This window comes from Rhinolophus sinicus, linkage group LG06 (assembly GCF_036562045.2).
Source record: "Rhinolophus sinicus isolate RSC01 linkage group LG06, ASM3656204v1, whole genome shotgun sequence".
In the NCBI taxonomy this organism is placed as follows: Eukaryota; Metazoa; Chordata; class Mammalia; order Chiroptera; family Rhinolophidae; genus Rhinolophus; species Rhinolophus sinicus.
The window spans coordinates 79,378,246-79,666,603 of NC_133756.1; the positions used below are offsets into that span (position 1 = coordinate 79,378,246).

Here is a 288,358-nt window from a genome sequence, read left to right on the forward strand (position 1 = left end):
ACGTTTCACACATATTGTCACAAATCATTGCTACAGGAATTAAGTACAGCCTGTATGATCCCAATGGGTTTCCCCTGGATTCTGCCCTACGCACCTTTTCCTTTTGCTGATCTTTCCACTGTAAAAGAGAAAAAAAAAAACAACCTATGAGTACAACTACATGCTGAGTCCTGGGAGTCCTCTTGGCGAAGTACCAAACCTAAGGGTGGTCTTGGACACCCCAGTACAGTTTGTATAGGGAGGCTCAGTTTCACCCCCATCCTTCTTTCATCCTTCCACCTCCCCTTGTTTAAGCAGATCTAGTTCCTTGATCCAATGCTCAAAATGCCAAAGCCATGTATCTTCCTAAAAGTTCCTCATTTTATAGTAAATGGGGTGAATTTATTTAAATTGCTACATAGAAAGCAGAACAGTGTTTGTTGAAAGAGTCACTTTTCAAAGGAGTAAGGAGGAAATAGCATTAATTTTTTCAGAGTTCTTTTCTAAGCTGACTGAACATCAAGCCTCCCATGGGACAAAAGGACCCAGATCACCACAAACTAAAGGAATGCAGTTCTGGCTTACTCAACAACTACCACTGATTAGTCTCCCTTTCTACAACTATGTACCACTGTAGAAGTTAGTGTTATAATACTGGTATGTGCTCCACTTGAAAACTGTTTGATAAATTTAGCCCTTTTTGAAACCGAAGTTTGTTATATAAGCATGATTCCATAACAGCCATATTTCTAACCTGGTTCCCATGGATGATTTAACTCAATCCATTAGCCGCAGTAAAACTTGGCTAGTGCGTTTTGAGATGTCCATTATGTTTTAGTTGCTGCTCTTCACTCCGCCTGCTTCTCCATGCCTGGTACTTTTTGATGCTTTTCCTCCATGCAAAGTGCCAGATGTTAAACATGAAACACCAAGACACAGCATACATGGCTATCCCCCCAGCCTTCATAAACCACTTGGGCTTGGGTGAGACCATTTCACAGAAAAGGAGGTGAGCTCCTAAGCCTATCCTCACTCCAGTGAACAGAGCCACAAAGAGGAAGTCCACCACATCTCCAGTGAAACTGTGGTAGTGCCCTGTTTCACGAAGAAACCAGCGCATCTGTAGCAAGGGATTAGTAATCTCACTTCCAAAGAGGACTGCATTGACCTCTGTGCCTGACTCTCCAAGCATCAGGGCTACGATGATGCCCAAGATACTCAGCGTGTGGTGAGCCAGCATCAGGGCCCCCTCAGACTGGAAGTAGATACACCAACCCAAGTCGAAGATGAAGTAGCCCAAGGTGAGACACAGAATGTGCACTTGGAGAGGTGTATTGGGTGAGCCTGAAATAAATCAAAATAAGCAAATTGAGTGACTGGGGATTATGCTGCCTTACACAGGCATCTTACATTGTTGTCTCGCAAACCTTTTAAAATCATTGAAAGCAAAAACAATGGCAGGCACATGCTTTTTAATGACAACCAAAGAAAGACTAAAATCTAAAACCTTGGTCTTCATCAAACTAACGTTATAGACCCCAGGAAATGTTGTTCTGATGAATCAGATCTCAATAAGTGATGTGAGCACCAGCAATGATCTCAGTATTCGTTCTATGCAGCAACATAAAATTGAGTTATGTTGTTCTTTCAATTAAAATCCTACAGTTTCTTTCTTTCCTTTTATATTTTTTTAAGCAGCTAAAGTTTTGTTTCCAGAACTTTCAGTTATCTTGTCCTGAATATCAGATTAATTTTGTAGTTTACTGGGTTAGATTATTGGACACTGGTGACCCTAACCCATCTTGAAAGTGGACTTTGGAAAGAACCCCAGAAATTAATGTGTTCTCATGTCCAAGAACATAGGGTGCAAGAATCTGGCATGTCCAATTCCATTAAGAACCTTCACATAAAACACAAAGCTTAACAGTTGCTTTCATATCAATTTGACAATTTGGGGGAAAACTCAAAAGTTCAGTATCTTAAGGAATTTTTTTTTTAAAGAATCTAAGCTATTTTTTTTAAATCTTATTCTAGGGGACTTATAGACTGCATTGTGTCACCCCAAAATTCATATGTTGAAACCCTAACCCCCAGTACCTCAGAATATGACAGTATTTGGAGATAAGGCTTTCAAAGAGGTAACTAAGTTAAAATAGGGTTGTTATGGTGGGCCCTAATCCAATGTAATTGGTGTCCTTATAAATCAAGGAGATGAGGACACAAACACACACAAAGGGAAGACCATGTGAGGACACAGCAAGAAGGCAGCCATCTGCAAGCAAAGGAGCAAAGCCTCAGAAGAAACCAAACCAGCCAACACCTTGATCTTGGACTTCTAGCCTCCAGAATTGTGAAAAAATAGATTTCTGTTGCTTAAGCTATCCAATCTGTAGTATTTTGTTACAGCAGCCCCAGCAAACTATACAAGGGGATATAATTTTTGTATTTTAAGAAAGTAACACTTGAATATCTAGCAGCTTAAAAATGAATATAGCTGCCCCAAATACTGAGGCACTGGTTAAATAAACGATGGAATGCATACAACACAATATTCTATAATAATTAAAAAGAAAAAGGAAGATATATAGATATAGATATATAGCTATAGATATAGATATACACACACAGATACATAAACTTGGGAAGACGATGTCCTCTGAATATACAATCAAGTAAAAATTGCAGGTTACCACAAACTATGTATAATACAGTCTGTTTGGAGTGGTGGGTGGAAGATGTTGATATTGGCTTTATGTTTTTTTTGTACATTTTGACGGACTACATTATAAAAAACATTTAAAATTTGTTTTAAAAGTACAGTTATGAAAAGTAGAAACAAATGACATATAAAATATCAGAATCAACAATGAAGAATGAAAACTCCCAATACAAATTATAATGGTAATTATTTTTCAGTATTCTTTGATATTGTACAAATTCTGTGGAAAAAGTTCCATCCTTCTAAGACTACCCCCATATTGTAAATCCCTTAGGGAAAATCCTGTCTCCCACCTACCTGGGTATGTAAAAGGCCAAGGGCCATCAATGAAGCCAATATAAGCTGAGAGGCCTATAGAGAGGGCTCCATGGGTGAATGTAACCAGCCGGCAGCTCCACTCATAGCTTCGGTGCTTATTCAGGTGGCAGAAAGAAATGTAGAGCGAGAGCCAGACCCCCAGGCTGCACAGCACCTGCAGACACAGAGCTAATGCCATCCTATGATGAAAAGACCGAAACCGTAAAACAAATGACGCACCTAAGAAAAGAGCATTGGGTCCATTTATGTATAATCTTCATTTCTACTATTGAATAGTACAAAAATATTGCCTTCACTGAAGCCCTCCTTGGCTATCTACATAGCCAAGAATCTTCTATTTAAGTGTGGCTGTATTTCTGACTCCATGTTCCTTAAAGATAACGTGTTAGAAACTGGTAAAAGCTAAACTGAAAACCAGGAACTGCATTCAGAGTTAGTAGACTGTCTAGTATAACACATTGCTATAAGTAAATGGCATTAATAATATCCCAGTGATGACAGACAATGATATGTGGTGATATAATAATACATGTATTAGATACTGCGCTCACATTTACAAAATCCCAATAAGAAGCTCTCATGAAAAAGCACCACCACCACATGTGGTCTTTCCTAGAGATCATATGACACATGGCAGTTTAATGTGGTTTTAAGTTAATAGTAAACTCAACTGAAGTTTGTATTTGGGTCACGGCTTTATCAGTCAAAATCGAAACTTGAGGTAAACCTAAATACAGAATCTAACAGAGTACAGGTATTTTAGAAGGGATAATAAATTCTAGTTCTATTCAGTTCTGAAATGCAACCCAAAGACTGACAAGGGAGGAAGCATGATTTTGAGGTTATAATTGAAAAGTTTTTATTGAGATATAAAAATATCTTTAAGGTAACTATTTAATTAAAAATTAAACAAAGTCAGAAAACTATACTTTGAAATTTTTACTGGTGACAAAGATATCAGGACTATAACTTAGGCAATTTAGACATACAGGACTAAAATCTAAAATAACCATGATGTTGTTATTAATATTCACTAGCTCCTCTGTTGAAAGTACAAGGAAAAAAGTGAAAAACATTTCAGATATCTGTCTCATCGCAGCAGGAATTTTCTGCATGGCTACAAGTATTGCTTAATCCTACTCTAACAAGTGAAATAGTATCTGTGGACCAACACACAAGTCACTCCCAAGAATGCTATCCAGGGAGGGCTTTATGAAGGTCAAGTTCTGTACAGCTTTCATGTGAAATCAGATTTCTATTCAAGAAAACAGTAGGTATCAATCATAGATCTTGGTTCCAATTCTGTCTCTGCCCCTAACTAGCCAATAAGAGTATGGGCAAATCACTTTAACCTCTTGAGCCTCAGTTTTTAAGAAAAAGAAAAAAAAGACAGAGAAAAGAAAAATGAGGACTGAAATACCATATGATTTCACTTATATGTGAAACCTAAAGAACAAAATAAATGAACAAACAAAACAGAAATAGACTCATAGATAACAGAGAATAAACTGATAGTTGCCAGATTGGGGTTGGGGGGTGGGGATGGGTGAAAAAGTTGAAGGGATTAAGTACAAGTTGGAGGTCACAAAATAGAGGGATGTAAGTACAGTACCGCATAGCATAAATAATCAATAACATTGTAATAACTATGTATGATGCCAGGTGGGTACTAGACTTATGGGAGGGGGATCACTTTGAAAATTATACTAACGTCAAACTACTATGCTGTACACCTGAAACTAATATAAAATAATACTGTATGTCAACTATAATTGAAAATTTTAAAAATTAACATAAGAAAAATTCTATAATCTGGTCAAGTTCTGAGATCAATTTTGTAAAACATCTAGGCCAATTTTCAGAGTAAAGGCCAGAAATACAAAGTACACAGAGTAAAAAGAACCATCCTCTATTATTTCCTTTTAAAGCCTAGGGTCACCCGCCAGTAATGCTGATCAGCTCATTTGGATATGCCGATTAGTATTTTTAGAGTCCTCTTCCCTGAATTCTAATTCCCTGGAAACAGTAGCCCATTTACAAAACCTTAAATAAAAGAACAGACATTTGTAAATGGCAGACACAACTCTGTGACCTTGGGAAAGTCACTCCATCTCTGGGTTTTGGCTTTTTACTTTTGGGTGAAAGAATGGAGGGTATTTACATGGCCGTTCCAGCACAGAATTTTACGGCTCCTGCTGTTCATTCCAGGCCCAGATTCGGGTAAAGGAGCTTTGGGCGGGCTCACCTGGCTCCTGGCCTGGGAGCAGGCGTGTCTGGGGCTAGCAGCGACCTGGGCGCCTCGCAGTCACCGCCACGCATCTCCCTGAGACCGGCCTACGGACTGCCGGCCACGCCCGGCATCCCCCGGCGCCCGAGCCCGGCGCGGAAAGGCCTCGGGTTCCCAAAGGCAGGAGAAGGCTCCTCCCATCAGTGGCCAGGCCCTCTGCCGGCGTCTTTCCCCACTAGCGTCCCGGGCGGGCTGTGCCACCCGCGTCCAGAGCCCAGCCTGGCCGCGGTAGCTGGGTGGTTCGCGCCGCGCTGTTACCTGGCAGAGCAAACACGGGAACTTTGGGCGCCTGGGACCCGGAGCTCAGGGCCTGGATCCAGGGAGCAGGAAGCAGCGGGAGCAGGGGAAGAGGATGAAGTTCTGACGGCAGGAGTCGGGGGTCGGGGGGCACCTGGTGGCTGGGAGGACGGAGCGCAGAGCCTGAGCTGGACGAGGGACGTTCTGAAAGCGGGTGAAGGGTCTTCCTTCGCTCGAGGCAGAGCTAGTGGGGATGTGGTAGTAAGGGGCGGGGGTGGGGCGGTGGGGATGGTGCAGTGATGGTGATCTAGTGGTGACATGAGACCTGCAGGCTGTTGCTCTTGCTTGTTCGTTTCAATAATTATCCATTCCCCTACCTCTCCCACGATGGGAAAGCCCATCCAATACCAGTACTTGAGCACCTACTAAGTGCTTGCACCCTTCACTAGGCACTCTGGAGATGCAAGACCTAGTCCCTGCCCTCGTGCTTGAGTCTAAGTTGTACAACAAGCACACAAACTGATTTCCAGAAAAGTGCTCAGGCCTGGAAATTAGAAGTTATTTCTTCTCCTTTCAGCCCTGTCACCAACTTGGTAGTAGAGTATAATAACACTTAAGAGTAAACCTGGTTTGATTACTGAGTATGTGTATTTATTTGGTCAAATTACCTAACTTTTCTGTGACTCAATTTTCACATCCATAGAACAGGGATAGTAATAATAGCTATCTCATAAGGTTTTTGTGAGAATTTCAGACATTTAACATGTGTAAAGTGTTCGTAATAATGGCTGGCACATGGAAGTCACTATATAAATATTAATTATTGTTGTGGTTATGTCACTTTGGGTAAATGCTTTCTCCTCTGTGGATCTATTTTAAGACCAAGGAAAGTAAATTTGAAGAGATGACTAAACATACTATAGAGACTCAAATATGGGAAAGAAGGCATCTGGTTTGATCGACACAAGCAATGATGGGGTGCTGAAAGGCTCCCCATCATAAAAGCAGAAGACCTCGAGCAGAGGTGTGAACATTTAGGCTAGGTCCAGAGGACAGTAAATTGTGTGATTTTGGTCATCTGTCTTGCCAACCCTTCAAGAGTAAGGATTACACTGTTTTCATCTTTGTTTCCTGAGTACTTGGTATTAGCAGGTGCAATAAATGTTTGCTGGTTGAATTCATAGGAAATAAAGCTAGAAAAGTATATTGAAAGCATATTGTGGCTCCTAAATCTTATTGTGTATACCACTTGGGAAGTGTATTTAAAATACCTTGTGCAGACTGCACCTTGAAGATTATGATTTAGTAGGCCTGGTGTGGGGCCCAGGAATCTTTCTTTTTTAAAACCTGCCAAGGGGTCATTCAGATGATTAGTGACATTAGTGACATTTGACCACTACTGTTAGATGATCTTAAATAGCTGATGCCAGCCTAAGATGCTAGGCTGAGTCATCTTATTATACAGATAACAGAAAACCTATGATGTTATTGGCAAGGGAGTAATTTTACCATGTCCTCTAAACCCTTGCTACTCAAAGTATGATGCATGAGCCAGCAAAATCTACATCACCCGAGAGTTTGTTAGAAGCACAGAATCTCAGACCCTAACCCCAGACCTACTGAATCAGAATCTCCATTTTGATAAAGTTCCCAGTGATATGTATGCACATCTCGGCAGTGATTCTCAATCTTGGTAGCACAATAAAATGACTGGAGGACCTTTAAAAAAAATCCCAATGCGTAGGCCATACCCCAGATAAAGTAAATTAGAATTTGTGTGGGTAGCAATCGTTTTTAAAGCTTCCCAGGTGATTCCAATGTACAACCAAAGTTGAGAATTCCTTCTATACAAATACTCAACTGAAATTAGTATAAGATGAATTGGAGAAGACAACCTGTTACAAGTTGGTTGAAATAGACCAGATAAGAGGTAATGATAGCCTGAAGAAAACACAAGAAGATCCATTTCACTAAGTGCATAGTATGCAAATCTCAACCTTTTCCCCATTTGGTTTTGTTGCAGTACTTTTTTTCCTTCTAGTACCTGAATATGGAACTTTTTTCTTGCTGCAACCATTTCCCAAAGAACAGAGTATTCAAGTCTTCAGGAGTCTAATGGCTGAGGTAATAAAGAAAGGTGCCAGTTCTTCCAGTGGGGACTCTATTGGGCCTTTATCCTAAGGTGATTGGGATTCTAGGTTTAAGCTTCATTACCTAGGATTAAGTTTTATTAATGTATATATCTTTGGGCACAATTCTTGTTCTACCAAATCAGATCCTTGTCAATATGTAGCATCCCCCAGAAAAGCTCTGGGCTACTAGGGAGAACAGGAGACAGGAATTCTCCACCAATTTATTTGAATAACAATGACAATAACCATAATAATCACAGTAACAGATGATACATATTAATATACCAGGCATTTTCCAAGCAGTTTACATATATTAATTCTTTTAATTCTCACAACTCTGAGTTCCTCTATTGTTACTCACATTCTACAAGTGAAAAACTGAGGCACAAAGCAGTCACAGAGCTTGCCCAAGATAACATGATTAGTAGGTTATGAACTCCTAGGGATCATACTCTTTTTTTTTTAATTTAATTTATTGGGGTGACAATTGTTACTGAAATTACATAGATTTCAGGTGTACAATTCTGTATTACATCATCTATAAATCCCGTTGTGTGTTCACCACCCAGAGTCAGTTCTCCTTCCATCACCATATATTTGATCCCCCTTACCCTCATCTCCCACCCTCCACCCCCCTTACCCTCTGGTAACAACTAAACTATTGTCTGTGTCTATGAGTTTTTGTTTCTCATTTGATTGTCTTGTCCTTTTGTTGTTTTTGGTTTATATACCACATATCAGTGAAATCATATGCTTCTCTGCTTTTTCTGTCTGACTTATTTCGCTTAGCATCATACTCTCAAGATCCATCCATGTTGTAAGAAATGATCCTATATCTTCTTTTCTTACCGCCGAATAGTATTCCATTATGTATATATACCACAACTTCTTTATCCATTCATCTATCGAAGGACATTTTGGTTGTTTCCATGTCTTGGCCACCGTAAACAAAGCTGCAATGAACATTGGAATACACGTGTCTTTATGGATAAATGTTTTCAGATTTTTTGGGTAGATACCCAGGAGAGGGATTGCTGGGTCATATGGCAATTCTATTCGTAATTTTTTGAGGAACCTCCACACTGCCTTCCATAACGGCTGCACCAGTCTGCATTCCCACCAACAGTGTATGAGGGTTCCTTTTTCTCCACAGCCTCTCCAACACTTGTTACTATTTGTCTTGTTGATGATAGCCATTCTGACTGGGGTGAGGTGATATCTCATTGTGGTTTTTATTTGCATTTCTGTGATGATTAGTGATGTTGAGCATTTTTTCCTATGTCTATTTGCCATTTGTATGTCCTCTTTGGATAAATGTCTCTGCAGGTCCTCTGACCATTTTTCAATTGGGTTGTTTGTTTTTTTGTTGTTGAGTTGCATGAGTTCCTTGTACATTTTGGATATTAGCCCCTTATCAGAGGCGCTGTTTGCAAAAATCTTCTCCCATTCAGTTGGTTGCCTCTTTATTTTGTCAATGGTTTCATTTGCTGTGCAGGTTTTAAGTTTCATACAGTCCCATTCGTTTATTTTAGCTTTTACTTCCATTGCCTTTGGAGTCAAATTCATAAAATGCTCTTTGAATCCAAGGTCCATAAGTTTAGTACCTATGTTTTCTTCTATGCAGTTTATTGTGTCAGGTCTTATGCTTAAGTCTTTGATCCATTTTGAATTAATTTTGGTACATGGTAACAAATAGCAGTCCAGTTTCATTATTTCTTTCACACGTGGCTATCCAATTCTCCCAGCACCATTTATTGAAGAGGCTGTCTTTGCTCCATTGTATGATTTTAGCTTCTTTGTCAAAAATCATCTGTCCATATTTATGTGGTTTTATTTCTGGGTTCTCAACTCTATTCCATTGGTCTATGTGTCTGTTTTTCTGCCAATACCATGCTGTTTTGATTATTGTAGCCCTGTAGTACAAGCCAAAGTCAGGAAGTGTGATACCTCCATTATTGTTCTTTTTTCTTAAGATTGCTTTGTCTATTCGTGGTCTTTTGTGGTTCGAAACATCTGATGATTTATTGTTCTATTTCTTTAAACAATGCCATTGGGATTTTGATGGGGATTGCATTGAATCTGTATATTGCTTTGGGTAATATGGCCATTTTAACTATGTTGATTCTTCCAATCCATGAGCACGGAATGTCTTTCCATTTCTTTGTGTGTTCTTCAATTTCTTTCAAAAATGTCTTATAGTTTTCAGCATATAGGTCTTTCACGTCCTTGGTTACGTTTATTCCTAGGTATTTTATTCTTTTTGCTGCAATTGCAAAAGGAATTGTTTTTGTATTTCTTTTTCTGAGACTTCATTGTTAATATATAGGAATGCAATGGACATTTGTACGTTGATTTTGTAGCCAGCCACATTACTGTATTCGTTGATTGTTTCTAATAGCTTTTTGGTGGAGTCTTCAGGGTTTTCTATATACAGCATCATGTTGTCTGCAAAGAGTAATAATTTAACTTCTTCATTCCCAATTTGGATGCCTTTTATTTCCTTCTGTTGCCTGATTGCTCTGGCAAGGACTTCCAACACTATGTTGCAAAGCAGAGGTGATAGGGGACAGCCTGTCGTGTTACTGAACGTAGAGCAAAGGGCTTCAGTTTTTCCCCATTAATTATGAGATTAGCAGAGGGCTTGTCATATATGGCCTTTATTATGTTAAGTTATTTTCCTTCTATACCTATTTTATTAAGTGTTTTAATCATAAATGGATGTTGTATCTTGTCAAATGCTTTTTCTGCATCAATTGATATAATCATATGATTTTTGTCCTTTATTTTGTTTATGTGATGTATCACATTGATGGATTTGCGGATGTTGAACCATCCTTGTGCCCCGGGGATGAACCCCACTTGGTCGTGATGAATAATCTTTTTAATGCATTGTTGTATTCGATTTGCTAGAATTTTATTTAGGATTTTTGCATCGGTATTCATCAGAGATATTGGTCTGTAGTTCTCTTTTATTGTGTTGTCCTTACCAGATTTTGGTATCAGGGTAATGTTGGCCTCATAAAATGAGTTAGGGAGTACTGTCTCTTCTTCAATTTTTTGGAAGAGTTTGAGCAGGATTGGTATTAGATCCTCTTTGAAGGTTTGGTAGAATCACTAGTGAAGCCATCTGGTCCCGGACTTTTGCTTTTGGGAAGGTTTTGGATGACTGATTCAATTTCGTTACTGGTGATCGGTCTGTTTAGATTTTCCAGTTCTTCATGGTTCAGCCTATGATGGCTACATGTTTCTAAGAACTTGTCCATTTCTTCTAGGTATTGAATTTGGTGGCATATAGTCCTGCATAGTCTTCTTGGATGATCCTTTGTATTTCTGTGGTGTCCGCGATAACTTCCCATTTTCATTTCTGATTTTGTTAATTAGTGTCTTCTCTCTTTCTATCTTAGTGAGTCTAGCCAAGGGTGTGTCAATTTTGTTAATCTTTTCAAAGAATCAGCTCTTTGTCACATTAATTTTTTCTATTGTGTTTTTGTTCTCTATTTCATTTAGTTCTGCTCTGATTTTTGTTATTTCCTTTTTTTATTTCCTTTCTGCTGACCTTGGGTTTCACTTGTTCTTCTTTTTCTAGTTCTTTAAGGTGTAACATGAGGTTATTTATTTGGGATTTTTCTTGTTTCTTGAGATAGGCCTGTAATGATATAAATTTCCCTCTTAAAAGTGCTTTCGCTGCATGCAAAAAAATTTGGTAGGATGTATTTTCATTGTCATTTGTTTCTATGTATCTTTTGATCTCTCCTCTAATTTCTTCTTTGCCCCGGTCACTTTTCAAAGTATGTTGTTTAATCTCCATGTATTTGTGTTGTTTCCTGCTTTCTTTGTGCAGTTGGTATCCAGTTTCAAAGCCTTGTGATCAGAGAATATGCTTGGTATGATTTCAATCTTCTTATATTTGCTGAGGCTGATTTTATGTCCCAATATATGGTCTATCCTTGAGAATGTTCCATGTACACTGGAAAAGAATGTATAGTCTGATGTTTTAGGATGAAGTGCTCTATAAATGTCAATTATGTCCATTTCATCTAATGTGTCATTTAGGGCTATTTCGTTACTTATTTTCTGTTTGGATGATCTATCCATAGCTGTCAATGATGTATTTGAGTCCCGTCATATAATTGTGTTTTGGTCAATTTCTCCCTTTAGTTCTGTTAGTAGTTGCTTGGTGTATTTCGGTGCTCCCTGGTTGGGGGTATAAATATTGATGACTGTTATGTCTTCTTGTTGTACAGTCCCCTTCACCATTATGAAATGTCCATCTTTGTCTCTTGTTATCTTTTTCACCCTGAAGTCTGTTTCATCTGATATCATTATGGCTACACCTGATTTTTCTCTGGGTACCATTTGCTTGGAGTGTCAATTTCCACCCTTTCACTTTGAGTCTATGCATGTCCTTGTAGCTGAGATGTGTCTCTTGGAGACAGCATATGGTTGGGTTTAGTTTTTTTTTATCCAATCTGCTACTCTGTGCCTTTTTATTGGTGAATTCAGTCCATTTACATTTAGGGTTTTTATTGATATGTGAGTATTTCCTGTCATTCTATATGTAGTTTTCTGGTAGGGCTGTGTCTCTATTGTTTCTTTGCCTTTTTGTTGTTGTCTATTATTTCTGTGTGGTGGTATTCTATGATGTTTCCCTCTGTTTCTTCTTTTATTACAGTATATATTTCAGTTCTGGATTTTTTTATTTTTGAGTGGTTACCCTTAAGTTTATGGGTAAACTTTTTTTTTCAGAATAAAGTTTGATATTTAGAGTATTCCATTTTCTTCAGCACGCTTACTTTCTCCATTCCCATATTCCGGTTCAGGCCTTTACTCTCTCCCTTTTTATGTTTCTGTTGCCACAAATTGTCCCTGTTGATGGTGGTCAAATAGCTTCCTTTAGTATTTCTTGTAGTGCAGGTCGTGTATTAGAAAATTCCCTCAGCTTCTGTATGTCTGGAAAGGTATTTATTCCTCCTTCATGTCTAAAGGATATCTTCGCTGGATATATTATTCTTGGCTCATAATTTCTCTTTCAATAATTTAAATATTTGGTTCCACTCCCTCCTGGCTTGTAGAGTTTCTGCTGAAAAATCTGATGATAATCTAATGGGCTTTCCTTTGTAGGTTACCGTCTTCTTTTCCCTGGCTGCCTTGAGGATTCTTTCTTTGTCATTGATTTTAGACGGCTTCAATACAATGTGCCTTGGAGAAGGCCTGTTGGGATTGAGGTAATTAGGTATTCTATTTGCTTCTTGGATTCGAGGGTCCAGTTCTGTCCACAAATTTGGGAATTTCTCATCGACAATTTGTTTGAATATATTCTCTGTTCCCTTCTCTCTTTCTTCTCCTTCTGGTATGCCCATTATTCTTATATTGCTCTTTCTGATGGAGTCAGAAAGTTCTTGTAGATTTCTTTCATTTATTTTAAGTCTCAAGTCTCCCTCTTCTTCCATCTGTGTCATTTCCAGGTTTTTATCTTCGGTGTCACTGATTCTTTCCTCCATCTGGTCAACTCTACTACCTAAGCTGGTTATTTCATTCTTAATTTCTTCTATTGAGTTCTTAATCTCCAGAAATTCTATTTGGTTCTTTTTTAAAATTTTAATCTCTTTCGTAAAATGTTCATGTTGTTCTTTGACTGTGTTTCAGAGTTCATTTAACTGCCTATCTGTGTTTTCTTGTATCTTGTTGAGGTTTTTCAGAACTGCAATCTTGAATTCTCTGTCATTTAAGTCACATATTTCCATATCTTTAAGTTCCTTTTCTGGAGACTTTTCACTTTCTTTCTGAGCTGTCTTGTTGCCTTGGTTATTCATTGCAATTACTGATTTAGTATTTCTCATTCTAGACATCTACAGGAGTGGCTTCTGCAACAGGTTGATAGGAAGATGTCTTTCTTTGGTTTTCCAGTACTTGTTGGTAGCATGTTTTATTTTCTCTCCGAGTGCAGCCTTTCTTTTTCTCTCTCACATGGTAGTGCTATGTTTTCTCTGCACTATTCCAGCTTCTCACACAATGGGGGGATTCCCTGGGAGACGGGCTTCTCCTCTGTTAATATTTCGCCTGGGTCACAGGGAGCACTGTCCGTGTGGGTATGCAGAGAGCTTTTGAAGTTCCAAAGCTCTGCCTGCACCAGATTCCAAGCCCGTATGTTTCAGCAGTTCTGTTTACTCCTGCAGGGATCTGCCCAGATAGGTGGGCCAAGGGCGGTGTGAGTTGTGAGAGGTGGCCCAGAGCAACGGTGGCGACCACCACCACAGCCGGTCCTGCTTCCACAGCTCCCTCCCCTTTGCCGGAACTAGTTGGACTGCGAGTCTGTGTCTGCAGATCACAGTTCTCAGAACAGCAAATATTCTGTTCTTTTGATCTGACACTGCTACTGTTCCGTTTCTAGCACCGGGCAGGTGGGGGAGGGGCGAGCTCTGGGAGGGTAGGGAGGCGGCGGCTAGTCTCAGTGCCTAAAGCTCCGTTCTCTGCTAGCAGTGAGGGCCCAAACCACCGTTTTCAGGCTTTTTTCCTCAGTCTTTTCTCCGAGGTCACTGCCGTGAGCGTTGGGTTCAGCCATGTTATATGCTGTCCCCTCAGCCCTGTGGAGCCCTGGCGGAGCCCCAGCAGTCCGAGTTCTTTCCTCTCCCGCAGCTGCGGTGGCTCCGGGAAGCAGCGAGCTCGGAGCACTGAGCTAGGTCTGCGTCCTGTGCCCGCGAGGCTCCATCTCCACGCACTTCTCCCTTTCCTCCTCCCCCCACTCGCGCGAATCTCCCACCTGTAGGTGATTTCAGTCGGTAGTGGGCCTCTTCGTCTTGCCTGTCCGCTGTGCTGGGAGTCCCCTGTGGAGTCGTTGCTATTCGATTCGTTGTAAATTCCAGGGGAGCTTTACAGAGGCTCACCTCACGCCGCCATTTTGATCAGGATCGGATCATATTCTTAATTACCAAGATACACTGCCTTCATTCGACTGGAATCTCCTCCAGATGTGTACTTTTATTTTTCTGTATTCATAGTTCCTTACCTCAGGGAAGGACATTATAAGTTGTTTAGAGGGGAAAAATGAATTCAATTTTTAAAAATATTAATTGCCTATTAACTTCTAGTCACAATGCTCGTCATGGGGATACAAAGAAAGAGAGACAACCTCAACTACAAGGAGCTCCCCAGTCTAGTGGGAGAAGCAGCAGCAGCCGAGTCAGCAAATGTACTGTATGAGGTATAACAAGCATTCGGAGTGCACAGGTTTTGGGTGCTCAGGGCAGGATTCCTAATTTGAGACCTGTAACTAAGCTCATTCTCTAAGTTGAACCAAAATTCCTTAGTCTTAGGAGTCCACAGCTGGGCCCACAGGTCTTGAGTTAACTAGAGATCTAAGTATGAAATCTGAAAAGTAGCAGCAACAATTTTTTCCCTCCTTTCTTTCCCCCTAGATGACTGTTAGATAGTTGGCCTTAGATTCTTTTGTGCCTAACTAGATGCTGAAGAAGCTAACTAAGTTTTGGTTAAATTTCACTAGAAGTATGAGTTTTATAGAATCATACAGACACGAAAGGTAAATCGATGCTCACTTTTAGGTTTGAATCTATTCAGCAACTGTCTAAGTCAATGGACAATGGAAGTTACTGGAGGCTGAGCAGTTGGGCTATATTTTTGTTTATTTCCTTCATTAAAAACAATAGTCAAATAGAGAACCCAGAAATAGACCCCCATTAATATAGTCAACTGATCTTTGACCAAGGAGCTAAAACAATACAATGGAGAAAAGATAGTCTCTTCAACAACTGGACATCTACCTGCAAAAAAAAAAAAAGAAAAAAGAAAGAAAGAAAAGAAAATCATCATCACCATCATCATTATCATCTAGACAGAGACCTTACATGCTTCACAAAAATGAACTCAAATGGATGATAAACATAAATGTAAAACATAAAACTAAAAAAAACTCCTTGAAGATAACATAGGAGTAAACCTAAATGACCCTGGATATGATGACTTTTTAGCTGCAACACCAAAGATACGATTCATGAATTAAAAAATTGTTAAGCGAGATTTAATTGAAATTAAAAACTTCTGCTCTGCAAAAGACAGCATCAGGAGAATTAGAAGACAAGTCACAGACTGGGAGAATGTATTTGCAAAACACACATCTAATAAAGGACCGTTATCCAAAATACATAAAGAACTCTTAAAACTCAGCAGTAAGGAAACAACTAGATTGAAAAATGGGCCACAGACCTCAACAAGCACTTCACGAAAAATATAGATGGGAACTAAGCATATGAAAAGATGCTCCATATCATATACCATCAGGAAAATACAAATTAAAACAATGAGGTACTACTACATACCTATAGAATGGCCAAAATCTGGAATATGGACAAGAATAAATGCTGGTGAGAATATGGAGCAACAGGTACTCTCAGTCATTGCTGGTGGGAATGCAAAATGGTATAGGCACTTTGAAAGACAGTTTGGCAATTTCTTATAAAAATAATATACTTTTACCATACAATCCAGCAATCACACTCTTTGGTATTTACCCAAAGGAACTGAAATTTTATGTTCACACAAAAACCTGCACACAGATGTTTATAGCAGCTTTATTCATAATTGCCAAAACTTGGAAGCAACCAAGATGTCCTTCAGTAAGTTGATAAATGGATAAACTGTGGTACATCAAGACAATAGAATATTATTCAGAGCTAAGAAGAAATGAGCTATCAAGCCATGAAAAGCATGGAGAAACAAGCATGCATATGACTAAGTGAAAGAAGTCAATCTGGAAAGGCTATATACTATATGATTCCAATTATATGACATTCTGGAAAAGGCAAAACCATGGAGACAATAAAAAGATCAGTGGTTGCCAAGAATATAGAGACCAAAAAAATGAATAGGCAGAGCACAGAGGATTTTTAGGGCAGTAAAAATACTCAGTATGATATTTTGATGATGAGTATGTCATACTTTTGTCCAAACCTGTTAAGATGTACAACACCAAGAGTGAGCTCTAAGGTAAACCGTGGACTTTGGGTGATTATGATGTGTCAATGTAGGTTCACCCTTGGTAAAAACTGTACTTTCTGATGAGTGATGTTGATAATTGGGGAGGCTATGCATGTGTGGAGATGGGTGGCATATGACAAATCTCTGCACCTTCTTCTCAATTTTGTTGTAAACCTAAAACTGCTTTAAAAATTAAAGTATTTTTTTGAAAAGTTCAAATGGATGAAAGCTAGAGCCTTGGACAGTGCAGATCAACTTTTAGCACTCACCTGAGCAAGATATCAAGGTAGCCAGGATTGCTGCAGAAAAGGGTCAGCTCATCAGAATGAGTTTACAAGGAAGCGTGCACACATACATATGTATGCAATATACATATATGCACAGATGTGCTCATGGGTGGTGGAATAGTCCCTTTTTATGCTTAAATTACAGTTGAAGGCTCTTGCTGTCTCTGCTGCATACCAAGCCCCTTTCAACTCGCTCTTTCTTTGCAAAGCTAACCACCTATCAATAGACATTTTCCAAATTCATGACAGAAAATATTAGTCTTAATATAAGCCCCATTCGAACATCAAGAACAGTTAACTCTTGATCATTTATGTATAGATTTTCCACTTGGATATTATAATTTGCAACAAATGTCTAATCCCAATTTTAGTTTTTCTCCTTCAGCCATTACATTTTTGAAGAGCCTCCCTTTCCCACAGGTCAATATTTACCTCAGGAATGGTAACTATTTAAATTTGTATTAACCTAAGAAAACCCACAACGATAGCTCCCCTGCCCCTTCAAGCCCCTCACCAAGAGTCACAGTACATTCCAAAGGCAAATCTATGAATTATTCTTTGCCTTAAATACCTATTTAAGACAGCTTTTTCATTGTGAATTATGAATAACTGACCTTTAGGATATCTGAGATATGAGCTACTAATCTCAGCCTTTACCTCTTAAGTCTACGAATGACTTGACTTTAAATGTTTACCATCTCCCACTTACAAAATAAAAAAATCAAGTCTCTCGCCTTCTCTGCCTTTAAGGCAGTTCTGTGAAAAAGAGTAGGAACTCGGAACTCTTCCGAGCCCTGCACTAATGGATATCATCTTTAGCATCAGTTTGGGGAGTAACAGACTTAATGCATCAATTTGAAACATTTTTCCCATCCTATTTTATCATATGCACTCGGATCCCCCACAACAAAAGATAGAGAACAATAATCTAAACCTCTTCTTATCAATAGTGGAATAGTTTATATTATCACTATGCAAATTAATTTAGAAACAGTGAGATTCCTTTGAATATCAACTTTTCTTGGATATGCAGTCTCAAAAAAAAAAGTTACCATTTGTGGAATGGCTTCATGTTATATCTCTACACACACTGGCCCACAAAGAAGGAGACTAGAGATGATGTTCCTGGGAAGCTTTGGATTCCCAGCCCGTTTGGGAACTCTTGTGGGAGCTAGCACATTATTTAACACTTTGGTATATTTTTCTTTCTTTTTCATTCTTTTTTTTCAAAGAAGGTAAAATATTACAGAGACATCTTCAAAATTCACACCTGAGTTAAACATTTTACTGGAAAATTCCATACTAAGGAGAGAAGAACGTAACGCAAAAACAGGAACGGGCCATCTACAGGTATTCTGCCAGCATAATTGTTGCATGTCTGCTTTTGTGTTCTTCCTTCTGCAGCCAATAGAAGGGAAAAGGGATGAAATAAGGAGAAACATAGGGTAGGAGAGAAGGAACAAGTGCTCCTGAACTCTGGGACAGATGTAACAGACAGAAGAGCACCTACAGGTAGAGAAATGTGCCCAGCAGACTGAGGGACTCAGTCTTCTGTAAAGAGGAGGGAACTTGGAGAACAAAATCATGAATGGACTTGGTTCTAGAAAAGGGGGGCGGGGCTAAAGGGAAATGGAGTGAAAGAAGATTCAGTCAGAAAACTTTGCTGAACAGAAAAAACATCAAGGCTTTGGTGGAGACATTGGATTCAAATCTTTTCACAGATTTTAGAACCAGTTCAGAGATTGTGGCTAAATTCAGAGAGTCAAAACCATTATCTCCCCTTCTGGTAGTTTGGCACACCAGGCAAATGGCTGTCCCCAGAATGAGTTGCAGAATAATGGTGCAAAGTCCTTTCTCTGAAACACGAGGGCCACAGTGATGCCATCTGAAATATTTAGAACTAGAGGATAAGGGCACAGGCAAGGAAGATGTAAATGATCAACTCCTAGTATTGGTATGTATTTCAAGAACACTAGGAGTCAACACATGGTTCAATCACAGTTTGGATCTCCGGAGGCCCTTGCTCATAAAGGCAAGATTTAGGTTCATTGATAGTGGGGATTCTCTTCTACTCTTCTGAAAGTAATCTGTCCATATAGAGAAGGTGTGACTCCCTTCCTTCCAGTGGAGAATACAGGGCCAGGTGGAACAGGAGAAACTTTTTGGTCTCAGTGGAGGTAGGTGGGATGATTCCATCGGTACCAAGATCTGGAAGGGAGAAAGAAACATATCAATTATAAAGCCGCTAATGTAATGAGGGAAGATGGGAATGGGCAGTGACTGCTAACAGGTGTAGGGTTTCTTTCTGGGGTGATGACAATGTTCTGGAACTGGATAATGGTTACAGGTGCACAACCTTTGAATGTACTAAAAACCACCAAATTGTACACTTTAAAATGATAGATTTTATAGTATATGAATTGTATCAAAACCATTTTTAATATACGTAATATGGTTTCTCTCTTTTTATGGTGGGGTTGGTAAAGGCGCTCCAACTTTTGAGGCTGTACAATCATGGGCCAATGAGAGCTGGTTGCCATGCTGAACTACCTAGGTTTGGACAAGTGAATTCATCTCTTCCAACAAGCTCAGGTCTTTAACGTATCACCAAACTTTCAAATTTCTCTTTTATTCTGAATCAGGGAAGAATCTCTCAAGGCATCAGTTCTGAAAATACTTTTTAGAGTAGATTCTTTGGCCTAAGAGGCTACTTTCCCCCACTGCATTCCAGGCGGGAGCATGAGAGAGGGAGTAGTACTATCTTTCTCACCATATCAGCCATACTCGAAGCTCAGGCTCACATCACAACACCTAGAACAGGGTTACTAGCATGAAGTGGAGAACTCCTAAGCCCCATGAAGGGCCTGGCCCTTTCTGACAGGAGTGTTTGGAAATTTCCACGTTCCCAGTGAGCATGGAAATTTTGGCTTTGTTGACATGAGCTCCTTGCCAGGACTGCTCACTGGCTGAAGTTTTTCTTTCAAATCCTACTCCCTAGGGATAAAGTCCAATCTGGCTCTCCACTCTGTCCCCTCCCTGCCACCCCATTCCCTTCTTTCAACTCTGTGATAGCTCTCTTTCCCAAGGTTTTGATACTTCTCACACATCCCTTGGCCCTGCTGGGATGTTGCTGCACTCTCCCTTTTCGTCTTACCCTGAAGAATTAAAACAGGAGGAGGCGTTCACTGCCACTTTGGAGTGATTTTGAGATGCAGTGGGGCTGCTGGCGTGGAGTCCTGAGCTAGGAGATGGAGGCCTGCTGTTGTTTCCAGGGGAACAGGATGATGTTACTGAAGATGAGGAGAAGCAAAAACAAGGGGAAAATAATGCAGCTGGGTTCTGGGACCTTAAGACATAGCCCTTCAAACATATATCCCCAAAGGGATTTCACCCTCTCTCTACCCTCCAGTCATCTGCCCACCTCCTGCCACATTAGCATCAGCATTGGGCCCCAGAGGGGCTCTCATTATAAGTGCTCTCCTCAAACCAGGCCCTGCAGAGTTGCATGGCTGGTTCTGCAAGTCCCAGACTTACTAAATGCAAGAAGGACAGATGCCAAAATTATCCTACTCCAGGACACACCCTGGGCTGGGCATATGCAGCCCCAAACCAAGAGGCGGGACGGGAAAAAGAACAAGAAACTTCAGGAAGGAAGAGAGGAGCAAAGAAAGAAAAGTACATAGGCAAAGAAAAGAGAACCTGAGAGCACAATTAAAGATTTCCAGCCTGTCAAGTGTTCCCATCTCCACAAACAAAAGGTACATGGTCTTCTAGAAAGAGCACAACCAAGATTGAGGAGACCCAAGTCTAGGTCCTGGGTTAAGCAGCTCTGTGGCCTGTGGTGACTCACTTCACTTCCCTGAAATTCGTTTTTGTCCTCTGTAAAATGGCAGGTTTGGATTAAACTGAATTTTTGTATATGAGTTTCTCAAAAACTGTGGACAAGTTGACATAAATTTTACCATGCAAACTAAGATACTTTGAAGAGTTGAAGGCAGTGCTATTGATAATTATGTCAGGACCAGAGACAGACACTGGGACTGTCCTGGGCACATCCAGACAAATGGTCACGCTACTTAACTCTTTGAAATGTTACAGATACTTTTTGAAGAGTAGAGTTCTGTAGAAAACTGGTTTGGAAAACCCTGCCTTCCTCTAGCCTTCCATACAGCTACTTTAGGAATGTACAATGCACTTGAGTGCCGAGAAGTGCTGCAATCAAAACAAAACAAAAAATAAACGCTTGTTTAAACCTTTGCTTATTCAGCATTTCCCAAACTTGATCATGGAACACTTTTCCTCCAGCACAGACTTTCATATCCTTTGAAGTACATTTAGGAAATGCTGACTTAGGTAGTACCTTTCAGTTCTAATATTCCATTATTTAAAGGAATTCTGGTGTTATTCAGAAACTTCATTTTAAAGCTTACCTGTTCCAGGCATGGTGCTATGGACAGGAGGGATGGCAAGGGGGCCCAGAGACCCAGAGGGAGAAACCTGAAATGCAACAGAAGCTTGTAAATGTCGATTCCTACTCCTTTCTCCAACCTTGGATGCTTCTCCCAGGATGCTGGATCCCAGACTCTGTGGAGCCCAGGGCTTAGCTTCCTTGATGATTTCCTAGTCCAAAACTGCATTCTGTCCCATTTCACAGGAAGGCCTCTGGCCCACATCCAGCATCCAGCTCCAGCTCTGCCATGTTCCCGCAGCTCCCTGCTGCTGACACCAGGTTCTGCCTGCCCTCCTGTGTGTCCCCTGTCAAGGTTTATTTGGCACTGCCAGGTCAAACTGCCATGCTTGAGTGCTCTGGTGATGAAAGGAGCACCTCTTGGACTCTGCTGTGGCAGACATGGCTAGTAGGCTGCTGATTTTTCAGTCTCCACTTCTTCCTTCCTAAAAGACTCCTGCTTTTACTCAGGGCATCAGCCCTAACAAGCCTGTCTCAGGCTTCTCAGCCTGATGCATGAGTGGACAATCGACTCTCCGGAAATAACCAGAGGAGTATAACTTCAGTCTCTGAAGCTTTTCATTTTACCCTAAAGACCTTACAGCATTATCAACTCTGAGATTTGGAAGGGATCTAAGATAATTTAGTTTAACTTCCCACATAGTTCAGGAATCTCCCCCTCAGTATTACTATCTTAGAACCTAGAACAAGATATCATAGAAAGTATGGACTGCCTACCTGTGTGACTTCAGGCAAGTTACCTAACCACACTGAGACTTAGACTTCTCGTCTGTAAAAGGGTAGTAATACTTCCCTTATAGTTTCTTTTAATTAAGATTTAATGAGATAATGTTCATAAATCTTCCAAATCAATACCTGGTAAAGAATGCAGGACTTGTTAAATGTTAGTTCCCTTCCTTCCTGAAGGAAGCTGTCAGCTGCTGTGTGTCTCTAAATGCTGTTCACCTTTTCATTTGAACTGAAATCTTGATACTTTCCCTCCCCTCATTTCTCTCATGCTGACAGGTGAAGCGCTGGTGAATATTTTCAAAAGACACTGAAAAGAAGTTTTGCTCAGGGAGCTGTGATTTGATATTCCTCCTCTCCCTAATTTGGAACATCTTATCCCAACAGGATGCAGCATGTCCTCACTTCCTAATTAATCAGGAGTGGTTCTGCTGATTTCATTTACCTGCGGTTTTACAATGAGCCTCCTCAGTAGGCTGGGCCCCACAAGAAGGGTGGAGACAGATTGGGGCAGCATGGTAAGAGATGTTCTCAATAGTCTCCCTCTTCTTCTCCTCCCCTCTCTTCTGCCATACCCAAAAAATTTGTTATTGTTTTAAAATAAATAATGTATTTAGTCATTGTGACCAGCTTCTAAGATGTTTCCTTCTGGAGACCGATTATGCATATACAAGCACATATATATATATATATATACACATATGTATACATGTATATATGTTTATATATATATATATATATATATATACATATATATCCCCCTTCTAATTTTTTATATAAGTGATAGCATTCTACTCTCCAATGTGGGTACCATTTTACTTTTTTTTTTTTTTTTTGCCTAACTACGTGTTTTAGAGATTATTTCATATCAGAAGCAGAAGAAACTATGTCCTAATCCCAAAGAGACTGTTCCAATGAGACCTGAAGAAAAGATAGGGTCAGAACATTTTCTTTATCTGCTTCCTTCATGAAACCACAAGTATTAATGTAAATACCGGGGGTGCCAAAAAATGTATACAAGTGGACACTTTGGTCAATGTTGCTCAAGCAGTAGTTTGCCATAATCAGAAATGTCTAGATGCTGATGGTAACCACTTTGAGCACCTCTTATAATTGCAGAAGTCAAACATGACTTGTATTCATCTTTTGTTATTGGTATATATTGAGTATTACAATTTTAATAGTTTTTTCCTTTCTTAAAATGTGTATACATCTTTTGGCACCCTCTGTATTTAATGTCTTTGCCCGCCACTAAGCTATAGACTTCATGAGGGCAGGATGGTGCCTGTGCTGTTCACTGCTATACCCCCAGTGTCTACTGCAGTGCCTAGAACTTTGCAGGTGCTCAGCAAATATGTGTTGAATATATGATGAGAATGAGTCAGGCTCCTTCACAGCTCCTCTAGGCCTCTACCACTTTTCTCCATGCTGGTGTCCTGGGTTAGGATTGAATCAAAGCAAGAGCCTACCTCCCATCTGCCCTAAACAAAGCCCCATCTTTAAAGATTCCAATGTTCTTATGACATGGTCCAATTTCTTTAACATGGCCTACAACACCCTATATAATCTAGTCTCCGCCTACCACTCTAGCCTCCTCATTCACACTCTCTCTCACTCCCTTGATTCCAGCCCATTCTAGCCTTCCATGTTTCCTCTTCCCACCACCCCAGCCTCAGGGCCTTTGTACACATTGTTTCCTCTGCCTAGAATGTTCCCTACACTCTCTCCTCTCCGTCCTCCCAACTCAGACCTTTTCCCCATTAATGTAAACTCATTCTTCTGCTGTCAGTTTGAACATCATTCCTCAGAGAAGCCCTGATACCCTGGACTAGGTTAGGTCCCTCAAATACTCATACATCTTCTATAGAGCCTTCAGCACAAATAGCACTTGTTTATGTCTGTTTTTCCTGCTGGACTGTAAGCAGGGATCACAAGTGTCCTATTATACCACCGTATCCCAGTGCGAAGCATATGGTGAATACACAAGAAATATTTTAAGAAAGGAATGATGAATGAATATCACATTGCCTCCAACTTAAAATTTTCAATGGATCCTTATAATTTTTAGAGTACGTTAGCATCCACAGCCCATCATAATCTGGCCCTCATCAATCTCTCTTAGTCCTGAACGCATGGCTCCAGCCAGACTGAAATGCTTGATTCCCCAACAGCATTATGTTGTTTTAGAATTCCATGCCTTCTCACAGACCATTTCTTCTGCCCACCAGCTATTTTTCATACTAACTTCTAATCTGTTCTTCAAGCAAAATAGGGTCAGCCAGGTGGCCGGATGGCTCAGTTGATTAGATCGCGAGCTCTGAACAACAAGGTTGCCAGTTCGATTCTCACATGGGCCAGTGAGCTGCGCCCTTCACAACTAGATTGAAGACAATGAGCTGCTGCTGAGCTTCCGGAAGGGCAGCCGGATGGCTCAGTTAGAGCGCGAACTCTCAACAACAAGGTTGCTGGTTCAATTCCCGCATGGGATGGTGGGCTGTGCCCCCTGCAACAAAAGATTGAAAAAACGGCGACTGGACTTGGAGCTGAGCTGTGCCCTCCACAACCGGATTGAGGTACAACTTGGAGCTGATAGGCCCTGGAGGAACACACTCTTCCAATATTCCCCAATTAAAAAGAATTAAATAAAAAGAAATAGGGTCAGCCTTCTCAGACCCCATTTGAGTGTTTTTCATCTATGTTCCTCTAGCACTCCTAGAGACCTCCTCACAGCTCCTTTATCCCTTACATCTATTTCATTGCAATTTGTTGCTTTCTCTTGCTCTGTCTTCTCAGTTTCTTCTCTCGATCTTCTTCCTTTGCCCATCCTTCAAATGCTAGTGTTTCAGATGGTTGAGACCTGTACTTTCCTCTTTGCTTCCTCTGTACAGACACCGTAGGTGAGCTCTTCTTCACCCAGGATTTCAACCACCATGTCTATGCTTATGTCTCCCTGATCCATATCTCTGTCCCAGGCTTCTCTCCCCACCTCCAGACTCATGATTCCAAGTGTCCATGGACATTGCCACTTGGGTGTCTCACAGGCTGCACCATACACGACAATAATAAAAATAACTAAAGTCATCACTTTTTCCTATTCCCAAACTAGCTCCTCCCCTGTGTTTGTTTGTTCCATCAATGGCACCACCATCTACCCAGTCAGCTCAGCCTGAATGCTGAGTCATCCCAGAGTATTCTCTTTCCTATATCACTCTCTGTGCCCTCACCCAATTTTCAGTTTATTAACCAATACCTAATAATTCTACCTTCTAATTATCTCCTGAATTTCTCCCACCCCTCTCATTCTTACCACATGGGTTTTCTTCAGTCCTCATTATTTCTCTGCTGGATAATTGCAGTCACATCCTAATTGTTCTCCCTGTCTCTCAAACCAAACTTTATACTGCAGTGATCATTCTACAAGGCAAATTGTATCATGACAATGCTCTGCTTAAAAATTATTCAATGACTCCTCCAAGCCTTTAAGTTTCTTAGCATTGCACACACATAGTCCCTTCAGTCTAGCCTTTACTGATCTATCCAGCCTTATCTTTCAATATTCCTCCATATGTAACCACCTGCAGTTCCATGAATGTGCCATATATTCCCCCTGATCTATACCACTGTCCTCATACTTTCCCCTGTGAAAACTTCACCACCCACTTATTTGCCTCTTCAGTCCTTGTTGCCTTTTAGACTCAGTCCAGGTAATAATTATCTCCTAGGGGAACCTTCCCAACCACTACCTCCCAAGGCTTTGTGAGCTGTGACTACTAAGTTCTCCTAGAGAAATTATCATGTTGTTTATCATTTGTTTATTTGTCTGTCTCCCATGCTACACAGTGAGGTCCTCCGGGACAGGGGACAAATACTGTTTATATGTGTATCCCCAGCACTCTGCGCAAAGACCAATATATAGTAGGTAGTCAATAAATGTTTGGTGAAAGAATGAACAATGGTGTAGTTTTATGAAACAACTATGTCCCACCCTGGACAAGGCTGAATTCCATTAATTCTTGCATCAAGGACATCATCATTATCCCCAATTCCCTTAACCTTCAACCATCACCATCCCCAAGAATGGAGAAGAAACTTCCCACCCACTTGCTCCAGGCACCATCTATCCCATGGATGGAGAAGATATTTTCTACTCTCCAAACTTCCAGGTCTGCCTGAACTCCAAGTTATTCCCAGCCCTGACTTCTCCCCTGACCACCAAAATCATTGATATAACTGTCTGCTTGACATATCCTCTTGGGATAGGAGCCATGTCCAGATCTAAATTCTTAGTTTCTCTTCTCAAACCTTTTCCTCCTGTAGTCTTCATCATCTCAGAAAATGGCAGCATCTTCCAACCAGTTGCTCAGGCCAAAACTCTTGAAATCATCTTTTCCTCATTTCTCATACTCCACATCTGAGCTATAGCACATCTTGTTGGCTCCACAGTTGAAGTATATTCAGAATCCAACACTTCTCCTTACCACCATGGCTACCACCCTAGCCCAAGCCTCTACTGCTCTCAGCCTTATTATTGTAATTCTCCTAGCTGGTCTCCTGCTTCCACACAGATTATTCTCTACACAGTAGCCCATGTCAGCCAGCTCAGGCTCTCTGCTCAGAGTCCTCCAGTGGCTTATTTCATACAAACTATAAGTCCAGGTCCTTTCAATGGCCTCCAAGACCTTGGGAGGTCTGCTCCCTGTTATTTCTCTCACTTCATCTCCTACTTCTGGCCTCCTTCCTTGCTTTGCCCCCAGCTACTCTGGCTTTCTTGCTGTTACTCAAACATGCCAAGTATTCTCATTTACTGGTTCCTCTGCCTGTAACCCCTTTTCCTCTAGATATTTCCCTTTCAATACTTAGACTTCTGCTGAAATGTCACCTTATCAGAGAGGTTCTTCCTGACCTCTCTATTAAAAAAGCATCTCCTAACTATCACTTTCTATCTTTTTACGCTTCTCTATTTTTCTTTATATTAGACATTTAATATACAGCATCTATTTGCTGATTTATTTACTGCATGCCCCCCTTAACCCCCAACCAGCATCTTCCCCAGGATGGAGAAGACTTTTTGCCCTCCAGGCCTCATCTCCCCCCAGTGTCTGGCAGACAGCTTGCTTCCTGGCCACTCACCAGATGTGAAGTGTAGATCGGTGATTTGATGGGTGTGGCCACAGGACAGTTGATTCGCTTCTCCTTTTGGCGTCGGTTGCAGAACCAGACCCTCACCACCTCCTTCTCCATGGATAACTGTTCTGCAATCATGGAGATCTCTTCTGAACTCGGTTTAGGGTTCTACAGAGACCAAAGGGATAAAGGGTGGTCAGGAGAAGAAAGGAATAGGGTCAAGAATTGTGGGTGGGGCACAGATATTCCAAGGAAGCAGGATAGAACAATAAATGGATCAAAAGCTTTAGAATCAGACCTAGGATGGAATACTGAATTTATTGCTTACTGTGTGTCCTTAGGAAACTTTCTTAACCTTTCAGTTTTATAATTTATGAAATGAGAATAGTGCCTACCATAAAGAATTATTGTGAGAATTACATGAGAAAATGTGTGTAAACCTCCAAGCACAAGGCCTGACACAGGTTCTCTTCTGTTACTCCTTCCTTCAGGACAAGCTCTGAAAAGAGGAGTCCATTGGTGAGTTATGTGGAGGCAGGAAGAATTCCCAGAACCCGTGCTCTCCTCAGTGTTCTTTCCTCATAACTTGTATGTTTCTCTTGTGGCATTGCTTCCTGCCCTACCTCAAAATAGGAAATACTAAAGCTAAAATGTGGAATCCATCAAGACTGAGGATATATATATATATATATATATATATATATATATATATATATATATATATATATCACTCTCTTGTTCTGACCTTTCCCACACCCACCCAATCTTTGATCTCAGCCCCCTTTCCTCCCTCTTATACCCTCCCTTATTTTTGTTGCTCTGAGAAACCTAATCAGAAGAAAAAGCCAGATCTTGTCATCGTGTCAGCAGGATGCAGCTATCAAACCCTTGAACCAGATGCATGGGAGAATCTGCTGGAGAGGCAGCAGACCTGGAGGCCTGGGGCCCGCAAGGTTGAACTAGGCCATGGACATGTCCTTTAGGGACCTCTGTGGTATAGATACAGGCTCTGGAGGAATCCTGATTAGAAGCTATTTAGACCACACCTATTTTTCCCTTTTCTCTCCCCTCTCGTGGCATGGAGTTGGATATTATTAGTTTCCACATACTGGCTCAAGAATACGCTTTTGCTACCTGTTAAAAAAAATGTGTATAAAATGATGATAGGTATTTAAATGTGTCTGGAAGAAAGAACTAGAAGGAAATACATTTATATGGCACTTGATGGATTTTTTTCTTTCTACATTCCTATATTTTCCTAATTGTTTACAATGAGCATTTATTAGACTTATAATATTAAAAATACAAAACAATGTATAAAAAATAAAGAAATTATATACAATGCCCTGGCTTTGCTCCCTGTACCTCAGATGGGTACACAGCTACACCCTCTTCTGGGACCCTATATCCCATTCTTTAAATCTCCCAGTGAGAGGGAAAATGGGCCCCAAATACGTAGATGTCAGGGCAAGAAGGGTCAGTGGGGGAAAGAAGATTCTGGGACCTGAGATGAAGGGCAGACTTTTACTCAAACACCTGGGTGCATATAGATGGGGTGTGTCTTTGTTTTTTGACCCCTTCCCAAGGGCAGGTGTATGGTGGCTAGGGGTTGGTGCCAAAGGGCCTATATGTGCTTGCTAGCCAACCTATACAAGTTGACCCACCCGCTCCCACCTGGAGGAGCCACTCACATCTTGAAATCTCTTCTCCAGAGTCAAACGGATGTTGGTCTCAATGCTGGTGCGTTTCTTCCTCTTCCTACCAAACACTTCACTGAGGTTGGAGTAAGAGCTGGGGGTACTCACTGAGGAGTCTGATGGAGAAGATTCTGTCAGGAGGTGAAAAAGCAGAGGAAGCTCAAAGAAGGGAATGCACAGCTGGTACTGTCTTAATGGATTTTGGGTCCAATAACTCTTTGGGGTGGGTTCTACAGTGATATTCTCAGGGCCAGGCCTCTCCCTTCGAGCTAGGGGAACCAAAACAGACCAAGAGCACTGCTTCTCCTCGTCGCTCTGGGAAAAGATCCTTCCTGACTTCCACAGCAGTGCCTCCACTGTTTGTGATCATGGTTCAGGTACACCATCAGTGTGTCCGGGTGTGAGTGGGTACACGCAGAGCTCCTACAAGTAACACTTCGGAGTCTGTCTTTTATAAGTATGCCTGATGTGAACACCAAGTATAATTTGAACTGGAACTTTGAGCTAAAAGCAATGGTACCCGTTGGTAGAATGTTGGTGTTTAAGCCATTTTCTTTTCAGTGTAAGTGTTAGAGCTAAGGCTGTGTGATCAATAGGCAGGGATATCCCTTAAGAAGGATTCAGGTGTCAGATGGAGGATCACACTAGAAATGACCTATAAGGTCCTTTCCCAAAGATCCTAAGAACCTCTGATCTTATCTCTCACTTAAATACTTCAATAAAAGCCACAGAAGTAGGAGGGAGCTTTCTTGCCCCCTCACATGTTTCCATGTGGAAGAACTTCTGAGAGGGTAACATCCCTGGCTGTCCACCCCACCCTTTCCACAGTAACCACAAATCCACAATCCACAAGTATCTATTGAATAGAGCCCAGCCCTGGCACTGGATCCTCTCCTTCCTTCTCAGCTAGACCAGTGGTTCTCAATTGGGTGATACTGTAGTACCACCACTCCCCAGGGGACATTTGGCAATATCTGGAGACATTTTGGGATGTCTCGACTGGGAGTGGGTGCTACTGGCATCTAGTGGATAGAGACCAAGGACGCTGCTAAATATCCTACAATTCATAGGACAGCACCCCAACACCAAAGATTATCTGGCCCAAGGTATTGATAGTGCCATAGTTGAGAAACTCTGTCCCATGGTATTTCTTGACAGCAAACTTCCATTCATCATTCCAAATATTTGTTCCTTAGCTTATGTCCTTGACCTGCTGGAATGCCTCCCTGGCCACCACACCTGAATGAATTCTCCTACAAACCCCACTCCTTCTGTAAGACTTTCCTGACCAGTCCAACTCACAGTAACTCCTTACCCTCTGAAAACCTACTCGAGAATTAGCCAGATAAAGAACTTCTGTTGTGTCTACTGCCTCCTCCTCCCAGTGAGACTCTAGAGAACCCACTTCCCTATCCCTCTGACCAAGACTTAGTCCAGAAAGCAATCTTGGATCTGCTCTGCAGACCAAACCTTTGTCTTTGGTGAACTGTCTTGAGGTCTAGGTTGGGTAGGTCTGGGTTAGGGAAGGGAATGGGTACAAGTCTTCATGGCCACAGACCTAAAGCCATGTCCTCCACAGGGCTTTCTCAGTAATTAAGCTGACATTTTCATCTTCACTAGCCTGTCTCCTGTGTCTTATTTCTCACTTGGTTTTAGACTCAGGAGGAGAACAAAAAGGTATTATGTATTGACTGCCTAAAGCCCCAACACACACAAGGCAATAGGCCCTTCCTTGTAGAATTCTCTAGGGCACCATCCATCCTCGTGTCCCTGAGGCCTACCTGCATCGCTCAGCCACTTCTCCAGCAGTGGCTTGAGCTTGCACATGTTCTTGAAGCTCAGATTGAGGGCCTCAAATCGCGAGATGGTGGTCTGGCTGAAGTCGTTGCCATACAGCTTTCCCATCGCCAGCCCCACGTCTCCCTGCACGTGGGGTAGAGAGGGAGGAAACTGGGAGACAGGCTCCTTCTCTTCTTGGTCTGCACCCCCCACCATCCTAGCACCAATCATGTACCCAGTGAGCCTTCAAGCACCCACCTATTGCCTTGGTTACTTTCTAGGTTTTTTTTTCCCTCTAAGATGGAGAATTGTTTTATTTCTCTCTGCAGACTCTGAGTGGGCTGTACCCACATGCCTGGCCCCTTGTATGGCTCTCATTTCTCTCCCCTCCACCAGCAATACCCTCAGTTTCCTTACAATTGGCAACTGTGTCCTATTCTCAGGGAACATAGGGATACAATGGGCTTGCCCCACAGCACATCAAACCTCAGCTTGCTTTTGAAACCTGCACTTGGGAAGCCCAGTTTCCATTCACTCAACCCAGTTTCTTCCATTACTTCCCACAGAACCAAACCTGTGTGAAACCCAGCTTAATGCGCCTCTGCTTGAAGGTCTTGGCAAACTTCTCCAGCTCCTCCAGGTCACTAGGCTCATCAGCCCCTCCAGAACTGGGTAAATGCTTGGGCACTGGGAGATGCTGGGACCCTTCCAGGTGAGGTTCTAAAGAGGATCCTGGCAGCCCAGAGCGCCCAACTGCCTAATAGGGAATACAAGCCAAGCAGATATACAAATAGTCAACAGATCACATGGCATTTTCTGATATTTCACACTAATAGGCTCACTTATAGGATGACCGCTCCCTGGCTACATTAGATTCCTGTTTTTTCAATGGCATGGAAGTGGAAATTGGAGTTTCTAGGAAGGGATAGCAAACACCTAGAACAGCTGGGTAGAAACAATAGGAGTGTGGGACTGGGAGGTGGCCTTTCTGGGTTTTAGTTTATGACTCACTATTTGATTCTGAGCAGGTATCTTCCTTCTTTCAGTTTCCCACCATAAGAGGAGCTAGCAAGGTTGTTTACAAATATTTCAAAAACAAATCTCAAGACAAGGAAAAGGTTGTTTGCTTTGCCTGTTTTTTTCCACAAAGTAAAGTTACTGAGGTGTTCAACAGGCATTAACTGAAGATAACAGAGGACATATGAGACTCATTACATTAATAGAATTTCCATACAATTTCAAACTCTGTGACTGCCATTTTACTTTCTAAACTATCATTTTCTTTCATGAGAGTGTTTTTTGTTTTTTTTGTGTTTTTTTTTTTTAATCAAAGGCATTCCAGTGCTATCCAAATGCACTTTGATTTCATTTGTGATTCTCAGGAGATATTGTTTCTTTATTTTATTTTCATAGAAAAAACGGACCATTAAACCTAGAATCCGTGTTGTACCCATTTGGGATCAGGAGTGAATTGAACTCATGATGACACCCGTCATTCCACAAAGAAGGAATGGAACCCAAATCAAGGGTTCCAGGCATTGTGTCCAGTGCAGGGGCCACCACCCATCATGTGGGTAATGTGACCTGAGCCTACCCTCTCCTCTCTCCTGCCCAGTTTACTCTTTCCCTAGACTGGGGTTAACTTTACTCCTCTCTTCCAAGATATTCAGATTTACCATTAAGATAGTCATCCTTATGATGAGGAAGGTAAAACGACCAGAAAGAAGTTACAGACTCTTTTCCCCGATGATGGGTCTTTTAGAACAGAATGATTGAAACCATTGTGGGTTCGGTCCTGTTTTGCAGGGAGGGGGTGGCATAGACCAGATCCTCAGGACAATGCCTCGATCCTTTTTGAGCCTTCCTTTTCATTAATTCATTGTTTTTTCATCTGACAAATACTGAGTGCTTTGCTAGACCTTCTCCTTCCCCCTACAGATCCAATCAGATGCCAAATTGCACTGATTCAACTTCCCCAAACATCTTCACATTTATTCCCTCCCCTCTATTCTTAATTTTATGACCCTAAGCCAGTCCATTATTACCACTGTCCAGGATGATCTTAATAACTTTCTAAACAGTGTCTCTGCTTCTGTTTCTCCCGGCTCTCATATTATAAGACGTAAGAGCTGATCTTGAGGAAAGCCAGCAGGTGTTGCCTTTTCTATTGGCCACTAGATGGCACCTTCCTTCCACATGTCTTCAATGGACTCTCTAGCCTTCTAAGGCCAGGACCCTTAGTGATCCATGGGGATCTTAGCATAGAGGAGGGACATTACGATCTGTGCAATCATTCCCAACTCTTCTGCACATCCATTTCTGCAGTCATCTCATGCAGCTGTGCAGGTTATTAATTGTGTAGATAGGGGAGGACTGGCAGCTACAATAAAGCTCCTGCTACTCTTGCCAAGCCATACACCCTGACGTGAGGCAGCATCTTAGCCAGAGGAAGAGGTGCCTTTTTTCTAATTGGCAAACAGGTGCTGTGTAGAAACAAGGCAGCTCTGCAAATGACTGCTCCTGAAAGATCTTAGTCCTGACCCGCACATGTGCCCACTGCAGGAGGCAGTCTAGAATAGTGGGTCTTAAGTGGGCCCAGAGATAAGAGCCACTGGCTTTGTGCTCTCAGAACATCAGGCCTATGGGACTCTGGTCTTCCCCGGGCTTGTGAGCGCCCAGGTAGAGCTGGAAGTCACCTTGGCATCCCTGCAAAGTGAGCTGACCTCTGGTTCTGAGATGAGTGATGCTAGGTCCTGATCTGGGCTAGAGAGGAGTTCCTGTATTATGGAGCAGGCTAGCCCAGGAGCTGAGATCTCTGGGTTCTCTTTCTGGCTGTACCAGTGATATTGGGTCAAGCATTTCCCCTGGCAGTGGCGTAGATTTTCCCATGTGCCAACATGGCTAATCCCCTGCTATTTCCTTTTTCCAGAGGGGTAAGTGCATCATCAATGGATTGAGGGAATACCAATGAGCTTAACTCTGTCAAGAACCAAGACATTTCTAGAGGAAACAGAAAGAATGTGGTTGTTTACCTGGGACACCAGGCCAGGTCCAGTCTGTGGGAGCAAGAGAGAGCTTTGTTGCTGTGGAAAGGGGAGAAGATTTGGCTGCAGACCTGGGTGAAAGGGGAGGGACAAAGGAACAAACGAATAAAATCCAGGCCATCTGAAAGACATGCTCTGCAACTTTGGAACCATGATAACTGTCCCCACCCTTGCTACATAATCAGGTCCCTCAACCCACCTCAAGCCCTGTGGAGAGGTCTCCACAGGAACTGCCAGGCATTGCCACACACAGGTGGAGGAGAATCAGACACAGAGATAAACATATGTAAACAGCAGTCCCCAAACCAGTCCTTCTGCTTGCCTGTCTGCCTGGGGTGGTGCAAAGGCTGAGGAGGGTCAAGACAATCTGCTCTGGGAACTGATAACCAGAGCTGGAGAAAACCAAGAGGGAAGGAGATGCAGAGGTGACTACTAAGAATTCAAGCTGAAGCTGGGAATTTCTATTTTGCCTGCAGAAGTTGTTAAGACAGTTACAAAAGCCTAGCCAAATCTGTAAGGATATCAAAACAAGTGGATGAGGCTATACAGCTCCAAAGGGCAGTGGACCATTGGGTAGAGGCTCTTGGCAGGACATCTTATACTTGGGAGGAAGGTCTGAAGGAGAAGAGATCAGGGGCTAAGCATCTGGAAATTCTATCTGGTGATATGGACTATACCTGCTCATTGTATTGCCTAAGGACCACTTTTTCCTTACCTCTCCAGGAAAACTGTCCATGAAGGGCTCTGCCTGGTTGGTGGTTGTGACAGTGGCCTCCCTCCAGGAAGGGACACAGCCAGGAGCTCTCACTCTCACTGTGGGGAGGAGCCATCAAACTACCAAAGCAGACAATGGGGTGGGTCACCCCAATCACTCAACAGAGCAGAACCTTGGGGTCTCTGTTGGGGTCACTGATGTACAGCATCTGCTGATGCTGACCTTTATGCTCCTCAGTCTAAAAAAGTCAGGACTTAATTTTTTCTTATTAAAATAAATGGGCAAGAACCCTGTACTGGGAGTCCAGAGGCCTGAGTTCTAATCGTAATCTGACATTTATGTTGTGCTTGGAGTGTACAAAACCTTTTCGTATGTATTATTTCAAATAACCCTCAATAACCTTGTGAGGTAGAACTTTACTATTTTTCCATTTTTATGGTGGAGAAAATGAAAACTCAGAGAGATTAAAGTAAGTTTCCAAAGGACACACATTTAGTAACTTTTACCAGTGAGATTTTCTGATTCCAAATTTTGAATTGGTTTTTTGTTTGTTTTTGTTCTTTGCCCTGAATCATACGTTGGCCTTATTTGTTATATGCCTGGGCCAATTTCACATCACTAGCTTCCATACAGAAACTGAATTAAGTGTTATCTCCCCTTTCTTATTCCAGGAGTATGATATATATATATATATATATATATATATATATATATATATATATATATATATATATATATATCATATATATATGATTTAGCCAAAATAAGTACTTAAAGGTTCAAATATGTTCTCATTTATCATCATAGTAATACTCTAAGATGCCTTGGAAACTAAGGATAGGGCCTGTAATTTGGGAGGGTGCTAAGGAAAGAAGACACAGTTCAATTTTGTTTGGATTCTAGAGCTTATACTTCTTCCATCACTTTTGGATTGACTTGGTGGAAATAAGACCGGGAGAAGCAGTACTGTGATGGCCAAGAGCATGGTTTCAGACAGACTGTTCTGGACCTTTCTAGTAGGTCACCATAGCATACCTACTGCACAAGGTTATTCTGAAAAATAAATCAGGAAAATCACTCAGCAGAGCTCCTGGCATATCATGCTCAAGAAATGTTAGCCATTGTTATGAATATTCTAATTCCTTTGCTCTTGTCCAAGGAGGTATTCTCTGGTAACAATTTCCCAGCCAAAGAAAACCTGAAAACCCTGTCTACAGCCTTTGGGTGGCACTGCTGCTCTACCCAAAGAGAATCATAGTAAAGCATCTGAGGGGTATTTCCAAGGAATTGCGACTTGTCTGTACTGCATTTCCCAAGGAGTACCTCCTTCCTTGGACCACCCCAGTTCTGTACCACGCTTATACCTTCAGTCTCAAGTGGCCATGAAATTGAGGAAGATAGAGGAGAAGCAGAGAAGGAGACTCAGACCAGAGGGGGAATGACAGGGTCCCTTCCTCAGGCCTTGATGTGGAAAAGCTGGTCTTAATACTACTAGAGGGCTAAGCTACTCACCCATATCTCACATTTGGGCTTCCTCATCCAGTAAGCAGCAGCAGCACTTTACTGAACTCGGTCTATATGGAAAACCCCAGGGTTCTTACCTTGCTGCCCAGGTTGGGTCTGAGATAGCAGAAACTGGGATACAGATTGTAAGTGTCCAGGAACCAGTACGAGCTGCTGGAGGGGATGGAGGGAAGTCATATCCTGGATGTGGGGAGATACAAACATCACAGAATTTACAAGTTAGGGGTGTCAGCTCCATCTGTCTGTTGCCCGTCTGTCCCTTGGGTCTCCAGACTCTAAGAATTTACGGACAGTGACCTTATCTTATGCCTCTGTGTATCCCTACTGTCTGGCACATAGTAGCTACTCCATTCATGCTGGTGTTATTACAGCTCAGCCAACCAGTGCTGTGCAACTTATTGTCACTTAAATCTTGCCTTATTATTAAACTTTTGTGTGTGTCAGTCCTGTCTCCCAGCTAGACTATAAATTCCCTGGGACACAGACTAAGTATTACCCGTCTCTCAGAAGTTTACCCTAGAAACAACAAGCAATCCTAGTTGTCCTTTGTTGTGTTGTTTTTTTTTTAAACTCTCGCTACTTCATTATGCTAAAAGCCATGGCTTGGACATTTTCTGGGCCTGAACCTTTCCTGGAGGAAGATGACAAGTTATTAGTTCTTAATATAACCAATTTGATTAAATAGCAAGTCCATTTCCCCTGGGTTCCTCCCACCAGCCCAGGAAATGGAAATACCAATCCCAGTACTTGGAGGCATCTGAGAGTCCTCTGTGATCTAAACCTCCAGGGCTCTGTGCCCTCATGTACCTTAAGTCTGTGCAAAAATAAAAGATTTGGTAAACTCTTGCTGAATGAAGACGTGAAGGAATGGATGCACATTCTAGTGTGAACTATGACTGGACAAGGAGCGGCTCTTTCTTCCCCAGGTGATCCAGACAAAGACAGGGCTCACCGCATGGACGTCCTCTCAGACATTGGTGGTTAGTGTTTCAGGATCTCTTTCCTCCCTGCACCAGCACTCAGTTCTAGTTTGGCTTTGATGTAAAAACTTGGGGATGGAGAGTGAGCCCATTGGGGACAAAAATTCTCTATACTTGTATCAGTAGCTGTCATTATAGGGCTCCTTTGAATGTGGCTGGCTAACACCAGCCCCATAGCTGCTAGGTCTGTCGTTTTGGCAAGCTTGCCTCCTTTTTATCCCAGATAGGTAGAGACTCACATAACTAGCCAGGCTTCACTTTGAAGAGAACTGTTTTGTAACCCCACCCCCATCCCAGGCCTCTAATCTCTTTCTCACATTCCCCACAGGGGATTCTTTAGACCAATATAGATTCACTGAGTGCCAAGTCTAGAGGTCAAACCTTTTGCAGAAGGCTTGGATTAAACTCGCTGGCCTACAGAGAATGTCAGGACTCCCTGACATGAGCTGGCATTTACCCCAGACATTTGGTTTCCAGATGTCATGGCAGGTCCTTGACTCATGTGGCATGGCCCATGCGCGAGGGTCTGCTGCAAGGAGTCACTGAGATCCTCAGTTTTAATCTGTAAGTGGAGGCAGCACAGTGTCAGTTGTGGGCATCCCCAGGCTAACAGAAAAGGAAGCTTTGAGGAGAACAAGCAGGAGATGAGTGATAAGCCCAGGGAGGAAAGAGCTAGCACAGAGCCTGCCAGGCTGCAGCTTGATTTCCCCGCCTGTGTGTGCCTTTTAGGCCAGGGCTGCTGGTAGGAGCCAGAGCTGAGTGGCCCTCTGGAGTACTAATCTGCAAGATGGGGACTCCACTTAGATCTGTCATTCCTAAACACCATTCTAGGGGCTGTGCTGATACATAGTGTAATTTATGCTCTTCCACATTGAAATAAGAAAAAATAAGGATACTATAGTGACTTGAAAATTTTCTTTTCTTTTCCTTTTTTTTTTTTTTTAATTTATTGGGGTGACAATTGTTAGTAAAGTTACACAGATTTCAGGTGTACGATTCTGTATTACATCATCTATAAATCCCATTGAGTGTTCACCACCCAGAGTCAGTTCTCCTTCCATCACCATATATTCGATCCCCCTTACCCTCATCTCCCACCCCCCACCCCCCACCCCCTTACCCTCTGGTAACCACTAAACTATTGTCTGTGTCTATGAGTTTCTGTTTCTCATTTGTTTGTCTTGTTCTTTTGTTGTTTTTGGTTTATGTACCACATATCAGTGAAATTACATGGTTCTCTGCTTTTTCTGTCTGACTTATTTCGCTCAGCATTACACTCTCAAGATTCATCCATGTTGTCACAAATGTTCCTATATCATCTTTTCTACACATTGGAATACTATTCGGCGGTAAGAAAATTTTATTTTAAATCTGAGATGATCTTTATTTCTTGGAGGGAATATGTTAAAATTCCTTTTATGAAATGATGGTGATCCTAAATGATATTTTAAAAACTTCCCACCTCACAAAGTGCAAAATTGGCAACCCTTAATCAATCTCCCCCATATTCTGGTTTTTATTTTCCCAGTTCACAAAATCCCAAAGTCTGGGAACCACTGATCTGATAGACCAGCTTCCCCTCCATCCCCCCTTGTTTTTCACACCTTCCTGTCCAATGCATGCTAAGCTACCACTGCAGCCCTCTTTGCCTGTGTGGCTTTGGTGACCATCTTTGCCTGTCTCCCTACAGGCAGGGACATGTCTCCCTCATAGTCCCTGCTGCAGTTGTAGCCTGAGGGGTCTGTGGTAGTTTCCAAATTTTCTCCAGGCTCTACCACTCTTCAGTGACAGCACCAACCACCCACTCATGGGTTTCCAGGTGTCCAAGAGCAGGGCAGGAAGCACTACTTGTGCCCACCTTTCCACCCACCCTGAGAACAACTACATACCCTCTTGCAGCTTTTCAGGAAATACATGGGGGTAGGGCAGCTAAGTGACTTTGAGTTCATATAATATGACTTATAAAAGACATTGAGGAGATCCTCTGATGGAAACTCTTGGCCATAGATATCCTGGCTTAAACCATTTTCTTGGTCTACACTGAGAATGTCACTGAGATCCTGGAATCTTTCCTGTCGGTATTAGTTTAACCCAAGTTAAAGGTTCAGAATAACAGCTATACTTATGCTTAATCCCTGTGAAAAAATGGTGCTTTGGATCACTAGAGAAAAAAAATCCCTTTGGTTGGAGAGTTAGGAAGATCCTATGAAGTGACATTAGAGACTGAGAAGGAAGCTGATGTCCTAAATATGGTGTCTTGCAGATAATGGAAACCTAATGCGTGTTAATCGAATAAAAGACACAAATGGAACCCATCTTTCCATAGTCTCCAGGGGGACACAATGAGGAAAATAATGAAATGGGAGCTAGACCTTATTTCTATTCCTAACTCTAACTTACTACTATGTAACCTTGAGCAATCATTCAGCCTCTATGGCACTCAATTTCCTCCTCTGTTATATGATTCTACATGATTATTATTCCCCTTTCAGTCCTAAAACGAAATTACAAATTACAATTCACTAGTGCATTTGGCAGACTGAGCTAGTCCAGGCTGCTGCAGTGTTCTTAGATGGAGATCTAGAAAGCACCAAGAAGCCCTGGCTGCACCGAAATTGGTAAGAGGATGCTTCTTGTATGGACAATTTTTACAAATCATTCCTCTCACCTAAGGAGACTATTCTGGAGCCTTGGAAGCACAGAGGAGGAAGGAAGAGAGAAAGAAGTAGCACAGTGGGCACAGAGAGTAAGGCTTTCTGAAAACTCGAGAAGCACGGCCACCAGGTCATGATCTCAGCACAACCCCAATCCCTGTTCCCCAGTGCCCCTCAGCTCTTCCCACCCACTCTTGGCATCGCTGTTTAAGACGCTCTGGTGTCCTAATTCTTCCCCCAGAAATTGGAATTTTCACAGCCTAAATTACAGAGAAACATTTGTTAGCAGGTTTTCAAAAGCTAGAAATAGAAGACAAACTACTTATTTAAAACCATCAACAACAAAAACCTTAAGCCTTGTTCTGAGAGGAAGTTTTACTTAAGCAAAGCCTTTTGGCCAGCCTCCCCTCCCCACATCACCCTTTTGCATCCCTCACCCCAGAGAGGGATAGGTAAGGCAGGATGAAGGAAGGGAGACGGGGGAGAACTTGGAAAAGTGGAGCTGGTGGAACCACCTTGGGCAGTTTGGCCTTGCTCCAGCTTGGAGGCAAGTGGCAGGGCTCCCTTAGAGACTCATTATGCTCAGTGGAGAGATAAGGAGGGGCAGCTATGACAGAGCTTGAAAACATGTGCTTTGCCTCCAACCTGAGCACTATCTGTTAGAATCAGTGCCAGGTCTTCCTGCAACACTTAATTTCAGAAACAAGAGCCATCATAAAAGAAAACTCACCCTTTCATCTGCTTCCTGGATCAATTGCCCCTCAAACTCTTTTAGGGGCACTGCCCACCTCCCAGTTCTGAAAATGAAATGCCTAATAGCAGAAAGTTCCTTTGGGTGTTAGTTAGTCTGTGGTGTTCTGTTATTCTTCTGAGTATTTTCTTTGCCAACCTTTTACTCCTTTATTTTTCATAATTCATTACCCCTTGGGCGTGTGTTGCTGACAGTAACCCCCAAAGAAGACAATCCTAAACAAACCAAAGTGAAGGACAATAATGGAGACTTCTTTTTCTATGGCAAGTTCTAACATTTCTGCTTTGGTCGGTGGGTCTCAGACAGAGCAGAGTTGGAATAAGAGGGAAGCAGATACAGCATCAACTCACTCCCTGTAGCATACTTCTCAGAAAGTGGGCTCAGAAACTAAGAAATTCAGAAATAAAGTCCTCCACAAATCAAAAAATCAATTTTACAGCTGTCGAATGGAAAAGATTGGAGCCTTTCCAGGCAACTGGGTGTTGGCTGTGGATCTGGTGAGATAGAGAAACTTCTGTTGGATCCTACTGACTTCTAATGTGAGAACCGGAGGCAAATTGGATGAAAACCCAATTTCCCCTGTACTTGTGAAAACCCAACCAAACCCACAGTCTGCCTGGAATCGTGAAGATTGTCTCCAGGGTCCTTTTGGTGGTTCTTCTCACGCAAGTGGAATATTTCTCCAGACTCTACTTGAGATGAACTAATCCCTGGGGACATGGGCCACCACAGAGAGCTCTGCCCTGTCACCGCCACTGATCATTCTATCCATATATTAGACAAGGTTTGTTAGCTTAGGATCTTCTCCACCCACTGTACTGTGCAAAAGGTATTACACTGAGTTTGGGCAGTGACCAGGGAGGTAAAAAGGTCTCATGGGTGATTATCTTTTCTAATCCAAGTGAACTGTTTGACATCACCTGCTTTAGATAGCAGTAGCCTCATTCTGGAAAGAGAGAGCCCCTTCTAAGGATCTGGAAGCCCTTCACACTTTCCTTACTTGGCTTCATCTCCCAACCAGGAGGTGTGGGGACAAGTGTTTACCTTTCTATCTCATGGAGGCCCAGAGAGCTTGAAAGATGGGTATAAAGTTATATAACTAAACACTGGCAAAACTATGACAAAGGAATGGTCCTCTGACCCTCCCTTGGTGCTTTTTCTGCAAAACAATACTATAAACCTTCCAGATAGAAGAGAAAATAGATGATACAAGATGAAGAAGATGGTGTCCTGGCCCCCGACACACCTGGACTTACTTACTAACCAACTGTTTTAGGGTCATACGATTGGGTGTGAGGGGACTGGGTATCATCCTTAGCCCCCTCCCCATGACATTTTTACCTGGCTTTCTCTGGGGGAAGAACAGCCCTACACTAATGAATATATCACTGGTGATGAAAATGATCAAAGCTGCTGTCCCAGTTGCGTAATTCGTTTGTGGAAAATGTTTCATAAACATTTCACAAGAAGGAGGATTTCAAAGCATGAACATCTCTCAACCTGCCTTCAATTACAGGCAAGTTTTTTTTCTTTTCTTTCTCTTCCCCCCATAGTTCCCCCCACACACACACACACACACATTTCTGCCTAGCATTGAGGAAGAGTTTCTGTTTTGTAACTGATTTATAAAGGGTTGGAAAACATGTTGTTCATGAAAATATCCTAAAAATTTATCTCAAGTGGTGGAATGGGGAGGCAGGTAACTCATCTCAGGTGAAGAAGGCTGAAAACTATCCAAGAGGTGTTGTCTGGATTTTCGTTTGGAGGACTCTCCTTGCTCCGTGGCTTTTGGCTGTTCTTGGTGAGCAAGGTTCCTGCCTCTTTAGATACCTCTGGAAGTGTCTGGAGAGATGGCCTCAGCCAGTCCCTGGTCTCTAGACAGACCTATGATAGACCAACCTAGATGCACCTTTACCCATGCACACTGGGATCTTCTCCCCGACAGGACCAAACTTCTAGACAAAGGAGTGATGCACAACAGGAGACATGGGGCCCTTTAATAAACTAAAGGCTCCTCAGGAGGCTGGGGCCACTTGGAGTTGCTACCTCCTGAAAAGAAACTTCCCAGAAAAAGCATCCTTTTTTTTTCTTCTTGCACCTACTCTGGAATTGCAACAAGCTTATCAGTCATGTTATTTAATGCTTTGACTTCAGTTCTTAGGACATAGCATTGCTAGTGCTAACATATATGAGAGAAATCCCATTATTTTAAGCCAATAAAAGTTTTCTTCTCCTTCTAGAATGTAAGTCCATGAATTCAAGTTTAAAAATTCTAGGAAAGGGGTTGTGCCCTCATCAAAGACACATCCTCACAAATATTTCATGGTGCAGAGGAACTGAACAACTTTAACCATTGTATTACTTCATGGCCCTCCTGAGATTTCAGCAGCAACCCCTGCAGTTTAGGAGGTGGACTGATGGGAGTTCTCTCTTTTGATCCTGATCCCCTTTGAATCAGAGTCTTCTGATTCTTCTGGTAGAGCACAGAACTACTACTGTCTTGGGAGGAGTACCACATAGAACTGTCGATTTGCCCTCAGAGAGGGCTGTTCTGGCCCCAAGTAAGTGAAATGGCAGGAAGTAGAGGGTACAGTAGGGGGTACAAAATGCTGAGCATGGTCTTTGAATCAAACTCTGAAAACCGTTTCTGAGCCCAGTGGCTATTCTTGGGAAGTGTCTGGTGTATGAATGCAGTTTGTCATCACAGTGGGTTCTTCTGCATACACCTGGGCTGCCTATCATGGAAGGACTCTGCTGCCCTTTACAGAGCAAGGGATGATTAAAAGGAAACATGACACCCAGGAATAAGCACAGAGCTCAGAACCAACAAGGAGACCTGACTTTGGGTTGCATCCCTGCTTCTAACTAGTTGCATGATCTAATATCAAGTTACTTTACTAATTTCTCTAGGCCTAGATTACTCCTTTACATTAGGAAGGAAACGGACTAGATGGAATCTACTTGAGAAATGTATAATGTGTAACAGAGAGAGTAGGAGCAGACTTGTGAGTATGTAAGCATGCTTCCGGTATCACTAGGCCCATTTACAGATGAAAAGACAGGCTTGGGGATGTTAGGGAACCTGCTTAAAGTCACACTGCTGGTAAACAATAGAACTGAGATTTCCATCCAAATCTATCTGCACATGGTTCTACACAAACCTAACTCTCACTTCCTGTTTGTGATGGAATCACAGAATCATAGACTCTTCAAGGTAGCTTAGTGCACATTGTACCCGATGCACGGCAGACATTCAACAAGTGTTGATTCTCTTCCTTCCCCGTTAGAACTGGAAGGAAATGTAGTTATCACCTGGTCCAAATGGTTAATTTTACAACTATGACTCCTAAAGACCAGAGGGGGGAAATAACTTGCTCAGTACAACACAGCTAGAATCGCAGCCAAGTCAGGCCTGGAGACCAAACCAGGGCCAATTAGGACAGATCTCCTAACTCCCCACCCAGTATTTAGTCCATTACATTGCACTGCAGCCTGGCTTCTGCCTTTTCTTTCTATCACTTCAATGTTATTGCCCTACTCGGACTCCTGTAATAACTCTAATCACATCGCTCTCATGAGATTCAATCTCAGTCAAGAGAAAAGTCCCCACTCAGAGTTCTCAATTACACAGGGTAAGGTTTAGTTACAGTCGAAAGACACATCTATTTGATTTGATAACATAATGTACTTGTCTTGGGAACCAGCATCGTGTATTTCCTTGACTCTCACATGTATGCATTAACTCCAGCAGTTGATATTTGTTCTTTCCCTCCTTTGTTATGAGGAAAATCAGTGGGGAGGGAAAAAAGAAAAAACTCAGTCATGCCATGAAATCCCCATCTCAGTGTATATTTTATTAATGAAAATTTCTAAAGGAAACTTATGAAAGAAAGGGCAGATGCCCTGCTCATCCTGGACACACACACACACACACGCACACACACACACAGAGCACCAACTTGTGGTTGTGGTTGTGAAGAACTACACAGGTTAGTTCCATGAGCATCAGCTCAAGAAAGAGAGAAAGTAATATGTTTTTAGCACTTTAGAGATTAAAAAGCACTTCCAAATGTATAGTCATTTATTCTTCATGATAATTCAATGTGGGAAACAATCTTATCAAACTGTTTTTGTAGATGTAGGAACCAAGACTAGGAGGATTTAAGTAACACATCCACTGTCACACAGCCAAGAGGAGCAGAGCCTGACTTTCCACTTGGGTCTTTGGTCTTCAGACTCTGCCGTCTTCTGCCTATACTACTTGGTGATGTAGTCCCACTGGGCTCCCACCCAGAAATGTGCTACTGACACATTTCTCCTCTGTGTGCCGTTTGTTTTCACATATGGTGCACACTTGGTGTAAACATTTCCACAAGTGTAGTATGGGAATTTCACATGCCTGTGAGGCCTACATAATTATTGAAAAGTCAAGTTTGCAACAAATCTGAAGTGGATTCTCTTTTGCATTTCCTGGGTGACTGCTTGTGACCTGGAAGCCTGTCACCGAAAGTCTGAGATTGGTTATAAATGCAAGTAAACAATTTTCCCTGGTAATTTTCATCTTTGGGAACAGTCTTTTAGTAAGGGTAAGGTCCTTTTCTTTTGTATTCCCATGGCACCCCAAAGTGAGACACCTCTTATGGCCCTATGACCCCAGGTCTGCTCTGACAGCAGTGGGATAGACAGTTTCCCATGTAGCATTCTTTAAACATAGATTTCCTCCCCATAAAGGTCCCCTTCCCAGTTCAGTTTAGTTCAACAAACATTTAGTATGCACTTCTTGTAAACCAAGAGGAACAAGGTACACAAAGATTAATAGGGACCTCCCAGATCAATTAGGAGATGGCAAGATCACCTAATAAGCAATACTTACAGCGATCAGAAGTATGTACAGTGGTAGCATGGAAAGACTGCGATTCTCTTTATCAGGGCAGAATACAGTTAGAAAAGGGGGAATGAGATAAGGAAATCTCCAAAGAAGAAAACTCCTTCTGAGCAGCCCAGGGGAGGCAAAGAAGGGCATGCCACACAACGAGATACCACCTCACCCCAGTCAGAATGGCGATCATCAACAAGACAAATAGTAACAACTGTTGGAGAGGCTGTGGAGAAAAAGGAACCCTCATACCCTGTTGGTGGGAATGCAGATTGGTGCAGCCGCTATGGAAGGCAGTGTGGAGGGTCCTCAAAAAATTAAAAATAGAATTCCCATATGACCCAGCAATCTCTCTCCTGGGTATCTACCCCAAAAATCTGAAAACATTTATCTGTAAAGATATATGTGCTCTGATGTTCATTGCAGCTTTATTTACTATTATTATTATTATTATTTTATTTATTGGGGTGACAATTGTTAGTAAAATTACATAGATTTCAGGTGTACAATTCTGTATTATATCATCTATAAATCCCATTGTGTGTTCACCACCCAGAGTCAGTTCTCCTTCCATCCCCATATATTTGATCCCCCTTTACCCTCATCTCCTACCCCCCTCCCCCCTTACCCTCTGGTAACCACTAAACTATTGTCTGTGTCTATGAGTTTTTGTTTCTCATTTGTTTGTCTTGTTCTTATGTTGTTTTGGTTTATATACCACATATCAGTGAAATCATATGCTTCTCTGCTTTTTCTGTCTGACTTATTTCGCTTAGCATTATACACTCAAGATCCATCCATGTTGTCACAAATGTTCCTATATCATCTTTTCTTACCACCGAATAGTATTCCATTGTGTATATATACCACAACTTCTTTATCCACTCATCTATCGAAGGACATTTTGGTTGTTTCCATGTCTTGGCCACCGTAAACAAAGCTGCAATGAACATTGGAGCACACGTGTCTTTATGGATAAATGTTTTCAGATTTTTTGGGTAGATACCCAGGAGAGGGATTGCTGGGTCATATGGGAATTCTATTTGTAATTTTTTGAGGAACCTCCACACTGCCTTCCATAACGGCTGCACCAGTCTGCATTCCCACCAACAGTGTATGAGGGTTCCTTATTCTCCACAGCCTCTCCAACATTTGTTACTATTTGTCTTGTTGATGATCGCCATTCTGACTGGGGTGAGGTGATATCTCATTGCGGTTTTTATTTGCATTTCTCTGATGATTAGTGATGTTGAGCATTTTTTCATATGTCTGTCATTTGTATGTCCTCTTTGGATAAATGTCTCTTCAGGTCGTCTGCCCATTTTTCAATGGGGTTTTTTTTTTGTTGTTGAGTTTCATGAGTTCCTTGTATATTTTGGATATCAGCCCCTTATCGGAGGCACTGTTTGCAAAAATCTTCTCCCATTCAGTTGGTTGCCTCTTTATTTTGTCGATGGTTTCTTTTGCTGCATTGCAGCTTTATTTACGGTGGCCAAGACATGGAAACAACCAAAATGTCCTTCGATAGATGATTGGATAAAGAAGATGTGGTATATATACACAATGGAATACTATTCTGCCATAAGAAAAGAAGAAATAGTGCCATTTGTGACAACATGGATGGATCTTGAGATTATTATGCTAAGTGAAATAAGTCAGACAGAAAAAGTCAAGAACCATATGATTTCACTGATATATAGTATATAAAACTGAAAACAACAAAAATACAAGACAAACAAATGAAGAAACAAAAACTCATAGACACAGACAATAGTTTAGTGTTTACCAGAGGGTAAGGTGGGGAGGGTGGTGGTAGATGAGGGCAAAAGGGATCAAATATATGGTGATGGAAGGAGAACTGACTCTGGGTGGTGAACACACAATGGGATTTATAGATGATGTAATACAGAATTGCACACCTGAAACCTATGTAACTTTACTAATGATTGTCACCCCAATAAACTTTAATTAAAAAAAGAAAAAGAAGAAGGGCATACCAGGTAGTAGCAGCAGCTTGTCCAAAGTCATACAGGGCAAAACAGTGCTTCATGTTCAGGAGTGACAAATGGCTCAGCACTTCTGCATCATAGGGTTGGAGAGGCCTGGGTCAGCTGCCAGGGCCCGACGACTGAAGCTTTGTGTGCCATGCAAAGAGTTTAGACTAGACTCTGGGGGCACAGTGTAACTAGAGTAAAGGGGAGTGACATGCTGAGATTTTCATTTAGTTCAATTATGCTAACAGTGGCATGGAACATGGATTTGAAGGAGCACAAGGTATGTTAAAAATATACAGTGAATACTGCTGCCAAGTGCCATCCAATGGAAAGGCAGGGATCTTCAATACATGAAGTGGTGCATCGAGCCTTTGTAACAGTGTGTAACAAGTTTCAATTTGTTCGGTGCATTCAGTCAGATGTGAGCTACGGTTGAGAGAAGGTGTGTTTTAAAGTGTGCCATAAATCATCCTCCAATCATGACAATGCTCCATGTCACACATTGCTTCTGCTATACGCAATTTCTGTCAAATAAAAACATTAAGGAGTACCCTCATCCACCTTATTCACTGTATCTGGCACTATGTGACTTCTGGCTCTTTCCCAAAGTCAAAATTATTCAGGATATCAAGGCAGACATGACAGCACAACTGTCATGGACAGCAGTTTCCAGAGCTGCTTCAGAAAGTGGCAAGAACGATGGGATAAGTGTGTTCGAAGAGAGGGAGAGTGTTTTGAGTGGAATTAATGGCAATGTGTCTTTTATCATGAGACATCTTTTTATTTAAACATTCACTGTATTTTTTGATCACACCTCATATAACTATAAACAGGGCAACTAGTTAAAAAGCTGTTTATTGCAGTCGTCTAGGTAAGAACTGATGAGGACATGCCTAAAGACAAAATAGCAAGAATGGAGCAGAGGAGACAGATGAAGAGTTTTTAGGATAGAAAATTTATTTCCACGCCTAAAGGTTTATCCTTTATGACAAAGGACTATTTATTTCAGGAATTCTCTGTTGAATGCCTGCAGGACTAAAAGAACACAGAAAAAAATCTGAAAGATCATAGCCAACCAAATTGCTAATAATAGATGGAGTGGAGGGTACTTGGAGATCTAGAAGGTATTCACTTTCTAAATCATATATTTCTGCAATGTTCAATTTTTAAAAAGCTAATTATTAATTTTAAATTAAAAAATTAAGATTAAAAATAGCAAACACTCGAAATTTCATATATATGTACTGAACTTTTCAGTTTACAAGGTGTTGCAGAGTTTTCCTTTTGCCGTGTGAAAGGGAAGTCTTGAAAAGTTTAGGGGCACATTATCTAAATAAACAAACACATTTATATAGATATGTATGGTATGTGTATATATGTATGTGCATTTTTTTAAAAGCAATAATTGGGAATCCATCTCATTCTCTTACTGCATCTTGAGTCACTGTGACCTGCAGACCTTACTTATATATTTTCAGATGTTCTACAGTTTACAGAGCACTTTCAAACATCATTTTGGTTGATTTTCAGAATATTCCCATGAGATTCAAAAGGCAGGTAATGTTATTCCCATTTTACAGCGGAGGAAAACAAAATTCATGAAAGGTAAAAGATTTATCCAAGGTACACAGCTGGCTAGTAGAAGAGATATGGTTTGAACCCAAATCATCTGATTTAAAATTCAACACATCTTTCAAATTCCTAGGATTTTTCTGAGGAAGGTTTCCCAAATAGGTGAATTTTCAAAGTCACTGAAATCTCTCCCAAAGCCTGTTTTAGTTTTGGGTAGATATTTATTTGGTTTCATTTTGAATAGAGAGCTTGCTAAAAGGTATTATATACAACCCTACTTTCTCTTAAAGAGTACCTAAAAGACAATTTAGTCAATGACTAAAGTCATAATTGTGAACTTTTAAAAGCAATCATGCTGTTGGGGACACTGAAATGTTTGGCCTCTGTTGGCTGTGGCCCTAATTGCTTTTTTTGTAGCTCTGCTTTTTCAAGGATTTTACTTCTTTCTCATAACCAGCTTTTATCTGCTACTCTTGATATGCTTGCTTCTAGCAGCCCCCTATTCCACCTCAAATTTGCAGCTTTTATTTGCTAAGGGCTAGAAAAACCAGATAAGTAAGCTTTTTACAACTATTTCTAAAATAAAAGTTTAAGGCTCTGAGAAAGGGCCTGGCTTGAGGTCTCATTGTACTTCTTTTGGATTCTCAGCTGGGTTCTAAATAGGTGGAGCTGCTAGCTCTCTGGATAAGTGAGGCACTGCAGAAGCTCTATGTAGCTCTCTGTAACAATGGGCTTCTGGTTTAATTTCTGTTTAGTACATTATCTATCCTATTACCCTTATTAGCCCGGGACAGGACTCCATTTTGTGAAACCCACACAATGGACAGTGTAAGCTACATTATCTAAGACTGGGGAGCAGTTAACAAATTTGTTACCTAAAGGCTGAACGAACTTGAGCCAAGGGACTCTTTAAAAGTGCATCTGTTCCTTTGCTTATAAAAGGGAAATAACTTCTGATTCTTACCTAGGTCTCAATGGTTAGTGTTAAATGTCTGTAAAACCTACTCCACAGAGGGCTTTCCTTTTTCTGTCACCAAAACAATATGACAATAATGATTCTGCACATTTATTACCCGGGAGACCTATCTTACTACAGCCTGCCTAGCACAGAGCATAATGCCTGTCACTTAGAAAGTGCTTATTAACCATATGGGGAATTAATGCATACTTTCAACAATCCTAGAATATAGGAAACTGAGTCTCAGAGAAATCAAGTGATTTCCCAAAGACCACACAGCTAGGAAGTGGCAGAGCTACAATTCGAGCCTGGGTCTGCCTGGGTTCAAAACCAATCTTCCTTCCACTATGCACAACCGACTTAAAAAGTCATGGGAAACTAAACTCATTACCTTTTATACAGGGTTCCTAGAAATGAAATCAGGTGAATGCTGTAATGTGTGTGTGTGTGTGTCTCTGTGTGTGTGTGTGTGTGTGTGTGTGTGTGTATGTATGTATTGTCCCTAGACATCAAAATGGGGTCATATGGGCTGAGAGAGAGTTGATTAACAATGGCTCACTGTGGTCCATGAGGGACATCTGTAATGGCATGCCACAGGACTCTGCTAATGATCCAGTCTTGCTAAGAATGTTATCAGTAACTTGGGTGAAGATGTAGTGTGCGTACTTATTAAATCTCTTTATGAGGAGCAGGGCTAGTTAGTACCTTGCAGAAAGACATAAAGATTTAAAAAAAAAAAAATTGAAAATATAAATGGAAGGGAAGCGATAAGATAGAACATAAAAGCAAATGTAAAACTCCTTTACTTAGAATATGAAAATTAACTGTACAAGTTAAGACAACAGTTTATATTTAAAAAGACTTGGGAAGTGTAAACTGACTCTAAGAGCATGTAAGTTGACAGTCGAAAACAATCTATAGGGTAGGCTGTACTAATAGAAGTATTAGTACCTCAGGGGAGGTTCCGCTAGTTGACCATGTAAGTGCCATGAGGACAGGCCTACTACTGTCTTATCTGTTCCTGGCGTGACTGGGATCAGGGCACAATAAAGATATAGTGCATGCTCAATAAAAATTTGTTGAATGAGTAAACAGATGAATGAATGAACAAATGGTCCCACTGTGCTCTGGCCGAGATAAATGTCATCTGAGTATTGAATGTTGTACACTGGTGGATATTAAAGAGGGTGGTGGCAAACTGAAACATATATATATATATATATATATATATATATATATATATATATATATGCATCAAGGTACAAACAAGTTTAAGGAGTTCATCATAGTATTGTTAAAAAAATATTTGAAGCAACCTAATACCTATCAATAGGGCAATGGAAAAGTAAAATTACATTAAAACAGTAGACTCTTATGTGGCCTTTAACAAAAATCGTACAACTCTATATGTACTGCCATTAAACAACCTATAAATTTTATTTGTAAATTTAAAAAGAAAGTTGCACACAGTATAATTTATACCTATATACATATATGTACATAGATATACATATATGTACATTTTTAAAACTCCACAAACGTTTATATATTTCTATTTGTACCCATATCCATGTAAGTGCAGAGAAAAAAAGTCTTTTCGACGTACACACACACACACACACACACACACACACACCCCACTGATAACAGGAGCTACCTCTGAGGTGAGTGCTGAGACTGAACAGGGATCAAAAGTCTTCTTTTTTATGTCTACTATTAAACTTTTGTACAAAAAGAAAGTATTCATGTATTATGTATATACTTGCATTAAGTAAGGCAATCAGAAACTTGATATGTGGAATCATTTATGGAACTCTGGATATTTACATAGAAAGGGGAAGATTTCAGGGTGATAGCTCTTCCCAAATATTGAAGGGCTGTGGGTGAAGGGGATAAACTCAGGCCCTCAGGCAGTGACCACCACAGGAAAGTCAATCATGGGTCTAATAGGAGAAAGAATGGCATAATATTGCAACTCACTCAATCCTGAAGTAGGCTGCATTCTGGGTGGTGAGTCTAAAATTCCTGGGAGAGACTGGGGCCATCTGACAGGGGTGTCAGCAGTAGAATGTATGCGCCAGGAGACAGGTTAGGCTGGAACCACTAGGCTTTTGAGGTTCCTGACAAACAAATCATTTTTTCTCTTTCTTTTTTTGGGGGGAGAGTTCTGATAGTTTATTTTGCCAAATAAGAATATTAAAATAACTAATATTACCTACTCAGATTATCATTTCATTATATACAATCAACATTTTAACATAAAAAAATGCAAAATCTCAGACTGTAAAAATTGAATATATTTAGCCTTATAAAAATTTGCTACATTTTCTTTTTTTAAAATGTCACTGCAGACAGTGAAACTTTAGTTGTAAGACATTATATTATGAATAAATAAGTATATTAACACATAGGATAGAAGGGAGGAAGAAAGCCTTTGTGTCAGATAGCAGAGATCTGTGGAGCCCTTATGTATAGGGGACAGATGATTTGAGGGACATTTTAGCCCTAAAAGTTGATGTGTCTCTGACTCACCCTAAATTTGTCTCCATAATTCATGAAAAATAAAGTCATAGTGATATCAGGAGTCATTGGATACTAACAAAGACACTGTTTCCATTTAAATGGCCAGAAGAGGGTAGACCCAGGAATGCCACATTACTCCCTAAGGGGCCTTTTTTGGCTTTGGATGAGTAGCTTGGTGCTGAACTCCCAACCTCAAAGAGTTTCAAAACCTGGGCTGGTCAGAGTCCTATATGCAGAACCTGGATCAGTAGACAGTAGGCCCTAGCACCTAGCAACCACTGAGCAAACAGTGAAGATGCTTCAACCAACAGTTCCTGGGTCCCAGCCAGACGTGGCAGAGTTGGGAAATATTTACCTGAGCTGACTGGATGGAGCCCACTGCACTCTTTTTGCATTAACCCAACAAGCTCACCTTTTTGGGAAAGGGGTGAGTGTACATCACTGACTGAGAGAAAGACAACAGAGAATAAAGCAGCATAAGAACAGAGGCCCTGCAAAGCAGAGATGGGAATTCATGGCACCCAGGATGGAGGGATGGGTGGGTAGGCGGATAGGTTCATTCCAACTATCCATCCATCAATTCATCTGTTTAGGAAACCCTTATTGAATGTTTACTCTGTGCCAGGCACGGCTGCACTATAATAATAAAAACATAGATTCTTTCCACAAATATTTCAGTCTGGTAGGGGAGGCAGACACACACAGCAGAAGCTTGTCAATGTAAAGAAAGTGGGATAGTCCCAGAGGGCTACCTGGAGAAGAAGACACTGGAGCTGAGTTTGGAAAGACGAATGAGAACCTGACAGGAAGATGGGGAGTAAGGGGGAGAGCGGGGCAGATGCCAGGGCTCATTCAAAACAGAATCAAGATGCCTGTCTATTCCTCTTGTTCCTCCCTACCTTCAGGACATCTGGGCATTTCAAAGAGGTATCTCACTGTTTCTTATAAGCACCCAGGCAGTACTTGGAAGTCCTTAGGACCTGGGAAAGAGGGGACCTGGAGACCTCTTATGAAGTTGGACTCCCTAGATCTTATTCCCTGAAAGGCCTGCCTAAGCAGGATGGGGCAGCCCACCCTAAGAACGCTGGGCCCTTGCCAAGTTCCCAGGTCCTAGGCAAAGTCCCGAATCCCAGGACCTGCCAAAACCCACCTTGCTTTGTGCCAGAAAAGTGTCTGTCCCTCCCAGGCCCCTGGGCAAGGCCACGCTCTGGCAAGTACCCCACTAGCCAGGAAACTGCCCTGTCTGTTCTGCCAGTCCCAGTGTAAGGGGAAGCACCAAATCCTCAGAAAGGAAGTTGGTTCTGGTTCACATCAGAGAGGAAGAGAGGAAGGGACTCCTTGCCTTTGAGTAGCTGCACTGCTTCCCCCTCCAGACAGAGTGATGTTAACCTTTTCTGGCCTGGTGGCTTTTGCCCTAGCAGCTCGATTGCTCCTCTCAACCTAACTCAGAGCTAGGGCCACAGAAGTACTCCACCACTGATCCCTGCAGGAATCAATGCTTACCCCACACTGACTGGGTGTTCAAATCTTTCCAGGCCTGTTTATCAGCAACATAAGTGTCCTAAAAACCCATTTCCCCTCAGATAAATCCATTCACAGTGATGGGGTAAAGTTTAAAAACGCCCTTGTTAGGATCACACACTTTCTTTGAGAAGATGTCATCAAGAAAAGCAAGATTAATATATAATTCACTTTAAGCAAACCCCATGGATGATGTTTGGCTCTAACTGACCATAAAAGGGCATTCTTTGTTCTATGAAAAGGTTCAGACTAATATTCATTTAAATAGCAGACTCTCTTGGTAAAGAAAAATAAAATTTAGTTTACAAAATTTTGACTTATGTACAGCATTTCAGGAACCACTCTTTTAGGTATAGTAAGGCATGCTTGTGTTTACCTGGAACAGAGCAAGTCTGGCATATTTTTATTTTTCATTTTTTTATTATTAGTTTCTGGTGTACAAAACAACATAATGATTAGACATTTACACCCTTCACAAAGTGATAACCCCAACAAGTCTATTACCCATCTGACACTATACATAGCTACTACAATACCACTGATTACATTCCCTATGCTGTACTTTACATCCCGTGACCATATATATATATATATATATATATATATATATATATATATATATATGTAAAATTATAGTTGACATTCAATAGTATTTTATATTTGTTTCAGGTATACAGCCCAGTGGTTAGGCACTTATATAATTTCTGACCTGATCCCCTCAATAAGTCTAGTGTCCGTCTGACACCATACATAGTTTTTATAACATTATTAAGTATATTCCCCATACTGTATTTGCGGCATATTTTGCTAATTATTTTTCTAATAATGAGCTGAGTCAGGTGAAAGGGCACAGGTAAGAACATTCAGAGGAAGGAAGGATAGCATTTAGGGGAATCTAAGTAGAACACCATCTGGAAAAAGGCTTCCAGAGCCTCCCAGGGGCAGAGCTAAGAAGAAGGGGCAAACAGGAGCCAGGCTGATGTGAAAAGGGACAGCCAGAACCAGTACTGTTGCAACAGCAACAATAACTCGTGTTGATTGAGCGCTTACTATGTCCCAGTCACTTTACATTCAAGATCTCAGTTAATCCCCTCCTAACAACTCTATAAGGTTGATGCTATTATTTCTCCCCCATTTTACAGTGGCAGAAACTGAGGTGTAGAGGTGAGTAATGAGGTTACACAGTTTCTGTTGGTAAAGCCAAAAGTCAAATCCAGGTCTGTGTGATGCCAGAGCTGGACCTCTGACGACTACACTCTCATCTGTAAGCCTAAAACTAGGGACCCCCTATAAGCAGTCCATGCCAATGTAGTCTGTGGAGAAAATATTGTAAGGTGCCAGTGCAGGGGAGGGGCTGCCAAGAAAGAAAACTAAAACAGGATGTGAACCAAGGATTCTTGAGGTTTGGAAGCCAAGGGGATTTTAGTGGCCACACAGGGGAGAGGGAACGGCATCTTGACACTTGATCTGGACACAAACAGCAGAGGTCCAGGAGGCTATGGGGGTGATGAGGGCAGCTGCAATTAATAGAATAAGCTGGAGTTGGAGACAACAGACCAGCACTGAATAAAGTGCCTATTATCGTGTAGACACTGGATAAAAGTAAATCAAATAAATCCCAGCTCTGCCACTTAATTGTTAGTCACTTTCCCATTTTGAGCCTCCGTTCCTTTATTTGTGAAATGAGAATAATACGTGCTTTACATAGTTATTGTGAGAGGGAAAACCTATTGGCTTAATGGAGTCCTCTGTAGGTTGTTAAGGAGAGAGGGACATGAAATGGGAAGTGACCTTGTAGGGAACAAAACAGGTACATAGAAACGGCTCCTGTGCCCTGAGAGTAGCCTCCAAAGCCACTCTTGGTCTGGACATTTTTGAGGTAAAAAAAGTTTATTTTCAGCAGCAGCTGTGATTCCAGGAGAAGGAGAATCTGGTTACTAGGCTGCCTTGACAGCCCTCTGAGTAAGGGGGCAAAGGGAAAGCCAGGTCCTACCCCCTGCCCTGCAGGCATACACCCAGGCAAACACTCTTCTCCTTTCACCCTTCTCACGCACAGGCCCAGGGAGGTGCTTTTCATGGGGCCAGGGGAACCCTCTGGGTGGGAACCCTTCTTTACCCCACCCTTTACTTGGCAACCTGCCCCGAGCCTGCAGATACTATCTCTGACATTCCAGCTGGCAAGCTCCAGCCATGAAAGGTCTGGTCTGCAGGAGTCGGTATGGGTGAGAGGGCTCAGAAATGTGGAAATGTACTGTACAAATGTCAAATGAGGGGCTCTGGGTAACTTTAGATCATTTCTCATTTGCAGGAGTGTGCTTTCTTTCCCCAAAGCAGCCTGGTACATGTAGTCAGACAGGCCTGTTGTATATCTGAGCTCCACCTTGGGTAAGTTACTTAACCTCTCTGAGCTATAGTTTCCCCAGCTATATAATGGGAATAATAATGCTTACCTCACTGGGCTGTCATAAAGATTAAGTAATATCAAATAAGATATAACTTTATGTAAAGAGCCTGGCATATCCCATCATTCTTGGTTTGAATCCTGGCTCTAAGCAAGTCCCTGGACCTTTGCCAGCCTCAGTTTTCTCTTCTGTAAAATGGGGATTATAAAAGTTCCTGCTTGAATAATGGCCTCCAAAGATGTCCATCTTGTAATGTCTGGAACCTGTGAATATGTTCCCTTATGTGGCAAAAGAGACTTTGCAAATGTGATTAAGGTTAAGGACACTGAGATGGGGAGATAGTCTGAATTATCCAGGTGGACCCAATCTAATCACATGAGTCTTTAAAAGTGGAGTCTTTTCTGGCTATAGTCAGAAAGAGATGACAACAGAAAGGTCATAGAGATAGGCAAGGAAAAGGACTTTCCCATAAAGCCTTCAGGAGGAATGTAGCCCTGCTGACACTTTGATTTTACCCCAGTGAGATCCATGTCTGACTTCCAATCTCCAGAACTATTAAGATAATAAATTTATATTGTTAAACCACCAAACATATAAACAAACTACTACTCTGGGTTGCTGAAAGATTTAAATGAGATACTGCTTAGGAAGGGCTCAGCCCACCAAGAGCTTGTTAAACTAAGGGTATTAGCTTTTTCTGTGATTGTCTGGGGCCAAATCCAGCTTCCCTTTCAAGATCCCTGCTCCAGACTCCTGCGTGACAGGGGGAAGAGCTGGCCCTGCTTTTAGTCTCACCAGCGTCTGCATCTACCAAAGGCAACTCCTGAAATCTCCAAAGAAAACCCACTTTTGCATTTCTGCAGAATCTAGGAAAGGGTTCAAACACTTTCCTCTCCCACTGCTCTCCATCCCATACCTGAGGAACATTCCATTTCCACTCCCCATCTGGTTGCATCCATAGGCTTGTGTCAATGCTGGAGTCTGAATGAGCTAGGCCCCAGACCCAGTAACCCAGAAGGGCTTTGTGGTGGTGTTCGGGTTGTCTGGTAAACCAGGGTTTACCAGGGACAGGCCTCTGGAGAGCCCACAACTGTTTCCATTCCTATCTGCTCTTCACTGTCCTATTCTCAATAAGGCTTGGTCCATCCAGTACTGGGGCTGTTGCCAAGGCCACAAACAAGCAAGCAGGAAACAAATGATTTCTGAGCCTCAGGCCAAAGAGCCAAGAAAGGCTGCAAAGAAGGACAAATTCTCACCTCTCCAAAGGCAGAGACACTTATCAACTGCTTCCCATCCAAGCTTGGGTGGTATGTGTGAGTGTGTGTTTGGGATGGAGGGGAGGACTTAGATTTAGAGATCATGGATCTCAGAAAAAATTACCTTTCTCGTAACATCCACAGCCCATTTAAGCTGGTACAAGCCGAGCTCAGCAGCCACACAGGGAGAGAAGAGGAAGAACAAAATGTGGGTTCTCATTCATCAGAAAATAATAGGAGCTAATGTTTATTGGTTGATTACTATATATTAGAGACTATACTAAATCATATATCTTAACTATAATTAATTCTTACAACATGCCTAGGAAGTAGACATTATTACTGTTCCCATCTTCAGAAGAGGATATGAGGCACAGAGACAGACAGAGGCAATTAGCTCAGTCACTACATGGGACTGACTCCTCTAGGAACAGCCGTGGAGTGGGAGAAGCATGCAGTCTGGAGTCTGGCCTGGCTTTAAATTCTCCACTTCTGGGCAGTGAGATTCTGGGAAAATTCCTTAACCTTTTACTGTTTCAGTTTCCTCATCTGTAGAATTGGAATAATCACAACTGCCTCACAGGGTTGATATAAGTATTAAAGGGAATAGTGGATATAAAGCATTTTGTACTCAGTGCCTGCACACAGGCAGGATCATTGTTTTAACGATTATTGTTTTATCATCTTAACTACAATAAGTAAATGATTTTGCAGAAGGGAGGCATTTAATCTAACCGATTATCTCCCACTTGAAAATGCTGCTCTGTATCTACCTAGTCACTCAGCTTATTCCCTGTTGAGACAACAATGGTTTACATATCCCTTGTTCTAACATTTTTAGGAAATTTTCAGACCTTTCTCTCTCATTGGATAGCAATTAAGTTCTCTGAGATCAGAGGCTGAGTGTGTTGTTTCTGGGATGCCTCTTTTCAGGGCCAGGGGAGCCTCCTTTTTCCACTGCCCTGTATTTTTACATGGAAGGACTGCAGCTAGAGGAACATCTCACTCTCTGCCTCCTGGTAGAAGTGACCTATCTCCATGGTGGGTCTAGGTCAGCTCTCCTTACTGGGGATGATAGCTAGCCAGGAAGTCATTTTCTGAAATCTGTGGGGTGGTTTTTCTGGTAGTCTTAATAATTAGGAGGCTCAATTTGCATTTACTTGGCAGAGGTATACTAGGCATCCTGTAATGAAGAAGACAGCACAAAACAAGAAACACTTATGCCCCATACAATTTCCATATGACTTTCAAATGAGCCATCAGACATTTGTGTCAGTAAATACCTGCCTATAATCAAATGAGTCTAGGACCCTATTCCATTTTTTATGCAAGCACAAAGTATCTTTTGTACACTTTTAATATGTATTGACTTTTTCCATGAATGCCATTTTCTGCATAAATCGAAGAAACATATTTTGTTTGAAGGTTTACCAAGAGTTAACATTTAGGAAAATGAGCTGCCAATATAGCATATCAACATCAGTCTGTATTTGTGTCTGTCACATTCATATAGGCATAAGCATCCTACTATCATGTTCAACCTTCTAAGGGAGTGTGCCCAAGGACTTACTTGCTGAAATACGTATTATTTTATTATAAATTCCTTTTCATTCTCCTTTTATTCACATTTGAGTATCTCACTAATTTTTATTTATGTTTTATCTAAATTTTATTCTAGGCTATTAAAGGGGATTTACAGAACCCTTGTTACATAGGACATTGGGTCCGATAAAGCTAAGAACCACATGTTTAGAAGGAAGTGGGTGTGTGTAGCTTGGGCCCCTTCTAGGACCTGCCTGTTGGCTTGGAGAGTACTTTACAGTCTGTTCTCCATGAGCTGTATCTGTGCCTGGTGGATGTATTTAATTCTGGAATGAAGTCTTTCAAAGCCCGCTGTGGACGTACATCAAAACCATGTCTCCACTGAAGCTCTATCTGTCAGGCTCCTGCATGTATTTTTTCAATTGTGTTGGTACTTTGGAGGGGGTAAAAACAAGAGGGATATTATGCATCCACACTCTAAAACCCAATCCCACTGCTTAGGGTTGAGCAAAATATGGTTTGCTGGTTCCTCAACCTCTTCTCTCTCTTAGTCTGCCTGTTCTCCAATAATCCTTCCTCTATCTGAAGTATGGAACAAAAAGCTGGATCCTGCAGCAGAGGGAAAGAAGCCTCAGAAGACCCTGAGTCTCAAGTCCTTAATTTTCATCCTTCCAAGTCTTTCAAAGTCAAAGGGAGGTGTCAGAGTCTTTCTCTGGCTTATTGAGACCACTACCCCGGCTCTATTCACCTGCCTAGCTTTCTTAGACTCACTGAACCAGCCACATGGGGCTTTATCATAATGTGGTGGTTGGGGGGAGCCCTCCCTGTCCTCCACAGCCTCTGCTGCATTTTCTTCCCGCCAGATGGGCGCTCCTGTGAGCAGGGATGTATTCTACTCTCCTCTCACTCCTCAATACCCAGCTAAGTACAGGTTTGTGGAACTAAACAAAAACACAGTCAGTTAATTTACTCCCTTGCCCTCTCTCACACAATTGATCTGGTGCAGCTCTGAGGCTGAGGGGCTGAGGGGGAGGGGGGGAGGGGGAGAGGGGGAGGGGAAGGGGACTTAGTATGCCATCACTGCAGATCCTCACTCGCCAGCTTGAGAGTCTGGTCCTGCCTGCCCTGTGTCTCCCTCATGGGCCTCCCTGGAGAAGCATCTCCAACATTCTGAATCCTCAGAGACCTTCCTTTCCTTAGGCTGAATTTTGTAGATTTTAGAGAAGATGTCCCATTGAGCCAATTAAACACTGCAAATCAACATATACCAGGAGCAGCCAAAGAACCACAATAGTTCACCTTCAAGAAAACAAGGAAGGAAAATCCCATCTGTTTTAAAGCTAAATACTATATGGGGCATACTAGGACAACTGCTCTGGACTAGCTGGCATGGGGTCCAGAGAGAGGCACAGGAAGTGAGATATTGGTATATTGGTGCAGGTGAGCTGAGAATGCTGCCAAGCCTACGACTGAGAGAAAACCACAGGCTACTGATTCTCAGCTTTAGGGCAGGAAGCTAACAAGGATACCTGATAACTTGCTCCAGACTTTCTTCTGGCCTCAGAGAACTTTTGGGTGGTCTTCTATCAAGATGGCATTCAACAACATAGATGGAAATACTGCTATGATCATGGCCCTGGATAATGAGGGGTCCAGAAGTCACTAGAACGAAACAGCCTGAGGCTCCCCGGGTATAAACCTGTCATTGTGGACTCTCCAAGCCCCCTTAAGCCAATTCTACCTTCCAATGTCCTTCTGAAGCTAGATGTTGGTTCAAAGAGCAGGAAATGAAAGTGGAGAAACTCCGTGACCAGGAGAGCTGTCCCCTGGGCTCCTAAACTCATCAACAGGGCACTCAGCCCTGTCTCCCTCTCCAAGGAACTTTTCTCATCTTCTAGGCTAAACCCTCCACTGGGCCCACCCTCTATCCATGTTCTCGCTTTTCTGTCTCCTATACTGTATCTTCTATCTCTTCCCTGGCCCACACCCACTAAAGTCTCCCTCATCCCCAAGAGGCTTCTCTTCACACTGTCTCCATTTCAGGCCAACACTTCATCATGGGTAATTACGAGGTCTGACAATTAAGTTCGCGAACTTGTTGCACCGATGTTGGTAACTTTTTTTTTATACAAGAGGGATTATTCATCATGAATTTGTACCAACTAGACAAACAGTTAACTGAGTTTACTATTTGGACATGCTGAAAAAGCCGAATGAAAAAGTTAGACAACGTGAACTTTTTGCCAACTCATGGCTCTTGCATCACGACAATGCACCAGCTCACACGGCACTGTCTGTGAGGGAGTTTTTAGCCAGTAAACAAATAACTGTATTGGAACACCTTCCATACTCACCTGATCTGGCCCCTAATGACTTCTTTCTTTATCCAAAGATAAAGGAAATATTGAAAGGAAGACATTTTTGATGACATTCAGGACATCAAGGGTAATACGACGACAGCTCTGATGGCCATTCCAGAAAAGGAGTTCCAAAATTGCTTTGAAGGGTGGACTAGGCCCTGGAATCAGTACATAGCTTCCCAAGGGGAGTACTTCGAAGGTGAAGGTGATCGTAGTGATATTCAGCAATGAGGTGTGTAGCACTTTTTCTAGGATGAGTTCACGAACTTAATTGTCTGACCATGTATGCAGTTCTTGTCTCCATCATTTCATTAACCCCTATTTAACCCTCAACTGTAACAATTTTGCATCTGCTCTCACCATAGACACTATAGACACTAGGATAAGGCCATCACTGTTTCCCTCACTGCCAAACCATCGCTCACTTTCAGGCGTTGGGCTCTACAGTATCTCTGCATGCTCTGATGCTGTTGGCTATCCCCACCTTTATGAAAATATCTCTTTTGTGAGTTGGGTTCTACTCCCCATCCCTCTGACAATTCCTTTTTAGTCTCATCTATAGGCACCACTCCTCAAACTGTCCCTTATGTGTTCCTTTTCCTCCAGGTCTGTCCTTGGTTCTCATCCCATTCTGCACACCCTCCCTAGTTGACCTCATTCCTCCCATCACTTCAGTTAACATTGTTCAATGGTGACTCCCCACTCTGAATCCTGACCAGTCTCCTGGGCTGTAGATCCAAATTTCTCACCATCTATAGCTCATTATCTGCCCTTCTGCTTCCTTTAATCATCTGTAGAAATTCACTCCACCTCTTGACCTCTTGATCTCTGGTTGCAGTAAAAGTTAGAAATCTAAGAATCGTACTAGACCGTTTTCTTTCTTTTATTCCCATATTCAAACTGTTGCCAAAATACTCTTGATCTAATACCAGAAATATCTCTCAAATCTGAGTCTCTCCATGCCTACTGACACAGTAATAATAATAGCAAATACTTATACAGTATATATGTCCTAGACACTTGTTCTATGAGGTACACACACAACAACAACCCTGTGAGATAGGTACCATTATTCTCCCCATTTTATAGATGAGAATAAGGAACACAGGAGTTGAAGAACTTGCCCAAGCTCATACAGTCAGGTAATGCCAAACCCAGGATTCAAACCCAGGCAGTCTGGCTCTGTGTTTGTGTGCTTAACATCTTTGCTGTAATCTCTCTCCTTAGGATTGCCTACATCTTCCTACCATAACAGCATTCCATCAGGCCTCTCTTGCATCAGTCCATCATTCATCCTTCCTTCTACTCATTCTTGAAAATACCTAGTGGCTCCCTACTGCCCACAGGATAAAATTCTTTCTTTTTGGACAGATCCTGCGTCAGCTTTATTTGTCTAAATAGCACAGAAAGACACCAGCCCCATGCAGACAGCAGCCCAGGGGTCACACCAGTACTTCCATCCTCACATTGGCAGACCGAGGCCTCTACTCTGGAGCCTTTGTGGGGGCCTAGAAACCTTTGGGAGCCAGAGCCTGAGCTGATAGCAGAGCTTCAGCTGCAGGTGCAGCTAGGGCCATGGTTTGAGCCTTGGCCTTGGCCTTTGGCTGGCAGAGCCTGAGACCCTTGGCGCTATGGGCTTGAGCACATTTCCCAAGCTTGTGGTGGGCGATGTAGGCAAGTCAACTGAGCTTGCAGCTGCTGCCTTTTGTAATCTTGGGCTTGAGCTCCTTGGGCTTTACGAGGGCCATGATGGCCTCAGCCTGTATACTCATGGCCTTAACATTGTTGGCTTGCATCTTGTTCAGGCTCTTCTTGTTGTGCTTCTTGGCAAAGCGCATGTTCCTCAGGAACTTGGGGTCCACCCTCTTAAGAGATTCATATCTTTGTGATCGGGGTTTCTTGATGCCTTTTCTGTGCTATTTTCAGGACTGGTTGTGTGTGGTGTTGGACTTGGCCATGTCTGCACCCTAGCCCACAGTCCCCACAGGATAAAATTCTTTGCTGGGCATTCAAAGTTCTTCATAATCTTGCCCGACCCATAGCTCCAGCCTCATCTTCCACCATCTCATCCCATGCTGATCCTTTTACAGTTCCCCTGAAGCTACGCTCTTTTTTAACAGTGACCCTTCACACTCACTGTCTCCTATGCCTGGAATATTTTTGCTGCCCCTCTCTGCAAGTTCAAGACCCCTACTTTTCTGCTGTCACCTACTTCAGACATCATCTCTTTGGTGATAATCTCAGGCAGAATCCCAAAGCTCAGCACTCTTATATTTATCACAGAAATCATTGCATAGTATTGCAATTTATCTTCTTACAAATGGCACCCTCTATCTAGAGCTTAGGAATAACTAGATATTCAAAGAATGAGTGGCAGCTACAGATCCAGCCTGCTGGGTCCTTCTGTCTCTGTCCCTAAATTTTAAGTGATTCTTTCCACTGGATCACGCAAGAGCATAATGGCTGGAAAGATTCCATATTACATATTTCCTCTCACTCTCTACATTTCAGGGTGAAGAAATAGACACTCTCGTCCTCATTCTCTTCAAAGAAAAAATAAAAGGAGAGTGGAAGTTAAACTAACCAGTTAGAACATGGCATGAGAAAAATGATGGGACCACAACACGCAGACTACAGGGCCTTAGAGGTCATCTAATGCAAACTTCATCATTTTATTCTTGAGGAAACTGAGGCTCAGAAAGATAAAGGCAGCAACTAGTGAGTGGCAGAAACAGCATTTGACACCCAGGACTTCTGACTTCCCGTCCAGAGATCTGGCCTTATTTTGTTGCCTCACAGCCTTGTCTTAACTTTCCTAGAGACTGAGGGGTGGCCTTGTTTCTGAATCCCTGGGTCTTCCCACAATTACTCCCACACAGTCTCAGGAAGTTAACAGGCACAGCATGAAACTGCCTGATGAGCCGACATCTCTTGCTCATGTAACTTCAGGACTTAGTTTATCCAGCACCTGGCTGCAACTCCCAGTCGTACCAATTAGCTTGGGGACTTCCAACAGGAGCTTCACCAAGGGCAGTGGCTCATCCTTTGCACTCCTGTGTCTGTATCACACAACGAGGCAGTTACTATACGATGACTCTTTCTTCACCTCCCCACTCTTCTACTTCCCATTTCCTCCCAGTTAGTCATGGTGAGGTCATCATGCTTAGCCTCTGGCTCCTAGGCCTCTCCCTAAGGATGGTGTATATGTACAGGAAGAGGGGAGTCGAGAGACTGCAGAGGAGGATGTGGCAAGGCATCATGGGTAAAACAGACTCTGGAGTCAAAGAGACATGGGTTCAAATCCTGACTGCCAGCTGGCCAGTAGTGTGACCTTCAGCAAATTACTTAATCGCTCAAATCTTTCGCCGAAAAAGGTGGGGAACCTGGGAAGCCGTTTCTTTACTTGTATAATGGGGATAGTAATACTTGGTTTATAGTGAGAATTAATGAGATAAAGTACCAAAAGCACAAAGCCTGGCAGTCAGAAAATGGTTTTTTTTTTTTTTTTTAGATCCTAATATATATCAAATTTTAATATATATATATATATATTTCAATTTGGTGGGTAGAATAAAATTATTTAATAATCCATTTGGAAGAAGTAAAAGTTGGCCCACTATCTTAACAGCATATTGGATTTTTTTTTTTAATTAAATTTATTGGGGTGACAATTGTTAGTAAAATTACATAGATTTCATCAACAAGACAAATAGTAACAAGTGTTGGAGAGGCTGTGGAGAAAAAGGAACCCTCATACACTGTTGGTGGGAATGCAGACTGGTGCAGCCGTTATGGAAGGCAGTGTGGAGGTTCCTCAAAGAATTACGAATAGAATTGCCATATGACCCAGCAATCCCTCTCCTGGGTATCTACCCAAAAAATCTGAAAACATTTAGAGATAAAGACACGTGTGCTCCAATGTTCATTGCAGCTTTGTTTACGGTGGCCAAGACATGGAAACAACCAAAATGTCCTTCGATAGATGAATGGATAAAGAAGTTGTGGTATATATACACTGTGGAATACTATTCGGCAGTAAGAAAAGATGATATAGGAACATTTGTGACAACATGGATGGATCTTGAGAGAGTAATGCTGAGCGAAACAAGTCAGACAGAAAAAGCAGAGAACCATGTGATTTCACTGATATGTGGTATATAAACCAAAAACAACAAAAGAACAAGACAAACAAATGAGAAACAGAAACTCATAGACACAGAAAATGTTTTATTTACATTTTACAAAACAAGGGTTTATTTCCCTTGTTTAGAAGTGTGAGGGGGTGACTGTCACTGAGAAATCTTGTAGGCTTGTAGGTGAGTTCATGTGAATGTGAGCATGTGGGTGTCAGTATCTGATGGCATCTGTAGGACAGAGTGAGAGGGAGCAAGGAGGAATCTTGAGGAGAGCATTGATGTGTGTGGTTATGAGCAGAGAAGAGCTCTAGTCTAAGTGTGTAAATAAGTGTGGCCCGCTGAGGCTTTCTTCCTCAAAAATTCCCCCTCTTTAAAGAAAAAAATCTGACATGTCTGTTCTTGTCAGTAACAAGAAATTCAAAATCCCTTCCTGGGGTGGAAGGGAATGACCTAACCCATGAGGCTCATCCAAGGAAAGCAAACGCACGGGACGCCCACTCCTGGCAGAAGCCAGGCAACTTTCTCTCAACTGGTGGGGAAACCATACCCCAAAAGATGTTCCAAGGGTCCAGACCCTCTGTAGACTGCCCCAGGCCAGAGAGGCTGCCCTCAGCCTTGTCCTAAGCATGAGGGTTTCCCAAGCTTCAGAAAGATCACACAGGCAGCCAACCCACTGGGCCTGTGGAGTGGGTCAACTCTGGCTGGGCTGGTGGGGTCATATCTTGGTGTGGGGTGGGCTCCTCCACATACATCTTGTCCAAAAACCTAGGACAGTGAGTAGTAGACCCTAGGCTAGAATCCTCAGACCTCAGAATAGAAAGCACAGAGTACAAGCCATATCCCAACCTGTTTACGACTCTCCCTCAGGATCACAGAATCCTTCGGAATTGCCTCCATTCTCCTGCCCTTGAAGAGAACCTGGCCCAACTATCCCTTAGATAAGAATCTGTCTCATTTAAAGACTTTGAATGAGAAGCTGATTCTACATTCTTACTCCCTTGGTAGTTGTTACAGTGTTTTATAAACCCCATTGGCTACACGTCCTTTCTCATAGCCAACCAAGATGACTCCTTAACTAAAACCTATCTCTGTTTTAGGTTTTCAGTGTAAACAGAGAATAGTTGGCTTCCAGTTGTTAGCAAACTTCCCCAATGAACGAAATTGCAGGAGTTGCCTGCCTAAGAGGTTTTGGCTTAGGACTCAAGGTTATTCCTCTCTGACTATGAAGAATGTACCAGAGCTAACTGCCTTGTAGGAAATGTTAGTAGTGACATCAAATCACTCTACAGATAAAGGAAAAGAACATACTTGTATGTCTGAGTGTCACCTCCAGCCCCACCCCAGACTTCCACGTAAACCTGGGCTCAGATGATCAGAGTGGGAAGGAACCCTGGTGGTTACTCAATGCACCAGCACACTGGGACTATCTTCCCTTGCCCATGGCTATCTCCCTCTCCAGCCCTCTTTTCTCTGCCTGACAAACTCTGACTCACCCTTTAGAGTTAGATGCAAGTATCACCTCCTCCATGAAGCCTGCCCTGAGATCCCAGGAAGAATGAACTGTTCCCATTTCTGTTTGACACCATGCTTTTTACATACCTCTTGAAAGGCATGAATGAGATTGTACTATAAGCATTCAGTTAAGAGTCTCTGTGTCTCTCTCCCTTACTTTCCTTCTATCTCTACACCCCCACACTTCATACTAGACTGTGAGTTCCTCCAGTGCAGAAACCATGTCTTAATTTTCTTTGTATTCCCACAAATGGCATAGTACATGTTTTCCCCAATCCCTGCCCCACATTTGTGAAATTTTTCAGCTGTGAACATTCAGACCAAAAATATTAAGTGACTTGACCAAAGTTATATAACTGATTAGTGACAAAAACAGGACCAAAACTCAGGCTTTCTGATTTTGTATCTAATTCTCACCTCTCTGCCTCACTCTGGGGACCCCCCCCCATTATTGCTTCCTGATTATCTCCAGCTTAGACTTCCTCCTTCCAACAAAATCTTCCACCTTCTGCTTCTGACATCACACCCCGTCACAGCCTTCACCCCCAAACTTCTCATCATCCTCTAACCTTAAGAGTAAAGTCTTCTTCCTGCACTTCACCCTTCTTTTTACATATCCACCCATCCTGCAGTCCATCCAATACTGCCTTATTGCACTCGAAACCCTCCCTGATTAACTCCAACGCACCCAACTTGATTTCCTTCATAGGCAACCAGTTTGTTTCTACATTGTCCCCCTGAGCTGGGTCATGTACTCCTTCCTGAGCGCTTTTTGATCTGTTTCCCCTGTTTTGTCCCTTATCTTCTTCCTGTAAATCAGGAGTCCCATGAGGAATCCAGATATTCCATTCTTTGTACCTCCATAAACTCCTCTACACACAGTCAGTCCACATAAACAGACTTGCCCAAGAAGCAACTCAGGTTGAGCTTTGACAGGAAAAGAGTTGTTTCTTAGATTCTGGACCACATCTGGCATGTAGTTGATCCTAAATAGGTACTGCGTTTGTCAGTACTCTTTTGAGGGGATAGTGAAGAGGAGACTCAGATATGGGATTGTGGCTTGGGAGAGGGGTTGGAGGCAAAGGTCCTTTAAAGGCCCTTTCCAATCCCAAATGGTATGAGTCGCTGAATAAACACCCTCAAACTTTACTTAATTTTTGTATCTCCCACACCTGACACAGTAAAAATGACCCCCAAAATTTATAGAATAAAGGGTTTCTTCTGAAAGTCCTTACCTGCCTGTTGAAATCTAGGCCATTTCGATCATTTCCTATAAGAAATAAAAAAAGAAAATATTAGTTGTTAGCAGGATTAGAAGAGACTAAAAGTTAGAGGAAAAATAGGATGTTGGGAGAAGCTTGTCTTTACTTTGAAAAAGAACACCTGCTTTCCCTGTGGTTAGGGTCCTCCTGCTGATCCTATTTTCTGGAAAGGTCTTTGGAAAATCTCTTCCAGGGATACAGATAACCAGAGTAAGGGCACACTGACTTCTCCAAGGTCACAAAGAGTTGAGTGGGATTAGAATTTGCCATACCAGAGTGTGAGTTCTGTGGCACTTCCTCAGACAAAAGCTATTACAGACACTTTCATGGGTAAGCAAAGAATGACCAGCTATCGTGCTTCCCAAAAATAAGACCTAGCCGGACAATCAGCTCTAATGCGTCTTTTGGAGCAAAAATTAATATAAGACCCAGTATTACTTCACTATAATATAAGACCCGGTCTACTATAAGACCCGGTCTTATATAATAATATAATATAAGGCCGGGTCTTATATTAATTTTTGCTCCAAAAGACGCATTAGAGCTGATTGTCCGGCCAGGTCTTATTTTCGGGAAACACAGTATGCATCCTAAAGGAACTGCCTCAAGGCAAGAAGTCCTCCCACTTCCTAGCCCTCCAGTGGTAATGACACCTAAGTCATGTCAGGTAGATAGGAGTCAGTCCTGTTTCTCCCCTACACCCCCCGCGACTTTCTTGTTCTGTTCATCATTTTCTTTTTATAATAAATATTGGGTTGAAAAAGTAAATATGTGCTGAATAAACTTTTATATAGAAAAAGTATAAAGTAGCAGAAAAATCATTCTGCTAAGAGGCAACTATAATTAATATTTTATGGTTCTTTTTATTTTTGTTTTTCCTCATTGATATATACCACTCTGTATAGATTTTTTTTAATTAAAATTTATTGGGGTGGCAGTGGTTAGTAAAATTACATAGGTTTCAAGTGTACAATTCTGTAATATGTCATTTATATATCACATTGTGTGTTCACCACCCAGACTCAGGTCTGTATAGATTTTTATCATGATTTTTCCAGTAAGCATCATAAATAGTTCTCCTATACTATTATGGAGGATCAAAAATCTTACTCCTATGTTTGCAAACATAATTTTTAATGGCTACCTAATATTCCACTCTATGGACACATCATGATTTGCTTAAATATAAAACTATTGTTTGGGAAATTGTTTCCAGTTTTGCTATAATAAGGTTTTCTATTATTATAGCTCACTAGGGCAGGAGCTGACAAACAACCTTCCTTAGGGCCCCATGGATTGTTGGCTCTATAATAGCAAGGAAAATGATTATTTATCCCAGACAATAAAAACCTAAAGAAGTTCACCACCATCTAGCTAGTATTAAAAGAAATGTTAAAGGGACACCTTTTTTAAAATCATCTTTATTAAATTTATTGGGGTGACACTGATTAGTAAAATTAAATAGGTTTCAAGTGCACATTTATATGATATATCATCTATATATTGCATTGTGTGTTCACTATCCAGAGTCAGTTCTCCTTCTATCACCATATATTTGACTGTCCTCTTTTATCACCCCCCTACCCCTCTTACCCTCTGGTAACCACTAAATTTTTTCTGTCTATGAGTTTTTGTTTGTGTGTTTGCTTGTTGCTTTCAATTTTATATGCTATGTATGACTGAAGTCATATGGTTCTCGACTTTTCCTGTCTGACTTATTTTGCTTAGCATAATATCAATCCATGTTGCTGCAAATGGCAGTATTTAATCTTTTTTATGGTGGAGCATTCCACTGTCGATGTATACCACATCTCCTTTATCCAATCATTTATTGAAGGATACTTTGGTTGTTTCCATGTCTTGGTCACTGTGAATAATGCTGCACTGAACCTAGGCGTACATATCTTTATGGATAAATGTTTTCAGATATTTCAGATATCTTCTGGTAGATACCCAGAAGAAGGATTACTGGGTTATATGGTAATTTGATTCTTAATTTTTTGAGGAAACTCCATACTGTTTTCCATAGTGGCTGTACCAATTTACATCCCCACCAGCAGTGTATGAGGGTTCCTTTTTCTCCACAACCTCTACAACACTTGTTATTATTTGTCTTGTTGATAAGAGCCATTCAAACATGTGTAAGGTGGTATCTCATTGTGGTTTTGATTTGCATTTCTCTAATAGCTAGTGAAGTTGAGCATTTTTTTTTTTTTGAGCATTTTTCATATATCTGTTGGCTGTTTGTATGTCTTCTTGGGAGAAGTGTCTGTTCAGGTTCTCTGCCCATTTCTAAACTGGATTGTTTGTTTTTTTGTTGTTGAGTTACACAAGTTATTTATATAATTTGGACATTAGCCCGTTATTGGAAGTGTTGTTTGCAAATATCTTCTCCCATTTGATTGGTTGCCTCTTTGTTTTGTTGATGGTTTCTTTTGCTGTGCAGAAGATTTTTAGTTTGATATAGTTTCATTCACTTATTATTGCTTTTACTTTAAAGAGACTTCTTGAAGAAGAAAAGGAAGACAAAGAAGAAGAAGAACAGGAGGAGAAAGAGGCGGAGGAATAAAAAACATGAATAATAAATGGCAATAACTATGCACCTGTTAATAATGACTTCAAATGTAAATGGATTAAATGCTCCCATCAAAAGACATAGAGTAGAGTGGCCAGATGGCTCGGTTGGTTAGAGCATGAGCTCTGAACAACAGGGTTGCCAGTTCGATTCCCACATGGGCCGGTGAGCTGCGCCCTCCACAACTAAATTGAAGACAATGAGCTGCCAAGGAGCTTCCAGAGGGGTGGCCAGATGGCTCAGTTCATTACAGTGTGAGCTCTCAACAGCAAGGTTGCTGGTTCAATTCCCACATGGGATGGTGGGCTGTGCCCCCTGCAACTAAAGATTGAAAACGGCGACTGGACTGAAAGCTTAACTGCACCCTCCATAACTAGATTGAAGGACAACTACTTGGGGCTGATGGGTCCTGGAGAAACACACTATTCCCCAATATTCCCCAATAAAATTTATTTAAAAATAAAAGACATAGTGTAGCTGAAGGAATAAGAAAACAAGACCCATACATATGATGTCTACAAGAGACACACTTCAGCCCAAAAGACACAAACAGCCTGAAAGTATAGGGATTGAAAAAGATATTTCATGCAAATAGAAACAAACAAACAAACAAAAGCTGAGGTAGCAATAAGAAAAAATAGACTTTAGAACAAAGGCCATAACAACAGACAAAGGACATTTCACAGTAATTAAGGGATCAATACAAAAAGAGGATATAAACTTGGTGAACACTAATGCACCCAACATAGCAGTACCTAAATATGTAAAACAACTATTGATGGACCTAAAGGGAGAGATCAACAGTGATACAGTAATAACAGCAGGGACTTTAACACCTCACTGACATCAATGGATAGATCATCCAGACAGAAAATCAACAAGGAAACAGTGGACTTAAATGGCAATTAGACAAGATGGATTTAATTGATATTTTTAGAACATTTTACCACCAAAGCAGCAGAATATACATTCGTTTCAAGCACACATGGAACATTTTCTGGGATAGACTACATGTTTGGCCACAAAACAAGTCTCAGCACACTCGAGAAGACTGAAATCATATCAAGCATCTTCTCTGATCACAATGGTATGAAAGTAGAAATCAATTATAGGAAGAAAACTGAAGAAACACACAAACACATGGAGGATAAATAACATGATACTAGACAGTGAATAGGTTAACAAAGAGACCAAGGAAGACATCAAAATATACTTTGAGACAAATAATGATGAAAACATAGCAACCAAAAATCTACAGGACACAGCCAAAGCAGTTCTAAGAAGGAAAGTCTTAGCAATATAGGCTTATCTCACAAAACAAGAAACGTCTCAAAGAAACAATCTAACCTTACCCCTGAAGGAACTAGAAAAAGAAGAACAAACAAAGTCCAAAGTGAGTAGAAGGAAGAAAATGATAAAGATCAGAGTGGAAATAAATGAAAAAGAGTCTCAAAAACAATGCAAAAGATCAATAAGTGCTGGTTCTTTGAAAAGAAAATGATAAACCCTTAGCCAGACTAATAAATAAATAAAAAAGAGAGGATCCAAATAAATAAAATCAGGAATGAAAGCAAAGAAGTGATTACCAACATCACAAAAACACAAAGGATCATTAAGAATATTATGAATAATGATGTTATCAAAACGGACAATCTGGAAGAAGTGGATGAATTCCTAGAAACATACAATCTTCCAAGACAGAATCAAGAAGAAAAAGAAAATATGAACAGACCGATAATTACTAATGAAAATGAATCAGTAATCAAAAAACTCCCAACAAATAAAAGTCCTGGACCAGATGGCTTCGTAGTTGAATTTCACCAAACATTCAAAGAATTGACATCTATCCTTCCCAACTATTCCAAAAGACTCAAAAGGGGGGAAGGCTCCCAAGCTCATTTTATGAGGCCACCATTACCCTGATTCCAAAACTAGATAAGGATATAAGAAAAATATAAATTATAGGCCAATATCCCTAAAGAACATAGATTAAAAATCTTCAACAAAATATTAGGAAACTGACTAAGGAATACATGAAAAAGATCATACACCACAATCAAGTGGGATTTATTCCTGGGATCCAAAGAAGGGTCAATATCCACAATTCAATTAACGTGACACACCACATAAAAAAATGAGGGATAGAAATCATATAATCATATCAGTAGATGCAGAAGAAGCATTTGACAAAATCCAGCATCCATTTATGATAAAAACTCTCAGTGAAGTGGGAAGACAGGGAATATACCTCAACATAATAAATACCATATATGATAAATCCATGGCTAACACCACACTCAACAGTGAGAAAAATTAAAAGCATGTTTCTTAAGGACGAGACAAGGATGTTCACTATCACCACTGTTATTTTAGTTTTTCCTAAGAAGCAAATTCATAGCAATATAGGCCTACCTCAAGGAATAAGGAAAGTCTGCTTCTTCTTATTCAGTCTTGGAAGTTTATACGTTTCTAGGAATTTATCCACTTCTTCCAGATTATCCGATTTGGTAATATATAATTGTTCATAGTAGTTCTCTAATGATCCTTTGTGTTTCTGTGATGTTGGTTGTCATGTCTTTGCTTTCATTTCTGATTTTATTTATTTGTGCCCTCCCCTTTTTTTAATTTATTAGTCTGGCTAAGAGTTTATCAATTTTTTTTTCTTTTCAAAGAACCAGCACTTATTGATCTTTTGCATTGTTTTTGAGACTCTTTTTCATTTATTTCCACTCTGATCTTTATCATTTTCTTCCTTCTACTCACTTTGGACTTTGTTTGTTCTTCTTTTTCTAGTTCCTTCAGGGGTAAGGTTAGATTGTTTCTTTGAGACGTTTCTTGTTTTGTGAGATAAGCCTATATTGCTAAGACTTTCCTTCTTAGAACTGCTTTGGCTGTGTCCTGTAGATTTTTGGTTGCTATGTTTTCATCATTATTTGTCTCAAAGTATATTTTGATGTCTTCCTTGGTCTCTTTGTTAACCTATTCACTGTCTAGTATCATGTTATTTATCCTCCATGTGTTTGTGTGTTTCTTCAGTTTTCTTCCTATAATTGATTTCTACTTTCATACCATTGTGATCAGAGAAGATACTTGACATGATATCAGTCTTCTCGAGTGTGCTGAGACTTGTTTTGTGGCCAAACATGTAGTCTATCCCAGAAAATGTTCCATGTGTGCTTGAAACGAATGTATATTCTGCTGCTTTGGTGGTAAAATGTTCTAAAAATATCAATTAAATCCATCTTGTCTAATTGCCATTTAAGGCCACTGTTTTCTTGTTGATTTTCTGTCTGGATGATCTATCCATTGATGTCAGTGAGGTGTTAAAGTCCCTGCTGTTATTACTGTATCACTGTTGATCTCTCCCTTTGGGTCCATCAATAGTTGTTTTACATATTTAAGTACTCCTATGTTGGGTGCATTAGTGTTCATGCGGGTTATGTCCTCTTTTTTTTTTTTTATTTAATGGGATACAATTGTTAGTAAAATTACATAGATTTCAGATGTACAATTCTGTATTACATCATCTATAAATCCCAATTTGTGTTCACCACCCAGAGTCAGTTCTCCTTCCATCACCGTATATATATTTTTTTAAATTTTATTTTATTAAATTTATTGGGGTGACAATTGTTAGTAAAATTACATAGATTTCAGGTGTACAATTCTGTATTACATCATCTATAAATCCCAATTTGTGTTCACCACCCAGAGTCAGTTCTCCTTCCATCACCACATATTTGATCCCCTTACCCTCATCTCCCACCCCCCACCCCCCTTACCCTCTGGTAACCAATAAACTATTGTCTGTGTCTATGAGTTTTTGTTTCTCATTTGTTTGTCTTGTTCTTTTGTTGTTTTTGGTTTATATACCACATATCAGTGAGATCATATGCTTCTCTGCTTTTTCTGTCTGATTTATTTCGCTCAGCATTACTCTCTCAAGATCCATCCATGTAGTCAGACAGAAAAAGTAGAGAACCATGTGATTTCACTGATATGTGGTATATAAACCAAAAGCAACAAAAGAACAAGACAAACAAATGAGAAACAGAAACTCATAGACACAGACAATGGTTTGGTGGTTGCTAGAGGGTAAGGGGGGTGGGGGGTGGGGGTGGGAGATGAGGGTAAGGGGGATCGAATATATGGTGATGGGAGGAGAACTGACTCTGGGTGATGAACACACAATGGGATTTATAGATGATGTAATACAGAATTGTACACCTGAAATCTATGTAATTTTACTAACAATTGTCACCCCAACAAATTTAATTTAAAAAAAAAAGATCCATCCATGTCACAAATCTTCCTGTATCATCTTTTCTTACCGCCGAATAGTATTCCATTGTGTATATATACCACAACTTCTTTATCCATTCATCTATTGAAGGACATTTTGGTTGTTTCCATGTCTTGGCCACCGTAAACAAAGCTGCAATGAACATTGGAGCACACGTGTCTTTATGGATAAATGTTTTCAGATTTTTTGGGTAAATACCCAGGAAGGGGATTGCTGGGTCATATGGCAATTCTATTCGTAATTTTTTAAGGAACCTCCACACTGCCTTCCATAACGGCTGCACCAGTCTGCATTCCCACCAACAGTGTATGAGGGTTCCTTTTTCTCCACAGCCACTCCGACACTTGTTAGTATTTGTCTTATTGATGATAGCCATTCTGACTGGGGTGAGGTGATATCTCATTGTGGTTTTTATCTGCATTTCTCTGATGATTAGTGATGTTGAGCATTTTTTCATATGTCTATTTGTCATTTGTATGTCCTCTTTGGAAAAATGTCTCTTCAGGTCCTCTGCCCATTTTTCAATTGGGTTGTTTGTTTTTTGTTGTTGAGTCGTATGAGTTTCTTGTATATTTTGGATATTAGCCCCTTATCGGAGGCACTGTTTGCAAAAATCTTCTCCCATTCAGTTGATTGCCTCTTTATTTTGTCGATAGTTTCTTTTGCTGTGCAGAAGCTTTTAAGTTTGATATACTCCCATTTGTTTATTTTAGCTTTTACTTTCATCGCCTTTGGAGTCAAATTCATAAAGTGCTCTTTGAACCCAAGGTCCATAAGTTTAGTACCTATGTTTTCTTCTATGCAGTTTATTGTGTCAGGTCTTATACTTAAGTCTTTGATCCATTTGGAATTAATTTTGGTACATGGTGACAGATAGCAGACCAGTTTCATTCTTTTGCACATGGCTATCCAATTCTCCCAGCACCATTTATTGAAGAGGCTGTCTTTTCTCCATTGTATATTTTTTGCTTCTTTGTCAAAAATTATCTGTCCATATTTTTGTGGTTTCATTTCTGGGTTCTCATTCTATTCCATTGGTCTATGTGTCTGTTTTTCTGCCAATACCATGCTGTTTTGATTATTGTAGCCCTGCAGTACAGGCTAAAGTCAGGGAGTGTGATAACTCCATTATTATTCTTTTTTCTTAAGATTGCTTTGGCTATTCGGGTCTTTTGTGGTTCCAAAAAAATCTGATGATTTTTTGTTCTATTTCCTTAAAAAATGCCATTGGGATTTTGATGGGGATTGCATTAAATCTGTATATTGCTTAGGGTAAATTGGCCATTTTAACTATGTTGATTCTTCCAATCCATGAGCACAGAATGTCTTCCCATTTCATTGTGTATTCTTCAAATTCTTTTAAAAATGTCTTATAGTTTTCAGCATATAGGTCTTTCACATCCTTGGTTAAGTTTATTCCTAGGTATTTTATTCTTTTTGCTACAATTGCAAATGGAATTGTTTTTGTATTTCTTTTTCTGATATTTCATTGTTAGTATATAGGAATGCAATGGACTTTTGTATGTTGATTTTGTAGCCAGCAACTTTACTGTATTCGTTGATTGTTTCTAAAAGCTTTTGGCAGAGTCTTTAGGGTTTTCTATATATAGCATCATGTCATCTGCAAAGAGTGAGAGTTTAACTTCTTCATTCCCAATTTGGATGCCTTTTATTTGTTTTTCTTGTCTGATTGCTCCGGCAAGTACTTCCAACACTATGTTGAAAAGCAGAGGTGATAGGGGACAGCCCTGTTGTGGTCCTGAAGGTAGAGCAAAGGGTTTCAGTTTTTCACCATTATTTATGAGATTAGCTGAGGGTTTGTCATATATGGTCTTTATTATGTTAAGGTATTTTCCTTCTATACCTATTTTATTAAGTGTTTTAATCATAAATGGATGTTGTATCTTGTCAAATGCTTTTTCTGCATCAATTGATATAATCATATGATTTTTGTCCTTTATTTTGTTTATGTGATGTATCACATTGATGGATTTGCATATGTTGGACCATTCTTGTGCCCCTGGGATGAACCCAACGTGGTCGTGATGAATAATCTTTTTAATGCATTGTTGTATTCGATTTGCTAGAATTTTGTTTAGGATTTTTGCATCTGTATTCATCAGAGATATTGGTCTGTAGTTTTCTTTTTTTGTGTTGTCCTTACCAGGTTTTGGTATCAGGGTAATGTTGGCCTCATAAAATGAATTAGGGATTACTCTCTCTTCTTCAATTTTTTGGAAGAGTTTGAGCAGGATTGGTATTAGATCCTCTTTGAAGGCTTGGTAGAATTCACTAGTGAAGCCATCTGGTCCAGAAGTTTTTCTTTTGGGAAGGTTTTGGATGACTGATTCAATTTCGTTACTGGTAATTGGTCTGTTTAGACATTCCAGTTCTTCATGGTTCAGCCTTGGCAGGCTATATGTTTCCAAGAACTTGTTCATTTCTTCTAGATTATTGAATTTGGTGGCATATAGTCCTTCATAATATTTTTGGATGATCCTTTGTATTTCTGTGGCATCCATGATAACTTCCCCCCTTTTTTTTTAAATTAAATTTATTGGGGTGACAATTGTTAGTAAAATTACATAGATTTCAGGTGTACCAGTCTGTATATATGGTGATGGAAGGAGAACTGACTCTGGGTGATGAACACACAATGGGATTTATAGATGATGTAATACAGAACTTCCCCTTTTTCATTTCTGATTTTGTTAATTAGTGTCTTCTTTCTTTTTATCTGAGTGAGTCTAGCCAAGGGTTTGTCAATTTTGTTAATCTTTTCGAAGAATAAGCTCTTTGTACATTAATATTTTCTATTGTTGCTTTGTTCTCTATTTCATTTAGTTCTGCTCTGATTTTTCTTATTTCCTTTCTTCTGCTGACCTTTGGTTTCACTTGTTCTTCTTTTTCTAGTTCTTTAAGGTGTAACCTGAGGTTATTTATTTGGGATTTTTCTTGTGTCTTGAGATAGGCCTGTAATGATAAAAATTTCCCTCTTGTAACTGCTTTCCCTGCATCCAAAAATTATGGTAGGATGCATTTTCATTGTCATTTGTTTCTATGTATCTTTTGATCTCTCCTCTAATTTCTTCTTTGATCCAGTCGTTCTTTAAAAGTATGTTGTTTAATCTCCATGTATTTGTGTTTTTTCCTGCTTTCTTTTTGCAGTTGATATCCAATTTCAAAGCCTTGTGATCAGAGAATATGCTTGGTATGATTTCAATCTTCTTAAATTTGCTGAGGCTGATTTTATGTCCCAATATATGGTCTATCCTTGAGAATGTTCCATGTACACTAGAAAAAAATGTATAGTCTGATGTTTTAGGATGAAGTGCTCTATATATGTCAATTATGTCCATTTCATCTAATGTGTCATTTAGGGCTGCTATTTCATTATTTATTTTCTGTTTGGATGATCTATCCATAGCTGTCAATGATGTATTTAAGTCCCGTCATATAATTGTGTTTTGGTCAATTTCTCCCTTTAGTTTGGTTAGTAGTTGGTTGGTATATTTTGGTGCTCTCTGATGGGGGCATAAATATTGATGACTGTTATGTCTTCTTGTTGTATATTCCCCTTTACCATTATGAAATGTCCATCTTTGTCTCTTGTTATCTTTTTCACCCTGAAGTCTGTTTCATCTGATATCATTATGGCTACACCTGATTTTCTCTGGATACCATTTGCTTGGAGTGTCAATTTCCACCCTCTCAGTTTGAGTCTATGCGTGTCCTTGTAGCTGAGATGTGTCTCTTGGAGACAGCATATGGTTGGGTTTAGTTTTTTTATCCAATCTCCTACTCTGTGCCTTTTTATCGGTGAGTTCAGTCCATTTACACTTAGGGTGATTATTGATATGTGAGGATTTCCTGTCATTCTATCTTTATTTTTCTGGGAAGGCTGTGTCTCCATTGTTTCTTTGCCTTCTTGTTTTTGTCTATTATTTCCATGTGGTGGTATTCTATGGTGTTTCCCTCTGTTTCTTCTTTTATCACAGTATGTATTTCAGTTCTGATTTTTTTTGAGTGGTTCCCCTTAAGTTTATGTAAAAGAAATTTTGATATTTAGAGTTCCATTTTCTTCAGCACGCTTACTTTCTCCATTCCCATATTCCGGTTCAGGCCTTTACTCTCCCCCTTTTTGAGTTTTGGTTGCCACAAATTGTCCCTGTTGATGGTGGTCGAATAGCCTCCTTTAGTATTTCTTGTAGTGCAGGTTGTGTATTAGAAAATTCCCTCAACTTCTGTATGTCTGGAAAGGTCTTTATTCCTCCTTCATATCTAAACAATATCTTTGCTGGATATATTATTGTTGGCTCATATTTTCTCTCTTTCAGTTGTTTGAATATTTGGTTCCACTCCGTCCTGGCTTGTAGAGTTTCTGCTGAAAAATCTGATGATAATCTAATGGGCTTTCCTTTGTAGGTTACCGTCTTCTTTTCCCTGGCTGCCTTGAGGATTCTTTCTTTGTCGTTGATTTTAGACAGCTTCAATACAATGTGCCTTGGAGAAGGCCTGTTGGGATTGAGGTCATTAGGTGTTCTATTTGCTTCTTGGATTTGAGGATCCAGTTCTGTCCAAAAGTTTGGGAAGTTCTTATCGACAATTTATTTGAAGATATTCTCTGTTCCCTTCCCTCTTTCTTCTTTCCTTGGTATGCCCATTATTCTTATATTGCTCTTTCTGATGGAGTCAGAAAGTTCTTGTAGTTCTTTCATTTCTTTTAAGTCTCAAGTCTCTTTCTTCTTCCATCTGTGTCATTTCCAGGTTTCTATCTTTGATGTCACTGATTCTTTCCTCCATCTGGCCAACTCTACTACCTAAGCTGGCTATTTTAATCTTAATTTCTTCTATTGATTTCTTAATCTCCAGAAATTCTATTTGGTTCTCTTTTAAAATTTCAATCTCTTTCGTAAAATGCTCATGTTTTTCTTTGATTGTGTTTTTGAGTTCACTAAACTGCCTTTCTGTGTTTTCTTGCATCTCGTTGAGTTTTTTCAGACCTGCAGTCTTGAATTCTCTGTCATTTAAGTCACATATTTCCATATCTTTAAGTTCCTTTTCTGGAGACTTTTCACTTTCTTTCTGAGCTGTCTTGTTGCCTTGGTTATTCATGGCAATTAGTGATTTGTTATTTCTCTTCCTCGACATATACAGGAGTGGCTTCTGCAACAGGTTGATATGAAGCAGTCTTTCTTTTATTTTTCAGTGCTTGTTGGTAGAATGTTTTATTTTCTATCCGACTGCAGCCTTTTTTTCTCTCTCACATGGTAGTGCTATGTTTTCTCTGCACTATTCCAGCCTCTCAAACAATGGGGGGATTCCCTGGGATACAGGCTTCTCCTCTGTTAATAGTTCACCTGGGTCACAGGGAGCACTGTCCATGTGGGTATGCGGAGAGCTTTTGAAGTTCCAAAGCTCTTCCTGCACCAGATTCAGAGCCCATATGTTTCAGCAGTTCTGTTTACTCCTGCAGGGATCCACACAGATATATGGGGCCAGCGGCGGGTTGAGTTGTGAGAGGTGGCCCAGAGAAATGGCGGCGCCCACCACCACAGCCGGTCCTGCTTCCACAGCTCCCTCCCCTTTGCCGGAACTAGTTGGGCTGTGAATCTGTGTCTGCAGATCACAGTTCTCAGAACTGCAAATATTCTGTTCTTTTGATCTGATACTGCTACTGTTCCACTTCTAGCACCTGGCAGGTGGGGGTGTGGCGATCTCTGGCAGGGTAGGGAGGTGGCGGCTAGTCTCAGTGCATACGGCTTCCATTCTCTGTTTGGCAGTGAGGGCTTAAACCACCGTTGTCAGCCTTCTTCCCTCAGTCTTTTCTCTGAGGTCTCTGCCATGAGCGTTGGGTTCAGCTGTGTTATATGCTCTCTCCTCAGCCCTGTGGGCCATAAGTGGAGCCCTAGCTGTCTGAGTTCTTCTGTCTCCCACAGTTGCGTTAGTTCCAGGATGCAGTGAGCTCGGAGCACTGAGCTAGGTCTGCGTCCTGCGCCCGCGCGGCTCTGTCTCAGCACTTCTCCCTTCCTTCCTCCCCCACTCTTGCGATTCACCCACCTTTAGGTGAATGCAGTAATGGGCCCCTTTGTCTTGTCTGTCAGCTGTGGAGGGAGTCCTTTGTGGAGTTATAGTTGTTCGATTAGTTGTAAATTACAGGGAAGATTTACAGAGGCTCACCTCATGCCGCCATTTTGATGATGTTTCTATATCCTCTTTTTGGATTGAGCCCTTTATCACTATGAAATGTCCTTTGTCTCTTGTTATTACCTTTGTTTTAAAGTCTATTATGTCTTATATAAGTATTGCTACCTCAGCTTTTTTTTGTTTGTTTCCATTTGCATGAAATATCTTTTTCCATCGCTTTACTTTCAGTCTGTTTGTGTCTTTTGGGCTGAATACCGTCTCTTGTAGGCAGCATATGTATGGGTCTTCTTTTCTTATTCCGTCAGCTACACTATGTCCTTTGATTGGAGCATTTTATCTATTTATATTTCAAGTGATTGTTGATAGGTGTATAGTTATTGCCACTTTATTATTCATATTTATGTTCTTTTTTTCTCCCCCCCTTCTTTTTCTTCTTAAGAAGACCCTTTAACATTTCTTGTAATACTGGTTTGGTGGTGAACTCCTTTAACTTTTTCTTGTTTAGAAAGATCTTTATCTCTTTTTCAATTTTAAATGATTACCTTGCTGGGTAGAGTAGTCTTGGCTTTAGGACTTTGCCTTTCATCACTTTGAATATTTCATACAAATCCCTTCCGGCCTGCAAAGTTTCTGAGAATTCAGCTGGCAGTTTTATGGGACCTCCCTTGTTATGTAACTAACCACCTTTCTCTTGCTGCTTTGAAGATTCTCTCTTTGTCTTTCAATTTTGCCATTTTAATTATGACTTGTCTTGGTGTGGGCCTCTTTGGTTTCTTCCAGTCAGGGACTCTCTGTACTTCCTCAACTTGTATGTCTATTTTCCTTTGCCAGGTTAGGGAAGTTTTCTGTCATTATTTTTTCAAATAGCTTCTCAATCCCTTTCTGTCACTCTTCTCCTTCTGGTACTCCAATGTTATGCTTGATGTTGTCACAGAGGTCCCTTAAACTACCCTCATTTTTTAAAATTCTTTTTTCTTTTTGCTGTTCTGATTGGGTGTTTTCTACTACCTTGTGTTCCAAACCACTGTTTTGATTGTCTGATGTATCTAATCTGCTGTTGATTCCTTCTTGTGTATTGCGTATTCTTCATTTCTGAGTGGTTCTTTTTTATGATTTCTATGTCCTTTTTTATGCTTAGCATCTCTTTGTTGAAGTTCTCACTAAGTTTCTTGATTATCCTTATAACCATTTCTTTGAACTCTGTATCTGGGCTATTGCTTGCCTACATTTTGTTTGGTCCTTTTCTGTAGTTTCATTCTTTTCTTTCATCTGGGACATGTTTGTTCTCTCATTTTGGCTGCCTCCCTGTGTTTGTTTCTATGTATTGGGTGGATCTGCTACATTTCCCCATCTTGGCAGGGTAGTCTTATGTAGTAGGTGTCCAATGGGACCCAGTGGCGCAGTCTCACTGGTCACCTGAGTTGGATGCTCCAGGAGTGTCCCTTGTGTGGGTTGTCTGTGTCCTCTTGTTGTAGTTGAGCTTGAATTGCTCTTGGAACATGAATGGGTGGGATTGACCCTCAGGTTTATGAGCTGTGACGACTGGCCATACCACAGTACATGTGCAGGGGCTGACCCCATGGAGAGGGATTCACCCCAGAAGGCTCTGGTACCTGCCGAGATCACCCTTTGGGTGTGCTGTTTGTGGGGCTAATTGGGTGGTGCTCTGTTGTGGTCTGAGGTTGGCCATTAAGTGTGTTCATTTTGGGCGTCTTGGGAGCGGCTCCTATGCAGGGCAGGTTCAGCTGCTGCTTGTGACCAGTTCAGGGTTAGCTGATAGGAGCAACAAAGTGATTCAAATTTGGTTGCTGCCTGTGCTGAAATTGGAGCCACATGGTAGAGAGCATGTTGGGATCCGAGGCTGGCTGCCACCAGTACCAAGCTTGGGGCACCTCAGAAAAAGGCCCAGGGCATCCTGAGTCCTGCTACTACCTGCTGGATGCCTGTAAGGCTCAGCCATTGAAAGACCCTCAGGCAGTAGGTGATCTGCATAAGTGGGGTATCAGGGAGTCACTAGGGTCTGGCGAGTAGTGTTCACCGGGTTAATTCCAATTTATATTTGGTGCCAGTGGACCACTCAGCAAAGGCCATAGAGCACACCACATCCAGTTGCCACGTGCCTGGGACTTGTGGTCACCAAGAGTTGTCGATGAAGACTACAGCATGGGGAAATGCCAGCTGCCTGCCACCAAAGAAACCTCAGGTCCTGTGTGTGTGTTGAGTGGGGCAGGGTCCCAGGCAGTCACCAGGTAGAATGAGTGGAGTTAACCAAGTCAATATAGATTCAGAGTTAGCTGTGTCATGCAGATTCAGATTTATCCATGCCAGGGCAGAGGGGTCAAAACAGGAAAGATGGCTTTTGTAGACAGTCTGTACAGCAGACTGACTCAACACAGGGACAATGGCAGCTGTCCCTCCAGCCCTCACCCTGGAGCCACACCACTCAGTTTCTCCCTGTATGTCTCTGGCACCTCCTGACCTGCTGTCTCTCTGCCAGAGCTGAGGGTGAGTGCCTGGGAGCAAGAGAGTCTGTGTGCAGGCCCTTTAAGAGCACACCTGGGTATCCAGCAGCCTTCCACTTCACCCAGATGGATGGAATCTTCACTGATTTTCACAGCCAGGTGTTGTGTGGTCTCTTCTTCCTGGCATTGGTCCTCAGGGCTAAGAAGCTTGCTGTGGGGCTGGGATCCCTCACTCCTCAAGGGAGATCTCTGCAGCTGAGACATCCCTCCCAATTCTCAACCACCACACGCGGGTATGGGACCAACACATTTACCTCTCTCCCCCTCCTACCAGTCTCGACATTGCTTCTTCTTTATATCTTTAGTTATAGGACTTTTGTTCAGTTAGTCTCCAGATGATTCTCCAGGTTGATTGTTCTGTAATTCAGTTGTAATTTTATTGTGGACATGGGAGGAAGCAAGCACAGCACTTACCTACTCTGCCATCTTGACCAGAACCCCCAGGACCCAAACTTTGAGAGTCTATGGAAGATCATTGCAGAAGAGGGCTCGGGACCTAAGGCTAGAACAGGGTTGTATGCTGAGGAACAGAAATGGGGCCAGTATGGCCAGAGAGAGTAGATGGGGTAACCAGTGACGAGATGATGTTGATCTAACAGATCAGTCATGTAAAGATTTCAGCTTTCATGCCAAGGATATGGGAGGTGATGAAGGGTTTGAGCAGAGGAATAACATGATCTGACTTAAGTGTTTAAACCTGCAGTGATCCACTGTAGGGGATAAGAGAGTAGTAAGGAAGACCAATTGCAGTGGCTCAGGTGTGAGAGGGCCGTAGACTGGCTGGAAGGGTAGCAGAGAAGGTAGTGAGAAGGGCCTAGATTTAGAATATGTTTTGAATTAATGGCTGACAGTACCAGCTGATGGATGGGAGGTAGGGTGCAAGGGAAGGAGAGGAATCAAGAATGATTCCTAGGGTTTGGGCTTTCTCAGTAGAGTGAGTGGTGGTGCCATTCCCTGAGATGGGGGTGACTCGAGGACTACTAGGATGGTAGTAGAAAATCAAAAGCTACCTTTTGTGGGTGAGTTAAGCTTGAGATGACAAGTAGATACTCCAGGGAGGCAGAGAAATGAGTTCGGATTCAGGAGAGGTTTCAGGTCAGAAGTACAAATTGGGCAGTTATGAGCTTATAGGTGGTATATAAAGCCACAGGACTGAGTGAGGTTATAAAGGAACTGAGTCTAGATGAAGAAGAAAATGGGTTAAGATTGGGATGATGATGAGGAGTCAGCAAAGAAGTTGGCACCGAAGTAGGAGGAAGACCAGACAAGTATGGTGTCTGGAAGGCAAGAGGAGAAGGTGTTTCCAGAAGGTGGTAATGATATACACATGAACAAGACTTAGAAAGTGATAGAAACACTGCAGGGCCCAAACAGTTTGACTTGGAGGGAGTCATCACATTTGCAGACAAAAAAAGTCTTTGCTTTTGATTTTTGTGAATACCATTATGTTGTTTGTGAGACCCACAAAATGAAAAAATGAGGAAGCAGAATTCAGAGATTAATTTTAAAATTCACCAGTCAACAAAATGAACAATTTCTTATGTGCAAAAGTTTTTTGATGGCCTTTTTCAAGAGGCCTCTCATCATGAGGATACACCTACTGCACTTGGAGCCTGGTGATGGAGTTTCCCTTTCTCATAAAATTTATTCTGCATTGGTATCTGCCTAATTTTATTTGAATCCTGGGTTAATTGAATGGTTGGGCTGGAGATGCCTGGGCCAGCCAGGGCCTCCGAGGAGACTGACCCTATGGTACTCGAAGAGAGCAAAGGTGGCACATAGCTCAATGCTGGGCACTTAGTAAGGACTCATCCACAAAGCAATTCCTATTCTGATTCCGCTCCTAAGCAGGTAAGAGTGTTCTCAGGAGACATGGCTTTCCTCATGTCCTACAGTCCACAAGAAGGTGCATTTGAGGGTCTAGTTTGAGACTCGGTGATATAATCTAGTAGAGGCATTAGTTAATACTCGATAACACTGTTGATTCTATATCCAGATCTGGCTGAGGGGCAACTGCCTCAGCCCTCATTTTACTTCCAGTCTTGTTCCTACTTTTGTCCCATGGTCCACTGGACTTGTTCGACCTGGCACCCCTCCCCACCCAGCCTACAGAAAAGGCCTAGTGGGTGGCACCTGGGAATATCATGCCAAGATCTGGGGTTCTGCTGCTGCCCTAATGCCCTAATAGAAAGGTAACTAGAGAGTCATTACAAGGATTCAATTTATTCATCTTTGAAACAGTGAGGAAGGTGCTCCTCTTTCCCAGAGAAACTAAGGGATACAATTACTATATTGTGTGAAATACTGGTCCACAATCACCAAACTACTTTTCTGCCCCTTTAAGATGCTATATGGAGGAGCAGCAGGGTATACGGGAAAGAATCCTGGACTTGAAGTCACAGGACTAGAGTTCAAGCCGTGCCTCTACCACTCCCAACCTGTGTGGCCTTGGTCAAGGCAGGAAGTTCCAGAGCCTCAGGTCTCTCAATGGCAAAATAAGGTCATAATTCCCATTCCAGCCACTTTCCAGGAATGCAGTAAAGCTCAAGTGAGATAAAGCTGATGACCATGCTATGGAGGATGGGAAGAACTATCCAGTTGCGGAGCTGGACTCCAGACATCCTGGACTATTTTTCAAACATGGTGAGCCTGGTCCTATGTTAGGGACATTTTACACTCTGTTACCTCTGACTGGAATGTCCCTCTCTCCCTAGAAAACATACACTCATCATCCAAAACCAACTTGAATGTCACATCTTCCATGAAGCTTACTCAAAGCAAAATAAGGGATTTCCTCCTCTGTTTCCACATCTTTTATTTATATCTCTTATGGCACATATCCCATTTTTTTTAGAGTGTGTCTGTTTCCCTCATGTAAGTGTGAGAACCTAGAGGCCAGGGTTATTATATTCATCTTTGTACCTTGAGTGCCTAAAAGTGTCCAACACATAGTAGGTGCTGAATGACTATGTGTTTGACCCAAATTACTAAAACACTGCTACAAAAATGAATCTTCTATTCAGAGCTTAAAAATTGCAAGTACCACCATTTGCGGAACCCTGAACACATTCTATTTCCAAGCCCTGGCTCCCTCTTTGAAAGGCAGTAGCCACTTGCAGAAAAAAACAAAGCAGGACACACACACATATGGGGCAGGAACCTTATTTTTAGAGTTGGAAGAACACTGTAGTTCAACCTCAGAGGGAAAGAAATTTGCTAGGGTCACACAGACTCAGAGAACCTGAATCAGGACCAAAGCTCGGATTTTTCAACTCCTATGCTCACACAGTTTTCTCAATAAATGCACTGCATCCAGTGTCCAACACAGAGAAAACTGAGTATTAGACTTTAATCAACAGCTTAGATATATAAACAGGATAAATAATGATCGAATTTGGAAGTGATTCAAAGTAGAGAGGGAAATTAATACAGAAAACTGGATAATGAATCAGGATTAGAAAATATTTTGATAGGTTGTAATAGGAAGCCAAAACCAACAAAATAAAATGTTAATGGGAATTGATGTAAAGCTCTGCATTTAGGTTAAAAAAAATCACTGTATAAATCAAAGATAGGGGAGGGTGAACCATACACTTAGAAATTAAGATGGTAAATTTTACGTTTAATTTTTATTCTATGTGTTTTCTACTCCCAATAAAAATTAGAAAGAAAAAAGTAAACTGAACATTTTTTTTAATTAGGCAATTCTTTTTTGACAAATACTCTAACCCAGAAATCTATTTTTCTAATTCACATTGTATAGTAAACTAAAGCAATCAAATTACACAAAAGTATGCCCTACATTTAAGATTATCTGCTATATATGATCCAGCAATCCTACTTCTGGGCATATATCCAAAGGAAATGAAAACAAGAACATTGAAGAGATATCTGCACTCCCCTGTTCACTGTAGCATTATCCAAATAGCCAACGTATGGATACAACCTAAGTGTCCATAATCAGATGACTGGATGAAGAAGATGTGGTATAGTATATATACAATGAAATATTATTCAGCCAAAACAAAGAAGGAAATCCTGCTATTTGCAACAACATGGAGGTATCTTGACGGCATTATGCTAAGTGCAATGAGCCAGACAGAGAAAGAAAATACTGCATGCATGCACGTTATGTATCACTTGTGGAATCTAAAAAATAAAAACAAAAGTGAAACTCATAGAGACAGAGTAGAAAAGTGGTTACCAGGGGCTAGGGGTGACGAAATAGAGAGAGGTTGACAACAGGGTACAAACTTTCAGCTGTAAGATAAATAAGGGCTGAGGATCTAATGTAAAACATGGTGACTATCTAGTTGATAACACCGTGTTGTATGTATAACTGAAATATGCTAAGAGAGAACTTAAATGTTCTCACCAAAAAGAAAAAAAAGATAAACATGTGTGGTGATGGAGGTGTTAATTAACTAAATAGCGGGAACCCTTTCACAATGTATACATATAAGGTCTGCCAATTAAGTTCACGAACTAGCCACCGTGCACTTACATTGGCAGCACTGTACAAACAGCTCCATAAGGTTTCATAACCTTGGGATATCAGTGTCTCACAGCTGTGTTCGTGTCAACGAGTGGCGGTATCTTGCTGAGTAGTGTTCATTATTGTTATTGCATGTTTTTGTGTGCCGTTGCAAGAATATCTGAGCTTGAATTAGAGCAATGAACAAACATTAAATTTCTTGTTAAACTTGGCAAAAGTGGAAGTGAAATCATGGATATGTTAGTCCAAGATTATGGGGATAATTCCACAAAGAAAACAGCAGTGTACAAATAGATTAAACAGTTTTCTGAGGGGAGAGAACACGTCACTGAAGAAGAGAGGTCAGGGTGGACAGCAGCGAGCAGAACTGACGAAAACATTGCAAAAATTTGTCGAATTGAGTGTCAACATCGTGGGCTGTGAGAAGCATAGCAGACCAAGTAAACATTGATAGAGAAACAGGAAAATCTTAACTGAAAATCTTGGCATAAAAAAGGTGTGTGCAAAAATGGTCCCGAAGGAGCTCACTGATGAACTAAAGCAAAGGAGAGTTGAAGTTTACCAAGACCTTTTGGAGCGGCAAGACGATGTTTTGGGTCATATTATCACTGCTGATGAAACATGGGTGTACCAATACAACCCTGAAACAAAGCATCAAAGTGCACAATGGAAATCAGCCAATTCTCCATGACCATAAAAGTCCCATCAGTCCAAATCAACAGTCAAAACAATGTTGCTAACCTCTTTTGATATCAAAGGGATTATTCATTATGAATTTGTACCAACTGGACAAACAGTTCACCAAGTTTACTATTTGGAAGTGCTGAAAAGGCTGCGTGAAAAAGTCAGATGAAAATGACCTGAACTTTTTGCCAACAATTCATGGCTCTTGCATCACAACAATGTACCTGCTCACACGGCACTGTCTGTAAGGGAGTTTTCAGCCAGTAAACAAATAACTTTATTGGAACACCCCCCTACTCACCTGATCTGGCCCCCAGTGACTTCTTTTTTTACCCAAAGATAAAGAAAATATTGAAAGGGATACATTTTGATGACATTCAGGACATAAAGGGTAATATGATGACAGCTCTGCTGGCCATTCCAGAAAGAGTTCCAAAATTGCTTTGAAGGGTGGACTAGGTGCTGGGATGGGTGCATAGCTTCCCAAGGGGAGTACTTCGAAGGTGACCGTAGGGATATTCAGCAATGAGGTATGTAGCACTTTTTCTAGGATGAGTTCGCAAACTTAATTGTCATAGCTTGTAAATCAAATCACCACAATATACACATCTTATGATTTTATTTGTCAATTATACCTCAATAAAGCTGAAAAAATCTATCTGCTACAATGTGAAGCCTAATAAAGAGTTTTATCACCAATACCAATAACCAACCTCAAACTGAAACTAGCAATAGAAATAATCACAATAATACATATGGTGATTAAAAGTTCAAGTGTGTAGAGTTTAAGATACTTGACTATCTAAATATCTACACTCTGCATTTTGCATTTTTAAAGAGGCTAAATCTCCCAAGGAAATCTAATATACCTCCCCAATCAAAAAAGAGAAAAAAATGATTCTCATTTCTGTTTATTGGCAGAAATGATTTGGAAAGAAACACTGCAGTTTCTAGGGGGTAAGGGAAGATAGGGTACATTGGTGTCAGAGTATCTCATGTGAAAAAAAAAACAATAAAAGAGGTTTATTGACAGAATCTCAGTATTGGCCCAAAATGTGTTGCACCTGGGTGATTTAAAAAGCTAACGCTGTCCTACACATTAGCAGACATACAGATCACTGAAGAACTCTGAGAGCATCATGCCCAGTTCAAGTTGCCATTTGTAAAAAGGGACCCCAATGAGTGTGAGGACCAAGATGGTAAGAAGCCCAGATATCATACCAGATGAAGAAAGGATATTTAGCATAGAGAACACATGCCTTCAAATAAAGCTTTCTTCATAGCATTGCTATGAGACTTAAATGAGAGATTTATTTTTTTAAGTGTGGTGATGGCATTTTGGCTAAAGAAGGAATACAGAATTCTTCCTTATAGTGAGATGAAACCTCCTTCCCAGCAGCTTCCACCATTGGCCCTTGTTCTGCTCTTCGGAGCTGCGGGCTAAGCCTGCTTCGCTTCCATGCTAATATTGGGGGAGGAAGGGAAAGTCCACTGACATTTATTTAGCACTTACAATGTACCAGGCACTGTGTTCAGTATTTTCAAATATTTCCTCATTCAATTGTTTTTTAAAACTTTTATTTTATTTTATTTTAATTTTATGTTTTACAGATGCATACTGCCATGTTTAGGATTGAAATGTTATAATGTCTAGAATTTACAAGAAAATATTCCAGCAACAAGAATGGCAGAAATGGGGGCTCACTGTATTTGTCTCTACTTTTGTGTGTGTTTGAAAATGTCCACAATAAAAAGTTAAAAATAAAATTTCAGAAAAAAGTGGATGGAACAAATATGACAAAATGTTAGTAATTATTAAATCCAGATTGTTTATTAAACTGTTTTCTCTCTTTTCTGTATGTTTGAAGGTTTTCAAAATAAAAGTTTTAAAAAGCAATTCAATGAGGAAATATTTGAAAGTACTTGGCACAGTACCTGGTACATAGTAAGTGCTAAATAAATGTCAGTGGACTTTCCCTTCCTCCCCCAATATTAGCATGGAAGCGAAGCAGGCTTAGCCCGCAGCTCCGAAGAGCAGAACAAGGGCCAATGTTGGAAGCTGCTGGGAAGGAGGTTTCATCTCACTATAAGGAAGAATTCTGTAACAAATAGAATTGTACAGCAGTGAAACCTGTAGTTTCTCCATCGACAGAGCTCCTTCCCCATAACTAGGAATATTTGAGCAAAGGCTGTTTATTTCAGGGATGTTACAGAAGTGGTTTTTGAATTAAGGGGCAATTTGTTAGCATCAAGGGGAGATCAGGTGACCTCTAAAATTCCTTCCATCTCTGAAGTCTCAGGGTTTAATGCAAATGACTGAAGTGTACCAGGGCATTTTCTTCCCCTCCCAGAAGCTGGGCACTGTCTATAGTATGTGTATAGAGAGGCACAGGAAGGACTCTCCTTACCTTCTCTCTCTGTCCTGTTTGTTCTGCACACAAATAAAAGGCAGGGACACAAGGGGAAAGGTAGGGCAGAAAGGGCTCACAAAGAAGTTTCAGAATCCCCTAACTGGAGGTCTCAGGGGCAAATGGGTGAGATATGCACCAAGCATGAAGGGCCACCACTTGGGGTTTCTTCAGGCCTCTTTGGTTCTCATGGTCCACTTGGAATCTCTAGGCCATGAGGTCCCAGCAAGAAAGCAGGAGGAGAGCCAACACATTGGCACCCTGGCTCATGCGGCTGGGAGGCAACTCAGGAGATCATGAGGGCAAGTGCCCTGCCTTTGGAAAGATGAAGCATTATTATTCACCCCATTTTACAGGTGAAGAAACTGAGTCTTGACAAAATTAAGCGGTACGTACAAAGTAACAGAACTTTTAAAGTATGGGCCTGTATTGGGAATGATTCTCAGGTGGAAACAAAAGCCAGGTCTCCAACCCCAATGTGGTGTATTCTTCCCTCTCTAGCATGAATCCACTGTTAGCATCTAAGGACTCCATCCAAACCCCAATTTAGCTCCCCCAACTCCAGCATCTCCCTGGTCCCACACGGTACCCAGACCTGTTCATCTAGACCAAAGAGCTCCCCATAAAGTAAGAACCCAGAGTTGCAGGTAGAAAGTGTTGGGTTAAATATGAAGACCATATCCCCGTCCATAGGAAATGAGATTAAGTGATCAAAAGAGGGTAAAAGGCACACTGAATTAGTGCGGAGCCCCAGGATTCTGGATAGAGTCTCCATAATACCCAGTGGAGTTCTGAAGAGGAAGGCCAAGAATAGGTCTGTGGGAGGTGCACGGGAGTCAAGAGCAACTTCCACCTTTGCCTCTCCTCCCATGACATCTGGTGGGCACCACGTTAGCAGTGCAAAGCTGCTTGGCCAGGACCCCTGCCTGACAATAGATGATAGGAGTCTTTCTGAGCCAACCCTCTGCTTTCCCATCTGAGTCTGTAGCCTTGCAGGCCCCACTGATTTGCATAGCTTTGGCAGCACTGGGACGTGAGTTTGCCTGGGGAGTAATTCTCTGGGTGAGGGAGGTGGAAGTACAAGAATGGAGAACTGTTCGAGCAGGATTTTTCACTTCTGCCTGGTAAACAATGCAGAGAGCATTCAGCAATGAGGCTGAACCTCTCCCACTGCGGGACTGCTTCTCTACTCACCAGCTCCACTCCCAGTGTAACCCAGTAAGACTTCCAGTGATACTTTATGACCACTTGGCAACTTGCTGGCACTTCCTCAGATAGCAATTATTAAAGTCACTAGTACCTTGGAATCATTCCTGGGCAGACAGTCAGCAGAGCAAACCAAGTGACTTCCTAGTGCAGTCATTTAAACCAGTCAAAACAGTTTTTTCCAGGATCCTGCAGACATATCGTGCCTACCTTTTTTTCTTACTTGAGATTCCTCCAAAGAACTGGACAGTATTTCCTAATTGTCAGAGTTCTATACAGAGAACATATAGTAAACTGATTTTGTGAGTTACTTCAAAGGCTGTTTTAGACTGGACTTTGGGCAAGTGGGTTAAACTCCATAGCTTTCGATTTCCCTTAAATATTAAATATTAAACAAAAAGTTTCTGTCTGCATTCCTGCCTCCTCCTTTGTAGCAGTGAGGAAATACCCAGGTGGCACCTGAGGACGATCCTGAAACCACCTGCAGAACAGGACACAGGAGGACCTGGGATGGCTGTAGGAAGAGCACTGGCTTAGGAGTTGGGAGATCTGAGTTTCAGTTCTCCGCTGGCTGAGTCACTTTACTCTGAGGGTGTAGACAAGCAAGAGCAAAAATGCAGCGGGCATGCGTGCCATGCCCAGGGCAGGCCTCACTAATGGGCCCGGAAGCCTTCTCCTTTTCCTAAACTCAGTACTCAGTGACCACCACCGATGATCAAGATTAGCTCTCCTGAAGAAATCCACTTGCTGCCCTAGGACAGGATGCTCTCTCAGGTTCCCTCTACCTCTAGCAGTCCATGGATTTGGGGACTTGCATGATTTCAAGCTTTTTCCTCTCTACTCCCAGGGAGAGAACAGCAGAATAAACACGATTGACCTCAAGGTTCCTTGAGACGTGGCTTATGGGAGCACCCTGATGATTTTTCCTTACATGCACAATCATGAGATTGAACCCCAAGGCCTTGCTTTCCAGTCCCTTCCCACAGATATCCGGAACCTGGGGCCACATCATAGAGGACAGAGGCACTCCAGGCACCCCTCGCTAAGAGAAGCCCAGCGTCCTCTCAGCTTCCCTCTGCAATTTGTCACGTCATTCTTTGACAAATGAAAGACTCCTCACCAAAGTCTCCTCATTTTTTAGGAAATAGAATCCCCATTTCTTCTCGTCTGAGCTACACATGGGACTTTCTGAGCTTCCCTGCTTTGCCTTCTTATCTCTTGCTGGACACATAATGATGCTGCAGTCATTACCACAGGGGTCCAAAGGGGGCAGCATGGTCAGCAGCTAAGCTGAAGAAGCATCCTGGGAAGTCGTGACAGGTTTCAGAAAAAGAAGCCAGCTGAGTCAGGCCACTGCAGCAAGGAATGGGGCCAGAAGAGCCAGATTCCCCAACAAAATCTTGACTCATATTCCCCTGACCCTGGAAAAACAACAAAAATCCGACTTCAAAGGAAGAGCTTTGTTAAATAAACCCAGGGTTCTGGTCACACCGAATACACACATCCTAAAGAAGCACCTCAGCTACTATTTTCCCATCAGAACTTTTTTGCGCTTGACCACAGAGATTTCTGTCACTGCACATGCCATATACAGGTGAGGAAACTGAGTTCTGCAGAGAAGTGAGTACCTAAAGGTCACACAGACCCTCCAACCTCCATGTCCAGAACTGACTCTCACCCCAACAGCCCACAAGGTTTTTTAATGGTCAACTCCACATCTGCACCCTCTCCACACCTCACAGCCTTGAGAGGGGAAGAGGGTCCAAGGGGTTCAAGGTCAGTAAGAGATCAGTGCCTCTATCTTTGCCTTCTCCCCAGGGTGGAGATGAAGCAAACTGAGAAGGGGTGGGAGAGAAGATTGAGAGGGTGGTGGGGGAGGGCGTGGCTACCAGATTTTCCATGCAGTTGGGCTCTGGTTCTCATGTGAGCACACAAATGTCCTCTATACAGCTCAGAGGGGTAAGTGTATAGTAAGAAAGATTATATGGAGACGTTATCTCACATTTGTAGAACAACTCACACTTTCGAAAGCTACCACAGACATATTCTCATTTCATTCATTCTTCACAACTCGTTTACAGCTAAGGAAACTGAGACAGGTAGTGGCACCAGAGCTGGAGGGAAGGAACTCAGATCTCAAAGCCCTGGATCCAGGTCCAGTGTCCCTCTCAAACTGCATAGGCTGTGGTGACATGCACAGGGTTTATTCCTTTGCTTTGCTGTGTACTTTCTTATTTGATTTTCACCCAATCTGTGAGGTCTACAGAGCTGGAATTATAGAACTCCTGTTTTGCCAGTGAGTAAACTGAGGCCCAGAGAAAGTAGGGCTTGTTAGACATCACACAGCTGTCTTCTGAGTCCAGACACCATGTCCTTTCCCTCAAGCAGTATAGTGCTGCCAGGGTCATGTTTCCCTCTCCTCTCTGGGACCCATGCTCCTGGTGCTGGACAAGCCACTTCTGAGGGACTGGTGGTGGGAAAAGAGAAGGCCAACAAAACAACAAAACAAAAGCAAAGGATGGAGGACTTGCCTCTGAGGTGGGGAAAGGGCTCCTAGAGAAACATCAGTCTTAAACTCCCACTGTGACCTTGGGAAAGTCATTTCCCTTTTCTGACCTCAGTCTCCTCCCTACAAAATAGGAGAATAGGACTAGCTCAGATAATTTTAAAACATTTTGGCAGCAAAACATTGTTTTCAAATAATAAGGATTAATTAACAGCTGACATTTATTGAGCATTTACTATACACCAAGCTCTGTAGTAAACATTTATGTAGTAAACATGATAGCATTTAATCATCACAACCATTCTAGAGGAGGTGCTCTTATTAACCCCATTTTACAGATGAGGATACTTCAGGCTCAAAGAAGTTAATCAACTTGCCCAAGGTTACTGATTAGTAAATCACTGAGTACAAACTGAAACCCATGTCCATCCACCAACCAAGGCTGTCCACACTACACCATGCTATCTCCAAATAAACCTCATATTGAGTTGCTAGAGAAATTCAAGGAAAAAAAGGACCTTTAGGTTTTCCAGAACTATAAATATCCTCTAGTCTCATTGAATCTGTCCCATCTCAGCATGGGGTCCTCGGAGGCGGGGTCATCCCACCAGCTCCCTCCCCTTCTTCCTGCCATTTCCATACTTCCTGAGAAGTGAAGACTAACTTGAGTCAGGATGGACACCAGGAGCCCACATTGGGTTGAGGTGACAGGCACCTCTACCTGGGTGGGCTCTCAGTGAAGTGACCACTAAACTTTGATACCTGCTCCTGGGGCCCTTCAGTGAAGCATGCTTCTTGCTCCCAAGAACAAGCAAATATGATAGTGTATTGGCCACAAGTGAATGAATTCACAGGCGGGTCAAACCTGGGGATGGTTCGTAGTCCTGAGTTTTCCTGGATTAGCTAGCTACTGGGTCACTGCCCCACCATGTGTACAGTTTGTCTTCTTGATACTAATACTAGCAAGTAGCTTTACTCTGTGGCAGGCCCTGTTCTAATGCTTTCTAAATGTTGACTCCTTTAATCCTCACAGCAACCCTAAGACATAGGTACTATGATTATCCCCATTTTACAGACAGGAAACTGAGCAGTGAGTCTGGAAGTAAGCAGTCAAAGACCATATACCCAGCAGAGAGAAACTGGGATCCAAATATAGACTCTAGCTCCAAAGTGCATGGTCTCAATGACTGCACCTTGGAAAGCTGAGGGGCAGGGGTGCCGTTCCTAACACAGTAGAGGGACCGAGGGGTACAGCACTTGACATCATTCAAGGTGCCTTACAAGTAGCTAGTGTGTGCAAGGTTCAGAGTGCGCTCACACATCGCAGCATCTTGGAGCTGGGAATGATCTTACAGACCCTCAAGTTCACACCCTTCACCCAATGCCCAAACTCAGGCCAAAAGATAGGAAGTTGGCTTGTCACAGATTGCTGGTAGAGATGAGTCCAGAATCTACCTGTCCTCACACCTCCTCAGCCAAACAAAAAAGTGCAAACTATCTTGCCAATTTCACAGATAGAAAAACTGAGATGACAAGTCCACAGTCACCAGAGAGAGGTAGGCCTGAGCCCAGAACTACAACTTGCCCATTGTTCCTCCAGGGGCAGGAGGGGATAGAGACACAGCCAGTTTCCCCCTACACCCAGCCTAGCCCGACCACCAGCAGGTTTCCAGGGGCCTTGGAAGCCGAAGCCGGTGATGTGTGGAAGCCACCTTAATCATCCTCATTTGAATTTCAAACGACCTCTCCCCATTCTCTGCCCCAACAAGCTTTGAGTCAGGGATATGGAAATTTACCCTGTAGTGAGGAAATCACTGGCCTATGCAAATCGAGCACCCAGACCCCATCTGCATAGCAACCTCTGGGTTTCCTCTCCTTTCAGCCCCTCTCAGTACTCTATGGCTTACATTTTTTGTTTCTCTTCCCAGGGGTCTGGGAGGCGGGTGGGGGACAAGGCCCCTGCAGGGGGCGCCTCACTGCAGCCAACAGCAGGCAGGTGGGGTACCCCAGAGGTGCCCAGCGGAGCAGACATGCCAGGCCGCCAGCCCGCACCTCTCTGGCAAACCTTGATCAGACACACCCGAGCAAGGCCAACCCTTGTCTTCCCTCACATTCCCCACCCGCTAATCCAAGGATGGGCTAGGGGAAGTTCTGGAGTCTGGACAAGAAGGCAACATCCCCGGAGTGGGGGCAGAAGACAGACCTGGGGGGCTTAGGTGGCACCCTTGATAGGAGACAAAAAGCACAGCATGGAACCTGTATGTAAAATGTCATGCAAATTAATACCTATTATTTTTTGAGTCAACAGTACTGGTGCTTTTGGGGCGATGCCTGCAGCTCAGACTCCCATGGTCTTGGCTTGGTACAAAGGCCTGCCCTCCCTGAGTATCCCAGGGCCCCACAGTTTCCCAAGGAGCTCCTCGCACTGAGCACTACTCCATGGTGAAGACAGGAGGGGACTTTGAAGGGTCAATGGCTGAAGTCCCTAGAAATGAAATGCAGCTGTCTTTGATGGCTCTGGTCATTCTCTGACCATGCCTGCCCTGCCAGACCCTTAGGTTCCACTGAGAGGAAAGTAGCCCCAGCTGGGATGACCTCACACAGCTTCCTTTTGAAGGACACTCAGCATTCTCCTCCCAAAATGAAGGCTGTGGGGAGTGGGGATGAGAGGGAGGCTGGACCTGCTTTTCCCCTTAGCAACTCTTCCTATGGTGGGTCATCCTAGGCAAAGCCCTTCCCTGAGGGAGGGATTTTAATGCAAGAGACCCATCATCAAATGCTGGCTGAGGCTCCAACTTCCATTCCCCTGTCCCTACTTTATTTAGTTTCCCAAACCCCCTAAAGGACCCAAGCCTACCTTTGAAAGAACAGCCTAGACCAGAAAGGAAGACTGCCAGCAGGTGTACCCCTCAGCCCACACTGAGGGTTTTCAGATGAGGATTTTGGGAGTGTAAGTTTGTCTGCCAGTGCGTGTAGATGGAGAGGAACAAAACGTAACTGCATTTCAGTTGCCTGAATTTGGGCTGTTCCTCAGGTCCCTAAGACTTATGCTAATTTGGTTGCTCATTTCACATTAAATTCTTTTTCCACTGGTTCAGCACTTTTTCACACCAAGTGTTCATTGCCTGTAACTGTTTCTTGAGGAGGAGGGAGGACCCAAAAAATCAAAAGCATTTACTCGCAGCTTTGCAGGGGTCGGGTGGGGGGAACAATTCTGGGTGCCTTAGTGAAGGGCCGAAACCCAGAAAGTTGCAGTGGCCTGAGTCTCTGGATGTTGCTCAGTACCATCTCTCAGCATGTGTGGGGGGGGGTGAGTGGGTGGGGGTTGTCATTCCACTCCTGCCAGCAAAGGACAGCCTGGGACCTACCTCTCCTGCTGAACCTCCCCTCATCATCCCCACGATGCCCACAGTGGGAGAAGGAGGAATGTTAAGAAGGTCATAAGGTATACTGGGGGTCAGCTGTATCCGTTGCTCAGGGAATGCCAAAGGAAAGGGACATTCTCACACACACTGCACACTCCTCTAAGGCAAAGGACTTCAGTGTGGCCCAACAGCCAGCTGGTCTGTGAAATGTTCATTAAGGTCTGAGAACAGATAAGTACAGACACAAAGAGTAAGAATTTAGAAATGTTAATAGCACCCCAAGCACGTGATTGGTGGGCTCCCCTTGTAGACGCAGGTATAGGCCAGGACGGGTCCTGTTGAGCGTGTGTGGTGTGTGCAAGCTACATCCCAGTTCTGCATAGTTGTACCACGTACTGGTCTGTGACAGACTGGATTAAAAACTAGTCCTGCACCCCACATTGTTTGAGAAGCAGTGCTCTAAGGAATGACTACTAGTGAAACTAAGTGGACCTCCATGTGATAAAAGACAGCTTCTACCAGCCTCCCTCACTTTGTTCCCTCTTAGGCTGCAGAGAGAAAGGAGGTAGGTCCATGTTCTCGTGGGGGTGCAGAGATGGCAGCGGAGGGGCATTTCCTTCAAGAGACCTCCAAAAGGAACAGGAACCGGTGCCAGGCAGGACCGAACCAGCCACCCACAGCTCATTTGGGCATCATGGTCCTGACTTCTCTACCCTGTGGGCTCGGGTTTGGGAATCCATGAACGAGAATGTAATGTGTCTGTGAGCTGTAAGGTGCGGTACAGGTGTGAGTGGCTGTTGTAGCTATTTTACTTGCTAAGGGTCTCTGAACGCTAGAAGGGACAGGAGATTCCTGATACCACAGGCTGCTCTTCCGATATCTTAGGCACATGGAGCCACAGTATGGAGCCTGGGCAGTGAATGAATATCTTTTAATCTCCCTGTCACAGACACTGGAAACAAGGTGGGATGAAAGCCACTCTGGTTTGGGAAGGCTAAAAGAAGAGGCAATGGGGCTTATGCTACAACATGGGGGTCTTAGGCAAGAGATAAGAAAGGATTTCTAGGCACAGAGGATTATATCCTACAAGAACAGGTGGCCAAGAGAAATTGTAGGGTTAGTTTTTCATACGGATGGAGGATACATGAGGAAGAAAAGAAAATTCCTATGTTCTTAGTCCATGTACTAAGAACAGTAGATTCTTTCATTTTCCAGGCAAGGTTTTGAAATGTCTCCAAAGGAAGAGAGAGGTATGGACAAGATGTCCTCTCAGAATCCTTACATCCTCAGGAATTCATATCAGTTCCCCCTGGACTTCGGGAGGGTTGTGTCTCCATTTTTCTCTTCCTGAGAGGTGAGGGACAGAACAGGTACAGATTGAGGCACAGGACCATAGTCACCAGGCTCAAATTCTAGAGACCACCTAGCCCACCCCTTTCATTTTACTCCAGCAGCACTCTTCTCCCCCCATCACAATGTGGAAACTCAAGCCCAGGGCCTAAGCAGACTTGTCCCACATCATTCAGTGACAGAGCTTTGTCTTGTCCCCTGATCATAAAATAGAGAGAGAGAGAGAGAGAGAGAGAGAGAGAGAGAGAGAGAGAGAGAATAGGTGCCTCACTTAGAAAGGGCTGTCAATAGGAGACTCTTCTGCAATTCCCACAAGTCTCACTTCACCCCAAGTACTTTCTAGATTTCTCCTGTCTTTTCTGTTCTGGAAAGAATAGTTTTATTCAATAAGCATTTGGATTGAAAACCACACTCACTCATTTCTAGTGTCTTCTGCCTGGATCCTTGCCTCTGGGTCATGATGAGACACAAATTCTTTATCCTCAGCTTATTTTCTTGGGGACTCACTAGGGTAGAGGCAGCCAGGCCCCAGGAATGAACTGACTGAGAAGGAGTTTCTAGTCTTGGGTCAAATACTCATTCTTTCCCGGGACCTTATGGGAATCACTAGCCTTCTGGGCTGTGCTATAGAGTCATGTCCATCCCTTAAAACCATGTTGGAAGCTCCCAGGGCTAAGTGATGATATTTCCTACAAGGGTTCCCAATAGTTAACTCACCTTGGTGGTCCTTCTGGGGGTGGGACAGATGTTAGTCATTCCACCTCACACACAGGACAATGGAAGCTGAAGAGGAAGGGCAACAGGGACAACTGCCAAAGCCCAGCCCTCCCTTATCTCTAGCTCTTCTTTTCTTCCCGTGTTCACCTCATGAGTCCTTTCTTCCCAGAGCTCTGAGCTGGACAAGAGTACCAAGGCATTTGGTCCATTGTCATCTGTGTTTGCAACACCATCCCACAGTCACTGTCAAATGACGGGGGCGGGGTGGGAGCTGGTACATTGGTGAGGCTAGTTCAGGATGAAAGAAGGGAAGGAGAAAGTTCTCTCAAAGGCTAGATTCTCACCCTCCACAGTTCACCAGAAGGGACTGATGTGACTCCAACCCTTACCCTCTCTTCCCCAACAAGCATGTTTTGGCCCCAGGCAGAGCTTTTGCTTCTTGAACTAGACCAACTCACCTTCCAGGGACTTGGCTCCCCTCTAGCTCCTTTTGCCAGTGCCACCTCCATAATCTTGTCATCTTCCCTACTGCTGCCACTCTCTTGTATCCTCTGTCCCTGTTTCCCCATGTTGGCCCTCAGTCTTCCCACCACCATCTTTGGATAGAAACTTACTAGAAAGACCCAGGTTTAATTCTGTCATTTGCTAGGTATGGGAGCTCGGGAAAATCAGTAAACATTCTTTCTCATCACCAGCCTCAATTTCCTCATCTGCAAAGTGGGATGTTGACATCTACCCTTATAGAATTGTGAAGGCCAAATGCACTGTGTTTCAGGGTGCTCTTCCAGATACAAGTTGACACTGTTACCTACTCCACCATGGAATTCCTGCATTAGGAGAAAAGCCCCTTGAGGAGAGAAATTGTTTCTTCGTCTTTCTGAGCCCAGGGTCTGACCCAAGTGTGCTCCACAGATGTTGCTTAGGTGACTGTCAGCCAGGTCAGAGAAGAGGATTAGAGACAGAACAGAGCAAGGCAGCTGAAGGTGTCAGAAGAGAGAAGGCTGAGAGGGAAGCTGGAAAGACAGGAATGTGAGGAACTGAAGGCGATGGGGTGGAAAGGTTGGGGTGGAAAGGGAGAGGTTGGCCCAGAGGAAGCTTACACACAAATACAGGGTGTGGAAACTGATGGGAAAGAATTTGGAAGAGTGCAACCACATACACATCTTTTAAAATTCAGCCCTTAGAGATCCAGCCCAAACGTCTCCTTTATGGGGAGAAAAATAAAGGTCCAGGTGGGGAAACATTTGCCCAATAATTTGCAGAGAGTTCATGGTACAGATTGGAGTTAGGCCTGAGTTTGATTCCTGCTTAGAACTTTGTGACCCTGGGTGAGTTAGTTTCTCATTCTAAGCCACAATTGCCTCACTGATAAAAATGGGGATTGTTAAGAATGAAATGAGATGATGTATGTAAAGGTTTGGGTACATATACATGGGTATGGGAAAGAGGCTCTATGAATGTGACTGCCCTTTCCCTCCTTTCTCCTGAGCCTACCAGATTTGTCCTCCCCTGAGTTTAAAGCTATACTGTGACCAGTGTGGTCAAAAGTCACAGGGTTAGCTGCATGGGGGTTGTCAGTTATAGACCTGGAGACTTTTGAAATGTGGGTTGGGTATATCCTTAACCAGTCAGCTGAGAACAGAAAAAACTGTCATCAGCTTCCAAAATGAAGGAAAAGTAACAACAGGTAGGGAGGTAAAAGGAATGACAGAAAAGCTGAGAGTTCAAAAATCTAGAAACAGCTTGACTCCAGTCCTCTGGAGTACTGGACAGGGGATTGGGAGCCTCCTCTGGTCCCTAGTGCTGTCACACTCTGAGGCCTTGGGCAGTTCATCCTCCGTCCATGCCTCGACTTCTTCATAGGCAGAAAGAAAGAGAAAAATGACCTGCCTTGCAGGTCTCTACCAACCAGGAGATCTGTGTCTGGACCTGAAAATGCTCTCCTGTGCAGTCTGGGCCAGTGTGGACGGGGAAAGTCACCTCCTTTTCCCACCCCTTGTGCCTCTTGGGGATTTCATACAATACAGAGGGTGCTCTCAGGGAGCTGGGGCTTTCTAGGTCACCTTTGTTTATAGTTCCTTTAAACCCAAAGACAAACCACCCCTTAATTCATGTACTGCTGGGAAGGAGAATCTGCCTTTTAAACATCCAAAGGAAGCCATTAAACCAAGTTGGTAACCACTGTGACTCACAATAAGCTCTCCTCTGTAAAAAATGAGTCAGAACAACTTTCCAGGAAGTTTGGTTACTTTAATTAGCTACCTCTTTTTTCTTGCCCTAAAAAAAATGCAGTAATTGGATGATCTCCTAAGTACAGATACTACCAGCCACTGAGCTGAGCTCCTACACGTAAAAGACCAGGGGTAGAGAAGTTCCAGACAGCATGGATTTCATGGTCTCCTTATAGTCAAGGAGCCACACAGAATCCTTTCCTGAATGGTGAAAGCAGAAAACATCAACCTCCAGGCCTGACCCACTTGGCCTGAGTGAAGGGCAGAAGGGTATTCAGCTACCTGTAGCCCCAAAGCAGTAAGCAGTGATGGTCATTTTGTATATTACAGAATCACAGAATCTTGATGCCATTAGAGGTAATGATGATCACAGCTGCCATGTGCCAAGCACTGTGCTAAGGCCTTTAAATATAATCTCAGCTAACTCTAAACCCACTCTTGAAGATGGACAGTAATTGTCCTGCTTTACAGAAGAGGCAAAGCTAAATTAACTTACTAAATCATACAACCAGTAAGCAGCAGACCTGTGATTTTTATCCCAGGTCTGTTTGATTCTAAATTGACTCTTCAAAGGCCATCTGTTCCTGCCTCCTAAAGAGGCAGTAACCCTGGGATAACAGTCAGATTTCAAAAGTCCCAGCTTATGTCTGGATTCTTTCTCCTTCAGCGTAGTCAGTACATAACTCCCACAGTCCCAGATACCGTGTTTTCCCGAAAATAAGACCTCACCGGACAATCAGCTCTAATGCATCTTTTGGAGCAAAAATTAATATAAGACCCAGTCTTATTTTACTATAAGACTGGGAATACAATACAATACAATACAATACAATACAATACAATACAATACAATACAATACAATACAATACAATACAATACAATACAATACAATACAATACAATACAATACAATACAATATAAAATACCGGGTCTTTTGTTAATTTTGCTCCAAAAGATGCACTAGAGCTGATTGTTCGGCTAGGTCTTATTTTCAGGGAAACAGGGTAGGAGGCCAGAACTTGCTTACACCAGAACTTGATAACACCTTAACCTTCCTAACCCCCACTGTGGGGACAGAGCCCCAGAGTGCAGTTTCCAGGCTCTCGGCCTCATGTGGAAAGGTGCTGGCTCGGGTAGTAGTTGGCCATCAGCTGTAGCCACTTAGCCAACTGGCCACTAATATAACTGCCGGGGCTGCGCTAGTTGGTGAGTCGAGGAGAGTCGGTCGGTTGGCAGGCAGAAAAGCGGACAGCAGGTCGCACGTCAGGTGACTCCAGCCTCCAATGAGACAACAGTGGTATGACTCCCCTACCTATGGCTCCGTGGGTGTTCGTTTTTGGCCTAGCCACATCCTGTGTTCTTATGTGGGGAGCGGGAGCAGAGACCCCACACGACAACCACCGAAGATCTGAACTCTCTCCCTCTCCTGGTTCCCTTATCAGGTTTCTATGTAGCTCCTCACTCCCAACATGGTTGCCCTGACTTGGTCAAGTAACTAATAACAGAGCACAAGTGCCAGCCTGTAAAGTATGGTCTTCTTCCACATGGACACTCTCTTAGCTGTGTCCCCATGTACCTGGGCAATATATCTGGTCCAGGTGTACAAAGTTGGCTCCAGCCAGTCTGCTACCAGGAAAGGGTGACCCAACTTCTGAATCATGGCTTCTGGACTCTGATTTTTCTCTAGGGCAGAGTGTCAAAGCCGAGACAGTGCCTATCAGTCTCCAGCTGAACTGATTTTAAAGACTTGCTGGAGTTCTTGAGGTTGGTGAGAATTTTCTTTTCAACTGGGAAGAACAGGTGTCTCAGGCCACAGATCCTTAGGAAAACATACTTAGCTAATAAATTGATTGCAAAATGGGTGCAACTGGTCCATACTCTAATTCAGCTGTCCATATAAAACAGGGGTGTCCAAACTTTTTTCAACATTTTTCACCAAGGGCCATATGCGGTAAAATACACAAACAGCTGGCCTACTCACTCGAGGTGAAGTACGTATTGCCTCACCTGGTTTATTTAAGTAAACTAAATATATTTTTGGAATTTGCTGCGGGCCAATTAACAATGGATTGTGGACCGCAGTTGGCCCACGGGCCACAGTTTTGACAGCCCTGATATAAAGAAAGCAAAATACAAAGCCTGTCACCCTACCTGTGCAAATAGACACTGTTCCAATATTAAATTGGGGGCATAAAAGTTTATGGTAAATGCATCCTGCAGATGCCCCCCGCCCCCACAAGATCCCAATTACTTTGTTCCTTATCTCAAGTTTTTAGCTTCAAGAATAAAACTAGACTGCCTCTGAAGCCCTGGGAAAATATTTTAGCTTTGGGGGACATCGATTCTCTTCCACTTCTAATTTTTATGTCTCCAATGATCCAGATGAAAGACTAATTGAGGTCTTGTTAAGATGCTATTAAAGTTATTTGGTGGTGTTACAATTTATACTCATCTTCTTTAAGTTTTTTTTATTATAATCATATGGAGTTTTCAAAGCAAAGCTTGGACTATGGAGTTAAAAGCATAAAGGTAAGAAAGGTTTTTCTCAATTCTTCCCTATCCTCTTTCTGTTCTTCACAAAGCATAGTCATCTCTAGGCACCAACCCTTCCTCTCTGAGTCCATTTACCACCCACATGCACACAATTTGGAAAAGGAACACTTGCACACGGGCCTCTTTGGTTTAAGTAGGACTCTGAGAAATCTAGAGTTAAAAGGCTCTAGTCCCCATCTACTAAAGACAGTCAGTAGCAGCTGGGCACACAGCCTGCTGCTTCTAGGGGTGTTGTTGGAATGGCACATCAAGAAGTGAATCTCCCTAATTTTTTTGTTTTGTTTTTAAGGATCTGGCCATTTCCTAGCCTAGTTCCAGAGGTTTCATTCCATTGTAGACCAATATGTACTGTTCGAAGGCTTCAGGGTCATAGCCCATTTCTCTAGGGTATTCTTTCATTTCCTATGACCCAGCTTTGGGGTCTGATTGGATAAAGGATGAAACGAGAAGAGATACCACATTATTTGAAGAGTCCCAACACCTCTCTCCCACCAGTGCTTTCTTGTTCCATTTCCCGGAAGAGAAGACCCTTACCTGTCTCCACAAGGCTGAGAGTACTGCGAGAATCCGTGGAATCTGCTACATCTCCACTCATCTTGATATCTGCAGGGAAATCAACTGATTTTAATAACAGGTCACAATTTTTCTTGCTGTAACACATGTGTTTTTAACTAAACAGCAAAGACCAATTTGTAATTACAACAACCGTCAGACTTTCAAATTCCTGATTCCTTAACACATACCATTGGAATATTCATAACCCGGGGCACACATCCCCTTGTCCCATGCTTGCCTCCTCTCCTCTGCCTTTCTTAGCCCCTTTCTCACATGCTACTGCAGGGTTTCTCACCTTTTGTATCATTCATTGCCAGTTCTTCTATCACCAGTCTCAGCTAGTAAAAATTTAACAAGGGGAGGGGTACAGCCGGGGGTGGAGGAGAATGCTTCCCATTCTTAACCCTCATTTCTTTTTGGATTTGGGGAATTATTTCACTTTTACAAAATAGCATAAGAAATACCTGTCTCCCCTCTTCCCGCCAAATTAACAATCCTGGAAGGTAAGAGTACACCTGAACCAAGGCTTCACCTTCTCACGTTTCTTTTCCAATTCCTGCCTCTCTTCTTCGGTTCTTAGAGGTCAGCCCACAGTCTGGGGAATCAAGCCCTGGCTCCGGCGTGGTTCTCCTTGGAGTCCTCTCCTTGGGGGACCCTCACCTTCTCTCCTACACTTCCAACATGCTCAATGAAGAACGGATGGTGGGCAGGTTGGTGCCCCGCAGAGAAAGAAGACTTAGGTAAGGCCAGTCTCAACCCCCAAGTGCTGTGGGGTTGGGCCTCTCTGCCTTGCTTCATTTCAATAAATTAAACATTTACCCACAACAGACAGCTGCCACCACCTAAGAGTCCCCTAAGTCTCCTCCAGAGTCAGAAGAAAGAAAGAGGCAACTTTGAACTAACTCAACTTTCTTGGCTACTCTCCTTATTAAGCTACCCAAATACTGAAGTCCTTAAAGACAGATGAATATTTTATTCAAATTGTATTGCCCCTCACCCCCACCCCCACCCTCTTCTCTGGGGCAACACTTTAATTTTTATAAACCAGATAAAGTCTTGGTGAACAATTTGCATACCAGTCTCACTGGCCAATCCCAGTTAAGCAGGCAATCTTAATTTGCATGAGGTAATCAGGCTGTTGGCAGTCTGGAAGCCTGAGATCTGGAGATGATGAGGATGGAGTTGCGGGGAGGTTGGACCTCTGCCCCAGGAAAAGTGGGGAAAAACCTATTCATTATTTTTTTAGGGCAATGATGTGTGTGACTCTGGCAGAGATTTAAAATTGTGGCCTCTGGGGGTGTAGTGACTGCAGGGCAGAGGGGTGACTGCCTTGCCAAGCAAGACAGAGATGGGGAGTCCAGAGGCTCTCCAGCCTTCAGAGCACTCTAGAAGCAGGGATGGGAATAAGCAATCTTAAGAGCCACTGTGCTTTGAGGAATATTTTTGAGACCTGCCAAAGTGACAGTAAATACTTGGAGTCCTATACAGACCTTCCCAGACCTCCACACCGTCCTGTATGGTCACAGACCTCTAGGGGAGATCCTGCAGCCACATCCCAACACCTATTCCAGTGTACTACATTTAGGAAGGCATTTCTTGAGCCTAACCTAAGTCCTTCTTGCTACAGTTTGAAACTCTCAGTATAGTCTGTCATGCATGAATATGCAGACTAACTAGTGTGGGCACCTGGGCATATCTGCAAAGGGCTTCTGCTGCTGCTCATCTTCACTCCAATGGATACATAGGCTTTGCTTCGTTCCATCCTTGAGTACTATCCCTGGAGCTGGGAATGGTCTAACACAGACCTGCTCAGCAATCACTTCCCCACAAGGATTCTTCAGCAGTGCTGAGAAAAAGTTGGAGACTGCTGAGAAAGCGTGGGAGGAGGAGAGTTCTCCCCTTCCCTTCATGATTTTTAAAATCTGCTTCAGTAGTGCCTGGAATTAATAGCATGGGTTTTGGTAGCAGACAGACCTAGATTTAATTCCAGTGCCATCACTAACAATCTGGGGGACCCTGGCCACATATTTGAATCTCAGTTTTCTCAACTAAAGATAGGAACAATGATACTTCCCAGAGTTACCGTGAGGAGCAAATGAAATATTGAATGAAAACTGCCCGGCACAAAGCAAGCATGTGATAAACGAATTAACTAAACAGATACTTAGGCTTCCATGTTAGTTCCCTTCTCCCATTACAACAAACAGCTTCACTTTTCTGTCTCAGCTTTATTATAATTTGTCCTTTACCTGGGGAAACATCAGCATTCTCCAAATTTTGATTTCATAGGAAAAACGATCATAGGGACAGGTAGAGTTCAAGAAGCAGTAAGGCTGGGATGATGACCAGATTCTCTGAATCAGCTTATTTCAAACTCATGATATTTGAAAAGGGTAACTTTTTAAATCACAAGTTTATGCCTGTTACCCCAACTCTCTTCCAACACCCATACCCGGCATTTTCTTTAAATATACCCCAAAGCCATCTCACTCATCCTTTAAATGAGCTTACAAGGTAGTCCTAATCATGTCTAAAAATAACTTTTGAAGGAGTCAAAGGCCCCACACTCTGCCAGGACATCCACTAATTTGAGTACCCATTATGAGAGCAACACTGTGACACTTCCGGATTGGATAGGGATTTGAATCTGAATGGAGGGGCAGGCTGAAATGATCTGTAGAAGCTCTTCTGAAGTCCCATAGGATGCTAAGATACTGAGAACCTGTTCCTGTTGGGTAGGAGGCTGATGGGTGGGACGAGCTCTTGGGTCTCAGCCTAAAAATGGGCCAACACCGAAACTCCACAAGATGCCATAACCCTTTGCCTGTAGCGCAGCACTTGCAGGGGTGAGTGAGAGAAGCGTGGGGTGGAGCCAAGCTTTTTGGCATTCTTATCTCAGCCCCGATTGAGTGGGCTCTTTGCCATCACTCCCTTCCCTGGGGAGGCTCAGATGCTCTGTGTAAGAGCCCAGATACCAGACACAGACCTTCATCTGCCTCACTGGCATCATCATTCTCTGAAGCTGGGGTAAGATGTTGGCAGCTGGCCTTGCCCCTCCCTGTGCCTCTGCATGACCCAGGAGCAGCCCCTCCTTACACATTTGTGAGCCAGCATGTGGACATGAGCCCACAGCAGCAAAGTCCAGGGGGCAGCATTTCTCCCAGGCTGTAGACTGAGTGCCCACATTGTCCTGGGGAGTCCAGGCTATTCAGGGAAAGCAGAGGGCCCACCCCTTTATCTCCTACAGTCCATTTTTATCTCATTGGAAGGGACTGGAGCTCCCTCCTTACTTCTCCCTCACACACCCACTGATGGGGGCACTTGTATCCGAGGGAACTCAAGGGACCCAGAAGGCCTACCTCTGAGCCAGTCATGGCTCCCACTCTCCCCTGCAGGAGACTTCTCTCATCTTTTCTTCAAGAGAAATCTACTTCCTCTCACAATGAGGCCTTCCAACTAAAATAGTATTCCTGAGCTGTAACTGGTTTAGTTTGTGAGACTTGACCCTTCTTTCCCAGCCCTGATGGGGAACAGCTTCCAATGAAAATAAAAGATACCTGGGGTAAGCTAGGTGTCCTCCTCTGACTGGCTTTCCAGTTTTCCTCTCATCTCTCCCTCCCCATCTATCTTGCTGACTGCCTTTTTCTACCCCTCTGCCTGTTTTGGTCCTGAAAAGGGGAGCCCTTCCTTGGCTGGGATGCCCCAGTGTGTGGTGACCTTATACCTGCTCAAGTGTTCCTGTTCCCACATGAGAGATGCTCTGTGAAGTACAAAGTGTCGAGGCCCCAGGCGGACCTCATTATCGCTTACACCCAGGTTATCAGAGCAGAAAGATAGGCTGACTCGGGGGCCACAGCACTTGGGCAGCTGGGGGGTGGGGGCCTACACCTTGCTCTGAGTGCTCCTGCTCTCCCTCCTCCCACCACCCAAACTGTTACAGTACATCAATTGAGGAGGAGTCCCAAAGAGCCAATGGCTTGGAATGTATAGCGGAAGTGCTGTTTATAAAGAATCCACAGGTTATAGGATTACTGCGAGGGGAAAAATAGGATCCAGAGGAGACTAAATTTCCACCGAGAGGATCCTGGACTAAGAAATCCTAGAAAAGGCCAATAATGAGACACTCCATAGAGGAACCCTCTCTCACAGACACCACAGCAGGGCCCACACTGAAAGACCCTACAAAGACAACACTGGACTGAAAGGCCCACTGAGACGACCCAGCAAAGAGAACCCTCAAGTAGAGATCCAGTCAGAAAGACTCCACAAAAAGTCCTCAACTGAGAGAGCCTTGAGGTGCCACTGATGGGGAACCAGACACCACATAAAGGCCCAGACAGCCCTGAGGGTATACAGACTAAAGAAGTGGGCTGGGGAGGGGTAGCAAGTAAATGTAGAGAGATGAATCAGATAACCCACCCAAGGTAGATGGAGACCCCATGTGGGGACAGAGCCAGGAGTGCAGTTTCCAGGCTCTCGGCCTCATGTGGAAAGGTGCTGGCTCAGGTAGTAAATGGCCATCAACTGTGATTGGATGGCCATCAGCTGTGGCTAGTTGGCCGTCAGCTGTAACCAGTGAGCCATTGGCCACTAATATAACGGCCGCGGCTACACTAACAGAAAATGGGGGCTAGCAAGAAGATGGTGGCTGGGCTAGCAAGCGGTGGAGTGTGGATTGCGGATTGCAGAGAGGCAAATTGCAGTTAGCAAGTGACGTTGGTTGGCAGAGAAGCAGACAGCAGGTTGCAGATCGTGTGGCTCCTGCTTCCTCTGTCTCCAACCCAGCTGCCAGCTTGACTATAGTGTTATGACTCCCCTATCTATAGCTCCGTGGGTGTTCCTTTTTGGCCTTACCATGTCCTGTGTTCTAATGTGGGGAGCAGGACCAGAGACCCCGCATGGCACCCTGCATGACACCCCATGTCACTATAACTTCAGTTTAGCTCACTCTCCCCATTATGGCTGGAACCCCTGACTACAGGGGACAGGAGTGAGGGAGGTATCTGGACTTCTGAGAAGCATCAGCCTGGAGCTTCCTCCAGGCCAAGGCAGGGAGGATTGGTGCTCTGTCATGCCGGGTACCACGTGGGGTCTCAGGTCCTGCTCCTCACATAAGAATGCAGGACATGGTGAGGCCAAAAAGGAACACCCACGGAGCCATAGATAGGGGAGTCATAACACTAGAGTCACGCTGGCACCTGGGTTGGAGACACAGGAAGCAGGAGCTACGGGATCCTCAACCTGCCATCCGCTTCTCTCTCTGCCAACCAACCCACCTTGCCAGCCACCATCTTCTTGCTAGCCCCCATTTGTTGCTAGCGTAGCCACAGCAGTTATATTAATGGCCAATGGCTCATTGGTTACAGCTGACAGCCAACTAGCCACAGCTGATGGCCATTTAATCACAGTTGATGGCCATTTACTACTTGAGTGAGCACCTTTTTACATGAGGGTGAGAGCCTAGAAACTGCACTCCTGGCTCTGTCCCCACACCCTCTCACATCAAACCTCACTCTCTCTCCTGCTCTTTGCTAGATCCTCTTAGCCTGCTTCCCTGCTGGGTCCCAGATGTCCCACCTCCTCCCACTTCCCCCAGAGCAGGAGCCTTCCTCCCTAGACAGTGAGATACAAAACCCTCAGGAAATCTCTGATCTTGGCCCTAAAGAACTTGCCACTGAGCCCCACCTTTCCAAATTCTTGCTTCCACTCAAACCAAGTCCTTGGTGGGAAGGGAAGGAAGAAGAGCAAGAGATCGGCCCCCAGGTATGCCCAGTCCCATGTTGGTACCACAGGGTCTGGAAACAGATTTGCCCCAAACATTGGATGACACCAGCTGGATGGTTCCTTTTGCCTCAGCTAGCCTTTCCTGCCAGGTCCTGGCATCTGGGTATCCACTCAGTCAAAACCTCTCTGTTAGCCTGCCCTTCACTCAGCATTGTCAGGACTGTGTCTGCAGAACTATGGACTCTAGGGCTCCCTGTGCACCCACTGCTGCTTGTCTTCAGGATTGGTGGGTCCCAGGAAGAGCCAAAGCCTCCAGCCTGCTCTGCTCCTTGAAGTGGGTAGGGAAAATTGCCTCCCCCTTCTCTGCTTCCCTACTCTGCCAGAAAGGAGAGCAGGTAACAAAAGGAGAGCAGGAATTTTGAAAAGAGTGCTGTCTCATTTCAAAGGCACATTTCTAGTTTGAAATGGCCAAATTAGGTTTAGCTTTTTTCACCTTGAGACTGTTCTCTGCTCAGGCCCTCAGACCTCCAGAAGGCCTACCCTAACATAGGCCCAACCCTTCAGGAATAGTAGCTGCCGCCTTAACCCAGCTGTGGAAGGAATGATCAGCAGGGTGAATAGAGGGCCCTTGGTTAACACCATGCCCACATACCTTTCACGGAGGAGAAACTGACTTCTGGAAAAGTATTTCCGTCTCCTAGGGTCCCACCTCTGAGGAAAGGAGGGCTAGGTATCTGAATCCGTGGGACATGGAACGCAAAGGAAGTATCTCTCCCCACCGCCCTCTCAGATGGAAGCTCTTCTCTGAGGCTCCTATGCTCCTTCTGTGGGGTCCCACAGAGCTCCTGACCAGCACCTGCCCCCACTATGCATTGAGCCTATAGCACTGCCAAGACTCACAGAACATGTGGGTGGAGCAGAGGTGTCTGCTCCACCACCTCTCCCAACTCACATGGGAACAGGTAGACTTACCTCTGATACACAGGGACACATGCTTCCACAATCCCTAATCAATACATGTGTGGCATGGCACCTGCCCCAGGTATGCCTCTGTAATTGCCCAGCCCCACTCCTTCTAAGCACCCCCCACCCCCAGCCCACCCCTAGACCTCACAGATGCTCACTTTGTCTCCACATAAATGCCTGGGACACCAAACACATAACATGTGGATACACGTATTTTCCTCACTTATGCACACTCCCAGGTCCACACCCCTGGCTGAGCCAGTGAGCCATCCGTCTGCAATCAGTGAACAGGGCAACTTAATTGAGAGACAACAGTTAAGCACAACCAAGGCCCACACATCTGCCACTCTCCAAGGCCTCCGAAGCCCTCCCACCTCTCAGACGCATAGATCCCACCTTCGTTCTTCTCCAAGGTCCCCCAAACATCTACCCCCCCCCACGCCAGCCCCTGGGTGACCCGCTATCCACACTGACCTCTTCTGGCCGCCGGGGAATAAGACCCCTGAGAACGGTGACCCTCTCCTTCACCCCTTTCTGCGCCCAGTGACACCTGTCAGAGCTCAATCCCTTCACCCTCACCTGTGTGCATGAGTTCTAAATTCACCATCCTGCCCCAGGCGGGGCCAAAACCAGCGCCCCCCCAGGTCCCTCGCGTCGGCCCCAGCCGGGCCCCCTGGGAAGCCAGGGTCTCCTTCCTTCCGCCGCCGCCACGGGAGGCACTCCCGGAGCTGTCGCTGCCACCGTCCCGCGCTCCGCTGCTCCAGCCTGGGCAGCACTCGGCGCAGCCAGGATTGCCACACGCCCCAGGTGAGCACGAGGCGCGGCGCGGGGCGGGGGCCGTCGGCCACGCCCCCTGGCAGGGCCGCAGCACCTGGCCCCCGGCCCATGCAAAGCAGCGATTTGCATACGGGGAGCTAGGAGCATGGGGAAGGGGCAGGGGGTGCTACCGGGGCGGGTCCAGACCCTGAGCAACACCTGTCTGCCCCAACCTGGCCTGGCGGCCTCTCCCCACCGCGCCCGTTGTGACCCAGACTCTTGGTCCAGTTCACCCTTTTTAGGAACCCTTTTTAGGTGGATTACCCAGCTGGGGCCGAGCTTCTGTCTGGACAGACTCCCAAAGTGTAAGCGCTGCAAGGAGCCTGGAGTGTTTGAAGAAGCCATGGGAAGTACAGGAAAGAATCTGGTTTTGGAATCCTGTCTCTCAACCGTTTACCAGTTGTGTGACAGGAGACAAGGCTCTTCAGCTCCCTGAACGCCTTTTTCTCATCTGTAAAATGGAACAGGTGCGAATCCTAATGGGTATCTGTCTTATGTGGAGTTAGCAGGTGGCCAAGCTCACCAGTTCCTATGCATCCTCACCACATCCTGGGACCTAGATGGGGCCCAGTTTATTATCACATTTTCTCAGGTGAAGACACTGCCCTTTTCCTGTTCCACCCAGGTCCCAAGTTGCTTTGAGGCTCTATGACATGATGATGTGAAAGTTATTAACCAATATCAGGGGTTGTGGGGACAGCTATCTCCCTCATCTACAGAGCTAGGAGGCGACAAAATCACACAATTCCCTAGTGACAGATGGTGCCTGGCTGGAATCAGGTCTCTGGACTCCCTTTCCAGTGCTCTTTGCAGCTCCCACCATAGATCTGAGCTCTTATCCGCACCCTTCTCCACTCTTCAAGTTGCAGTAAGTGGTGCCAAGAGCAAGGGACCACTGTCTTGTAAGCACAGAAAGCCATATGCCAACAGGAGGGCAGGGCCTTGACTTTCTTTCTAGACATGTCTTCCTATCAACCTACCTTAGTTTCAAGACCTCTTTCCTGCTCACAGAACAGGTCCTGGGCTTTTCTGCATGTTCTTTCCACCTGGTATGTTCACCCACCATCCACCCCAATAATCCCTATTATAATATCCAACATTTATTGAACTTTCACTATGTGCCAGGCACTTTACTAACACTTAAAGCATCTATCTTGTTTAGTCCTCATAACAACTCATAAATTGGACTGTCATTTCCATTTTACAGATGGAAAAAATGAGGCTCAGCAAGTTTAACTTGTCTAATGATACCAGTAAGTAAAGCATTAGGGCTCCTATTCTAAAGCACTGCACTCTACTCCCTCTATGCACAATTCAAATACCATTTTCTTTCTGAAGTCAGAAGTTATCTGATCTTTCACTAAATTACCATAATACTTCAATTTCTTTAATAGCCCTTGTGGTGGGTTCTGTGGGACTTTTCTTATCCTACCTTCTGATGGTTAACCAATTGGTGCCTCCACAGCACTGAGCACAGTGCTGGGTACACAACAGGTATCAGAAAGGGCTCAGTGGGTGCCACAGTGGCCCTGGAGGAATAGGAAATGCTTAATAAGTGCATCTTCAGTTTCATACAAACCACCCTCCCCGGTCACATTGTCCTCTCTTGCCCCACTCTCAGCAAGAAGAGAGGGGACTTTCTTCCTGTGTCTTCTGGCTGGGGGGAGAGATCAGTCAAGGTTTCTTGGAGGCCTAGTGAACCCAACCCAACTCCCCCTCATCCCTGCAACTCAGGCTGTCTTTCCCTTCCCTCCTTTTCCTTCCTTTCTCTCCCCTCTTCCATTTCAGGCTTGGCCCCTTTCCTGAGGTCCGTTTCTTATCTACAAATGCACATCCCCTGCCATCATACTAGAAAAATACCTGCACATAATTTATAAACCCCTGTGTGACTGTGCTTTTTATAGCTCTATTTGCATAACATTTGCATGGCTGTGCGCACCGAGGGTCTCATTCTCTGTTTTCTTTTCCATGTTACATTTTTTCCTCTCGGCTTTAGTTTTCCAGAAGCCAGAGGAGCTTGTACCTAATGATTTCCAAGGGCTTTACAGCTCCAGCAGCCTTGGATTCTGGGGTCCTGGGGATGAGGTAATGGTGGAGCTCTTGGAGATGGTGCCCATTGGGCAGAGATGGGACCTTGGAGGTTCACAGTTGGAAGCACAGTTTTGGGTTCCAGATATGGGGTGAGAGGATGAGAGGGTAGCAGGCTGTGGGGAGAGGAGGAGGGTGGCAGACATTTTCTTACCTTCTTTCATTTACTCATTCCTTTAGTCATTTTTCAATAAATATTGACTGAGTGCTTCCTATCTGCCAGGAAAGGTGCTACATACTGGACATGCTCCTTCTTATTTAATCAGCACAACTTTAGAAGGAAGATATACTTTTTAGGCTCCTCTAATAGAAAAAACTAAGGTGCAGGGAGGTTAATGCAGCCAGTAGATGACAGAGTTGGGATTTAGACCAGGTCTCCCTGACTCCAAAGCTTGCTATTTTAATCCTGCTTCCTGTGCCTGAGCCTGAGTCTCTCATTCTCTTCTCTTCCCTTCCATGATCTTGTAACCTGAGACGGTTGTCATTCATGTGAAGAACAGGAGGTTCACAGGGGAGGGATGTGCCCAAGGTCACACAGCAAGGAAAGGCAGAGCAGAAACCTCCCACATTTTCTGCTCCTCCTTCACACGTTCTTCCTGGGTCTTTGAAGGTTCGATGGGTTTGTGACATCTGTGTATGGGAAAAGGGGCAGGGTGGGACAATTTTTATTTCTTCCATATCTGACTTGCTTGGTGATAATTTCAAGTAGATGAACTAGAATAGGATCTCAAAAGATCCCTTTATCCCACCCTCCTTCTCCGCACTCATAGTCTCCATGAAATCAGCGTTTTGAGTTCTTGGCAGATGGGAGGTGATGGGGAAGGTGCCAATCCCCTGGGCCTAATATTCCAAATATGTTTTTAGCCTGGGATAGGGGATTGCCTGGAGGTTAGAAAGGAACAGAGGAAAGAAAGGGAAAAAAGAAGCAAGGCAAGAAATTTCAGTGCCTTTGGACCTCAATAGAGCCATATGCAAATGAAATGCAAATGAAACACAAATTATCTCTCCCTGCCTCCCTTACCCTCCCTCTTTCTCAACAGCTGGAGGACTTTTTTAGGCAGTAGCCAAAGCTTTACTCCAGGATGCTATGGTCTCAAAACTGTGATCAACTTTGATCCCTACCCAGGTCCTCCTGGTTCTCCAGGGGTGACATCTGAGCCTCTTCAGTGCAACTCTAGGAAGTCACTAGCTCTCCAGGTCCCATTTCTAGAAATCACTAGGAATCAAGCTTTGCATTTCAGACATGTTTCTGAATGGGCTATAGCCCTGGAGAAGGTGATCAGGGGAGGGAAGACGCTCCACCAGCCGCGTTTCCCACCTCAGCAAGGGAAAATGGCCTTCTTGGCTTCAGGCTCTCCTGCTCATTCTCATTTCCTGTCACGTCAACTGGATTCAGTTGTCAGGGCTGGAAGAAGGGTGGAGAGCAACAAGTCCCTTCTAGCTCCTGCTGTCTGCCAGGTGAACTGTAGAGCCCAGAGCATGGGGTGTGTGGTGGGGGTCAGCTCTCTATCTTGGGGTACCCACAGAGAATGATTCCAAGCTCAGGCTTCTCAAGAGGGCTGATGGAAAAAAGGTAGAGGCCAGGAAGAACTCCTAGTCTTCTGTTAAAATCACACCTCAGAGTCCATCTTATGGCACCATTGCAGAGTGGGGGTAGAGGGGGTTAGTATCAGTCTGACAAAGTGAGAGGTGCTCTGGGAACCAGGATAAAGCAACTATTTCTGGGGATTGGACTGGAGAGGACATGGGAGTCAGGATGCAAAGCTATTCCCTGCCCTGATAGCCCTAATGCTGAGCACTTAACCCTGGACATCCCACCCCATCCACTATCCAGCCTTTACTCACATCTAAGGGGAGTACACACAAACTCATTGCCCATTTTGCACTTGAACGTTCTGAATAATAGATAATAGTAATATGTCTTTAATTTTAAAACAGCATAACAACTCTGTTTTCCAATGAATTTTTTGACCTTGGGGCCAGCATTGGGCCTGTGTCTGGCCACTCTAATTGCACCTTAAACAGAGCTATGTCTCAGTCAGCCCTTTCCTGGCTCTCCCCGCCTACCTCAGGCTAGGTAAACTTCCTGGTTCACCAGCATGCTCAGGGCAAGTCTAAGCCCAACACGCCCTCTTGTGGTGATGGGGATGGGTGACCCAGACTTGAGCATCCCTACCTGCAAGACAGGAAAGGTTTCACCACGGTCCTACAGTGAGTGCCTGTCTATTCTTGCAGGTGAGGGCAAGGTGGAGATACTGAATTTTAGCATCAGAGTGCTGTTAGGTCTTCTAGCCCATGCTCCCCATCAAAGGCCAGACTTTACCGTTGAATTCCATCTGGAGTCACCCAGCCTCAGCGCAGTCAGCACAGTGATAGGAGTCCTGACCTTATTGATCTGTCTGTCCTATTGCTGGACAGCTCTGCTGTTTAAAATGTCCTACCTCCCACACTGCCCCCTGGAGCTTCTGAAGTACATGACAATCCCACACACTCATAATGTAGGAGGTCAGCGGCCATTTGTCCATTCATCCATTCAGAGCATGTATTGAGTACCCACTGAAGCTATGCATTGGGCTAGGAGCTGGAAGTAGAATGGAGACCAGACACTGTCCTTGCCCTCAGGAAGATTACAATACGGTGATGTTTGTAGACCAATGAAGAAGCAAGTCCCTTATACTGTGGCATGAGCTCTAACAGGGAAATAAAGGGTATTATGGGGCCTGCTGTGGGCATGCCTTACTTGAGTTTGGCCATGGGCCTCAAGAAAGGCTTCTTAGAGGAAGGGACATCTAAGCAGAGATTACCCAGCAAGGAGGTAGGAGGTGAGTGTGGGCTTAAGAAGTACAAGCAAAAGAAACAGCATATGCCAGGAGGGTGTGTGGAGCATTGGAGGCTTTCAAGAAGTACAGGCTGGCCAGATCACAGAGCACAAGAAGTGGAAAAATACAAATGAGTGAAGGTGATGATATTCATATAGGGAGGCACCTTGGCTGGGGAGATGGAGGACTCTCGTAAGAAGTTTCACTGTGAAGGAACAGGTACAAATAGGGCAAAGGTACAGAGGGACTTGGGTTTGAGGTACTTTTTTTTTTTTTTAGATGGGAAAGATTTAAATACTCTCAGGGCTGATAGTAAGGAGGCAGGAAAGAGAGAAGAGGAAGAGAGAGACAAGGGAGAGGGGCTGGGATTTAGAGCCCTGGGGTCAGGGTCAGGGAAGTAATGACACTGAAAAGCTAGGGCTGAAGAGGCAAGAAGAGAAATAATGTTCCAGGAGCCCATGGAGGTCTGGAGCCTTGGGAGAAGGAAGCCAGTGCCAGAGGTGTAGAACTGAGGGAGCAAGGAACAGGGAATGCATATCTTGAACTGTCTCTCAGCCAGCCCTCAGATCTCTGATGCTTCTCACTGGCCAATCCTAAAGTGAGGAAGCCCAGGTGGTGTCCAGAGGTCGATATCCATGGGAACAGAGCAGGGCAGAGGAGGGTAGAGAATGAGGTAGGGGTGGAAATGGGTGACGAGGGGGCAAGTGGGGAACAACCAACATAGCCATTACCTGACTATAGTCATTAGCTGATATATGAGAATAAGCCCTAGAATGCTTTAATATTTCTTAGTCAAAATGGCACTTTATGATAATATCAAGTGATGGCAGGGGTGATGGTTAATCTTATGTGTTAGCTTGGCTAGGCTATGGAGCCCAGTTTGGTCTAATACTAGTCTAGTTGTTGCTGTGAAAGTATTTCATAGACGTGATTAACATCTACAATCAGCTGACTTTAAATAAAGGAGATTACCCTTGACAATGTGGGTGGGCCTCATCCAACCAGTTGAAGGCCTTAAGAGCAAAAACTGAGGTTTCCTGAAGGAGAAGGCATTCTGCCTCAAAACTGTACATAGTGGGTTCCAGTCAAGATGGTAGAGTAGGTAAATGCTGTGCTTGCCTCCTCCCATGACCACAATAAAATTACAACTAAATTATAGAACAATCAACCTGGGGAACCATCTGAAAACTAGCTGAACAGAAGTCCTATAACTAAGGATATAAAGAAGAAGCCACATGGAGACTGGTAGGAGGGGCAGAGACACAAATGGGCTGATCCCTCACACATGTGTGGTGGTTGAGAATTGGAAGGGATATCTCAGCTACAGAGGACCCCATGAAGAGCAACAGGTCCCAGGCACACACCAGAGTCCTCAGCCCAGAGGACCAGTGCTGGAGAAAGAAGCCCCCACAACATCTGGCTGTGAAAATCAGTGAAAATTCTGTCTATCCGAGTGAGACAGAAGGCTTCAGGAAACCCAGGCATTTCTCTCAAAGAGCCTGTGCACAGACTCAGTCACTTATAAGCACATACCCTGGGCTCTGGGGAAAGGATAGCAGCTTGGGAGGCACCAGAGACATACAGGGACAGACTGAATTGGGTGGCATCAGGGTGAGGTCTGGAAAGACAGCTGCTGTTGTCCCTGTGTTGAGTCCTTCTCCTGTGCAGCCAGAGGGCAGATGCTGTCTTTCCTGTATTGAGCCCTCCCCCAACTTGGCCAAATCTGAATTTTTATTGGCTTGGTGAATCCACTGGCTCCACCCCCTTGACTCCCTGGGACACTGTCTCATCCAATTCCCACATTGCTGGAGGCTTTATCAGCAGCTGGTGGGCAGCCAGTGTGAGCCCACACTGCAGACATTCTTGGACAACTCTTAGGGGTCCACAGGCCCCAGGTGGGCAGCAGCTGGGCTCAGTGTGCTCTGAACATTTTGAATGGTCTCAGGCTCAGCACTGGTGCCAACTCTGAATCTGCACTAACCTGGTAAACACCATTTGCCCCACCTTGGTGACTCCCTGAGACTCTGCCTCAACCAACTTGAGTACCATCCAAGGCTCTTTCAGTGGCTGAAACTTATAGGCAGCCAGCAAGTGGTGGCAGGCCTCAGGGTGTCCTGGGCCTTCTGCTGAGCTGCCCGAGACCCGGTACAGGTGGTGGCCTACTGTGGTTCCCAGCGTAGCATCACCCACGTGCCTCCAGGTCCAGTAGAGGCAGCAATCAATCTCAAATCTATTTTTAGCTCCTACCAGGTAGCCCTGGGCTAGTTACACTCAGTGGCTGAACTTGGTCTACATGGGAGCCCCTCCTAAGAGGCCCCAGAAGAAACACACCCAGTGACTAGCTTCACACCACAACAGAGTGCCACCCAATTAGCCCCACAAGTGGCACACTCAAAGGGTGGTCTCTGCAGGAACCAGAGCCTTCTGGGCCGAAGGAACCAGAGCCTTCATGGGGTCAGCACCTGCACTGCAGCAAGTGTGCTGTGGTCATGGCCAATCCTCAGAACCCATAAGCCTGAAGATCAATCCCACTCACTGATGTGCCAACAGAAATCAAGGCTCACATATAAAAGGATGGCACACACAAAGCACATAAGAGACTCTCCTAGAGCATCCAGCATAGGTGACCAGGGAGACTGTGCCACTTGGCCCCACAGGGCATCTATTACATTAGGCCATCCTGCCAAGAATAGAGGATGTAGCCGATCAAAGTAATACATAGAAACAAACACAGAGAGGCAGCCAAAATGAGAGAACAAAGAAACATGTCCCAAATAAAAGAATGGGAGAAAACGCCAGAAGAATAACTAAACAAAATGCAGGCGAACAATCTACCAGATATGGAGTTCAAAGAACTGGTTATAAGGATGATCAGGAAACAGTGAGAACTTCAACAAAGAGATAGTAAACATTAAAAAAGGACATAGAAACCATAAAAAAGAACCAGTCAGAAGTGAATAATACAGTGACTGAAATAAAGAATATATGAGAATGAACCATCATCAGATTAGATAAAGTAGAGGATCAAATCAGTGATTCGGAAGACAAGGTAGCAGAAAACACCCAATCAGAACAACAAAAAGGAAAAAGAATAAAAAAGAAATGAGAACAGTTTAAGAGACCTATGGGACAATGTCAAGCATACCAACATTCATCTCATAGGGGTACCAGAAGGAGAAGAGATACAGCAAAAGATTGAGAAACATTTGAAGAAATAATGACTGAAAACTTCCAGAGCCTGGCAAAGGAAATAGACATACAAGTCCAGAAAGTGCAGAGTCGAAAACAAGATGTACACAAAGAGACCTACACCAAGATACATCATAATTAAAATAATAAAGGTGAAAGACAAAGAGAATCTTCAAAGCAGCAAGAGAAAGCAGTTTGTTACCTACAAGGGAGTTCCTATAAGACTCAGCTGATTTCAGCACTTGTGATAGAAATGGTGGCGTGAGGTGAGCCTCTTGAAATCTGCCCCAGAATTTACAAAAAAATGAAACAGTTACAATACCACAAAGGACTCCGGGTGCAGCAGACAGGCAAGACTAAGAGACGTGCACCTGAAATCATCTAAAGGTGGGCAAATTGGGCAAGTGGGGGAGGAGGAAAGGAGGAAGTGAGGAAACACTGTCTGAGTGCAGGGGCCAGAGACCAGAGCTCTGAGCTCCCTGAATTCCAGAGCTACCACAGTTACAGGAGAGGGAAGAATTTGGACTGCTAGCGCTCCCCTTATGGCCCACAGTCCCGCCTGAGGGATCACCATATAACACGGCTGAACCCAACACTCACGGCAGAGACCTCAGAGCAAAGACTGAAGGAAAAAGGGTGAAAACAGCAGTTTAAGCCTTCACTGGCAAGCAGAGAATGGAAGGCATAGGCACAGAGCCTGGCAGACCCCAGCCCACACTCCCACAGCTTGCCCCATTCCCACCTGCTCACAGAAGAGAAGCCCAGCTTCCAGGGAATCTCCCATTGTGTGAGAAGCCAGAACAGTGCAAAGAAAATATAACACTACAGTGTGACAGAAAATAAAAGGCTGCAATCATAGAGAAAATAAAACATTCTACCAACAATTACTGGAAAGCAAAAGAAAGACCTCTTCCTACAAATCTGTTGCAGAACCCACTCCTGTAGATGCCTGGGAAGAGAAATAATAATTCATTAATTGCCAAGAATAACCAAGGTAACAAGATAGCTCAGGAAGAAAATAATAATTCTCCAGAAAATGAACTAAAAGATATGGAAATATGTGACTTAAATGACAGAGAATTCAAGATTGCAGTTCTGAAAAAACTCAGCAAGATGCAAGAAAACACAGACAGATAGTTTAATAAATTCAACAACACAATCAAAGAATAAAATGAACGTTTTACCAAAGAGATTAAAATTTTAATAAAAAAACAAATAGAATTTCTGGAGATCAAGAACTAAATAAAAGAAATGAAGAATGAAATAGCCAGCTTAGGTAGTAGAGTTGACCAGATGGAGGAAAGAATCAGTGACATCAAAGATAGAAATCTGGAAATGACATGGATGGAAGAGAAAGAGACTTGAGACTTAAAAGAAATGAAAGAACTCTACAAGAACTTTCTGACTCCGTCAGAAAGAGCAATATAAGAATAATGGGCAAACCAGAAGGAGAAGACAGAGAGAAAGAAACAGAGAGTATATTCAAACAAATAGTCGATGAGAACTTTCCAAACCTGTGGAAAGAACTAGATCCTTGAATCCAAGAAGCAAATAGAACACCTAATTACCTCAACCCTAACAGACCTTCTCCAAGGCACATTGTACTGAAGCTGTCAAAAATTAACAACAAAGAGAGAATCCTCAAGGCAACCAGAGAAAAGAAGACGGTAACCTACAAAAGAAAGCCCATTAGATTATCATCAGATTTTTCAGCAGTAACTCTACAAGCCAGGAGGGAGTGGAATCAAATATTCAAACTATTGAAAGAGAGAAATTATGAGCCAAGAATAATATATCCAACAAAGACATCCTTAAGATATGAAGGAGGAATAAAGACATTTCCAGACATACAGAAGCTGAAGGAATTTTCTAACACATGAACTGCACTATAAGAAATACTGAAGGAGGCCATTCGACCTGAAACAAAAAAGCAAAATAATACAAACCATGAGTAGTACTACGAACAGACAGACAGAAGCAGGAACTGACACCCCTACACCAAATAAGACACTACACACTTAAATATAACATACAGGGTAAAAAAGAAGAAAAAAACACTTAAATGAAAAAGACAACTTGCTACTGCAGTGCAGAAATCAACTCACAGCATAAATAGGGATAATTTGTGATGATAAAAACATAAAAGGGGAGAGAATAAAGGTTTAAGCTGGCACAATGGAATGGAGAAAGAAAGCATGCTGAAGGAAATAGAATACTCTAAATATCAAAATTTATTTTACATAAACTTAACAGTAACCACTAAAAAAAAATTAGAACTGAAATATATAACACACAAAAATGAAGAAACAGAGGGAAAAATCATAAAATACCACCACACTGAAATAATAGACAGCAACAAAAAGGCAAAGAAACAATGGAGACACCATCCTACCAGAAAACCAAAAATAGAATGATAAGGAAATCCTCATATATGTAAATGGTCTGAATTCACCAATTAAAAAAAAACACAGAATAGCAGATTGGATCAAAAAAACTAATCCCAACCATGTGCTGCCTACAAGCGATACATCTCAGCTACAAGGACAAATGTAGACTCAAAGTGAAATTGTGGAAATTGACACTCCAAGGAAATGGTATTCAGAGAAAAACAGGTGTAGCTATCCTGATATCAGGTGAAACAGAATTGCAACAAAAACAATAATATACCTAGGAATAAACTTAATCAAGGATGTGAAAGACCTATACACTGAAATCTATAAGACATTTTTAAAAGAAATTGAAGAAGACACAAAGAAATGGAAAGATATTCCATGGTCATGGATAGGAAGAATCAATAAGTTAAAATGGCTATATTACCAAAAGCAATATACAGATTAACGTAATCCCCATTAAAACCCAAAAGCATTTTTTGAATAAATAGAACAAAAAATCATCAGATTTTTATGAAACCACAAAAGACTCCAAATAGCCAAAGCAATCCGAAGAATAAAGAACAATGCTGGTGGTATCATACTTCCTGACTTCAGCTTCTACTACAGAACAACAATAATCAAAACAGTATGATATTGGCAGGAAAACAGACACACAGACCAATGGAATAGAATTGAGAACCCAGAAAGAAACCCACATAATATGGACCCATAATTTTTGACAAAGAAACCAAAAACATACAATGGAGAAAAGACATTTTTTTTAAATACATGGTGCTGGGAGAATTGGATAGCCACATGCAAAAGAACGAAATTAGACTGCTATCTGTCACCATGTACCAAAATTAATTCAAAATGGATCAAAGACTTAAGCATAAGACCTGAAACAATAAACTGCATAGAGGAAAACACAGGTACTAAACTTATGGACCTTGGGTTCAAAGAGCATTTTATGAATTTGACCCCAAAGGCAAGGGAAGTAACAGCTAAAATAAATGAATGGGACTATATCAAACTTAAAAGTTTCTGCGCAGGGAAAGAAATCGACAAAAGAAAGAGGTAGCCAACTGAACGGGAGAAGATTTTTGCAAACAGCGCCTCTGATAAAGGGCTAATATCCAAATTATAAAAGGAACTCATACACCTCAACAACAAAAAAACAAATACCCCAATTGAAAAATGGGCAGAGGACCTGAAGAGACATTTCTCCAAAGAGGGTATACAAATGGCAAATAGACATATGAAAAAATACTCAACATCACTAATCATCAGAGAAATGCACATAAAAACCACAATGAGATATCACCTCACCCCAGTTAGAATGGCTATCATCAACAAGACAAATAGTAACAAGTGTTGGAGAGGCTGTGGAGAAAAATAAACCCTCGTACACTGTTGGTGGGAATGCAGACTGGTGCAGCTGATATTGAAGACATTATGGAGGTTCCTCAAAAAATTAAGAACAGAATTACCATATGACCCAGCAATCCCTCTCCTGGGTATCTACCCAAAAAATATGAAAACATTTATACATAAAGAGAAGTGTGCTCCAATGTTCATTGCAGCTTTATTTACAGTGGCCAAAACATGGAAACAATCAAAATCAATAGATGAATGGATAAAGAAGTTGTGGTATATATACACAATGGAATACTATTTTGCAGTAAGAAAAGTTTAAATAGGACCATTTGTGACAACATGGATGGATCTTGAGATTATAATGCTAAGTGAAATAAGTCAGACAGAAAAAGTAGAGAACCATATGATTTCACTGATATGTGGTATATAAACCCAAAACAACAAAAGAACAAGACAAACAAATGAGAAACAAAAACTTATAGACACAGACAATAGTTTAGTTGTTACCAGAGGGTAACGGGGGAGAAGGGTGGTAGATGAGGGGAAAAGAGATCAAATATATGGTGATAGAAGGAGAACTGACTCTGGGTGGTGAAGACACATGGGATTTATAGATGATGTAATACAGAATTGTACACCTGAAATGTATGTAACTTTACTAACAATTGTCACCCCAATAAACTTTAATTAAAAAAAAAAAAGTGGGCAGAGGACCTGAAGAGACATTTCTCCAAAGAGGACATATAAATGGCCAATTGACATATGAAAAAATGCTCAACATCGCTAATCATCAGAGAAATGGAAGTAAATACACAATGAGATATCACCTCACCACAGTCAGAATGGCTATCATCAACAAGACAAATAATAACAAGTATTGGAGAGGTTGTGGAGAAAAAGGAATCCTCATGCATTGTTTGTGGAAATGCAGATAGGTGCAGCCGCTATGGAAGGCAGAGTGGAAGTTCCTCAAGAAATTAAGAATAGAATTACCATATGACCCAGCAATCCCTCTCCTGGGTATCTACCCAAAAAATCTGAAAACATTATCCCAAAAAATATATGTGCTCTGATGTTCATTGCAGCATTATTTATGGTGACCAAGACATGGAAACAACCAAAGTGTCCTTCAATAGATGCTTGGATAAAGAAGATGTGGTATATATACACAATGGAATACTATTCGGTCATAAGAGAAGATGAAATAGTGCCATTTGCGACAACATGGATCTTGAGATTATGATATTAAGCTAAATAAGTCAGACAGAAAAAGTAGAGAACCGTATGATTTCACTGATACGTGGTATATAAACCAAAAACAACAAAAGAACAAGACAAACAAATGAGAAACAAAAACTCATAGACACAGACAATAGTTTAGTGGTTACCAGAGGGTAAGGGTAAAGGGGATCAAATATATGGTGAAGGAAGGAGAACTGACTCTGGATGGTGAACACACAATGTGATTTATAGATGATGTGATACAGAATTGTATACCTGAAATCTATGTCACTTTACTAACAATTGTCACCCCAATAAACTTTAATTAAAATAAATGAAAAAGAAAAAAAAAAAAACGGAAACAACTAAGGAACAAGAGAAACAAATGAAGAAACCAAATTGCATAGACACAGACAATAGTTTAGTCGTTACCAGAGGGCAGGGGGGCGGGGAGTAGTAGATGAGGGTAAAAGGGATCAAATATATGGTGATGGGAGGAGAACTGACCCTGGGTGGTGAACACACAATGTGATATACATATGATGTATTACAGAATTGTACACCTGAAACCGATGTAACTTTACTAACAATTGTCACCCCAATAAACTTTCGTTAAAAGAAAAAAAAGACTAAGTTGATTTCTCAACAGAAACTGTGGACAAGAAGGGATTGGCATGAATTATTCAAAATGATGAAAAGCAAGGACCTAAAACCAAGACTACTCTGCCCAGCAAGACTATTATTTAAATTGAAGGCGTGATGAAGAGCATCCTAAACAAGAAATAGTTAAAGGAGTTCACCACCACCAAACCAGTATTACAAGAAATGTCAAAAGAACTTCTTTAAGACGAAAAGGGAAAGAAACAGAATGTAAATACCAAGGTTGCCAAAAAAATGTATACATATTTTAAGAAAGGAAAAGACTATTAAAATTGTAATACTCAATATATACTAATAACAATAGATGAATACCACTCACATTTCACTTCTGCAATTACAAGAGGTGCTCAAAGTGGTTACCATCAGTGTCCGTACCCTTCTGATTACAACGAACTATTGCTTGGCAACATTGACGAAAATGTCCATTTGTATACATTTTTGGCACCCCCAGTATGCATAATGAACTGGCAATAAGTATGCACTTATCAATATCACATCAAATGCTCTAATCAAATGACATAGGGTAGCTGAATGGATAAGAAAACAAGACCTATACATATGCTCTCTATACAAGACCCACTTCAGATAGAAAGACAAACACAGACTGAAAGTAAAGGGATGGAGAAAAGATATTTCATGTGTTGGAAATGAAAAAAACAACAACAAAACAACTAGGGTAGCAATACTTAGATCACACAAAATAGACTTTAAAACAAAGCCTATGATATGAGACAAAGAAGGACATTCTGCAATGATAAAGAGATCAATCCAACAAGAGGATATAACTAACCCTTGTTAACATTTTATGCACCCAACATAGGAGTACCTAAATCCATAAAGCAAAATTAACTGCTGTAAAGGGGAGATTAACAGTAATACAGTCATACTAGGGGACTTTAACACCCCATTGACGTGAGTGAATAGACCTTCCAAACAGATAATCAACAAGAAAACACCAGCTTTAAATGACACATTAGAGCAAATGGATTTAATTGATATTTTTAGAGCATTTCACGCCAAAGCAGCAGAATATACATTCTTTTCGAGTGCACATGGAATATTTCCCATATGTTAGGCCATAAAGCAATCTCAATAAATTTAAGAAGATTAAAATCATATCAAGCATCTTCTCTGACTGCAATGGTATGAAATTAGAAATCAATTACAAAAACAAAAGGAAAACCCCAAAGACACAAACACATGGAGGCTAAATTACATGCTACTAAACAATGAATGGAATAACAATGAGTTCAAGGAAGACATCAAAAGATACCTTGGGACAAATGAAAATGAAAATCAGTGACCCAAAATCTATGGGACACAAGCAAAAGCCATCCTAAGAAGGAAATTCATAGCAATATGGGCCTACCTCAAGAAAGAAGAAAAATCTCAAAGAAACAATCTAACCTTATATCTAAAGGAACTAGAAAAAGAAGAACAACATAATCCAAAGTAAGCAGAAGGTAATAAATAATAAAGATCAGATTGGAAATAAATGAAATAGAGTTCAATAAAACAATACAAAAGATCAATGAAACCAAGAGCTGGTTCTTTGAAAAAATAAACAAAATTGATAAACTTTTAACCAGACTCATCATGAAAAAATGAGGACCCAAATAAATAAAATCAGAAATGAAAGAGGAGAAGTGACAACTAACACCACAGAAATACGAAGGATTATAAGAAAATACTATGAACAAGCATATGCCAACAAATTGGACAATCTGGAGAAAATGGATAACTTACTAGAAACATACAATCTTCCAAGACTGAATCAAGAAGAAACAGAAAATATGAACAGGCCAATTACTACTAACAATATCAAAACAGTAATACAAAAAACTACCAACAAATAAAAGTCCTTGACCAATGGCTTCACAAGTGAATTTTATCAAACAGTCAAAGAAGAGTTAACACCTATTCTCCTCAAACTATTCCAAAAGATTCAAGAGGAGGGGAAGGTCCCAAGCTCATTTTATGAGGCCACTATTACCCTGATTCCAAACAGACAAAGACATCACAAAAAAAGAAAATTATAGGCCGATATCCCTCAAGAACATAGATGCAAAAAATTTCAACAAAATATTAGCAAACCAAATTCAATAATACATGAAATAGATCATACACAACGATCAAGTGGGATTTATTCCCGGGATGCAAGGTGGAATCAGTATCCACAAATCAATTAACGTGATACAACACATAAACAAAATGAAAGACAAAAAACATATGATCATGTCAGTAGATGCAGAAAAAGTATTTGACAAAACCCAGCATCCGTTTATGATAAAGACTCTGCAAAATGGGAAGACAGGGAACATACCTCAACATAATAAAGGCCAATATGTGACAAACCCACGGCTAACACCATACTCAACAGTGAAAAGCTAAAAGCATTTCCTTAAGACCAGGAACAGGACAAGGATGTCCACTTTCACCATGGTTTATCAACATAGTTTTGGAAGTCCTAGTCACAGCAATTAGTCAAGAAAAAGAAATAGCCATCTAAATTGGAAAGGAGGAAGTAAAACTGTCATTATTTGCAGATGACATGATACTATATAAAGAGAACACTAAAAATGCCAACAAAATCTATTAGAACTGATAAATGAATTCAGTAAAGTAGCAGGATACAAAATTAATACTCAGATTAAAATTGATTGCATTTTTATACGCTGATAATAAAGTATCAGAAAGAGAAATTAAGAAAACAGTCTCATTTTCAATTGCATCAAAAATAATAAAATACCTAGGAATAAATTTAACTAAAGAGGTAAAAGACCTGTACTTGGGAAATTATGACATTAAAGAAGGAATCGAAGAAGATACAAATAAATGAAAGCACATACTGTGTTCCTTGATAGGAATAATATCATTAAAATGTCCACAGTACTCAAAGCAATCTTTAACTTAATGCAATCCCCATCAAAATATCAATGGCATTTTTGGCAGAACTAGAACAAATAATTCTAAAATTTATATGGAACCATAAAAGACCCCACATAACTGCAGCAATCTTTAGAATGAACAAAGTTGGAAGTATCGTGCTACCTGATTTCAAATTATACTACAAGGCTACCATAATCAAAACAGCATGGTACTGGCATGAAAACAGACACATAGGTCAATGGAACAGAATAAAGAGCCCAGAAATAAACCCATGCCTATATGGTCAATTAAGATGATGAAAGAGGCAAGAATATACAGTGGGGTAAAGACAGTCTATTCAATAAACAGTGTTGGGAACACTGGACAGATACATACAAAAGAATGAAACTTGACCACCTTTTTACACCATATACCTACAAGAATAAACTCAAAAAGGATTAAATACTTGAATGTAAGACCCCAAACCATAAAACTCCTAAAAAAAAACCATTGGCAGTAAACTCTCTGACATTGCTCTTGGTAATATATATATTTTGATACATCTCCTTGGGGAAGGTAAACAAAAGAAAAAATAAACAAATGGGACTACATCAAACTGTGAAAAAAATTTTTTTTTTCACAGCAAAGGAAACCATTAAAAAAATTAAAAGACAACCTACTGAATGGAAAAATATTTGCCAATGATACATCTGATAAGAGATTAATATCCAAAATTAATAAAGAACTTATGCAACTCAACACCAAAAAAAACTAACAATCCAATTAAAAAATGGGCAGAGGACCTAAATAGACATTTCTCCAAAGAGGACATACATATAGCTGATAGACATATGAAAAGATTTCAACATCACTATTCATCAGAGAAATGCAAATTAAAAGCACAATTAGATATCACCTCACACCTGTCAGACTGGCTATCATCAATAAATCAACAAACAACAAGTGTTGGTGAGGATATGGAGAAAAGGGAAACTTTGTGTTGGTAGGATTGTAAATTGGTGCAGCCACTATGGAAAACAATATGGAGGTTCCTCAAAAAATTAAAAATAGAACTACCATATGACCCAGCAGTCCCATTTCTGGGTATTTATCCAAAGAAATCCAAAACACTAATTTGAAAAGACATATGCCTTCAGGTGTACAATTCTGTATTACATCATCTATAAATCCCATTGTGTGTTCACCACCCAGAGTCAGTTCTCCTTCCATCACCATATATTTGATCCCCTTTCCCTTCATCTCCCACCCCCTCCCTCCTTACCCTCTGGTAACCACTAAACTATTGTCTCTGTCTATGAGTTTTTGTTTCTCATTTGTTTGTCTTGTTCTTTTGTTGTTTTTGGTTTATGTACCACATATCAGTAAAATCTATGTAATTTTACTAAGAATTGTCACCCCAAGAAATTAAAAAAAGACATATGCCCCTTTTGTGTTTATTGCAGCATTATGTAGAATAGCCAAGATAAGGAAACAAGCTAAGTGCCCATTGATAAATGATTGGATAAAGAAGATGTGGTACATATATACAATAGAATATTACTCGGCCATAAAAAGAATGAAATCTTACCATTTGCAACAACATAGAAAGACCTGGAAGGTATTATGCTGAGTGAAATAAGTCACACAAAGAAAGACAAATAACATATGATATCACTTATATGTGTACTCTAAGAACAAAATAAATGAACAAACAAAACAGAAATAGACTCATAGATACAAAGAACAAATTGATGGTTGCTGGATGGATGGGGATTTGGGGGCCTGGGTGAAAAAGGCGAAGGGATTAAGAAGTACAATTGGTAGTTAAGAAATAGTCATGGGGAGGTAAAGTACAGCATAGAGGATATAGTCAATAATGTTGCAACAACTATGTATAGTGCCAGGTGGGTACTAGACTAATCAGGGGGGATCACTTAATAAATTATATAAATGTTTAACCATTATTCTGTACACCTGAAACTAATATAATAGTGAATGTCAACTGTAATTGAAAAAAGTTCAAGAGATAACTGCTGATGAGGATGTGGAGAAAAGGGAACCCTTGTGCACTCTTGGTGGGAATGCAGACTGGTACAGTCACTATACAAAACAGTATGTTTCCTCAAGAACTACCAGAAGATACAACATTCCACTTCTGGGTATTTATCCGAAGAAAACACAACCACTAAATGGAAAAGACATATGCACCCCTGTGTTCATCATAGTATCAGTTACGCTAACCAAGATAAGGAAGCTCTCTAAGTGTCCATCAATAGATGGATAAAGAAAGAAAATGCAGTATGTACGTACAATGGGATATTATTCAGCCACAACAAAGGAGGAACTCATACCATTTCTGACAACACGGAGGGACTTTGAGGGCATTATGCTAAGTGAAATAAGTCAGCCAGAGAAAGATAAATACTGTATGATTTCACTTACATGTGAAATCTTGAAAACAGTAAAAAACAAACTGAAGTACAGAGAACAGAATGGTGGTTGCCAGAGGTGAGGGGTGAAGGGTGAGCAAAATGGGTGAAGGTGGTTAAAAGGTACAAACTTCCAGTTAAAAAATAAATAAATCATGGAAATGTAATGTACAGCATGGTGACTATAGTTAACAGTAATGTATATTTGAAAGTTGCTGAGAGAGTAGATCTTAAAAGTTCTCATCACACAAAAAACTTGTGGTGATGGATATAACTATGTGGTGATGGATATTAATGACTTATTGTGGTGATCATTTCTCAATATATATGGATATCCAATCATTATACTGTACTTCTAAAACTAATGTTATATGTCAATTATATCTCAATTAAAAAAACAGAACTACCATATGACCCAGCAATCCCACTTCTGGATAGCCAAAGCAAATAAAATCATTATCTTAAAGAAATATCTGTACTTCTATGTTCATAGCAGCATTGTTCACAACAGACAATGGAATGGAAACAATCTAAGTGTCTGTTGACAGATGAATGGATAAAGAAAATGATATATATATAATATTATTCAGCCTTTAAAAAAAAAAAAAAAAAAGACTGTAATATAGAAATCCTGTCTAAATTTCCAGTTGCTGACCTGCTCTACAGATTTCAGACTCAAGACTGCAATATCAACTTTTGCCTAAGCTGCCAGCCTGCCAGGATTTCAGACTTGTCAAACCCCACAATCGCATGAGCTAATTCCTTAAAATCTCTCTCTCTCTCTCTTTCTGTTTCTCTGGAGAACCCCTACTGGTACAGCAGGAATGTGTGTGTGTGTGTGTGTGAAACAGGACTTTGGGACAGGTGCATTTGGAGGGCAATTTGATGGTAGCTACCAAATATGACCATTACAGTTTTCCCTTTTTACCATTTCTCTATAGTGTGCCTTGTAAAAGCAAGTCACAGTAAACCATTCAATTATCCATCAGTAGCTAAATGGCTAACAATCTGAGGTAGGCAGCAATCACACATTCGTCAGTGGCAGGGAAGACCTTAGAGGTGATCTAGCAAGGCCGTCTCTTAGTGGGTGAGGGAACTGGGGGCTTATTATGGGGGTGACCCACCCAGGTCACATAGGGCTGGGACTAGGCCGGCATCCACATTCCTCACATGCATCACATGCTTTGTTCACCTCCAGCTTTGCTTCTTGGGAGTGGTCCTTGCCCTACTTTTTGCCAGACTTCTGGGTAGCCCCACCTACCACTTCACAGGTGCTGTGAACACCCTGGGCAGAGGTGCCCCAATTGTGGGGCTCCACAGTTCTTCCACCTAAAACTTCCTTGGTTAACAACACTGCAGGGAAAGGAGCCTGAGGAAAATCCATGGAAACTACAGTAAGGCCCAGTCCAGGTCGCGGTGATCCTGTCGGGATGCATGGCACTTTTATTTCCTCTGGCTTGAAGAGGCACTGGTAAGGTCTGAACTCTTGGTCTCCCCCTCAAGAGACTTGCTTACCTTGGCAAAGGGGACCAATCAGGAGCCCGTTCCCTTCAACACTAGTCCCAGGGGAGCTTTGAGCACCTCCCTCACTCCCTCCCTCCAAATACTCAGTGATTGCTACTACAGGACTGGCTCAAGCCAGCACTCCACACCTCATATTGCTCCTCGTCCACCCTCCCTCCTTCCAGTAATTGCACTGTGCTCTCTGAAGTTCCAGCTGGCCAATCTGATAAACCCATTTGGGTTAGTAAGTGCGTATAGAATAAGAAGGCAGGGGTTCGGATCCCAGCTCTGCTCTAACTAGCTATCTGACTTGGGCGAGTCACAATTTTATAGATGAACCCCATCCATAAAATGTCACAGAATCATTACAAGGAACCAATGGAGCCAATTTATATGAAGGCACTTTGTAAACCCTAAAGTGCCAGAAAAATGAGGACCTACTGTAGGTAGATTACCTCTCCCAGGTGTCTTCACATATCCACAAAGAACTTTGGAGGAAAGTAAAGCCTTATCTCAGTGTTTGTCAAATAGCTGACCACCTACATTTATTTAACAAGTTCCTGAGGGATTCTGATGCATGATGAAATGCTGAAGCGTTTTGGCAGAGAAGTGACTGTAATGGTGGAAGTGAGGCACTGTGACGGCACGGGGTTGGAGGCCAGGAGAGTTGTTTGGAAGGATGGCAGGTGTGGACTTTGCCTGTGTGTAGGGTTAACCCGAAGTCTCAAGGGATCTTCTCATCCCCATCCCCTAAGACCAAGAAGGGGCCACAGGAGGGTGGTGTTCAGTGACAGTGTCCAGAGCCCCCTTACTGCAGGGAACAGGCAGGCTTGGAGGTGCCAGTCACTCCCAAGAAGATGGGAAAAATACTCCGAGTCTTGAAAACATTACTTTTTAAAAAGCATTATTTTTGGCTATTTGGGAGTAGGGAAGGTATATGATTTGGGGACCCCACCCCCAATAATAAAGGGAAACACATAGGCTGGGAGGTAGCTTCTCCAAGCAATCACCTCCCCCACCCAGAGAAGGTGGGGCTTAGGACCCAGGCCCCATTAGGCAGGAGGGGAAGGAGGGAAAGGCCTGAGGAGAAATACCTTCCTTTCCTGCCCCAGCATGACTGAAACTGATCCTTTAAACAGGTTCAGAAAGAGGGATGCCCACCTGAAAAGGATGTCTCCCCACTGACCCCTTACTTGACCATGGCCAGGCAAGCCTGGCTCCCACCACGACCCTCTCGCCTGCACAGGTTCAAGCGGCAGCAGCAGCCAGCTCTGGGAGTACTGGAGAATACAGTAAGGGAAGACTGCCCTGCAAGCCCCTTTACTTCTCTAAGGCCTTTGAGGAAGGATCTGACTCTCCCAGTCCCCTCTTTCCTAAGGAATTGGGTCCCTTGTGGGACTCCTGAGACTTTCCAAGTCCCTAAAATACATAGCTCCCTCCACCTTGCCAAATTCTTATCCTTCAGCCTCAACCGATATTCTGTCTCATCCAGGAAACTTTTTGCAATAAATTCAGCTTGTGTACCCGTCTTTCTCCAGCATATGGCCCAGCGCTTCATATTGTAGCCTCTTTATACTGGAAGATACTTTTGAAGTGAAGAGGGCTTCAAGATGTCTGTTTTAGTTGTCTCAGGTTTATAGAAAATATCTTCTCTTTTCACTAATAGTAACGATATAGTAATAGCTAACACAGTGAACACTCACTATGCGCTGGGCACTTGACGTGTATGAATTCACTTAAGTCTCGCAATTTAGCTCATTTTATAGCTGAGAGAGCTGAAGCACAGAGAGATAAAGTAACTTGACCCAAGATTGCCAGCAAATAAGAAGTAAGGCCTGGATTTGAACCCTGGAAATCTGGTTCCGGAGTTTTCACCTTATTGCTTGACTTAATATATCTCTTGCTATCTACTACTGTCTGGCTTGCTCATCTATGTATGTCTCCTTTTCTTAAGTGCAGAAGTTTTGTCTTATTCTTCCCTAGTAACATCCCCCCACCCACATCCTCTCCCCACCACACAGTGGCTGAGCAGCACACAGTAGGTGCTTTAGAAGCTTTCCCAAGAATGGTCACCAATAGAGTACAGAACACTTCTCCTAATACCAGGTGACAGCATTGGCCAAAAGTTCTCTGAGTCCTCCATGTCTAGAGCTGTCGGTCAAGTAAAAATTTAAACTTTTATTTCTGGTAGAAATGATAAATACTTTGCATTAAAAATCTGAAATTCAAGTTTTCCTCATACTTCATGCTCCCTCCCTGCCCCAGAAACCTACAAACATATTTCTGTTTAGAGGAGGAAACGTGGTGCCTGCTTTCGCAGTCACGTCCAGGTCTGGGGAAAGGCACAGGTGGTCTGTCTCAGAGCTGGGAGGTCCCCACCTACCCCAGTGAAGTCCTCGGAGGCCAGTGATGAGAAGGAGGCATTGTGATCTGGTGTAGGGGCTATGGCATCAGTCAACCATCTCTCTGGGGCAATGATCCCCTCCTTGTTGGGCAGTTGAAAGTACAGAGGGGCCAGCTCCTTCCAGATGGTTGAGGGGGTAGGGTGGTTGTATGTGGGGAGGTGGGTATAACAGGCAAAGACACCTTTCAGGGTCTAAACTTTCAAAGAGTTAAACAGGAGAATCATAGGCCATGACATTTTGGTTGTTTGGAAAGGACATGAAGGAGAAGAAGGGTGAGGTGTGGAGAACCCTTATCTCCTGTCTGTCCTCAAGGAAGGCACAGGGTGGGAGTGGGAGCTGCCTTCATGAGTTAACCCCTGTCATGCCACATCCCTTTTTCACAGTTATGAGTGATGGGACCAAAAGCTCCAGGGTTAGGAGAAGGGAAAGGAAGGGAAGGGAAAGAAGGGAAATAAGGCCACATTGTGGGTTGCCACTCCATCTAGTGCCTGGGGGAGGAGTGGTGAGCCCATAGCAGCCTCCTGGGGACCACCCCACCACCCTAGCCTGACTAGGGGTCCTCATCCCAGAGACACAGCTGCTTCTGGGGCATGTAGAAGTTGAAGCTGTAGCTCTTCTGGCAACTGCGGATGCCACATTTGTAGGGCACCGGCCGGTCACGGCTGTGGCAGTACTTGAGCATGCAGGGGTACCAGGCCAGGCTCAGGCCATAGTGGCAGACACAGGGCTTCCCTCGGTCCTCCACCTGCCTGCAGTGAGGCAGCAAAGACTGTTCTGTGTCCTTGGGCAGAATCTTGAACACGGAGCTGTCCACACCTGTGGGAGAGAGCAAAGGTCAAGGAGGGGAATGGCGGTAGCAGGGGCACTGGCTCCCCTAGCCAGGGGGAAGGGCAGTTCCCTGCATGGCCTCTTTAGGCATCCCATCACCGCTATGAGCTAAGTACTCTTATCCCTGTTTTACAGATGAGAAAACCAGCCAAGAGTTTAACAATCTAGCTGAGTTCACACAGTAAGTAGTGGAGTCAGGACTGGAACCCAAGTCTGTCTGACCTGAAAGCCTTCACTCAGCCATCAAATAAAAACATCAACATACTGGATTGCGATAAAACAGAGGCAGGGGCAGAATAAGTAGGAAATCAAGGAAAGCTTCTTAAAGGAGATGATATCTGAGTAGGGCCAAGCAGGGAAGTGCTAGCGCAAATACACTGGGAAGTCAGGATGGCCAGGTTGTGGGTTAGATGGGAGTGTGCACATGAGGAGTGCTGGAGGAGATGACAGGGCCCTGGGTCCTGGCTGGGCTCAGTGGCCACAGAAGAGACCAGCCTCTGGGGAACAGTATCAGGCTTGTACCTTAGTTTGGGGTACCGCCCACTGAGGAAGGGTATGTGTGGAAGGTGTGACCACAGCTCTTTTGGGCATTTCTAAATCCAGTGCAGCACTGGAAGGGGGAGGCATTTCTCTAGTGTGTAACCAGCTGGACAGAGGGACCAGGGATCTGGAGTTGGAATGGTGACATCTTCCTTTCCCCTCTACACAGAGCACCTGGTAACAGCCCTGGGAAAAGTAGTAGGAGGTGGTCCAGAGGTGAGGTCACACAGTCCAGAAAGGCAAGGATTATGCAGAGATGAGAGGAGGCCTTAAGGATCTTGGGGGAGAGATGTGGGCATCAGAGAGGTGTGAGGGAGAGGAGTGGATTACTAAGAGGTGGGCAGGTGGGAATGGGTATCTTTAGGCCCCACCCAGGCCCTGGTGTCTGTGCGCTCCTCACGTGACAGAAGGTCCCATGTGTGTTCTCACGAAGGTCAGAGATGAGGTGGGAGTTGCCTGGGAATCTCCCTCCACAGGGTCCAGCAGTCCCAGTTTCTGTGTGTCTCTTCCTGGAATGGGTCCCTTTCACCTGGCTGACTCCTCTCATTGAAAAGCCACACAGGCATCACTTCCCGAATCAATCCCAGCACGTGTTATAGGTCCCTCCCCTGAACTGCCACATCTCATTGCTGTGCTCCATCATATTTGCTACAACACAGCAGTAGGCAGCACCCCGCTGACCTTGCTCCAGCCAGAAACGGACGTCCTCCTGGCGGGTGTAGATGGTGTCCACAGCCTCGGCACACATATTGTGGAGGTGGGGGCTCAGCAGGCCCCCCTGGCTGAAGTTGACGGCGACGTCCAGGTGCAGGTGCTCCAGGCCCCGCAGCTCCTCAGCCTGACGCACTGCCCGTGGGTTTTTCTGTGTGGAGGAGCAGAGTTTCAGAATGCTCCCTTATCATTTTCCCCTGATCACTCAGGGCAGACAAGTAGAACCTTGGGACCATCTGCAGGGTGGTAGTCAAGGGGCACCCAGCCCCCACTCCAACTGGCAGAGAAACTGATACCCAGAGGTCAGTCAAGGCTTTTCAGCTGGACTGGGCTGCCCTCTGCAGCCTGATGGCGAATTCTGATACCTTGGAAGTGGTGTTGGAGGTGGGCAGGTCAAGCAAGCTGTCCCAGGGTAAATGACCCCTGGGGTCCCACACTTTCCAACATTCAGGGAACTGAATCTCTCTGGGAAGGGCAGGCACAGAGGAGGTGCCTATGGCAAGCCCTGCTGGATAGTACAGGAAACTTAGATGAGGCTGCAGAGAGACCCAGGGTCCAGGAAGGGAGTGGGAGCAAGTCAACAGGCTGAACTGCTTTGAACGCTGCATTGAGCACCTTACACACATAATCTCATTTAATTCTTACTATAACTATTTCTCAATAAGAAAATAGAGGCTTTTAAAGTGACGTAACTTGTCCATTGTCAAGTTACTAATGAGGTAGGTACTGGGTCTGAAGGCAGATCTAATTTCAGAGTCCAAGCTCCTAGCCTCCATCATAAAAGGGAAGGGGCTGGAGGAATATGGGAGTTGGGGGTTAAGTCCAGCTTAGAGATCTGGGGCTATGGGGTCAGGTTTGGCCTGGGGCAAAATCAGGGGGTTCAGGACTACAGGGTGAGAGTGAGGTGCCAGGGATGAGGGCTAAGGTGGGTCAGGTGCTGGGTGGGAGACTGAGGTTGAGGTAGTGTCCAGGCTTAGGCCAGGCTGGTTGCAGCGGTGGGGGCTCTGGAGCAGCAGCCGGGCCAGGGCAGGCCTGGAGCAGGCACTTACCTGTCGAAGCTTGGCCATGGCCTCACTAGGGATGATCTCATTGTGCTGCAGCCGGGTGACAAAGCAGAGGGCCTGGAACTGATTCTGACCCTTCTCCAGCTCCCCCAGGATCAGGGCCCGGAAGATCTTCACATACTGATGGAAAAGGGCAGAAGGATAGGGACCAGCCGGAGAGGAGTGGGGTCTCCCCACCAGCCCACCCAGCTCAGCTCAGGTCCTGGAGAGGACACATGCCTGGACACTGCCCTGCAGTAGATGCCTCCCTCCTGCTGGTCTAGGAATTTTTATCTTTCCCATTTAAACCCATGACTTGAAAGAAAGAACACACCCCAGATGTTCCAAAGCCTCCTGGAAAATTCACATAGTGAACTGCTAGAAAGCTTTCCAAAACAAAACTATTTAAAAGCATAGAACTTCACTTTGAAGGGAACAGCACCTGGTTCATTCACAGCTGACGCTTCCCCTTGGTGGCACCCCTGTGTCACTCAGATCAGGGTGGGTCAGGATCACCAGGGCCTCATGGGGGCGGGGCTACACTTTTTACAAATACAGATTAAAGAGTTTCTCTTGCTGACATTCCTGTTTAGTGTTTTCCGGAAAGACCTAGAAATTAGTGCTCCTCAAAATGCCTCCCATGCTTCTAATCAGCCAGACTCCTGGCCCTGATCTCAGATGGAGGTTGTGGGGGCAGGATGGGGTTAAGGGTAGATGCAGCACAAGCTGGCTACAGCTGTTGCTGCCTTCTGGCCTGAGGGAGCTGGGATGGCTCACCTTTCCCTTCCCTCTCCATTTCCCCTTTCCTCACAGGGTTACTAATGGCATTACCAGCATGTCAAGGGCTCCTTCCTGTTACTGACTCACTGCGTGAACAGGGGAGGCTGGAGAGAGGCCATGGGCTGGGGTCCCCTTCCGAATTTGGCTGCTGGAACACTGTACTCTGACCCACCTGCACCTGAGGTGCCCCCTCCTCTCACTTATCTCTGTGCCTTGCCTATCTGCTCCCAGTGAGAATTTAGTAGGCCCCAGTCAGACCTGCCTGCCTGGGAGGTACCCTGGTGACAATGACAGGTCTCTCCTAGGAACCCCAATGGCCCTGCAGTGGCACTGAGAGTATAAAACCCTGTGTAGCTGTTCATCTTTCACTGTATGTGCCCTGGCCTCATACAGTGCATATTCAGTGAGATTCTCCATTCAGTGATGCTCACTGTACGCCTGCCAGAGTGTAAGTGCTTTGAAATAGGATCTAGGGTCCCCCTTGGGTTTCCAGTATAGGCAGGGCCCATTCTGCAATGTATTAGCTGGCACCCGGGCGTATCTCCCAGTTTCTCTAAGCCTCATTTGTAAAATGGGGATGATAACTCATTTACCTGACAGGGTTGTGGTGAGGACTAAATGAGTTAGTGTGGAGGGTAGAGAAGAATGCCTGCCCAGAGTACTAGCTGTGGTGATTACCATCATTGCAGGTGATCAGCAAACTTTATAGGTGAGCTGAACAAATGAGTGAGGATTCCATAAATCCTCATGCACTTCTGAAGTCCTCTGACTTTAAAAGGACATTTCTCTTAGTTCCTTTTATTGCAAATGAGCTCTGGAACAATGAAGTGTGGGTGTGTATGGGGAGACTTCCCATCAATATTGCAGAAAGGGAAACTGAGACCCAGCTGGTGAGAAACGTCCCATTACGTTCCTTACGATCCCCGACTTGTGGGGAAGGTGAATTGGAGCTTGAATTAATCCCAGCTTCCTCTCAACAGGAAATCCGTTCTTGGGCCACAATTACTTAGCCATCTGATCTTTCAGTTCCCTCAGGTTGGCTGAGGAAAGATTGGAGGCTGGTATACTTGTGTACTTTCCACTCTGGGCTCAATTCCTGCTAGGTGAGACTTGACACCAGACTTCCCTTCCTAGGGTATTTTCAGCAGTGTCCCTTTAAAAGAACTCTATCTGGAATATTCACAGCATCTTCTCCAATACCACAGGCATGTCCAATACCCTGCAGTCTGAGGGCTGCTGAGTGGTCTCAGTGCTTGGGGACATTACCTGCCCACCATTAACAGGAACATTTATTTGAATTCTTGGACCAGACCAGAGAATGAAAGAAATCTGTTTTCACCCTGAATCTATATTAAATAACAATGTCAATAACAACAATAAAATGCTACCAAAATGGGAACGTGACTGGGGGTGAAGAGAGGGAATAAGGATTTCTCATTGAGATAGATTTCCTCTGTGGTTCCTATTTATCTGTGTAGGACAAAGATTTATTGAAGTTTATAACTGGGAGGGTCAAGTCACTGTTACTATGAGTCAAAAAGGGTATACTGTGCCACTTAAAATCTTTACAACAATGGAGGTGGGCTGATTACTGTGTTTCCCCGAAAATAAGACCTAGCCAGACAATCAGCTCTAATGCGTCCTCTGGAGCAAAATATAAGACTTGGTGTTATATTATATTATATTGTATTATATTACATAAACCCGTTCTTATAGTAAAATAAGATTGGGTCTTATATTAATTTTTGCTCCAAAAGACACAGTAGAGCTGATTGTCCAGCTAGGTCTTATTTTCAGGGAAACACAGTACTACCGAGTCTGGAATGGATAAACTTGCTCAATGTCATGGGACTGAAATTCCGCAGCAGGAATTTTAACCCAGGCAGTCTGACTCCAAAGTCTGAGCTCTTTTAACCACAGAGCACAATTGCCTCATACATCAACTAGTCCTTGATGCCCAGATAAAGAAGCTGAAGCTCAGGCCCAGACAGGAAGTGCAGTCTGACCCTGGCCACACAGCTTACGAGTGGCAGAGCCAGGATGAGATCCCTCTTCCAGCTGTGCCCATCCATCTGGTGATGGTATGTGAGTCTTCTGTAGACCTATCTGGGGAGTGTGGCAGCTCCTACTCATGGTTCCGCGTAACTAATGAACATTAGCATTTGACACAAATATCAGAGTACAATGAAGCAGGACATCCTTCTAACCTGTCTGTCTGCCTGTCCTTCCCAGAGCCTCTTTAAACCCTGAATTGTCCAGTCTTCTTAGTCCTATTTCTCCAGTAAACCATATTCCACATGCTGACCCTTGGGAGGGAGTGGGCAGCCCTCGTTTCTAGATCTCTTTGGCTCCTGACAGGTGCCCCTACTACCTTCTACTCCCTACACCTCAGACTCACTACTAAGGTTCAAGGTCCCTTTCCCTCCAGCACAGAGGGAAGGGCAGGGGGAGAGGCCCTGCTGCTTCAGGGAACATCTGGCCAGATGCTAAGCCCAGGCCAGATGGAAGCCTGACTTCCAGGCTTCCTCCTCACTGTAGAGTGCCCTGGGATGATTTACCCAGATGTAGCCTAGTGCCCAAGGCAGATGGCATAGCTGGGGAAAAGCCCATGGCAGGGGGCTGGAGGCAGTTTCCTCAGACCCAGGACTAAGGCTAGGGTTCCTAAGATGGGAGGTTTGTATAAGCCTCCTTCTCCCAAGAGCTTTCAGAACCTGCAGCCCACCAGGAGTAGGATACCAGGAAGAAGTGGAGCATAGTACCAGGGATGCAATCTGGGCCATGCAGAGGGTGTGGCAAGTGTGTCACGGAGAGAGAGAGAGAGCATCTGCTAAAGTCCCCGCTGATTTTTAGTAAGGAGCAGAGTAGGTATGTCCTAGGAGAGCACAATAGTTAATAATAAAGGCTCGGGAATCAGTACTATCTGCACTTAAACCCTAGTTTTTCTGACACAAGCCATGTAACCTTGGGGGATTTACTTAATCTCTCTACACCTCAGTTTCTACATCTGTGAAATGACTAAAACTAATAGTACCTACCTCAAGGGATTATTATGAGGAAAAACTGAGTGAAAGGTTTCAGAACATAGTGGGCTGACCTCTTTAACTTTCCCTATTATTGTTTCAACTCCTGGCCTTGCTCCAACTGTGATCTATTCCATACCTGCAGAGGTAGGAATAAAGATTTTTGTCTTACAAATACACCTGATACCCACAGAGGTCAGGTGACTGCTGTGGGGCTTGCAAGTAATCAGCAAATCAGCAGGAGAGTATTGACTGGCATTACCTGGGGCAGGGACCTCACAGCCACCAGGGTGGGCAGGGATTGGGCAAGACTAAGGTAAAGGACCCTGTTTTCAAAAGGCTCATGGGAAGCCTGATCTACAACCAAAGTCAGTGCATTATAATAAGGCCTAGGGTTGAGGTTTATGCTATGTGTTATGGGGCAAAGGACGGATGAAGGAATGTGTGTTGTCCCTTTAATTATGGGGCTTGAAGTGGAGGAAGAAGGAAAGACTTCCCAGAATGAGGGACATTTCAGTGGTCCTTGACAGTCAAAAGATGAAGGGCTTCCTAGCAAAGAGAGAGGCATTTACAGAAGACAGGGAGGTGTGAGGGTCTTAATGCCCCCACCCAAACCATCCCTGCACTCTACTATCATCTGATCTGCCTAATGCCCTTCAAAGGCTCCTTTCATCCTCTCCATAAAGTGTACCCCCCAGAGGCTGGCATCCATATATTTGCAGACAGTTCCTCTTGTACTCCCTAAGTACTGAACCAAAAAGCTGGCGGTTCCCAGGATGAGAGATGCCATGTACCTTTCCATGAACTGATTCCTCTGCCAGCGATGGCCTATCCCCATTTGCCTACCATGCTTCCGGACTCAATTCAAATGTATTATCTCTGCCTATCCTTCCAATGCTGCCCTCACCAACCCTCCATCCAAGTCGGCCAGATCCAACCCCTGACCTCTACAGCACCAATCCCACTGTTTTTGCAACGATCGTTTTACTTGTCTTTCTTTCCAGACTCAACTACTTGAGGCTGGGATAGTATCTTATTTTCAGTGTATCCCCATCTAAGAACACAGCAGGTGCTCAAAATAAGTATCTGATAATAAATCAACAAATGAGTGAACAAACAAGAGCATGGAAGGGTTTTGAGAAAAATGAATGTATATGGGATGGCTGGAGGGCAGTGAGTGCTTGAAGGAAGAGTCTGGCAAGAAGCGCAGGGCACAGGACCTGCGAGCCCAGCCAAGGAGTGTGAGCTTAATCTAACAGATCAGTGGAAGTCATTGGTGAGTTTTGAGCCTGGATGCGACATGAACAGATCTGTGGTTTAGAGCTGAATCAGAAACTTGAATTACGCCAGGCCACTGTGCACCTGATTAAAATGTCTCAGTAGAGGGCCCCAGTCCTCATGTGGCATCTTCTGCCCGGGAAGTCTTCCAGGCCCTCTACCATTTGCCCCTGATTCAAAGGCAGCAACTAGCCCTTATTTATGCAGTATCCTCAAGGTCTAGCACAGAGATGGAGTTCAACTCTTATTAGCAGAGTGAATGAACAAATGCTCTGGGGCCTCCATCAACCCCCTTCCCTCCCACAAAAAGATGGCTTTCTTGGGCTTTCTTGTACCTGGGCACCTGCAGGCTGATAATCCTACAACTGCTATTTTGGCTTCTAGAAAGTTTAGGGGATCATTTAGTTTATGATCCAGTGAGGTTCCAGCAGGAGATGTGACCTTCACAAGTTACACAGCTGCAGAGGCAGGACCAGAAGCCCAGCTTTCCTGACTCTCAGTCCAGAGATCTTCAAGCTCTTCCAAGCTAGCCTCTTAGCCCTTGTCCAGATATTCTACCCTTCTCTGTGTACATTCCCTGCCATGTTTTTGTTTGTTTGTTTGTTTGTTTTTTTATCTACTGTATCGCTGCTTTGGCTCATCTGTGCTGGGGTTCCAGGTGAACACCTGAGACTGTAGAGAGTTGTTCTGGGAAAAGCAGGGGGCCCAGCCCTCTGTACTTTGACAAAAGACATCCTGTGCCAGGCCCTTGCTGCAGCCCTTCTGGGGAGCAGCCCAGGTAAAGCTTAATGTTGAGGATGGGAAGCAAGACTACAGACAGAGCCTGCTGTAGCTCTGACGATTGTGGAGCTGTCATACTAGCCAACTGCCAACTTCCAGCCTTAGATAAAACTAGAAAGGGAAACAAACTTCTCTTTTGCTTCAGCCATTGTTGAGGTTTTATGTTACTTGCAGCCAACTCAAATCTTAACTGATACTTATAGACATACATCTGCTTTCCCCATTCACAGACCAACATATTCATGATTGCTGTTTCTCAAGCAATTTCTTTCACATGCAGTTGCTCCTAACCTCTCACCAGCAGCATCCAGCCTCCTCCAATGCCTTCTTCTGCTTCAGGCTCACACTGAGGCCTACTGCACATTCCCACTCTCCCTCACACAAAGTTGCTCACATGAACATATTTCCTCCCTCACAGTCTCTCCTACGGATCCTCCACCTCACTCCTTTCTCTCAAGGGTCACATGCCACATCTCTCAGTCTCACAAACCTCTTATCCCTCAGTCTTACACACCCTCTCTCATTAAATTCCTCCAGTCTCATACACATCGTCTCATGCTCCATTTCACACACACCATTTCTCACCACAGTCTAACAACCTCCTCACACATGATATCACATGCACCTCCCTTTAGTCACACACACCCTTGCATGTGGCATCTCTGCTGACACTGTTTCATACACATCCTCTCATATGCTCATCACCTCAGCTCCAGCCTAGCAGATCTCTTCTCCTCTTCTACTCCCTGCTGTCTTCCCCATCACCCGCTCCCAGCTTCCTACCCACTCTCTAAGCACCCTTCTCCAGAAAGCCCATTCTGGGTAAGGGTGGTGAGGCTCTCCTGTCTCAGTCCTTGCTGCCTACCCAGCCTACCATTACAAGGGAACTGAAAACTAAGGGGGCCAGGATGGCAGCACTGCCCCTTCCCTCCATGCCCCTCTCCCAGCCCACAATTGTACCACAGCCCAGATTGTACAGCCTATGCTGGCAGCCACCTCTCTGGGGTTTCATGAAGCAGCTTGCCCTCCAGCCACTCTGAAATTCCTCTTTGCTGTTGGACAGCTGGCACTCTCCCCCGGGAGTTTCCTCTGCCATCTTGGTCTCCTTCCCATCACACCAGAGCATGTGATTCTGAGGCCAATCTAAATATTTATTCCTCTGCTCCTGGCTGGGGCTGCTTTTTGGCTAGAGAAGGGGCCAGCTTCACTGGGCTGGGGAGGCAAGGGGTCGGCCTGGAGAGCCAGTCAGGAATCAATGCCTTCCTAGACTCACGCTGGCTGCTATGTGGCAGACACAGTAGCATCTTGGCTGCTCTGCCCAGTCTCCTTGAGCAGGAACAGAGGTAGATGGAGTCAACTCAAAGCTGGCCAAGCACATCCTGAGGCTGGTGCCCAGGGACTTAGGCCACCCCCATTATGAGGTGTCTGCACACCCTCAGCATTAGGCCCAGGATAGAAACTTCTTGTTACAGGGCATTAGTGCAATCACCAGCCTGAAGCAATGCCCCTGCCCCCATAGCCCCCTCCCCAAACTCCCAGCTCCTAGTGCTCTGTCAGCCACATCCCAAATGTCACCACTGTCCTGACTGCCCCGGAACCAGGCAAGGCTCTATGTGGGTCACCTGTGCCCCACTGTCCTGCTGACTCAGGGCTCCTGAGATGGAGATCATGCCTCCCTCTCACCCAGATTACCAGCCCCGATGCTTCCCTTGACCCCTGCCCTTTAGCAGAATCCCAGTGGCAGGTGCTTAAACACTTGCCACCTTAAAGGACAGAAGCTCCTAATGATGCTTTGGTTCCTACAGCATAAAAAAAGCTGGAAACAATCTACTTAATAGGGCAAGGAAAGAGAGTGGAGGAGAAGGGCCCTGCCCAGGACCTGGCTGGCACCGCTATTTCTTTTTACATGCATTTCACTTTTTCACTTTTGCTTTGCAAAGGCCTCTTATTCCCTTTTCACAATAAACCTGGAGGCACCATACTATTGTCCCTGCTGTGTTCCTGTCATGTCTGAGCCTGGGGCTCAGAGAAGTTAAGTGACTTGTGAAGTCACACAGCTGGTAAAGAGCAGAAAAATGTACACAGTAAGTGCTCAGTAGTATCCATGAGATCTTTAAAAAACGGTCCCCTCATCCCTATGCCCCCCCCCCCCCCCCGAGATCATGGAAGGAAGGATGAAGGGAGGAAAGAGTCTCAGACACAAAGCTGCTAAGGAGTCAATACTCAAAATTCATCAGGGTTATGCATTTGTGAGGAGGGGACCCAGCCCAAGTCTATACAGAGGAAGGTTTCTCTGTGGATATGTTCCTCTGCACCAAGGCTTTTTTCAGCCTCCTTCTTTCCTCTCCCCTCCCCTATTTAGGTCTCTTCAGCCTCTGGAAGGAGTCTGCACAATGCCATGGCACACAGTCCGCTGGGACACAGTGGAAGGGTCCCTGGGTCCTAATCCTGCTCGTTAGCTCCTGGATCTTGTCAAAGTCACCTCACAGTTGAGCTTCAGTATGTACATCTGCAAAATGAAGGCAATACCTGCCTCACAATACAATGGTGAGGATCAAATGAGGCCGACTGTGTGACAGCAACTAACAGTGTGTGATGTGAGTGGCTACGCAATGTGTGAGATCCAGATACACACAATCCTTACCTCAAGGCTGGACCTCTGTCTTTCTGTGGAAGAGGAGTCTGTCCTGAGTTTTCGTCTATCTCTCTTCCTCCCTTTCCTCTTCTTCCACCAGCACCACTACCTCTCTGTAGCTTGGGAAGCCTAGCAGGGAACCCTACTTCTACCTCTCCCTACCTCCTTTCCAGCTGTCCCCTCATTTGTTCCCAGGTGGCAGTTTTCACTGCCTGATTGGGATCTTTTGCTAGGACTCCCCTGGACATAGGCATTCAGGAGTGGGAGATATTTGCCAAGCACCAGGGAGCACATCTGAACATTTGGGCAGGGCTGATAGTGGAAGAATTCCTCATACATGGCACAGGGACTGCTCTTAGACCCAAGGGCCCCATGGAAATGACCGGGGTCATTCTTCTTGGGCCTCCTCATAAGCGCCTGAGAGGAAATACTCCGCACTCTAAAATGGTTAGGCCTCTCTTGAAAGTGCCTCTACTGCCCTCTGTTCCCCAAGAAGACACTCTATCTAGCACAGGCCTCTGTGCCAAATTGTGGGGACCTAAAAGACAGGGTCGGGGGAGCTCTCACATCCCTGTGATGTGACATTCTGTTAGAATAGCCTCAGGCAGTAACGTGGCCATCTGCACATTCCACAGTTTCACAGACTACAGGACTATATCTCACAGACCTGAAGCTTCCTATGTTGCTCTGCAGAACAGAAGCCCCCAAGGCAGGGACTCTGGCGCTCTCCTTGCTATTCCTTCCTCTGGCTTCCACTCACCCATCAGTGCCCAGGGCAGGGCTCAAGTTCCAATCTCCTTGGGTCCTTCAGAGAGACCTTCAGCTGACCCATACTGCCATATGGCTCCCCTTATCTTGGCTCCAGCCCAGGGCCCTCACAATCACCTCCATTCACACTTTTGGAGTCTGTGGCTCCTTCTTCCCTGCTCCCATTGCACCTACCACCCGGAAGCAGTTGCACATGACTTTCTCATATCTTTCAGCCCCATCCTCCACATCTGGTCAGCACCAAACCATGCCTGGAACATGACTCATCACCTCCCCCAGCTTTTGGACACTCAGACTGGGGGACAAAGGAGAAAGAGAGCTTACACAAGGATAGCAGCTGGGGGAGGGGGACCATGAAGGCTGTCATATAAAAAGTCAGGTTACAGACTGGAGATGGTGAAATGCCTGCTATTAGATATGCCCAGTGAGTATGTACATGTGGGTATAATTACATATATAGATTTGCATTATAAAGAAGAGCACTGCCTATTGAGTGTGCATTATGGAGTTCTGTCCTGAGGGCATGTAGAATTAGGCCTAAAATCTATATGCTGCTTAAACACATTAGGGTTATTATTAGTAGAATGATAGGCTTCAAATAGGTGACTGACTTTGGGATCTACTTTGATTTGACAGTCTAACTTGGTTGTTCTTCCAAGTCCCCTCCCCTTTCCTGGAGCAGCTATGCCAAGTTCCCAAACTTCCCTGCCCATTGGAATCACCAGGGCCTCTAAAAAAGTACTGCTGCTTGGCTCCTATCCTTAGACATTCTGAGTTAATTGGTATGGACAGCAGCCCAGGCACTGGGATTTTCCAAGCTCCCTAGGTGATTCTACTGTGCAGCAAAGTTTGGGAGCCACTGAGCTATGGCTTGTCTTTTAGAGCCACAGCTCAATCTGCCTGATGGTCAGCAGCCTTTGGGAAGACATACAGTAAGGCACAATGGCCATTTGATAGCTCCAAGCTACTTGTGGGGTTTGTAATCCTCACCTGGGCTCCAGGCTGTGTGTCCTACAGCAGGCCAATTACTGCTACTGCTTCACCAGCTTCAGGTCCAGTGTAGCAGTGTGGGGAGTGCCAGACCCTGATCTTGGCAGAAGCAAATGGAGAGGGTGGGAGGGGCCATAGAGAGGGGACTTGGGGGGCGGGGAGGGGGGGTGCGGTAAGATCAGCCAGACACAGGGGCTCAAGGCCACGCTGGGTAGAATGGCAGGACAAAGATGACTGTTCCATGCTGAGGGGCTGGCCAGCAATTTTAGAGTTTAATGATTAATTTTATTTGTCAACTTGATCAGGTTAAGGGATGTCCAGAGAGCTGGTAAAACATTATTTCTGGGTATATCTGTGAGGGTGTCTCCCAAAGAACTTAGCATTTGAATCAGTAGACTGAGTAAAGATCACCCTCACTAATGTGGCTGGGCATCATCCAATCCGCTGAGGGTGTGGATAGAACAAAAAGGTGGAGCAAGGGTGAATTTGCTCTCTGCTTGAGCTGGGACATGCATCTTCTCCTGCTCTCAGACACTGGCACACCTGGTTCTCAGGCCTTCTGACTCAGACTGGAACTATACCAATGGTTTTCCTTTTCCTGGGTTCCCAGCTTTCAAGTAGCAGATAGTGGGACTTCTCAGCCTTCATAATTGTGGAAGCCAAATCCTCATGTTAAATCTCTTTCTATATATCTACATATGTTTGTGTGTTTCTTTTCTTTTTTTTTTTAATTGGGGAACAGTGTGTACTTCCGGGACTTTTCGAAGTCAAGTTGTTGTCCTTTCAGTCTTAGTTGTGGAGGGTGCAGCTCAGCTCCAGGTCCAGTTGCCGTTGTTAATTGCAGGGGGCACAGCCCACCATCCCTTGCGGGAATCCAACTGGCAACCTGTGGTTGAGAGGATGCACTCCAACCAACTGAGCCATCCAGGAGCTCAGTGGCAGCTCAGCTCAAGGTGCCCTGTTCAATCTTAGTTGTGGGGGGCAGAGACCACTATCCCTTGCGGGACTCGAGTAGTTGAACCGGCAACCTTGTGGTTGAGAGGACGCGCTCCAACCAACTGAGCCATCTGGCCACCTGGGAGCTGAGCAGCAGCTCATTGACTTCATTCTAGTTGCAGAGGGTGCCCATGTGGCTCACTGGCCCATGTGGGAATCGAACCGGCAGCCCCGTTGCCCAGAGCTCGCACTCTAACCAACGGAGCCACCTGTCCGCCCTGTGTGTTTGTTTCTATATGTGTTTCTATTGTTTCTGTTTCTCTGGAGAACTCTAATAAATAGCACTTAGAAGAGAAGGTTACTGTAAGGGGACTTGAGGCTCCTCCAGGCTCAGTGCTGACTTGCTGTATGACTTTGGCTCCATCATTCAACCTCTTTGAGCCCAAGCTTAGCAGGGAAGGTCCATGATGAGATGCTATGTGAGCCACAATTATGAAAGTTAATGGCTTCTATTTCTTGAGCACTTAGCATAATAGCTAACACATAGTGAGTATTTCACATGCATTCCCATTTAGTTCTTACCATGACTGTGGGATTGGTACTATTATTAACCCCATTTTGCAAATGAAGAAATGAAGGCTTACAGAGATCAAGCAAGTTATTTGCCCAGGGTTAAACCAGGTCTGTCTCATTTCAGTCTGGACTGTCTCCCAAATGTGATAAAATGGTAAATGTGACTATTCCCAAGCAGACTAAGGACTTTTCCCAAACTACCCCTAAATGGATTTGGTACATGAAACAAAAGAAACGCTACATCCAGACCTGAGAATTGGGTGGGCAACAAATGGGGAGCTCCACTTCAGGAGGATTTGGATTGGGTTGGGAGTGAAGGCTATTCCACCCGACCTGGGCATTCCCCAACTCTACCCTGCCCCAGGCTAACTGAGAAACAGAGAGCTGGAGGGAACTTGGAGAGCTGGTTCCCTTTCTGAGCCTTCCACTCCCAATTCCCACCCTTGCTGATGAAATTGGAGATGCCAGGGGCAGGTGTGAAACACCAGCTTCTGGGTCAGAGGCTAACTTGAAAAGCAGTCTTCAGAAATCTGGGTGGAGGTTTGAGCCGCTGTGGGGCTCTTGCAATCAGCAACAAATGGAATCTCTAACTGGGCAGTCAGCCCTCCCACTATGCCCTCAGCCCCAATCCCCAGTCTTCCACCCCACTGCCATCTGAGCTCTCCCCTCACCTTGCCATCAGGGTAGAGCAATAAAATATTTCATCTTGCAGCTAGACTCTGTAAAAGCTTAGCTCTACCTATTGCCTCTTTCATTGATGTCCTAGCCACAACCTTGGCTGCTGGAGAGGTCCCAGGGATGCTGGAGTCTCTCTCCAGGATTCCAACCCATAGAATAATGGGCAGTGGGCAGAAAGGTGGGAGGTTCAGCCTACCCAGAGGCTCACTCTCAAGGGCAAAGGATTTCAGTGGAAGGTTAGAGGGAAGATTAGATGACTGCCTCCGGAGAGATCCAGCTACTATTTGGATTTTCTGGGAAAAGAACATACTTGACAAAATTCCCCTGGAGTTTAGGTGGGAAAGCAGGAGGTGTTGTGGCCCCATCAGCTTCTGTCCCATCACACACAAACTTACCTGGCCCTGCCTGTGTCGAACCTAGCTGGGCCTGCTGAGTAAGGAAGGGCCACGAAGTCTTCCCATCTGTGACCATTCACCCTCCTTCCACCTCCCATATCCACCTACAAGGTATGACACTTAAGTTCGTGAACTCATCCTAGAAAAAGTGCTACATACCTCATTTCTAAATATCACTACAGTCACCTTCAAAGTACTCACCTTGGGAACTATGCACTGACGCCAGTGTCTAGGCCACCCTTCAAAGCAATTTTGGAACCCTTTTTCTGGAATGGCTATCAGAGCTGTCGTCGTATTACCCTTGATGTCCCAAAATCATCAAAATGTCTTCCTTTCAATATTTCCTTTATCCTCGGGTAAAGAAAGAAGTCATTGGGGGCCAGATCAGGTGAGTAGGGAGGGTGTTCCAATACAGTTATTTGTTTACTGGCTAAAACCTCCCTCACAGACAGTGCTGTGTGAGCTGGTGCATTGTCGTGATGCAAGAGCCATGAATTGTTGGTGAAAAGTTCAGGTCATCTAACTTTTTCATACAACCTTTTCAGCTCTTCCAAATAGTAAACTTGGTTAACTGTTTGTGCAGTTGGTACAAATTCATAGTGAATAATCCCTCTGATATCAAAAAAGGTTAGCAACATCGTTGCAACAAGTTTGCGAACTTAATTGTCAGACCTTGTATGTCCCATGTCAATGACAACTCAGCAGTCCTGGGACAGAGCAATAATGAAGCCCTCCCTCACTGTCCATTGGATTCCCCCCACACACACACCTCCATGCTATCTATGGCAGTTTTGCTAGGTCCCTAGTTGCCTCCCCAAACTCTGCCCCCTCTCCTTTCAAGTTCCAAAACTCTAACAGGGAGGAGAGAGACGGCTCAGCCAATGGTCCCATAGCCCTGGCTCCTCCCAGCTGCCCAGCTATCTAATCGGCCTCATCTCTCCACTCCCTCAGAGACAGAGTCTCTTTAACAAGAGAGGGGCTAGTGGTATGGCGTAGGAGACCTGGAAACTCCCTTTGAGTACCTACACTTCACCTACCCTCTTTTCCTCCAGGATTCCTGCTGCAGGGTCACTGTTAGTCACTCACCACCCTTCCAGGCCCATTTGCTGATAAACCCCCAGCATCTCCACTCTCCATTCCCTCCAACCTTGGGGTCCAGGTCCACCTTCTGGTTCCCTCTGCAACATACACACACACTGAATAGAGGCTGATCTCTGCCTCCTTCCCACAATCTGAGCGAAAATGTGGAGATTGGCCAGCCCTCCTTCCTGATAGCATACCGGTTGGCATTTCAGAGCATGGGGACCTTATCTGGGGCCTCTCCCCAGGTCCTCCTGCTGCAAGCTTCCCAGCTTTCCCGACCAGAAAGGAGAGGTAGCTTCTCCCCAGCTTGGGAGAAACCAGGGGCAGTCAGCTCTGCCCAGCACCCTCTCCCCCCAGCCCAGGAAAGTGAAATAGAAGGAGAGGGGGCTCACAGACTCCAAGATGTCAGAGCTGCAAAGCCTAGAGCCACTTCATTGTTCTGTACAGAGGTGGGCAAAGAGGCCCAGAGAAGGAAAGGGACTTGCCCTAGATTACACAGCGAGAAGCCGGACCTCTGACTCCTAGCCCCGTACTTTTTTCTTAAAGAGCAGACATAAATTACTCCATGAGGAAGTCAGGGTCATTAATGTTGGGTTTTGCAGGAGTGTCTGCACCTGGAGGCTCTGGAGAGTTGAAAGAGGAAGTGAGGAAAGGGCTGGTCAGGGAGTGAGATGAAGCCTGGGCACCCAGAGCAAAGAGGTGAAAGGCTGGAAGGGGGACACGGAGGGGACAGCAGAGGACTTCGTCGGAGAGAATGATGAGGCCGGGTCTGGGCGCTGAAGAGAGGAGCGGAGTTGTAGAGAAGAGCCCAGAGTGACCACGGGTAAGTCGGGTCCTTCTCCTGGCCTCAGTCTACTGTCTGTAGGCCTGAGCACTCAGGCTCGAAGGTCCCACCCTGGAAAGTGAGGGTGCCTCACCTTCTTGAAGTCCGCGGTGAAGGAGACGAGGGTGCCGTCGGGTTTGCGCAGCTCGAGGCTGATGCTGTCGTTGTCGCTGTCCGCCTGCAGACTCTCCTCCGTCACTTGGCCGTCGAGCAGCCGAACGCGGACCCGCAGCTCGGCGGGCGCGCCTGCCCCCGCGCCCACGCCGCGCGGCGCCCCCAGTAGCTGTACCAGCAGAGGAAGCAGCAGCAACAGCGCGCCGGACGCCGTGGGGACCCCGTGGCAGCCGGGCAGGCGCATCCCGGTGTGCCACCGCCGCCCTCTGCGGCCCCGGCTCGCCGCGTGCGGGCGGGGAGAGGCGCTGCCAAACTTCCTTCGAAGTTAGTGGCTAGTTGGGGGCGCCCAGGAGCGGCTCCCGGGGGGCTCAGCCGCCGGTCGCCCGCAAAGTGGCGTGGACGCACGTGAGCTGCGCTCCGCGGCGTGCCCCGGCTGCCCTGAGGCGGACACGGCGTTCCCGGGGCTCCCGAGGCCCCCGACTCCGGCGCTGAGACTCTGTTTTGCACTTTTCATTCAATCCCACCCCCGTCACTTCCTTCAGAAAACAGAAACCACCCGGACCTGCCTTAAAGAGACCGCGCACCTCTCGGCCCTTAAAGGGCCCGCGGCGGCTCCCTGCACTCCTGCGACAGCCAGGGGAACCGGGCGGGGAAAGGGGACCGCTGCACAGCGGCTGTGTGAGAAAAGGGCTTTCTCAATCTCCCTCCCTCCCTGCCGCGTCCCGTCAGCAACCGGGCTTTGTCAGGGGTTGGCTCTCCCGGCAAATCCCTTCCTCCCAGCAGGGGCGGGACGGGTCACTCTTACCCCGCCCCCCTTTTTTGGCTTTTTCTTGTGCCACGTGGATCAAATAATTGGGCTTAGCGTTTTAGGGGTTTTGTTTGGTCTTTTAGTTTCTCTGACAAAGCGGATCTCTAAAAAGCTTCTGCAAAATTAGACCTCACCTCGCGCTCAGCCTTTTGACTTCCCTAGTCTGGAGAGGGGAGCTGAGGTTGTTGCTTGCTTTGACCTCCCTCATGTATGAGATCTTGGTAGGTCAGGACACCCTCTGGTTGCAGCCCTCGAAACGCCCACATTTTCTGAGCCCCTTGTGCAGCTACCCTTTTCAGTCTAGTTTCCTTCTCTTCCCCCATTCATGGCCTTTCCTCAGCCCTGTCCATCTCTCCAGATCCCCAGTTTTCTCTCCCCATTCTCAGTAATAGGCTGAGCAAATCCGGGGAAATGTTAGATTCCAGGCCATTCGGGGGAATATCCAAGGACTCAGGACACTGGAGCTTGACCATCATGGGCTTTCCAGAAGCCCCAAGAAAACAGGACTGCCCTGCCATTCACCCAACAATGAACTGGGTGAAGGCAGGGGGATCTGGATTCCTGCTTCCTTTGATTAGCTGTGTGCTTTGGCCACGTTTTAAAAATTCTTTGGGCCTAAGTGTCACCCTGTGTATAGTGGAAGTTGCTGAGACCTACCTTGTCTTGCTAATCCTATGTAGGAGAAAGCCCCATGGGGATACTTGGAACCTATTATTCCCTGACGTCCGTTTATCATTTCTGTGCAATCTAGGTCCCCCTAATTTTTTTTCTGAGGTCTTGATTTCAGATAGATGAATATGCTCCTCTATGCTGCAGCTCCCTTCTCTTCTAGATCTCCCCCAGTGCAAGGTCTTATCAGTCCCAAGGATGATACCCAGTACCCAGGCATGCGGGTACTGTGAGGGCACCAATAACAGAGCCAGACACCCATGGACTGCAGGGTTAGGGTTGGGCCAAAATCTGCCTCCTACTGCTAGAACCCAGGGTTCTTCCTACTAAACTCTGCTGCCTAAATTTAGGACTGAAAAGGATTCAAAGGATTGTCTAACTCAATGTTTTTTGAATTAGCCTTGCCAAAAGAACCACCTGGGTGCTTGTTATAAACACTTACCTGGTCCCTATATCTAGCCATTCAGACTCCCTAGGGAAAAAACATGAAAATTTGCATTTTTTAACAAAGGCCCAGTGATACTTGATGTAAGAGGTTGATAGTTGGTACTTGACAGAGCGTTAAGCATAGAGGGTCTAAAACAAATAGCATCTTTCCTTGAGAACTATCCTGGCCCCTAAGGAGTTTATCTTCACATCAGGGAGATAAATAGGCTGTCAGAGATAATGGATTAGCACAAAACAGTCTTTGCTCCCAGAGGGCCTCCTACTCTGAGCTAGCAGGACTGAAGAAGAGAGATGCCCAAGGTCTCAAAACTGGCCCTCTGTCTGAAAGGGTACCCATGTCAATCCAGCTTTAAAGTTAGGCCTTCCCACGTGAGGTCGCCCACACAATCATCAGGGCCTTACCCACATTTCCTAATGTCCCTGTTTCAGGTTCTTTCCCTCATCCGTCATCAGCTCTGCCTCCAGCCATGTTCCCATGTCCCTCCCCTTCACCCCAATGAGATCTCAGAAGAAGGAAGCAAAGAATCCTGTGTGCCTGATTTCTTTTATAGGTCTCTGAAGCTGTCTCTATTTCTATTCAAATTCTGGCTTTGTTAACAAGGATAAAAGAACTTTCATCTCTTTCCACCACCTCATCCCCCATAATTCAACTTTCTTTTTTAGTTCAAGCATAGATTAAACTGGGTTTTTCTTTTAAGATAGAAAATTTGAAGTCTTACTCCACTATGTGAGCCCTACCTCTGACCCTATTCCCTTCTTTTGATTTTACCTGACCAGCTCTTCATGATCCAGAACAAAATTCAAATTTCTCAGGAAGACTTTCTCAGCTGCTGACTGATGTACAGCTCTCCTCAGTACAGCTCTCTCCCACCTCTGGACTCCAACAATAACAATTATTATAGAGGCTACCATTCATTGTATCCTTATTATGTCCAAGTTCTGGGCCAATCACTTTACATGTATCATCTTTTTTAAATTTTCAGGGCAACCCTCCAAAGTAGGTTCTATTCTTAGCTTCTTTACTAAGAAACCTATGGTTAGAGAGGTTAAGTAATGTGCCCAAGGTCATACAAGCAGGAGAGCCAGCAGGGACTCAAACACAAGTCCACCTGACTACAAAGTTCTGGCTTTTAACCACAGTAGCATCTGTCTCCCATAGCCCTTGCTTTCTCGCAGCCCCATTTGGCACACATCCTGTACTATCTTCTCCTATAATCTAATGGTTTCATGTGTGGCAATTTTGTACCCCAGTGAAGCTGTTATTTCAAACAGGCCAGCCTCACGCTGGGAACACAGAGTGCTTCCCTTAAACTAGCCAGGCATAGAAGCATTTATTCATCTTAAATGTAAAGGCCCTCAGAGGAAGAGTTCTAACAAGCCTAATTACCCTGACTACTACCAAATGGCTCTCATTGTCAGAACATTCTTTATGTCTAATCCCAAGCCCTCTGCCACCCCATAAACCAATTTCCTTTCCTTTCTGATCTCTAGCTCCAGGAAAGCAGTTTTGAGTACTGTTTCAAAGCAAGGGCATCAAGACTTCAATCCTGGAGCTTGGACACTCATGAGCTGTGTGATTCAGTGAGCCTATTTCCCATCTGTAAAATGGGCACATAAATGCTTATCTCACTGGGTTGTTTCAAAAATTAAATGAAATACTGAATACAAAACACTTCGTAGCATGTTTGGCACATAGTAAAGGACCAATAAATAATGGCAATTATTATTTAATACTATTTATTTTTTCCCATTGTATCAAATATTGAATCCTGTGTGATCTAAACATGTCCCTCTCCTCCTCTCACCCACCTCCCACACATACATACACACATACTCATTCAGGAAGACTTTTTCTTTTTAGGTCTTCCAGTTTTATGCTGCTTGATACCCCCAAATCTGGGAAGTGGGCAGCCAAACAGTGGGAGGCACCTCCCGTTTGCCTTTTGGTCTTGGTGTGCCTCGAGTTGGCAGGAAGAAAAATGCTACACCATCTCCCAGTCTGTTACCAAGAAAAAAGGTGCTGACAGAGTCCTGTGGAAGGTGGAAAGGGAAACTGAGCCAGCGAACTCTATCAGAAGATGGGGAAAATGTGATAGGGATCTTGTCCTTACACAGTGGAAAAATTTTTCTTTCAGTTTCTTTCTATGGCTGGCATTTGGCTTAGGTTCTATTATAGCCCTGTGTTACTGGACCTTGCAGATAGGGCTAGCTACTTGTTCTTTGAGTCTGAGGGAGCTGGGGATGGGTGGGGGTACTGTGCTCTGCCTCTCAAGGCCAACTGCAAAGCTCCAGTCACTTTACTGCCCAACCAGAAGGGCAAATTATTACATTGGTGCAAAAGTAATTGCAGTTTAAAAGGTTAAAAACAATTGCAAAAACTGCAATTACTTTTGCACCAACCTAATAATTTTATAGCATCACACAATTACTCAGTTATATCCAAGGGTATGGAGGGAAAGTGGACTGGAGGGGCAGCAGGTCTGGATAGAGAGTGCCACAGAAAGAAAGTCTGGGACAAGTGGGTGAGCAGCCATTCTCCCCAGGCAGAAAACCAGGCTGAGGGGAAGTTTAGATGGATTTGGGTTACATCAATGACTTTTAGTAAGGAAAATGAAGCCTGAATGATCAGAACTATAAGAGAGGATACATCTCAGCTCATTTCCAGGCCCTGTGACTGTTGAAGTTTCCAAGCATAACCATCTCCTCTCCATGCTAATTCTTCTAGGAGACATTTCCTGCTCCCCGGCCTGGACATTTCATTCATTCATTCATTCATTCATCTATAGTCAGACACTGTACTACTATAGATGCTGTGGTTACGACACTGGAACAAAGCATATGTAACAAATCCTTATCTAGACATGAAATCTACAGCTGCAAAGGGAGAAAGCGTTAAAAAAAAGTGCAAAAGCAAATATTCAAATTACAATTGTAACTGGTACCACATAGAATTAGAGGAGACTCTAGCTTAGCAGGAGAGGGCTTGGAAGGCAGCGATATCCAGGCTGAATTAAAAGATGAATCAGGATTGATCAGCAAAGATGATGTCCCAGGTAAAGGTAACAGCTTGTGTAAGTGGCCTGAGTCTGGTGGGCTCCCCAGAAACTTTGCTAACTACCTGAGGTATGATGTAGGTGGAGAACTGCTTGAAATAATGCAGGAGGGTTAGGCAGGGGCCACGTAATGCAGGGCCTTGCAGGCAATGTGAGGATGTGGGTTTTGTTTTGTTTTGTTATCCTAAGAGCAATGGGCAGTCACTGAAGTTATTTTGTAAGAGAGTAGCATGATCAGACTTGTATTTTTAAAAGATCACTCTGGAAGTAGATTGCAGCAGTCTAAAAGAGAAACAATGGTGGCTTGGACCAAGGTGGTGGCAGTGGGAATATAGAGAGGGGTTGGACTTCAGCTGCATTTTGGAAGTAGGATTTCATATGTCTTTGGACTTGGGGGTGAGTGAGAGGGAGCAATCAAGGACAAGTCCCTGGTTTTGGCTTTGGCAATTTGATGGCACCGCAAATTGAGATTGGGAAGCCTGGGGGAGGAGCTCTTACAGTTTTGGTAGCTCTTTAGGTAAGTTTCACTCTCTGCCTTTTGCTATAATGATTTCACAGCATTTGTGTTTGAGCCAGAAGGTACAAAAGAACTGAAGCCAGCTGAGTGGCACCACTCAGATTAGAAGTTTAGTATTGTGAAGGCAGGCGTACCTTCCTTCTGTGGCACCACGTAGGGCTTCCATTTTATCGCTGTAGGTGTGGTATACTGGATCTGGCCCATCTTTTTATTTGCCTTGAGCCCAGCATAGCACTGTGTACACAGAGGGTGTTTATTAATGAGGTTTTCTATAGCCTGTGTACCTGGCACTGTGCTATGGGGGAGAAAATCTGAGGCACGCTCCCTACTCTTAAGAATCTTACTGGTTGTGTGGTCCATGGAGTACAGGGCCCTCCAGGTAGCAGGCTGGGCTACCTCATCAACAGAGACCTTCAGGCCATTTCCCAGCTCCTGGAAAACCACAAAAGTTACAGAGCATATTACAGACCATGGGAGACACAGATGTCTGTCCCTGATAGCATCCTCCTGTCCCCTTATGGTCCAGCAATTCCATTACCGGGGGGACACTCAGAGAAGAGGGGCCTTGCCCGTGCTCTGCGGAGCTACACCCTTAGCTCCAGCAGAGACCTTAGTTCTCTTGCAGCAAGGGGAGGGGAACTGGCAGGATTCGGTGCCTTGTGTTTATTACATTTTGCATGGGTAATTATCCTTTCCTTTATGTAAAACCCTGAAGGGAATTTATAACTAAAAAAAAAATCAGTTGGATTTTTTAGCCCAACTTTTACTGCTCTTACAAAATGAATGTATGTTTTATAGTTTGGGACGAGAAGTCTTGCCTTCTTATCAAGGAGCTGAGTATGAGCAAGTTGCACGTGAACAGAGGCCATTTCTAACCAGAGCCATCAGCTTTTCCTGCCACAGTTGCTGCTGCGGTCCTTTATCATCTCCATTTTTCTGACTCCTATTTGGTAGGTAGCATTAGGACTTAGACAGGTGACTCTAGGAAGAGCCTAGCATTGCCCAGAGAAGGAGGGAGAAGTCCCAGTTGGGGCCAGGACTGGGGTCACATCTCTTCCTTATCTAATAGAAAAGGGAACACCTTCTCTCCTAAATTGGGATCTCAGAACCACCGTCACTGTCATGCCTTTTTTTAAAAAAAAAAGATTTATCTTATTTTACTGAACAAATGGAAAGATATACCATATTTATTGATGGGAAAAACAATATGATTATATATATATATATATATATATATATATATATATATATATATATATTTGTGGTTATAATTCCAACAGAGCTCTAAAAAATTTTAATAGATTTTATCTTTCAGAGCAACTTTAGGTTTACAGCAAAATTGAATAGCAGGTATAATGTTCCCATATACTCCTTGCCTCCATACACTCACAGCATCCCCACTACGAACATCCCCCGCCAGAGTGTGCATAGTTACAATCCATGAACCTACATTGACATGTCATTATCACCCAGGGCCCATAGTTTACATTAGGACTCACGCTTGGTGTTGTACATTCTATTGGTTTGGACAAATATATAATGACATGTACCCACCATTATAGTATCATGCAGAGTAGTTTCACTGCCCTAAAAATCCTCTGTGCTTCACCTATTCATCTCATTATACACCGGGGGTGCAAAAAAAATGTGTACAAGTGGACACTGGTCAACGTTGCTCAAGCAGTAGTTCACCGTAATCGGAAGTATCTGGACCCTGATGGTAACCACTTTGAGCACCTCTTGTAATTGCAGAAGTCAAACGTGACTTGTGTTCATCTTTTGTTATCAGTATATATCGAGTATTACAATTTTAATACAGTTTCCTTTCTTAAAGCGTGCATACATTTTTTGCACCCTCTGTATATATTTTTTTCAATGCATATAATGGCCTTAGGCTACATGAGAGAAAATAAAACTTGATTAATATTTATTCTAAATTATCTTCTGAGCTTTGTGGCTTTTATGAAGTTATCACTTCACTATGTTTCTTGTTCTGCTTTTTTTTCAACATTTTTTCATACATGTATTTCCACATATTGACATAATTACGTGTCATTCTTAAATAATTATAGAGCATGCCATGGTATAAACAGTCGATAGCTTCGTCTAATCATTCATTATTATTTTTTTCCTATATACTTTTGTAGAAAAGATTTAAAAGGAGATATGAATATGATTCTAATATGAGTCGATATAATATGAATAATAACAATGCTTTTTGCAAAGGTTGACCCCCCCACCCCAGACGTAAACTTTAGTTCATGCCTCCAGCCAGGGCCATGGTCCCTAAGACAGAGTGTTTCACCTCTCTTTTAATGTTTGTGAAGGGAAAGCACCCCATAATGTCCTGAGGGGACTTAATTACTACTGTGCAAGTACAGGATCTTAGCCAGCTTTCATCTAGAAAGTTCTTTCCTAATGTTCAACACAGATCTTCTTGATTTGAATTTCAGCTTTCCACCTTTTCCCAGTGTGGACAGTTTCTCAGATCTGCATGTAGTGTCCCTATGCAAATCAGAAGCGTGATCAATGACAGGAATCATTTGTATGTGCTAATATTCTTCTAGGGAAGGTCAGAGACTTTTCATGAATTCTCATCACATCCTGAACAACACTTTGAGGTAGGTACTAGCAAGATTTCCATTTTATAGATGAGAAAAGAAGGTGATTCAACCAACTCCCAGCTTTTAAAATAATTATTTTCATTTAATTTTTTCCTATTTGGAATTTCAAATTATTTCCCCTAAATACCTCACTTATTAAAAATGAAGTGGTGACTATTTGACTATTCATCAATTGCTTACTGTAAGCCTGGGAACTTTGGATTCATTCTCTTAATTCCACCCCCACCCCCCATTTTTGGTGACTATATGGGTACTTATATTAATCTCTATATTTTCAATTAAACGTATTTTTTCCTAAAAAGCAAAGCAGTAAAGTACTGAAGTATCTTGTTAGGGCAAGATAAAAAGTTCTATGCACTCATTAATCCCAAATTATTGACCAGGTACCCTTTAAGAGAATGAAGGCATTGTGTAAAGATTCAGAGATTGGCACCCAGGAGACATGGGTTAAAGTTTTGAGTCTTGGACTAATTAGCTGCGTGACCCTGGGTAAGCAAATTCTCCCTTTGTTTTCTAAAGTATAGTTGACATTTTCTTACTTAATTCTTATGATATCTCTGGGAGGCTGGTATTATTACTTATTTAATAGGTGAGGAAATTGGAGCTCAGAGAAGTGAATGTACTTGCCCAAAGTCATACCAGAAAGTAGTAAGGCTAGACCTAGAACCCAACTGTAACCCCAAGGTCTTGGGCTTCTGGCTCTGCCTACTATTCCGTAAATGTCTCAGTATCTGTGTCATCTACACAGAGACTAGCTCTTAATTTAAAAAAAATAATTTTTTGCTTCCTCCTGGAAGCCAGGGACCTGAAAGTCCCTTTCAGTGCTTATAGTTGCCTTGATGCTCTTGAACAAGTCAGAGGAGACCAGAGCAGCTTTCAAACCAAAGACCTTGAGTGGGGTGGGGGTAGAGGGATGTGTTCCAGGCCATCAGAGTGAGGGCTGAGGGGAAGGGATCTAATCCTCACTGCTCATTCAGAAACTCTTCATTTCTTGCAAATAATAGGAGGGATCCTACGAAAGGGCTCTTGATCGCAACAGAGGAAGATAGAGAGCAGGAACTGTCCCTTGGGAGGGAGTGGATTTGTAGACATTGAGCCCATTTCAGTCCCATAGATTAGAGGGGATTTTGGTTTTGGTATTTGTTGGGCCTGGTTTTAAAATCTTGGTTCTGCCATTTACTGGCTGTGTAAAATTGGGTCCATGATGTCCCTCCCCTCACAGTGAGTCTCTGCTCCCTCACTTGTGAAAAGGGGATGTTAATTCCTACTGCAGTGGGTTATAACGAGGACTAATGTGATGTGATATACAATTAACAGGGTGCCTGCACCAGCTGGAGTTTAGTAAAACTTCTTTTTCTCCCCTTCCTTGTTGCCTTCCCTGTCCTCTGGGTCCTGGAGTGAGTGCGGAGCCTCACTTTGGGACACTCTTGGGACACCTCAGCTGCTTCCTGCCCCATGTCCCTCAGGTCCCCAGCTTTGATCCTGTTGTCCAATTGCCCCTTAGGTCTCCCAGAGAACAGAGAAGGGAGCAAACATAATCAAAGCGCCAAACCTTGGCTTTTTGCCTCAGAAGGCAGAACACTTGCTACCCTTCTGCCCAGACCCTCCTCCTGATTTCCCCTTCCTCTTTGTCCAGTTCCCTGTTGTGAACACTGACTCACAGATGAAAGAATACCTGAGCAGGGATCCTTATTGTTGGATAGCTTCAGGGTCCAGAACTCTAGAAATTATAGGCAAACCTTTGTATATAATTGCATTTTTCTGGAAATAGAATCCTGAGGGATTCCTGACCTTTCTGGATAGATTTGAGGTGGAAGAGAGACTCTGTGGGGTTTCTCCTGTGTGGACTAGAACTTCCCTTAGAACTCCAGAACAACTTTCACTTTCAGTAATAAAGTCTGGTCCCAACCACACAAGGGAGTGAACTGGTGATGAAGGCCCACCTCTTCTCTGAGGGAGGGAATTCCTAGAGGAAGGAGATCTTTTCTCAAACACTACAGAACCATTCATAGTCTTTCTATTCTGCTCACTCACTCGCTCCATCAATCAGTATTTATTGTATACCCATGATGTGCCTGACTTTGCATTAACTACGTAATATTGGTCATATAACATCAGTCCAGTGTTCTTCAAAATATGGTCCTGCAAACCAGCCTCACTAACCCTTTGGGTGCTCGTGAAAAATATTGGTCTCTGGATCTCCACCATTGAGGGTATTGCCTGGGACTATGCATTGCAAACAGGCTCCCTGGGCACACTAAATTAGTTGGGAACCACTGTTGGAGAGTGGTATCTCTCACAATCCTTGGCATAATGCCTGAAGTGCCTGCATTATGGTTGCACTCAAAGAGTGTTGGTTAGCTTGAGAATATGGTCCCGACCCTCTACTAGGAGATGGTAGCCCATCCCTCCCACTTCCCTGCCTTGCTCCTGCCCATCTCACATCCTGGGCCCTGTGAGGATGAGGAAGGGGAGGCGCTGCCTGCCTATCCACCCACCACAGCTGCTCTGGGGTGCAGTCTTGGGCAGATTGTGAACCCCAAGGGCAGAGACGCTGTTGTAGCCTGCACTGCTCCATCCTGACTGGGCAAAGATCTGATAGTACCAATTAACGTCAACTAGACTCCCTCACCGCCTGGGCCTGTCCTGAGGCTTTGCTAATTAATACCTCTATGGTCCCTTGGTCTCTGAAATGAGAGGTTTGGAGAGATGTGGGTAACAATGTTGTCATTCTAAAGGACCTTTCTACCCATGATGAGCATGAGGAGACAAGCTGGAATTGGTAGTCACATAGGAAATGGAATCTAAAACAATAATAGCTAACATTTCTCGAGCACTCACTACATAGCAGGCACTGGCCCAAATGCTTTAAGTATGACATCTTACTTAATACCTACTTGTACTCCAGGAGATAGGAACTCTGAATTCCCCACTTTACAGAGAGGCATAATATTCTATCCAAGGTCACACAGCTAGTGTGGCAGAACGAGGGCCATACTCAGGCCACCTGACTCCACAGTCTGAGTACTCATGTTCTCCAGGGACATTTGCACTCACACAGCCCAGGGGCCCCACCCTAGTGATGGCCTTTTGCCCAGGGCCAGGTGTTCACTCTACATTGGATTCCACAGAGGGGCTGGCCAAGGGAGGTGTCCATGCTGCTGTAGACCTTGGCTCCCTCTCCCAGCTGCTCCTTTGGGCCTGAACATGAACTTCCTGATCCTGGGAAGGATGAGGCAACAAGGAAGTGGGGTAAGGCAGGGACAGGCCCTTCTGTTCTCCAGGTTCAACAGCTTCGAGGAGCATCTACACCCTGTGCCCTCCTGGATAGTGCTAGCCTCTCTCTCTACAGCTATTGGGGAGATGACTCCCACCTCCCAGTAGGGCATGGGGCAGGGTGATACTGGCTAGGACATTGTATTTACATGGCCAAGGTCTTGCCCCCAGTAGTCTGCCCTGGGTCCTCCCATTCATGATTATGGGGCAACTTTGAGCTGACTTCAGATTTCTAGGTCTTTGGCCATTTGATGGTATCAGCCAGCCTCCCTGAAACTTCTCACTTGCTTGAAAATGAGCAAATGCCATAGCTCCAAAATGGGTAGTATAGCGTGGGCAGTGGAGTCAGACAACCCCAAGTCTGAATGGGCTCCGCCACTTTCTGGCTGTGTGGCGTTGCACAAATGACTGAACCTTTAAAATACAGAGCCTCAGTTCTTTGTCAGTAAAATGGATTAATAATTCCTATCTCATCAGGGGGATGCGATAATTAAATAAATTACTGTGTTCGATGTCCTGGGACCCATGCTACAGCCCTGTCTCTTGTTCAGGGCCAGCCATTTGCCTCCACAGCTGGGTCTGTAGCAGAGGTGCTAGGCAGATGGAAAATTCACATAACTGGAGCCTTGGCTGCATAGTAAGAGGTACATAATACAAATGGTAGCAGTTTTCCTGTAGATGCTTGAGCCATTGGCAACACCACCTCATATTTATTTATTTATTTATTTATTTATTTATTTATTTTAATTAAATTTATTGCGGTGACAATTGTCAGTAAAATTACATAGATTTCAGGTGCACAATTCTGCATCACATCATCTATAAATCCCATTGTGTGTTCTTCACCCAGATTCAGTTCTCCTTCCATCACCATATATTCGATTCCCCTTACCCTCATCTCCCACCCCCCACCCCCCACCCCCGTTAACGGAGGCCAATTTGGGCTGACAGTTTTAGGCCCTAATCAGAGGACACTGAAATCCAGAAATGATTCTAGGGCATCTCTGGCATTCCTGCTGGGAGTTATGCTTTCCCAGTTCCCCTCCTCCCTCTAGGCCTGCTTCCAGCCTCCCTCTCTCCCTCCCACATCTGGATTTAACTAGAGAACGACAGGCAGTCTGTGCGTGCCTCCACCTTCCTCTGCCCTGGGTCCTTCCATTCAGAACTTTGGTTTTCATAGGGGTGCACGTGGGAGAAGGAGTGGGGAAAACTGAGAGGTCTCTGTGCACACATACAGCTTCACCCAGCTCCCCATTGTCCCAATTCTTAATATTCCCTGTTGCCTCAATTCTTCTCGTTCCTGTTGCTCAGGATCTATTGAGGATCCTGAAGTCCTAGTCAGAGCTGGGCTGGCTGTCTCCAGGCATAAGGAGGACACTGAAGTTTTCCACCCTCTACTCCAATCACAGGCCAGGGAGCAGAGCCTCCCCTCCATGCCAGAGAGAAGTCCTGCTGGGCTGCTGGAGGCCAGGCAGTAGATTGGAATGCAGCAGTCACAGTTGAAGGCAGCTGTAACTCTCATAAAGTGACATCAACCCCACTGCAGGAGGATGCTATAAATTCAGGGAAAGGGGGCATGCATCCAGGGAGAACTGCAGAAGCAAAGAAAAAAAAACACATGTAAACAGAGTAGATGTGATGTCTGGAAATAATGGGGCTGTGCTTAACTAGAAGTGGGAGGGACTACAGATCTGAGGAGAGAGTAGGGGTCCTGAGGCAGGCCCTCAGCCTAGTGAAGTGTCCCACCCCTCCCACCCCACCAGTTGATTCTCTGACCTTTCTGCATATTCTTGGGCTTGCGCTGGGAGCAGAGCTGGGTTGTGTCCCTGGGGAAATTGTTGGTGACATAGCTCTGTCCATGGGCTTTTCCAAGGACAAGAGGAGCTGTTGGTATTGGCCATGAGAAATCAGCTATGGGTCGAACTCTGTGCTTATAGCTGGCCACATGGATTCAAACCCTGACTCCGCTACTTGCTTCCAAGCTGTGAACCATGGGAGAATGACTTCACCTTTGGAAGCCTCCATTAGAAAAATGGAAACAATCATCCCACCGGCTTGGTGTAGATAAACATGTGACAATATCTGGCAGTCTGTAGGTGCTGTTTGTCGAATGATTAAATGAATCAATAAATCTCTGTAACCCCAGAAGCTGGGACATTTTTTTCAGATCAATTCCCATCTGCCTGAGTCTGAGTTCAGCCACCAATTTTCTGAGAGACTTTTTGCAAGTGAGTTTACTTTCCAGGGCTTTGGTTTTTTTCTTGAGAAATGAAGCATTTATAGGAGGCTGACTCTGAGGTGGATGGTGGTACATATAGTAGAAGCACCACCTCTTTGCCTTGGGGTCTATGGAATGGCCTGGGCCTCACGGTCCCTATGAACATTGGGCTACATTCCAGAACCTCCTGCCTGGGACCCTTCTGGACTCCCTCCTGGCCACCTTCCCAGGACACTCTACCTGGAGGCCACACCCACTTTTACTCTCTAGACCTGGTGGCAGTGATGTTAGTGCTAGCCTGTGCTGAGGAAGGCTCCAGGCCAACCATACTCTCCTGAAGGTTGAATGAAGAATTCCTGCATGCTCTTCTTTAGTGTGAGTCAGAATCACCCAGAAGGCTTGTTCAGTTGCAGATGGTGGGGTCCCCACCACTAGAGTTCTGTTTCAATAGCTTTGAGGTGGGACATGAGAATTTGCATTTTAACAAGTTCTTAGGTGATGCTGCTGCTCCTGGCTAGAGTGATCTTGCCAGAATTCAGGCTTCCTTTCCTCTATTTCAGACCTGCAGCTGAAGCAAATGGGTGGCTTAGGCAGGCTACAAGATGCTGGTGTGCAGACTTCCAAGTCACCTGGGACACTCAGAGGCCAACATTTACAATTGTGCTTAGAACTGGTACGGGAACCTTAGTGGAATGCCAGTTCTGTACTTTAACAAGCTCCTCAGCCATAGAGAGCACTGATATTGGAAATTCAATTTCCCTTGCGGGGCTCCCCCCTTTCTCCTCCCCACCAAAAAGACTTAGAGTAAAGGAGGGTGGGAAGGAAAAAAAAGGAATTAATTTGGGTGAAATGGTCTAGGCAGAGGAGTCCAACAAAATCAGTTGAAAAGAAAAGCTATATAACCAGGCTTCAAAACACCCAGAAATGATGCTCAAAATTGGGCTTGAGGGAGAAAATATGACTGGCTTCTGTGGAGGACTGGCCAAACACAGTGTGGGTAGAGGCAGCCCTGCTAATTTAAAGAATGCTTCAGGGCACATATCACTGCCTGGGATGGAGGCTAATGATGGATGACTGTATCAGCTGAGACTTCCTAAGGGTCAGGAGCAGGAGTGGTGGTGAGGAGCTGGCCAGGAGGGCCACCTGCTTCACCATCAGTACATGGTTAAGCAAAGGAGGCCCTATAGTGCACTGCACCTGCCGTCTCCTGTTTGGGGACCCAACACTGTTCTTCAACCTCTTGGAAAAGCTTTGCCTGAGCCCATCGCCCCTCAAAAGACAGCATCCAGGGGCTCAGACACCTGCTGCCTGCACACCCAAGGCCCTTCCAGCCCTGTAAGCAGCAGCTTTCTCACCAGGCCTTGGAGCAGAGAATTTCAACATCCTCTGGGTGGCTATGGTGACCCATTTTTCTCACCTCACAAATGACACACAGCCTAATAGGGAGGACTGAAGTTATGGGGCATAAGAAAGAATAACTGGAATTAGGATTGACTGAATTCATACCATGTAATAATAATGCCACAGGTTTCAGAGCACTTCACAGTTTTTATTATGGCATTTATGCCCCCCACAACCCTACCACACAGCTAAGTAAGAGTTTGGGTCCGAAGAGGAACGACAGGTTTCCCATTTCCAGTTGGCCTCTCTACTACAGCGAGTACCTGACTTATGATGGTTTAACTTACAATTTTTTGACTTTACAATGGTGCAAAAGCGATACACATTAAGTAGAAACTTTACTTTGAATTTTGATCTTTTCCTGGGCTGTTGATATGGAGTGTGATACCTTTTCATGCTCTTGGGCAGTGGCAGTGAGCTGCAGCTTCCAGTGAGCCATGGGATCAGCAGGGTGAACACCAATACTCTACAGTGTACTGTGTTGCCAGTATTGTTTGGATATTGTGTTTTGTGTTTTCACACCCCATTATGTCTACAAAATTGCCTTCTGTGTCTCCTGCTTCTGGTGAGATGAGGACGGCAATTTCTCTTGAGATGAAACTCAAGATCATTGCCCAACTATAGGCTAATGTAAGTGTTCTGAACACATTTAAGATAGGTTAGGCTAAGCAATGATGTTCAGTAGGTTAGATGTATTAAATGTATTTTCAGCTTGCGATATTTTCAAGATCCAATGGGTTTATCAGGACATAACCCCCTCGTAAGTTGAAGAGCATTTGTAGAGTGAATTTAACTCATTTCTTGGAAACTGGTATTAGGTTTAGGGTAGGATGAGAGAGACGAGAGGTTATAGTAGTGGATGCTGGGGTGCATGACCCAGAACCCCGTTTAGGCTGGAGACACTCACTGCCCAGCTGCCCAGAGGTTGACTGGGGAAGCTCACAGCACTGTCCCTGCAGAATTGCCCTCTGGAGGGAATGCAGCTGGAGAGAGCTGCATTGCCCAAGGTCATGCCCTGCCCTGAGGTGGGGGGATAGCGTGCATCCAATGACAGGTGGATGTGGGATGCAAGGCCTGGCCCCCTTGCCTCAGTGTGGGACATCTCTGCAGGGTCACTCCAGCTCCAGAACTCCCCATGGTGTTGGCTGAGGCCTTCATTGCCTCTGCATCAAAGTCTAATTCTCTTTCTACCCAATCCTGCTTCCTTCACTCCCCCCACAGAGCACCCTAATAAGGGCATATAAATCTCTTAAAGTCTATTTCCTAGGATCTTAAGACAGAAAGAGAAGGGAGCTATCATCAACAGGATGCTTTTTTAAAAGACTCATTTAATACAATAAATCTGTGAAATAAATATTTTTGCTATTTTATTATTGAGGAAAGGTTAAAGAAGTCATGACGAAATAGTACCTGGTAGAGCTGGGACTTTAGTCCAGGTCCATGTTGACCTTGAGAGAGCTCTTCCCACTGTACAGAATGTGGAGGAGCCCCTGTGGGGTCTACAGTGGAAAGGAGCTGGCTGGCCAAACACCAGCCTATCACGTGTGCAAGTAAAAATGTAAACATCTATAAGGACGGTGCAAATGCAGGGGGAAGCAAGGATGAGAGAACAGCAGCCCCATGAGGCAATCTCTGATTACCAAGGGGGTAGTAGGAAGCTCTAGTTGAGGAAGACTTCAGGCTGACCACAGGTCCCAGAGCCAGAGCCACAAACGCTGCCAGCCCATGACAGTGGTTTGTGGTTTGCCACATTGGCAAACCCTGTACACTTCTCCCCACAGAAGAGGTGGGGGACTGCTGGCATTCCATTTTCCCTAGGCACACAAAGTGGGGTCCCCCTTGCTCATGCTAGTTGGCAAAACCCAGGCCCAATCCTTTCCCAGGGAAGGGCAAGGAGCCCAGGCTTCTCTTGCTTATATGATGCTCCAGCTGGTCCCTGAACAGCTGAAGATTCACCGCTGCCTGGATTATGGAGTCGATCTAGTTGTAGTCAAGGAAGGAAGGGGAGTTCAAGGTTAGCAGCTTGGTGCTGCAGAGTCTTGTACATTTTCCATCAGGCCCCAGCTCTTCAGCATTCTGTAGACGACAAGGGACAAAGGACCCTTCCTAAATTTTTGTCTCTTGTGGCTCATACCTGTTCTAGAGGGGAGCCTAATGTTAGAGCCACCCCCCACAGGGGCAATGCTCCTGGAATCACATCTGGGAAGCAAGACAGGCAGGCACCTTTGTTCTGGTGAGTTTGCTTAACACTGATTGGCAGGTCATATCAAACTTTGGCACCAATTCAGAAAGTGCTGACTTGGGCCGGTCCTGTGGCCTGAAGATTCTGAACACATGTTTACAGTTCATATAAGTAGAAACTTCCACTGTGAACATGAGCTGTAGACAATGCAACCTTCCCCAGGTAGACGGAATTCTCAGGGTTAGAAGGCAGGTGTCAGGAAGTAACACATGCTGAATGCACCTTATGAAACTAGAAATTTCTTGTTTCTTAAAATGCTTGACCGACCAATGTGTGCAGAAATTCCCTTGCCTCAGTAACTTAGATGAGTGCCTTGAAATGAAATGGCAAGCTCGGTCAGGACCTGAGTGTGGGGTTTGTGTGCTGGTTCGGGCTTCCCTCAGAAGGAGCTGCAGCAGTCCCTTCCCTGCCACTGGGCCTTGGTTTCCCTATCTAGCAGGGAATGTTCTTTCAGCCATCATAGGCGGTATATCTGTGACTGCTGTCTTTTCCTTTTCTTTCCTATTCTTTTCTATATCTTTGTGAGAAAAATCCTGTGGTTCCGTTTGTTTTCTCCAAGCTGTTTTGTTAGTGGACGTGTTTGCATACTGAGCAACACACACTTATATTTTCCTCCTTTGCAAAACATTAATTATCCTACCCAGTAACCTTTCTCTCAGGCATTTTTTTTCTCCACCACCCTCTAAACTGTTGGGCACCAAGCAATTTCTGTATTTTTCCATCATGTCAGCAAGCTGACTGTAATGTCTAAGAGAAAGCTGTCCTACATGGCTGGGTGCAGGCCCTCCTCTTTGCCCCCAAACACCCAGTGTGGGCTACTCTCCTAGCACTTGTCACACTGGGTGGGAACCATCTGTTTACATATCCTGCTGTCACCCATGAGGTTCTGAACATAACTCGCTTCTGTGTTCCCAAGCCCAGGATGGTGCCTAGCATGTAATAGTGGCTCTATAGGTGTTTGCTGCAGAAGCAGGTGAATGAAGACTGCATGAAAAGTCTTTTTGTGTAGCACAAAATGAGCCTCCACTTTGGCACCCCCAAGCCTCAGTCTCTTGCCTGTCTTTGTAAGGAGTGATTGTAGACTCCATTTGAGTTCTTTGCTGTCCCTGCCACTTGGTGAGTCCCATCCTCTGTCCCCATCTGCAGCCATTCTCAGTTGCCAGCCAGTGGATGCACTCACTGGGAGCCCAGTTTCCTCTTCTCCAGGATCCCTTTGGCTGAGAGTAAGATAGGACAGAAGGAGAATTCTGGAATCTGAGGATGGAGGGACCAGGGAACAAATGCAAAGGTTAGCAGTCATTTAGTACCAGCTCCTCCACTCAAAGTTTAAAGATAAGGCAACTACGGTCCAGAGAGCAGGGATGTGCGGTTCAAGGTTACCTAACTAGTGAATGGTGGGGCTGGAACTAAGACCCTGGGCAGCTGTCGAGAAAGAAGAGGCTCCTGATTAATTCTGAGTGCAGGTCCTTTCTGTTCCCCCTGCTGCCACATCCTGTGCCCCAGGGAGAAGGGAATGGCCTCATTTTCCACACATGTGCAGCACAAATTCCTTTCTTCTCCCATGACATTTGATCCCCATGGCATCCTTCTGAAGCAGGCGGAGTGATGACAACTGTCTCCATTTTACAGATGAGGAAATTGTGGTGCAGAAAGCAGAATTGATCTGCCCAAGATAGCAGAGCTGGCCAGTGGCAGAGTTGGGCTGAAATTTTGTGTCTCTGAGTCCAGAGGCCATACTCCCGTCCTCTTCATTCTGTCTCTCTGGGTCTGGTCCTTTCTGCTATTCTGCCCCTTCTCTCCAGAAGTCTGAGATATCTGACTTCACCTACTCCAACAGAGATTCAAGGTGCTCTGCTCCAGAGGGGGTCCCTGGGAGTCAAGACCTGAACGTATGTTCCTTCCTTCTGACTCAGAACCAGAGCCCTGCCTCTCCCTGCAGCCTCTCCATGCAACCCTGGAACTTTCAGCTCTAGGACTGTGAGTTGGAGGGCTGGTGAGTCTTCGGATGGCTCCAGATGGCTCCAGCTGACATAGCTGGGCCTTAGGGAGCTCAGCACACACAGAGCAGCAGGTTAACATGCTAAAAATGCCGTGGGGTGCCCACATGCACCTCCATTCCTTCCTGGGTGGCGTTTGCTCAAATAAAACTTCAGCAAACACCACCCAGGAAGGCGCCTAATTATTACATTGTTTTGTATACCTGAGACTAAAAATCAAACAAACAAACAAATAGAACAACAACAAAAACGCAAACTTCCCTCCAATGGGAGAAAATTTTAAATGAAACCTCACCATGGCATTCATCCTGGCCGGCTGGGGGAAAGTAGGCAGGTAGCTCACAAAAGGGTTCCCTTTCAGCCCCACCTATCTCTTTTGCCCTAAAATCAAGTGAGCTGTCTCTAGTAGGAGTGAGATAGTGATCACTCGCTGGGGCGACAATCTAAAGGGGAGAAGGGGGAGCCCAGGACTGGATGAGCACTGAGCCACTTTCCTGTCATGCATATTGTACTGTAGCTGCTCCATAGAAATGTGTTTTCTCAAAGCAAGACTTTTCATTATAACTTGTCTCTATCTAGGAGTGGTTCCTGTTGGCTGGTCTGAGGGTGAAGCTAAGGAGAGAAGACTTATCTGAGTCTATCTTGTTTATTTGATGATCTGTTTTTGTCTGCCCTACCCCTATAATGTAAGCTATTAGGTTGGGGCAAAAGTAATGGCAGTTTTTGCGATTATTTTTCACCTTTTAAACTGCAATTACTTTTGCACCAACATTATATAATGCCATAATAGGTTTATATTGTAAACCTATAATGCTAAAGGTCACACACTTAAATCCTGTTACTACATAGAGTTTACCTATCAGTTGGCTACATCTGAGACCCAGATGCCTCACAGTCAAAAGCAATTTGCATTCTCCACAGCTGGCCCTAGGGGCCCAGTGGTCTGTTCACATTGGTGCCCTCTCAAAAACCTAATGAGTTCCCCTTAGGGGGATGTTTACAGTCGACCTTTCTCAGCCTGGCCTTCAAGGCCCACCACCATCTTCCCCCTGCAAGACTGACCTCTATGTTCCCATACCCTAGCACAGGGTAAGGAGGCTTTCTCCCTCCTTACTTACATGATTTAAGGAGCACCAGACCCTGTTCTAAGTGCAACAGACTTGCTTTCAATAAGCTTACATTATAGGGGTGGAGACAGATAAAAACAGATATTCAAATAAGGAAGGTAAATTCAGATAAGTTCTCTGAACACAATAAAACAGGGTGATATGCTAGAGAGTTCTGTGGAGTGGGAGTGAAGCCAAATTCTTCTGGCTTCACTCTCCCACAACCTGCACAAGTAAATGATGCCCATTGGCCAACGCCTGCCCATGTGCTTCTCCTCTGGGAAACCCACTTGCATTTGGGGCTGGCAGTGTCCTCTTCCACCTCTGGGCTTCATTCCCCTTCCTGGCAGGCTGTCTGGTGGCTTTAGTATATTCTGTGTCCCATCCTGCTGCTGAGCTGTAAGCTTCCTAAGGGTGGAGAAAGCATCTCTTCCAGCTCTGTGCCTCACACTTGCGCAGCACGTGCCAGGCACAGAGTCATAGCTCCCTAAGAGTTTGCTGGATGTGCAAGATCTCTCCTATCTCAGAGAATAAAGAACAAACAGGGAGAAGAGAGCCATGTCTATTCCCTGGAGAGGGACGAGGAAGGGGCATAATTGAGTGGGAGATTTCATCCCTGAGGGAGGGGCGCTTAAAACAACCCAGGCCAAATCCTTTTAAACCTTTAAATAGTTTGCTTTGACAAGGAGCCTAAGAATAGTATTATGCCTATTCCTTGGCTTGGAAAGGTCTGGAACTGTGTATGGGGATGGGGGAAATTTTTCCAGGTATACATAATTTGATGAAGAGTTGGAAAGGGGTGTGTAGGATTGTTCTGTTTATGAGAGTGGGCGTGCATTGTGCCAGAGCATGTGGTTTAGAGTCTGTGTGTGGTGAGGCTGTTTGTGTGGTATCTGTGATTGTGGTTCTGAAATATTGGCATAGGATGTGTGTGTGTGTGTGTGTGTGTGTGTGTGTGTGTGTGTATCTGTGGATCTGTGGTGGTGACGTGCATGTGTGTGGTCCAGTGTGTGGGTAATGGAGCAGTGGTGGCTGGAGTGCATGTGTATGTGTGGTACATCCCCTGGCATGCTGCTCTGGTAGGGAGGGTATGGAGGTGTGCAAGTATGTTCTCCCAAAAGGCAGTGGGGCACTTGCCCGGGACCCTCTGAGGGACCCTGTACCCTCAGGGAGAGGGGGCTGGGGAGAGGAGGAGCAGCAATTGCCTAGGTCTGGGAGTCCAACATTCCTGGCAGCTCTCCCAGGTGGTAGCTGGGCCATGTTGAGGACCTCACAACTGGAAGCCATCAGGAGACCCCCCTCCCCCAGACTCCCCCTCCATACCGTTGCCTTTGGAAAATGGTCTTGGCTCTTCAGCTCCTCTTTGACTTGAGGCCCATTTGTTTTAAAGCTGTATCCTCAAGCCCCATCCCACTCTCTTTCCTACTGCCCAGAGCAGACACCAAAATGTTTCTACATTTCCTCAAAAGTCCTGGGAGGTCTGTTTATGGCTGCAGCAAAGCAGCACACATCTGTGCACAGTTTAGCTGGGAAAGCTGGAAATTCAGGAACTGGAGTTTGCTGAGATTCGGAGCACAACTGTCAGAGAAGAATGAGTTCGTGTTTCTATAGATAGATAGCCCTTCACCGGTCCCTGGCACACAGGTGTGCCAGCACATTCTGAGAACAATCTCAAGCATGGTTTCTCAAGATATAGAGCCCACTTACACACATAAGGCTAGTACCCTGAGGTCTGTCACACACATGTAATGCCTACATCCCCAGACACAAAAGGCAACACACAAATGATTCAGCACACCTGCGCATGGACATGCAAAGCACACAGAAAGTGTGATTCACTTCCAGCCACCAACAGAAACCCACACAGAGCCAGTCAGGGCCCCACACCGAACCTCAGAAAACACCTGCTCCTTTAGGCAACAGGACAGGCCTGCTGTCCCCTGGGAGAGCCTGTAATATCCCTGTCCTTCCCCATCCTCTGCCCTTTCCCTGACAGAGACTGCCACTCACCTTCTCTTTGGCACTGGATCTCCTACTCATCAGGTGATCCTGAGTTGCCCTCGGCACCTGTGTGCTCTGGTCCACAGTTGTCTCCTTGTAAAGAAGTTGGACTGGTGTACTGCTGAGGCTTGTCCAGTCTAACATTCTAGACTCTCTATGCCTGTTTCCCTAGGGTTGGCTGGGTTGAGGACAGGCCACCCTCCCAGACCATCTGGCGATGTAAGACTTCCAGGCTCTCTGGGAGGACTACAGGCAGCATGTGGAGGAAACTGGGGAAGGGATGGTCTGTACTCCAGGAGGAAGAGGAAAAGGAAGGTAGGCAGGCAGAGGAAGGCCACTGTGTGCTGAGATGCTAGGAACTGTGACTGGATGTGCTGAAACAGGAGGAAGCTGCCAGCTGTGCCAGGGTTAACCTGGGCTGGTGGTGGAAGGTGGCCAGCCAGCCTGCTGCTGGGGCTTCAGATTATTCTTAGACACAGACCTGGAGAGGGTGCGGACCCGGAGTGATCACACTGCATTAGCGTGGCTGCCATGTCTGGTGAGGTCCAGGGCTGCCCATCTGCTGCTGACTTCTCAGTCTCTCTCTGGCTCAGGCCCTCTTCTCTGCTTTCCATTCAGCCTAAACCAGACACCCTGGTGGGTTGAGCTGGGACTTGGTTGGTGTAGGTGGAAATGCCTCCCTGGCTGCCCTACTACCATGTGCCTTCTCTGTAGGACAGGGCCGGAACCTGAGCATCCCCTATCTTGATCTGCCTCTCCCATTCCTGCATCCCTCATCTCTCCAGAAAACTCATGGGTTCTGGGGCCCCTCCCCCTGGGTTCTGGGGCCCCTCCCCATGCCAGGAACTCAACTGTCCTCACTACTGACCCCTCCTTTTGCCTCCTTCATTCCTTCAGGCCTATTATTGGATCTGCAGTTACTGCATCTTCCCCCATAGCCAAACCAGGCTTCCCAGATTCCAGCAAATCTTCCTGGTCAGGATAGGAATTTGCTGTTTAGGGCAGATGGTGGTAGGGAAGGGGGAGAGGGGCAGGCAGAAGAAAGAGGAAAAAGTGAGTAGGAAATAGAAAGTGGAAGGAAGCAAAAAGAACTGACATTTACTTGGGCCTAGGAGGGAAGGAGGAAAAAGTTTAGTGTGCTACAGGGTGTCCTGTGAGTAGGTGGCCAGGGGAACAGGTGTGGAAGAAGCAGGGACAGTGCTGTGCTTCCCAAGCCACCTTGTTTGCTGGGTACCCATTTTAAGGTCCTACTTGGACCACATGGGGATGAGACCTATATCTTTGGCCTTTCCAGGAATGTATCCCAAAGTCCTGATCTTCTCTGGGCCAGAAAAGAATTCTCCAGGGCTCTTGGAGGGGTGTTCTGGGCTTGGGGTGTTCTTTAACCCCTCTATCCATACACAGGACTGTCTTGGTGGCCTCTGGGTACAAAGGAATATCTAGCTTAATGGGCCTTCCCAATTCCCCTTGGGGCTCTCCCTCTGCATATGAGCCCAGGCTGTATGCAGACCCTTGCTAGACTCTTGCTCTTCTTTCCAACCTGGAACTTCCCAGCTTTCTCAGCTTTCTGTCCATACTCGACAATCATGGAATTTTCTGATTCAATCATCGGTTAGAAACCCCCTCAAAATTCCACTGGAAGCCTTGAGGCATTTCCCATCCTTCATTTCATATCTGTGAGATCTGGAGTAAGTTTCTTTAAGGCTTTGTACCTCAGTTTCTTAAATGCAAAATAGAGACCCAGTTGTGAGGTCAGTGTTTGCTGAGCACTCAGCCCAGTGCATGATAATAGCAGGAGGCCCTTGATAAACTTTAATTTCCTTTTCCTTCCCCCATCTGCCCCTTTACTCTTGCAACATTGTAGAAGCCAGAAAAGAGCAAGCTGACCCCATTGCCCTGGGACAAAGGAAAGATGGCCTTAATTCAAGGGCAAAGTACAGGAGTTTTCGATTAACTCAGGAACACCATCAACTTCCAGCAGCCCAGCTGCTGTGGGGGTGGGGTGGGGAAGGGAGGGGAGGTTGTTGAGGGAAAATGCAGGAAGGATATTGGAAAATTCAGAAATCAGGGGAGGACATGAGAACAGGGAATGCTGAGGTAAAGGCCTTCTCCCACCAGTTCTCTCCAGCCTAGGCAATGCCACAGCCTGGGGCAGAGCCGTCAGAGACCCCGCACTAGCTCTGCTGGTAGTGTTTGTCCCTGAGCCTCTATGAGAGTCTGGATTCCTGTGGGATTGAAAGGCCTTGAATGTTCCCCTCTTCGGCCCCAGTCTCCCTTCCCCTAGTCCTGAATGTGTCAGGTGTGTGTGTGTGTGTGTGTGTGTGTGTGTGTGTGTGTGTGTGTTTCTCTGCAGGAGCAAGTCATCCTGGCTCACTGTCTAGATCAGTGCCCCAGTGGACCAGGAACGTGGACAGAGAGCACTGGGTGGGAGTGGGAGTAGGGTGGGGAGGGCGGGGGCGGAGCACAGGGAGCATGATGCCCCCTGAAGAATCCCAGCTCTCATCCAGGGGGCCTCCTAGGAATCATGGAGCCCCTCCTCAGCCTCCATGGCAAAGGGCTCCCAACTCACCCCAGGAAGAAGGCCAGCTCTTCATGTCCACCAGAACATTCCACACGGTGGCTGTCCTGGTCTGCACAGTCTTCCTGATTTCTAACCTGAATCTTTCCTGCAACTCTGATAGAATTCTTCAGGTTTCAAGGAATTATTCATGACACCAAGTAAGCAGGTTTTTTTTTCTCTCTGAAGAAAAACCAAACCTTGGGAAGACTCTAAGCTGCTTGTCTCCAGGATCTTTCATCCAGCTCATGGCCCTCCCAGCCTCCTCCCCACCCAGCCACATGGGAAAATCCCTAGTTAGCCCTTCTAGTCATGTGAATGAGGCCATAATTCAAAGGCAAGAAGGAGGCCACATGGAGCAGCCGGAAGAACCAGCCCTTTGTGCTGAACGAGGGTCCTTGGGGGATGAGTGCATTTTTGGCGTATTTAGAAAGATTTGTTTTTTATAATGAGCAGCAGAGGAGGAGGGAGGAGGGAGGGAAAGCCAGAGAGGCCCTAGGCAGGACTTGGGAAAAGAGCAGGGAGGAGGAGTGCTGAGGGCTGGAGAAGGAGGTTCTAAGAGCAAATGGAGAAAAGTAGAAGAAGCCAAAAGTGAGAAATGGGGAAAGAAAGGGAAAAGAAGTGGGGTTCTTAGGACACATGGAAATATAGTTGATCCGTGAATGATATGGGGTTTGGGGTGCTGACCCCCACAGTCGAAACTTCACATTTAACTTTTGACTCCTCAAAAACTTAACTACTAATAGCCTACTATTGACCAGAAACCTGACTGATAACATAAAGTCGATTAATACATATTTTGTTTATATGGATTATACACTGTATTCTGACAATAAAGTAAGATAAAGAAAAATATTATTAAGAAAAATCATGGAGCGGTACAATGGCTTAAGCGGTTGGAGCGCTGAGCTCCTATTGCCTAAGGCCACAGGTTCGATTCCCACATGGGCCAGTGAGCTGCGCCCTCTACAGCTAAGACTGTGAACAACGGCTCTCCCTGGAGCTGGGCTGCCATGAACAGCCTGAGCTTGGTGTGAGCTGTGGTGGGTTGCTGTGTGCTACTGTGAGCGGCAATTGCCCGCGCTGGCCGGCAGCTGGATAAGTAGCCGGCAGCCATCGTGAGTGGCCAACAGCTGAGGAGAGCTGCTGTGAGTGGCTGACCAACGACCCACAACTGACTGCCTCAGCCCGGGGGGAGTGCAAGGCTCATAATACCATCACGGGCCAGGGAGCTGCGCCCTAGAACTAGACTGAGAAACAATGGCTTAAAATCCATGGGGGCGGGGGCAAAAAAAAAAAAAAAAACATAAGGAAGGGAAAATACATTTACAGTATTTATTGAAAAAAATCTGTGTGTATGTGGACCTGCATAGTTCAAAAATCTGTGTTGTTCAAGGGTCACCTGTAATGATGTCACCTGGATAGAGATCTTCCGAAGAGAAAGGGTGCTCATTTATTTGGAGGCAGAGGGGTGGATGAAATGAAGATGCTGACAAGGGATTTTACTTCCATTTTACACATGGGAAAAACAAGACTCAAAAGGGATGCTAGATGATACAAACCAACACTGACTGAGCTCTCACTGGGCACACTGAGCACTGTGTTGAGTGCTTCCCAAACAGTGCCTGGTTTAATTCTCATGAAAACCAAATGAGGCCGGGTCTATCATTATCCTCACTTTATAGACGAGGAATCAGATCTTGAGAAGTTAGGCAACTCGCTAATACCTAACATCACATCACATCAGCCAGCTAAGAAGTGGTGGACCATGGCTGAACCCACAGAACTCATGCCACTCTGCTAGGTCGGGGGTCTACTGCAACCCAGGAGACACAAAAAGAAATCACAAACGCATGAACAGGTATGCCAGCAGGCCACTCTTGGTCCTAAGACAATACACATATTCTAGCCTGGGTCCTTCCTTCAGGGTCATCTAGAAAGTCCCACACTAGTCTTTGATAGAACCCATCACTTCCCTCCTGCCTGTGAATCTTTCCCCATCCTCTGACTCCCTTTGAGAATAGACAGATGCTGTTTTTCTATTTCTTCAAATGCTCTGTGCCCCAAAGAGCCTAGGAAACACCTCTCTCTGCAGCTCTTCTTTGAGCAGACAGGTTCTTGGAAGACCCCCTCTCCCCATCCCTGTGATCCCATCTTCTCATGGCTTCTGTTTTTCACTTGTCATGCGGCATTGCCAGACCTGTTAACACGTGTTTCCCAGCGACTGCCTTTATTTGCCTCTGAAAGCCTGACACCTGGCCCTGCAATGGACACAAATGAGTGATGGCCCAGGCATTCCACAAATACTCAGTTTTGTGCATTCACAAACATTTTTCGAGCTTTAACTCGGTGCTTGGAGCATGCAAGGAACTGAAGAACAAGACATAGTCCTTTTTTATGGAGTCCCACCTCGTAGGGAAAACAGATGAGTGAATCAGTGATTACACTGCCTGGTGTTGGAGATAATGACAAAGGCCCCAGGGGTGAGAAATCTGAAGAGGTAGAGGGAGGAATGGCAAGTCCCTGAGGGCTTTCTGGAAGAGGTGGGGATAGACAGTCCTAAGGAAAGAGAGATCCTCAATTCCATGAAATTCTGGAGGATTCTGGTTTGCTATTCCCCTTTTCCCACTTTTACCAACCATTAAAAAAACAATAGTTCATTCATTTGAAAAATATTTATTGCCTGGCTATTGTGTGTTAGACAATGTGCTAGTGTTTGGGAACTCAAGGACCATACCTATATCACCTAGCTGCTGCTTTGTCTTGAAGCTCCTGGACAGGTAAGAGCCAAAAAGCAGGCAAGCAGTGACTCCACAGAAACCAGGGCAGCCTTTCATTTGCCCCTCCCTCCCACTGCTACTTACAGAGGTTGGTGGCTTGTCCAAGGTCATAGGGCAAGTAAGTAGGGCATTCTTGACCCCTCCTCAGTTCTCAGGCTCCAAAACCTTATTCTTGGCTCTTACCAGCCTGGTCCCTGCAGGATGAAGAGACTGAAAGTGGGCTTGCTGCCTGGTGGTAACCGCTTGTGGAGTTGGGCTCCTGGGCATTCCCTGAGAAAGTGCTAACAGTGCATGTTTTCTCCCAGACTATGTGTGGAAAGTCTGGTGCTCAGTTCTCTCGCTTCCTGGGTAGGTGAGGCCATGGGAAGGGCTGGAGAGGTAAAGGCAGTGGGTGCAAGGGGTGGGGGGTGGGGGTGGGGGGTGTACTCTGTCCCCTGCTTGTCTTGTGCCTTGGCTAAGCTGGTGGGTCAGAATGTTCCTCCTCCATTTCCTGACCTCCTTCCTCCTCCCTCTACCTCTGTCCACGTCCTCCTTTTCTGCTTCTTCCTCCTCATCTTTCACCCATTCCCCCCTCAGCTCCCTTCCCCTATTCCTTTATTTTTTCTTTTCTTTTCCCTCCTCCTTCTCCCCTTTCCCTTCCTCTGTGTTTTCTCCCACTGCCCTCACCCTTTTGTCCTCCCTCTTTCTCCTTCTGCTTTTTCTCCTTGGAGCTAATTGCTGAAGGGGTGAAGACCAGGTCGACTTGTGAAAACTTGGGTCCATTGCCATGGTGATGCTAATTCAAACTGAGTTCAAAGGAAATTGTTCCAGTTAAAACTAACAAACTGGAGCTGGAGCCCCAGGAAGGCCCAGTGCCAGAAGGAGTGAGCCCCAGCCCAGAAAAATAGGAAAAACAAACCCATCTTCGTTGGCTTCTCACACTCCTACACAGTTCTGTGCCTTCCCTGCAGCCTTCAGATCTGCCCAGCTGGAGGAAACCTGAGAAATCATTGCAGAGACCTCCTGCTCAGACCAGACTCCACCCAAGCCACCTCAAACAACTGAGCAGCATTAAAGCCCTCCCCACCCCCCCACCCTCCTTAAATCCTTACAGAACCTCCCTGGCCCTTTGGTTCTGGGTTTTAACCGCCCTTGCTTTTGGAGAATTCTTCCCAGTTCATACCAAACTTCTCAGCGTGGATTAGAAAGCACCAGGGTAAGGTTTGTGGTGACCAGGACTCCTGAAATGCTTGCTCTGGGCCAAAGCTGCCCTAAGACCTCATGTTTATGAGCTCATAACCCACTGGCTGCTGGTGTTGTTTTCATTCCTAGTTCTCAGGTTTCCAGGCATGAGAAAGGTCTCAGGACAAGAACCTGCTTAGAGCTTGATTTGAGCTCAGCTAGGCCTGGCTAACTTAAGAAATAACACAGTAGGCCTTGAATTGGGGGGAGATGCCTAAGCAGTGGAAAGGGGAAGGTCTTTGTTCCAAAGTACAAGTGAGTATATGCTTTCAGCCAATCAATGCTTCGTTTCCCGGACCCACACAGCACGTCACCTGGGTCTCCTATGTCATCTCACATCCCTTTCATTCTGGTTGGCTGCATATGTTTCTTCTTTACCCTGAAGCAGGAATCATGTCTTGTTTGTCCATCGCACAGGACTGGCCAAGAGTGGGTCCTATTATCTACATGTTGGAATGCTATGTCTGAATACTGAATGGAACTCCAGTCCCGCGGGGCAGGGGGGAAGCTTGGAGGTCCACCAGGTGAAGGGAACCCTAGCCACCTAGTTTGGGGTACTCTGTCTCATGAAGGCCAACGGAAGAACAGCAGGAGGAGCCTTACCTGGAGGAGTTTGTACTTCTAATTCACTGGCAGAAGCCAAAACTGGAACCCTTTCCTTGTTGGCTCTCACTTCTTCCTCTGACCATCCAGAAGACCTCATTCTGTTGTTCCTCACTCACTTTTGTTTCTTCACCCTGAAATATCTAGTGATCCATCCAGGTGCTAAAGAGCTATTAGTTGAGCAGGAGAAGAAATTCCTTGAAGACAAAGCCTGAGTCAGTGCTTCTGTCGTACCCCCTGAAACAAAGCATGGTGCTATGAAGCTCATAGGAGAATCTCAGGTTTAAAGGATGAGTGAGTGCGGTCTGGCTGCCCACTGGGAAGGATGCAGGAACCCAGAGGCTTCTGATTTGCTCTTTCCTCAGATGTGCTCTGAGACCTCGGGGAACCTCTTCAGCTTTGTTCCTCATGTTTTTTAAGTGTAACCAAAAGATATTCCTTACTGAGCTGTCTCCCTCTCCCAGTCATGTTCAGAGGAGAGTCATGAAGCTATAAATGCATCCACACCAGTCTCAAGGCCAGCACACCTCACTTCTCTCCCAGGTTGGGGCCCTTTGGTGGTGAATTGAGGTTCATGCTTGGCCTGTGTCCTGCACACACTGTCCCCTCACCCACCCCAGCTGAGAGTTCAGTGTCTCTGGGTTGCAGAGGTGCCATCTGGCCAGGAGGGAGGAAGTGACTCAGCACCCAGGCTGGGGAAGGCCCAAGGCCAGGCCTCCCACTCCCAGGACAGCTTGCCTTGTGCTTTGTATTGAACCTAACACATTTCATACCAGTATCTCAAACCCCTTTCAAGCTGAAGTAGCCCTGGGATTGGGTCATTATCTCAATTAACAGGCGAAAGCAGGGGCCCAAACATGGTGGAGGCCACTTTCCCCTGAATGAGGTTCTTGGCTCCAGTGCCCAGGGTACCTAGCATCTCCCATCCCTAGGCTCTGCCCCAAGCTCTGGGCTGTGAGAGCCTGCTGTAGAGAGCTGGGGTGATTTGTCCTTGCCTATCTCTCCATGAAGGAGGGATCAAGGCCTTGTACTAGGACTTGGAGGCTGTGTTTGCAGGGCTGGAATTCCCCAGAGGGCAATGTAGAGAGTGCCCCCCTCCCATTGCTGTTGTTAGTGGGGAATCTGCTTAGCTTGTGCTTTTCCAAGTAGGATAGAGGGAGAATAGGATGTGTGCACAGCAGTCATCAAAGACTCTGGGACTAGGCTCAGCAGGCTTTGGGGAGAAACATGACTAATGCCCCAGGCCTTAGATCCCTGAACTTTTTCAACCAGCTGACCCCATTGAGTTTCTCCACTGTTAGAATATTCATCTGTAGCAAATCAACCAATGATTATTGAGGCTGTTATGTACCCAGCTAAATCCAGCTGTGCAATCTCAGGAAATCACTTTAACCTCTCTGAACTTCAATTGCCTCACAGTCTCCTTGGTTCAGTGTCTAGAAAGCAGGAGACCCCAGCCCTACTAATATTGCAAGGGAGAGAAGAATCAGAGCACAGGGGCTGGCAGAAACCTTCTTCACTTTCTTCCGGGAATGAAGCACAGAGAGATGATGTAAATGCTCCAGGTTACATAGTCAGGAATAGAACACAGGCCTGTCAAGGAAAAGCCTTCAAAGAGTGTTCATGCCTGACCTTCTAGGCTTGAATGAGGTAACTTGTCCACTTTCTGATTCAGGGTAGAGGAAGGCTGAGCTTTGATCTCGGTAGGCTGAGGAATAGAGGGAGTGTGAGGGTGGGGTGTCCTAGGGAAGCTGGGAGCAGAGGAAAATCCAGGATGTGGCATAAGGAAGAGTGGGGGGAGGGTGGGTCCATTTTAATGAGGCCTCAGAAGAGGAGAAGTGCTGGCTCCTTGGACAGAAGTCTACTCACCACTGTGATGATGTTCATGCTGCAGGGATCAAAGCTGCCCTGGGTACCATTCCCTGGGAATGGTGTAAGGATGCTGGGCCCACTAACACTTGAGGTTCTCACAGGGTCTGCTTGATGTAGCTGCCTTGATTTTCCTCATACCCAGCCCATCGCCCCCACTTGTTTCTGAAGAGACCTGTGTAGGCCCAATTTCTCTCTCCATACCTCCAGCTTGGGTTGCTGGCTCTCAGTCCACTGGGTTAATGTCCAGGGATGTCTGTGGCTGCAGACTGTCCAATTCATCAATACCAAGATTCCCTCTCTGGCCCTTGGTACACTCCTAGTCACAGCCACCACTTCCATTTCCCTTTGTCTTTGAGCCTGGCTTTGGACTCAGCCAAGCTTATTTGCTCAATAACATTAGTATCTGACTCTTAGTTTTTCCTTTGGCCCTTGCATAGGCAGGCAAAGAGGATGCAGTGCAGTGGGCCTGGCCCTTTCTCCACCTTGGATCTTTTCAAATCATCATTCCAGATTGAGCCCTCCATGTCTGCCATTAGCTCTGCTACATGTTTGCCTGCTTTCTCCAGGCTGCCATGTCTTCAGTGTGCTGCAGAGAAGTCAAGCTGGGGCCAGGGGCTCTGGTCTGTCTCAGGTTAGCCCATCCATGCTGGGCCGGCTTTGGTTCTGGCACAGGAGCTGTGGGTGAGGGGACTAGAAAGTATGGCTGAAGAGAGAGCCCTCTTGCCAAGTCTGGAGGACACATTAGGATAGTGATGGATGGAAAATATTCTTAAGAGAGAAAGAAGCTGGACTTGGTATCAAAATCATAAGAAGAAAAGAATTTTAACTTTTTTTCTGGGATTTGTGAATTCTAGATAATGGTTTCTTCACTATGACTTCTTAGATCCTTATCTGAGGTTCTCAAATATTTTCCAATTAGGGCTCTGCTCATATTCTCTTATTCCCACACTCCCACCCCCCCACCCCCCACTTCTCCAGCCTCTGGCTCAACATTTTTCTTGAGCTTTTTGCAGTTTTTGGATGGGCATAAATCCCCACATTTTACTGATGAAAAAATAGAGATTTAGAAAGACCTGGTGACGTACAGACTTGCCACCATGATGTTAGAGCTGGGAAACTGATCAGGCCCGCCTGGCCCCAAAGTCCATGCTCAGCCCATCACCCTCACACAGACGTGTGCAGAATGTGTGTATGGTTTGTGTGTTCCAGTGTATGTGAGTTCCCATAAATTCTTGCAGGATTGTTTACTGGACTCTCTTCCCACCCCTTTCTTCTTTCCCATTCTTCCCTCCCTCCCTCCCTTCTTTCCTCTTCTTCTCTCGCTCCCCTTTAGATGATGTAATGGACTGTCTTTTTTCATGGCATGTTTTCTTTCTAGGCCTTAGAGGATCAGAAACGCTGGTGTTTGTCTCTCCGCAGCTTCAGGACGCTTGGCATCTAGCTCTGTCTCAGAAAGAGGGAAGTGCTTGTGTAACTCTCCCTTGGCATAGTAGCAATCTTGGTTGGCATCAATGGTGGTTTCTAGATGTAAATATAAATAATTTTTAAAAGGTAAAGTGGAAAAAGCAGGAGGGTCAGGGGACACGTGTTCTAGGCTTGACTCGGCCTTTACCAATTACATAACCTTGGACAAGTCTTCAAACCAGATATTTGTTTTTGTTTTTGTTTTTTTTAACTGTATGATGGGGATAACAATACAATCAACCTCTCAGGAGTTCAATTAGAAGACAGTGTGTAATAACATGGTTGGTAGACTGTCATGCGGGGTGTCATGTGGGGTCTCAGCTCCCGCTCCCCACATAAGAACGCAGGACATGGTGAGGCCAAAAAGGAACACCCACGGAGCCATAGGTAGGGGAGTCACACCACTATATTCTCGCTGGTGGCTGGGTTGGAGACACAGGAAGCAGGAACCGCACAATCTGCAACCCGCCGGCCGCTTCTTTGCCAACCAACCTCACTTGCTAACTGCAATCCGTGCTTGCTTGCTTAGCCATGGCAGTTATATCAGTGGCTAATGCCTAACCGGTAACAGCTGATGGCCAACTAGTCACAGCGGATGGCCATATGCTACCTAAACCAGCACTTTTCCACATGAGGCCGAGAGCCTGGAAACTCTTCTTCTGGCTCTGTCCCCACATTCGACCCCTATAGGGTCTTGCCTCACAATCTACATGACAAGCGTCTTCCGCGAGGGGCCCTGTGTCATATTACCTTATAGACACCTATGGGTGGAAAGAAATAGTAGTTTTAGGAACCATCAATGGCAAATCCCTTCCATCTGGAAGGATACATGTTTTTGTCCTGGGAAAGGAGGGTCGCTGCCAGTGGCACCTTTCCCGATTTGTGGTACCAGAACTTTATGGCAGTGCTTGGGGTCTCTTGTGTAGTTTCAACATGTAACAGGACAGAGGACCCCATAATAGGCCAGTGTGGGGACAGAGCCAGGAGTGCAGTTTCCAGGCTCTCGGCCTCACGTGGAAAGGTGCTGGCTTGGGTAGTAGATGGCCATCAGCTGTGGCTAGTTGGCCGTCAGCTGTAACCAGTTAGCCAATTAACCCCTGATATAACTGCCGTGGCTGCATTGGTTGGTCAGTCGGTTTGTTGGCAGACAGAGAAGCGGACAGCAGGTTGCAGGTCTTGTGACTCCAGCCTCCAGTGAGACTATAGTGCCGCCAGTGAGATGATAGTGGTATGACTCCCCTACCTATGGCTCCGTGGGTGTTCCTTTTTGGCCTCACCATGTCCTGCGTTCTTGTGTGGGGAGCGGGACCAGAGACCCCGCCGGACGCCTTGCACGACAAATGGCGCAGCGAGCAGGGTCTCCCGCATGACAAATGGCGCAGCGAGCAGGATCTCCCGCACAACAAAGGGACTTTAGGGAAAGGATGGGAAATGGAAGAGAGAGACAGGTGAGGGTGTCGTGCGGGAGACCCTGCTCACTGCGCCATTTGTCATGCGGGGCGGCCTGCGGGGTCTCTGCTCCCGCTCCCCATACAAGAATGCAGGATATGGTGAGGCCAAAAAGGAACACCCACGGAGCCATAGATGGGGGAGTCATACCACTATATTCTCTCTGGCGGCACTATACTCTTACTGGAGGCTGGATCCACACTGTCCGCAAACCGCCATCCACGCTTGCCAGCCCAGCCGCCATCTTCTTGCTAGCCCCCATTCTTCTCTCCTCTCCACTAGCGTAGCCACAGCAGTTATATTAGTGGCCAATGGCTCACTGGTTACAGCTGACGGCTAACTAGCCACAGCTGATGGCCATGCAATCACAGTTGATGGCCATTTACTACCTGAGCCAGCACCTGTCTATGTGAGGCCGAGAGCCTGGAAACTACTTTCTGGGGCTCTGCCCCCACAGAGGGGAAGGGGTTAGAACTCTGTCTCAAGGCCAGCATCTGTTGGGCCTTCTTTCTTTGTTGGTACTTGAAAATGAACCAGTTAACTTTCCTTCAGTGTTATAGTGCTGTCAAGAGCTACCTGATACTTGAGTGAAATGAAAAAATAAACATGGCATATTTCCATTTTAGTTCCTTGTTTGATCTGGGACACACTCTCTGGGAAGATGCTATTCAGAAAAGGACAGAACTCCCTCGTTTTCCTGCAGGGGATTTCACTGAGATGGAAGTAGAGGAACACTGGCTCCCAGTGAGTTACCAAGTATAGTTACAATGGTTACTGGCAGCAGAAGAGAAACCCAGGGGCCAGCAATGGTGGAGTTGACCACCCCACCCTACCTATTCAGTGTAGAGACTGAATTCCTTGATGGTCATTCACAGGTTAGCAAGGGTTAACTTTTGAGAAACCCAAGTAACATCATATATTCAGGATCTAATTACAAATATTCCTGAACATGCACTCCAGCTGTAGATACTTGGATTGGAAATAAATCCAATAGCTCATTTTGTCTCTCCTTCTGCCTCAGATGGAACTAACTTTTGATACATGGTTGTCTCACTATTCTTCTATGTCTCCAGGGATCATGATACTACATATCTCTCCACTCATTTATCCATCCATCCATCCATCCATCCATCCATCCATCCATCCATCCATCATTTATAGAATGATGAGTAAGACAGGGATCCTTTCCTTTAAGAACTCATGGTATAGTCTTTCCAGGTGTTCCAATGCCTAACCAATAGGAGTAATTTCTAATGTCTAATCTAAATGTCTTATGTCATCTAATGTCTATGTCTAACTTTTAATGTTAAATCTAATGTCTTCATGTTGTAGATAAGGTAAAACAGATCATTCACTCATGCATACATGAATGTGTACATTTGTTCCACAGATATTTTTGAGGGTGTCCTTTGTTCTGGGAACATATGAGCTTTGGAAGATGCTCCTATATTTTGGACATGCTGCTTACCTTTCAAAATCACCAGGCATATTCCAAGGCTGGGAAATGAACCAGCTTTTATAAGGCTCATTTGTAACTACATATTTGGAAAAAATGAAGCTCCCACAATTCCTTCTGTTTAAGGATCTCAGAATATCTTAAGAGTATAATTATTTCCCAGAGGAAGCAATTGTGTATTGAAGTTTGCACCCCAGTTGGCGTGGGGCAGGCTGTAGAATTTCTTATCATTGGCCATGAAACTTTCTCAAGGGAGCAGGTAAGCAAGGCTGGCCTTTTTTGCCTGTCTAAGACTGCTCCCCAGCACTTCCCTTGGGTTTTCTCTCCCCTTCCCTTGGATTCTCTCAGCTTCCACACCTTCTTCTAGAAGTGAAGGAGGTGGGGATGTGGTCTGAGGAGTAAGATATAATATTCCTTGAACTCTCAACCCTCTTGATTCATCAAAGGGGCCTAGCCAGGAGTGGGGGCAGAAAAATGAGGGAGAGAGTCCTCTTCAGGTTGAGAAAGATCCAGAACTCTCGTTAATGCCTGATAGCGCCAATAAACGCGGCATATTCCCCAAGAGCAAGTTTTGAAAATCCTAGACTCTTTGAAGTTTGGTGTTTAGCTGCCACTCCTTCTAGGCATTTAATAGGAAACCAAACCCTTTGGCTTGCTCACAGGGCTTTCACCTGGGGCAATTTCCGTCCTCCAAGCATTTGAGGCCCTTGTACACTTCTTGCAGCTAGGCATGAAAGGGAGGGCTTGGTTCTCACAGAATGAAAGGTAGCTGTCCCCGGAGGTTGTGGCTGTGGTAGAAACAGACCTATAGGCTGGAGTGGGTCAGAGGTAGGTGGGAAGGAAGCAGGGGTAAGATTTTGGAAGTTGGAAGGTGGATGGAGTTGAGAAATCTGGCTGATTTTAGTAATTATTTTTCTAGACTGCTTTTTTTTCTCCATTTAACTGAAAAACGTAGCACATATACAAATGCTAATATAGGAATATACTGAAAAGTAAATACCTCTGTACTGCAGACCACCTGTCTCCCAACCTGGAGGCAACTACTAGTAACAGCTTTTTGTGTATTATTCATAAATTTTCTATGCTTTATATGAACTTTTTTTGCCATCAATAAGAACATATTATATACACCCTTCCATGTATGATTTATTCTTAACAATATGTCTTAGAGGTCTTCACATAAATCTACTTAATTTATATGCACAGATATTCATTTATATACATATATCTACTTCATCCTTTAGCTGGTATTAAACAGTATGGATGTATCATAATTTATTTACCCTGTCCCCTAATGACAGACATTTAGGTTGTTTTCAGTCTTTAGTTATTATAAACAAAGAGCAGTGGACAGCCTTATACACACATGTCTGTGTAAATACAACTGAGGGGCAAATTTTTAGAAGAGGAATTGCTGTGTCAGAGATATGTACCTTAACTGGATAGACATTGCACAGGTGTTCTGGCTAGCCAAGACTGCATCCAGAGTGGTGAGAGAATTGATTGTCAACCCTCCATCCCTGTCCCTCCATCTCCCTCTTCCCTGCCCAGGAATGAGGATAATTACCCCAGAGGGTGATTGAGAAATCATTTCCCTTTGGCTTTGGGTTGCAGGAAGAGAGGTTTTGGGGTTTATTTTGCAAAATGGTCCATCTTCCTAATGGTGTTTGCTTAGACTGAGAATTACTTGCTTTTCTTGAACAGAGCCACAATGAAGAGGGACTGTGAAGGCTAGGGGGTGTTAGCTGGGTTCCCTCAGAGAGCAGAGTCCCTAGCTAGTCTGCTCCCAGAAAACTCCAGGGTCTTCCCAGTTTTGTTCATCAAACTGCAATAATGCTGTGATCTTTTGTGTGGTGGATTTAACTTTTCAAAGCCTTCTGCAGCTAACATTTTATTCCATTTCAGCTGTGAAGGAGGTCAAACAGGTATTGTTGGTTAGTTGAGGAAAATGAGACCCAGAGAGGCTGTGTGATGGAGTGGGGTCATGAAAAGGTACTAGTTCAAGAGTTAGGAGTATAGGGTTCAAGTCTAACACCAAGTTGTTAGCTATGTGACCTTGGGCCTCTGTTGAAATGTTTGGACAGGATGAACTCCAAGCCCCTCACCATCAAGGATGTGGATGACCGTCCAAGGTCTCACAGTTAGCTTGGGGGCTAGCTGGCTGTTCATGACTCACTGGTTCACATGGTGGTTCACCCGTCATACAGTGGTTCCAGGCTAGTACCACATTTTGATGTGGCTTCTGTAGAGTGAACAAAGGGTCTCTCTTTCCTTTGGGTGATTGCACCTCCTCCAAGACTCCTCTGGAGGTAAGTTTTGTGGGGAATGTGGAGAAGGGGTTCTGTACTGAGGGCAGGAAGGTACAGCAGCGGCTGGAGCAGATGCATTTGGTCTAGGCTGCTACAGCAGAGGCCCCACCTTGACCCTTTCCAAAGGTACTGTGGGGAGAGCCTCACTACCTCATTAAAGTTCCTATAATTCGTGCCATCTGCCCCCATAAAATTAACCAATCTCCAGAGTCTGATTCTCCAGATGGCTTTGGGACTTACTTAATCACACCCACACCCCTCCCTGGCCTCCTCCTCCCCTACTGGTCTGTTCAGCCATGCTGGATCCAGGCCCACTTAACCCCTTCATCTCTGACTTCCTCTCTCTCCTCAGGATCTCTATTCTGCTGACCTTTCAAACCCCTGGAGTAGGATCACACAGAGGAGGCCATTCCAAAGCCAAATGTGATTTCTTATGAGAATCACTAGGTTGGAATCGGGAGGCTTGGGCTACCCTTCTGGGGCCACCACTGTGTTGCTGTGTAGCTTAGGGAAAGTCATTTAATTTTGTGGGGCCTCAGTTTCCCTATCTTTGGCACCCAACATTTATATTGTAATGAAGAGCTTACAAAAATGTTTTTCACCTACATAATCTCATTTAATCTTCCAGAAGGAGGTAATTATCCTCACAAGGAGAAATTCATGAGAACATAGGTTGTGGAGATTAGGAAGCAATAGCCAGGTCACTAGATACTCTGCCAGACTGGGGAGAGGTCCCCAGAACTGGTGGCATAAGCTTATCTCCAGGCCATCAAAGCCCAACATGGGAGGGTGCAGGATTTCTTGAAAGTCACTTCTTGCACAGTGACTCTCAGAAGACTGAGGCGTTTGCTGAGACAAGACACAGCACTGGTGGAGGAACTTGAGGAGGTTGTAAATCTTTCAGGGGAACACAGGATGCAGTTCCACATGAAAAACAACCCCTTGGACGTCATAGACATGGCGGTGTGAGGTGAGCCTCTTGAAATCTCCCCTGGACTTTACAACAAATTGGACAGCTAGAATTCCACAAAGGACTCCCTGTGCAGCAGACAGGCAAGACAAAGAGACATACAACTGAAATCATCTAAAGGTGAGCAAATTGGGAGAGCAGGGGAGAAGGGAAGGGAGAAGTGCGGAGACACGAGCTACATGGCTACAGAATGCAGACCGAGCTCCGAGCTCTGAGCTGGTTGCGTTCCGGAGTTACCACCCCTTCTGGCCCACAGTCCCGCCTGAGAGATCAGCATACAACACGGCTGAACCCAACACTCACGGCAGAGACCTCCAAGGAAAGACTGAGGGAAGAAGGATGAAAATGGCACTTTAAGCCCTCACTGCTAAGCAGAGGATGGAAGGCATAGGCAGAGAGCCTAGCCAATCCCTCCTTAACCTCCCAGAGCTCACCCCACCCCCATATGTCCAGTACTAGAGCAGGACGGTAGAAGTGTCAGATCAAAAGAACACAATATTTACAGTTCTGAGAACTGTGGCCAGCAGCCATGGACTCGCGGCCCAACTAGTTCCAGCAAAGGGGAGGGAAGCTTGGGTGCAGGACAGGCTGTGCTTGTGGTCCCCGCCATGGCTCAGAGCCAACTCTCACAACCCACTCCGCCCAGGCCCCCACCTACCTGGATGGATCCCTGCAGGGAAAAACAGAGCCACTGCAACACACAGGCCATGAATCTGATGCAGGAAGAGCTTTGGAACTTCAGAAGCTCTCCACATCCCTCAATAAGGTGATGCCCTGAGTCCCAGGCACCCTGCTCAGAGGAGAAACCCAACCTCCAGGGAATCCCCACATTAAGTGAGAAGCTGGAACAGTGCAGAAAAATATAACACCACAGCAGGAGAGAGAACAAAAGGCTTTAGTCAGAGAGAAAATAAAGCATTCTACCAACACCTACTGGAAAGCAAAAGAAAGACATCTTCCTACCAACCTGTTGTAGAACCCACTCCTGTAGATGCCTGGGAAGAGAAATAATAATTAATTAATTGCCATGAATAACCAAGGTAACAAAACAGCTCAGAAAGAAAATGAAAAATCTCCAGAAAATGAACTTAAAGACATGGAAATATGTGACTTAAATGACAGAGAATTCAAGATTGCAGTTCTGAAAAAAACTCAATGAGATGCAAGAAAACACCGGCAGGAAGTTTAATGAAATCAGAATCACAATTAAAGAATAAAATAAACATTTTACCAAAGAGATTGAAATTTTAAAAGGAACCAAATAGAATTTCTGGACATTAAGAACTCAGTAAAAGAAATGAAGAATGAAATAGCCAGCTTAGGTAATAGAGCTGACCAAATGGAGGAAAATCGGTGACATCAAATACAGAAATCCAGAAATAGCACAGATGGAAGAAGAGAGAGACTAAAGGCTTAAAAGAAATGAAAGCACTCTACAAGAACTTTCTGACTCGATCAGAAAGAGCCATGTAAGAATAATGGCATATGAGAAGAAGAAAGGGAGAAGGAAAAAGAGAGTATATTCAAACAGTCAATGAGAACTTCCTAAACCTGTGGAAAGAACTGGATCCTCGAATCCAAGAAGCAAAGAGAACACCTACTTACCTCAATCCCAACAGGCCTTCTCCAAGACACATTGTACTGAAGCTGTCAAAAATTAACAACAAAGAAAGAATCCTCAAGGCAGCCAGGGAAAAGAAGACAGTAACCTACAAAGGAAAGCCCATTAGATTATCATCAGATTTTTCAGCAGAAACTCTCCAAACTGGGAGGAAGTGGACACAAATATTCAAACTATTGAAAGAGAGAAATTATGAGCCAAGAATAATATATCCAGCAAAGATATCCTTTAGATATGAAGGAGGAATAAAAACCTTTCCAGACATACAGAAGCTGAGGGAATTTTCTAACATATGACCTGCACTACAAGAAATGCTGAAGGAGGCTGTTCAACCTGAAAAAACACAACAAAATAATACAAAACCATGAGTAGTATTATGAACAGATGGACAGAAGTGGGAAATGGCAACCCCTGCACCAAATAAGACCCTATACACTTAAACACAACATACAGGGTAAAGAAGAAGAAGAAAAAAGAGGGAAAAGACAACTTGCTACTGCAGTGCAGAAATCAACTCATAGCATAAATAGGGATAATTTATGAAAACAAAAACAGAAAGGGGAGAGAGTAGAGATCTGAACTGTCACAAGAGAATGGAGAAGGGAATCATGCTAAAGAAAACAGAATACTCTAAATATGAAACTTTCTTTTACATACACTTAATGGTAACCACTCAAAAAAAAAAAAAAAATCCAGAACTGAACTATATAACATAAAAAAAGGAGAAACAAGGGAAACATCATAGAATACCACCACACAGAAATAATAGACAACAACAAAAAGGCAAAGAAACAATGGAGACACAGCCTTACCAGAAAACTAAAGATAGAATGACAGGAAATCCTCACATATCAATAATCACCCTAAATGTAAATGGACTGAACTCCTCAATAAAAAGGCACAGAGTAGCAGATTGGATCAAGAAACTAAACCCAACCATAAGCCACCTCCAAGAAACACATCTCAGCTACAAGGACAAATATAGACTCAAAGTGAAAGGGTGGAAATTAACACTCCAAGCAAATGGTATTCAGAGAAAATCAGGTGTAGTATACTGATATCAGATGAAACAGACTTCAGGATAAAAAAGGTAACGAGACAGAGATGGACATTTCATAATGTCAAAGGGGACTATACAACAAGAAGACATAACAGTCATCAATATTAATGCCCCCAATCAGGGAGCAACAAAATAGACAAAGCAACTACTAACAGAACTAAAGGGAGAAATTGATTAAAATGCAATTGTAGTAGGGGACCCGAATACACCATTGACAGCTATGGATAGATCATCCAAACAGAAAATAAATAAAGAAATATCAGCCCTAAATGACACATTAGATGAAGTGGACATAATTGACATTTACAGAGCACTTCGTCCTAGAACATCAGACTACATATTCTTTTCTGGTGTATATGGAACATTCTCAAGGATAGACCATATAGTGGGATATAAACCTAGCCTAAGCAAATTTAAGAAGCTTGAAATCATACCAAGCATATTATCTGATCACAAAGCTTTGAAATTGGATATCAACTGAAAAAAGAAAGCAGGAAAAAACACAAATATGTGGAGATTAAACCGCATACTTTTAAAGAATGACTGGGCCAAAGAAGAAATAAGAGGAGAGATCAATAGATACATAAAAACAAATGGGAATGAAAATACATCCTACCAAAATTTTTGCGATGCCCCGAAAACAGTTTTAAGAGAGAAATTTATATAATTACAGGCCTATCTCAAGAAATAAGAAAAATCCCAGATAAAAGACCTCACATTACACCTTAAAGAATTAGAAAAGAACAAATGAAACCCAAAGTCAGCAGAAGGAAGGAAATAATAAAAATCAGAGCAAAACTAAATGAAATAGCGTACAAAGAGACAATAGAAAAAAATAATGCAAAAGAGCTGGTTCTTTGAAAATATTAATAAAACTGAAAAACCCTTGGCTAGACTCACTAAGATAAAAAAGAAAAGACACAAATAAACAAAATCACAAATGAAAGAGGGGCAGTTGCCAAAGATGCCACAGAAATACAAAGGATCATCCAAGAATACTATGAAGGACTATATGCCACCAAATTCAATTACCCAGAAGAAATGGACATGTTCTTAGAAACATCTAGCCTTTCTAGGCTGAATTACGAAGAACTGGAAAATCTAAACAGACTGATCACCAGTAAACGAAATTGAATTAGTCATCCAAAACCTTCCCAAAAGCAAAAGTCCAGGACCCGATGGCTTCACTAGAGAATTCTACCAAACATTCAAAGAGGATCTAATACCTGTCTGACTAAAACTCTTCAAAAAAATTGCAGAAGAGACAGTACTACCCAATTCATTTTATGAGGCCAACATTACCCTGATATCAAAAGCTGGTAAAATTAGCACACAAAAAAAGGAAATTACAGACCAATATCTCCGATGAATATTGATACAACCATCTCAAACAAAATCCTAGCAAATTGAATGCAACAGTGCATTAAAAGGGTTATACATCACGACCAAGTGGGGTTCATCCCAGGGGCACAAGGATGGTTCAACATATGCAAATCCATCAATGTGATACATCACATAAACAAAAAAAGGACAAAAATCAATAGATGCAGAAAAAGCATTTGACAAGATACAACATCCATTTATGATTAAAATACTTAATAAAATGGTCATAGAAGGAAAAAATCTTAACATAATAAAGGCCATATATGACAAACCCTCTGCTAATCTCATAATTAATGGAGAAAAACTGAAGCCCTTTGCTCTACGTTCAGGAACACGACAGGGCTCTCCCCTAACACCTATGCTTTTCAACATAGTATTGGAAGTCCTTGCCAGAACAATCAGGCAAGAGAAAGAAATAAGAGGCATCCAAATAAGGAATGACGTTAAATTGTCACTTTTTGCAGATGACAAGATGCTATACGTAGAAAACCCTAAAGACTGCACCACAAAGCTATTAGAAACAATAAACAAATACAGTAAAGTTGTTGGCTAAAAATCAACATACGAAATCCATTACATTCCTATATACTAACAATGAAACCTCAGAAAAAGAAACAAGAAAAGCAATTCCTTTTGCAATTGCAACAAAAAGAATAAAATATCTAGGATTAAACTTAATCAAAGATGTGAAAGACCTATACGCTGGAAACTATAAGACATTTTTAAAAGAAATTGAAGAAGATAAAAGAAATGGAAAGATATTTTATGTTCATGGATTAGAAGAATCAACAGTTAAAATGGCCATAATAATCAAAGCCATGTACAGAATTAATGCAATCTCCATCGAAACCCCAACGGCAATTTTTTGAGAAATAGAACAAAAAAATCATCATATTTGTATAGAACCACAAAAGACCCCAAATAGCCAAAGCAATCTTAAGAAAAAAAGAACAATACTGGAGGTATCACACTCCCTGACTTTAGCTTGTACTACAGGGCCACAATAATCAAAACAGCATGGTATTGGCAGAAAAACAGACACATAGACCAATGGAATAGAATTGAGAACCCAGAAATAAACCAACATAAATATGGATAGATAATTTTTGACAAAGAAGCAAAAAACGTACAATGGGGAAAATACATTTATCTTCAATAAATGGTGCTGGGAGAATTGGAAAGCCACGTGCAAAAGAATGAAATTAGACTGCTATCTGTCACCGTGTACCAAAATTAATTCAAAAATGGAGTAAAGACCTAAACATAAGACCTGAAACAATAAACTGCATAGAAGAAAACATAGATATTAAACTTATGGACCTTGGGTTCAAAGAGGATTTTATGAATTTGACTTCAAAGTCAAGAGAAGTAAAAGCTAAAATAAATGAGTGGGATTATATCAAACTAAAAAGCTTCTGCACAGCAAAAGAAACCATTGACAAAATAAAGAGGCCACCAACTGAATGGGAGAAGATTTTTGCAAACAGTGCCTCCGATAAGGGGCTAGTATCCAGAATATACAAGGAACTCATGCAACTCAACAAAAAAACCCCAAACAATCCAATTGAAAAACAGAGAGGAAACCAACCGAATGTGAGAAGACTTTTGCAAACGACACCTCTGATAAGGGCTAATACCTAAAATATGTAAGGAACTCAAGCAACTCAACAATAGAAAAACAATCCAATTAAACAATAAGCAGAGGACCTAAATAGACATTTCTCCAATTGAAAAATGAGCAGAGGACCTGAATAGAAAATTTAAAAATGAGCAGAGGACCTGAATAGACAAAATGGTCAATTGGCATATGAAAAAATTCTCCACATCACTAATCATCAAAGAAATGTAAATAAAAACCACAATAAGATATCACCTCACCCCAGTCAGAATGGCTATCATCAACAAGACAAATAGTAACAAGTGTTGGAGTGGCTGTGGAGAAAAAGGAACCCTCATACACTGTTGGTGGGAATGCAGATTGGTGCAGCCGCTATGGAAGGCAGTGTGGAGGTGCCTCAAAAAATTAAAAATAGAATTACCATATGACCCAGCAATCTCTCTCTTGGGTACCTACCCAGAAATCTAAAATCACTAATCCATAAAGATATATGTGCTCTGATGTTCATTGCAGCTTTATTTTCGGTGGCCAAGACATGGAAACAACCAAAGTGTCCTTCGATAGATGCTTGGATAAAGAAGTTGGGTATAAATACACAATGGAACACTGTTCTGCCATAAGAAAAGATGATATAGGAACATTTGCGACAACATGAATGGATTTGAGATTATAATGCCGAGGGAAAGAAGTCAGACATAAAAAGTAGAGAACCATATGATTTCAGATATGTGGTATATAAAGCTGAAAACAACCAAAGAAGAAGACATACAAATGAAGAAAGAAAACTTGCAGACACAGGGAATAGTTTAGTGGTTATGGGAGGGTAAGTGGGGAGGGGGCTGGTAGATGAGGGTAAAGGGGTTCAAATATATAGTGATGGAAAGAGAACTGACTCTGGTTGGTGAACACACAATATGATGTATAGATGATGTATTACAGAATTTTGCATCTGAAGTCTTTGTACATTTGTAACTTTGTTAACAATTGTCACCCCAATAAACTTGAATTTAAAAAAGAAAGAAAAGAAAAGGACTCCTTGTGCTATAGACCCCTCAGCTCAACCCAGCCTCGCAGGGGTGTGGGTGATGACAGGCCTTGCATTTGCCAACAGTCCAGGCCAGTCTCCCCTGAAGACCAAACAAGAGGAAACATGCTAAATAGTGGCTGGAAGGATTTAGACCTGGCTCATGCAGGCCTGTGTCAAAGGTGGCTATGGTCCGTATGGCTGGTTGAGCAGTGGTGTAGAGACACCCTGTGGTGAGAACATGGAACCACAATGTGGTTCCTTAGTCTTATTTGAGTTCACAGCTGTGATGGGCAGGAACTTTACACGTGAGATCTCATTTCCTCTTCCCATAAGTTCTGGGAGGTAGCTATTCCAGTGCCTCCCTTGATATGGAATAGTGGCATTGTCCACTGTATAGCTCTACCACCTACGAGCTGTGTGACCTGGGCAACTTACACAGCCTCTTAGAACCTCAGTTTTCTCACCTGTGAAGTTGGACTTTATAGGGTTGTTGCAGGAGTGGGGGCAAAGTACTTATCCCAAGGTCTGGCACGTAATAAGAGCTAAATGAAGGTTGACCACACATAGAGGGGTTACTTCCTGCCCAACGGTCACACAGCTAGTAAGGATCTAAACAGCAGAGATTGAATCAGGGCTCTGCAAGTCTCCCCCACAAAAAGCAGAGGGACTGTTGAGTGTCCCATCTTAAGACCATGTTTATTCCTGAGATGGAGAAGGTGTGAGACAGACCTCACCTCAGGTGGGGCAAGAGAGAACTCATTGTCCACACCTGGTTTTCTGGCAAGTCCAGAGCTGGAGGTGGGAAGATGTGTTGGTACTAGCCCTCCTGTTTCCCTTCTCAGCCCCTTCTTATTCCCTCAGGACCAGGCACCTGAAACAGATATGGGGTGTTTCCCTACCATTTAAAAGAGGAGATTATAGGCTTGGCAAACTCAAGTGACCTGGGCAAGACTGAACTGGCAAAGGTCAGAGTTGAGATTGGGCTGTGGGACTCATTTCTCCACCCCTGAGTTTACTACCCCATCTCCAGGTTAGGGCTTGGGTGTGCGGTGCGCTTTTACTCCTCCAGTCCTCTCAAATGTGGCCCCTCCTGTTTCTGCCTTCCTCCAGGCGCTCCCCCCCACCACCTCGATTGCTTTGAGAGGCTCCTGATAGGGCTGCTTTTGCACCTTTTCTCCCCCACACTGTTCTTGCTTCTCCAAGGAGGATCATTAGGGGATTGTGAGAGGGAAGCGGGCAAGTGTAGCCTTGTGCATCTGTGAGCCACTCTGGTGCCTGAGCTGTGTTCAGGAGAGCTACTCCTGCCACCACCCCCTTGTTTTCCCTCTATCCACCTAAAAGGGACAGCAATCTTCTCCTCCTCTGGAGCCAGCTGGGCAGAATAGGAGGTAACTAGTGGCCTGGTCCTGCTTTGCTTTAGGGTGTGGTTGTAGCCTGGCTGGGCTGGGATCCTGTCCCCAAGAATCCAGGGTGGGAACTTGCTAGAGCTGACCCTAGGAGGCCAAGCCCCCAGGACAGTGTCCTAGTGCACAGGTCGCAGCTGTTTCCCTGGCTCCCAACTGCTGGGACCCTTCACAGTCTGACATTGGCAGGGCTGGTCTGAGTGTAGGTATGTTTATACCTGTCTGTTATGGATAAGGGATTCCAGGATGTGCCCACAGTGTGCCAGGCTTCCCAGCTTGCTGGGCACACCTGTAGCTGGGCAGGCTGCTGGGCATCATTCTGGGTGCCTGGCTCCTGACCTCAGAGGAAGGACCAGCTGGTACTTGAGTCCCCAAATTGCCCTCTACTCTTGTGTTCACTCTGATGTTCAAGAACAGCTCTCTCAGCTTTATGACAACCTTCCCTGGGCCAAGGGCATGGAGGAGAGTGAGGATTCAGTCTTTATCTCCTCTTAGGCCAGGGCATGATGAGCGAGATAATGACAGCAGGAGGGATTGTAGTTGGAAAGCAGAAGAGACTTACTGGGTAGAAGATCGTCCCATGGTGGCACAGGAATCCCTCTGCCTATGCCAAGTTCAGTGACAGCAAGTAAAAAAGGGGATAGTTTGTTAGGATTCTCAGATGACCATCGCAGGGGCTAGTCCCATTGACCAATGGCCTGACATTGCTGTCCTGATGGTGGACACAGCAGGCAACATAGGCAAATCTTAATCCTCAGCTCTTAAAGGTTGGGAGCTGAACGTAAGAGGTGAGCTAGGTGTCTTACGTTGGGTAAGGGTAAGGTCGCTGAGCTGTGTGGGTTGTGGGGGAAGGTGGGTCATGACAAGAGCTAACATTCATCTTCCTGGTGCCAGCAGCAGTGCACCCAACATCCCTTACAACCCTATGAGGTAGCTTGTCATTTCTTCCATTTTACAGATGAGGAAAATAAAGCAGAGAAATTAAGGAACTGGCCCAAGGTAACACAGTTGGAAGATGGTAAAGCCAGGATTTGAATGCTGGCAACCTGACTGCACAGCCCTTGTCATCATTATAGCTGCAGGACAATTGGGCTGGACAGAAAGTGGGGTTGTGAGGTAAAGAGAGAGTTGGGGCCAGAAAGGGGCTCTAGGTCCTGCTAGGCAGTGGGGTCTTAGGGAGAAGGAGACGGGCTGTGAGGAGGAAAAAACAGGTTACATCTTCGGGCTTCCCTATGGAAAGGCTGAGCACTCTTGGTCAGAGGGGCTGGAGGTTGTATATTGTCATCCCTCCAGGAGCACAGTTCCCACCTGTGGGCATGACACATTGGTGTGCCAAGAATGGGTCATAAGTGTGTGAAGATAGACATCTCCCCAACCAGATCCTCCAGATGGCCCAGGGAGTCCTGGGGCTTCTGCTGCCCCCTCCCCCAATTAGAGTCACTGGCTGAAAGCAGCTCCTAACTTTACTTCAGTGTGCCATGCCCTATTCTTATTTTCTCATGTGCCATGCTGTGAAAAAGATTGAGAAACTCTGTCTCAGACTCTGGGTCCTCCAGCAGAAGGTAATGCAGTCTGAATCCTTGGAGCTTGGAACAGCAGACACTGCTTCAACAGCTGCCACTACTGCTTCTCTGGTGCCAGGCACAGACAGCCATTCTAACGCTGGAGTGCTCAGGGACACTGTGGGGGTGAGTAAGTGGGGGTGGAGTGTCTGTGTGGAAGGCTGTCTGCCCTGGAGTTAGCTGTTTAAAACCCATAAAGTTCCTGGAATCTCCTGTGAGCAGCTCATGTCATGCATCCAGCTGCCTGCATCTGCTCGCTTCTAGCTGCATGATACTGGGTGGGGTAACCTCCCTGGGCCCCAGATTCCTCTCGGGAAAATAAAAATAATAAATGCTTACCACAGAGCATCCTTGTGAGCATTAAATGAGCACATTTGCTCATTCAACGAGCCTTTGCAATCCTGCTCTATGCCAGCAGGCAGGTGGAGTTAGGAATGGGAAATGGATTAACTCAATATGGTATCCGCCTGCAAAGAAGAGTGGACCCAGGGGCAGGAAAACAGACACAGAGTCAGAACCCAAGATACTTATTGAATGGGGCTGAGCACAGAGCCCAGGACAAAGCATGCCAGCAGGAAATACTAGCTGGATCTCCTTTTGGAATCAGAATGACCCTCATCCTTCCAGTGACCTGCTGGACAGTGGGTTTCAGAATAGCCCTCTGCCTCCTTGCTCAGGTTGGCATCTCCCCTGCCTCCATTCACCCCCTCCCCCCCATACCAGACAAAACCTGGAGCTGCCACCTTCAGATGATCACTAAGCATGAAACTCAGGCCTCCCATTTGCCAGCTGCAAGGAACCTGAGAGTAGACATAAAGCCCATTCCAGTGTAGGGCATGACACAGGCCTTTGTAGGTGGCAGGAACAGGCCCGGGAGCACTGAAAGCTTGGGTGTTCCCACTGCTCCCATGTACTTCTACAACCTCCTCCATCACTGTGCAGGCCCTGGCCTCACCAAACCGAGGCACCCACACCTTCATGACCCTCTGCCCCTTCTGCCCCCTCTACCCCCTTTGCTTGCATCCTTCCCACATTTCCTTTCAGAGATGAGGATGTCCACCACTTGTACAGTGTTTTACAGATTTAGGGAGCACTTTCACTTGAGTTAACTCATTTGATCTGCATCACAAACTGAAGAGGTATTAGGATGGCACTCAGAGCGGCTGAGTGGCCCAAGGACTTAATTTTTTCAATAAGCACCCGCTGTATGCTAAGCTCTGAGGCTACAGTAGCAGGGCAGGATTTTGCAGGACCATCTTAAGGACTTGGATCTTTATCCTGAAAGCAATGGGAAGCCATTGAAGGGATTTAAGTTGGGCAAGCATGTGAAGGAGGGAAGTGATGGCAAATCAAATTTGTGTTTCAGAAAGATGCCTCAGACTACTACGTGGAGAATGAACTGGAGTAAGCCAGAGTCACTGTGGGGAGAGCAGCAGGAGTCTTCTGAGAAATCCAGGGTGGTGATGAGGACAGGGTCACACAAATGCAAAATCCAGTGAATGACATATGGATATGGGATTCAACCCTTGGTCCAGCTCCTCCTCACTCCCAGTAGCCACTTCACTTCATGGTTTGGTGGCATACAGACCCCTCCCTTCACAGGCCCCATCCCCCAACCCTAGAGTGTGCATGTCCTTAGGCTTTATTCAGATTTGCCACATCATTGGTAAATTAAGAACATAATCACCATCGTCATGCCCAGTGACATAAACCAATTGCTTAAATAAATCTTTCTATCAATCTCTCTTTCTTTAGATAGAAATACAAATACAGACATAAAGAGAAATATTCGTATAGATATGGATCCTCAGTAAGTTCCATTTCTGTTAGATCTCTGACTAATATACCAGTTAAGCGCAACTCATAAGAAATGATAAAAGGATCAATAGATTAAGAAAGCATAATAATTATGAATCTGCACTAAAATTTAATAATAATTGAAAATAATTATTTAATCTTTACTAAATCAAATAACAGAGCTTCAAAATACATGAAGCAAAAACTGACAGAAGAAAAGAGAAAAATAGATAAATTCACAATTATTGTTGCAGATTTTATCATTTTTCTCTCAGTAATTGACAGAGTAAGTAGACATAAATTGAGTTGGAAAATAGAAGCTATGAATGATATTATAAACTCCCGTGATTCAACTGATATTTATTGAATATAGGACAAATACTGGATACACATTTTTTTCCCTAAGTGCACATGGAACATTCACTAAGATAGATCATATGCTAAGGAAAATAACATCTCAATAAATTTTATAAAATTGAAATAGAGTATGTTTCCTGACCAAAGTGGAATTTAGAAATCAATAAGATGTTTAGAAAATTTCCAAATATTTGAAAATTAAATAATAGTTTTAAATAACTTGAGGTTCCAAGAAAACACTAAAAGGGAAATTTAAAATTGTTTTGAATTAAATAATAATGAAAATGCAACATATCAAAATATGTGGGATGCAGTACTTGGAAAAAATTTTACAGTTTTAAATGCTTTAATTATCTAATAATGGCTTAAAATCAATCATCTGTTTTCACCTTCAAAAACTAGAAATAGAGGAAAAAATAAAGCTGAAAATAAGTAGAAGGGAGGAAATAATAAAGGGCAGAATCAATAAAATAGAAAACAAATGATAGAGAAATCCAATAAAACCAAAAGGTGTTTTTTTTTTTTTTTCTGGAAAATATTAATAACATTAATAAACCTCTAGCAAGACTCATCTAGGAAAAGGGAAAAAATCATTGAGATGATTATTACCATTTCTGGAATAGAAGAGAAAATTTCACCCTCTATTATCCATTTGATGTTCTACAGAACATCAACAAGATAATAAGGGATTATTATGAGCAACTTTATGCCGATAAATTTGACCACCTAGATACTTTGGGGAAAAAAAAACCCACAATATATCGAAACAGACATAAAATAAAATAGAAAATCAAAATAGTCCTATATCTACCCAGTACATTACACTTAACATGTAAAATTTCTCTTCAAAGGAAATTCCAAGTCCAGGTGGTTTCACTGGCGAGCTTACCAAACATTTAAGAAAGAAATTGTATCAATAGTACACAAATTTTTCCAGAAAATGTAGTAAGGAGGAACATTTCTCAGTTTTTTTAATGGGTCCAACGTAACTCTGAGCCCAAATTTGACAAAGACAAGAAAATTATAGACCAGTATCTTTCATAAACGTATATAGAAAAACCTTTAACAATATAGTCACAAATTGAATCCTACAATATGTAAAGAGGATCATATATCTGACTAATAAAGTTTATCCATTTCATATTTGTAAATCAATTATTATAATCCAGCTCATTCATAGAATAAAAGAGAAAATTCATATAATTATCTCAATGCACAAAAGGCATTTGACAAAATGTCACCCATTCATGATAAAAACTCTCAGAAAGCAAGGAAAACAAAAAAAGATTTTCTTTATCTGATAAAGGATATTGTATGAAACCTACAGCTAAAATCATCCTTATTGATGAAAGACTGAACAATTTCCCCATAACATCAGGATATCTACTTTCACTAGTTCTATTCGACACTGTACTGGAGATCACAGTCACTGCAACAAAACAAGAAAAAGAAATAAAAGATATAAATATTGGAAAGGAAAAAGTAAAATAGTATGTTTTCACAGATGACATGATAGTTTATGTGGATTAAAACCTTACAAGAGCTAATAAATGAATTTAGCAAGGTTGTAGGATAGACACATACGAGGTCAACATAGACACATAAATTGTATTTCTACATACAAGCAGCAAACAATTGAAAAAAATCACTTAGAATAGTATTAAAATAACAAAATACTTAAGAAAGTCTTTTTTTTTAATTTTATTTTATTAAATTTATTGGGGTGACAATTGTTAGTAAAATTACATAGATTTCAGGTGTACAATTCTGTATTACATCATCTATAAATCCCATTGTGTGTTCATCACCCAGAGTCAGTTCTCCTTCCATCACCATATATTCGATCTCCCTTACCCTCATCGAAAGTCTTTAACAAAAGATGCAAGAACTGTACACTAAAAATTACAACATATTGCTGAGTAAAATTTTAAAAGACCTAAATAAATGGAGAGATATACAACATTTATGAATTGGAAGACTCAACCTTGATGAGATACAAGTTTTGCCAAATTAATCTGTAGATGTAATGTAATTTCAGTAATAATCCTAGCAGGCTTTTGCTGATACAATTTTATAAGCTTATTCTGAAATTTATATGGAAGTTCAAAGAACCAAGATAATCCTGGAAAAGAAAAACAAAGCTGAAAAATTTATGCCAGATTACTTTAAGACTTACTATAAAGCTGTAGCAATCAAGACAGTGCCGTTGCATTGAAATAAGATAGGCAAATTGATAAATAATACACAGTAGAGGTTCTAGAAATAGGCTTGCACTCACACAGTTGATTGATTTTGTATAGAGGTGTCAAAGTAATTCTATGGAGAGAAGAAAAAATTTCAACCAATGGTGCTGAAACAATAGGACATCTTTATCCAGGAAAAAAAAAAAAAAAAACTAGCCTTGACTCCTGAACTTTATACTATACATTAACAAATTTGAATTGGATCATAGACCTAAGTATAGCAGCTATAAAAAATATTTTTAAAAGGTTTTTTTTTTTTTTTAAAGATTTTATTGGTGAAGGGTAACAGGACTTTATTGGTGAACAGTGTGTATTTCCAGGACTTTTTCCAAGTCAAGTTGTTGTCCTTTCAATCTTAGTTGTGGAGGGCACAGCACAGCTCCAGGTTCAGTTGCCATTGCTAGTTGCAGGGGGTGCAGCCCACCAACTGGCAACCTTGTGATTCAGGGGACGTGCTCTAACAAACTGAGCCATCCAGGAGCTCAGCGGCAGCTCAGCTCAAGGTGACGTGTTCAATCTTAGTTGTGGGGGGCAGAGCCTACCATCCCTTGCAGAAGTTGAGGAGTCTAACCAGCAACCTTGTGGTTGAGAGCCCACGCTCCAACCAACTGAGCCATCTGGCCACCAGGGACCTGAGCGGCAGCTCATTGACTTCATTCTAGTTGCGGAGGGCGCAGCTCGCTGGCCCACATGGGAATTGAACTGGCAACCCCGTTGCCCATAGCTCATGCGCTAACCATCTGAACCACCCGTCTGCCCCCCTCCCAAAATTTTTTAAAGCAAGCATGAAATATAATATTTTTGAGGCCCAAAAGTAGGCAAAGAGGTCTTGAATAGAAACCAAAAGTCCATAACCATAAAAGAAAAAAAAAGATAAATTAGGCTTCATTAAAATTAAAAAACAAAAATAAAAATACTTTGCTTACCAATAAACACTTCTGCTTTTAACATGATGGAGTAATAAGGATCAGATCTACCCTGTCACCTTAAACAACTAGAAAACTGAACTGTATATATAAAACAATGCTTTTCAGATATTAGACAATATCTGCCCAATGCTGACTGGCACAGGGCTGTGATCCTCGAGAGAAGGAAAAAAAATTAAGTGAGCCCTACAAATACCTCAGCTTATTGCCTGGAGGCAGTTTCCAGGTCACAGAACAGGGAAAGAAGCCACATAGAGCCTTGTGGTCTCACTGAATTGAGGAGAAAGAGACTGGAGTTCAGGGAAGCCAAGATGCTGAACTTGCAGGCAGGATACCAAAGAGGAAGGAGCTATAAAAAAAGAGAGTTCTGGAGATTTGCAGAGATGTCCCTTGAGTCTTTGACTGGCTATTCATCTGGGAGAGGAAATGGCCCAAAGCTAGTGAAAGAATCAACATAAAGGAGTAGGAAGAACAATTTCTGGAGCCCACACAGAACTTTGAACTTGTGTTCCCACCAACCAGAGTTGTGAGACTTTACAATACATGAGACATTGAGTAGAATGCTCAGAAAAGTATTACCTTAGGAGTGAAGATAAATTCATTCTAGTCTAAAGGCTGCTGGGGACCCACTTTAAAGAAACTTAAACACAAGTCTTGAAAGACTCCAACCGATTATGAGTCACTTATGTGCACTAGAATAAAGTCAATCACTACCTAAAGGAACACAACAAAGTCCAGCACCCAACACATAAAATTTGCAATGTCCAGCATTTAATAAAAAATTACAAACATAAAATAAATTAGAAAACTACCCCATAATCAGGAGATAAATCAACCAGTAGAAAAATAGACATTAGCAAATAAAATTAGCAAACAAGAATGTTTAAAGAGCTATTATAGGTATGCTTCATAGTGTAAGAAGGTAGAGGGAAACATGAACATAATGTGAGAAAGAAAAATGGAACTTCTAGAGATAAAAATACAATATCTGAAATAAAAATTACATTGGAAGGGATTAATAGCAGATTAGACACTGCAGATAAAATGATCAATGAATTTGAAGATCCAGCAATGTAAATTGTCCAAAATGAAGCCCAGATATAAAAATACTGGGAATAAAATGAACAGAGCTTCAGTTATCTGTGAACAATGTCAAGCAGTCAGATATACATGTAAATGGAGTATCATAGGAGAGAATGGCAAGGACAGAAAGGTGTTTTAAAAAATTCATGGCTAAAATGTTCTCAAATTTGCTAAAAAAGTATAAACCTACAGGTCCAAAAACCCAATGGACCCAAGTAAAATAAAAATTTTAAAACTACATCACGGCATATTATAATCAAATTTCTGAAAACCTGTGACAAAGAGAAAAATCTCAAGAGCAGACAGAGGAAAACAAAAAGACATGTTATGTAAGGAGAACAAAGATAAGAATCTAAGCAGACTTCTTATCAAAAAATATGCAACCCAGGAGACAATGGAGTGACATATTTAAAGTACACAAAACATCCTGCATCCTAGAATTCTATAGCAAGTGAAATATCTTTCAAACTGAAGATGAAGCAAAGGTCTTTCAGACAAACAGAAGCTGAAAGAATTCATTGTTAGTAGAACTGCACAACTAATAAAATTTAAAGGAAGCTCTCAGGCAGAAGGAAAATCATACCAGATGGAAATTTAAATCTACAAAAAGGAATAAAAAGCACTGAAAATAACAGATATGTGGGTAAATACATATTTTTTTCTTTTTTAAAGTTAATTGAACATTTGAAGCAACAATAACATCAATGTATTCTGGGTTTACAGCACATGTGGAAGTAAAATATGGGACAAGAATATCACAAAGGATGAGGAATAGAAAATAAATGTATACAGCAGGTCCTTGAATAACATTGTTTTGTTCAGTATAGTGTAATTATAATGTTGATGAGATGCTGTAGAGCCTTAACTCTTATATATGAGTGTATATATATATATATATATATATATATATATATATATATATATATATCAATTAGCCTATGGTAAAATTGGTTTTATCATACTTTGGTTTACTTAAAGTTGGAGAACCTATCGATGATGTTAAATGAAGTCCTACTGTTGTTATAAAGTTTTTACATTGAGGGTTGATAAACTATGGCCCATGAGTTAAGAATGGTTTTTACATTTTTAAACAGTTAAGAAAAAAAATCAAAAGATGAGTAACATTTTGTGACATGTGAAAATTATATGAACTTCAAATTTCAGTATCCATAAATAAAGTGTTATTGGAACACAGTCATGCTCATTCACTTATATTTAGGCTGTGGCAGCTTTTGCTACAACAGCAGAGTTGAGTAGTTGTGACAGAGACTGTATAGCACACAAAGCTTAAAATATTTGCTCTTTAACGCTATAAAAAAAAATACTGATCCCTGTTATAAACTATATGTGAAGTGGTAAGGATTATTTGAAAATGTATATAGTAAAGTCTACAACAACCACTAATAAAATAAAGAGAAACAGCTAATGTGAAGCTAATAGAGATTTTTAGAAAAGGAATCACCAAAAATCCTCAATTAATCCCAAAGAAGGTATAAAAATGAAACAAAAGGAACATAGAATAAATGGGGCTAATAAAAAGCTAATAGCAAAATGGGAGGGTTATACCTAGTAATAGCTACATTAAATCTGAATGGTCTAAACACTCCAATTATATAGCAGAGATTTTTAGATTGGATAAAAACAAGACTCAACTATATGCTATTTATAGGACAGGCACTAAATATAAATACACAGATTAAAAGTAAAAGGATGGGAAAATATATGTAATGCTAACACTAATCAAAAGAAATCTGTGAAGGCTATATTAATGCTGGTCAAAGAAGACTTCATAGCAAGGAACATTACAAGGGACAAAAATAATATATTTCATAATGAAAAAGGGTCATATAATCAAAAACCATGACTATTCTAAATGCTTATGCAGTTAATAACAGAACTTCAAATATATAACAGAAAACTGATAGACCTGAAGAAATAGAAAAACTCCCTATTACACTTATAGATTTCACTCTTTTCTCAGTAACTGATAGAACAAATAGACAGAATATCAGTGAGTAAAAGAAGACTTGAAAAACATCAATCGACTTGAAAAACATCAATCACTTGACCTAATTGACATTTATAGAGCACTCCACCCAAAAACAGCAGAATACACATTCTTTTCAAGTGTACAAGGAAGATTAACAAAGACAGATCATATTCGGGCAATAAAACAAATCTCAATACATTTAAGAAGTTTGAAATTATACAAAGCATGTTCTCTGACCAAAAGGAAATAAAAGTAAAAATCAATAACTAAAATATTTATAGAAAATTCCCCCAATATTTGGAAATTAAGCAACAGATTTCCACATAAACCAAATTGAAAGAATAATGCTTTTTGTTTGTTTGTTTGTTTGTTTGCTTGTTTATATTATTATTATTAGTTTCAGGTGCACAAAACAAAGTAATACTTAGACGTTTATCATTTATACCCTTCACATTGTGTCAACCCCCCTCCCCCATCCACTATCCCTCTGACATCACACACAGCCATTACATTTCCACTGTCTCTATTCCTAATGCTGTGCTCTGCTTCCTGTGACCACATACATACATATATATATATACATATATATCTGTGTGTGTGTATATATATATACACATATATATACATATATATTATATATATGTAATATATATAAATTTGTAGTTGACATGCATTATTGTTCAGCTTTAGCTTCAGGTGTACTGTGCAGTGATCAAGCATTTATGTCATCCCTGAGGAAAGAATAATGTTTTGAATTGAATAAACACACCCACTATATATATTTCAAAAAATGTGGAATGCAGCTAAAGGTGTGCTTAGATATAAATATATAACATTAAATGCTTATACTAGAAAAAAGTGTTCTCCATCACCTGAGTTTCCACCAAGAGAAACTAGAAAAAGAAGATAAAATTAAATCCAATTAAATCCAATGAAGGAACTAGGAAAGATAAGAACAGATATCAATTGAATAAAAAGAAAAAGAGAGAAAAATTCAAGAAACCCAAAGCTTATTCTTTGGAAAGTATTTTGATTGCTTCCTATTCACTTAGTTGATGAGAGAGGGATTCTCACCCAAGAGTCAGAAGGATGGTGGAACATGCAACATCTAGCACCAAATAGATGCAATTGACAGTTTATTAATCACATATACTCACAGCCAGGGGGAGGAGGACGTTGCATGCCATGCAGTGCCACATGGGGGTTGCACTTGGGAAAAGAGTAAACAACCATGGGCTGTTAAGAGGTGGACTTTGTAGTACCAAGTAGATGAGGCGCCTCATAGTTCCTAGATGTGATTTGCATGTTTGAATAATTTCACTAGCTGGCATGGATCTTGAAACCTGCTCTTCAGGGATAAGCAAGAACTACACCTGTTTCTCTTGACAAGCTGGGTTGTTTGGCTTGGAGACCTTGTCTATAAGAGCGGAGTGGGGAGGGGAACATGAGATAGGCCAGATGAGGCCCTCCTGATTTCACTAGATGTCAAAGTAGCACATAATATTGGACTTGATTTTAGGCCTTACTCCACAGAAAGATCAGCAATTATGATAAAACTCTAACCTGACTGATCAAGAAAAAAGAGAAGATACAAATGACCAAATTAGTAATAAGAGAAGATGTTGCTACAGATCCTACAAACATTAGAAAAAAATTAAGGAATATTATGAACAACTATATGCCAATAAATTCAGCAGCTTAGATGAAATGGACATGTTCCTTGAAACACAAATTACAAAGCTCACATATAAGAAATAAACACTTTGAATATGTCTGTATCTATTAAATAAATTAAATTCATAGTTAAAAACACCTTTCTATAAAGAAACTTTCAGTACCAGATGCCTTCACTAGTGAATTCTGTCCACTGATGTGCTGATAAATGTTTTACACCTGAATTTCCAGAATAAAATATTCCTATTTTGTAGCATTTGCCAATTTCCATGATATAAATAGTCCCACAATGTTCAATTTTATGTTACCAATGTGATGCCATTAATGGAGCTGGGAAGAATGTACAGCAGGACGTCATACAGATAAAATCATCGTAAATATCCTCAAGAGCACTGATATTAATAAAATGCAGCAAAACATATTTAAGAAATGATGAGTATTCATTCAGTATTTATTCCATTTGTTTTTCACATAATTTACTTAATTTTTACTGATTAAAAACTGGTTCACAAATGTCCTAAAAAGTTAACAATAGGCCTTCATGAGACAGTACAAACCACCTCTGATATACCAATGATTCTACTGAATATTTAAGGAAAAAAATAATACCAAGTCTATAAAAACTGTTGCAGAAAATAGAAAAGGAACATTTACAAACTTATTTTAGGAAGTCAGTATTACCTGGATATCAAAACCAAAAGCATTATAGGGGTAAAATCCAAAACTACAAACCACTTAAAATTTTAGCAAATAAAATTTAGCAATATGTTAAAAGGATAATAAATCATGACCAAATGGCTTTTAGCCCAGAAATTCAAGGTTGTTTAATATTCAAAAGTCAATCTATACTTTATCATACGTGGTACACAAACTACCCATGTCCCGATCCCAGAATCTGTGAATATGCTGCCTTATATAGCAAAAGAGATTTTGCAGATGTAATTCAGTTAAGGATTTTGAGATGGGAGGATTATTCTGAATTATGTAGCTGCATTCAGTGTACTCGCAAAGGTCCTTATACATGAAAGAGAAAAGCAAGAGAATTAGTGTCAGAGAAGGAGGTGTGATAATGGCAGCAAAGATCAAAGTGATGCAATTGCTAACTTTGAAGATGAAAAGGGGACACGAACTAAGAAATGTGGGCAGCCTATAGAAGCTAGAAAAGGCAAGGAAATGGATTCTCTCATAGTATTTCCAGAAGGAATGCAGAACTGCTGACATCTTGACTTTAGCCCAATGAAACCTATTTTGGACTTCAGACTTCCAGAACGTAAGATAATAAATTAGTGTTGTTTTAAAGCCACTAACTTTGTTACAGCAGCAATAGAAAACTAAGTAGGAAACCAACAAATCATTTAAACAGCCTTAAAGAAAAAAAAATATGGTCATGCCAATTGATGCAGAGAAAGTTTTTGACAAAAATTCAACGTAGATTCATGATAAAATCTTAACAAACTAAGAATAGAAAGGAACTTACACAACCTGAAAAAACCCTACAGCTAACATAATACTTAATGGTAAAAGACTGAATGTTTTCAGATCAGGAACAAGGCAATGCAGTCTGTTACAACTAATTTCCCAGTTTTATTGAGATGTAATTGATGTATCACATTGTATTAGTTTAAAGTATGCAACATAATGATTTGATAAATGTATGTATTGTGAAACAATTACTACTATAAGTTTACTTAGGATCCATCACCTTATAATTTTTTTCTTGTGATGGGAACATTCAAGATCTACTCTCTTAGCAACTTTCAAATATACAATACAATATTGTTAACTATAATCACCCTGATGCACATTATATCCACAGAACATATTAATACTATAAATGGAGGTTTGTTCCATTTGACCACCTTCACCCATTTCCCCCACTCCCCACTCACCTGTTATAACTATTTCTTTTTGATAGTGTACTGGAGGCCCCAGCCAATGCAATAATTCAACAAGAAGAAATAAAAGGTATGTTGTTTTGAAGGAAGGTTTCAAAATTATTTTTATTTATAGTCAACATGATTGTCTATCTGGAAAATTTTAAGCAATCCACAAAAAAGGTAGGGTATTAGAACTAACAAGTCAGTTTCACGATACAAGTTCAATACACAAAAATTAATTGTATTTCTATATACTAGAAACTAACAACTGGAAATTTAAATTAAAAATAATATTTACAATAGCATAAAAACAGGAAACACTTAGGGACAAATTAGCAAAATTATACAGTACATTGAAAACTAAAATATACTGCTGGGAGAAATAAAAGAAGAGCTAAATAAATAGAGATATGCCATGTTCATGAACCAGAAGACTTGATATTGTTAAGATGTCAATTCTTTCCAAATTAATCTACAGATTAGATTTCATGTACTCTCAGTCAAAATCCCAGAAGATTGTTTGAGAAATTGACAAGCTGATTCTAAAATTCATATGGAAATGCAAAGGACTGTAGTAGCTAAAAACAAAACAAAACAGAACAAAACAAAACAAACAAAAAACTCAAAACTATGAAAAACAAACAACAAATGTGGAGGAATTACTACCTGATTTCAAGACTTACAATAAAATTATAGTAATTAACACAGTATATTATGGTATAAAATAGACATTTAGATCAGTGGGACAGACTAGAGACTCCAGAAATAGACTTACACATATATGGTTAATTGATATTTCACAAAGGTGCCAAGGTAATTCAATCGGGGAAATAACAAGTTTTTCAATAAATGGTGCTGAAACAGTTGGATGTCTAAATTATTTTTTTAAATGACCCTTGTTTCATATCATAAAGAACAATTAACCTGAAATGGTGAGTCAAAGACCCAAATCTTTGCGGGTTAATCAAGGCTTTTTAGGCAGGACACAGAAAGTACAACCCCTATAGGGAAAAACAATCATAAAAATGCAAACTTTTTGCTTTTTAAAAGACATTGTTAAAAAACAAAAAGGCAAGCCATAATGGGGTAGAAAATATTTGCAAAACACATATCTAATAAAGGACTTGGATTCAGAATATTAAAAAAAAAAAAAAAAGAAAAGAAACAAAAAACCCCTCTTCCCACTTAATAAGAAGACATACAAACTTAAAAACTGGGCAAAAGATTTGGAGAGACATTTAATCATTAAATGTAAACCAATGGCAAATAACACGTGAAAAGAAACTTAACATCATTAGTTACTAGGTAAACACAAATGAAAATCACACTGAGACACCACTACACAACAATTAGAAGGGCTAAGATTTAAAAAGACTGATTGAGTGACGTCAAAGGAATGGCGGCAGTGAGGTGGTCTGCTTGAGTTCTCCTCCGGAATGTACCACAAATTGAACATCTATAACCCATCACAGGACTGACTGCTCATCACACAGAACAGCTAAGAGACTCATAGGAGGATTACTTAAAGGTGCACAAACTGGGCGAGCAGGTGAAGAGGGAAGGGAACGGAGTGGAGATGCGCCCGCATCTGTGGCTGCAGAGACACAGGGGGTCCCAGGACAGAACAGAGACCACAAGAGCCAGGAGGTGGGCGTTTTCCCTGTGTCCCAGAGCTGATCTCTTCTGCTGAGAGAGCAGCAGATCAATCGTTTGAGGCAGTAACCTCAGCAGAGACCTCCAGCTGGGCTCTAGGTCAGGCAAAGAAAGTAAACACCATACCTGGGCCCCTCCCCCCACTCTCCCAATCCTACCCCTGTCCTTCCAGAGACTTAAGCTGGCCCCTGAACTGAAGAGTAGTGTCAGATGACAAAGGAGCACTAGAGCTCAGGATCTGGTAGGACCCAGTTTGCAGCTGCTGTGACCCAGGGAAGAGGCTGGGAAGAATGTGACACTGCTGGGCTGGTAGAGAGAAGACTCCTCCATCCCCAGCTGCCACCTTTTCTGGCCTGCCTAGGGCAGGGCAATTACAACTGTGAAGACACACACACAGGGGTCAGAAGCCAGCAGTAGAGGCAGCTCTGGGCTTTCAGCAGCTCAGAAATCTCGTGCCCTCCACACACACGGAAGAAGTGCCCTAAGGCTCAGGAGACCTGGGCACAGGGCTGGCTGTGGTACTCTCTGTGCGCATATGTGCAGGCAAGAGCAGAAATTGCACTGACTTTGTAAAAACTACCATCCAGTCCCCATAGCCCCACTCATCTAGAACTGCAGTGTCAGTGTCACTCTGGGTACCAGGTTACTGGCTCTGCCTGCACAATACACAGAGGACTCTGGTACAGTAGAGGACAACCTGGAGATTACTTGATGGGCTTAAGCCAAGACTGGCACTGCTTATTTTATTTTATTTTATTTTTGTATTTTTCATATTTTTGCCTGTGTTGAGTGTGGGTTATTGGTTGTTTTCACATGTGAGTGTATTTGGTTTTGTTGTTGTTGTTGTTGTTATTGTTGTTGTTGTGCTTGGTGATTTGCTTTGTTCTGAAATTGCCCTACCAGGGCCAAGACCAAGAGGCACAAGATTCAACACACACAGAGGCCAACTCCAGACCAAACCAGAGTACTACCGGGTTTGACCTACAAGTGACACACCCAGAGGGAATTCTCTACAGGCACAAGAGCCCATATGGACCAAACCTCATTTGAGCTGTCAACCCTCACGCAGCAGAACACCCTGCTGTGGGCAGAGCCAAGTCTCACAAATAGTCAGCATAGGAGTCAACCCCACCTACTCACAAGGGAAAAGCAATTAAAGCTCAACTTTAACAGGACAATATACACAACACAAGGGTCACATTTGGAGCATATGCACAGGAGAATAGAGAAGCGGTACAAGTCAAATATAAAAGACTCATACTACATAAGATAACCCAGCAAAAACTAAGAATCCTAGGGGATCTACCTAATACATTGAGGCAAACACAGAAAGTCAGCCAGAGTGGGAAACAAAGAAATGTGTCCTAAATAAAGGAACAGAAGAAACTTCCAGAATTGGAACAAAATGAAATAGAGGTAACCAAACTATGAGAGACAGAGTTCAGAACTCTGATGTTAAAAATGTTTAAGGAACTTAGTGACAACATAAAGAAGGATAGAGAAATCATAATGAACAACCAGTTAGAACTAAAGAATACAATAACTGAAATAAAGAACACACTTGAAGGAATTACCAGCAAGTTACATGACGCAGAGGATCGAATCAGAGACTTAGAAGACAAGTTAGTAGAGATCACCTGAGCAGAAAAACAAAAAGAGAAAAGAATAAAAAACAACGAAAATGGTAGACATCATCAAAACAATGACGTAAGGCGAGTATCTAGAAATCGCCCCTGGAATTTACAACAAATTAAACAGCTATAACTCCACAAAGGACTCCCTGCACAGCAGACAGGCAAGATGAAGAGGTTCACTACAGAATTCACCTAAAGGTTGGCAAATTCGGCGAGCAGGGGAGGAGGGAAGGCAGAAGTGCCTACACGGAGCTGCACTACCTCAGGACACAGACCTAGCTCAGGGCTCCGAGCTCGCTGCATCCCGGAACTACCGCAGCTGCGGGAGAGGGAAGAACTTGGACTGCTAGGGCTCCGCTTATGGCCCACAGGGCTGAGGGGACAGCATATAACATGGCTGAACCCAACGCTCACGGCAGAGACCTCAGAGAAAAGACTGAGGGAAGAAGGCTGAAAATGGTGGTTTAAGCCCTCACTGCCGCAGAGAACAGAAGCCTTAGGCACTGAGACTGGCCGCCCCCACCCTACCCTCCCAGAGGTCGCCCTGCCCCCTCCTGCCCAGTGCTAGAAGCAGAACAGTAGCAGTGTCAGATCAAAAGAACAGAATATTTGCAGTTCTGAGAACTGTGGTCCACAGACACAGATTCACAGCCCAACTAGTTCAGGCAAAAGGGAGGGAGCTGTGGAAGCAGGACTGGCTGTGGTGGTTGTTGCCGCCATTGATCTGGGCCACCTCTCGCAACTCACCCTGCCCCTGTCCCCACCTATCTGGGCAAATCCCTGCAGGGGTAAACAGAACTGCTGAAACAAACGGGCTCTGAATCGGGTGCAGGAAGAGCTTTGGAACTTCAAAAGCTCTCCGCATACCCACAGGAACGCGACGCCCAGTGACTCAAATGAACTGTTAACAGAGGAGAAGCCCATTTTCCAGGGAATCCCCCCATTGTGTGAGAAGCTGGAATAGTGCAGAGAAAACATAGCACTACCGTGTGAGAGAGAAAAAAAGGGCTACAGTTGGAGAGAAAATAAAACATTCTACCATCACGTACTGAAAAACAAAAGAAAGATATCTTCCTATCAACCTGTTGCAGAACCCACTCCTGTAGATGTCTAGGAAGAGAAATAATGACTCATTAATTGCCATGAATAACCAAGGCAACAAGACAGCTCAGAAAGAAAGTGAAAAGTCGCCAGAAAATGAACTTAAAGCTATGGAAATATGTGACTTAAATGACAGAGAATTCAAGATTGCAGTCCTAAAAAACTCAACGAGGTGCAAGAAAATACAGAAGGGTAGTTTAATGAACTCAGAAACACAATCAAAGAACAGCATGAACATTTTACCAAAGAGATTGAATTTTAAAAAAAGAACCAAATAGAATTTCTGGAGATTAAGAACTCAATAGAAGAAATGAAGAATGAAATAGCCAGCTTAGGAAATAGAGTTGACCAGATGGAGGAAAGAATCAGGACATCAAAGACAGAAACCTGGAAATGACACGTGTGAAAGAAGACAGAGACTTGAGACAAAAAAACAAAAAAAACAAAAACAACAACAACAACAAAAAACACATGAAAGAACTCTACAAGAACTTTCTGACTCCATCAGAAAGAGCGATATAAGAATAATGGGCATACCAGGAGGAGAAGAAAGAGAGAAGGGAACAGGGAGTATATTCAAACAAATAGTCTATGAGAACTTTCCAAACTTGTGGGAAGAACTGGATCCTCGAACCCAAGAAGCAAATAGAACACCTAATTACCTCAACCTCAACATACCTCCTCTGAGGCACATTGTATTGAAGCTGTCAAAAATGAATGACAAAGAAAGAATTCTCAAGGCAGCCAGGGAAAAGAAGATGGTAACCTATAAAGGAAAGCCCATTAGATTATCATCAGATTTCTCAGCAGAAACTCTACAAGCCAGGAGGGAATGGAACCAAATATTCAAACTATTGAAAGAGATAAATTATGAGTCAAGAATAATATACCCAGCAAAGATATCCTTTAGATATGAAGGAGGAATAAAGACCTTTCCAGACATACAAAAGCTAAGGAAATTTTCTAACACACAACCTGCACTACAAGAACAACTAAATTAAGCTATTCGACAACCATCAACAGGGACAATTTGTGGCAACCAAAACATAAAAAGGGGGATAGTACAGGCCTGAACCGGAATATGGGAATGGAGAAAGTAAGCATGCTGAAGAAAATGGAATACTCTAAATATCAAACATTCTTTTACATCAACTTAATGGTAACCACTCAAAAAAAAAAAAAAAAAAATCCAGAACTAAAATATATACTCTAATAAAAGAAGAAACAGAGGGAAACATCATAGAATACCACCACACAGAAATAATAGACAACAACAAAAAGGCAAAGAAACCATGGAGACACAATCTTACCAGAAAACTAAAGATAGAAGATAGGAAATCCTCACATATCAATAATCACCCTAAGTGTAAATGGACTGAACTCACCAATAAAAAGGCACAGAGTAGCAGATTGGATCAAAAAACTGAACCCAACCATATGCTGTCTCCAAGAGACACATCTCAGCTACAAGGACAAGCATAGACTCAAAGTGAAAGGGTGGAAATTGACACTGCAAGCAAATGGTACCCAGAGAAAATCAGGTGTAGCCATAATGATATCAGATGAAACAGACTTCAGGGTGAAAAAGGTAACAAGAGACAAAGATGGACATTTCATAATGGTAAAGGAGACCATACAACAAGAAGACACAGCAGTCATCAATATTTATCCCCCAATCAGGGAGCACCAAAATATACCAAGCAACTATGAACAGAACTAAAGGGAGAAATTGACCAAAACACAATTATACTAGGGGACCTAAACACATCATTGACAGCTATGGGTAAATCATCTAAACAGAAAATATATAATGAAATAGCAGCCCTAAATGACACATTAGATGAATTGGACATAATTGACATTTATAGAGCACTTCATCCTAAAACATCAGACTATATATTTTTTTTTCTAGTGTACATGGAACATTCTCAAGGACAGACCATATATTGGGACATAAAACTAACCTCAGCAAATTTAAGAAGACTGAAATCATACCGAGCATATTCTCTGATCACAAGGCTTTGAAATTGGATATCAACTGCAAAAAGGAAGCACGAAAAAACACAAATACATGGAGATCAAACAACATACTTTTAAAGAACGACTGGGTCAAGAAGAAATTAGAGGAGAAATCAAAAGATATGTAGAAAAAAATGACAATGAAGGTACATCCTACCAAAATTTTTGGGATGCAGCCAAAGCAGATTTAAGAGGGAAATTTATATCATTACAGGCCTATCTCAAGAAACAAGAAAAATCCCAAATAAATAACCTCACACTACATTAAAGAACTAGAAAAAGAAGAACAAATGAAACCTAAGGTAAACAGAGGAAAGGAAATAATAGAAATCAGAGCAGAACTAAATGACACAGAGAACAAAAAGACAATAGAGAAACTCAATGTGACAAAGAGCTGGTTCTTTGAAAAGATTAACAAAATTGACAAACCCTAGGCTAGGCTCACTAAGATAAAAAGAGAGAAGACACTAATAAACAAAATCAGAAATGAAAAAGTGGAAGTTATCACGAATGCCACAGAAATACAAAGGATACTATGAAGGACTATATGCCACCAAATTCAATAACCTAGAAGAAATGGACAAGTTCTTAGAAACATATAGCCTGCCAAGGCTGAACCATGAAGAAGTGGAAAATCTAAACAGACCGATCACCAGTAACGAAATTGAATCAGTCATCCAAAACCTTCCCAAAAGCAAAAGTCCTGGGCCAGATGGCTTCACTAGCGAATTCTACCAAACCTTCAAAGAGGATCTAATACCAATCCTGCTCAAACTCTTCCAAAAAATTGAAGAAGACAGTACACCCTAACTCATTTTATGAGTCCAACATTACCCTGATACCAAAACCCACTAAGGACAACACAAAAAAACAAAACTACAGACCAATATCTCTGATGAATACAGACGCAAAAATCCTAAACATAATTCTAGCAAATCAAGTGCAACAATGCATTAAAAAGATTATTCATCAAGACCAAGTGGGGTTCATCCCAGGGGCACAAGGATGGTTCAACATATGCAAATCCATCAATGTGATACATCACATAAACAGAATAAAGGACAAAAATCATATGAGTATATCAATTGCTGCAGAAAAAACATTTGACAAGATACAATATCCATTTATGATTAAAACACTTAATAAAATAGGTATAAAAGGAAAATACCTTAACATATTAAAGGTCGCATATATGACAAAACCTCAGCTTATCTCATAATTAACGGTGAAAAACTGAAGCCCTTGGCTCTTCGTTCAGGAACACGACAGGGCTGTCCCCTATCACGTCTGCTCTTCAACATAGTGTTGGAAGTCCTCGCCAGAGCAATCAGGCAAGAGAAAGAAATCAAAGGCATCCAAATTGGGAATGAAGAAGTTAAATTGTCACTTTTTGCAGATGACATGATGCTATATAGAAAAACCCTAAAGACTCCACCAAAAAGCTATTAGAGACAATCAACGAATACAGTAATGTGGCTGGCTACAAAATCAACATACAAAATTACATTGCATTCCTTTATACTAACAATGAAGTCTCAGAAAAAGAAACAAAAAAAAATTCCTTTTGCAATTGCAGCAAAAAGAATAAAATACCTAGGAATAAACTTAACCAAGGATGTGAAGGACCTATATGCTGAAAACTATAATCAGTTTTGAAAGAAATTGAAGAAGACACAAAGAGATGGAAAGATATCCCGTGCCCATGGATTGGAAGAATCAACATAAGTTAAAATGGCCATATTACCCAAAGCAATATACAGATTTAATGCAATCCCCATCAAAATCACAAGGGCATTTTTTTAAAGAAATAGAACAAAAAAATCATCAGATTTGTTTGGAACCACAAAAGACCCCGAATAGCCAAAGCAATCTTAACAAAAAAGAACAATACTGGAGATATCACACTCCCTGACTTTAGCTTGTACTACAGGGCTACAATAAGCGAAACAGCATGGTATTGGCAGAAAAACAGACACATAGACCAATGGAATAGAATTGAGAACCCAGAAATAAAACCACATAAATATGGACAGATAATTTTTGACAAAGAAGCTAAAAACATACAATGGAGGAAAGACAGCCTCTTCAATAAATGGTGCTGGGAGAATTGGATAGCCACGTGCAAATGAATGAAACTGGACTGCTCTCTGTCACCATGTACCAAAATTAATTCAAAATGGATCGAAGACTTAAGCATAAGACATGACACAATAAACTGCATAGAAGAAAACATAGATACTAAACATATGGACCTTGGGTTCAAAGAGCATTTTATGAATCTGACTCCAAAGGCAATGGAAGTAAAAGCTAAAATAAACGAATGGGACTATAGGAAACTTAAAAGCTTCAGCACAGCAAAAGAAACCAGCAACAAAATAAGAGGCAACCAACTGAATGGGAGAAGATTTTTGCAAACAGTGCCTCCGATAAGGGGCTAATATCCAAAATATACAAGGAACTCATGCAACTCAACAAAAAAAAAAACAAAGGACTAGTTGGATTTAATCGATATTTTCAGAGCATTTCACCCCAAAGCTGTAGAATACACGTTCTTCTCAAGAGCACATGGAACATTTTCCAAGATAGACCACATGTTAGGCCACAAAACAAGTCTTGATAAATTTAAGAAAATTGAAATCATACCAATTTTCCTCTCTGACCACAGTGCTATAAAATTGGAAATCAACTACAGGAAACAAACTGGAAGACACACAAATACATGGAGGCTGAATAACATGTTACTAAATAATGAATGGTTCAACAATGAGATCAAGGAAGAAATCCAAAGATACCTCGAGACAAACAAAAATGAAAACACGATGATCCAGAATCTCTGGGATACAGAAAAAGTAGTCCTAAGGGAAATTCATAGCCATGCAGGCCTACCTAAAGAAACAAGAAAAACCTCAAATAGACAGTTTATCCTTCCACTTAAGGGATCTGGAAAAAGAACAGCAAAATAAACCCAAAGGAAGTATGGGGAAGGAGATAACAAAGATCACAGCAGAAATAAATGAAATAGAGAGCAAGAAAACAATACAAAAGATCATGAATCCAAGAATTGGTTTTTAGAGAAGATAAACAAAATCGACAAACCTTTAGCCAGACTCATTAAAAAAAGAGAGAGAGGACCCAAATTAATAAAATCAGAAATGAAAGAGGAGAAGTGATAACAGACACCACAGAAATACAAAAAAATTTAAGAAATTACTATGAGCAAATATACGCCAACAAATTGGAAAATCTGGAAGAAATGGACAATTTTATAGAAGCATATAACCTTCCAAGGCTAACTCAAGAAGAAATGGAAAACCTGAATAGATTTACCACCAGGGAAATTGAATTAGTAATCAAAAGTTCCCAATAAACAAAAGCCCTACACCAGATGGCTTTACAGGTGAATTTTACAAAACATTCAAAAAAGAATGATCAGCTATTCTCCTCAAACTATTTCAAAAAATCCAGAAGGAGGGAAGGCTCCCAAACACTTTTTACAATGCCACTATCACCTTGATCCCCAAATCAGACAAAGACATTACAAAAAAAGAAAGCTTCAAGCTGATATCCCTAATGAACATACATGCAAAAATTCTCAACAAAATATTAGCAAACAGAATTCAGCAATACATTAAAAAGATCATACACCATGATCAAGTGGGATTCATCCCTGGTATACAAGGGTGGTTCAACATCCGCAAATCAATTAATGTGATACACCACATTAACAAAATGAAAAATAAAAATCACATGATCATATCAATAGATGCAGAAAAAGCATTTGACAAAATTCAGCAGCATTTATGATAAAAAACTCTTAAGATAGTGGGAATAGAGGGAACATATCTCAACATAATGTGGGATATATAATAAACCCACAGCTAACATCATATTCAATGGGAAAAAGCTAAAACCATCACCCTTAAGATGAGGAACAAGGCAAGTTTGCTCATTTTCTCCACTTCTATTCAACATAGTGCTGGAAGTTCTAGCCAAAGCAATCAGACAAGAAAAAGAAATGAAAGACATCCAAATTGGTAAGGAGGAAGCAAAGTTGTCATGATATGCAGCTGACATGATCCTATATATACAGAACCCTAAAGACTCCAGCAAAAAAAAACTATTATTAGAACTGATAAATGAATTTAGTAAAGTAGCATGATGCAAAATTAATATTCAGAAATCAGTTGCATTTGTATATACCAATAATAAAATATCAGAAGGGGAAATTAAGAAAACAATCCTATTTACAGTTGCTTCAAAGACGACAAAATACCTAGGAATAAATTTAAGCAAAGAAGTAAGAGACCTGTACTCAGAAAATTATAAGACACTGAAGAGAGAAATTAAAAAAAATACAAATAGATGGAAACAAATACCATGCTCATGGATAGGTAGAATAATACCACTAAAATGTCCATACTGCCTAAGGCAATATACAGATTCAACACAATTCCTATCAAACTGCCAAGGACATTTTTCACAGAAATGGAATATATAATCTTAAAATTTACATGGAACCATAAAAGACCCCAGATAACCTTGGCAATCTTAAGAAATAAGAACAAAGTGGGAGGTATAACGATACCTGACATCTAATTACACTACAAGCCTACAGTAATCAAAACTGCATGGTGCTGGCATAAAAACAGACACATAGATCAATGGAACAGAATAGAGATCCCAGAAATAAATCCATGCCTATATGGTCATTTAATCTACTACAAGGTGGGATAAAGACAGTATTCAATAAATGGTGCTGCGAAACCAGGACAGACACATGCAAAAAAATGAAGCTAGACCACCTCCTTACACCATATAAGAGAATAAATTCAAAATGGATTAACGACTTAAATGTAAGATCTGAAACCATAAAACTCCTAGAAGAAATATAGGAAAAAAGTTTATAGACATTACCCGGAGTAAGATTTTTACTGATATATCCCCTCAGACAAGGGAAGTAAGAGAAAAAATAAACATGTGGGATTACTTCAAACTGAAAATTTTTCACAGCAAAGGAAACCATCAATTAAACAAAAAGGGATCCTATTCAATGGAAGAAAATATTTGCCAATGATATATCTGATAAGGGGTTAATATCCCAAATTTATTAAAAAAACTCACTTGACTCAACTCGAAGAGCAACAACATGTACTGAAGAGCAACAACAATCAAAACAGCATGGTATTTGCAGAAAAACAGACACACAGACTAATGAAATAGAATTGAGAACCCAGAAATAAACCGACAAAAAAATGGACAGGCAATTTTTGACAAAGCAGCCAAGAACATACAATAGAGAAAAGACAGCCTCTTCAATAAATGGTGCTGGCAGAATTGGAAAGCCACGTGCAAAAGAATGAAACTGGACTGTTATCTGTCACCATGTACCAAAATTAATTCTAAATGGATCAAGACCTAAACATAAGACCTGAAACAATAAATCGCATAGAAGAAAACATAGGTATTAAACTTAAGGACCTTGGGTTCAAAGAGCATTTTATGAATTTGACTCCAAAGGCAAGGGAAGTAAAAGCTAAAATAAATGAATGGGACTATATCAAACTTAAAAGCACAGCAAAAGAAACCATCGACAAAGTAAAGAGGGGATCAATCAAATAGGAGATTTTTGCAAACAACGCTTCTGATAAGGGGCTAATATCCTAAATATATAAGGAAGTCATACAACTCAACAACAAAAAAACAAACAACCCTATTAAAAAATGGGCAGAGTACCTGAAGAGACATTTCCCCCAAAGAGGACATACAAATGGCAAATAGACATATGAAAAAAATGCTCAACATCACTAATCATCAGAGAAATGTAAATAAAAACCACAACGAAGTATCACCTCACCCCAGTTAGAATGGCTATCATCAACAAGACAAATAGTAACAAGTGTTGGAGAGGCTGCGGAGAAAAAGGAACCCTCATACACTGTTGGTGGGAATGCAGACTGGTGCAGCCGTTATGGAAGGCAGTGTGGAGGTTCTTCAAAAAATTAATAGAATTACCATATGACCCAGCAATCCCTCTTCTGGGTATCTACCCAAAAAATCTGAAAACATGTTTCCGTAAAGATATATGTCCTCCAATGTTCATTGCAGCTTTATTTACAGTGGCCAAGACATGGAAACAACCAAAGCGTCCTTCAATAGATGAATGGATAAAGAAGTTGTGGTATATATACACAATGGAATACTATTCTGCCATAAGAAAAGATGAAATGGTGCCCTTGAGACAACATGGATGGATCTTGAGATTATAATGCTAAGCCAAATAAGTCAAACAGAGAAGGTCAAGAACCGTATGTCTTCACTGATATGTAGTATATAACACTGAAAACAACAAAAGAACAAGACAAACAAATGAAGAAACAAAAACTCATAGACACAGGCAATAGTTTAGTGGTTACCAGAGGGTAAGGGGGAAGTGGGGTTCTAGAAGAGGGTAAATGAGATGAAATATATGGTGATGGAAGGAGAACTGACTCTGGGTGGTGAACACATAATGTGAGACATAGATGATGTATTACTGAACTGTACACCTGAAATCTATGTAACTTAGTAACAATTGTGATCCCAATAAATCTTAATTAAAAAAAAAAAAAGTCAGGTCCTCTCTTGTTTGGGGACCACACTTTCCCTTTTCACTTACGACTGAGGACAGCATTCCCCCAGCTGGAGACACTGAAGACATCTTGCCAGAGAAGAGCACCATGGCCAGACCAAACCAGAGCAGAGCTGTCCAGCCAGAGAGGGGCCTCACTCAAGGGCAGCCTTGCCCCAGGGCTGTCTCACACCCATACTGTTCCACAGTCGGCCTGTATCACAATTGAGCTGTTTGCACTAAATAGTTTCCTTCTTCACCAAACCCAAAACTGGGGATTCCTGTTTGCATTGAATTGGCGCCAAAGACCATCGATTAACAACACTATGCTAAGTGAAAGAACACAGACATAAAAGATTACATACTGCAAGAGTCAACTTGTATGAAATTCTAGAAAAGGCAAAATTATAGTGCCAGAAAGTAGATCAATGATTTCCAGGGGATACGAGTGTGGGATTCACTCAAAAGAGCCCAAAGGAATTTTTTGGGATGATGGAAATGTTCTATATGATGCTTCTCATGGAGGTTGCATGACTGTACACATTTGTCAAAAACCCATTGACTTGTGCACTAAAATTGGTGGATCTTGTCTAAGTTATGCCTTAATAAATCTGATAAAAGGACACCATGAAGAAAATCAATAGGCAGGCCACAGATTTGGAGAAAATATTCAGAAAACATATATCTGAAAAAGACTTGTTACCAGAATGTACAAAGAATTCCTATGACTCAATAATAAAAAGAGAAGTAACTCCATTAAAAATGGGCAAAAGACTTGAACAGATACTTCACAAAAGAAGATGTGTAAATTCCAATAAGCACATGAAACATTGTTTGACATCATTAGTCATTAAAGCAAAGCAAATTACAACCACTACACAACAATTAGAATGGCTAAATTTTAAAAGCCTGCCAACAACCAAATGTTGACAAGACTGTAGAGCAGTTGAAATGCACACTCATTGCTGGTGGGAAAGCTAAACAGTTCGATCACTCTGGAAAAAGTTTTGACAGTTTCTTAGAAAGTTAAACATACACTTAGTGTTTAACTTGGTAATATTTATCCTTGTATTTATTCAAGAGAAATGAAAACATATGCACACAAAAACAAATGTTCATAGAAGCTTTATTCACAACAGTCGCATATTGGAAACAGCCCAAATTCTCATCAATAGGATAATTGCTAGACAAATTCTGATATATTTGTACACTGGAATACTAGTCAGCAATTTTAAAAGAAACTCCTGATATATGCATCAAGACAGATAAAGCTCCAAAACAATATGCTGAGAGAAAAACAGCAAAGCACTAAGAGTTCATATTCTATGGTCCCATGTATGTGAAGTTCTAAATTAGGCAAAAGTAATCTATAGTTAGAAATTAGATTAGTTTGGGGTGGCGGTGGGGAGTGGGTTTGACTGGGAAGGAACAAGAAAGAATTTTCTGGTGAGATAGTAATGTACATGTTATGTTAGGGATATGCGTTTCTTGGATATAAACATTTACCAACATTATACAGCTAATATTTGTACAATTTAATGTATGTAAATTTTCCTAAAATACAGTAATGTCAAAAAATAATAAAAATCAAGTGGGGGGAAATATAGTCAAACAAGAATGGCGCAGTGTGATAATTGCTGAAGTGGAGTGATCGGTATATAGGGATTTAAATTATACTGTTTTGTTTACTATGTGTAGTTTTTAAAGTTTTCCGTAATAAAAAGTGAAATAACTAAAAGGAAAGAAAAGGATAATTACACCTCATGGTACTATTGTGCATTCATGTGAAACATTTGAGGAAAGGGTTTTGTAGGCTAGGAAGTATGATTTGATTGAGCTTTCTTCATCTGATATTCCTCCCTCTCCCTCTCATTTACTCACTGGAGTTCTTTTTCTCTGTGGCATTCTTGTTCTTCATCCTTCCAGTAGCTCTCCTTTCATTTTCCGTTCCCACTTGCCTAGCTACCTCCCTTTCCCTCCGCACCCCATTGCCCTTTGCTCACAAATGGCTCCAGATTTGCTACAGGAGGGCTCTGGTGGCAGCAGTCTGAGTGAGGGTGTTGTTTTGAAGCTGTGGCTACACAGCAAGCACCTGGTTTGGGAAGACCATGGGAGGCACTGCTTCTTGCCTTTTTCCTCTCTTGCTCTCCCCATCTCTGCCACCCCCACCTCCACACCACCCTCCAGGAGGCAGGCTGCTCCTGCTGCATTGCTGTCTGAGTGCCAGCACTCTAACAGGATGGACAGGCTGCTCTTGCCCTGACATGTCTCCTCACCTGGCTTCCCTGAAAACTGTCAGATTGGAGGGAAATTTAAGCCCTGCACCCTGGCCCTCCTCCTTTTTGGAGCCACCCTGCCCCACCCACCTTCAACCTGGGTAATTGTCTCATGGTTGCTGTCAGCATCTCAGCCCTTGAACCCTGATTTGTTCTTGTGTAGAACTAGCTGAGCACTTGGCACTGCTCCGGAAAACTTGGGGTGTGGGCAGGACCCACAAGATGCCTACAGTCTTCTCTCTTTTGTTTTGTTTCAACCATCCATTAACTCATCAGATATTTATGAAGCACCCACTGTGTGCTGGGCACTACATGCAATGCTGTGGCCATAGAGATGAGTGGAACTTACGGCCTAGTGGTGGATGTGGGGTGATAGGTGAGTACAACGCAGTGTGACCAGAGCAGCCACTGGGGAACTAGGAAGAACTGGGGGCACAGGGAGAGGCCCCTCAGCCTGGATTGAGGTGGAAGGGTCAAGAAGCCATTCTTGGAGGAAATGACAACTAAGCTAAGACCCAAAGTGGGTGGGGTGGCAAAGGAACAGCATGTGAAACAGCCCCAGGCTGAGCACTCACCGTCAGAGCCTTCTGGAAACTGCAGAAAGTTTCGACTTTGGGTGTGAGGGGTGGGTCTGGCTGGGAGATGAGGCCTAGTGAGCCCAACAGCTCCCCTGCCAGGAGCTGCCATACCCAGCCTCCCTGCCCAGCCTTCCTGTGCACCCCTCCCCTAGGGCAGTTGTGCTTCTGCCTGGATCAGGAAGACTCGAAGGTGGGTGGGGCCGGCTTCTCCTGGAGCTGCACAGGGCTTGAGTAGGCTGGTACTGAGCTGCTGCCTGAGTGCCCCCTGAGTTTGTGCCCCTCTTCCCTTCACCAGCCCTCCCTTCTTAGAGCCCTCAGGCTGAGCAGTGACTCAGGCAGAGCTGGCTTCATCTCCTTCCATGTGACTCATGTCTTCTGCCTCTGTGGGGTCAGGCAGATTCCTCTGGCCCCTTTGCTTTCAGGCAGTCCTTTGGCTCTGGGTCTGGTTCTGGTTTGGGATCTAGTTCTGGTTGTGGCTCTGGGTCTGGCTCTGGTTCTGGTTCTAGGCTCAGCTGTGCCCATAGGTGAGACCACACTCCCGAGGGAGCCAGGCCTTGCCAGGACCAGGAGAGCAGACTCTGACCTCATAGCCTCCTCCTGAGGAGAGGCCTCCCCCATTCCTGAGTCTGGATAAGGACCAAGCTGTCATGGGCTGGTGAGACAGGCTGTGGATGAACTTCCCAGGGGTAGAGACTAGAAAAACATGGAAAGAATTTTTAGAGCCATCACAAAGGTGCTGTCAGACTATAAAATCAGTATGCTTGGCTCAGAGGGAAAAATCTAGTAGTATAGTTTAAATGGTTAGAAGGACACTTCTTGAACCAGGTTATGTGGAGTTCAAAACCCAGTTCTGCTACTTATTAACCTTGTGACCTTGGACAAGTTACTTAACCTCTCTGTGTCTCAGTTTCCTCCTCTATAACATGGGAAGAATAAAAGTACCTGTCTCATAAGATTATGGGAGGACTGAGTGAGATAACGCATATTAAGGTCTAAGCATAGTGCCTGGAAAATGCTTAATAAATAATAATAATAGTGTTGTTTATTGATAGCATTCTGTCTAATCTCTTTGATGGGTAGGTGAGTGCCCCTTGCCTGACACCCACTGGGGGACTGCATAGGGATTTGCCTCTTCCTTTCATGGGGATGAGAGAGCTGCAGAATCGGTGGGTACTCTCTATCACTCTCATTTAGTATGGGAAATGTTCAGGTTTGGGAGCTGGGTTATCTGGCTTCCTTAATTAACTGTTGAGTGACTGACGGCAAGTTGCTCAAATTCTCAGTCTTGGTTTCTTCATCAATAAGATAGGGATGACGCTATCTCACTGGTTAGTAGTGAGGTTTGGATGGCATGGATGGACGGCACAGGGCTGAGTCCTAGCTCTGCTGTGTGACCTTGGGCAAGTTGCTTCACCTCTCTGGGCCTCTGTTTTCTCATCAGTACCATATACTAAGGAGAGTTGTGTAATTAGGGATAGACAATCTATGTAATGTGCCTGATAGAGGGTACACCCTCAATAAAAAATAACGGCTGCTATTGCTATTCTGATAATAACGATAATGATGGAGATGGGGAAGAGTTCAGGGGTCTGACAGGGAACGAGTCACTCAGCATGTTCCTGGGGAGAGAGCACTGCCTACCACAGACTCAAGATAAGCAGCACTTCTTATTTTCCTTAATTTCTTCCTGAGATGTTAGCACTGCCTGAACCTGGGCAGGTTCACTTTCAAGCTATGTGGAAGGAGTGGGGAAGGAAGGTGCCTTCTGGAGCCTTGGGAGCCCGCCCACAGCACAGCCTTGTCTCAGTGACACACCCCACTGCCTTCCCGCCCACTCTGTGGGACTCAAGCTGATTGACCCCTCCTGATCTCTGGATTGCCTGGCTAACACTCCACTGCAGCCCAGAGCAGGGTGGTGGAGTCCTGCTTGGGTAGCCCCACCACACCTGTTCGGTATGCTCTCAGTGTTTTTTTTTTTTTCCCTTTCCTCCTAGCTTTCACAATTCTGGGAACATTGGTTTCAAGAACTCAAGCAGCAGGGACGAAACCCAGAGGCCAGTCCAATCCATTTCCTACTATAAGGCAGGTCTGCAAATTACCACTGCCCCTCTCTCCCAAACCCTCTAAAGGAGTAGATATTATCTCAGACAAGCAGACATCTGCTATCTAACTTCAATCCCTGTAGCTATGCTGTTAGCCTATTCCCTCTTGTTTCGGCCTCTAGAGAGGTGGGGAGATGCTGGCCAGTGTCTATGTCCAAATAGCCTTCCCTAAATTAAAGCTGTTATTAAGCTACCCCTTCTGTAGGCCAAATAATCCCAGCGCCATTAACCCTTTCCTCTCAGGTTCTGTTTCCCAAGTCTCTAATTATTTTCACTGCACTTCTTTATATTTTAGGGTGCAACCCTATAATCATACAATTTCAGGGCTGGAAGGTAGATCAAGGAGATGCATGGAAGAGAGCCAGTTACAGAGGGTTAAAGTCCTGACCCACCCAGCCACCGGAAGGGAAGGAAGGTCAGTCAGTTCCCCTTCACCACATCCTTCCCCATTTCTCCTCCAGCAGAAGAAAACTCTGCTCAGTTTTCCTTAAAGTGATACATTAAACAAAAATTTATTCAAAAAATTACGAATAGAATTACCATATGACCCAGCAATCCCTCTCCTGGGTATCTACCCAAAAAATCTGAAAACATTTATACATAAAGACACGTGTGCTCCAATGTTCATTGCAGCTTTGTTTACGGTGGCCAAGACATGGAAACAACCAAAATGTCCTTCTATAGATGAACGGATAAAGAAGTTGTGGTATATATACACAATGGAATACTATTTGGCGGTAAGAAAAGATGATATAGAAACATTTGTGACAACATGGATGGATCTTGAGAGTGTAACGCTGAGCAAAATAAGTCAGACAGAAAAAGTAGAAAACCGTATGATTTCACTGATATGTGGCATATAGACCAAAAACAACAAAAGAACAAGACAAACAAATGAGAAATAAAAACTCATAGACACACACAATAGTTTAGTGGTTACCAGAGGGTAAGCGGGGTGGGGGGTGGGAGATGAGGGTAAGGGGGATTAAATATATAGTGATGGAAGGAGAACTGACTCTGGTTGGTGAACACACAATGGGATTTGTAGATGATGTAATACAGAATTGTACACATGAAAGCTATGTAATTTTACTAACAATTGTCACCCCAATAAATGAAAAAAAAAAGGAAAAGAAAACTTATTGATCAGTTTTTATGAGACATGCACTGTCCAGGGATTTTTCAGTTGTTACTTCCTTAATCCCTCAATTGTACTGCAAGGGAGCTATGATGAGCCTCATTTTGTAGGCAAGGAGATCAAGTAACTCGTCCAAATTCACACACCAAGAAAGTCCCAGAGTTCCTTCACCCAAACTCCCTCCATCTGCTACTCTCTCCCCAATTCCAATTGCACCCACAGAGAGCCAATTTTCACAGGCCCTTGCAGAAGCTCCTCTCTCACTGAGAAAGTCTGTCAGAGCTCCAGGGAGGCCAGAGTTGGGCTACAGCAGGGAATCGATCAGGAATTCATTGAGAAACAGAATCAGTAGGATACATATTTATATAAAGAGATTTATTTCAAGGATTGGCTCTTGAAATTGCGGGGGCTGGTGTGGGGACAGAGTCCCAGAGAGCAGTTTCCAGGCTCTTGGCCTCATGTGGAAAGGCGCTGGCTCAGGTAGTAGATGGCTGTCAGCTGTAACCAGTTAGCCATTGGCCACTGATATAACTGCCGTGGCCAAGCTAACAAGCGCAGATTGCAGTTAGCAAGGGGTTGGTTGGTTGGCAGAGAAGCCGATGGTGGATTGCAGCTAGCGAGTGGGGTTAGCAAGCACAGATGGAGGATTGCGGATCATGTGGATCCTACTTCCTGTGTCTCGCCAGGCTGCCAGCGAGACTGGGGTGCAGGAAGACCCCTCATTGGGGTACTGGCGGATGTTTGCTTCCTGTGTCTCCAACCCAGCCACTAGCGAGAATATAGTGTATGACTCCCCTATCTATGGCTCCATGGGTGTTCCTTTTTGGCCTCACCATGTCGTACGTTCTTCTGTGGGGAGTGGGAGCTGAGATCCTGCAAGACAACTTGTAAGTCTGAAATCCAGAGTGCAGGCTGACAGGTTGGGAACTCAGGCAGGAGTTCCTGGTACAGATTTGAGGCAGACTTTCTTCTCCAGGAAACCTCCGTTTTTACTCTTAAGGTCTTTCAACCAATTTGATGAGGCCCAACTACATTATACAGGGTAATCTCCTTTACTTAAAGTCAGCTAACTATAATGTTAACCACATCCTACAGAATACCTTTACAGCACCACCTAGATTAGTGTTTCATTCAATAACTGGGTATTGTAGCTTAGCCAAGTTAACATAAAGCTAACCATTACACCTTCTTTATGGGTGTTGATGGGAAGCCACAGGAGAAGTCAGCCTGATCTAATAGGAATTTCCCCCAAAGTCCTAGGTAAGTGTCAGAAAAGTGCCAAGCCAGCGACATGGGGATGGCTAAGCCTTCTGTGGACCTCCCCCTTATGAAGGTGTCCTGAGTCAGGGTTATCCCACCAGATCTGGATCTGACCACTTTCCCCTGTGGAGGCCCCACCTTTCTTCTGATTACTTGAGGGCTACAGTTAAAACCCGGTGTCTTTTCATGAGGCAGAAGGCTTAGAAGGATCAGAGGGCGGTCGTTGGAATAGGAGTAAGAAGACTGTTGCTTAAATGTGAAGAGACCCAGTAGGCCAAGATCCCGTGAGGGTGGGGACAACATCTTTTCTTCTCTGTAGTCCAGGGCTGGGACCATGGTCCACTGGAGATGTTCTACAAATGTTTGTTCCTCTCCCTTCCATTGCCCTCTCAGGTAGGTGCCTTATAGGTACATTATAGGTAGGTAGAAATAAATCCTGTTTTAAAAATTCTTCCAAGAAGGAAATTTATGATAGCAGGAAGAGTACTTCTCAATCTACAGAGTTCTTCTTAATATATCATTGAAAACCCTCCAATTTCAGGATAAACTCTGTAATATTAGAATAGCAGTAATGAGAAAATTAAACTTCAGAAATTTTACTATTGCTATAAGGTTTTGAACCACTAGCCTTCTTGCTGATGTCTATATCTAGAGGCACAGCAGAAGGACAGAGATACCAACAAGTGAAAAGAACCATGTGAGCACTGAGATTGGACTAGGCCCTCCCTTCACAGATACAATCATCCCTTATCTTGTCCTTTGGAGGGCCAGAGCCTAATATCCTTACTCCATCATTTGTAGAGTGTTTTAGTTAGACTCAAAGAAACACTTCCTGTAGCAAATAGTCCTAAATCTTGAACTGGATGACTGAGGGACATTGTGAAATCTTTCTCCTTCCATGTCTTTATTTATTTAAGTTTAAAAATACATTTTACTGGGTGGTGAACACACAATGGCATTTATAGATGATGTAATACAGAATTGTACACCTGAAATCTATGTAACTTTACTAACAATTGTCACCCCAATACACTTTAATTAAAAAAATAAAACATTTTACTGAATCTTAAAATATTTTTTTTAATTAAAGTGTATTGGGGTGACAATTGTTAGTAAAGTTACATAGATTTCAGGTGTACAATTCTGTATTACATCATCTATAAATTCCATTGTGTGTTCACCACCCAGAGTCAGTTCCCCTTCCATCACCATATATTTGATCCCCCTTACCCTCATCTCCCACCCCCCACCCCGCTTACCCTCTGGTAACCACTAAACTATTGTCTATGTCTATGAGTTTTTGTTTCTCATTTGTTTGTCTTGTTCTTTTGTTGTTTTTGGTTTAGATACCACATATCAGTGAAATTATATGGTTCTCTGCTTTTTCTGTCTGACTTATTTTGCTTAGCATTATATTCTCAAGATCCATCCATGTTGTCAAAAATGTTCCCATATCATCTTTTCTTACCTCCGAATAGTATTCCATTGTGTATATATACCACAACTTCTTTATCCATTCATCTATCGAAGGACATTTTGGTTGTTTCCATGTCTTGGCCACCGTAAATAAAGCTGCAATGAACATTGGATCACACATGTCTTTATGTATAAATGTTTTGAGATTTTTCTGGGTAGATACCTAGGAGAGGGACTGCTGGGTCATACGGTAACTCTATTTGTAATTTTCTGAGGAACTGCCTTCCATAGCGGCTGCACCAATCTGCATTCCCACCAACAGTGTATGAGGGTTCCTTTTTCTCCACAGCCTCTCCAACACTTGTTGCTATTTGTCTTGTTGATGATAGCCATTCTGACTGGGGTGAGATGATATCTCATTGTGGTTTTTATTTGCATTTCTCTGATGATCAGGGATGTTGAGCCTTTTTTCTTATGTCTATTTGCCATTTGTATGTCCTCTTTGGAGAAATGTCTCTTCAGTTCCTCTGCCCATTTTTCAATTGGGTTGTTTGTTTTTTTGTTGTTGAGTTGCATGAGTTCCTTGTATATTTTGGATATTAGCCCTTTATCGGAGACACTGTTTGCAAAAATCTTCTCCCATTCAGTTGGTTGCCTCTTTATTTTGTCGATGGTTTCTTTTGCTGTGCTGAAGCTTTTTAGTTTGATATAGTCCCATTGATTTATTTTAGCTTTTACTTCCCTTGCCTTTGGAGTCAAATTCATGAAATGTTCTATGAACCCAAGTATATAAGTTTAGTACCTATGTTTTCTTCTATACAGTTTATTGTGTCAGGTCTTATGCTTAAGTCTTTGATCCATTTTGAATTAATTTTGGTACATGGTGACAGACAGCAGTCCAGTTTCATTCTTTTGCACATGGCTATCCAATTCTCCTAGCACCATTTATTGAAGAGGCTGTCTTTTCTCCATTGTATGTTTTTTGCTTCTTTGTCAAAAATTATCTGTCCATATTTATGGGGGTTTATTTCTGGGTTCTCAATTCTATTCCATTGGTCTATGTGTCTGTTTTTCTGCCAAAACCATGCTGCTTTGATTATTGTTGCCCTGTAGTACAAGCTAAAGCCAGGGAGTGTGATACCTCCAGCATTGTTCTTTTTTCTTAAGATTGCTTTGGCAATTTGGGGTCATTTGTGGCTCCAAACAAATCTGATGATTTTTTGTTCTAGTTCTTTAAAAAATGCCAGTGGGATTTTGATGGGGATTGTCTTAAATCTGTATATTGCTTTGAGTAATATGGCCATTTTAACTATGTTGATTCTTCCAATTCATGAGCAAGGAATGTCTTTCCATTTCTTTGTGTCTTCTTCAATTTCTTTTAAAAATGTCTTGTAGTTTTCAGCATATAGGTCTTTCACATCCTTGGTTAAGTTTATTCCTAGGTATTTTATTCTTTTTGCTGCAATTGCAAAAGGAATTGTTTTCTAATTTCTTTTTCTGAGATTTCATTGTTAGTATAAAGGAATGCAATGGACTTTTGTATGTTGATTTTGTAGCCAGCAACTTTACTGTATTCGTTGATTATTTCTAATAGCTTTTTGGTGGAGTCTTTAGGGTTTTTCTATATAGCATCATGTCATCTGCAAAAAGTGACAATTTAACTTCTTCATTCCCAATTTGGATGCCTTTTATTTCTTTCTCTTGCCTGATTGCTCTGGCAAGGACTTCCAACACTATGTTGAAAAGCAGAGGTGATAGGGGACAGCCCTGTCGTGTTCCTGAACGTAGAGCAAATGGCTTCAGTTTTTCACCATTAATTATGAGATTAGCTGAGGTTTGTCATATATGGCCTTTATTATGTTAAGGTATTTTCCTTCTATACCTATTTTATTAAGTGTTTTAATCATAAATGGATGTTGTATCTTGTCAAATGCTTTTTCTGCATCAATTGATATAATCATATGATTTTTGTCCTTTATTTTGTTTATGTGATGTATCACATTGATGGATTTGCATATGTTGAACCATCCTTGTGCCCCTGGGATGAACCCCACTTGGTCTTGATGAATAATCTTTTTAATGCATTGTTGCACTTGATTTGCTAGAATTATGTTTAGGATTTTTGCGTCTGTATTCATCAGAGATATTGGTCTGTAGTTTTGTTTTTTTGTGTTGTCCTTAGTGGGTTTTGGTATCAGGGTAATGTTGGACTCATAAAATGAGTTAGGGTGTACTGTCTTCTTCAATTTTTTGGAAGAGTTTGAGCAGGATTGGTATTAGATCCTCTTTGAAGGTTTGGTAGAATTCGCTAGTGAAGCCATCTGGCCCAGGACTTTTGCTTTTGGGAAGGTTTTGGATGACTGATTCAATTTCGTTACTGGTGATCGGTCTGTTTAGATTTTCCACTTCTTCATGGTTCAGCCTTGGCAGGCTATATGTTTCTAAGAACTTGTCCATTTCTTCTAGGTTATTGAATTTGGTGGCATATAGTCCTTCATAGTATCCTTTGTATTTCTGTGGCATTCGTGATAACTTCCACTTTTTCATTTCTGATTTTGTTTATTAGTGTCTTCTCTTTTTATCTTAGTGAGTCTAGCCAAGGGTTTGTCAATTTTGTTAATCTTTTCAAAGAACCAGCTCTTTGTCACATTAATTTTTCTATTGTCTTTTTGTTCTCTATTTCATTTAGTTCTGCTCTGATTTCTATTATTTCCTTTCCTCTGTTTACCTTAGGTTTCATTTGTTCTTCTTTTTCTAGTTCTTTAATGTAGTGTGAGGTTATTTATTTGGGATTTTTCTTGTTTCTTGAGATAGGCCTGTAATGATATAAATTTCCTCTTAAATCTGCGTTTGCTGCATCCCAAAAATTTTGGTAGGATGTATTTTCATTGTCATTTGTTTCTATGTATCTTTTGATCTCTCCTCTAATTTCTTCTTTGACCCAGTCGTTCTTTAAAAGTATGTTGTTTAATCTCCATGTATTTGTGTTTTTTCCTGCTTTCTTTTTGCAGTTGATATCCAATTTCAAAGCCTTGTGATCAGAGAATATGCTTGGTATGATTTCAATCTTCTTAAATTTGCTGAGGTTAGTTTTATGTCCCAATATATGGTCTATCCTTGAGAATGTTCCATGTACACTAGAAAAAAATGTATAGTCTGATGTTTTAGGATGAAGTGCTCTATAAATGTCAATTATGTCCATTTCATCTAATGTGTCATTTAGGGCTGCTATTTCATTATTTATTTTCTGTTTGGATGATCTATCCATAGCTGTCAATGATGTAGTTAGATCCCCTAGTATAGTTGTGTTTTGATCAATTTCTCCTTTAAGTTCTGTTAGTAGTTGCTTGGTATATTTTGGTGCTCCCTGATTGGGGGCATAAATATTGATGACTGTTATGTCTTCTTGTTGTATAGTCCCATTTACAACTATGTAATGTCCATCTTTGTCTCTTTTTACCTTCTTCACCCTGACGTCTGTTTCATCTGATATCATTATGGCTACACCTGATTTTCTCTGGATACCATTTGCTTGGAGTGTCAATTTCCACCCTTTCACTTTGAGTCTATGCTTGTCCTTGTAGCTGAGATGTGTCTCTTGGAGACAGCATATGGTTGGGTTTAGTTTTTTGATCCAATCTGCTACTCTGTGCCTTTTTATTGGTGAGTTCAGTCCATTTACATTTAGGGTGATTATTGATATGTGAGGATTTCCTATCATTCTATCTTTAGTTTTCTGGTAAGATTGTGTCTCCATGGTTTCTTTGCCTTTTTGTTGTTGTCTATTATTTCTGTGTGGTGGTATTCTATGATGTTTCCCTCTGTTTCTTCTTTTATTACAGTATATATTTCAGTTCTGGATTTTTTTTTTTTGAGTGGTTACCATTAAGTTTATGTAAAAGAAAGTTTGATATTTAGAGTATTCCATTTTCTTCAGCATGCTTACTTTCTCCATTCCCATATTCTGGTTCAGGCCTTTACTCTCCCCCTTTTTATGTTTTGGTTGCCACAAATTGTCCCTGTTGATGGTGGTCGAATAGCCTCCTTTAGTATTTCTTGTAGTGCAGGTTGTGTATTAGAAAATTCCCTCAGCTTCTGTATGTCTGGAAAGGTCTTTATTCCTCCTTCATATCTAAAGGATATCTTTGCTGGGTATATTATTCTTGGCTCATAATTTCTCTCTTTCAATAGTTTGAATATTTGGTTCCATTCCCTCCTGGCTTGTAGAGTTTCTGCTGAGAAATCTGATGATAATCTAATGGGCTTTCCTTTGTAGGTTACCATCTTCTTTTCCCTGGCTGCCTTGAGAATTCTTTCTTTGTCATTCATTTTTGACAGCTTCAATACAATGTGCCTCAGAGGAGGTATGTTGAGGTTGAGGTAATTAGGTGTTCTATTTGCTTCTTGGGTTCGAGGATCCAGTTCTTCCCACAAGTTTGGAAAGTTCTCATCGACAATTTGTTTGAATATACTCCCTGTTCCCTTCTCTCTTTCTTCTCCTTCTGGTATGCCCATTATTCTTATATTGCTCTTTCTGATGGAGTCAGAAAGTTCTTGTAGAGTTCTTTCATTTCTTTTAAGTCTCAAGTCTCTTTCTTCTTCCATCTGTGTCATTTCCAGATTACTATCTTTGATGTCACTGATTCTTTCCTCCATCTGGTCAACTCTACTACCTAAGCTGGCTATTTCATTCTTAATTTCTTCTATTGAGTTCTTAATCTCCAGAAATTCTATTTGGTTCTTTTTTTAAAATTCAATCTCTTTGGTAAAATGTTCATGCTGTTCTTTGATTGTGTTTCTGAGTTCATTAAACTGCCCTTCTGTATTTTCTTGCATCTCGTTGTGTTTTTTAGGACTGCAATCTTGAATTCTCTGTTATTTAAGTCACATATTTCCATATCTTTAAGTTCATTTTCTGGCGACTTTTCACTTTCTTTCTGAGCTGTCTTGTTGCCTTGGTTATTCATGGCAATTAATGATTTATTATTTCTCTTCCTAGACATCTACAGGAGTGGGTTCTGCAACAGGTTGATAGGAAGAGGTCTTTCTTTTGTTTTTCAGTATGTGTTGGTAGAATGTTTTATTTTCTCTCAGACTGCAACCTTTTTTTCTATTTCACACTGTAGCGTTATGTTTTCTCTCCACTATTCCAGCTTCTCGCACAATGGAGTGATTCCCTGGAAGGCGGGCTTCTCCTCTGTTAATAGTTCGCCTGGGTCACAGGGTGCAGTGTCCGGGTGTGTATGCAGCGAGCTTTTGAAGTTCCAAAGCTCTTCCTGCACCAGATTCAGAGCCTGTATGTTTCAGCAGTTTTCTTTACTCATGCAGGGATCTGCCCAGAAAGGTGGGGCCAGGGGTGGGGTGAGTTGTGAGAGGTGGCCCAGGGCAATGGCAGCGACAACCACCACAGATGGTCCTGCTTCCACAGCTCTTTCCCCTTTGCTGGATCTAGTTGTGCTGTTAATCTGTGTCTGTGGACCACAGTTCTCAGAACTGCAAATATTCTGTCCTTTTGATCTGACACTGCTAGTGTTCTCCTTCTAGCACTGGGTAGTTGGGGGTGGGGCGAGTTCTGGGAAGGTAGGGAATGCGGGGTTTGTCTCAGTGCCTAAGGCTTCCGTTCTCTGCGGCAGTGAGGGCTTAAACCACCGTTTTCAACCTTTTTCTCTCAGTCTTTGCTCCAAGATCTCTGCCGTGAGCATTGGGTTCAGCCATGTTATATGCTGTCCCCTCAGCCCTCGGGGCCATAAACGGAGCCCTAGCAGTCCAAGTTCTTCCCTCTCCTGCAGCTGCAGTAGTTCCGGGATGCAGTGAGCTCGGAGCACTGAGTTAGGTCTGAGTCCTGAGGTCATGGGGCTCCGTCTCCGCACTTCTCCCTTCCCTCCACTCCTGCTCGCACAATTTGCCCACCTTTAGGTGAATTCTGTAGTGAGCCTCTTCATCTTGCATGTCTGCTGTGCAGGGAGTCCTTTGTGGAGTTATAGCTGTTTCATTTGTTGTAAATTTCAGGGGACATTTCCAGAGGCTCACCTCACGCCACCATTTTTTTGAATCCCTCAAAATAATTTTTTAATATTTACTGTTCATAGCATCTTCCCTGATTTGAGACCATCTATAGGTTTTTTAAAAATTCCCTTTGGCTTTTATTTTTTAAATTGTTTTTTTTTTTTTTTTTCCACAGTTGACATATAATATTATATTAGTTTCAAGTGTAAAGCATAGTAGTTAGACATTTATATAACTTACCAGGTGAGCCCCCCAATTTCTCTAGTATTGCAGAATCCTAGGTAAGTGTCAGAAACCTAACAACGTACATAGTTATTATAATATTATTAACTATATTCCCTATGCTGTACTTTACATCCCCATGACTACTTTGTAACTAGCAATTTGTGTTTCTTAATCCCTTCACCTTTTTCACCCAGCCTCCTCTATCTGGCAACCATCAAAATGTTCTCTGTATCTATGAGTTTATATCTATTTTGTTTGTATATTAATTTTTTTTAGATTCCACATATAAATGAAATCATGTGGTATTTGTCTTTCTATGTCTGACTTATTTCACTTAGCATAACACCCTCTAGCTCCATCCATGTTGTTGTAAATGGTAAGATTTCATTCTTTTTTATGGTAGAGTAATATTCCATTGTATATATGTACCATCTCTTCTTTATCCATTCATCTATCGATGGACACTAGGTTGTTTCCTTATCTTGGCTATTGTAAATAATGCTGCAATGAACATTGGGGTGCATGCATCTTTTTGAATTAGTGTTTTTGGATTTCTTCAGATAAATACTCCAAACTGGGATTACTGTGTCATATGATAGTTCTATTTTTAATCACTTGAGGAACTGCCATACTGTTTTCCACAATGTTTGCACCAAATTTGAAGTCCCACCAGCAGTGCAGAAGGGTATAACCAGTGTTTTGAACTCTGTGTTTGGTAGATTGCTTGCCTCCATTTTGTTTTGTTCTTTTTCTGGAGTTTTGTCCCATTCTTTCATTTGGGACATGCTTCTTTGTCTCCTCATTTAGTCTGCCTCCCTGTATTTATTTCTATGTATTAGGTAGGTCTGTTATGTCTCCCAGTCTTGGCAGTGTGGCTTTATGTAGTAGGTGTCCTGTGGGGCTGAGTGTTGTAGTCTCCTAAGCCGAATGCTCCAAGGGTGTCCCTTGTGTGGGTTGTGTGTGCCCTCTATTGTAGTTGTCCCTTTATTGCTATTAGCACATCAGTGGGTGATATTAACCATCAGGCTCACTGGCTGTGAGGACTAGCCGTGACTACAGCTGAGCAGGCTGACCCCCTGGGACAGGATTTACTTTAGTGGGGCTCTGGTGACTGATAAGTACATCCTTCGTGTGTGTCATTTGTGGAGCTAATTGGATGGTGCTCTTGTATGGTCTGAAGCTGGCCACCAGGTGTGTTGGTTCTGGGGCTTCTTGGGAGTGGCTCTGGTGCAAGTCCTGGTCAGCTGCTGCCTGTGCCTCATCTGGGGCCACCTGGTAGGAGCTACAAAGTGATCTACAGTTGGTAGTTGCTCAGCTTGGAGACACCTGGGAGAGGCCATGTTGTGAGTCAAGGCCAACTGCCACTAATGCTGGGCTTGGAGCTGCTTAGCAAGAGAGATAGGGCATGATGAGGCCATCCACTGTTTGTTTGGGGTTTGTGGACCTTTGAGAGATTTTAGGAAAGTCCACAGTGTGAGCAAGGCTTGCTGCTTTGGTGGAACAGCTGCTGAAAAAGGTTTGGGCTAGTGGGTGAATTGGGTAGGGCAGGGTCTCCGGGAATCACCAGGGCTGGGCGAGTGGTGTTAGCCAGGTTAATGGAGACTTAGATTTGATGCTTGCCTGTGCCTGCTGTCTGCATGGGGCGAGGGGTCAACAAAGGAACAATGATGCCTGCCAGAATTTCAGTCTTGGAGAGAGCTTCCCCTCTAGCCCTAACCCTAAATTCAAATAATTCAGTTCCTCCCCATATGTCCCTGGTGCTTTGCGAGCTGCTATCTCTTTGCTGGAACTTAGTGTGTGTGTTTGTGAGCTAGTGAGTCTGTACTTGGGCCCTTTAAGAAGATGCCTGTGTGTACACCTGTCCTCTATCTCACCGAGACAGAATCCCCACTGATTTTCACAGCCATATGTTGTGGGGACTCCTCTTACCAGCTCTGGTGCTCTGAGTTGGGGAGCCCAGTGTGGGGCTGAGATTCCTCACTCCCTGGGGGGAAGCCGTCGCACCTGAGATATCCCTCCTGATTCTTACCCACCACATGTGGGTGTGGGACCAGCCTGTTTCACATCTCTACCCTTCCTACCAGTCTCAACATGGCTTCTTATTTATATCCTTAGTTGTAGGAATTCTGTTCAGCTAGTCTTAAGGTGGTTCTCAATGATGGTTGTTGTAGTTGTAATTTTGATGTCATGGGAGAAGGTGAGCACAGCATTTACCTACTTTGTCATCTTGACCTGAAGTCTAACATTCTTGCGTGTCTTTTAGAAGTCATTTCTAGATAGAGTCTTGCTCAGATGTATGCTATGGACCAACTGGCTGCTCCATCCCAACCCTGGATCCCAAGAAAGCTGAGAAGTTTTATCCTTTCAAGGGGTTTCCTCTTTCATGTGAAGGTGATTAGTGGGGGAATCTGGTGTTACCAGGCCATAGCAGTGCGTGGGTGAGGCTACTTTACCAGCTGAATCAGGGAACGGCTTTGAGATGCCTCATGAAAGAATGCTGGGAGAAGGCTTGGGGTTGGCTCATAGACAGGAGGAAGGAACTCAGTGCAGGTTGGTTGGTAGGGCATGCTGAGTTTGAAGAGAAAGAATTCACCCCAGCTGCATAAGGATCTTTCTCCGCAGTCCACACCTGCCAGTTCTTCTTACCTCCTAAACCTTGCAAGAGATAGTAAGGACTGCAGCAAGTCAAATTCCACCATCACCTCATATATGGAGAAACGTTGCAGTAGGAAGGCTTTAAGCTAGACTAGAGTGAGAACAGGATAAGATAATAGACGAGTGATTGAGGGAGTTCATGGGATCCCTTTCTTTCAAGGTCTTTAAAATGGAAGAGGTTGCTTGGCTTTTAGGCACCTCTCACCACAGTGGCAAATAGGTGGCCTTTGGGGGCTTTTTGCCAGTTTGCATGTGACACATAGACTCTACATGTTACCTGAAAATGCCTGTGCAACTAGATTTTGGGTTGGAGAGGGGCAGGACCCAGGCAGATGGGGTTGAGTGTAGTTAGGCGCTTTGACGGGCACAAATGGCAGAGCTGAAGTAAGGGGCTTGGAGGAGCTTGGGAGCAATCACTTTCCCATGGACAGTCCCCATTGCCCACTCCCGACCTCAATACTCAAGGAAATAGAAACCTCGCTCTTTAGTTCAGCCACAGGGCTGGCAGTCGTGGCGTAGTAGTGTGAGGGCTGCAGCAAGTCCCAGAAGAGCAGCTGCGTGTTTGACTTCTTCCCCTGAGAAGGCTTTTCAGGCCTTGGACTCTGGGGATCCCCAGGAGCCTCTAACGCCCGCAAGGCACTTGGACAGAGCAGTGCCCTCAAGGGAGGAAGGGGTCTGGGGCCCCTGTCCAGGAGGTTCTAAAGACCAGTCAACCAGCATCAACTAAGAATTCAACCAAATAAATATCTGCCAAGTCAAATCCAATGCTGCCTTTGTCTGGCTGGGGGGATGCTTCTGTGCCTGGGAATTGAGCTGTGCTCAGCCAGGTGGGCAGGAGGAAGGAAAATAGGCAGCCCTCCTCTAGACAGCCCAAGTTCCTCACACAAACTTTTCTCTTTCACTGTTCATGCCAAATTCAAATGATTGACTCATTGGTCTGTTTTCCCACTGGACTGAGCTCCCCAACTCATTCAGGCCTATGTGATCAGTCCCTTGTTTAGAGCCTCGCACATGCATGGTAAGATGCTCGAGAACTCTGTGAATGAGTGAATAATCAACAACATCAGGAACTATAGGCCACTGAGTAGGACAGACAGGGATGTTACAGGAGTTCAGAGGAGGGAGCCATCACTGTGGGCCTGGGTCAGAGGGAAAGCCTTGTGGAAGAGATAATTTCCACTGCCTTGAAATCATTTGGACCTGTTTTCCTCCCTCAGGACAACTGAGAGTGGCATTCTCCAGCATCCATCTTTCTATCCTCCCTCTTACAATCTATTCATCTCCCTCAATCATCCACCAGTCCTGTCATGGGCTGAAACTGGCTCCCACTGGCTTGGGAGAGCCAATCATGTGCATCTCTTCCCCATACACCTCGTGTTGGCAGCTTGAAATTGATCACAGTGAGAAAAACTGGCAAACACTATAAACCAGTGCTTTTTCACCCTGGAAGAGCCAGTTGCTATACACTTGTCAGCATACTCACCTACCTACTACCTATCCATCTTTTTCCTTCCTCTCTCTTCCCTTCTCTTACCTCTTTCCTTTCCACCTATCTTCCTTCCTCCCTCTCTTATTGCCTTTTTCCCCTTCCTTTTCTTCAACTGTTTTATCAAATTTACCAACTACCTACTCAGCCACCCACCCATTCATCCATCCATCAGCCATCCATCCATCCATCCTTCTCTGCCCACTCGTCGACCATTAACATATCTATTATCCATCCATTTCCCCACTTGCATTCATCTAACTTTTAGTTCTTCCACATTATACAGGGTCATCTCCTTTACTTGTGAATCTCCATTCGCCAATGTTTCCTACTCTGAGTCAGCCTATTTCTGAGACTAAGAATCATCCCCCAGACTCACAGAAGACAGGCACATGAACTCTAAGGAGCAGGGGCCTCCCAGTGCAGCGCCCCAGGCTCAGCTAACATTGATGTTGGATCCATAACCAGATGCTTTGCTTTTCCTCTTCTGCTCCTTCTTGCCCTCCTTGCCCTTTTCTCCTCATAGCCTGTTCTCACAGGTTTGGGGAGACATTATCAGGAGAAAAGGGGGGAACATATCCCCATCCAGCAGACCAGGAAAGTACTGTTCTTCCTCTCCCTCTCCCTCTACACCTCTGGCAAGAGCCCAGTGTAATTGGGCCTGACTTTTACATTCTTTTATTGGGGAATATTGGGGAACAGTGTGTTTTTCCAGGGCACAACAGCTCCAAGTCAAGTCATTGTCCTTCAATCTAGTTGTGGGAGCAGCTCAGCTCCAAGCCCAGTCGCTGTTTTCAATCTTTAGTTGCAGGAGGCACAACCCACCATCCCATGAGGTAATTGAACCAGTAACCTTGTTGTTAAAAGCTTGCACTCTAACCAACTGAGCCATCCAGCCGCCCCTCTGGCAGCTCAGCAGCCATTCATTGTCTTCAATCTAGTTGTGGAGGGGGCAGCTCACTGGCCCATGTGGGAATCCACCTGGCAACCCTGTTGTTCAGAGCTCCCGCTCTAACCAACTGAGCCATCCGGCCACCCCCGGGCCTCACTTTTTGAGAAAGGGTTCCCTACCCTAGCAGGCCTCATGAGCTCTTAGCCAATTTACCAGTGAGTTCAAACAAGAGGAACACCTGTGGGGCCTAAAAACAGAGACATCAGGTAAGAGGGAATCCCTATTAAGAAGCCAGTACTCTCCACCCTCATCATCACTCCACTCCTCTTAAAACTTGGGCTGCTTTGTGAACAAAGCTTGTCTCTGCTTTTGTTCCCAGGGATGTTATTGCAAAGGATCAGCTGTTCAGCCTGGTGAGCCAAAGGGGCGGGGGCTCCTGAGCTTGACCTGGATTCTAGGGGAAGGGAGGGAAACCCACTCCTCTACACACAACCCAGAACCTGCCACCCTAGCCACACCCACCTTCTGTTTTGTCCCATCCAACCCAGACTGGGAGAGGAACTGCTCTTTACTTGTTAGGGAGTGTTGGCTTCCCAGGACCATGGCAATGGGTCACAGCCTAGAAGTGACCAGTTGGCATGTCCTGGCAAGTCTTCCTGCAGGTTGTCAGAGAGAGGACTCAACTGGAGTAGTTTTTCTCACTTTTCTTCCTGAGCTCTGTATTTATATGATCGTCATACTCTAATAGCTCACTTCTGAGATTACCTGAGTTCTGCACTTCACTGGCCTCTTATTTGGAGGGTATTTCCTATGGTCTGGCTCAGACAGACTGGACAGATTTTTTTCTGAGTCACACAGCAAACCTACTGTGGAGACAGATGAGAATGAAGTGTTTGGGCCCTGAGGACCCAGCCACCTGGCCTGGCATTGCTTGCATTCCCTTCATTACTGTTTCTCTGTCCTTTGGATCCAAGCAGGTTCTGACTTGCTCTGATAGAAATAAAGTAAGGTCTGTATGTATCTTGTTAGGGCTGCTGGGACAGGCATGATTTTCAGAAGCCACCTTCCACTGAGATATTCACGAAGCTAACTGAAGAAGGAACTTTAGCAGCTCAAAGGCCTTGGGTTCAAATCTCAGTTCTGCCAGTTGACTTAAGCCAGCAAGTGATCTTAGAGATTCAGTTTTCTCAGCTATTAAATAGGGTTTGTTGAACAGGTTGTCATGAGGATGAAATGAATGCATATAGATAGTGTACCTAAGACAGTGTCTGGAAGTTGGCAAGTTGAGTTCAATAATTAGTAGCCACTTCATGCCAAATCCTAAAATCCAAATCAAATTGAACTTATCAGTTCCCTTAAGATGAGAAGCAACTCCACAGTCCCAGGGTAGAAAATCTCTCCTCTGAAATATAGGCCTGCAAATTATTTGACTTGTATGACCCAGTTAATAACCCTCTGTCCCTCGGGCCTCTGCAGAGACCTCAGCTTTTGCCCCAGGGGCCCCTCCACTCAGAAAAGCTGCCTATGTGTGAGGACAGAGGCTCCCCACTCTCTTGATGAGAAGAAAGTACGTCAAAAGGAAGCAACCCAACTGGTTGCTGAGCTGTAGAAAATAATTAAACTGGGGGAGGGAAAAAAATCACTTCTTTTAAAAATCAGGTTAGGTATGAATGTGCAGGGCGTGGCCCCTGTATAATTAGCCGCTCTGCTGGCTCTCTTCTGCTTCTCTCTTGGCCGTTGTGTCAGGCTTGTGCCAGCTGGCCCTCCTCTCTGCTCCCCCTTTCCTTCTCCTCCGTGTTCCCTACAGGTGTGTCTCTGGACTCCGTGATTGCCTGTCCCACTCCCCTTTGAGACCTCTACCGGAGAGGTCACCACCCTGCAGCCCCAGTGAGCCTGAAACAGATCAACCAGTGCCTGAGATGGAAGCCGCTGATGCCTCCCGGAGCAACGGGGCCAGCCCGGAAGCCAGGGAAGCCCACAGCCCGCCAGGCCCCACCAGCAGCGTGGAGAACGGGGCCAAGGCCGATGGCAAAGATACCAAGACCAGCAATGGGCATGGTGGGGAGGCAGCTGAGGGCAAGAGTCTGGGCAGCACCCTGAAGACAGGTGAGGGAAAGAGCTCCCTGTTCTTGGGGAACGAGTGGCGCCGGCCCGTCATCCAGTTTGTGGAGTCTGTGGATGACAAGGGCTCCAACTACTTCAGCATGGATTCTGGGGAAGGCAAGAGGTCCCTCTATGCTGGGCTCCAGCTGGGGGCTGCCAAAAAGTCACCTCTCACCTTTATGGAGAAGGGGGAGCTGCGCAAGTCTATCTTCTCAGAGCCGCGGAAGCCAGCCATGTCCATCGTGGAGCCTGGCGATGTCCGGAGGAACAGCTTCCCCCGAGCCGAACAGGGCATATCCCTGAGCTCCAAGCCAGGCTCGGAGGAGGTGCTGTGTGACTCCTGCATCGGCAACAAGCAGAAGGCCGTCAAGTCCTGCCTGGTGTGCCAGGCCTCCTTCTGTGAGCTGCACCTCAAGCCCCACCTGGAGGGTGCTGCCTTCCGTGACCACCAGCTGCTGGAGCCCATTGGGGACTTTGAGGCCCGCAAGTGCCCCCTGCATGGCAAGACCATGGAGCTCTTCTGCCAGACAGACCAGACCTGTATCTGCTACCTCTGCATGTTCCAGGAGCACAAGAATCACAGCACAGTTACTGTAGAAGAAGCCAAGGCCGAGAAGGAGGTAACTGGCTGGGCCCCTCACTGCCGCTTCAGGCCTCTCTTCCCTCACCACAGGTGTCTCTCCACCTGATCCCCTCCACTGAGGATTCCTAAGGATTGGGGCTTAAGCCTCTGCTGTCCCTGGCTCTTTTTTGCCCCCTGCATGCCACGAGGCTGGAGGTCAAAGGCAGTTCCTCAATCCTGCAAGACTTCAGGAGATGGGCATTTCCTAGATGAGCAAATAGAGGTTCAGAAAAGACTGGGGACTTAACCAAGGTCATAGGATAAACTCAAGTCAGATCAGAGAATCAGCACTCAATCCTGGGCTCTGTGCCTGACTGGCATGTGTCTTATTTTTTTATTTAAGGGAGAGAGAATTCTTAAATTCCCTCTGAGCAGGACTAGCCTCTGGAAAATGGGTTACGGGTGAGGAGGAGGGAATTTTGACCTGTAAGTGTCCTTTTTATCTGGCTGCAGAGTTTGCATTTTCAGGGCAGTGGCCTCTTGGTGTTCTGTTTGATCCCCACAGCCAGCCTCTTGACTCTTCCAGTGGCCTCCTTTGTCTTCTCTCAGCTGGGCCCGGTGTGCTTTTGGTTTATGGTTGTAAGTGGATGTGCCTATACTTGTAGGTGGACACTATTGGTGAGGGTTGGCGTTTGTGTGTGTGTGTGTGTGTGTGTGTGTGTTATATGCATGTGGGAGTTTACATGCACATGTAGCTGTTTGCATATATTTGTGTATGTGATACGTGTGTTTGCATGAGTTCCATATATGTGGTTATGCCTGTACTTCCATGGGGAGGAGCAGAGGTGTGTGAAGGCTTGTGAATGTGGTGCAACTGGAGAAGGTGTTCTGAGCTAATGGCTCAGCTGTGGCGGCCGCCTCTTGCCCCACAGATGCTACGCCTGCTCTTTCCAGCAGCAAAACAGCTTCCTTCCATGGGTGGTCTCCTGGTGGGGGCAGCGGGGCAGGGAACCTCCTGCTGGCCAATGCAGGGGACTCAATTTTCCTCAAGAGCTTTTGCACCCCTTAGAATGGGGCAGCACAGGACCCTCTCCCTGTTCAGGCTTCCTGATTAGGAACTTGTTGATTACTCTCTGCCTGAACCCCTCGCCCACATCCTTGGACAGGGAGGGACAGTTAGGAATGGGAAAAGACTCAAAGATCCTTTTCAGAAGCCTCATTTGGCCCAAGAAGAAGGTTTTCCAGTTCCCCTTACTTTCTCATCCCAGCCTGGCTTCAAGCTTCATACTTAAAGACTGAGATGGGGCAGGGGTCATGGAACACATCCTTCAGGAGCTTACTTGGGAAATCAAAAGAGAAAAGGGTCAATCATTTTCATCCACTGCAACCAAGAAATTACAGAGCCTCAGACTGGGTTTTAGGAGATCTGACTGAGTTCTAGCCCTGGTTTTTGCCACTAACTAGCTGTAAGACAGTGGACAAGTCCCTTCCATTCTCTCAGTCTTGATTTCCCTACGTATGAAACCAAGATATTGGACTAGATTGATAGCTTTCAAATTGTCCCTTGGAAACTAGGTGTCTTGTAAATGTCTTTGAGGCCTCAGGGATAAGGAGGGGGGCAAATTGGTGCCAAGAAGCCAGGGGCTCTAGGTTCCCACCTCTACTGCAAGCAACACACACTCTTATTTATTTGTTTTAATATATAGGTTTTGGCCCCAAATTTCATCTGAAACAAGGGAATCACCACTTAAGAAAAGCCCAAGTGCCCCTGGAGGACAGGAATGTCTCAGACAGCCCTTCCTGGAGAAGCCAGGAGCTCGGAGTTCAGGTTCTGGTCCTGGGGCCACTGCAACACTCAAAGACACAGTCCTCGCCCTGGAGGCTGAGGATCTAGGTCAGGAGGCAGAGCTCAGACACACAAACAAGCCTGGGGAGCATTTGCCCAGTTACACTGCAGCAGCTATAGGTAAACATCAAATCATAGAGGAAGGAAAACGAAGCTGAGTGGAGTATTAACAACCTCATCCATCTCCTCTTCACCTTGCAGATGGGGACACAGGCCAGAGAAAGGAAGAGACCTGTCCAAGCTCTCATAGAGTTTGAGGAACAATTTCTCTAAATTATCTTCCAGTGTTTGAGAGCAACTTAGGGGACAGGCATTGAGGAGATAGGATTTAGGATAAGTATGCTTTACAGGAGCTTTCAGGGGAAAATGTCTGATCCTCTGGAATGACTTTAGTGGAGGGAACTTCATGTATCATGTGTGTGCATGTGTGTGTGTGTGTGTGTGTGTGTGCACGCATGTGTGCACCAACAAGCATAGAAATAGACAGGAAGGCGAATGCCAAGCAGCCGGGAGACTGAAATGGAACAAAGCAATTTGTCTAGGCCTGGCTGTGCTGGAACATCAGATGTGGGGGACATTGGCACAGAGTGAAGTTAGTGCGTTGATGGATCAAAATGAATGAGTGTATCAATCCTGGCATCCTTTGGAGGCATCCCCTTCAGACCCAAACATTAGCCCACACACAGTTTTTGCAAGGACGTCTGTGTCCAGAACCTGTTCTACAGGCTGGGTGGTGAAAACCCAGGTGAGATCATCTCAGACATATCTTGGTTATTTACATGAAGCTAGAGATGACACTGGGGCTCTGGCTGCTCATCTCCTGGGACTCAGTTCTATCTATAGACTCTGAGCAGAGGCAGTGTTGGGGCAAGGTCACCTTGGTGTGGCAACATGACAATCCTTCCTCTGGTGGGCCTAAGTACAGAAAGTTTTCAATTCCACTCCAAATGTCACAGGGGTCCCACAGCTGTCCTCTGGTCCATCACCTCTGCCTCTGGACATTTCTCAGGCTGGATTAGGCTGATGAGCTCACAATGTACATATCCATCCTTTGCTGTGTCTCCTGGACCTTCCTTCTGTCTATCCCAAGCCCCTCTTGCGACACTGGGTTAGGATGGACTCCTCCTAGCAGATGGCTGCCTGCTCTGGGGCAGCCTGCCTGGCCTCTGCACCCACCAGGGGCCCTTCCCTGTTGTGGGTCCTGGCTGGGCTCTGGGTTGGCAGCATGGCAAAGTATGTGCAGAGAAGCACTCAGCCTGGGCATCGTTCTGGAGGCACAAGCTCCTAGTTTGTCAGTGCAGCTCAGACTCGGTGCCTCGGCCACTCTCCCAACTCCATTATTTGGCTCAGTTTGTTTCTCTCACCATGCCCCATGGCTTTGTTTCTTTCCTCATTGTCCAATTCATCCATGAAGGTTGAGCTTCCAGGCTGCTGGGCATAGACAGCCACTGGTTCTTGAGCCTTGGGAGCTGTGCTGGTGTGGGCAGGAAAGCTCTTTGGGCAGACAGCGATAACTGGGGTTCAGAAAGAGAAGCCAGGCTAAAAGCCTAGGGTGTGATGGAGAGGGCTGGGATCACTCTCCCGGGAGATCTTGCAGGAGCATTCCTGCTTTGGGACAGGGCAGGTAAGAAAAGGAGGTGGGATGACCTCTGTGGGTGCTGAGGGGGAAAACAGCAAAATAAAAGAGAGCTAAAGACAGGAGGCAGAGAAGGAAAGTACAGGCAAATGGGCAGGAGACACACCAGCCTTTCTGGAGCACATCTATGTGCCAGGAACTGGGTTTGATGTTTACATGGTTGCTCCTGACAACAGTCCCAACAGGAGTGGGGATTACTGCACCCATTTTATAAATGAAGCAATAGGCTCAAAGATGCCAAGAGACTTACCCAAAGTGTCAGAACTGGGGTTCAAACTATTAGTGTGGCTACAACCCAGGCTCTTTCCTCTCATCATTTTAAACTTTGTTTTCATAGGACTGGCAGGCTCTCCTTGGGGCCACTGAGTCCAGTAGCTTCTAAAAGCTGACCTCTGACCTGAATTGTCTGATGAATGGTTAAGACACAGACCCCAGGGCCTTATCTTAGGAGGTACAGATACAGGAGATCAGGGCCTGGGATCTGTACTTTTAAGTATCCCTTGGGGATTCTGATGTGTCACCACGTTGGAAACCAAGTATCTAGTTCAATTTCACCAGGGGAAACCAAGACCTGGGGAGGTGGGGTGACTTCCTCCAGGGCCCACCGCTGGGCTGGAGACAGCCTGGTTGATGCTCTTCCCATCCCATTTTACCCCTTCCCTGTCCTGACACCTAAGGAAGCAGAAGGAACAGTAAGCCCCAGTGAAGCAGACTAACGAGCTGTTTGACATCTGAGTAGAAATGGGGAAATCTATCTAGCATTTTAGATTCTTATCCAGATAATTACCATTTGTCTGAGAGTACAAATTTGACAATTAACTGGCTCATTTGGCAAATGTCACAGCCCACAACCCATGTGGTTAATTCAAGCCAGGGGGGAAGATCACGGCCGAAGCTTCAATACCCCTTCCCTGGGGGCAGTGCAAGTACATGTGTCCAGGTGAGTGTTCAGGTATGTCTGCACCTGAAGGCCCCATCCATGCTGAGGTACCACCAGCTGCTGTGCCACCGTCTGCTCTCAGGGAAACCTCTGCTCCTCCAAGACTGGGTGGACTACACAGGGCCTGTCCCAGGCATCAGAGTGGAAGACAACCAGGAGGGTGTGGGAGAGGGAACAAAGGAGGCATTTAGGAACAGGCCTGGGCAGGGTGAAGGGAATGAAGCAGGGAGTAGGAGGAAGACAGCAGGGAGGGGTAGACAGGGAGCTGTGAGGTGCTGAGGCCTCAGCAGACATCGGGGGCTTTAATCACCTTCCAAGGGAGAAGGTAGTGAGGGAGAAAGCTAGGGCCTCAGGGGACAATGAGGTGGGTATGGGGAATAAAAAGGGAACAACAAGAGAAAGAAGTAGAATCACCAAATTACAAAGGTGGAGGAGCCGGGATGGGCTGAACTGGCAGGAGTAAAGTGGAAGCACAATGTCCTGGCAGATACAGAGACTAGCCTAGAGGTTAAGAGGCCACATAATAGAAACTGAGTGCTGTTGAATCTTGGCCTTACCACTTTCTATCTGTGAGAACTCAAGCTATGCCATTTGTCTATGCCTTGGTTTCTGCGTCTTTAAAAGGGGGATAACATCTCTTATCTCCATAGGGGTTTTTGCAGATTGAAGGAGAAATGCCTGGTATATAGTAGATGCTCAATAATATAATCAATGTCCTTCCTTCCCTAGTGTTGTAGGAGAATCCAATATCTTTCCTATATTATATTGTTTTCTATATCCTGCCTTTTTCAGCAGGGGTATTGAAAGGAGATAAACAGATGCTGGATACATCTCCAGAGATCTCACCCCAAAAAGTCCTTATCTTAGAGGTGAGAAAGGACCATTCCAGCAGCACAGAGTTTCTAGTCCAAGGTCCCTTCCAGGATCCCACTGTGTCCTGCAAGTCTGGTTTTACAAGGCATGCTGTGGGAGCAAGGGCCCCTCCTAGCCTGTGTCCAAGTTTTCTAGTGTCCCAAAGTAATGATACTAGTCTCTCTTCCCCACTGATTCTGCCCACTGCTGCAGACAATGCATCCACTTTGACCCTGCCCTCACATGGTTCCAGACCAGACACCTCTCCCTTTTCCCTCAGGTCATTGGCTGGCACCTCTAGCTTTTTCTCTCGACATCTCAGCTAGCCTCACTGCCCTCCTTACTCCTTCTTATACAGGAATTGCTCCCAGGGCTGATTCCCTCTGCCCTTGGCCTAGGCTCTTTATTGTTCTAAATCTCCTTGGATTCTCCTTCCTCTGTGCTCAGTGCCTCCTTTCTCCTTCTTGTCCAGTGAATCCATGCTTGTCTAGGTATGACCTTTCCTCACCTACAGACCTTGACCCAGCTCCCCCACCCCCCACCCCACATAGCTCCCAGCTGGTCCCCCTGAGCACTTGTGCTCACTCCAGATACTTGACTCCTCTAGCCTTCACCTTCTCTGGTCAAACCTCCTCATACTCACCCCCTTTTTCCTACCTTCATTCTGGTTTTCCTAGTATCCTCCAAGCTTCAATTATTCACCATCAAAGCCTCTATTTTGCACCTTCAGTCTAAAGTCCTGATCTCCGCAGCCTCTCTATGCACTCTTCACGCTGTGTTTTGACAGTGTACACACTACACCTGGACTCCAACATAATAGCACACGTTGTGCTCACTACTGAACACCAAGACCTCAACTGATCACACTTGTCTGCTCCCCTCACTGACCTGTACCCTGGTGGCCTGCCTGCCACACTGCACTCAGTCCTCTGAGCCTGGTCCACAGAAGGTGCCTCCCACACCAGTGACACTGGGACCACCATTCAGTGCTTCCTCTATGCCAGGCACGTTCTGAGAGCTTCGTTTCCCCGATCCCTGTTCATTGAACAACCTTCCTGGGAGGCGGTCCTCTTATTGTCTCCAAGAAATGTGGAGTGATCGAGGCACAGAGAAGTTAGGTACCTTGCAAAAGCCAACTGTCTGGAAGTGACAGGAACTGGATTTAAGCCTTTGGACTCCCAGTCCTATGCTCTGGGTGGGCTCCCTCCTGGGTTCCCCATGCTCATTTCATGGAAGGGCTGCCCTTCCTCCCAACCCCACCAGGCTTGGGGTGGGAGTGTAAGCTTTTTTATTCTCTACTTTTCTGTCCATCAGACCTTGTTTTGGGGACGGTAAGATGGAGATGAGAAACTCAAGTGCCAATTCCTCTATCCCTGAGTCAGTTTAGGAGAACTAAGTCGGCTTAGTCAGCTGCAGTGGGTGGGAGGCCTCCAGCTGTCCCATTGACCTCAGGCCAATGCAGGAATTCTCTAGGGATGGGAAAGTTGCTTGGGACAGACCCGTCATCCAGCCTCTTGGTCCCTTCCTCACAGCCCAGGTCTGCCTTCCAGTCCTAGACTTCCTGGGACCTTCCAAGTCATTGGCTATGCCAGCCGCTGTGTTCTGGATCTCAAGCTGTGCATCCTCAGACAGTGTGAGGATTGAGTCTCTGCTGTCCACAATAAGGTCTAACTCCCTTTGCTCTCTCCATCCTCTTATCACTGTGTTTATTGACAGCTGGCTTCTCTCCAACCTTTTTCCAGACACCAGTCCAAATCCCCAACTTCATCTTCTTTTATTGCCCTCCTCTTGACAACAATTTTCTATCTCTGATGATGGCGTTTACCATGCTGTGGTATTTCCAGCCTATTGCTAGCAGGGCAGATGCTTACTGATAAGAAAGCTAAGGCCTCCTAGTTGGAGAACTCAGGAGTGTGAATGGGGCTGGGAGGTAGAATCAGGGGCTTTCTGTTGGGGAGCTCTGTAGCACCTCCCCCAGGTCTTCCCCACCAGCTCTCCACCCCTTTGGGCACATTTTCCAAACAATTCAGGGAAGCTCTCTCTGCCATCAATCCACTTCCCTGGGTGTCTGCAGCAGGTTCCCCATCAACACCCACCTCAGCTAGGGAAGTGTTCAGGAGGTGTGACGTGTGGTAAAGTCTGTGCCCAGCTGCTCAGGACTCCTTGCTGACAAACCTCCATTCCTAATTGTTTGTAGTTTCCTCATCTTGACTGTTCTCGTGGTTTCCTCAAAGAGATGAGTGGAGAAAGAGGTGTGACTCTGCATTCAAAACCCAGTGTAGTGGGTAGACCTGAGCACTCCAAGGCCTTCTTGGATGCCTTGGTCTTTCATTATGTCAGATGGAGATCACCTACCTGTCTTCTAAGTTGGAAGATGCTTTGAGAGCACTAGTGGGGAATATAGCAGAACAAAAGAAGTACCTCTTGGTTTGCCTGAATTGAATTGGCCTAGCGTCAAGCCTCCCCTATGTCTTTGTTATAGCTGCTTTTTAGAGAAGGACATTTTTCCAAGTAGAAGGAAAATATGGATATGAGAGCTCATATACCAATACACTCCTGATAAATCCTCTTCCCAACTCACCCCAGACCCATGATCTTGCCATGAGCAAGGATCCTTAGAAACTCGCCTGCTCTTTTCTCATCCACCCATCACTGCCTCCCTCACTGTCCTCTCTCCTGCCCTGAATAAAAGTTTCTGTCTTGCCCAAACTGCAGACTGTGTTCCCTTTTCCATAAACAAGTTTATAGCTGTGCCTGCCCAGACAGAGTCCCTGCCTGCGGCAACGCTAGCTGTAGCTTGCAACACGAGCCCCACATCATGCCATAGAAATGTTGCACATTGTTTCTTCCACGGGGCACTCCCTGGGCTGGGCCTAGCTGGGCGAGGTCCCTCCTTCCCCTTAACTTGAAAAAGGCAGGAGCTTTCCTCCATCTTCCCAATGGCCCCAGGAACATTGAAAGGAGTGGGAACCCCATAAATGGGCCTCTCTCCTGCTCACATTAGGTGGAGGGGTCTTGCAGATATTTAGCCCTTTTAAAGACATAGCTGGGATGTCTAACTCCAGAGGTCTGAGTTTATAGTGAGACAGTATTTTTGGATCCGTGGCAACTGGCATTGTGCCTGGCATGTCCTAGGCCCTGATTAGTGTTTGATGAATGAAGGGCTGAATGGATGAAGAGTGAGCCCTGTCCCAGTTTTCTCCCTGGGTGGGCCCACTCCCTGATTTTCTGGTTCTCTTTCACCTCCTTCCCCTGATTTCTCTTCCAACCCTGACCCCTTCCTTGCAGACAGAGCTGTCACTGCAAAAAGAACAGCTGCAGCTCAAGATCATTGAGATTGAGGATGAAGCTGAGAAGTGGCATAAGGAAAAGGACCGCATCAAGGTGAGCGTCCCTCAGACCTCTCTCTTGTTGTACTCTTACCTGACCTGTTCTGCCTGGAGGGAGGCAGACCTCTTGTTTAAGGCCTCAGACACATATTTATATCCCACACTTCTTTCTTTTGGGATTACCCACCCACTTTGGCTTGACTACCAATTCTCCTTCTAAGTCTGGGCCAGGAATCCAGATGGGATCTTGCCCATCACCTAATACTCATCATCTCAGCAAATAAAGAGTCTACACCAACTTGTCTTCCAATATCTCCTTTGTCTGCTCTGCCCACCAGACTACCCCACCACCAAATGCATGCCCTTTCTCCTTTACTGTGCCAATGTGGCTAGATGATGTCTGCCATGGTTTGAATAATTGCAAACACGATCTGAAATCATTGACTCTTGACCCTGGCCACATAAATACCCATCAAATTGCTTTCTGAATGATGTTTGATCCTGGTTTCAGTGAGTACACCCTGACTCATAGGGGGCACTTCTGGGCCCACAGTGTTGCCCAAGGGTGGAATGGTAATTGGGGAGGAGCCACAGATGGATAAAGAAAGGTAGACTAAAAAAAAACAAACAAACCTGGCCATCTCTATCAATAGATGGCATCCCTCAATGATTCCTTTAAATGAGATTCTTGACCAAACAGGCTTGCTGGGTAGGGGCAGTAGAAATTTCCTAACTCTGTTGCACAGGGAGTAATTTGAAAACTCTAGGGAGGTTTTTAAATTACTCCTTCCTTACTCCCCTTATCTGGACCCAGAGTTTCACCACCAATGAGAAGGCCATCTTGGAGCAGAACTTCCGGGACCTGGTGCGGGACCTGGAGAAGCAAAAGGAGGAAGTGAGAGCTGCACTGGAGCAGCGGGAGCAGGACGCTGTGGACCAAGTGAAAGTGATCGTGGATGCTCTGGATGAAAGGACCAAAGTGCTGCATGAGGACAAGCAGACCAGGGAGCAGCTGCACAGCATCAGCGACTCGGTGCTGTTTCTGCAGGTAACAAGCAACTCTTCCATCATTCAATCCTTCAATCCTCCCATCCACTTACTCAGACCCTCATTCATCATCTATCCATCCATACATACACCCACCTATCCATTCATTTGTCTACCCATCCATCCATCCATCCATCCATCCATCCATCCATCCATCCATTTATCTAAGCTCTATTCCATCTATCCATTTAATTTTCTATTCAAGACATTTCCCTACCTAATCCAAAGATGGCACACAAATGTCACCTTCTACCAATTTCAACTGATATGTACTCATAGTGCTTCAGGTGCACAAGGAAAGAGTTCTGTGATTGATTGGTGATGCCTGCTTCAGGTATGGGAGAGTGACAGATAAGTGGCATATTTGTTATCCTTGATCTTGTCTGTCTGTCTATTCATCCATCTACCCTTCTGTCTGCTAGAGTGTTTTGGGTACTACTGCATGCCCAGTACTCTGTTAGGTGTTAGGGAGAATAGAGAAGTATAAGACATGGTTTTTGCCCCTAAGGAGTTGCAATCTAGCTGGGAAGATAAGACATATACAATTAGAGAATAAAAAGAGTGTATAATTAAATTATAAAACATGTGATTCAGGAGATAACTGCCTATGGAAGCTCTGAGAAGGGCCAGCAAGCTGGAGTAATGAATCTAACACAGCTTTGTGGAGGAGGTGGAATATAAATTTGGTTTTGAAGGTCAGTTAGGACTTGAGAAGAAAGAGGGATTCTCCAGGGAAGGGAAAGGGAGAGAAAAAGTGCAAAAGGATAGGGGCAGGATTGAATGTGGCATATAAAGGTGGAGATACCACCATGACTGACCCACACTTCTCTAGGAATTCCTTGCATTTCTTTAGTGCTTTCAATCCAAAAGTCTTTACAGCTTGTGTCACTCTCATGAACCCCTATGAGGTAGGCGTGAAATATCTAGTGTTGGAGGTGGGACCCATGGAGTCACATATCTGCCTGCTAGTGCTACCAAGGATGTTAGCATCTAGTGAATTTTAGTCAAACCCTTCATTTTACAGAAGAATACAGTGCCTGGTGAGGAGAAATGGGGCTAGTTAATAGCAGAGCTGGATCTAGAACCCAGCTCCTCTGGCTCCCAGTGCTGAGTCTTCCAACTGGACTGTGAGAACCACCAACAGAGAAGGGTCCCCAAAGCTCCTAAGGACCCCAAAGGTTAATGGCTTCTTTCCTTTCTTGGTAGGAATTTGGTGCATTGATGAGCAGTTACTCCTTCCCCCCACCCCTTCCCACCTATCATGTTCTGCTGGAGGGGGAGGGCCTGGGGCAGTCACTTGGCAACTTCAAGGACGACCTGCTCAATGTGTGCATGCGTCATGTTGAGAAGATGTGCAAGGCAGACCTGAGCCGTAACTTCATTGAAAGGAGCCATGTGGAAAACGGTAGGTCTTTTGTGGGCAGGCCTCAAGGCCATGGGCATTTTTCTCCTAAGTCAATTCCTGCTGCCTAGTGCAGGCTGACATCCAGCCATCTGGCCCCTTGTTGTTCCCAGCCACCCATTGCAACTAAGGTATTGGGACTAGGATTCAGGGACTGTAGTCCTGCCTTGAACTTGCTGCTAAAGTTAGTAACAAGGGGCCTCCAAGGCAGGTAGAATCTGGGCACCGGCTGCTAAACGTCTCTTCTCTGTGGTCATCCACCAGACTCCGGAATCAGTTTCATTCAGATCTACATCTATGTGGATGCTGCCATTTGTAAGGGCAGACTCCAAACTGATGGCTTTGCAGAGTCCAGTAGGTGGGACCTAGCACAGCATTTGTGCTTGGAGTGAGAACTTGCCTGTCCCTGTGACTGCGAGTGGCGTTGAGCCAGAGGCTGAACTTGGCCTGTTGGGCGGGGCTGGAGACGATGGGATACATCATGTCTCGGTGACTCACCAGCTCCCCTGAAATCAGCTTCTTTTCTGAGTCATGTTGTACCCTGCAGAGGCCAACAGAAAGACTCTGAACTTGAGAAACTACCCTGTTAAGTCCTTTTCCACCAGTCCCAGTTCAGTCCCTTTGGGGCTGAAGCCTGAACACTTTTCCCAAGGCCCTACCCGGCAGCCTAGGCCCAACACAGGCCTTGAGGACATAGCCTGATTAGCAACTTCTGGCCCCAAACACACCAAAAGAAGTGACCTCTGTCTTTGGTCTCCAGATGGAGCTTGTGAGTCTTTTGGGGATGAGAAGGGGGTAATAGTGTGCAGAAGAACCGGGGTTCGGGGCACTTTGTAATGGTGATATCACATAGTGTCCCTGTGAAACTGGGGGACATTTAATCATACCTAAGGACTGATAAGACAATCATCATTTGGCTTTAAGCAGCACTTGAGTCCTGAAATCCTCCTTCTAATGACAATGGCAATGCTACCAATGGTGATGTCTGACAGAGACTGAGTGTTCCCTGTATGCTGGCTTTGTGTGACCTCTTCACTTACAACATCTTATTTTCCCTGCAGGATACATTGCTTTTCATAGACCAGAAGGCTGAAGCTCAGAGAAGTAGCTTTTCTAATGGCACACAACTAAGCAAGGGCAACAGTTGGGTTTTATACTTTGTTACTCAGCCTCTCTTGCCTTCTCATCTGAGAAGTTGCAGCTGCTGGTAGCCAGGCAGAAGGGTTGGAGAGTGTGATGATCACAGTCACTGGTGGAAGAGCCCCTCAGCTGAGGTCTGGCCAGACCTATGAGGATAGCTCTGACTGCGTCATTGTGGCCTGTGAGTCTCGCAAGGAACCCCTACCTGCCATCCACCCACTGTGCTATTTCTAGGTCAAGTTTGTGTTGGCCATAGCCTCTGCGCAGGTGTGGCTCTGTGCCCTGCAAGGTGTATAGGGAGGTGGCCACCAGGAGCAGGGATGGGTGCTGCTCATGTCAGTAGCCCTGCATCTCTGCGTGGGGCCCTGGGCCCCCATGTTGGTTTTTGTTGCTGCTACGTTGTTGTTGAGAATGTGTTTGGCTATACGGTGGAGGATGGGTAGCCAGTGAGTCAGACCTTGGAGAGACCATCCTCTCCTCCCTAAGGCGGGCCTGCCCACCAGACCAGGGTCTCATTCCATTGTCAAAGGCCTGAGGGCTGGGAGACACCAGACTAACTTCATCTTGGGTTTGGGGAAGGTGGGGAGGGGGTTGGGCCAACACCTAGGAGGCCATTTATTTGTCATGGAGTACCTACTCTGTGCCAGGACCTGCAAGGCACAGGTGATGGCGATGAAGAATGAGGGCTCTCTCTTGCCCAGGAGAGAGGGAGAAGGAAGGGCAGAGGGAAAGTAGGAGATGGGGAAATAGCAAGAGAAAGGAATGGGGTGGAGGGTGGCTGGGGAAGACAAGCACTGAGTCAGAAGTTTGTTTGGGTTTGTGGGTCTGCTGGTGGGTGGAGGGGTGAGGGTGAGGAGTCAGTAACCATTCTGAGCAGCTCACTCCTCTCTGCATGCCTTTGCTCAATCGTCATTCCACCCCCTTGGGCTGCCAGCAGTGGCTGGGACAGAGCTAGGAAGTGGGACAGGGCTCAAACCCCAACTCTGCCCTTACTGGCCATGTGACATTGGGCAAGTGACTTCACTCACCTCCTGAGCCTCAATTTCCTTATCTGTCACATGGGTATGATTCATAACAGTCCCAGAGTTGATGTACACGTCCAGTAAGAAATGGATATCAGTATCACTTTGTAAACTGCAAAGTGCTGTGCACTTGATCTTATTCACAAGGTCAGCCCAAGGGAGGGAGGATGGCTCACTGCAGACTCTCTAGCCCCGTAAGAGCTCAAGAGCAGAGGAGATGCTGGTCAACACGTCACCTTCTCTGAAGTTGGGGAGCCTCGCCTCTCCCTGGGACAGAGGAAACTATGGCTGATTCAACAGAGCCCAAGGTTGCCCCTATTGGGCCAGCTTCTCCTTCCCATAGCCCCTCTGCTGACCCAACCTCTTTCCTTCCCAGGAGGTGATCATCGCTACATGAACAACTATACTAACAGCTATGCAAGTGAGTGGAATGCACCAGACACGATGAAAAGATACTCCATGTACCTCACGCCCAAGGGTAAGGGAAAGCTGCTTTGTGGAGTGATTCAGCCAGGTCCCCCTGAGCAGGGTGACTGTCTTCGGTTTGCCTGGGATAGCCCTGGCATGTACCTGTTGTCCTGTTATAATCATTAACAGGGCCTCCTCTCACTGTCAGAAGCATCCTGGTTTAGATGACAAATTATCTGGCACCCTGCTCCTTAGAGGCTTCCATCCCCTGTGACACAGGCAGTCCCTACCCACCCCTTACCTCCAGCCCACACGCTTCCTTCTTTTTCCTTCCAGAGGGTCTCCTGGCTTCTGGTCTCACTTGCTCCCATCTGCCAGGCTGAGCTGTGTTTTGCTTCTGATTAGGTTTCTGTAGTACTGTGAGAGGGCTGGCTCCTCCAGAGTCATTCTTCTCCTCAAGGGTAAGGCCAACAGCTGGTCTTCTGAACTTCCTCCCATTCTCGCCCTCTGTGGGAAGCTGTACCATGCAGCCTGGCCCTCTCAGCCCTCATCCAGGCCCTAGAAAGTCCTGGCCTACAGAGGTGAAAGCCTGGGTAGGGGTATAGACCAACACCTGCCTGTCCTTGCCCTGTGCTAGCTTGTCACATTCTTTGGCGCCAACAGCAAACCACAATCATGTCCATTACATAAGGTGGGTATGCTCGGCCCACCAGCCTTAATAGAAGGGGTGTGTGTAGGTATATGTGGGGGAGGGGGCTTGGAGAAGAGTGGGATGAAGGGAAAGGACAGAAAGGAGACAGGGGCAAGATACAGGGGGCTGGGAGGGAGGAGCCCCAAGTCCTCAGCACTGATTCACATACTTCAGGCACACACACACAATGGGAGGGGCTTAGGTGACTGGAAGAGAGGAGCTCAGTAGAGAGGAACCTCTGCTGCCTCATCCAATTTGAAAACAACACCAGGACTTCTGGTGGAGGCCTAGCTAGGCAGTTGGCGCCTGCGTCCCCTCCCCCTCCCATGCCCCACATTCTTGGATAGGACAGGCAGTGCTGCCCCCTGCACCCCCCAGAGTGCTGTCCTTTGGACCTAGTACTGTGAGAGGGTGAACTGCACTAACCAGACACCCCGGCATCCTTTGCCCAGGCCTTCTCCCTCTTAGCTATCTCCATACTCTGAGGACAAGACCCTGATGTGCCATTGAGACCCGGAACTGGTCTCTGCTTTGGCTCCCCTGCTCTGTAGAAGTTTGAGGGAAGTGCAGACTTTAGGCTGTGATGAGGGGAACAGAGCAGTAATGAGGGATGAAGGAAAGAGCACAGACCTGCCAAGATGTCATCTTGAGAGCCTTGGGGTGGTCACTGCCCCCTCAATATCCCTATCTGACAAGAGAGGAAGTTGGACTCAAAAGCTAGGAGAGCTTCTAACTCTGTCACTATGAGTCAGGCTGTGACATATGTAGGTGGAAGAAACAGGTTCATCCAGTGTCCCTGCCCCTGCACTGGAGACTGGAAAGAGGAGGAAATCTACTCTCTGGGAGCTCCCAGGCAAGTAGAAGCAAGGGAAGGGCCAAGGAGAGTCAGCAAAAAGATCAGGAAACAAGTCCACCAAAAGGCTACCAGCTTGAGTCTGAGAGATTTGGGGCAGTGGGATTGGGCAAGACTTCCCAGAAGAAGTTAGTCCTCAGGATCCCTAAAAGAGGGCAATGTTCCCAACAAAGAGAGTGTGGCTGTAATGGACAGAGGGCACTGGGGTGAGAGGAATGAGCAACTGTAGGTGCAGAGGTTTAGAGAAAGGCCCAGCAGGTGCTGGGCTAGATGGGCTGGAACTTGGAGGGGAGCTGGTTAGTGGGAGAGGAGAAGCAGATAGAAGGACCCTGACACACGTGGGGAACATTTTCTTTTTCTGTAAAGTGGGGATATGGATCCCACTCTGCCATCTTCTCAAGATTGATGTGCAAGCCTGAATTTGGGGTGGTGATGGTGGTAAGCATCTGTGCAGTACAAGTCTCCTGCCCCTGGGGGGAAGTTCCTGGGTCATGTTCATGGGCACCAGCTCATCAAGCCCTCACTTAGCCAGGGGCCCAAAGCCTCTGCTCCCTTCATGGTTACCATGGCCCTCCTTCCTCACAGGAACCCCATTTCCCAGACTCTGCGGTCTCAGCCACACAGGGACTGGCTCAGGAGGGCAGTGTTTGCTTTTCCAGCCTCAGAGCTCCCAAGTAGATAACCACACATCTCAGTCTATCCAGGACTGTCTAAGTTTATACCTGGTACTCCTGGTATAATTATCAGTAGCATCCTTTCACTCTCAAAATGTTTCAGATGGTAAATTAAGTGATCACCTTATTCTAGACCCAAAAGAGCTATCATAGGGATGGAATCCAGGTCCTGGGACAGGCAATGGAAGCCATTGGGGGCAAACAGTCCTGCCCAACTCCCTTCAAGTCAGAGGCCACAAGGACCTGATTGAGCCAGACCCACCTTTCTGTGATGATGCTCCATTTACTTCACAGTTGGGGCCAGGACATCATACCAGCCGGCATCCCCCAGCCGCCTTTCCAAGGAGATCAACCAGAAGAACTTCAACAATCTCTATGGCACCAAAGGTAGGAGGTGGCTTAGCTTGAGGGTGGCCAGGGACAGTGTGGGCAGGAGGTAGGAGCTGGGCCATGGGCTGGGGGGCTGGACTCCCCAATTCAAGGTGAATGTGGGGATCTGAGATGGGATTGCACGTTCAGAGATGTGTGGGGAAGAGTCCTACTGAGCTTAAAGAATGTGTGTGCGTGTGTGTACATGCACATGTGTGACATTGTTAACTATGCTGGAGGAAAGGCAGCTGGGCACCTTAGCGTCACTGGAAATCCCTGCATCCATGTGATCTTCTCCTTGAAGGATGAGTCAGGGGAACTGGAACCTAGGATTAGGTGTGGAGACTTCCCTCTGCAAGTATCAGGGCATGAGGAACAACAAAAGAACCTTTACCTTTGTGTACTTCTGAGTTGAAAAGTCCAATGGTTAAAACAAACTAGTGTAGCTGTTAATGGAAAGGATGGCATGATATGGAATGGGCCCATCCCTGGAAAACCATGTGAGGTGAGCAAATGACATGCCCTTAAGACCCAGAAACGGTGAAATGGGGGTGGAGATGTGGCTTCTCCAAGGAGAGCTGCCATGTGCAGGGTCTCTCTGTCTAGTGCACTGAAGGCAACATTGTGCTGAGAGCAGGGCCATGTGCTCAATGAAACCAGATTCTGAGAGGCTGTGTTTCCATCCCAGAGGCTCCTGGGTACGTGGCAGTTATGTGCAGGGAGGGAGGGCACTGGGCCAACTCCATCAGAACCTCTGCCTCGGACAGAGCACTAGAAGATCTGAAGAGGCAAAGAAGGGAGTACGGGGTGGGGGGTGCTCTTTGGTAAGGACAAGGCCCCGGAGATTTGGATGGTCAGGGGCACCTGTGCACAGGGCAATCTGGCCTCTATGTCCAGGACTGTATTCACACTGTATTATCACATGCATGGGAGACTGTGAGCTCTGTGAGGGCAGAATCTGGATCTGTCCTGATCACTACTGCAACCCCAGGGCCAGAAGAAGGGGCTCAGGAAACATTTGATGAAAGAAAGAGTAGATGAATGAATGAGTGAATGAAAGGGCAAGACATATGGTTCTCTAGAGCCTTGGGTGGACATAGTCACTGAGGGCCATGTTGCAGAGGCTTCCTGAGGTCCCTGTGGGAGGGGCTTCACACTGGGGCATGTGGGCAGCCCCAACCATCTCTGACTGCTGAGTCCAAACATCAGCCCAGCCCTCCCTGCACGCAGCTGTGAGAGAAGATCATGAGGACTGGGGACTCTGCATGGGGTGAGCTTGATGAGGGCGTCTCCCCAGGCCTCCCCAGGCCTCCCGGAAGCGAGGGGCTGAAGAAGGATATATCATCCATAGAGGTCCCCCACTCAAATGCCCTAGTGGTGCCCCTGCTGTCCTGCACACTCTGCCACTGCCTCCTTTCCTCTAGACCACAGAGACATGCTTGCAAATGAACATTTGCAGCCCATTCCACTTGGCAAACTGAATTCCAGGAGTTGTATCAGCTGTTTCTGTCCCCAAGTTTTAGCATGTGTTTGTATTCATTTGTTTGTTTGCTCCTTCATTCATTTGTCAACCATAGAATGAGTACCTTCTGGGAACCAGGTTCTGTGCTAGGCATGAATGTCATGCTGGGCCAGATGGGCACATCCCCTGCCCCATGGAGCTCAGTGGGAGAGACAAACAATTGAACATGCAACTACAACCTAGGAGGCAAGAGGTGCAGGGTGAGGTGGGGCATGGGCTGAGGCACCACAAACTTGGGGAGATGACATGGAAGCTGACACCTGAAGACCCAACAAATGAATTTGTTAAGGGTGGGAGAGCAGGTGGAGTATCCTAGGCAGAAGACCTGGTCTCTGCAAGAGAGGCCTGGTGTGTGTAAGGAATTCAGACTGCATCCTGGGTGGAATGTTGAACAATGGAGAGAAAGGGAGAGACATGAAGCCTAGTGGAGACTGTGGTGCTGGGAGGGGGGCAGCATCTCATGAAAGAGCTGTGGGCCATGTATTATAGACTTCGTACATCCGTCTGAGGAGAGTGGACCTTTAGGTAAGGTAGGGATATGACAACAGTTTATAGTTTAGAAGGACAACTTTCATGGCAGGAAGGTTTGCTGGGAGGCATGATTGGAGCCCAGCAGCATCCTGGCTTCAGACATGAAGGGGGCTGGAGAGTCACGGAAATGGCCTCATCCTGCCTCTGGCCCCCATGCCAGGCTGCCTTGGTGTGATGCCCTTCCTTTTCCCTACCAGGTAATTACACGTCCCGGGTCTGGGAGTTCTCCTCCACCATGCAGAGCTCTGACGACCTGCCCACCGTCCAAGGCAGCTCCTCCTTCTCCCTGAAAGGTGAGCTCTCAACGCCCCCCTTGTCCTCCCTGCTTTTCCTGTCACCCACCAAGCCCTGCAATGGTCTCTACTCACTTACTCACCATTTCCTCACCTTGAAGGGGACAGAGCCTTGGACTGAAGGCTGCCTCCATCCATGTCTTTGCTGTCAAGGAGGGCTAGGCCACAATGGTCTTTCTCAGAGCTTGTTTCATACACTGGTTCCTAAGAATGTGCTGTGACAACCGGCCTCAGTGTCAGGGAGGTGGGGACATACCACATCCTCTACAACTCCCAGTCCAGACATTCCCAGGGTGCTGAACCCCTGAGTCTTCCTGCTGCAGAAAGCTTATTTAACTTTGTTCACATAATGACTCCCAGCCTTGGTTGACTCTAGAACCCTGTGGCCATATGGCGCTGATCAACATCCTAAGGAGGCAGAGTCCCGCTGAGCTCCTTTGGGAAAGGTGGGACTAGATGATCCCTATGGCTGCCAAGTCTTATTCTGCTCCCCAGAACTCTTTGAAAAGGCTGAGTGGTCAATGCCTCTTGTCCCCTGGGGTTGGGTCATTTTGAATCATCGGCTGGAGACAAACCCTAGGTCACAGTGGCTTCATGTCTCTTCCAAAATGCCCAAATGACAGCTCTGGTGGGTTATGGTGGGAGTCACCTAGTCTGTCTTCTAGCACCCAACATATCTGGCCTGGACAAAAGGACAAGCAGGTTGGGTGGGGCGAGGGGGAGGGAAAGGGGCTGAGCAGGGCAGGCAGACCCCTCAGCAGTGGCCCCTGAAGATGGCTTTATCCGGGTGTCCCTTCCTGGCTGGGATATTAGCCCAGGGCAGACGTTACTGGAATGATCGGCACGGTGAAGGAAAAGGACTGTGACTTGAGGGTCTCAGCCTGCAGGAGCCCCTGGGAAAGCCTGAGTCTCCCTTGGCCTGCTTGGCTTCCAGCAGATCCCTCCCTGCTCTCTGGTCAAAGGCCACCCAGCAGGGAAGATGGCCACCTTCAGGTGTGATTCTGAGCTTTCCTGTTTTTCAGTATCTCCCCACCAGCCTGCAGGGCCTTCTCTGTAGAATGCCTGGCCTTAGGAGAGCCCATTGTCAAACATCCCATGCCCTGCTGGAATAACCCAGGGACATCCGCTGTCACCCTCACAGAGATCAACTCACCAGATCCACTGAGCATGGCCTTGGATGGAGGTTCTGGGCAGGGCTGTATATGTGCAAGCAGAACCCCTGCCTATGGCAGAGTGCTGGGCAGGGCTGAGCAAGGGCTGTGGAATGGCATTGCCATGGGGAAGGTGCGACTCCCTCTGGCCCCTCCTGAGACCAGCACAGTGCTGCTAATGCCTCTCTCTCTCCCAGCAGGCACTGGGAAAGTCCCCTATCAGTTCACCACCTTGGGACAGGCCACCACAGAGTTTTCCAAACCATTGGACACCAGTGGGCTGTTTAAAAATAATCCTGGTACCTGTTTGTTTCTAATCCCTGCCCTTTCTCTGCCGCAGTGGGCAGGTGGGGTACTGCGGGGGCTCGCTGCCACTTCTAGGGTGTTCTGGTTCCTCCTCCCCAGAAGTCCCTGGAGTAAGGATGAATGCCCCACTGCCATCCCTGGCTCCCCCTCCCCTGGACTTCTGCCTGCTGCACAAGGCTGGCTTCCTGGGTCCCCCTCCCCCATCCCTATCCTCACCTCTTTCATGGCTGGCTGGCATGGGATTTTCTTTCTGGGAATGGAGAAGTGAGACCTGAAATCATATTCTCTCGTCCTCCCACTCAGAACCCACGGGACCCTCTCTTTCCTAGGCTGCTCCATCTCCAGATTCAAGGAGAGTCCCCGGTTCTCTGCTTTGTCTCTTCCCCCTTGCTAAGTGCCAACCCAGAGAAGGTCCAGCTAACTGGCATTCTGGCAGTGCTGCAGGTGGTTTCTGGATCTGACCGATTCATTGTCCCTAAGAGCAGGCCAGGACAGGGCTCGAAGCTGCCACAGCCAAGAACAGACCGTGTTGACCTTCTCTGTGTCCAGGTCACAGCCTGTTTTTCCCAGGTACCATTGCCTATCCCTGCAGACTGACAGCTGCCCCTGAGAGTACTTTTCACAGTTCTGTGGACTAGAGCTCCTTACAGATCCCTCTAAGGAGGGGTGGGGAGGTAGACTCGAAAGCCCCACCCTCTTCCAGTGCCTTCAGGACCAGACCCAGATAGCACCCATGGGCTCCAGGCTCCTTGGGTTTGCTGTCTTAAACCTAGACCACAGCCAAGTGGAAGACTACTGCCCCTCCCTGGATCCCAGCCTCCTGATTCTGAAGCAGGGGAGAGGCAACAGAACTGCACAGGAGGAAAATGAGGGTGGGTTTTGCAGTCCGGCAAAACCTGTGCTCAAATCCTGACTGTTGCTTATTAGTTGTAAAACTCAGGGAAAACTGCTAAACTCACAGAAATTGGGTAGATGCTCAATGAGACATATGCAAAGTGTCAGCCTATGGATGCTTGGCATAAATAAAGCCAACAAATGGGGAGCATTATCCATGCAGCACAGGGGAGTATGAGCACCTCCTGGTGAAAATCCTAGCAGGTTGTACTTGTGAAATGGCTTTCCTGGGCTTTGGGGATGGGGGAGTGGAATGTCAGGAGTGTGACTCCTCAGGATGGGTGGCGTAGAGTGCTGTGGTCCTGACCTGGATCTGGAGGTGACACCTGCTGCCTGGCCCAGCCCACCTGGCCTGTTCCTCCTCCTGTCTGCCTTGGGGTCTCCTCCCTTTGGCAACCTCTTCAGGATTTCCCATTGTGGAGACCCCTGGCTACTGCATACCTCTTCAAGGGGGTGGCTGTACTTGGTAATGGGCTGGATGGAGCTTGGTGCTCACTTGGAGATGGCATGTGTGTCCAGGGGGCATGCTGTCCATGCCCTCTGACTGGAACCTCTTATCTCTGCAGGCTATCCCTCCCTCATGAGGAACCAAAGCCCCAAGGCCCAGCCCCAGACTTGGAAATCTGGCAAGCAGACTTTGTTGGTGAGTGAGGGGCCACGAGGAAAGCCCACCTGGGCAGAGGCATGTCCAGATTAGGCACTGAATGGAGCTCCCCAGGGACGACTGGTCATTACTTGCCCAGGGCTTATGGGAGAATGGTGACGTCACTGGGCCATGGGGTGGGAGAAGGAGGCAGCAGTGGCCTGAATACCTGCATGCAGCAAAGGGCAGTAGGCACCCAAGGCTAATAGGCAGGGGACCTAGGTAAGCATGCCCTTTCTGGGCTCAGTTTTACAATCTGTAATATAGGCAGCTCAGTTTTTTCTCATTTGGTACATGGTTGTTGGGCATCTATGCTTGTTGAATGATGGCTTTGTCCCTGCCAGCTCTGGAAATGTAAACTGCTAAGTCCAGGGGACAGCCATCCTAGAGATGAGTCCAACCTCCCTGGGTCCAGTTTTCCAGGTCTGACAGCATAGGACCAATTAGAGTGATGGCGTGGTAAGGCAGAGGCTGCACAGTTAGGAATAGATATAGCAGGTCGGACAATTAAGTTCACAAACTCATCTTAGAAAAAGTGCTACATAGCTCACTACAGTCACCTTCCAAGTCCTCCCCTTGGGAAGCTATGCACCGAAGCCAGCACCTAGTCCACCCTCCAAAGCAATTTGGAACTCTTTTTCTGGAGACTGATAACATTGGGGCTCCACTCTGGTCACAGAGTAGATAGAGATTGCAGGTTTAGGTCACAGGCCCTAGAATTGTTGGGGTTCATACCACTGCTGCTTCCTGGGGGAGGTTAGGGTAGGGTGGGTCTGGCTAGTATGTTCCACTGCCATTTGCCCTCCCTAACTGCTCTTGTTCCCTGCAGTCTCACTACCGGCCATTCTACGTCAACAAAGGCAGTGGGATCGGGTCCAGCGAGACCCCATGACTTCCAGACAGGCAGGAATGAGGCATCGCCACTCCTGCCCTCCCCAGTTGACGCTGCTGCTCTTGTTACTGCTCTTATTTGGGTGGGAGGGAGCCCAGTCCTGTGCCTGCCCTCCCCCAGCCCTCTGCCAGCCCTCTCAGGGCTGTCCTGGCCTCCCTTCTCCTTCTGCTTTAGCCATACTTCATCCAGGCCCCTCTCTTGCTCCAAGGCTTTCAATGGTCACCATCTTTCTTGGGCTCAGAGGCCAAGTATCACAGGGGTGGGAGATAGGTGGACTTCTCTCCCCTCACCCCTCTTTCCTGCTCTTGGGTGGGATCATTGGGGCTAGCAGTGGGGGCCCAAGTAGTACCAGCCCGCCTCTTCTGCCCATGCCCCAGCTGTCTTCACACCTGCTGGGCATTTTTCTCCAAGGCCCTTTGCCCCATGATGCAGTCAGTAGGTGCCTGGCCAAGACAGCTGCCTATCTCCCCTCCGCATGTGCTCACCTTTTTCTTCCCAGCAGCATGGCCCATCTGGAGAAGACTGGTCCTATGTGCCCTGCTCTGATCCTACCTACCAATGCCCAGCCTGGCAGAACCTGCAGCCCTTGGCCACCACTTCTCAGTGTCTTGGCATCATTCTACCTGTCCTTGGGTCTCATTACATCCACTTTGAGTCTGCAGTCCCTGAGGACAGGCTCTCCTGGCTGGCAGAATGATCTTGGCCAAGATTTTCTTCTCTTCTATCTGCTGAGATGAGCAATTTTCTTGACATGATATAATCCACCCAAGAAAATATCTACTGGCCCAGATGCCCTGAGGGAAATATCACTTACCTATATAATTTCATTGGTTTGACAATTTTGCATTCTCCTGGCAATGGAAGTGAGCATACCAGTGAAAGTATGGCTGCACTGGTAATTGCCAACGCTATTTACAAGGGTTCCTTAAACACTGCCCCCACCCCCATCCACTGCCCCCATCATAGAGCCTTCCTCTTTCCTCTGAGTGCCCTCCATGTTGCATATTATCAAGGGGCCCACGGCCTGGAGAGGAGACCAAACCAGGAGTAGCAAGGTGGGGTCATTCTTCCTCTCATAGTCCCTCTCCAGGCCTATAAGGTCTATGGGGAGGTTGGGCCAGCTTGCAAGGATAAGGGAGGGAGGGAGGGAGGGAGGGAGGGAGGGAGGGAGGGAGGGAGGGAGGGAGGGAGGGAGACATTCAGCTTGGGCTTTCCCCACTGAATAAACCATTGATTACCTACTTCTTTTGTATTGAATAAGCATTTCCCTCAGAGTCAGCAGCGGGACTGGCTGCAGTTCTGCTGAACACACTTTTTCAACCTCTGATGAGTGTGTGGTCATCTTCCCTTTTTCTTCTAGGAGGTCTCCATTCCACCCCTTCCATCTCCATCTGAATCCCTGAGGTGCAGTACAGGAGACTGTACCTTTCTGAAGCAGGATTCTGTTAACAGTGAGCAGAAGGGAGGAGAGTGGGGTGGGGTCCTGGGGTATGTTGACTACCCTGAGGGCTGTGAGTGCTCAGACACCCTGGCCAGCCTACCCCAGAGTCTCCAGAAGGGAGCAGGGCCCAGGAGTGGCTACACACCAGCTGGAGTGTAAGGCTAACCAGAGGCTTCAGACCTAAGGGCCTTCTCAGTAGTGGGGAAGACTCCCTGGTCTGAAGGCTGGCAGGAGAGTTCGGCTCCTGCGGGCAGTACCATTCTGGGTTTGGGGCATGGAGGAAGGAAATGAGGCCTTCCAATCCCTGGGAGCTCAGAGAGGCCTGGAGGGGCAGTCAGGGAAGGTTTCCTGGAAGAGTCAAGCAAGATAGAAGGAAGTCTGGCTGAACAGGGAGGGAAAGAAGGTGCAAGAAAACTGCACCTTTTCCCTTGGTATGGCCCAACACCTCCAGGCCCCTCCATTCTTATAGCCTTCCTTGCTCCACTTCCTACTCAGGGCCAAATGACACCAGGGGAGCAGCTGCACAACGCCCCCCCCCCCCCCCCGCACCCACCTCCTGCCCCAGCTGGTGAAAGTACCTAAATGAACTCACTGCTTGTCTATAGTGGAGGGGCAACACACTTTCCTCCTGCCTCTCCCCACCCTGCTGAACCAGCAGCCAGGCTTCCCAGAAGGGGGCTCCTTGGAATAAGAAAAGGGAAGGGAAAATGGATAAGAAGACAGAGAGGAAAGGGTAAGAAGGGAGAGTAAGACTAAGGGATCTGAGGAGGACCTTCAGACACTGCCAGGAAGGAAAGACACCACACATCTCTGGTGGAACGCTTTGTGAGCTCGGTGTCTTCCTTTGGGAACTAGGAGCACAGTGTCCCTGGGGTTGGCTACTGCTCTCTGGAGCTCCATGAACAATGTCCTCTGAGGAGTGTCCTCCCAACTCCGAAAACCCATCTCCATGGGCACTCAGTGCCCTGTAGCCTCTCTGACCTTCTTCAGGATCTGTGGTCCCTGTGGCCATGATGGTGAGATGGGCTACTTTCCTGGTCTCCAGGGACGCCCAGATTCTCCGACAGAGGCCCTGACTCTCTCATTTTGGGCCCTTCCCCAAGCCCACCAGCTCCAGAGGAGGGGAAATGGACAGGGACACTCATCTGGCTGAGTTCCCAAGATGAAAGCCATGGGGACAGTCAGGCCCCCACCTGTTCTAGGCCTGGGCCTCACCGGGAGCAGCCACCAGCAGTATGGAGGCCGGCAAGGTGGGAAGAGAGGAACACAGCAGTGTCTGGAGGCCCTCGGCCCTCCGCTGAGGACCTCCCCAAGCATCATACTCCCCCTGTCAGTCCCAACCAGTTCCATTAACATTAGAGCTGGAATTATAAAGCAATCAGGGGAATCTTTTCTTCCTACTTTTTAGAATGCCCCCCTCCTCAGCATGAGTGAAAACATCAAGATTATTGCAGGCTCAAAGTGGCTCAGGGAAGGGGAGAGTTGTGGAAGAGAGGCATCTCTCCCCAGAATGGGAGAGAAAAGAGAAAAGGAAGACTCCATTCTTGGTCCTCTCAGGTCCAGCAAAATCTTGGTCCATATTCCCCTGTGTCCTGTCCTCACCCAGCTCTGGGCTTTAGGTGATTCTGGGAGTGTTATAGGTAATCCATTGGCAGATGAGGGAGGACCCACTGGGGTCTGAGTTGGAGGATGAGGGAGGAAGAGCTGGGGCTCAGCAGGGCTCAACTAGTTAGGAGTTCTCTTCCTGGCTCTGCCACTTCAGGCTGTGTGATATGAGCAAGCTGCTTGTCCTCTCTGGGCTTGACCTTCTCCATCTACAAAATGAGATGTGTCCACCGGATCATTCCTGAGGCCCTTTCCCAGTTCTAATAGTCTATGCAGTAAAGACAACAGTGAAAGTAGTTGGAAGGGAGTGGGAAATTGAGGTTGGTCCCAGGTTGGGGCTCCGTGATCAGGACTGGGGTAAGAGCAAGGTGGCTTGGACTCCCAAACCCCTGAGTCTCTGCCCACACAGTCCAACTGCCTCACCTTATCTTTAGACCCCAACTATCAGGGGCTCAGGTCCTACCCAAGCTCTGGGATTGGATCTTCAGGACACACCACAAGATGGACTCTATGATATCAGGGTTTATTCTGTCTTGTTTTCTTAGAACAGTACAGGCATATGGACAGGGCTTGGAGGCTAGAAGCAGTTCACTTGAAGAGAAGTGGTAGGAGCAGATGGTGAAACAAACAAAAAGGGAATTGGGGAGGTGCCCAGTGAGGGCATCCAGGACATTTCATTGTGTGGACTTCTGAGTCAGAGTACAGAGATTGGAGCCAGACTGCCTAAGTTAGAAACCTGACTGTACCATTCACCAGCAGTGTGACCTTGGGCAAGCCACCCAGCCTGTAAGAGGTTAACAGCATCTTAAAGGATTGTTGGGAATAACAAAACAGTGTATGCAAATCACCTGGTATAGGAAGCACTCAATAACTAAGACGTGACAATATTATTATTGTTGTCCAGTCATCAACAATAACATCTCAACTTGGGGCCAAACTTGATTTTTCCATCTTTTTGACCTTCTGCACTTGGACAGGAGGGGCCCAGTGGAAGCAGTTGGATAGTTTCCCATTTCTTTCCCAGCCAGAGAACCAGCCCCAGGGCTCCCTGCAGTTCTGAGACATCGACAGAAGATGGCAGCATTTCACTGTGCTTAATGGGCACTAAGCTTCCCTTCCTTTGCCTTGCAGTTAGGACTGGTCTTACTCCCTTCCACAAGGGATATCTCTTTCTCCCCTCTTTCTGCATGAGCTAAATAGACCTTGTTTTCCTAGACTGTGGAATGTGTAACTATAGGACAATAGACCCCGACTAAGCAGGAACTATGGGTTTGCTGTTCACACCAAACCCTGCCCAACCTAGTAAGGAGGCAGCACAGTGCATGGTGGTTGCTGGGTGGAGTACGGGCAGGGTTCCCTCCCTGTGGGTGCTGCAGCCCTTGGGCTCTCTCTGTGGGCATGAGAGGGGGGGCCGAGGGAGGAGGCTAGGTGGGCACATCAGGTTCTGTTTTGCAGCCTCTGAAGGTGTGGGGGGTTGGACTCTGTACAAAGCAGACCACCAAGGGAAGTGTGAGATGGAAAGGCAGAGTCCTTGAAATCCAAGGTGACTGAGAGGCTACAAGCTGGCAGAGCCCCTTGACTTCACCCTTAGATCTCCTACCCGCAGAACGGGGAAATCTGTACCATCCTTCTGATTGGCTTGTAGAGAGGTTCAGAAGGGTAAAAATCGGGACCCCAAGATTAAATGTCCAGAGGAAGTGGGTGCTTGAAGGTGGACGTTTGAGCCCAGCTCCTGCCCCGGCCCCATTTTCCCACCAAACTCTCAAATCACCTCCCAAGAGTGACCCAGGCAGTTTTACCTTTCTGAGTATTGACTATTAAGTTTGAAAGTAAATTGCTATTCAGCCACAGGAACAAGGGAGATTGACGATAATTGCTGGGTGGATGTGCCAACTCTTGGTTTCTAATTCATCATCTTGCCAAGGCTGAGGCTAGGAAGAAGCAAAGGGAAAGAAGAGGGACCCTGGGAACAACTAGACCCTCTTGCAAAAGGATGTGGCCGTAAGGGATGTTAGGAACCCCTCCCCAGGAGCTGATAATGATGCCCTGGGACTCCAGGGAGGACAGTAGCCAAGGGAGGGAGGAGGGGAAAGTCTTTGGCTGCTCATGGTTATTAAGAAGTTAATCCCAAGTGGGTTGATAAGTTGTACCCCCCCCCCCCCCCCGCCCGGCCTCATGGCTGGCCTATTTCTCTGAGGTTTGTTGGTTTGTTGCATCCGCTATGGGGTTGTTCCAACCGCTCGATATGGTTGAATTGATGGGCTACAAATCCCAAGACTGACTGGCAACTTGCAGAAAGTGTATCTGGCAGTAGAAGGTGTGGCTTTCAAGAGCTCATCACTGAAAGGACTCACGGTTATTGCCTGAGAGGTGAGGTTGCGAGTCTTTGGTGGCCCCAGTGAGGATCTGCCTTGGGACTGGACTAGATGATCTGAAGCCCAAGACTGGGTCCATTGTGCAGGCCTAGGTGAGAGAGAGGAGCACAGATAGATGTCCTGCAGAAGGGCAGGAATGAGGATTCATGTGAGGGCAAGACGGGGGCGGGGGGGAGAGGGAGGGACTTTTCATTCATTCCAAAATATTCATGGTGTGCCAAGATCTAGCATGGGAGATAAAGGAGGCACAAGTCACTCCTCTTCCTGGAACTTACAGCTAGCCAGGAAGCAGAGGATAAAGTCACCAATGAACCCGTGAGCTGGTTTACGTGGAGTGAAGTGCCAGCAGAACACAACACACAGTAATGGGGGGAGAAGGAAAGGGGAAGGTGGTTTCTCCTTTGATGAGGATGCAGCTGTGTGGAGACTGGTGACGAGAAGATCTGGGAGAGATCCAAGCAGAGGGACTTGCCCTGGAGAGTGATTTCTGTGTGTATGAGGAGGACAGCTTTCGGGTGTGGTGAGGAGGGGATAACAGACAGCAGCAAGGTGGACAGGGTCTGATCATATAGTGCTTCATACGGAGTTGTTTTACTGTAAATACAGTGGGCACTGTATTTACAAGAGAAAGGGAGAATGACCAGATTAGTGCTTTAAGAAGAGGGCCCTAGAGTGAATCAGGGTGAAGCAGAGTGGAGGTCCAGTAAACAATACTAGTGACATTCCATGTGGAGGAATAAGCAAAGACCCAGAGGCAAGAAGTGCTGGAAGATGTGGCAGCTTGGGAAATGGCTAAGAGTAGAAGGTCCATGGGCAGAGGAGACAGTGGGAGAGCTGGTTCCATTTGCAGAGGGAGCAAATGGGGAAGAAGGCAGAGGCTCAGCTGGACAGGCTACTGAGGAGGGACTTCTGACATGGGGCATGGAAAGAGAGAAGTCTCATTTGGGTGACACAGTCCCAGAGATTGCTACTTGCTTGTTTGCCCTCATTGGAGGAAGCATGCTGTCCTGGACCTGAATCCTGATTCTGCCAGCTAGCAACTAGGTCAACAGAAAGAAGTCTCTTTTTCTTCCTGCTTGTCAGTTTTCTCATCTGTGAAATGGGGCTAATAATAGAGACCCCTTAGATTAAATGAAAGGGAGTGAATAAAGGGTCACCATAGTGCCTGGCATTTTATATCACTAGATAAGTAGGTGCTCAGTGAATTGTATGGAAACCAGGACAGAGGGTGGGCCCTTTCCCTCCCTTTTCCCATTTTCTTCTGACCCCCGCTTTTGCTGCTGATGATGGCAGAATCTAGCCTCACCATTCAGGTGAAGGGCCTGCTCATCCCTCAAGATCACCTGGCTCTGGTTCCTGGTGACCAGCTAGACTGGGCCCCTCCTTACCCTTGTGGGCACGCAGCTGTGGATCTGCCAGGCTGCATCTGGCAGGAGAGCCAAATGCAAGAAGGATAGAGACCCGTGTTTCTCCCAGCATGCAGGGTTAGCCACTACATGCACCTGTGGTGAGGGTAATTAATTTACACATTTAATCCTGCTTAAACTAATAAGCTTCTGTAGTCTCTTTCTCCACTGAGCCGGGCCCTGGGCCTTCGTGCTGGCTCTGCCAGAGATGTCATCCTGGCCCCAGTGATGGTCCTCAGTGCTGTCCCATGATTTTGGCCCAAGACTTTGAGGTCCTGTGTCCACACTCCTGAGCCTGCTGGTCCAGGTCAGCCACAGAGGCCATTTCACGGTCCCCAATCAACCTCACAACCATCTGGGAGTAAAGGAGAACCTGGGAGTCTATCCTCACAGCCCTACAGTTTCCCTGTTCTGGAGTCACAAGGCCTGGTTCAAAGATGACTGGGAACATGAAAACATCCTCTGTGCAATGATAAGAAATGGTCTCCAGGAAATGCTGTGTAGACAGTGAAGGGTGAATAATGTGTATTGAATTCTGCTGTTTGTTAAGAGGGAAATGCTGTACATATTTGTGTGGAGGATGATGCACAGGAGACTGACTGGCCCCATGGAGGAGCTGGGACTGCAGGCAGCGTGGAGGGAGTCTTTTATACCTCTTGTGTCTCCAATGCTGTGACTGCATCACATACTCAAGATGGATCCGCTGCTCTGAAATCAATACAGATTTAATGTGAAAACCCCACTTGTGCAGCACTTGTTTGTTGGCAGGGGTGGGGAAGGGGTGCACAGGGGCAGGAGTGTAAGCACTTCAGCGAGTAAGGGGTAGGAGCAAGGTGAGTCCTGGATGATAGTGATGGATGGTGAATGCAGTGACTGCAGGCCAGGGTCCTTCGTGGAAGAGGAATCCAAGTGAGTGGTTAGGAAGCTTCCTGGAGGAGGGGAAGCTTGAGTCATTTTGAAGGTAGTATAGGAGTTAACCAGATGGAAAGGAGAGGGAAGGCTAGAGAGGAGTTTGAAGTGTGAGTTCCTACTCTGACTGCCAGGACCAGAGGTGCAGTTTAGCCCTAGCATTCCCATCTGTAACATGGGAAGAATTTGCTCAGGAATCCAGTAAGGAAAGCGATTCCAGCCCTTAGAATTTCAGTGATCACCAACCCCGCTCGTCTTCCTGGAGCTGTAAGTGGGAGCTTTAGGACTGAGGTCTGTGCTGGCTTCTCCTTCACAGAAAGGCTTTTGTTAGCTGAGGACAGCAGGCCAACTCCTTCCAGTAACTTCCCCCTACTTATGAATTCCATTTGTATGCTCCAATTCCAAATCTTGCAGGATTTAATATCCACTCTGTAATCTACTGGCACCAATAGGAATTATCTAACTAAACCTTAAATTGAAAATACTAGGCTTCCATTTTCCCCACACTATTGGGAAAAGTCTGGGCTCTCTTCATCCCATGTAATTTACTCTTGCACTTATTACAGTGTGTCACATTGCTGTCCTCTAAGTCACGCAGCCTGCCCCTAACACACCCCATAATGCAGCCCAAGAATGGATGAGGCAGGCATGGACCTGAGCAGGCTGATCTAGAGGCTGCAAGATTGGTCCTATGTGTGTCCCAAGTACCTCTTGCTTTAAGCCCATTTCATTTCCTGAAAGGTCAATAGTTTACTTGTTGTAATGGTCAGTCAGCCATCCACTCACTCATTCGGTCCCTCAAGTGCTCATTTATTAAGCACTCATGGTAGTCACAGAAACAAACGATGCTAAACACATAGTCAGGCTCTTCTAACTCTCCCAGTCTCCATTTGCCATCACAGCTTTATATGATGCTGATTCCCAGGCCACAGCAGCTCATAGAGCAACTTGGGGATAGGGAGTAAAAATGGCTAATGCTTACTCTTCACTAGACATATAATGACTCCCTCTCTCTTTTTTAATTTAAACTTTCTATTTTTGAGACAATTCTATATTCACATGCAGTTGTAAGAAATAATACAGAGAGATTCCTATGTACCCTTTGTGCAGTTTCCCCCAATGGTAGCATCTTGCAAAACTTTAGTGCAATATCACACCTAGGATACTAACATCGATACGGTCAAGATGCAGAGCGTTTCCATCATCACAAGGATCTTTTTTGTCGCCCCTTTATATTACCTTCACTCCTTTCCTTTCTCTTTCTTCCCTGATCCCTGGGCACCACCAATCTATTCTCTACTTCTATCATTTTGTTATTTCAACACTGTCAAATAAATGGAATCATAGAGTAGATATCCTTTGGGAATTGGCCTGAATGACTCATTTAATTTTCACAAAAACTCTGCAACTGGTGCAGCCGTTATGGAAGGCAGTGTGGAGATTCCTCAAAAAATTACGAATAGAATTACCATATGACCCAGCAATCCCTCTCCTGGGTATCTACCCAAAAAATCTGAAAACATTTATCCATAAAGACACGTGTGCTCCAATGTTCTTTGCAGCTTTGTTTACAGTGGCCAAGACATGGAAACAACCAAAATGTCCTTCGATAGATGAATGGATAAAGAAGTTGTGGTATATATACACAATGGAATACTATTTGGCGGTAAGAAAAGATGATATAGGAACATTTGTGACAACATGGATGGATCTTGAGAGTATGATGCTAAGCGAAATAAATCAGACAGAAAACACAGAGAACCATATGATTTCACTGATATGTGGCATATAAACCAAAAACAACAAAAGAACAAGATAAACAAATGAGAAACAAAAACTCATAGACACAGACAATAGTTTAGTGGTTACCAGAGGGTAAGGGGGGTGGGGGGTGGGAGATGAGGGTAAAGGGGATTAAATATATGGTGATGGAAGGAGAACTGACTCTGTGTGGTGAACACACAATGTGATTTATAGGTGATGTAATGCAGAATTGTACACCTGAAATCTATGTAATTTTACTAACAATTGTCATCCCAATAAATTTAAAAATAAAGAAATTATCTAGTAAAAAAACTCTGCAAGGTGAGCATGGCTAACCCCATTTTACAGAAATGCATGTTTAGGCCAGGGCAACAAAGTAACCTACAAAGATAGGATTCAAGCTCAGCTCATCCTAACCCTCAAACCACGCTCTCAACTGTAACACTGACTTGCAGGTATTGCTGGGGCTGATGGCCCTTGATTCTCGCTGTGTTAGGGACAGCTCCCCCAACAAAGCTGGAGATCCTGGTCCTGGACTATTGGGGTCTCAGTTCCAACCTGTCTCATCTCCCAGACTGAATTCTTAAGGGAAGGCAAAAGGGGGTCCCCCCCTTATGGTGAAGGGGGCCAGGGACGATACTTCCTGGAGACAGAGATGGAGCTCCCACCTTGTCTGGAGGGTCTGGCAGTGGGACTCAGGTATGCTTTCCTGCCTGAGTGCGCAACAGGCTGATTGCACTCCTCAGGTGTGGGGGGGGTGCAGGCTCATGCACTGAAGTCCTCCCTCCATCTCCCAAGGATGTCTAGGCCTCACAGCCCAAGATTGGGTCCCATGGCCTTCTGCTTGGGTCAGCCTTAGAGCCACAATGAGTCATTTCTGAAGCAATAGCCTTATAGAGCTAACCAAGAGTGGGATTGCTGAGATTGCTAGAATGAGCATCTCTGCATGTGCACACCTTCCCATCAGCCATCCACAGACTCCTCCAACTCTCAATTGTGTCTTATTCCTGTCTTAACTTGACCTGGTGGCTGCCAGGGTTCATGAAGCCAGTATCCACGGCTCCCACATCACTGTTAATAAGGGCCTCATCTCCCTGTGGATGACTCAGCTCCTGATTCCTGGGGAGGGGTATCTGGTTCTCGCCACACCCAGGAGGGATGAATAGACAAGTGGGAGGTAGTCACTCCCCAGACTCTGCCTTGAGGTATGTTGGCAGGGCTGGGGCTGGTACATGAATGTATGAGTTAGGGAGATAGGGGACCTGCTGTATACCAGGGTGGGAGTCAACAATGGTGTCCAAGCCCTTGGACATCAGGAGTCTGCTAGAGGGCAGAACCAGAGCCAACGGGAGGGAGTTATGATGAGGGGCAGACAATATTCAATCAATGAGAGAAAGAATTTTGTAGTAACGAGAAGTATCCAATATTAGAGCAGACTGCTTTGTGAGTTAGTGAGGTCCCCATCAGTAAAGGCATTCATTCATTCATTCATTCATTCAACACATATTAATCATCTGTGTTGGGGAGGCATTACACCATTGCGGTGCTCAGCTTTAGAGTCATGTACATGTGGGGTCACTCCCAGCTCTGCCATGTACTACTCCATGTCTTTAGCAAGTTCTCTTGGCCTCAGTTGATTCACCTTCAAAACAGGAATATTAATAGTTCCTACCTACCTTGGTGGGAAAATTATATACTCAGCCCCATGCCTAGCACCAGCTAAACACAAGGAATGTGCATGTGTTATTTCCCAGGTGCTATTACCTCTATGCTATAGGCAAGTTAAATAAATTCTCCACTACTCAAGTGTCTAGTTGAGGATTTAAACCCAAGTTGGTCTCATTTCAGAGCCCATGGTCCTCCCCCTGGACCATAAGGCTAGGTAGGCCCAGGTAGGTGTTCAGATCTGATACTGAGGGACTTGTATCTAGAATATATAAAGAACACTTAAAACTCAATGATAAAAAGAGAATCCAATTTAAAAATGGACAATGGATCTAAATATATATTTTTTCCAAATAAGATATACATATGGCCAATAAGCAAATGAAAAGATGCTTAACAATATTACTCATCAGGAAAATGCAATTCAAAACCACAATGAAATAGTACAAACCCAGTAGGATGGTGATAATTAAAAACACAGACAATACCATGTTTCCCCCAAAATAAAACCTAGCTGGACCATTAGGTCTAATGCATCTTTTGGAACAAAAATTAATATAAGACCCGGTCTTATTTTACTATAAGACCGGGTCTTATATAATATAATACAATATGATATAATATGATAAAATATGATATAATATAATATAATACCGGGTCTTATTTTAATACAATACCGGGAATATAATATAATATAATATAACATAACATAATACTGGGTCTTATATTAATTTTTGTTCCAAAAGACGCATTAGAGCTGATAGTCTGGCTACGTCTTATTTTTGGGAAAACACAGTAGCAAGTATTACCAAGTATATGGGGAAATTGGACACCTCATACATACACCTGTCAGTGGGAATATAAAATGGTACAGCCACTTTGCAAAACAATCTTCAAATGGTAAAACATAGAATTACAATATGGCCCAGCAATTTTACTCATAGGTATATACCCAAGAAAACCGAAAACATATGCACACTCAAAAACTTGTACACTAATGTTTATAACAGCATTATTCATAACAGCCAAAAGGTAGAAACAACTCAACTGTTCATGAACTGATGAACGGATAAAAAAATTGTGGAGTGATGTCATCAAAATGGCGGCATGAGGTGAGCCTCTGGAAATCTTCCCTGGAATTTATAACAAATTGAACAAGTATAACTCTAAAAGATACATAGAAATAAATGAGAATGAAAATACATCCTACCAATATTTTTGGGATACAGCGAAAGCAGTTTTAAGAGGGAAATTTATATCATTATAGGTCTATCTCAAGAAACAAGGAAAATCCCAAATAAATACCCTCACGTTACACCTTAAAGAACTAGAAAAAGAAGAACAAATGAAACCCAAGGTCAGCAGAAGAAAGGAAATAATAAAAATCAGAGCAGAACTAAATGAAATAGAGAACAAAAAGACACAAGAAAAAATTGACAAAGAGCTGGTTCTTTGAAAAGATTAACAAAATTGACAAACCCTTGGCTAGACTCCCTAAGATAAAAAGAGAAAAGACACTAATAAACAAAATCAGAAATGAAAAAGGGAAAGATATAACGGATGCCACAGAAATACAAAGGATCATCCAAGAATACTACGAAGGATTATACGCCATCAAATTCAATAACCTAGAAGAAATGGACAAGTTCTTAGAAACATATAGCCTTCCTAGGCTGAACCATGAAGAACTGGAAAATCTAAACAAACCGATCACCAGTAACGAAATTGAATTAATCATCCAAAACCTGCCAAAAGCAAAAGTTCGGGACCAGATGGCTTCAGTAGTGAATTCTACCAAACCTTCAAAGAGGATCTAATACCAATCCTGTTCAAACTCTTCCAAAAAATTGAAGAAGATATAGTACTCTCTAACTCATTTTACGAAGTCAACATTACCCTGATACCAAAACCTGGTAAGGACAACACAAAAAAAGAAAACTACAGATAGACCAATATCTCTGATGAATACAGATGCAAAAATCCTACACAAAATTCTAGCAAATTGAATGCAACAATGCATTAAAAAGATTATTCATAACGAACAAGTGGGGTTCAACCCAGGGGCATAAGGATGGTTTCAACATCCACAAATCCATCAATGTGATACATCACATAAACAAAATAAGGGACAAAAATCATATGACTATATCAATTGATGCAGAAAAAGCATTTGACAAGATACAACACCCATTTATGATTAAAACACTTAATTTAGTAGGTATAGAAGGAAAATACCTTAACATAATGAGGGCAATATATGACGAACCCTCAGCTAATCTCATACTTAATGGTGAAAAACTGAAGCCCTTTGCTCTACATTCAGGAACACGACAGGCCTGTTCCCTATCAACTCTGCTTTTCAACATAGTGTTGAAAGTCCTGGCCTGAGCACTCAGGCAAGAGAAAGAAATCAAAGGCATCCAAATTGGGAATGAAGAAGTTAAATTGTCACTCTTTGCAGATGATATGATGCTATATATAGAAAACCCTAAAGACTCCACCAAAAGCTATTAGAAATAATCAATGAATACAGTAAAGTTGCTGGCTACAAAATCAAGATACAGAGGTCCATTGCATTCCTATATACTAACAATGAAATCTCAGAAAAAGAAATGCAAAAAACAATTCCTTTTGCAATTGCAGCAAAAAGAATAAAATACCTAGGAATAAACTTAACTAAGTATGTGAAAGTTCTATATGCTGAAAACTATGAGACATTTTTCAAAGAAATTGAAGAAGACACAAAGAAATGGAAAGACATTCCGTGATCATGGATTGGAAGAAGCAACATAGTTAAAATGGCCATATTACCCAAAGCAATATACAGATTTAATGCAATCCCCATCAAAATCCCAATGGCATTTTTTAAAGAAATAGAACAAAAAAATCATCAGATTTGTTTGGAACCACAAAAGACCCTGAATAGCCAAAGCAATCTTAAGAAAAGAGAACAATGCTGGAGGTATCACACTCCCTGACTTTAGCTTGTACTACAGGGCAACCATAAGAGACATTTCTCCAAAGAGGACATACAAATGGCAAATAGCATATGAAAAAATGCTCAACATCACTAATCATCAGAGAAATGCAAATCAAAACCACAATGAGATATCACCTCACCCCAGTTAGAATGGCTACCATCAACAAGAGAAATAGTAACAAGTGTTGGAGAGGCTGTGGAGAAAAAGGAACCATCATACACTGTTGGTGGGAATGCAGATTGGTGCAGCCACTATGGAGGCAGCATGGAGGTTCCTCAAAAAAAAAAAAAAAAAAAAAAAAAAAAATTACGAATAGAACTACCATATGACCCAGCAATCCCTCTCCTGGGTATCTACCCAAAACATCTGAAAGCATTTATCCATAAAGACAAGTGTGCTCCAATGTTCATTGCAGCTTAATTTACGGTGACCAAGACATGGAAACAATCAAAATGTCCTTCAATAGATGAATGGATAAAGAAGTTGTGGTTTATATACACAATGGAATACTATTCGGCAGTAAGAAAAGATGATATAGGACCATTTGTGACAACATGGATGGATCTTGAGATTGAGATTATAACGCTAAGTGAAATAAGTCAGACAGAAAAAACAGAGAACCATATGATTTCACTGACATGTGGTATATAAACCAAAAATAACAAAAGAACAAGACAAACAAATGAGAAATAAAAACTCATAGACACAGATAACAGTTTAATGGTTACCAGAGGGTAAGGGGGGTGGGGGTGGGAGATGAGAGTAAGGGGGATCAAATATATGGTGATGGAAGGAGAACTGACTCTGGGTGGTGAACACACAATGGGATTTATAGATGATGTAATACAGATATGTACACCTGAAATCAATGTAACTTTACTAACAATTGTCACCCCAATAAACTTTAATTGAAAAAAAAAATTTGGTCTATCCATACAGTATTATTCAGGCATAGAAAATAATTAAGTACGAATACATGCTACAACATGGATGAACGTCAAAAGCATTAGGCTAAGTGAAAAAAGCCAGACATAAAGGTTT

At 44.0% G+C, this 288,358-nt stretch overlaps 4 protein-coding genes and 1 pseudogene across 7 annotated transcripts; 1 reads left to right on the plus strand and 4 right to left on the minus strand.

Moving 5' to 3' along the window:
• Nucleotides 1-478: 478 nt before the first annotated feature.
• On the minus strand, nucleotides 479-5,792 carry TLCD5 (TLC domain containing 5). 2 transcript variants are annotated; one of them, XM_019718212.2, is made up of 3 exons: nucleotides 5,262-5,472; nucleotides 2,996-3,195; nucleotides 479-1,323 (listed from the first exon to the last, which is right to left on the minus strand). In XM_019718212.2, exons 1-3 carry the CDS (start codon nucleotides 5,333-5,335, stop codon nucleotides 785-787), a joined length of 813 nt encoding a protein of 270 aa, XP_019573771.2. In that variant the 5' UTR covers nucleotides 5,336-5,472; the 3' UTR covers nucleotides 479-784. The 2 variants fall into 2 exon arrangements, with proteins under 2 accessions (XP_019573771.2, XP_019573773.2); XM_019718214.2 differs by lacking the exon at nucleotides 5,262-5,472 and adding an exon at nucleotides 5,562-5,792 and having other exon boundaries at nucleotides 641-1,323.
• Nucleotides 5,793-15,216: 9,424 nt separating this feature from the next.
• Nucleotides 15,217-105,989, minus strand: POU2F3 (POU class 2 homeobox 3). Its single transcript, XM_074335329.1, has 12 exons — nucleotides 105,924-105,989; nucleotides 68,300-68,334; nucleotides 37,465-37,569; nucleotides 36,105-36,207; nucleotides 33,777-33,859; nucleotides 31,319-31,501; nucleotides 30,747-30,888; nucleotides 28,960-29,096; nucleotides 27,275-27,436; nucleotides 21,381-21,447; nucleotides 20,105-20,240; nucleotides 15,217-19,158 (listed from the first exon to the last, which is right to left on the minus strand). The coding sequence occupies exons 1-12, from the start codon at nucleotides 105,982-105,984 to the stop codon at nucleotides 19,119-19,121; spliced, it is 1,254 nt and encodes a 417-aa protein (XP_074191430.1). The 5' UTR covers nucleotides 105,985-105,989; the 3' UTR covers nucleotides 15,217-19,118.
• LOC109438369 (large ribosomal subunit protein eL29) lies at nucleotides 62,901-63,374 on the minus strand (annotated as a pseudogene).
• Nucleotides 105,990-134,863: 28,874 nt separating the features above from the next.
• Nucleotides 134,864-155,060, minus strand: OAF (out at first homolog). The gene is made up of 4 exons (XM_019718210.2): nucleotides 154,337-155,060; nucleotides 139,510-139,644; nucleotides 138,431-138,611; nucleotides 134,864-137,197 (listed from the first exon to the last, which is right to left on the minus strand). Exons 1-4 carry the CDS (start codon nucleotides 154,598-154,600, stop codon nucleotides 136,932-136,934), a joined length of 846 nt encoding a protein of 281 aa, XP_019573769.2. The 5' UTR covers nucleotides 154,601-155,060; the 3' UTR covers nucleotides 134,864-136,931.
• A 94,740-nt stretch (nucleotides 155,061-249,800) lies between these two features.
• TRIM29 (tripartite motif containing 29) lies at nucleotides 249,801-274,294 on the plus strand. 3 transcript variants are annotated; one of them, XM_074335330.1, is made up of 10 exons: nucleotides 249,801-250,788; nucleotides 259,293-259,388; nucleotides 260,148-260,381; nucleotides 261,587-261,785; nucleotides 264,321-264,422; nucleotides 266,865-266,957; nucleotides 269,190-269,285; nucleotides 270,634-270,735; nucleotides 272,203-272,279; nucleotides 273,109-274,294. In XM_074335330.1, the coding sequence occupies exons 1-10, from the start codon at nucleotides 249,985-249,987 to the stop codon at nucleotides 273,169-273,171; spliced, it is 1,866 nt and encodes a 621-aa protein (XP_074191431.1). In that variant the 5' UTR covers nucleotides 249,801-249,984; the 3' UTR covers nucleotides 273,172-274,294. The 3 variants fall into 3 exon arrangements, with proteins under 3 accessions (XP_074191431.1, XP_074191432.1, XP_019573763.2); XM_074335331.1 differs by having other exon boundaries at nucleotides 270,637-270,735; XM_019718204.2 differs by lacking the exon at nucleotides 270,634-270,735.
• The last annotated feature ends 14,064 nt before the right edge of the window (nucleotides 274,295-288,358 follow it).

Excerpts from the sequence above, each read along its gene's own strand:
- TLCD5 (XM_019718212.2), bottom strand. The coding sequence starts at position 5,335 with ATGCGTGGCGGTGACTGCGAGGCGCCCAGGTCGCTGCTAGCCCCAGAC. Across the intron at positions 3,196-5,261 it reads GCTCCCAGGCCAGGAGCCAG|GATGGCATTAGCTCTGTGTC; the intron begins GTGAGCCCGCCC and ends TTTTCATCATAG. Across the intron at positions 1,324-2,995 it reads TTGGCCTTTTACATACCCAG|GCTCACCCAATACACCTCTC; the intron begins GTAGGTGGGAGA and ends GATTTATTTCAG.
- TRIM29 (XM_074335330.1), top strand. The coding sequence starts at position 249,985 with ATGGAAGCCGCTGATGCCTCCCGGAGCAACGGGGCCAGCCCGGAAGCC. Across the intron at positions 266,958-269,189 it reads CAATCTCTATGGCACCAAAG|GTAATTACACGTCCCGGGTC; the intron begins GTAGGAGGTGGC and ends TTTCCCTACCAG. Across the intron at positions 269,286-270,633 it reads CTCCTCCTTCTCCCTGAAAG|CAGGCACTGGGAAAGTCCCC; the intron begins GTGAGCTCTCAA and ends TCTCTCTCCCAG.
- POU2F3 (XM_074335329.1), bottom strand. The coding sequence starts at position 105,984 with ATGAGTGGAGATGTAGCAGATTCCACGGATTCTCGCAGTACTCTCAGC. Across the intron at positions 33,860-36,104 it reads GACCCAACCTGGGCAGCAAG|GTCTGCAGCCAAATCTTCTC; the intron begins GTAAGAACCCTG and ends CCTTTCACCCAG. Across the intron at positions 19,159-20,104 it reads TCCTGTTTTAATTCTTCAGG|ATCTTGGTACCGATGGAATC; the intron begins GTAAGACGAAAA and ends TCTCCCTTCCAG.
- OAF (XM_019718210.2), bottom strand. The coding sequence starts at position 154,600 with ATGCGCCTGCCCGGCTGCCACGGGGTCCCCACGGCGTCCGGCGCGCTG. Across the intron at positions 139,645-154,336 it reads TCACCGCGGACTTCAAGAAG|TATGTGAAGATCTTCCGGGC; the intron begins GTGAGGCACCCT and ends CTTTTCCATCAG. Across the intron at positions 138,612-139,509 it reads CCATGGCCAAGCTTCGACAG|AAAAACCCACGGGCAGTGCG; the intron begins GTAAGTGCCTGC and ends TCCTCCACACAG.